We start from the raw sequence: 288,358 nt of genomic DNA on the forward strand, positions 1-288,358 counted from the left end.
GGGACCCGGCACATCCCCATTCTCATTTGAGCCCCCATAGGGTTTAATGGGAATGGGGAGGATGCTAACAACGGATCCCGTGCCACCCACGAGGAAACCCATAATGTGGCGGCCCGGAATGAACGGTGCCAGTACCTTACCGGCACCATTCATTCTGCGACTGCCAGCCTCCTAAAGAGGCCCATAGTAATTGAATGATGGTGTGAGACCTTCTTTATTTTACACAGAAGCCATGCTCTCATCTAGATGTTACTTAGAACAGGATTTCCGCAGCTGCTTTTCAGCTTTTCTCATTGAGAACACATTTTTTCACATCGCTTAGGCCAACTGATTTGCCAATGATATTGACTTTAATCTTCAACACTTCCAGACGCTCATCCTTATGGTGCTCATAACATTGGTTGTTGGATCTGTTGCAAATTCACAATGAGAGGTTATTTGAGTGCCCAGGATTTTGGGCTGAAAAGGAAATTCCTAGGACAACCACAGAGCTCAGAACTTTGGCGTTCTCTTTAAGCCTGAAGACAGCAAGCATTGGCCCTTTGTGGCACACAGAGTATTCTTTAGGGTGAGTGCCTGGAAAAACATAAAGGTCACGGCAAACCACATATTTTGCTTGGTCAATAAATGTTTGAGGCGGGGGAAGTATGCCCCATGGTGCTCGATATCAGATCATGAAGTAGTACATATATGTATATTCATATGTAAGCCCGACTTGAAAATATTAGCACTCTCCTTTGGAGACAGGGCTGTTAGTATTTTGTGTACCTATATTCTGCAGATCTCCATGACAGACGCCTCCTATATCTAGGCACTGTAATAACACAATTGAATGGTACTCAATTGATAGACCTCAGACGTACGATTGACATGCATTTATCCAACCCAGCATTCTTTATGATTCATTGTCTCCACAAAGACATGTGTCATAACATAGATGATACCATGTACAATGTGAAAGGCAGGAAATGGGGAAAGTGGAAATTGGTGTTCGTGGATGAGATGTTCTTGCCTTTTTTAATGTCGCACATTTTGTATGAGAGTAACACCTTTATTGTTTCCTTTCATCAGATCTTATAGTAATTATTATACAGACATGCACAGATGTTGCCATAGTTAAGGATAACATGCAATGTCCATACACTTTGTTATGATTATATCTAGCATTGTGGAAATGTATTACTTTCCCAAATGGATCATGAGTGTACACTAATGTATTAAAGATTAAAGTTAGATTGTTTAAGTCTGAGTCATAAAAGTGTGATTCATGTTGGACTTGAAGTATTGTTTGCTCATTTGACTCATGAAAACAGTTGCTTTTCAATCATATTAAAATATTTGCAATTTCGATGTTTTATGAAAAAAACACCAGGAGGATCGGACCTATATTGTACGATGGCTTGCCATATATCAAAATGTTCTAAATGATATGATTATGTGACCTTTTCATTGAAGGAGAAAGACTCACCTCTTTCCTCTACAGTGAGTGTGATAGAGCCTGTGCTATGAGGTGGATTAGCACTCGTAAGTGGAAAGAAGAAGGTGTGGTATTTGAATCCTGGTGATCCATGTTTCCCTCCAGCACCATGGGTGTGAGCTACCACTCTGAGAAGCAGAGGTGGAGTGCGGGATGTAATCAAAGGCCCCAAAACAAAGGAAATGGAGCGCCCACTGAAAAAGAAATGACCTGCAAGCATTTATAACAAAACGTTCACACTGAAAATGGGCATATTAAGTCAGACTGCGCCATTTCTGAAAGTAACACACGGAAAGGCCATGTGAAAAAGGCCTACCTTTCATTACCAATGGAAAAGCAGCATTTTAACATTGAAAAGTTCCTTTCACATGAAAAATAGGATGTTTAAATACTGACACTACAACGGCTATGCAAGTTAAAACAAGACATGAGCAACATGCCCCCCTGCCCAAATTAAGATGTCAGGGAAAAGACATGGTCCTTGTAAACAAGGTGTAATGTAGATTATGCTTCACATGCAAAATATTGGCAACACGAGAAACAAAAACATTTCTTCCATGGTACACATGAAAAGTTCATATGAGACATGGGCAGTCGGCAAAATTCCCAATAAAATGTGGCTTGTCTGAAAGGTGTTGAAAACAGACCTTCTCTAGACCTACTGTCTCCGAGGGCAGCTCTGAGCAGGCCAAATGCTCAGTTGGTGCATGACCAAAGTAGGGGGAGGTGTGAACATATGGGCTCTAATTAAGGCTGAACTCTGGAGATAAAATACTGGAAAAGAGAAGCTTTTCAGAAAAGAGGACAGGATGCCAGGTGTCTGCAGTGGGGGATCTCTGTATAGCAAATGCATCGCAATCCGTACCCTACACCTCAAACAAAAAACAGACAAATCAAACAGGCTGGCTCAGAGAGACAAATGTCGTGGAGGAAAGGAGCTCATATTTGCACATAATTCCCTTTGTTTAAAAATTGTGGTTTTTCCTCAGAAATTCCAAATCACACTGTATACATGTATGTTTTATTTTTTAGATTATTTCAAGGTGATGTTGGTGATATAGAAATCCTCCATCTGCGATTTTGGGAATTTTAATGGCAAGCTAACATGTGTTCTTGGCTGCTTTTAACATGTCCCGAATGTGAGAGTTGGCAGTCTGGTGGAGGGTCAAATTAGGGATATTGTTAATAAATAACATGTTCCTATCTGTTATGCTTTTTGTAAAAAATGGCAGAAAATTGCCAAATGGCCGTGCAAAAGGGTAAGGACCTGGCTTATGCTTCATTAAATTCCCCCTGATTAGCTGAATTGGAAAATATATATATTATGGCAGTTGCTAATAAAAAAATGACGTTTTGATACAGTACTAGTTTGTGCCAAAAATTTGATGTGAGAACAAAGGGAACTGCAAATGGGAATTGCCATATGTCAGCTCCAGACTCCTAAAATAATCCTTAGAGAGGGGCAGGAGTTGGAAGGACAGAGAAAGGTAACAGTCCAATCCTATTTGCAAGAACTCTTGCAGGGTACTCCTGCTAAACCTAATGCTGTCATTCCTGCATTATTAATTGGATGTACTATCAGCAAGAGAGAGAGCTGTGGAAATTTACCATCGGAGATAGCAGCTGGCAATTACCATCGGATAGCTGCCAGGAAACACCAAAAGGAGAGTTTGAATAGATTGCATCTGGGTGGAGCTGTCTATTTCTGTGAAAGCCTAAAAGCATAAAGGGTCCTATGGAGAAGAGCTGGAGGCCATCCAAATTCCAATGATTCCAAAGAGAGTCGTGAACTCCCATGAACTCCCCTCAAAGATGAATTTCCCGGATCACTATGTCTCCAAACAAAGATGCAAACAACATCACAGCTGCATACAATGTGGTATCCGAAAACCTCGCCTTTGCTATCTCGATCAGTGGATCAGAAGTACCAGCTGCTGCAATGAACTTGGCAGTCAAAATCCTCTTCTGTTCCAGTCATCGATCAGCTCCGTGAAGGCCCTGCGAGCCGGCGCCATTTGAGAAAACTTCCAAAAGAATGGTGCACTGTGTTACTGAGGTGCATTTGAGAAACTACAGGAAAACCGCTATGTTATGGAACAAACAAACAAACAAATCATGAAAAGAGACACTTTAATAAGACACAAAAAGAAACACAGTAATGAGTGCAATTTGAAACATAATACACTTTATTCATGCCTTGCATTGCATGACACTAATCACAGCAAATTACTACATAAGCAAGCAAATCAGCACTCCTTAACCATAAATGCAAAGCTACTGCAACTTCTCCAGCCCTTCCAGCCTGACTCCATCTCTAGCACTCAGACCAGCTGAGCCTGACCTACTGCATCTCTAGCATCATAGCAGAACCCCTACTAGTTTTTAGCCTTTCCCTGTCCACACACACAATCTCTCTCAACCCCTAATGAGACTGCTCCCTTCCCGACTAGCTCTCTCAACAGCAGTTCCCCAACCACATACTCATGACTCCCCTTCTCCTGTTGCCGTCTCTAATGCAGAGCTAATACTGTGTCCCTCGTGCAGTGTCCCTATGCAGTATGCGTGCAGTGTCTGCAGTCTCCCAAGTGGTGAGCATGCAGTATCCTAAAGTCTAACAGTACATGCAAATGACAGTCTGTTCATTTCTATGTCTATGTGTGTGTAATACATACAATTTCACCAGCTTTGCTCATATTTTGCAACAATCTGACATGACATTTAGAACAGGACAAAATATCATATTGTCTAAGAATCGTGTCTTTTGCTTGAGACATGGAGACATTATATTTGCAAACCCAAAACAATCTTTCTCCGCAGTCAGCCTTTTAAACTGAAAAGCACATCTTTCCTCCCAGCTCTCTGCCAGCCAAGGCCATTCTGTCTGGGCCAAAGAGTTACTGGCAAAGACAATTGTTTATCATTCCATTCCACACCTTGCAAAAACAATCCATCCGCGCACGGCGAAACCCATCAGAATGGACAGAGGCAGAGAAAACTTCTCTCTAGCACCTAAAAGCACTCATTGTGCTTTACTAAAATGGCAAGTGTACATAAATCACATGGCTTTCAAAAAACATGGAACCATTCTAGTTTAAGCAAACCCCATAGTGTTAATATGGTCTATTTCTAGATGAATGCATGGTCAAAATGCATATGTGAACAAAATGGAATGTATTCATCTCATGATAACTCATCATGCATACATTCCAGTTTTAACAGCTTGCCTTAAACACTTTCCTTTTATAGTGTGCAGAGTTTGCAGCGGCAAAACTGTATCGATCCTTAGCCTATTTAACTAAACATAGTATTTAATTAATTCCCCTTGGCAGTACACCATAGGGTGCATGTTATTAAAATTCTAAATTAAAAAAGCTCATTCGCAGTGTGCACCAACAACTATAGATTGTAATTTAATTGAGTAATGTTTCTGTCCAGCTTCCCCAAAACAGGCCTTTAAGTGAAGGGGGATCTGAAATCCAAAATTCACCAATCATCACAATTTTCACCATCCAGCTTTCTCAACACAGGCCTTTAAGAGAAGGGGGTCTGAATCGAAAAATTCTTAAATCACCCAATTTTTTACCATCCAGCTTCCCCAACACTGGCCTCTAAGTGGAGGGGGGTCAGAACCCCAACATTCTCCAATCATCCCAATATTTACCATCTGGCTTCCCCAACACAGGCCTTTAAGTGGAGGGGGTGGGTCTGAAACCCACAATACTCAAATTATCCCAATTTTCACTGTCCAACTTCCCCAACACAGAGATTTCACTGAAGGAGTTCTGAAAACAAATGGCTAAATCAGCCTGTTTTTATTTTAAGCCAAAAGTGTGGGTGAAATCATAACTGCCATATGCATTTGTACTAATCTATATACCCAACTGCTCGCCTTTTAAGCGTGCAGGAAAATCAAAAATTGCACAGCATTACACATGTAAAAGACTTTCATTCATTGAACTGTTTGATTATTTCTTGAAGTGTAATCTGTAAAAAGAAAAATATTGTAACAAGAAGTAAATTGTGAGCCACAAAGAAGGTGGCGTGTGTAGGTTATTTTGATTTCTTTTATTTCTTATTTAAATAAATACAAGTATATTTCATTTACACCTGCCTGGCTCTTTGCTCATTGGTAGCTCAGGGGGAGGGATACAAGGGGTGTTACAGGAATTGGAGATTCGGATGAATACATGAATCAACATTAACAGTTTATTGTGTGACACCTAGATTGAGGAGGGAAGAAACTCCCTTTGTTGAGGATGCCGCTCAATCAACTGTTACAAATTGGGGGCTCGTGGCCGGGATTTGGCTGGCTATTTATGGCTCATGACAAGTGCATGGTGACAGACTATTCATTTTAGGAAAGTTATCTTTGTTTTGTTAAAGTGGTGTGAGGTCTTGAACTCTGTGTTCCAGGGTGGTGCATAGGTGATACATTAAAATTGATTGTGAACTAATTTTTGATTTGGCATTGTCAGTGGAAATGAAGCAGGAACAGGGTGAGTTTGCCCCTGCACAGAGGAAATTCTAAAACATTGCAAAAAGGCAATTTTTCATAATGAGCACCATTGAAGTTAGTGACGCCACAAAGCACCTCTTATCCAATTTATTATTTAGAGGGGGATGGAAGGAGGAAAAAAATATTTTGCAAACAAGAATGATGCACATTAAATCTGTAAGTGCTGGTATTTTGCAGGATAATGGCCTGTTACATCAAGTTCTAACAGTCCTTTACATGACACAAACAACTGGTGATGAGCAGAATGAAATGGCTGTGTTCGCAGCGTATTTGAACTTTCATTTACAGTTAGTGTAAGAATGATTCCGAAAGAGTGAGTTCTGTGTGTGGAATCAGACTGCGGTTTTGAAAGAGATCCACCAGGAACTTTAACAGTTAGAAGATAAGGCACAACACAGACATATGCTGCAATTAAAACAGGAAAGTCCCCCTGAGCAACTAAAATGAGCTCAAAATGCAGCGATAAGAAAGCTCATAAAGGTTGTTTGGAAAATTTGAGCACACTGCAGTATAAGGTAAATGATGATACTATTTATAATAGATGGCTGTTAGATGACATTATAGCCCTCAAACAACAAATCAGGCAATTATAGAAGGAACATAGTCAGTGGGCCTCATTACACAGATGGCGGAGAACCATGGCGCTATTAGTGCCATGGTTCATGCGGGTAAAACACTGGCACCGCCTTGGCGGAAAGGGGAATTACCGCCCCATTCCAAGGTTGGCGGGGCGGTAATTCCCCCTTCCACCATTGCCCTTCCCCATTCCCATTTTTGCCCTATAGGGCATAATGGGAATGGGGAAGGCGCTAATTACGGTACCGCAAATTGCGGTACCGTAATTAGCTCCCTGGGTCCCTTTGGGGGTTGGTTTTTAATGCCTGCAAAAAGCAGGCGTTAAATTCCCCAACCCGCAAAGGGACCTCGTAGTAAGGAGGTAAGGATTTACCGGTACCGGTAAAATACTGGTACCGGTAAATCCTTACTGCCATCCGTGTAATGAGGCCCAGTGTATCATCAAACAGATGGACTCTCAATGCATCAGTATGTAGATATTCTGAAGTAACAGAATTTGCAGCTGGTAAAAGATCATGATGCAGAAAAGGAATCATCAGAAAAACAGGGAACTAGTGGTGCATGTGAAACAAGTAGATGGTGACCTGTAACGGGCAGCAAATTGTAGGGGCGTGTTGGATAAAGATACCAGTCTCTTGTGAATGTTTTATATTTATTTTAACACCAATAGGTACCATGACATAAACTTGTTGAACATTCTATACATATCGGGAGATTCTAGTTGTCCCAAAGTGAAGAAAATAGAGAAAAAATTATCCATAACAAGTTGTGTCAATGTCACACCCACAATCCATACAATAGGATACTATTGTAGAAACAAAAGCAAATAGATTATCTGACAATACATTTCAGGAAACCATGCGAACATATATATTTCATGAACCAATAGAATAACATATAATTTAGCCATACGTCTCGAGGAAATCTTTACATTTATCAGATTCTCCTCTGTATTTAAAAATTGCCTTCTCATACGTGGACACAGTCAGCAGTTCCTCCACCCGATTTTCAACTGTGAAGCTGTTGGGGGATTTCCATGCACACAAATTCATTTTTTTAGGCAAGCATGCACCCTCTTAACACCCACAATTTCTTTGGAAATTATAGGTCTTTTAATTGGATGACATCCCTGAGAATCCAAAGTGAAGCCTTTCTCAGAATTGAACCCTGCAACACTAGGTCCCTCCTCTCACACAAACCCTTCCAGAAATCTCTGTTTTTTGCGCAAAACCAAAGCAAGTGACTTAAAGTGCCTACTGATCAATTGCACTTCCAGCATAGATCATTATCAGAGATACTTCTTCTGAACATTCTTTCTGGTGACCATATGCCCTAAAAAGTAGTTTAGTCTGTGAGGCCCTCAGACCCCAGTCCATGCTAGAGAAGCAAACATTGTTAAAACATCTCTGCCAACATTCAGGACTAACTTCCTCTCCAAGTTGATCAGCCCAGATTCTTGCAAGATCTGAAGCCTCCTCTCATTTGGATGCTAGAAAATTATACACAGTGTTCACAGGGTGACTTTCACATGTACAGAGTTCCAATGTTGACCAGGCCTCACTTTGCTCACAATTCTGTGGTGTGGACTTAAGTTTAGCAGATATTTGACCTCTTAGTTGCCTACATTCGGCACAGCATAGCTGCAATCAATCAAACCAAACTTCCTCCGTAAACCTGCAAATGTGATGCAAGCTCCCTTCTCAATGTATCAGACTTCACCCAGAGTACCAGTATGGACAGAACAACACTTTCCCATGTTTGGTTATTCATGGATTTAACTAGATGGATGCTTCAGGGAAAACAAATGCTACAATTCTTTTTCTCCCTTTTTAACTTTCATATGAGATGTGTACCGTAACTGTAAAGATGGTGCTTGGACACGACGGTGCCTAACGTTTATTTTCACTCCCCCTCCCCTGCCACTGGGTTCTAGTGTGTGCTGTCTATCTGATGTACTATTACAAGATTTGCAGGCAACACGTATTATGAGCGCAGTGTCCATTGTTTCATGTGTTTGTTCTTACCAGGATTCTCTTAAGTTTCCGGATACCAGCATTCTTCAGCGTATTGTCACTGGAGTATGCTGTTGTACCTATGGGTGTTTATTTCCTGTTGTTGGGTTTGGTTTCATAGTGGGCCAGCCAAACAGAGGTCTCTGGTCTTTAACTTCTGGGAGATATCGGTCTCTTGAACGACAAGAAGCTGTAGTATGCAAGTATCATCCAGGACTCCCAGAAAGAAAATGAAGCATTCCATTAGGAATTACAACACATGAAAGATTGAGTCATGACTCGGAGCAGGGTGCTCAAGACTACAAAATCCTTGGTCTCAGATTTAAAAAGCCAGCTCTCTGAATACCATCTGAAAATCAAGACAGAGAGAAGCAGGTGTGAGAGTTTGACAAGTGAAATTGAAAAATACAAACAGGCATGGAGGCACCCAGACAAGTCAAGGTATGGCAAAGCACCCACGGATAAAAGGGTGTTACTCTCTCTACCAGGGACTTCATGCCAAAATCCAGGCGTTGGAATGGCAAAAAATGAATTTACAGAGGGATCACTTTATCCGCTTGGTAGAAAGAAAAGATTCAAAGCTTTAGTCTAGGAAGAGCATTCTGAAAACCTCTGTATATTCAGGGGTATGGGGGCATTTTCCCAGCCTACCTGGAAGGGGAGATGTAGCGAATGGGTGCACTCCTGCGCAAAAAGTGGAATACAGGGGAAATGATCCTGAGAGTTCACAGCAGCATAGGATAGAGGAGTCCGAATCCTGTGACTCCGGAAGGCATTCCCAATAACATCAAGATCGGGAGCGCATAGAGGACAGGGAATGGACTACACACAGTAGCAGAATGTGAGTGGATGCATGTGCAAAGGAAAATAAATGCATCCAAACAGAAAAAGAGTGTTGTTAAAGACCCAATTCAACATATAAAGAACATAAAGAACTTCATGACTCCGTACCACAAGAATACAAAATATTTGGCAAGTGAGCACTTAGAGGTTTATGAGCAAATGAGGATGTCATTTTGAATAAAAAAATTATGTGAATTGTGTGTGAATTGTATGGAGTTTGTCAAGTGGACATTCTCCCTCGTATACTCCAGCTTCTTTGCAGGGCTGGAGGATCAGAATCACTACAAATGGTCCACCTATAAGGCAGACATATTGAAACATTTTTGCACCCACTGCCACCCAGAATTGAACTGTAAGGCAGCATATAACTTGCAATGTGGGGAAAACCAGGCACCTTGGGAGTTTGTGCAGGATTTAAAACAAGCATTTGCCGCCCAGACTGCCCGACACGTTTACACCAATAGTAGGGAGTTTATGACCACCTTCTTCCATGCAGTCCCCAAATATATCATGACTCGGCTGGTGCAGGACTTTCATGAGCATAGGACCCTGGATTGGGTGATTGAACAAGCCACCAGGATCTATGAGGTCCAGAAGCCCACTGATAGTAAAAACAACCCCAAAAATGCCTACACACTCTACTACACATGCTGCTGATGGCAGAGGTGAAAACTATCTCTCCATTGGATCTTGAGATGGAGGGGCCTACAAATATTCCTTCTGGCAACAAGCAGAATGAAAGGCAGAGGGGACACTCTAACCCAGCCCAATCGAATGGTAGTCAGGCGGGTTATCAGAATGGTGACCCATCTGGCACTGCCACCTTTGTAAGACTGAGATACAAGGGTAATAGGCCAATCCTGTGGAATGAATACTATCCCCCGGCAGAGAGGGGGGGAGGCAAATAGGTAAGTACTGCCCCAGGAAAGTTCCCTCCAAACTTCCTTCAGGAAAAAAGTATTACTCCACCTCCCAAGCTGAATGTTTTCCCCAGGTAACCCTGAACCAGAACTTCCAAAATAATCCTGCTCTCTCTCCCCGCTACCAGGACAATAGACCCCTGAACCCGTGAGAAGGGAGACCAAGGATCGAAAATTATGGGGTAAACTTTTAGTATCCAAACTACTCTGGGAGAAGGGACAGTTTCCCTTTCTGGGAGCAGCAGAGGTAAGACCAGAGATCTAATTACAACTCAGAAAATGTTTCTCAACTGGAGCGACATGTCCAGCAACTGACCAGCAATCTGGGACGCATTCTGAGGGCTCAGTCAAATCCTCAACTGGAACCTGCTGCCCAGAACACCCTAACACCGGGGTCTTATGCCCACCCAGGGGGGTAATGACTGAAGGAAAATTCTGGCAACCAACAGGTTGCTGAGGTGGGGACCTGGGTGGAAGGGAGATGCCAAACCCTAAAGGAGCTTTCTTTCCCACTGGAACAAAACCCCTGTAAACCTCAGAGCCTGAATAAGAATATTCTACTCTTGAAAAGCTGGAATCTAAAGAATACAGATTAATTAGGAGAAGTCAAAAGAGTACCAACTTTATGGAAAAGCTCCAGATCATTCCCTTTGAAAGAGATGAAACCCTGGAGGTTTCAGGTAAGGAAATCTTCTCTTTCAGGAATGGGGGATCCCTCCCAAATTAAAATGGGTCCCAAAAAGATCTTGAATGGGACAGGGTAAGCATTTACACCAGACACTGATGGGGTGTCCTTTCTGCAAACAGGTTCTGAGAGCTGTCACCGGGTAAAGGTGGCCAACCACAGAGCCAGGGAAAAGTAGGATTCCCCAACGACTTCCATTGCGAGTTACAAAGTTTTCTTTACAGATTCCCGAACTCTGACACAGAAAGTTGCACAAGGTCACACAGTGTTGGAGTTAGATATTAAGAAAATGTTCTCCGGCTGGCCTTCTTGGACTCACTAATTATATTCAGAAGTTCAATGAAGACTACACAGAGGTCACTCGACCCCATGTCCATTTATTAAAGGCCGGAGTCAAGTGGAAGTGGTGTCCGTAAAAAGCGGAGGCAATTAAACAACTGAAAAGAAGCATTTCCCAGGCTCCTTGTTTGACTTTGTTCTTTGTGGAGACAGCAGTGTTGTATCAAAAGCATGACAAGGTTATCAAAGTCATCTTGTATGCGAGCAAGACTTTGTCCTCTGTGGATGAAAAATTCAATGACTGCAAGAAGGCACTCTTAGCAATGGTATGGACATTGAAATATGACCCCCCCATTCATCCAAGGGGAGCACATCATTGTCGAGACTCCTCAACAACTCTTCCAATATCTCCAAAATGACAGAATCCAGGTGGGGATCGTGAGTAATTCTAGAATTACTTCCTGGATTATGTCCATTCAAGGCTTTGAATGGACATATTCAGATATGGTGAAAACAAGAAGAGTCCCCTAGTGCAAGGGTTGGCGAGGGTTGGCGAGCTTCCATGATTGTGTTTAAAAAAGAAAATGTCTCGAGGACGAAAGTCTAATGACCAACAACAACATTGAAGTGTGCTTAACTTCCCCACACAAGGTCTATGTCACGGTACACCCATAATTTATGTGGATAGATGCTCCTACCATGTTGATCACACCAGAAAAAAAGAACTGGAGGATGGCAATGGGAATGCCTGGGTTAATGATACCCAGAACCCACTGCTGGTTATAAAATAGGACCCCGAAGTAGTCAGGTTGCAGAGTTGATGGCCATTCATCAGGACATCCTCACTGCAGTGCACCAACTCAATGAACTGGTCATAATCACTGACTCTGATTATGTCAGGAATGGGTTTGGGGAGCACCTGATTAAGTGGAAGAATCGGGGTATGCTTTGAGCCAACACCAAACCCCTAAAGCATGTGAAACTGATCCAGTCAATTGATGATCTGGTGACCTCCAATGAGATGGCCATCTATTGGAAGAAAATTAGAGGTCATTCCAGAATAGAGGGCCAGACAAGACTGGGAATGACCTGGCTGACCAACTGTGTAAAATGGAAGCCCTGAAATGGGGGTGTAAGAGAAACCAAATCCCTCTAGGGAGAAATCCAAGTTGCTGCTGTCACCAGGTCACAAACTTGTGTGAATAATGAACTCTCAACTGCCCAGTGGAGTAACAATATGCCACATGCAGATTTCATCACTGCACAGAAAGAGGACCCGATCATTGGGAAATGTTATCAACACATTGAAGACCCTGTGAGTTTTCCTCCAACAGAGTCGGATTATACCGGTAAAGAGGATCTCTGGGTGTTGATGAAGTTTTCCAAGATGTTATGCACCCAAGACAGTTTGTTGGTAAGGAGAGCCCTATTTTGCTGTGACCAGTGGGTGGTACCTATCTCATTCCAAATCCTGATGTTGAACCACACCCATGACGTGGCCACTGGCAGTTATATGTGGTTTCACATGACATATCGGCCAGGACCTCAACATTTACCTAAATGTGTGTCTTGTGTGTGCTCAATTTCAACCCAATTTATTCACATACAGAGCTCCCTTACAAAAAAGGGGAATGACACTGCTAGGTCAGATTTACAAGTGGATTTCATTGGGCCTGTGATCACTCCTCTAGAGGTAACAAGTACATGTTGACTGTGACATGCTTGTTCATAATGTTGGTATAATGTCTTCACGCCCCGGATTGTAAGGCGGAGACAGCTGCTGACTTAATGATCAATCACATCTTCTCTCGATCCGGCCACCCATAAAGAATTGGGTCTGATTGATGAAGTAATTTTACCAGTGAGGTGATGGCGAAGATGTAGGAGATTCTATGGGTAAAAAGAGAACTCCAGATTGCCTACTGCCCAGCCTCAAGTGTGGGGGGAATAGAGAGATACAAGAAAACAATTGTGAGTATTTTAAAGAAGTTTTTGGCAGACTCTGGACCCAGTTGGGACATCTGATTACTTCTTGTCCTGATGGCTATTAGGTCTACACCGTCTTCGGCAACAAAGATGTCTACATTTGAGTGCATGACTGGACAAAATATTGTTTTACCTCAGCATTTGCTCTACAGAATTCAGGAGCAGACCCTGATAAATGCATCCACTGAAAATGTAAGGAAGCAACTCCTGCATGCTTTTGCCTATGCTCAGCCTAACTTAGAAAACTTGTCTGAAGGAAGGAAGACACATAATGATTTAAAGACAACCAAGAAAGAGTATGAAGCAGGGGACTAGGTTTACTTGTGCAATGTTCAAAGGAATCATGCCAAGGAGTGGAAATGTCAAGATCTGCATCCCAAAAGGAGAAAACACAGAAGAAAAATGGGTCCACATCAATCAGTTGAAAATATGTCATCCCAGACCAGCATTACAACTGATTGAGGCGCCAAATAAAAGTTGATCAGAGGAACCATCTGTACAATGAAAAGGAAGGCTGAAAAATTGTATACATAACATATATATTTACAAGGAGTTATTTACTTAGTGCTCATTGTAAAGAAAATAAATAAATACAGTTTTGTTAAATGGTTAAAATATTGTGTAGCATACTTGTATGCTGTTATTGTTTTTGTCAATTCTGTGTACATCTTCCAGGGAAATATGTGTGCAAAAAGTACTGGACCTCTTTTTCTTTCTATTTATTAAAAATTAACTCCGTTCAATTCCAGCTTGGAGGCAAGAGTGGAGTCAAGACAGGACTCTCTGAACCCCGTAAAGAACAAAGAAAGGTGGCGCTGTGCCACACCCCCAAACCAATGATGGAAGGGGAGGCTGGAGTGCCCACTCTCTAACGAAAGAAGAAAAGGGGTGCCGCGCTACATCCCCCAATCCAGAGACGGAAGGGGACACTGAAGTGCACACTCCTTAATGAAGGAAATTGAGTCAGATGGGTTCCAATAGAAAGAGAAATAGAAGAAGTAAAAAAAAGGGGACATCAGACGAAACTCCACTCTGCCCTGCTCTTCCCTTCCAAAGAGTCCATTGGGAAGCAACTTCTGCCTATCTCCTACTCACATAAGAAAGGTATGGTCGTTGATCCATTACTATTATCCTTTGATTTTCACTAAGCTTTAGGGTGGAATGATCTGACCAGTCTGTTGTCTCACTTGATCTAGTGTGGAACCACCAACTGGGAAGCACAAAGCAGTGCCATTGCCTCCCCAAAATTTGGAAAACTAGTTCAGTTGCACATTTGAGCCGTCATCATTATGACTCTGGCGGTAGGGGATTCCAGCCCCGGCGGACCTGGTAAATCCCCATTGCCGGGTGCCGGTGATGATAACTCCCCATTCCCATTTGAGTCCCATTGAACTCAATGGGAATGGGGAGGCCGGATGCACCACCACCATTCATGAATGGTACCGGTGCATCTGCATGGTCTGCTCACGGGTGGCGGTCTGCCCGCCAGATAAGACCTGGCAAGCAGTAAGGCATCCGCAAGCAGAACTTGTAGTTTGCAGGTCCGGTAACAACAATTCCGGCAAGCTTACCGGTACCATTGTGACCAGACTGGCAAGCTTATAATGAGGCCCTATGTCCTGAAATCAAGGTGAATGATTGCGCCTAGATTTGTTAGGATTGAGAATTATGACTGTTGTGACTTTAATAAGTTATCATATAGACACACTACTTACTGGCCTTTAAGTCAAGGGGGCGTCTGAATTCCAAAATTCTCCGATCATCCCAATTCGTACCATCCAACTTTTCCAACACAGACCTTTCAGTGAGGGGGGTCTGTAAACAAACCTCTAAATTAACCTGCGTTTATTTTAAACCAGAAGTGTGGGTGATATCATAATTGCCATATGCATTTGCATGAATCTCACCTTTTGAGCATGCAGGAAAATCGAAACTGCACAGCATTACACATGGAAATAACTTTAGTTCATTGAAAAGTTTAATTATTTCTTGAAGTGTAATCTTTAACAAGAAAATGATTGTAATTCGTGCAATTTATTTGAGTAACAAGAAATTAATTGTGAGCCAAAAGAAGGTGGCGTGTGTAGGGTATTGTGATTTCTATTACTTTTAATTTAAATAAATACAATTTTCTTTTTTTTTTTTCGTTTTGTTTTATACAGGGAAACCCTGATAAATTTAACAAAATCTTCTTTTCCTCGTTGCTTCATCAAACTTGTTCAGAATTCCTCTGTCTACAGAAGTCTTCCCTGAAGAGTAGGCATTTAAGAATTTCTAGTGCGAGAAGTAAGTGAATGAACTGCTTCCTTCAAGGCTCAGCAGGTGTCTCCGTCGTTTGATTCCCCGTTTGGACCCTTTACGTAGGATGGAGTGCCGTTGCTTAGCTCTTTGAAGGTTGCCTCTATCAGGTTTACTGTAGCCATCGACCATCTGGTGGATTCGCCTGATATCAGTCTGTGCCACACTTCGTCTTCTTGGAACATCCAGGGGTTCTCCATCAAAGGTAGCAGATAGGTAGTTCTGTTTTGTTTATTCTTTTCGCAGTTTAGAATTAGATGCCTTAAAGTTTCTTTTGTTGCCGGCTTTTTGCATAGTCGACATTCTGTCTTATTGGAGGCAGATCTGATCATAAGTATTTCTTGTGCTGGTAGTAAATTGAATCTAGCTTTCATCAGCAAGATTCTTTTTTCTTTTGTCTGGAAAATTACTGCAGTACTTGATAGGAGATTTTGCTTTGTTAAAGGTTGGAGGAAGACAAATCCAATATTTACAAGTGATTTCGCTGGCGCAAGCAAGGTATGTGTATTCCGAGGGGTGCGTGTGGATTTATACGCGTGATTTCGCTGGCGCGAGCTGAGTACGTGTATTCCGAGGGGTGCATGTGGATTTCTTGGCTGGGGGGGCTGTATGCTAGTCCACTGGCCTTTGCGCAATGTACTGGATTTGTGGGATGTTTTTGGAGCACGGGCGGGGTTGGGGGCGTAACTGGCACTGCTGCAGGGATCGCTGTGCCACCCTGCGCCACAGCTGATTGTGCATGTTAGTATCCATGAATACGCTGTGCGCTAAAATGGGTTTTGGCGCAGGCGCTGGCGCAGACTGTCACACGAGCACTCTGTGTACCAGCCGCGTGCGCCACTCGTGCGCTAAATTCTATGAATTACCCCTGAGATGTCTTGGAAATTAAATGCATTTAATTTACAAAGAATTAAACAAATGACCAACTCTCACTTTTGAAGCCTTTGCTAGATTCGAAAAACAAAACTAGATTTGATTTCAGCTAAATAGCTCTAATGAAACGCACATTGAAAAAGGATAAATTAAAATGTGAGAAGCAATAAAATGTGTGAATGTATTCATAACTCTGTGTATGCCTGCAGCGGCAGAAACATTAACCGTGTCTCTGAATTCAGAATCTACTTGTGATTCTGAATGAATATGCCGCATTGATGTCACAATTCTATTAAAAAGGGTTAAGGTAAGCATATCATTCATGAGAGGACGTCTAGTCCACATCTAAATACATCACTTCATTCCATAGCAAAATACATTGGGCCAAAGCAAAGAAGAGGATTTGTGTGTGTGTGTGTGTGAGTAAGTGATGGTAACCTATTGCAGGTGCTATCCAATCCATAATCGCTGCTTCAAATGATGCTGTGTGGGAAGCCCTTGTTTGGTATTAAGTTATACACATAGGAAGAGGGAGAGGTTTCGGGAAAGCAGGAGAGGAAGAGAATGTCTGCCAGGTATAAAGCTGTTTGGTGTTCTACACCCTGTATCTGGCAAACAAAACCTTTTCTTAAGAAACCTTTTTCATGGGGTGCTAAATGCAGACACATTTTCCAAGAAAGAACCAGATTGACTGAGAGGGATTTGGGACCAGGGGGACAGACTGAAAGGAATAGTTTATCTGGTAGATTAGTTTTGAGCTGTTGATGTCGCCACCTGTCCTGGGATTTTAAAAGACAAACCAACATTGAGTGCAATAACCCTGGTATAGATCAATGTCCATCAAACTAAAAAATCACAGTTAGCAATTAAATGTATTTTGCAGGAACCTTGTTTAAAAGCTATGCCACTAAATGGGGAATGGGCCTGTAAATGCAACTTCCTGGAAGTATTTTTAACATAGATTGCCCTGTAGTCTGTAATTGTCCAGGACACAATAGACTCCACATGCCGCCACTAAGTAATTCATTCCCTAAGTTTTCACTGGATGTATATGACTCACAGATTTACAGGGACTGATAAACCTCTTGGCCATAGCTTACATAAAAGAAAAAACCTTTACAGAAATAGAAGGATTACATTTTAGGTAGATTCATAATACCAATGACAGTTAGACTCCTAATCTCAAAGAAAGTTAACTTGCATCAATATATTTGCCCTCATTACGGAGTTGCCGGTAGGCGGCAGGTTACCGGCAACCGTGTAACACTGTTTCTGCCGCCTGACTTTCCAATCAAACTGGGAGATTAGGGCAGGTGGCGGAAATCCCCATTCCTGTGGAGTCCCATACGACTGCATGAGAATGGGGTCACCAAAGCACTGTTACTGTTACTAATGATGCTGGTGCTACAGTGAAAACACTGCTGGTAGGGGCCAGTACTCCCAGTAGGTCAAGCCTGTTGTGAGTTCTGTGCCCGTACCAGCAAACTCTTAGTTTGGCAGTTCAGAAAGGGTGCTGGAACATTGCTACTGACATCCTTATTTCCGGACCGCCAAACTTGTAATGAGGCCCATTGTGTTCACCAAAAGAAAATCTTGTACACTGAACCCAAGTGTTTAGAATAACTATAACTATGTTAACTCTACCAGGCTTTCTTCGATCTATATCCAAGTTAGGAAACAATGGTGTCCAATATTTCACTGTTGAAGCTGCCCTAGAATAAATAAGTCACATATGAACTAAATATGTTTTCTCTGAACACAACACTTGTGAATGGTTTCAGAGGAAATTAATTGAATTACATAGCTATAAAAAAACAAATCCTAAGTGTGTTGTTTAAGCTACAAGTGACAACTTGTGTGATTATATTGATTAGGGTTTTATACATTTGTGTAGAATAGTTATTCAGGTGTACTTATATATGTATGGATTTGTGTGCCTATTGAGAAAGTAAACATTGCTAACATAATAGCAGGCAGATTGTGTTTCTATTCTATAGGCCAGCTGCCTATGTTAATATGACATTTTTCCTGTGATTTCCCCAGTACTGATATGCAGGTGTTTACCATTAATGTATTTATGTTTTATTTTATCACAGAATATTCAGCTTAAAATAAGCCTGTTTCTTGTCCCATATCTTTGGTGATATTGTCCTGGTGGGGGCCTATTAGAGCAGGGATATTGCTCTGTAAAAGAATCAAAAAGTTAGACGTTTAGATTTATATAGATTGTAATTACAGAGCCCTGATGAACTGAGCATGAAAGATTTGAAATACCCACGGACTCCTAAAGTTGGTTCCTGACTCAGGCTGTAGTTTGTGAGAGGAAAGAGGCCATGCTGCCAGCACTAAGGAGGCCATGTGAAGGCAGAAGGTTTCAGCAAGTGGTCAGTTGACTGAGAAAGCAATCAGAGAGAAAATCTCCCCATTTAGTTTGAAAAATCCCGGGTCGCAAACAGATGACAAAACTCATTGGAGGATCTGGCAAAAATGCTGACACAGTCCAAATGGTGGAGTTTAAATAGCCCACACATACTTCCTGGAGGAACGGGAGCATGCTGGACAGTGCAAGCCAAAGCAAGGCCTTGGAGTCAACTGGCTATTGGTGCCTGGGAACACGCACCTTGATATTTCTGACTGAAATCCATTGATTATTGCATAAAGTGAGCCATCACTCCCATAGCTACTGAGCAGACTTTAGATTATTGAAATGCACTAAGTTGTCAAACTGAGTCTTAAGTCCCATACTGTTTGGGAAGATATCTGAATAACCAACTGCTGCACGTTGTGAAACTGGGTCCTCAGAACCATGATGTCTTGAGAATATATGTTTAGAAAGAAAACGTGCACGTTGTGAAAATTGTCCTTTGTCCAATCGCCATATTTGGAGGACATTTATAAAAAGCAATGCTTCATTTTGGAAACAAACTGATCCAACAGTCCCACAACAAAGTGAGTTAATATTGGTATGAAGGTGTTTGGTACTAAATCCCATTGCACCCTAAGGGGACATGTGCAAAACACAATGCTACATTTTAGGAACTTGGGACCTCAGCATGTTGAGAGGACATTTGCCTAACTGCACACTCTAGGTTGGGCCACTAAATACTATAGTATAGTGTAATGAGCATGACATTGGTATAGAGACACGTTCACTGTTGGGTCCAGCATCCCATAACATAATGCGAGCGCACATAAGCATGAAGAAACTGTGCATTTTGGGAAACTAAGTCCAACATCCTCTAGCCTAAGAAGGAGACACGTGTATAAAGAAACACTATATGCCGGGAAGGCTGCAACGCACGTCCCATAGTGACGTGAGAGACTACTGGTGTGAAGAAAGGTTATCTATTGGTAAACCTAGTCTTAATTCACCTAGCAAATTGAAAACTGACAGTGAAGACCCATCACCAGCCGGTGTAAAAACAAACACTGCACGTTAAAGGTAAAGCCCTGAGTGGAATAGCACGTTCAAAGTGCATGTTCATAAATACAAATTACATGTTGGGAATCTGACTCCTAATTGCCATAGCAAATTGGGAAGACGTCTTGCACAACTATACAAGAAGTCCACTAACACAGTGAAACAAAACACTGCCCACAGAAATGTTGTATATTGGGAATCTATGGTACTCACATTCTACAAGAATTGAGTAGTCATATGCTCAAAGTAACATCACAGCTTGGGAACATGAACCTGAAATTGCATGCTGATCTCAAAGTGCCTCGACTTAATTGCAACCCGTAGAGTGAAAACGTGAGTCACACGTACCACAACAGTCTGAAACAATCTTTTCCTGAAGAAAACTAACTGGGATAATGAGATATGTGTATAACTTACCCATCTTGAGTGCAATACACAACGGGTCAATCCACGCTTCTAAGGTGAAGAAAAAAGAATGATTGATTTAGGTGATTATGACAAAATGACTTCTGCTCTGCAGTAGTACAAGCGTGAGTAGTAGGAAAACCACTTACTCAGCCCTCCACACTTCTGCAAACCAATAGTGATCCCAATCATAAAGGTCCAACAGTTAAGAGATGTAACGCCCTATCCTTTTGTGGTAAAATGGGCAGAGGAAATACTATACTCTCAAGATGGATGTGAATGTGATTCAGTAGCAACTGAAACAGCAAAGTCTAACTGTTCAAAATAAAGGGAATGCACAATCAAGGTTCTAAAAAAAAAAATATATATATATATATATATATATACACTTATAATTAAACACACACCTGAAAGAAAACGAAATAGAAAAACTGTACAAAAGTCACCCCTGTGGAAAGAACAGAGAATATTCAAGATAAATGTGAATGCAGCGCTCTGGGCATGCATACAGGTGTGAACGGCAATTCAATAACCACCATTGTCTTTTACAATGAGTCACCTAACCAGTCTCTTGGACCCAAAATAGACAAGGAGGGCAGTTATGGGCCAGTAGTACCTTCTTTGGCGATTCAACAGCGTAAACTGAGCCTCCAGCAGTAGTGTGAGTGGATCAAGCTCAGTTCAGGTAAGGTGGATGGTGTTGTGCCCAATCAGCAAGCGGTTGTCGGGCAGGATCGAATGGGGTTGCTCAGTGTCATGTTCAGTGATGCAGCTTAGAGTGTTCACCAGGATCTGTTTGACAAAGGTTTGAAGCAATGATCCAGTTGCACTGGTGCACGGTTTGGAAAATTGGCAGTTCGAGATCGAGCAGGGTCGAGTCAGTCGGAAACTGCTAGTTCGAGTAGTGGAGGAGTGACACTCCAGCAGTTCTAGTCAGTTCTGGTGATGAGCAATTAATTTGATCCAAGCAGGTGAGGGGCTCTGCGAAGACTCGGTGCAGCTGGTTCAAAGTTGCAAGCACAGAGTTTGAAAGGGTTGATTACAAACCAAAAGCAACACAGGTGGGTCCTGACATTCACGGTGCAGCAAACCTGGTTCAACCGCAGCGAGGAGTGACACTCCAGCATTTCGAGTCAGTTCTGGTGATGATTAGTAAATTTGATCCAAGCAGGTGAGGGGCTCTGCGAAGACTCGGTGCAGCTGGTTCAAAGTTGCAAACACAGAGTTTGAAAGGGCTGATTACAAACCAAAAGCAACACAAATGGGTCCAAACATTCACGGTGCAGCAAACCTGGTTCAACCGCAGCCCGACTGATTCGATGTAATGAAAAACGGGGATCATAGCTGCCTTTGCTGTCAAGATGCTTATGAGACCCACTATTCAGTCTTGAGGGCAAATTCAGTCCTTGTTCTTGGGCTCCCTGCATGTGAGGCTGGACCACATAGTCATGAGGCCTTCACTACGCTGAGATCCTGGACAGAAGTGTGGCTGGCAGAGATGCAGGTCTTGTTCAAGCAGTACAAGTCAGCTACTGTTACCGGATTCTCTAACTGGCAAAGTGCCACCGTTGTTTTGCTTTCGGAGAGTTTTCATTATTATCACTCTGGCAGCAATGCGGCCATTTTAACACTAGCATCAAGCAATGTGTTGTTTGTCACTGGATAGATACCAATCTTGCCTAGGATTTAACAGACTGGGGATATTTTAATAGCAAATACCTTTGTCAGCTCTCTGAAAATCGTCAACACTTTTTCAGTATGACAACCATGTTTTCATCAGCCATCAAGGTGAATTTCCTTTTCCAAGTCAATAATACTGACAAGGATACAATACTACAGGTTGCATATCTCTAATCTACAAATATTGCATGTTCACCCACAATGATATCACGCATAAGCATCACACAAGCAATTCCGACCACCCGGCCTTTGCATTTCTATGAACACACACCTGTAAATCGTGCATGCTCGTCTTGACATTTAATGCATTTGTTAAGAGAGCCGACTATTTAAGCGTTTGCTGCAGTCAACTCTCCACACCTTGTTAAAAATCACAGTTCCAAATACCATAAAGTCTAAGTGAAAAGTTCATCCTTATTATTGCACTGAGAAGCAAGATATCTAAAGTCTAACATCAGCCTCTACGCACCTGGCAGAGTGCTAAAATCCACCGACCAAGGCAAGATCACGGTAGCCTCACACAAACGTAAATCTGGCTCCGGAAACTCCTTCCCTATCGTGGCTGCTGGCCTGTGGAACAACCTCCCCGCTAACATAAGACTGGAAGCGAACTACCTGCGCTTCCGCAAACAACTGAAAACACACATCTTCAGTTAACTCCCACTCCTCAATAACTAGTTATTTGTCACCTGAACCTGTGTGTCCCGTATGCTGCCTTGTCCAATTTTCTGTCTGTCCTTGTCCCTGCGCCCCGAAGCTTGCGAGCTATTGGCGCATTACAAAATGCATAAATAAATAAAAAATAAAAGATTAATATGGTCCAAAATACAACATAAACGTCAATATCTACTTGCCTAAATTGCAGTGTTGGAGCCAGAGAGGTTTGTTGGTGGCATTGCTCCTTGGGGATCTCCACCATGCCATTTGCTTGTCCCTTGGCTGGAGCATAGTTGATGGGGTGCTCCATTGAAATGAAACGAGGGCAGATGTGAGCTGTGCGTTCAATAACTACAGGTGCTGAACATTTTACCCCTGATTGCTGGGCACCGTAGCTGCCTTCCTGGCCTGGGTGGTGTGAGCACAGCCCCATATGTTTTGACCCTTCAGTGACAACACTCACACTGAACCCATTTATTCCTGATTTTGCAACAGGAGAAATTTTCAAAAGAAGACCACTTGTAAATGCATTATTTGTGTAAGTGTTTATATCCATGTGTACATATAATGGTGTGTGTGTGTGTAAGTGTGGAGTCATTCTGTGCTTGTTGCAAGTGTGTTAGTGTATGTTTGCATGTGTGACTGTGTTTGAGTTGGAGTTAGATTCAAGAATTTGTGAGGCGGGGAGGGGAGACATCATGAAAGTTATTTACATTGTAAAAGCTGCATATATTGTGTATGTATAATAAAGTGGTTAGATGTGGGCACTGTTTCATAACTATGTGAAGCAGTGACAATGTTGGCATGTATTGTGGGCACAGCTTTTTGAAAGTGATTCTCGGTAGTAATTGCTGCCTATAATTTGGGCACAGTTGCATGCAATTTATTGACAGAGGCACTTCTGATTTATTGGTACAGCTTCATAAAGTGATTCACAATGGCAAGGTTGGTTAACATTTTAGGGGCACCTTCATGAAAGTGATTTAAAGTAGCAATGCTGGTAGTTATTGTGGGAGCTGCCCCATGAACACTTTTTACACTGGCAACGCAAGTTTGGCATGCATTGTCGGAAAACCTTCATGGAAGAGATTCATAATTCTTACAACTTGTTCCATATTATGAACCAGGTAGACAATAAATGGGACTCATTACTAGGTTGGAGGTAGCCTTGCCGGTTTTACCAGCAAGACTACCTCCAGCCTCGCATCCAGGTCCAGCACCTGTAAATGACAAATTACCGGGCTATTCCGGCCGAGTCGGACCCGGTAATTGCCCTTTCCCGGGTGCCGAGCGCGGTACATCCCATTCCCATTTGAGCCCAATAGGGGTGGGTGTGGTAGCACCGGTGCCATTTTTAAAAAAATGTTTAAAAAAAACAAAAATGTTGAATTAGTTTTCAAAACATTCAACACACAGTGCACCTAAACTGGTGCATAAAGAAAACAGTACATTCCCCAACTAATCCCTCTCCCCCAAACCCCCACCCTCCCATTAGAGTCTCGCAATCTACATCCTTCTTCTAACTTGTGATCATCTTGACTTCCGCAGCCTCTGAGGAGCAGTATCCTCATGGCCAGAGCCTGATAGTGATGCGACCAAAATTTGGCAAGCTATAGACGTCTCTCCCTCTTCCTCTCCCCCTCTACCCACCACCTCCCTCCATACCACTGTTTCAATATCAGTCCATTCAGGAGGTCTTGCCACCTGGCTTCTGCGTTTGGTCTCCCACTTGCCTTCCAACACATAGCTATCTTGCGCTTGGCAAGGATGTAAGCCAGATCTTTAAGTTTGCTCATATGCTTAAGCTTACTCGGTCTCGGAAATCCCCCTACCATGTACGCACACAGAGAGCCCACTGAAGCTTAATTCCCTTATTAGCTAGGAGGTTCGCTACTTCTTTCCAGTATCTAGCTATGTCCGGGCATGCCCAAAACATGTCAATCATCCCAGCATCCACCTCCCCACATTCCGCCATCTCTGTATGGTGGCATTTGTAAACTTAGCAACTTTCTTGGAGGTCATAAATGCCTTATGTGTAATGTACAGCTGAATCTGTTGCAGTTGTAAATTGCTTGACACCTTCTTATGATATCTCTGCATCCTAACCCGTCACTGATTGTCTCCCCACTTTCGTCTTCACAGTCTCGCCTCATGTGCGTCACTACCTTTCCAACTTTTGACATCATTATTTCATAAATGCAGGAAATCTCGTGGCCTCCCTCTGACACCGTCTGAAACGTTTCTATGGCAGCATTCGACTGCTGGATCAGGTCCACCTCCGACCACGTCTTCTTCACCAGTGCCACTAATCTAGCATACGTAATGTATTGCCCGCTATGTAAACCTGTATCTTCTCCCAGAGTATCAAATTCTATATCCCCCTCTTCTTGCCATATATATCCTATGGTTGCTATCCCTACTGGTTTCCAGTGTTCTCTGATGATCTTCCTAAGTTGTTCATCTATGCCCTTCAGCGTCACTAAGGGTACCTGCGGGAAGCGAGGCAGAGGGCTTCCCATCATCTGGCAGGCTCTATGCCAGATCCTCCTGCTCTATGCTGTTCCCCTTTCATGCGAATGCCAATCTCATTATATTGATGCCTTAAGTATTTTTCCAGAGGTTCCAGCACCAGGATGAATAGCATAGTGGACCAAGGGCAGCCCTGTCTGGTGCCCTTGCTCAGGGTCCACCGTTTCAAAATGATCGGGCCCGTCCGGACCCGGGCCACCGGTTCGCTATACAATAGTTTAGCGCACCTCAGGTATGCTGGTCCCATCCAATAGTCCTTCAAAACCACCATCAGCCATGGCCATTTGACTGAGTCAATGGCCTTTACTGCATCCAGTGAGACTATTGCTACTTTCTAAGAGCTTCCATCTGTCTGGTCTATGATATGATGTAGCCTTCTGAGGTTATCTGAAATGCACCTTCGGGGGATGTATCCCGTTTGGTCACAATGTACTAAGGAGTTTATCATCGGTTTCAATCTGCCATCACTGCAGTAAGGATCTTGGTATCCTGATTCAGCATTGATAGTGGTCTATAGGATCCTCAATCGGTACCCAGTTTATTCAGCTTAAGGAGTGGGTTGATTATCGCCTCCCTGAGGGTCCATGGAAACCTACCCTGATCGAGCGCTTCATTCAGCATAGCTACAATTGGTGGGAGTAAGTCGGCCTTATACATTTTATAGAACTCACACGGGAGACCGTCCGTTCCCAGAGCTTTGTTGGTGGGTAGGGTCTGGGTTTCGTTTTCTAGTTCTTCCAATGTAAGTGGTGCATCTAATCTCTCTCTATCCGTTTTTCCAAGCTTAGGGAGATTGATCTCCTCCAGCGCCTACATTATATCAATTTCCTCTTCTTCGATCTAATCTGCGTATAATTCTTGATATTATCTATAGAAGCACACATTCACTCCTTCCTGGGTGTCTTCTATCATGCTGTCGTCCCTGTGTATTTCTCGAATCGCTTGTTTTTTGGGGCCTCACTCTTACACAACCAAGCCAGCAACCTGCCTGGGTTATCTCGCTCTGTGTGTTGTCTTTCCACATAACTCCTCAAGTTGCTTAATCTCTCGCAATGGGTCCTGCATTTCTCCTGCAGTCTGCGTATGGCCTCAGCTTTCTCTGGGGAATCTGCTCCTTCCTGCATTTTGTTCTCAATCTCCCTTTCTGTGTTTTGCAGATCTTCCATTACGCTTCCTTGCAAATCTTTAGATTTCGAGATTGCTTCTCCCCTCACCACCACCTTAAATGCTTCCCACAGCGTGCCAGCTGACTTCACACTACCCGTATTAAACTCAAAGTATTCTTTTATGACTTTCCACAAGTCTTCTCTAAACATGGTATCTTTCAGCGCTTCAGCTCTAATCTTCCACGTCGGTATCCTTTGCCTGGGCGGGGAAACCCGCCACGTCACGACCAGCAGTGCATGGTCCGATAGGACTGCTGCCTTGTACTCTGCATTCTTCATCTCCTCCACCAGCCTGCTGGCCACAAATATGTAGGCCAACCTGGTGTGTAAATTATGTGGGGCTGAATAATGTGAGTACCACCTATGTTGTGAGTGAAGCCTCCTCCATATCTCAATCATGTGGAAGCCCTGTGTGAGTGTATCCTGGGCTTTCACCTCTGGGTTAGGCCTAGTTACTTTCTCATCAGATCTATCCAGCCTGGGGTCCAGTGTGCAGTTAAAATCTCCCCCCATTATAACTGCTCCATCTACGTATGAGCTAATCGTAGCGTATAAGTTTCTGTAGTATACCACAGTGTCATTGTTCGGGGCATAAATGTTAATTATATTCTCTTCCCTATTCCCCACCAACCCTTTCAGCAATACCATCCTGCCATCAGCCACCACCTCTTGTAACAGTTTGAATGGGACATGAGGTGTCACCCAATTGATAACCCCTCTAGAATACGAGTATGGTGCTCCTATCGTGGTCCCCTTCCATTTGCTCTTTATCACTTCTAATTCATCTTTGTTCAGGTGGGTTTCTTGTATCAATGCTATGTCAATCTTCTGCCTGTTCAGGTACATCATGATCTTGTTTCTCTTAATATAGCTATTTAGCCCCCGCACATTCCAGGTCATTATCTTCAAGTTCCCCATATCAGCTGTAGTCTATACCTCCTCCCACTTCCCCCACTTTCCTCCTAGGTGGTCTGGGTTGTGATTGCCGACTCTTCCCCTTACTCTCATATAATAAGTCCCTCTCCCAACCCCCAACTAAAACTACCCCAACTCCCCTCCACCCGCCCTCCCCAGCCAACCCCAACTGGCGCCCAGATCCATCCCTGGATCTCGGGCTGTTCTGCATCTGGCCCTGTCCTGGTAACACCACTCGAAAGCCCAGCAGGGGATACCACACTAGCAGTATCCGATCTAACCTTGCTATAGGGGGGTAATAGTATGTCTCCTTATGCCGCTAATCCGATATGGCCTTCAGTGTGTTTCAATTACCTTACCTTCACGTGTAACCTTCATATCTCGTCTGTTCCCATTAGCACTGCTATTTGCCGTACTATATTCAAGTCCCAAAGCCAAATGCCTTTACAGCAGCCTATTCCAGAATTTGCTGGGTCACTTATCTGCCCTGCTCTCCGCCTGATCGTCTGCATTTGCCGAGGAGTGCTGGGCATTCAACCACTCTGTCGCACCCAAGAATAGGGCCTTGTTTTTATGGTATACCTTCAGCTTCGCAGGGTACATCAACATGTACCTGTATCCCGCATCGCACAGCCTTCTCTTAATTGTTCCGTAGTGCAGATGTCTCCTTTATGCCATAAAGGTGAAGTCAGGGTAGGCCGTGACAGCCGCTGATGCTCTGTGCATCGTTCCCCCTTGCCAAAAATGTTCCAAGATCTTTTCTCTGTCTCTATAATTTAGGATCTTTGCAATGATCGGCCTCGGGGAGAACACGGTGGCGGTCTTCCAACTTGTGCTCTGTATGCCCTCTCGACAGCGAACCCCTGGGTGAGCACCCCACCTTTGATCTCCTGCAGCAACATGGTTTCAATATAGTTGGTAGGGTCCGAGCCCTCCTCGCCCTCAGGCAGTCCAATAATCTGCACATTTTTTCAGTGTGCCTGCCCTTCCGCTTCTTCAGCTCTATCTTCTAAGTTCTGCACCTGTTGTTTCAGCATTCGAACATCTGTGGCGCTCATCGTGCAGTTGTCCGTATTTGCTTTTACCTCTGTCTCTAACAGTCGTGCGCTCAGCCAAGGCCCTTACATCTGACATCTATCTGGACTGCGTTGATCTTAGATACTAGTGTAGCTTTGACCTCTGCTACCGCCACATCCAGCTTATTTTCTCCCGACACTTTCAGATCGGCGATGGAGTCAAAGATTTGTTGGTCCATGTGCAGCGGTGGCACTTTGTGTTTACCCTCTTCCGCTATATGAGGAGATTTAGCATATTCAAGCATCGTTTGCTGCTTACCTCTGCTTTTCACTGTTTTATTGGCCATTTTCGGAAGTGTAGGCCTTCCTTTTTCCCGTGCCGGGATGGTGCCGTAGCCGCAGTCGCTGTACGTTGATGTCTCTCCGAGTGGGGTGGGTTATAGTTCCATCCGCTCTTGTACAGCACTCCCGTGCCAGTGGGCTGTTTAGGTCCTGAACTGAGGCCACTCAAGTTTGCCCGGGCAAGCCCCGGGTCCCCAAATAATCCCCTGCAGTATCCCAGGTCACTGTTCAGGGGGACCCTTTACCTCTACCGTTCTTGTTCTAGGTCTGTGTGCTGTGTGCCAGGGAGGACACTGCCGCACTCTAGTAGAACACCTCCGACATGACTATGTGGTTAAGACCCGCAATCCAACCAAAACCACTACATGGTTCCTATCCCTGGGCGCTAACCACACAGTCCGTGGGGTCCAATCATATGTGGTGTTGTGGAGTAAGCCGTCTTTGTGTCGCTCAGTCCTCGACCATGTGGGGTGAATCCCTGACCTCCGTCTCCACCTCTGATAGCAATGAGTATTCTTTGTGGGTCCCAGTATCCCAAATCACCAGGCCCGTCCCATCTTCAAGTGCCTGGGGGCATCCCAATGCTTAGTTATGGCCCCTCATGCAGGGTTGTGGCATCCGGCTAGTGTCTTATCTCCCTGCACTAGCCAATGTATTATTTCAGCATAGAATTAATGTATGAGGTCTTATATCACTCCTTCTAGTTGGCGTCTTGCCTCATGGGTGCATTGCTTGTCTCCCTGTAACATGACCACTGTACTCCTCTGCACTCCGGAACTTTGCTTGCACTGTGAGGTTCCCTTGGGCACCGCCTTGGACCTCCATGGCATTCACCAGCTGTTAGGCCCCATGAGTCAGCAGCATCTTTGTCCAGTGAGTATTGCAGTGGGGCACTACGTTGGCTTAGTGTTCTGTTGGATGCACCTTCATTTGAGTGCCTGCTGGGCTTGTGAATAGCACAGGCTTATGTATCTTTCAGCTCTCTGCAGCTGGCGCAGGCCCGTAGTTCCGCCGCTCTCTTTGTTCGGTAGCCGGGCCTCCTCCAGCGCCCGGCTACACTGTTGCAAAGTTTTCCATTCGCGGAGACCGCGGCTCTCAGTCATCTTGGGCCACAAGATCTATGCGTCCTACACGCCCCTCCAGGAGCATCCAGGGGTGTCTGGGCCAGCTGATGTGCTCCGTCCCCCACTTAACGAACGCCCCGTGTGGGCACTCGCATTAGCTCTGTTGCCGCCGCCTCGCCTCACAGCTGGCAGTCATCCACCTCCTTGCCCCTCTAAATCTGCAGGGCGATTGCTCACGGGCTGCTTCACCTTCGGTGCATAAGTGCTCTCCCGTCTTCAGCACCTCGCTCCCCGCCGATCAGCTGATTTTCGTTCCGGAGCATTTCGGCCACTGCAGTAGCCTTTTTTCGTTGTGCCAGCCATTTTGTATCTCGTAGTCCCGAACTGATACAAAGTTTCATCCACTTTCACAGCCTGTGCTCGTCTTGCTTGACTTCCGTGCTTCATCACAGCAGGCCCCAGGGTTTCAAGTACACAACGGTGTCTTTCTAGCAGTAAACTCACTCTGTAGGCATATTGAAATCACATGATCATGCAGGATCGATGCAAGGTCAGACCTGGTGGCTGCAAGGGCACCCACGAGCAGTACTCCTGGTATGGTGGTATGTTAAGGGACTTCAATTCAGCATTCCAACTAAGTCAATGCCTGGTCTGGGATGCCCAAAGGAAGCCCTTATTTATATATTTTTATGACAAGTTATAATCTGGATGATAAACCCTTATATAACACCCCTCTCTTTGAATCCCCCTGACCTCACTGAGCCAAGAAGTAGGTTTGTTTTGCAAATTAAAAGATTTATTGAAAAATTAAACAAGATATATATATCACACTTTTATAAATAAATTAATATTTGATCACACACTTATGAATATGACAGTGATCAACAATGGATAATATTACACTAGCACGCTTTTGTAATCACTTAGGAGTCGGTATAGGAAGGATAAGGTGGCTGAGAATGCTTTTATGGTTTCAAGGAAAAACAATGATGGAAAGAATGCAGCACAGAAATAAACTGAGATGGTTTCAACAAGAGAGAAGATAATCACTTTTCCCCTTGTGGCAATTCACTCCCCCCCTATGCAGTATAAAGAGATGGAAGGGGAGCACACAATTTTCAGGAATAACATCAAATGCAATACCAATTCAGTTCCCCCCTAGCAAGTTTTGAGCACAGGGATGATTTTAAAACACAGGCAAAAATACTTTAAATGTGATTTGCAAAGAAGTGAAAATAGGCTAAAAATGATTTTAATTCCCTATAGGAGGTTCAGGGTAGGTGACAGCTACTTTGAATGAGTTCAGGTCAACACTAGCAATGATTCATGAGGGATTATCAGGTTGAAAACCAATTTCAGCAATGCAAAGCAAAAGACAGCGTTTTTTTTACAGGTGAAGAAGTTTGAGCTAGTTTTTAATTCGCTGCACTTTTTTCGAATGCGTCGAGCGCGATTACGGAAAAACTATAAGGAGTAGAAAGTCGGTTTTAGGCTTGTTGGAAAGCTTAGATTCTTAGCTTTGAAATACGGTTCCAAAGATACTGACGATTTAGTGGAGGTAGATTTTCAGAAGTAAAATTAAAGTTTCAGAATGACAGATGCGCTGTGGAAGGTTTTCGATCAACAGGATGGACACACAATTCTATGATGCAGTTCTGGACAGGTTAAAATGGTTTGAATTAGATTATTTTAAACTAAGAGATGGGTTCTGCACAGTTCTGGCTGGGTACTCACACTATAAATTTGAATTAGGCCGTCAAGATCTCGTCAGGTTGGCTGCGGTTCTCTTGCCACGGGACAGTCTCTGGCACTGGTTTTGCTCACAGCGATCTGGGTCAGCTCTGCTCTGCTGGTCTGGTCTGGCACTCCGCACTGCACGGCGGTCTGGATCTCTGGTTCTGCTGGTCTGGATCAAGTGGATTCTGGATACAGCACTGCTTTCTGGGTACTGGCACAGGGTTCTAGCCAGAATCAAACAGCACAGCCCGGCTGTTGAAGAGTGGAGTTAGGTTGCAAAAGATTTTGAGGCCTGCTGAAAAAGGATTCAGCTGGTGGTTCAGGCCCCTCTGCTACAAGTTCTGGAGTCTGGATTCTAAGTTCTGGTTCTGGAGTGTTCTGGATATTGTCTGGTCCGGCAAAATGCTTCACAAGAAATCAGTTTGAAGTGGAAAGTGAATGTCCCTTCCTGGGTCTTAGTGGCTCTTTTTATGTCTTTTGAAAGTGGGTGGGGATGCTGACTTTCTATGCCCCACCCTCTCATGATCCTGATAGGCTAGAGAATTCTCTGTGCTCTCACTGGGGAACTTAGTAGTGAGTCAGGATGAGTCAAAGTGATGCTATTTTAATGGCTGGCTGAAGTCCCTCCCCTTTGCATTTACTTAGAAAAACGATTTTTCATAACCACACATGCTTCCCAGATACACAAGTTGTTGAAATTACATGTACACATTGCAGATGAATTAAGGTACATTCTTGCCCAACTCTGATCTTCCTAAGAGCTTGGGTTCAGAAATGACAACTTATTTTCATTTTTAGTGGGTTTTGCCATATTGGACTTTTACCCAAATTTACACAGAGGTACACCCCCTCTCTGGGCATATTACAGTAAATTACTATGTCTCTAGCATAAACACAGTGTCTACAATATTCATAATTCCCGGGGTTTCGCCTCAGAACATCACAGAGCGACCAGCTGAGTCTTGAATGTGAGTAAAATTGTCATTTTAAGAATCTCAAAGTTGTACATTTATGTCATCTGGTTACAATTAGTTATCAGTATTTTTATAAAACATATATTTGTCTTCAATTCAATTCACAAAAGTGTCTGGGTCTGCCCCCAGAAGCTTGGTGAGTCAGATGGTCACATGGCCTGTTTCCTGCCACAGCACTGTTTACAGTAAACACCCAAATCAGCATATCCTATTCAATTGAAAGACTCTATTGTGTTGTGTCCTGCAGGCTGCAGGGAAGTCCCCCCCCCTCCCAATCAACAGGGCCATGTGATATCCTGGGCTGTTGCTGGGAAGGGCAGGTGTGAATGTTTCCCATGGACAGGCAAGTCTTTTGAACTTTTAATTACATAAGACCACCTTCTGATCAATGCACAGTTCTGCAAGACGGCTCTCCGGTCAGGATTTATAGAGCGCCAGCGCCGTTCAGTGGCGTGCAATGATACTGCACCCATTTTTGACAGCTGTCTTGAATTAATGTCTTTCAAAAAGGGGATTTAGCTTGACAGCATATGATTTTAGCTGACATCGTTTTGATGGGGATCCTTGCAGTAGAGTGATGTGGAACACCCCACAAGAAGGTTGAATCTTTATAGTGGTCTTGTGGGCCTTGATTTTAGCAACTTTTGACACCAATGAAACTAATTTTTGAACAGCTCTGGGTGCAACCAAAGGATGGGTGTGGGAATTGTCAAAAGTGGATGGTGGCTTATCTGTCAGGTTTTCACTGCGCTTTTTCTGGTGGGCAGCATTGCTTTTTATGCTATCAGCAATGCACAGTGATGTTGTAGGGCTCGGATGCGTGGGTGAAAACCATCCCACAGGTATGATAGCAACGGTGCCGGTAGCAATACCAGCGCTGTTGTTGCCTTACCGCCATACTTGTAATGAGGCCTGTCTGCAATAGTTCTGACTGTTACTGCTATAATGCTATCATGATAAGAACAACCTATTTTATTTTGCAACCTCACATTGAAAGAGCAACGGAGGGGCATGGCTATACCTGCGCACTTATGCGGGACAGTTGTATTGACCGCTGCACAGTTTGATCAAAACACCCATCTGGTTTGCAGTCTACACATTTTGTGTTAGCGTGCAGGGCGGGTAGCACACTGTCTTGCATGCCTGCTAATGGGCTAGTGGTTGGGGAGTGTCTGTGATCACATTGGGAACAGCATTTCATTGACTGGTGGCACTGATATCTTGGCAGTAGGTATAGAAGGCATTTTGTGGTACTGCCTCTGAATGAATAGGTGGTGTGTGAGATAGTTTTAAAGATATTTTCATTGTATTTTATTTTATTTAGAAGCCCATGCTGCCTGAGTGAAGGGTGCCAAGATCATATTGACTCCTGTCAATCCCTGAGAAGTGCAAAAAACTATAAGTGATATCTACAATTACTCTTAGGCAAAGTATATAGGGGCACACCCTCATTTTAAAGATGTGCTATTTTAAAGGGACACAGCACCACAGGGAGTGTTCCTTTTTGCTTTGTTTTGTTACTTGAACTGAAACACAATGGACACATTACATTTCAATGTAAAAGTTAGATGCTCATTTCTTTTTAGTAAAACCTGGACCATGCCTGTATTGTGTCTCAAATCTACTGTGCAGCCACGGATTGCTTTTGACATGTAGCCTTTCATGCTCATTGCTTTGTTTTCAGCTGAAGGGTGCTCCTGGAGTTGAAGTAGGTGCCAGGTGGAAACCAATATTGTGAAAAACCTCTGATTCTGAATCGGTTGCATGCGGCATCCTCTAAGTGGCACCACGATCACTGTAGCGGAGGATCAGACTAACGAGGTAGGTTTGTAGCATTAATGATCAATAGGGCAGCTGGTGCTGTTCTGCAGTGTTACCAGCAATGGTGTGGCTGGGGCGGTGTGGGCAGCCTCAACACCCAGGTCCAGGGGGTGTGTTGGGAAGTGCTCCTGTTTAGTGTTGGTGGCTTGCATCTTTTGGTGTTCCTCATAAGATACCCTACAAAACCGATGATCATTTTATGTCATTTTTCACAGAAAGTTTGCCGTATAATGCATATTTTAACCAATAGACAAAGGGCTCCACACTTTAGAAACTGCGGCACATTGTATTATGAGTGAAAAATATATGCGTTTAATGGGTTGCCCTCTTTTGATAACACGTGTTTCGACACACAAGTGTCTTTTTCAAATCAGGGCTAGTCTTAGCTATCGTCCATATCAACATTTTTCAATTCAAAATTAGACCAGACGGCAGGAGACGCTAAGCAAGACCGAGGGGGATTTATCCCGTGACCATTCATGTTGCCATTTTGAATTGAAAAATGTTGGTATGGACGATAGGTAAGACTAGCCCTGATTTGAAAAAGACACTTGTGTGTTGGCTTGCCAGGTGGGATTTATAAGTCACACCTGTGCAATTTAGCAATTGCAAACAGCTTTTGTAGCAGGGCTATACCATTTCTGCATTGCCATCTTATACTATTTGTGATTGCTATTCTTGAGAAAAATCTATTACCAATAAGAGCATGAACAGATGGCGAAAGTGTTCTGAATCTGATCTTGGTTTTTGTCACTTCCAGGATTGAGTCCTGAAAGTTATAAATGTAGTGTTTATGCACTCTAGACGTGGATCGTCACAGCAGGAGCGTAACACCAGAATTGTCCTATCTTGCCATTCCACCTGCCCCACGCACCACTGATGCTTGATACCTCTGTGCACAGTCACCAGTGTGCATTGGGTGTATCATTGTTTCTTCTCCAATTAAATCCCTACCAAGGCTGAGAACTATTAAAAAAAAGGAAACTCAACCAGGGGCAATGCCGTTTTAAGGCTGAGTGAACAATAACATGTTTTTTCCCATTGTAGCCAAACCACATGTGTTCTCGTGTTTGATTTGTCTTGAGCGCACTGCAGTCCCCAAGGAATATCATTGCAGCCTCCACTGTGAACCCAAAAGCTCTTAATACAAGGTTTAGCAGATAAAAGTGAGTTCACAGAAAGAAGAGGCACTGAAATAACTATTGATTAAATAGCAAGGTGTTTTGGAGCAGGAAGAGAAATAATCTTAAAGTTTGCCACTGTGGCAAGTTATATGGTTATGAAGCGTAGCGCAAATACAGCACAAAGTGAAGATTTTTTCAAAATCTGCTTGGTGGAGATTTGCAAGGTAGTGTGTAAGGAAAGAAATACCCTTTGATATGTTCCCCATCTTAAAGATGAATATTCAGCGGTGTGCTGGAGACATGTCTGTTAATTGTTAGATCAAAATAAAAATAAAATATGAGGACATTACTATCTTTTCAGCAGAACCTAAAGAGAGCAGAGATGCTGGTGTCACAGTCCAGATCCTCATTTTCATCTGTGGGGCTATCCATTTGAAAAACTATAATTGTATCATATATCAGGAGGTGTTATGTGCCTCACATTTGCAATTCATAGACGCCATTGACTTCATTGTGAAAACAGTTAACCTTAGCCATGTACATTCTACAAACCAAAGATTATTTCAGACTTTTTTAGAAGATGCAAAGGCAGAACATGGCGATGTCCCATAACGCACAGGTGTCTGCTGGCTTAGCCAGGCAATGCTCTATTTATTTTATTTATTTAATTTGTTAAACGCCCAAACCCTCAGGTATCACAACATTGTTGCAGACATCTTACAATACAGTTCAACAGTATTACAATTACAGTAAAATAAAACATTGGTTAAAAAGGTTGCATAGGATGCAAGGTTATTTACAATATCCACAATTTCTGATGATAGTCTACCCATGTGAGGCATCTATCTAGGCCTACTGGGGATAGCTATGTTAGTTTGTTTTCGGTTAGTCTAGTATTGGTTAAATAACCAGGTTTTTAGTAGTTTTTTGAAACAGTGTATGGATTCTACATTTTTGATGTTTAGTGGAAGCTTGTTCCAGATTTTCGGGTCCATGACTTAGAAGGTGCTGCCTCCTGCTCTAGAGCTTTTGAAACGGGGGACAGCAAGGAGAGATTTTTATAGTATCTGAGTGTTCTATTTGACTCTTTTTTGCTTATTGAGTTGTTTAAGTAGATGGGAGCTTTATTGGTGAGACATTTATGTGCAATAGACAGAGATTTGAAAATGATTCTGGCCCTAATGGGTAGCCAATGAGTCTCCCTCATAATGTTAGAGATATGGTCAGACTTTTCAATGCCTAAGACCGCTCGCAACACCTTATTTTGCATTAGTTGTAGTTTTGCTATATTCTCATTTGAAGTCCCTAATAGGAATACATTTGTTAAGGATTCTAATTGGACGTCACATACCAGCCCAGGACTCTTGCAGCGCACAATTAAAACACTTTCACTTTATTTCCTAAGAATTCAGATTGAGATGGCACTCAACCCGTCTCACACCCCCTTTTACAAATGCCATGGGTCAGAATGTATATATTAAATAGAATGTATATATAAATATATATATTTTTTTCCAAAGTAGAAAAAAACGTTTATTGTGTAAACCAAAAATTCTACAACAGATCCACAAAACAAACTTGTCTGCCAAACAAAAATGATACAAACTACTACGAGACATACAGGGGTTTCAGATTTTCATTCTCTCATTTCTCCATCTTCTTCCTCCTCTTCCACTCCTCGTATATAGAGCACGTTGTTGCATCGTATTAAAACTTCCCCTAGATGTCCAGACAATGCTCCATCAATGTATTCTTCCGTGTTTGCCAGCTGCATGTTCATATATCTATCTACTGATACCAGATAGCCTTTGTACTCCATTCCCCATTTCAGTGTCACCATTACTGGCCTGCCAGTCAGTCCATTGAGAAAAGGCTTGGGGTTCAATGGTAAACTCATGTTGTATTTATTTCCCCTGAACGGGAAAAAGTGAAAAAATAACTCCCCGGGGTCGCCGAAACCACGCGCCTCCACTGGAGTATGCTGCGAAATTAATACATTAATATTTATTTATTTTAAATTCAAATAAAATCACACATTTATTATTGGGCAGCAATAACCAATGGGGTGTTAATTACAAGGTAAATGGATGAAATACACTTAGTTTGACCTTTTAATATAACATACACAAATCACAAATTAATGAGAGCAATATTACTTTTTGGGTAGATAGCACCCAGTTAAGATTTCCCCTGCAATGCTCCCTCAAACAGCTATTAACTGAATTTTGGGTGGGTAGCAATGAGTAGCAAGCAGCCAGGTATACCAAATTGAAATCCGACCTTCCCCCACGAAATGTGAGGCAAAATTTAAAGACCCTTGCAATTGCACAAAATAGCACTCAGAATTACAAAATAATTAATTTATATGTGTGGTTGAATGATGAGGTAAATATGAGTTATAACAGTATCAGGGACGTAAGAACACTAGCAAACTACAAGTCAAGGTACCAACAATGGGCATATAGTTCAGAAAATCAACTTTTAAGTGAAAAACACAGTGCAGCCAAATCACACGCGTAGAAATTGCATTTGCTAATTTACACAGGTTTAAATGTCAAAACAGTTTGAAAAACGGGTTAAATAGACAAAATCGAAATGCAGTTTTTATGCTGAGTGACAGATGCACATCACAGGGATAATATGAAAGTGAAAGGATAACTCTGAATGGATGACTGGATCAGATTTAATAAAAGGAGTTAAAAATTTTAAAAAAAAAGAACTTTCATAAGAGACGAGGAAGATTATAACAACAATAGAATCTTCACATTTCAAAGCTTTGCTTCAACACCATCTTCATCAGATGTGGAAACTTCTAGTGATAGTGAAATTACTGAGATTGAATCAACATCAATTGTGCCCACTAGAGAAAAGAGATCTATAGATGACCAAACCATAGAACCCGAAAGGTGTCTTTTTTTGGAAGAAGTTCTACGATACAGAAAAAGTTCACACATAAATCAATCCAATCTTCGTGGAGTGCCGTTAAAACAAAAGCAGCTTCCAGGTATCTCCCTCTCCAACGCCCCTGAGGAAAGAGGGGTGGCATTAGAAAAAAACGCAAACAAAAACCTAGGAGTAGAAACAAGAGCCAAAAAGCAAGGGAAGAGAAGGTGAATCTCATTATCAATTTATCGGAATTTCAAGTTACTCCGGCATTAATTACAGCACTAAGTAAAGGATTAACTTTTAGTCCGACTTATCGAGGAGACTACTTCCAAACACATCAAGCCAAAGTCAACATTTACACCAGTTTTTTCAGCAGAAAATGCAATAGATATTTTTCAAAAAACTGTAAGTGAAAATTTAAGAAAAAATTACTTGAGTGGTAATAAAACTAGAGCAAAAAATAACCTTACTCAGGAAGAAAAATCAGCCATTAAGGAATTAGCAGCTGATACAGCAATAATAACAAAGGCAGCTGATAAGGGAGGTAAAATTGTCCTTATGAACAGAATTGATTATATAAATGAAGGTTTGAAACATCTAAACAAGGTTGAATGCTATGAAAAATTGACAAACAATCCGCTACCAAACGTGGAATTGGAATGGAATCAAAAAATCAAAAATTGGTATGAATTAAGTCTAATCAGTGAAAAGGAATATTACGGACTTCTAACGAAAAATTAAATTCTAGCAACAATGTATTTTCTACCTAAAGTGCACAAAGCTTTTACAAATTTTCCATCTTTACGACCAATTATAAATGGAATCGGTTCAATTACAGAAAATGCCTCACAGTACATTGACACGCATCTTCAACCATTAACAAACAATCTTGCCTCTTTTGTGAAGGACTCAAAACATATAATTCAACAAGTTAATCAGATCCCATGGGAAGAGAACTACTTATTTGTCACCTTGGATGTAGTACAACTCTACACAAGTATTCAACACAACAGAGGAATAGAAAGTACATCATTTTTTTTTAAAAACAAGATCCATTTCTTATCAACAACAAAACAAAATGATATCAGAGATGCTTCACTTTTGTTTAAACACAATAACATTTTTATTTTCAATAACACTTTATATAAACAACGACATGGCACAGCAATGGGATCAAAGTTCGCACCAACATATGCAAATCTTTTTATGTTTTTTTTTTAAATACAACATGCATGGAAACATCCCCTCTTCAACACCAATGTTAAATTTTGGGGACGCTTTATTGATGACATTTTATTGATCTGGGAAGGCAACACAACGGAGTTGGACAACTATGTTACTCACTTAAACAACAACAACTATAATTTATCCTTCACAAAATCAGTTGACCCAAACAAGATAGAATTTTTGGATTTGGAATTATTTATTGAGAATGCTGAAATAAAGAGGCACAAAGTATGGGAGAAGAGAAGAGCTTTATTTGAGGCCCCCAGGTAGCTGCAGTGGAAGCATCAACTGGCGAGGCACTCTCAAATGGAATCTACATGCACAAGGTTCTAAGGAGACCTGTGCATGTATTACCATAACATCTCCCCCACGTGAGGCAAAAGAAAAAGGAAAAGCAGGTGGGGGAAAAGCGGGAAAGTGAAAGGGAAAAAAAAGGGTGTCAAGTGGGAGAGGCAGAGGGAAGATGGGTAAACTGGGGTACATTAGTAATAAACATAGTCATTGTTGAAGTTTTAGATGATTTTGCGGTTCCTTCTGGACATTCTTCCAGTGGGGACTCCTTGATGCATGGAGTGAGGTCTGTCATTGTCCACATGTTCACAGAAGGATTCTCTTGGGGAATGTGAGGTGTGTTGTGAAGGTTTGTCAGGACTGTTGTCCTTAGATATGCTGGTCTCTTGGATGTCTTTTGTTACTTTTATGAGATAATCTCCAGACCATCTCTTTCCATCATCGAGGATGACAGACTTCCCATGACAACTCACAACTCTCTGTGGAGGTCTGAAGATGGATTCACCCTTGAGAGTTTTCTTCGGTTCTTTGACACGTACCCAGTCACCTTCACGAACCATCATCTCTTTTACTCCATGTCTGGAGTTGTATTGTCTTTTGTATTTTGCTTGTTTTTCTCTTACTGTCTTTTAAAGTAGATCCATGTTCACCCTTGCTTCTCCCGTGTATAAGAACATCCACGCCGGTCTAAATCGGTTATTTGCAACCCTACCTCGCATGAGGGTGAAGGGCTCTATGTTCGTGGTGGTGTGTGGGGTAGTTCTATACGCATGCAAAGCTTCTTTGAGGGTTTCTCTCCACGGGAGGTTGTTGGCCGTGGCCAGTTGGACTACGCTCTTCACGAGCCTGTTCATGCGTTCCACAAGTCCGTTGGAAATTGGATGGTACAAAGATGTTGTTATATGGCTGATGGACCTTTTCTTGAGGAAATCAGCAAATTCCATATATATGAACTGAGACCCGTTGTCCGAAACCAATTCCTTGGGGTCTCCCTCCCTGCTGAAGATCTCTGTCAGGAAATCTATGACTTTCTTTGAGGTCACATTGTCCTCAGCTATTCCCCATTCTGTCCATTTAGAGGTGTAATCGACAAGTACTATGATATATACTTTGACTGTTTTGAGGTTCTCGAATGGACCCATGATGTCGATTGCCAGTTTAGACCACACATGTTTGGGAGGTTCAATAGGCTGTAAGGGGGTCTTTCTTAAGATCTTGGACTTGTCACTCATGGCACACGTGGAGCAATTTTTGACCAGTTCTTCTGCTTCTTTCCACATTCCTGGCCACCAATAGTTGTTTCTCAACTTGTTTTTCGTCAAGCTTCTTCCTAGGTGACCTTCGTGTGTCAGTTGGAGTACTTTTTTTCTGAGTTGGGTGGGTGGGATTACTCGATCGCCTCTGAAGATATGCTCATCGTCCATCGATAATTCTTCCTTGAAGGGAATGAAGGTTGTTAAAGCCTCTCCCGTTTCCACCCAGTCATTAGCTATCGCTTCCCTGATTTCTCGCTGTTCCGGATCAGTATTGGCATTAATTTTCCATTCATCTCTCGAGATGGCAGGGTTTACGACAGCTATGATGTCCTCATCTGGAGATGCAATCTCAGTGTCGATGTTGGTCGATAATCTGGAAAGACAATCTGCTACTTGGTTTTGTGGACCAGGAATATAGCATAGTTGGAGGTTGTATTGCATGATGTCGAGGAACCAACGTCTTATTCTCGGTGATATAAGGTGAGGAGTTTTGGACTGAAGGACATTTACTAGAGGTTTATGGTCTGTTTTCAGTATGACGGGTAAGCCCCAAATTAGGTTCCTGAAATGCTGAAGAATCCACCTCAGACCCAGAGCTTCTCTCTCAATGGTGGAATAGTTTAGTTCGGCTCCCCTCAGTACTCTCGATGCGAATGCGATCGTCACGATGTCCTTATCTTGTTGCTGTTCTAGGACACCACCCTGTCCGGTTTTACTTGCATCTACGGATATGATGGTTTTAGCTTTACAATCGAACATTCCTAAGGCTGGGGCTTGGTTAATTTGAAATTTGATTTCTTCGAATTCGTTCTTGCATTCAGTGGACCATATGAATTTGGTTGCCTTCTTCAAGATGTTTCTCATGTTTTTGGTCTTATCAGCATAGTTGCTTATAAACTTGGAGTAGTATTCTGTCATCCCGAGGAAACTCCTTAATTGGTCTTTATTTTGAGGCTCGGCGATATTCATTATGGTGTCCATGAGTTTCCTCTTGGGGCTGATGCCGTTGGCGTCAATGGAATGGCCCAGGTATGAAACTCGGTCGCACTTTATGTTGCATTTCTCTAATTTGAGTGTGAGCCCACTTTTTTGTATGACTTGTAGGACACCCACAAGTTTTGCGTTGTGCTCTTCTTCTGTACTGGCTGATATGAGGATATCATCTTGGAAGCAGTGTATGCCATCAAGTCCTCCAAATAGATGTGACATGAGTCTCTGAAAGACTGCTGCGGCTGAAGCGAGTCCGAATGGCATTCTGTTAAACATGAATGCACTGAGAGGTGTGACAAAAGATGTTAGGTTCTTTGAGCTCTCTTCCAAAGCAATCTGGTGATAGGCTGAGGAGAGGTCCAGAGTTGTAAAGTATTTTGCAGGTTTCATGGTCGATAGGAGTTCAGATATATTGGGAAGTGGGTGTCTGTCAACCCATATGTTTTTGTTTAGGTCTCTCAAGTTGACGCACATTCTTATGGAATCGTCCGGTTTTTTTACTAAGACAATTAGGGCAAGCCATTCTGAACTTTCGATGGGCTGTATGATATTTTCATTGCAGAGGCGCTTAAGTTCTTTCTTCAACGCCTCTTTTGTTCCAAAGGGAATACTGCGGACTCGGTGGGCCACTGGGACAGCACCTCTTTTGAGGATTATTCCGTGTTGGAAACCTTTTAGGAGTCCAATCTTGTCGCAGAACACCTTGGGGAATTGTTTTGCTAAATTAGATTTGATGTCCATATCATTGTTGAGCACACTCAGCACGGGGATTTCTTCTCCAGGGTGTATTCTTACTCGAAGAGCGGCTTGTTCTTCCCATCCCACAACGGAGGAGCCATCTTTGGCTACAAAGAGTTTGCAATATGTTTCTCTGTCATGGAACTTGAGGTTCACCCACACATATCCCATTATCTCGATGGGCGTTTTTCCATAACCGGTAGCTCTTACACAAGTGCTTCGCAGGTCATGTATCTTGCCAGAGAGTACACTCAAAAAGGTCTTGAGATCCACGATGGTGTAGGGGGAGCCAGTGTCTACCATTACAGGTAATGATATGCCGTTGATTTGCATTTTGACCCAGGGACCGTTGCTCTGTTGTTGGGATGTTACAGTGAGTATTTGTACCTTTTGTTGCATTGGACTGATAGATAACATGTCATTGTGCTCTTGGTTGCTTTCGATTACTCTCACAGAGGACGGTCTGATGAAAGGTCGCCTGGTGAGATTGCCATATCTGGTTGTCTTTCCCCGTGTGTTCTTGCAGACTTTGGCAAAGTGTCCAATCTGGCTGCACTTATAACACTCCACAGCGATGGCGGGGCATTCTTTGTCAGGATTTGCATGCTTGTACCATCCGCACCTCTGGCAGCGCGTTGGATTCTGGGAGTTGTATGGCCTCGCTCTGCTTGAGCCAAATTTCGAACCCCTTGATGGCGGAGCCTTTCTTACTGCTGCTACTAGAGGCTCGTAAGGCTCGGACTCAGGGCTGACACATTTGATTTCCACACTGGTCGTGTGGTCACGTCTTTCCCTCATGCATCGATCTCCCAATTCCATGCTCCTTGCTATCTCCGTGGCTTGGTCCAGGGTGGGATTTTTGGTTTGCCACAATTTTTGTTGGATGCGTGGATCAGCCACATTCAGCACCAATTGGTCTCTCAAATACTCATCACAGACACCTGTGAAACTGCAGGTTGACATAAGCGCCCTGAGGGACGCTATGTATGAATCAATAGACTCGCCTTTGAGCTGCTTTCTGGAAAAGAACCTGTATCTTTCCAGTACTACGTTGGTCTTGTTGCCAAAATGACTGGTGAGTTTGGCCAATGCTATGTCAAACTTGCGGTTGCCATCTCCTCCTATGTTGCCGGGTTCGGGAAGGGTCCTGAAAAGTCTCAGTGCTTCTGCCCCTATACAGTTCAAGAGGGTCGCCTCCTTGAGGTCATCATTGAATTTGCTGCCCCCAATGGCTCTGAGGTAGACGTGGAATCCATCGATCCATTGTTCCCATGGGCAGGTTGGGCTCCCAGGGCATGGAAGAAACTTGGTGGGAGGCGGAACGCCCTGCATGGTGGTGTGCCTGATTCAGGGTGTAAGTGGTGAGGAATGGTGTTGAGTGGCACCAGTTGCTGTAATGTAGGCAGAGGTTTTCAGTACTGTTGGCAGTTAGCAAGGAGGCGCTGAGATACAGTCTTTATAGAATTGCTTGCATGGCAGGGTGGGACCCGATTCAGAGAATGCCCAGGTGTATCTGTACTGCAGAGTCTTTAGGCTTCAGTGTATGGATGGTCCTTAGTACAGATTGTGACCTCACAATGGGCTGGGAGCACAGGTTGGCTGGTTCAGGGAAGACCTGATGGAATGTTCATTTGTGATGTCACAATGGACCAAGATAGTGAGTGATTAGTCCCGGAAAGTCAGAGTAGCCATTGAGAGAATGAAGACTGCTAATGCTGTGTGTGTGTTGCTGGGCAACAGCTAGCAGCTTTTGAAAATGATGCAGGGTTCTGCTCGGGGCAGCAGTGAGGGTTTTACACAAAAAAAATGCCAATAAAAGGAAAGCGTACGTTTCATTTTGTCCGTTTTACACATAAATGCCAAATGAAAGGAAAGTGTAAGTTTCACTTCGTCCTCCCCCCTCCTCTGACCTGATAGATGGACAGCTCCTGCTGTCTGAAGCACTTTTGGAGTAGGGCAGGAGTGCAATGTGCGCCGCTCTAAACTCCCAGCGGGGAGGAGCGGCACCCTTTACAGTGGAGAACTGAAAGGTGATGTCGAGGCCTCTCTTGGCTGTTCCTCTTGGCTGTCCACAGCTGACAGGCAGGCCGCTGCAGGCGCTGGCAGCAGAAGTCGACGGCAGCGAAAAAAGGGGGGGGCTGCGCCCAATCAGGAGGCCTAATACGCTCCCGGGGGCCTCGGGGTACAGTGCCTCGTCGCCATATGAAATAAAGAGGCACAAAGTATGGGAGAAGAGAAGAGCTTTATTTGAGGCCCCCAGGTAGCTGCAGTGGAAGCATCAACTCGCGAGGCACTCTCAAATGGAATCTACATGCACAAGGTTCTAAGGAGACCTGTGCATGTATTACCATAACAAATGCACAGATTCAAACAAAGTTATTTAACAAACCAACAGCAGGAAATAGTCTCCTTCATGCAACTTCATTTCATCCAAAGCATACAATTCACAACATACCATTTGGGGAGATCCTTAGAGTAAAACAGAATTGTAGCACTGCCTCTACCTATCAGGAAATTCTGAAATCTACTCAATTAAAATGTATACAAAGAGGTTATGGTACTAACAACATTAAAACCGCAATAAAGAAAGTTGAAAATATCTCAAGAGATTCTTTACTAATGGATAAACCAAAAACTATAGCCAGCAAACGCAGGATCCAATTCATAACAACCTACAGCACAGAATCAAGGAAGATAAAGAAAATATTATCAGAGAATTGGAATATTCTTCTCACTGATTTGAGCTTAAGAAACCATGTGGATGACAAAGCAAGTATCTGTTTTCGTAAAGCTCCGACCATAAGAAATCTAGTGAGTTACCAGATACAAGAAAGATATTCTTTCAATCACTCATGAAATGTACTCAAAAGTGTGGACATTGAAAATTATGTCCTTTTCTGAGCACAGGAAAAAAGGAAATTTCACTACCTAATGGCAATACTAAACGAATCAAGCAACTGATTAACTGCAATTCCACATTTGTGGTATATGGACTGGAATGTGTCTGCAAAAAATGTATATCAGCAGCACAAAAAGGAAACTAAAAGTCAGAATGTTTGAACATTTAAGAGCTATCCAAAACCGGGAACTAAGATCTCCCATTGCAATGCATATTTTGGAAAATCATCCTATGTTTGACATATCAGGATTGAGAATATTTGGCCTGGAGAAAATCTCCCTACCACCAAGAGGGGGGAACAAAGAAGACATTTTAAGAAAGCAGGAGTGCAAGTGGATATGCATAATGGACACATGCATAACTGGTTTGAATAATGATACTGAAATGTACAATTGGCTATGATACCATACTCTAATAATAATGATTTGGAATTGTACAATTGGTTATTATATCAGATTTTGCAAAAGCATGGTGTGTAAACTGTTCGGTTAAAAAATGTATGATTACAATCATTGTGTTTTTTCCGTTAGATTTCTCTTAACAAATTGAAGATATAACAATTTTTGTTGGTAAAATAATTCTATATGAGAAATTAGATCATTCTCTAGGAATGTTTAATAAATATAGAAAATTCCAAAATTAAAATATTTCAATTAATTAGGTTAACATTATTGGTACTTTTCTTGTTAACTCAGCACTAAGTAAAAACCAATATAAATCAGCTCCACAGCCCTTTTTTTTCACAATAATCAATCATTTACATGAGCCCGTATCTTTTAGTCCGTACAGGCACGAACTTACAAACAAAAGGGCAGCTTTAGCGCTATTGAGCACGATGACGTCATCACGTTACGCTAAATAACGTAACCCGTGACGTGATGACATCATCGCAACCCGCGCGAGTGATATAAATAGAGCAATAAGCAACAGAGAAGCCGCGAAAGCATCCGGCGGCACTCTGCTATGTAACCTGAATCTGAAAGGAGGACTTTGAGAGGAAAACCCAAATGAAACACTAAGGTGAGGAACTTCTAATTTACAAATAGCCTTAATAGACTGAAAAGTGGTTAGTAAAAAGGACTCCGTGAGCCAAATATTTGTTGAATAGAAATTTAAATAGTAAAGTAAACAAGACCTTCTCTATCCCCTACAGAATCTGAAAAGATTTGACAGCAGAGGGCTGTAATACTGTATAAACTACTTAAAATAAGGAGCGAAGTGAAAGTTACCTCATAAACAAAGGATATTGGAATAAGAATAAGTTTTTTTGGTGAGTACAAAACAATAATAATTAAATTAATAATTACACAAAGAAAACTATGAAGTCACAATTTAAGTGGCATTGGTCCTTTTTTAATTTTCTTTTTTAATTCATTCTTTTGAAACATTATTGTCTTTTTAAAAAAAAAGGTTATCAAGATTCTGTTAAACTCTCCTGAAGAACCATTGCAAAGAGTGATGGGGAAACACGTGTAGAGAGTATTTGGGAATTGGAAGATATAATATGGAAAATTGAAAAACAAACTCAATGGATATGCTTTCATGTGAAGTTAACATGTCTAGTTTATAATAAATGGAACTATGGAATTACAGAATTGACTTTTTGGAATTATTAATCTGTGGAATCTTACTCTTCATTTTCATGAGTACTCACCGAAATTAATTCAATACAAGTGGTTGGCGCATTAGAGTAAAATTATAACTCTTATCGTTTTTCCAGTTTTTTATTGTTTCTGTGTAGCAACCACACATGGATTAGAGTATTACTCATGCTGACAACCTTCTAAGTAAATAAGTGATCAGTTTGACTACATAATTGTCGCCAAGGCAAGCTTTTTTTGTTTGGTTGCAAACTCCTTATTGAACCAGGAAAGGAAATTTGGTTCTATAAATTAAAGCAGTTGACAAGGAAAATCGGTTTGGAAAGAAAATGACAAGTTTCACTCAAACTAGATTTTAGTGGCTAGAAAAGAGAAAAGCCATCAGTGAATAGAAAGATTAAACTGCAGTTTTAACCCCTTCACGCGGAGTGCCACTTTTAGGGAGAATTAATGTATTTAATCAAACTAGTACTAAGGACTTACACCTGGACAGAAATGAGTGGAAGAATGGCACTAACACTTGAAAATCAAGGACAGGATGCACAAAGGATTCTGACAATTTTAAGGATTTCTGCTAAGGCAGTTAGGGGATTTCTATGGGATTGGACCTATTACAAGGTAACAGGGCAAAGGTTGTTGTGGTTGTTGGGGAAGGAAAATACTCACAACAAGCAGTGGAATGGGGTATTTTGGACAGCAGACCGAGTTTCTGGACAGTGAGGCAATATCTGGTCACTGGTCACAGCGGCGTGCTCTCCTAGACGAAAACAGCTGGGCAAAGGTCTGGTCACGGCACATCGGCACCTCAGCTGGATAAAGTAGGTAGCAGGGCAAGCAGATAGTACTGGATATCCCAATGAGGATTCAGCCACCTTTCCCCTTTCTCCCTGAGTTATTGGGATTTTTAAGTGGGGTTTTTCTGGATCAATGGTCCTGCCTGGATAGAGTCAGCTATGCTCTGGCATGGCAGTGGGATCTGGAATCTTGCAGGATGAATATGGAATATCTGGATACACAGGAGCTGTAATATTCAGAAGAGAGTGTACTTCGTCTCTGTGGGCATCCACCTTTTATAAGGCGTGAGACGTCAAAGGATTTACCATGGGGGGACACCTTTGGCTTGACATGCCCCTAACAGCTAGATTGGTCAGGGTTTACTGTTACAGCCTTCCTGTCTGCTGGTTGGACTTCAGGGACATGACATCCGTTTTATGGGGTGTGCTTACAAGGCCCATGGCCCTCCCACAGTTCTTTTAGCCAAAATCAGTTATGACATAAATTGCACATTTGTACAGTTATAGCACTTTTGAAAATCACATAGGCAGATTCCAGATTTTACACTGAACATGCCATTCCAATTCCCACTTTTGTACTATATTGTTTTGCCAATATAATATTCTTTCGCCATTTGTAGTGGGAACCGCTTCACCTAAAATTCTACTATTTTAGATATGTCTACCTATTATCACAAAGCATGTTTGCATTAATTTCAAAGTTATACCATGTATACTTTTCCCATAATTTACATTTTTCTGCCATTAGTGTCCCCCACATGCTAGGGAAAGCTACAATGGCCCTCATTCCGAGCTAGGAGGTAAGTACAGGTACTTTCCGGCATGGCGGAAAGTACATCGGCCTGTTGGCAGACCGCTAATTGCGGCCCATTCCGACCTCGCGTACACGCGCTTTTCACCATGCCGTAAAAGTGCCTAGCGGCATGCCACTAAATGACCCGCAAAACCCCCATAACAACACTGCCTTGGAAGCAGCAGCGTCTGTAAATAACGGTGACCGTAATGTACGGATCCCATAAATTACGGTCACCGCAAAAAAACGGAACCGGAAATTTCGTCATCGCACAGGAACGGGAAGGAGCGCGGCGGCCATCTTTAAAAACACAATCCATTGCCATCCTCATCAGGCAGCACCCTTGGGAGCAATCCAAAGTCGGGGAAAAGACCACACACCCAGGAACAATGCCAAAAGCCCCAAAGAAGTCTGCGGACCGGCTCCGCAAGAAGAGATTCAGCCCTGAAGAGCTGCAGGCCATGGTTGACTACCTGGCAGAGCACGCTGACGTTGTGTTCAGCCCCGACATGCAGAGAGAGTCAATAATCCGTAAAAAAAACATCTGGGCACAAATCGCCCAGAGGGTGAGCGCAGTAGGCACCACCCCCCGCACCCCCAAGGACTGCCGCAAGCAGTGGGATGACTTGCGGGTGCGGGGCCTCCTCTCCACCAACCGGAGTCAGGCAATGCAGACCGGCATCGTTTACTGCTACGGGCCATTCTGACCTGTCAGACCGCTATTTACGGCACCGTAAACTACGATGCCGTAATCATCGGTCTTGGGTCGCGCGCGCGCCCCACCATGCCAAAATTAGCGGCATGGCGTAAACCGGAGCAGATTACAAGTAAGGAGCACACGTAAATAACGGCCTCCTTAAGGCCGTAAAGTACCTTACCGGCATGGAGTACATGCAGGCATCTCAGAGAAGGAGTAAAGAACCCTGCGCAGTGGTTCCCAGAGCCACAGGTGCACTCAATCAGCACAGGTGGAGGCAATGCAGTCTGGCACAGCACAAAAAGAGCACACCCACACACCACACCCCCTCCCACACCAAGATGATACCAATTGTAGCAGCATTACTGGAGCTGGAGGCCCTGCTTGCAAGGCAGCAACTACAACAACAACAGCAACAACAACAACCACAGCCCCCACCACAGAGGATACAGGGGAGGTGAAGGAGGGTGAGACAGGCCCAGCATGCCCTACCGGTGCAGCCACCATTACCAAACCGGCTGCCCCCAATCCCTCGCATCAGAGCCACCCTCCTCAACCTCACACCAGAGCAGATCCACACCCTGTACCTGCTTGACTGGGACACCATCACCACCATAGTGGACCTGATACATGACGATATAGTGAGCCTCATAGAAATCCGCACCGCCATCCCCCCTCTATTGAAGGTAGTGTCTGTGCTCCACTTCCTTGCCACAGGCACCTACCAGCATACAGTGCGGAACATGCATGGCATTTCACAGCCCATATTTTCCCGGATACTTAACCAAGTGCTGGATGCCCTCCTCAAGCCCACAAGGGACTACATATCCCTACCCCGGACTCCCCAGGAGATATTAGATACAAAAGTTGCCTTCCATGCACTGGCAGGCATGCCAAATTGCATAGGTGCCCTCGACTGCATCCACGTGGAATTGGTGGTCCCTCATGCCATGGAGGTGATGTATCGCAACCGCAATTAATACCACTCCATCAACGTCCAGATGGTATGTAATGCCAGTAAAGCCATCACACATTGCTGTGCCCGATACCCCATATCAACTCATGACTCCTTGGTCCTGCGGAACTCCACGCTACCACGCTATATGGAGTGACATGCTGGACAACGTGCCTGGCTGCTTGGTGAGTTTCCTGAATGGCCCATGGCAGTGCATTGTGGCTGTGAGTAGGGTGGCTGCATACTCCACCTGGGTGGGAAAAGGGGGGATGCATACTCCACCTGGGTGGTAAAGGGGGGGGAGATGCATACTTCACCTGGGTGGGAAAGGGGGGGATGCATACTCCACCTGGGTGGGAAAAGGGCGGGGTGCATACTCCACCTGGGTGGTAAAGGGGGGGGAGATGCATACTACACCTGGGTGGGAATGTTGACGCCAGTGCATGATGTGCACCTCACAGAACACTGTGCCCCAAGGCAAGTGACACGGCACATGACTACCTAAACACACAGTGATGATTGAATGCCGAAACCTAACACTACATGACTAACAGGTAACCTGGCCAAATACCACAACACATGCACCACTCATCGCCGGACCTTACACACCGTAATGGCATCCTGCTCCATGCACTGCATATGCACTATGTCGCAGCCTCCTGCATCTCACCACACAGGACAGTCATCCCTGTGAGTGCATAGAAGTGAGCCTAACAGGGATACCACAGCGTGTCACTGGTTCCGCACACCCATCGGAGTGTTGCAGGTCACCATGGTACTGATCAGTGCAGAATGACGACTATGCTACTGACTACAGCCAATACCCCCTGCCACTGAATCTCACAGAACTCAACACATCAATGATTTCAGTCCAACACTGCTGCATGCATATACGGTGCATGTGTAACAAGATGTGAGTGCACACCATAACCCATCTTGAAGAAGCTACCCCCTCCATCATTCCATTGCACAGGACACATAGCCGGGCCAGTAATGGGGTCAATGCATCCAGGGACATGTGTGTATGGCCAGAAATCCCCTGATGCATGTAAGACTAGTACAGTTCTCCACCATGAATGTACAAACACTTACCTTCATTCCCGTCTCATGCAGGTGATGGTGGCTACCCTTTGAAGCTGTGGCTCATGACCCCTGTCTGCAACCCACAGAACAGGCACGAGGAGGACTACAATCGATCCCATACCCGTACACGGGTGGTGATAGAGCCGACCTTTGGCCTGTTGAAGGCACGATTTCGTTGCCTGAGCCGGTCTGGTGGGGCACTCATCTACAGCCACAAGAAGGTGTCCAAGATCACCATGGCATGTGTAATGCTGCACAATATGTGCATCCGTCGGAACGTGCCACTGCCCCCTGACATGGAACTGCTACCACCAGATGATGATGAGGGGGTGGAGGAAGAAGTGGCAGGACAGCATCACGGTGCCGATGCACAGGAGGGACGTCCCGTGTGGCAATCATTGATCGGAGAATATTTCTGACACACAAGTCAGCTGAGGGTGTGAGGATGACAGGACATCGGGCACTGGGTGTGGGGATACATGTACACCATGCACTGTGAGACATTAAATGACACATGCACAATGAACAATGTCCACTCTGTTATTTTTTGGATGAACAACCAGTGTATTGAATAAGAAGGTTCAAACGTGGACAACAAAACCTCCACCCCCTCCTCCTCCACCCCAACTCCACAACAAACCCTCACCCCCCTCCCCCCTCCACCCCAACTCCACAACAAACCCTCAATCCCCTCCCACCTCCACCCAACTCCACAACAAACCCTCACCCCTCTCCCCCCTCCCCCCAACTCCACAACAAACCCTCCCCCCCTGCCCCCCCCAACTCCACAACAGTACTCCAATGGAGTACATTAAGGCCACATGTGGCAGCAATGATGATTATTCCATGCTCCCGGGGGCCCGGGGTGGCATGTCCCGGCGCCGCATAGAACGCCAAATGGGTCGCGGTGGACTTGCCGGTGTGTCACGACTGGATGTGCCCGTGTCCTCCTGCTGATGCTGCGGATTTGAATGTGCAGCCTCAAGGGCATTAGCTATGCGTCCTAGGACGTCACACAACCTGTTAGTGCCGTCAGTGACTGTCTGACGCATTTCCCGGAGTTCATTTTGCCATTCCACCCTGGCCTGGCGGTTGTCCTCCATGAACTCAGTGATTAGGTCAGTGAGCTGAGTTGCACGACGTGTGCCAAATGATGGGAATTCATCACTGAAGTGACTTGGCCCTACGTGCTCTGGCATGGACTCAACTGGTGAACTTGGCCCACGATCATCGTACCCCTGTGTGTCTGTAGGAGCACTACGGACAGGTGTTTCTGGATCCCCAGAGTCACTGCATGATGCCAGGGGGACATTGCTGGGCTCTGGGGTGTGGACTGTGGGATGGTACTCCTCCTCGGACGCCCCACAGGTGGATGAAGGTCTGTCCACATTCACCTCTGGGCCTGTAGCTGCAACCTCCCCAGCAATGCTGGACTCTGCCGACGTTGGGGTGGCCATTGTGGCCATTGTGGCAGGCGCCGATGCTGGGAAGGATTGGGGTGGTGCAGCCTCCACTGACCTTTCAGGAGCCAGGGTGGGTGTTTTTTTCGGTGCTGGAATGCGCCAGACCCTGCCACTGCCCATGGAGGTGGTTGGACGGCTTGTCTGTGGCTCACCGCTGTCATGATCAGTGCCTGTGGGGGTAGAAGAGAGGGCCAACATGAGTGATTGTATGATGTCCTAATAGCATACATGGCTGCATTCACATTTCAGTCATTTTGGGTTTGTGGCCTTTTGGGTGTAGCAACAGCAGTGGTACATGTGCATGAGTATGATATCTACGCAGGTTTCGGAGTGACTCATCCTGTCCTGGTAATGTGCAGTCTGGCTGGCACACTGCCGAACCAGCTGCATAGTGTGCATGATGGGATGTGCAAGTTAGTGCACTATGTTTGATGTGCGTTATGTACTTGCACTTGGCCCTTGATTGCGTGGCAGTTGGCTAAGCATTAGTTGGATGGGGGAAGGCAACATGACAAGGTGCCTTTGATGGCCCTTGGGGAAGTATACATCATGCAATTGCCATTGGCAGTGTTGACTTTGGACACTCACCTCCTTCGGCAGATGACGTTGCCCCACACTCCATCTCGCCGACGTCCTCAATCGATTTGGTCCCGATGAATGCTGCACATGTCTCCTCCCATGGATCAAATCTCACTGGGGAACTTGGGCCCCCTCCGGTCTGCATGGCCGTTTGGCGGAGAGGAGGACCCGCACCCGCACCTGCAAGTCATCCCACTGCTTGTGGCAGTCCATGGGGGTGCGGGGGGTGGTGCCTACTGTGCTCACCCTCTCGGCGATTTGTGCCCAGATGTTTTTTTTACGGATTATTGACTCTCTCCGCATGTCGGGGCTGAACACAACGTCAGTGTGCTCTGCCAGGTAGTCCACCATGGCCTGCAGCTCTTCAGGGCTGAATCTCTTCTTGCGGAGCCGGTCCGCAGACTTCTTTGGGGCTTTTGGCATTGTTCCTGGGTGTGCGGTCCTTTCCCCGACTTTGGATTGCTCCCAAGGGTGCTGCCTGATGAGTATGGCAATGGATTATGTTTTTAAAGATGGCTGCTGCGCTCCTTCCCGTTCCTGTGCGATGACGAAATTTCAGGTTCCGTTGTTTTACGGTGACCGTAATTTATGGGATCCGTAAATTACGGTCAACGTTATTTACAGACGCTGCTGCTTCCAAGGCGGTGTTGTTATGTACGTGTCGCAGCATGCCGGTAGGGGGTTTTGTGGGTCATTTAGCAGCATGCCGCTAGGTACTTTTCCGGCATGGCAAAAAGCGTGTGTCCGCAAGTTCGGAATGGGCCGCAATTAGCGGTCTGACACCAGGCCGATGTCGTACTTTCCGCCATGCCGGAAAATACCTGTACTTACCTCCTAGAATGACGGCCATTGTACCAGCCTGGAGCACTGACACAGAGTCTGATGAGGGTGCGAGATCCACCAGCCTTGCCAATTCATATGCCCCGGGCCTGGTCCACTTGAAGGGAGGTAGATCCTGTTCCCAGGAAGCAAAGTCCTTTAAAACCAGGCCAGGAAAAACCTGTTCTGTGGCTTCAGCAAAATGATTATTACTTTTTTTTTCTTTCCTGAACCAGAAAGCAAAACTGTTGGAATTAAATATCCTACATATATTTTAAAACAAACCCCCCTCACCTTTCTATGCAAGGACAGGGCCTTAATTCAACAATTTACTTTTAAACAGACATTTCCTTGTTTGTAAAAAGCACCATTTTACATGTGGTTAATTTTCCTTTGCTGTCACTTCACAATGCGGTTTTCTATTACATCTAGATTCTAAACATTATTTGTAGCACTAGTCAATTTCTCATACACAGAAATCTGTTCAGGGCAAGGTTCCACTGAAACTGACATAAGCACAGAGAGATATGGCTTCTTATGAAGAGTTTAGCTGTGATATTTTGTTGCAAAAAGTCAAGGGGTTTTCTGTATGGTTTGGAGTGAAGTTCTTTGTAATTTCACAGATCTTGCCTGACAAAGCCTTCATTCTTTGAGAAATGTCCCCTTTTGTTGTAGCACAACAATATAGATGGACATAGCTGGGTCTCACTGGAACTGAACTGTGTACTGTTGTAACGGTGGAAAAGGGCATCAGGGTGCAGTCTTTTTAAATGCAAATTATTTCCTTTTTCACTGGGAAATTTTGAGCTAGCAGCATAGCAGCTCTGCTTTTCAATTATTTTCTTTGGTGCACATAAGGAAAACACTGGCAGCCTTTCTCGGGGTGTTCCATGTTCCATCTTGCCCCATATGTGCTTGGCAAAGACAGTGCAGCCATTATTTCGGTGACCGCAAAACGTGGTTTTGGTGCAATGCAATTGTGCTCAACAGAGCCTGCTCAGCCATCCAGCTGACACTGCAGAACAATGCAGTTTGGTGATGTAGGGGAGTTCTACTGGGTGGATAAATGTACCCCACAGATCCTCCCTGACTTTCCTGAGATTTCTTGCTGAGGAAGAGTAGGACAAAGTGGGGTTCATTGGGTGGAGTCCTTCTTCCATCAGGGAGCTGTACACCACAATCCTCCCTTTGTCTTTTGTTGGAGTGTGGAGCGACACCCCCTTTCCTTCCTTCCATTTTCCAAGTCCCCAGGGAGGTTCTCATCAGTCTATGAAGGAACGGAATCCGTACTTACTAGTGAATAAATAAAGACTGGTTACAAAATGTTCCCACTGATCGTCTTCTTGAAGGTTGACATCAGTGGGACACACATACATTACGTTAAGTACAATATTTTGAAAAACATGCTGAAGGTGTTTTCTTATATTCTCAACATATTCATGAGTTGTCCAGGCATTTATCAGTGTCTGCTCTTGTGTTCCATAGAGCAGATGCTGAGGTAGTACCATCCTACGTCCAGTCATTAGCTCAAATGGAGACATTTTGGTCGCAGAAGATGGTGTAGATCCGATGTCATCAGGACAAGCGGTAATTGGATGTCCCAACTTGGCCCAGAATCTGCCCCAGACATTTTTAGGATGCTCACAATTGTTTTTTTGTACCTCTCAATTCCTCCACTAGAGGACTTCCGGTATGCAATATGAAGTTTCTTTTTTACCCCAAGTATCTCCCACATCTTTGTCATCACTTTGCTAGTGAAGTGACTTCCTCGGTCTGACTCAATCCTTTGGGGTAGGCTAAAATACGAGAAAATGTGGTTGATCATCAGGGCACCTGCTGTTTCTGCCTTGCAATTTGGGGCCTTGATACATTCCACCCATTTGGTAAACAAGCATGTTACTGTTAACATGTACGTGTTCCCCCTAGAGAATCGAATCACAGACACGATGAAATCTACTTGTGAATCTGACCATGGGAGTGCCATACCCCGCTTTTCGAGGGGAGCTTGGTGTGTGACTGAACTTGGCTGAAATTCTGCACACACAAGACACCCCTTCAAATATTGGTTGAGGTCCTGCCCCATGTGGGGCCAGTATGCAACCTCCCGCAAGATTTATATAGTAGTATGAAACCCCCGATGACCGGCTGTGGCCACGTCATGGCCGTGATTTAGCATCAGGCTTTAGAATGAGGTAGGTACCACCGACTGGTCGCATCCAGAGATGGATATCCTTACCAACAAACCATCTTGGATTCGGAATATTTTGGGAAACTTCATCAACACCCTGAGGTCCTCTTTCCCAATGTAATCGGTATCCGTCAGAGGAAAGTTCTCAGGGTCCTCAATGTGTTGATGACATTTCCCAATAATGGGATCCTCTTTTTGTGTCGTGATCAAATCAGCATCTGGGGTCTCCTTACTCCATTGGGCAGTTGAGTGTTCATTGTGAGCATTTTTCTGGGACCTATGACAGCAGAGACCAGGATTTCCCCCAACATGGACTCGATCTCAAGGAGAACCCCTTGGATGGCTCCAGTTTTGGCCAGCTGATCAGCTAGGCCATTCCCAGTTTTGTCGGCCCCTCTATCCTGAATGACCCTTAATCTTCTTCCAATAGATGGTCATCCCATTAGAGGTGAACAGATAATCAATATTTTGTATTAGCTTGCCATATTTGAGTGGTATGTTATTAGCACACAGCATGCCTCTGGTTTCCCAATTTACCAGGTGCTCCACAAAACCGTTCCGGACATAATCTGTATCAGTGAGTATGACCAGTTCGTGGAGTTGGTGTTGGATGGCAGTGAGGATGGCCTGATGAACTGCCATCAACTCTGCCACCTGGCTACCGTGGGGATCGATTTTGTACCCAGCGGAGGGCTCTGGGGCATCATTCACCCAGGCATTCCCTACGCTGGCCACCAGTTCCTTTTCCCCGTTGTTGTCAACATGGTAGGAGCACCCGTCCACATAAACTGTGGGTATTCCCTCGCACTTGTATTCTTCATAGACTTTGTGCAGGGAATTGAGGTACGCCTCCATGTTGTCCTAGGTTTTGAGACTTTCGTTCTCGAGACAGTTTTCTCTGGCACAATCATGCAAGTCAGACAGACCTTGCAGGAGCGGGCTCTTCTTGTTTTGGCCATATCTGACCTCCACAGGAAAACCTTGCATGGACAGAATTACTCACATTTCTAGCCCAGATTCTGTCACTTTGGAGATATTGCAAAGGCTGGTGTGGAGTCTGCATTATGATGTGTTCCCCCTAGATGAACAGGCAGTCATTTTTTAATGCCCACACCATTGCCAGGAGTGACTTCTCACAATCGTTGAATTTTTCCACCGCAGAGGATAAAGTCTTGCTTGCATAGGAGATGACTTTATTGACCTTGTCATGCTTTTGATATAATACTGCTGTCAAGCATGTATTCGAGAACCCTGTCTCCAAGAAGAACTCCTTTTTATTGACAAAGTATGCTAGACAAGGCGCTTGTGAGAGACTTCTTTTGAGTTGTTTTACTGCCTCGGCTTGTTCTGGACCCCACTCCCACTTGATCACCCCCTTCAACAGATGGATCAGGGGTCTTGTGACATCTGTGTAATCATCAATGAACTTCCTACTGTAATTTGTCAGTCCAACAAGACTTTTTAGGTCACGCAGAGCTGTGGGATCTTTTAGTTTTAATAGTGCTTCCACTTTCTTCTCCTGGGGACAGAGACCCTCAGTAGTTATTTCATGTCCCAAGAAGTTGACACGGGTCCTGCACCACTGTGCCTTCTGGAAGGACAGTTTTGCTCCGGCAACCCTCAACTGGGTCAGAACATAATGGATTTCCGTTATGTGCTCCTCCACAGTTGAGCTTTTGATCAGGACATCATCCACATAGGCCAGGTTCCCCCTTTCACCCAAGTCGGGCATGGCCTTGTGCAGGAAAATGTTGAATTTGTTGCCGGAGTTTATGTATCCGAAGGGAGTCCGGGTCCATGTGTACTGCTGGCCCCCGAAGGTAAAGGTCAGCATGTATTGGTACTCCCCATTGACGGGCACGGTCCAGTATCCATTTGTCAGGTCAATGGCGGTGTAAACCTTTGACCCCTGGATCTGGGCCAGCCCTTGGTCAATGTAGGGGAGAGGCCATGGGGAAATGTGGACCCGTTTGTTCAGCTCCCTAAGGTCTGCGCAAAGTTTCCATTGGCCATTTGGTTTTAAAATCCCCAGCACCTTGAAAATTATTAAAGGTGCTGTGGACTGGATGAATTATCCCACGGGACTCAAGGTTTTTGATAATTTCTGTCAGGGACTCCATAGATGTGAGAGGCAAGCAATGTTGCTTCACAAATACTGGAGTCATTCCATGGTCCATGGGAATTGTGGTAGTACGTTTCTCGGTGCGACCACAGTAATACAAGTCCACAGCAAAGATATCTTGGACATCTAATAAAACATATTTCTTCTTTTGCTTTTGCTCCTCAGTCTCACAGGCATCAGTGAGGTTGACCCGCTCTTAAACCATTTGCCTGAATTCTGGAAAGAGTTCATTTTTCGCTATCTCAGCGTCCTCCTCCAGCTGGGGGGAGAGTATTGACCTGGACAGAGGGTTTCAGGTAGGAGAGGCAGTCATTGTGGATCTGGAATATCACCTCATCCTGCCTGATGTCACAGGTCACCTCTTCCTTCCCGTAAGGGCCGGAAGAGTACACCAGAAAATTCCCCCCTTGCTGGTTTAAGATCATTTTTGGTGGTATGTCATCGTCATTGTCATTGTCATTATCATAGCAGTCCTGGGAATTGGTCCTATCAGTTTGTTTCTTACATCCATGGAAAAATTTCAGTCATCAACCGCCATTCCAATAATGGTGCCTGCGCTCAGAGTGATACTCCTAGGGTCGCTGTTATCCATCAATATTGGAATGGTGTTGTTTTCTACACTGACTAATGGTGTTGGGTTTCACTCCAACCCCTGCTGTTGGAGATGGCATTGAGATGTACATAGGCATCCGAATGTTGCAGTTTCTGTCCTCTTTAAATTTTTAATTCAAGTGGGAATTGTCGGATCCATCCTGAGATGGTGACCTCCTCTCCAATTTGAACTTCAACTGCATTCGGCAGCAATTGGGCTGACCGAAATGCTTTTTCAGAATCATCAAAGCCCATGGGATTGCCCCTTAGTCGGGACCGGCCTTGTAATTTATAAGGTCCAAATTAATTGCAAACCGATTGAGAATGTTACTGCCTAAATAGAATGCAGCAGGGATATCTCACACAATCCAACAATTATGCTCTATGCTTTTATCAGCTATAGGAATTCTGAGCATTCACCTGCTAGGCAGGAGATGTTTGTAATTGGGAGTTTCCAGTCCCATTTCCCTCTTATCAATCAATTTAAATAAGGGGATGGCTGGATCTTTTGGGAGTTTTCTGAACATGGCTTCACTGATGAAGCTCTTTCTGTTGTTCAAGCACACTTGGGCGATAACAGACTCCTTCCCCTCATTTAACTGAATAGGGAGGAACAACGGTTCATTAATTTTCTGAATGTCAGCTAAACTTTGAGCTGGTTTTTCATCACTTTTGACTATAGAATTGGGATTTCAAATTGTGAATTGGTATAAAATGTCAAAGTATTTCCTTCCAGTATGGAATGCCACTCAAAACTGGAAGGAAGGTTGATTTTCAGGAATGGAAAGGGGTTCTCATCACTGGTTTGTTGTCCTACAGCAATAACTGTAATTACAGGTATCTGATTATTTTGGAAATGAAACTCAATATGATCAGAATTGTTTTCAACCATGTGGTAGGTGCCATTCAAACTAACATGGTTGACACTCTGTTTTAATTTTATTGGCCGGTTAGTCTGAGTCCATAGGACCTTGCTCACACAGTCTATTAGAGGAGACAACCTGTGAATGATGTCATTCCCTAATAGACAGGGGGTTCCCTCTGGAGTCAAGACTATGACCGGGTGTTTCACCTTATGTTGCCCAATTTTTATTTCCAGATCTGCAGTCCCCTCGACAGGAATTTCATTCCCGTCGAAGTGTTGGAGTTGACCAGGAAGAGGGGTGAGAGGGATCTGGTGTCTCTCCCCCCTTTATGAATTTAGTTGATCAAAGGCACTTTTAGACAGAAGAGTGGCTTGCGATCCAGTGTCCACCAGTGCAGAAAATGAACATTGCCCTTGCACTCGAACATGAGCATAGAATCTCACCTCCTTCTCCTCAAGTGGGCAAAGGTAATTGGCATTTTGGGCAAGCTGGGTGGTCAATTTCTCTATTTTAGACTCCGACAGAGTTTTGGACAATTTTCTGTGCAGAGGTCTGGCAATCTGTAACAAAATTTTTGCATCCTGAAATAAATGGGATTTCGGAATCCCCTTTTTTCCCTTACCTCTGTGCGGCCCCCTCTGCATGTTGGGGTTTGGAAGGTACTGGGGGAAAAAATTTAACCCAGGATTTGGGGGATTTCTGCCCTCCTGAGGGAAGTTTGAAGGGAAGTTTCCTTGGGCAGTAGTCACCTGGTTGGATCCCCCCTTGGGCTGGGGGAGTCCATACATACCCCAAGATAGGTTGTTGTCCTTATATCTGTGAATGATGTAATCAGGAGAGTTAGGGGTCCCATTGGTGGGATTACCTACTTGATTGCCACCTGTTGCTGATTGATCAGATGGTCTTCTTTGGCTCTGATTTTGCTGATTTTGGGAAGGTTTGTTTTTAGGCCCCCCCATTTCAAGGTCTAAAATGGGGGCAACCTTCACCTCTGCCACCTTAAAAGCAGCAGGGGTGTTGGTTGTTTTTGGTTTTTTTGTCTGGTTTGTATTTTCTGCAAGTTCTTGGACCTCATAGATCTGGGTAGCCTGCTCTATTACCCAGTCCAGGGTCCTTTTGTCATGGAAATCACTCACCCGCTGGGTCATTATGTATTTTGGGAGCACATTAAAATAGGTAGTTATAAACTCTCTACTATCCATGCGCACCCTCCTGGTAGTTTGTGCAAAGGTGCGTTTTATCTCCTGCACAAATTCTCTTGGGGCCTGATGTTCTCCACATTGCAAATTGTAGACCGCTTTGTGAGTCTCCTAGGGGTTTCTGTGGCAGAAAAATGCTTCAAGATGGCAGCCTTGTAGGGGGACCACCTTGAATGGTTTTGGTCTTCCAGTCCACCAAAGAAGCTGGAGTACTCCGGAGAGAACATCCATTTGGCATAGTCTATGCAGTTCTGGCTTTCTTTGATGCAAAAAATGTCCATCATCTGTTCATATTGTTCCAGATGCTCCCAGACAGAATATTTTACATTTTTTACATACAGTATTATGAAATTCCTAATAGTCTTAATCTGTCTAATGGGGTCTTTTACCAGCGTCCCTTCTGTTTATTTGCCTTCTTTTGCTGCGTCACCTGAATCCACTCACCCTCAAACTCTGAGCCGCTACTGCATGAGGTCCCCTCGTGATCTTCTAGGCACTCTCTGATTCTGTGAGCTTGTGAGGGGTTTGCAGAATGGTGGGGCCTAGTTTCTTCTCCCGTGTGGTGCACATTAGAGTAGTCTTCTAATTTGGTGGAAGTCTTCAGAATGCTCTTTTGGGGCCTCATTTCATGCTGTTTTTATGCAAATTGAACCAAATGGTGCCTTTGGAGAAAGTGCTTCTGCAGAGCTAATCCCCTGACTTTCTCCTCATATGAGGCTTCCTGGTCAGAACATCAGCCATAATATGTTTGTATTTATACAGGGAAACCCGTCCATCAATTTCTGAGGGGCGCTGACCTGTCAGCTCCATCATGCTAAGCCTATTTAATTCTGATGGCCTCATGGTTTCTAGCTCATGTGAACCAGTAGACATGAAGTCAGCAGTGCACAAAGTATTAAATGGGTTTGAGTCTCTTAGTACAGAGGGCATCACACTGTGATAAGGGGTAGCACTGTCCCTCTCTACCTGTTCGGGGTCCCTCAGGTTTGCATTTAGCCTAGCATACTTTTTCTCCAACCTCCCTAGTTTCTCCTTCTTAGCCCCTACCTCTTGATAGTAGGCAAAGGTCTGAGCTTTTTGCTCCGCTATCAGGGCTTGACTGGCCTCTATGACCCTCTCTTGAGCTGCCACCTGATTGTTGTAAGTGACTTCAATCCAGCAATCCAACTAAGTCAATGCCTAGTCTGGAATGCCCAATGGAAGCCCTTATTAATATATTTTTTCGTCATATTCTTTGAATCTGGATGATAAACCCTTATATGACACCCCTCTCTTTGAATCCCCCTGACCTCACCGAGCCAAGAAGTAAGTTTGTTTTGCAAATTAAAAGATTTATTTGAGGAATAAAACAATATATATATATATATATATATATATATATATATATATATATATATATATATATATATGCAGAAGAATGTCAGCAAAAAGATACAGGTAGGCAGATAAACAACACCTCCAACTTAATACCAAACTTGCCCAAGCACTCACGACCATTTACTAAGTTAAAAAAAATTAAAAAAAAAATGTCTTTAATTAATCAAAAGTTGTGCAAAATGTTATAAAAAGCAAACATGGCAATACCTGGTCAGACCAGGCACAAGGCACCACTCACCCCAACGGGTGGAAAGACGCCACGCGTTCCGCTCGACTCGCGAGCTTCCTCAGGCTTGTAGTTGTTCCCAACATGTGTATTCTCGTTTTTATAATGGCTCATGGGCTATGTCATGTGCTTCCCCCACCTGCTACTTCACGCGTCACGTGATGCACTACTACAATCTGGCTAAAAAAGAACTCTATGGTTCTACATGACGGAGAATCCGCCATCTTGGAATGGCTCAGGTCTAATGGACCTTGGGTGTAAATGTAGGGAGGTAAAATACTCGGGAATCCTTTATAAATTTAAATTCAGACTAGCGCGCGTGAATGACAAAGGCAGGGGGAGTCAGACATGTCCCATTGAGAGAACAGTATATATAAAAACTTTGTAACGAGATTTCGCGCCAGTGCGCAATATCAATTTTTGTTGCCTCACCGCGTGAGAAACATTCTCCACGGTGTGGCAAACTATCCGCATGAAGGGGTGAGTGCAAAAAAACGAATGTCGCTGCTATGGCCCAATGTTGGTAATGTCCACCCGCACAATACATGAGAAGGAGATAGCCTTAGTTTATACAGCAGGTGTGCTCAATCAATGACTGGTTTTGGCGCAATGCATGTTGGACCGGCTAGTCCCTAATTCGCCAAAATCACAAATGCTAGTGCATATTTTTAGAAATGAAGGCGAATTTAAACAAATATGCAAGCACCTATCATCCCATACCTCAATGCATTGATAAAGTGCTAGTGCATGATAGGAGCAGCATTAGGTTAGGGATTAAGGTGAATTCAGACAAAAATGAAAACGCCTGTCGTCCCATATAGAGTAATAAAAGGTTATCCGTGGATAATACCTTAATGCATGGGATGGATGCTCGTGCAAGTTAAAACAGCATGATTTAAAGTATCCGGACAAATGTCCATCTCTTTCTATCTCCCTACATTGTGCATATGGCGTACCAAAACTCAGCCATATTTTCCTGAATGATCAATTTTACCATCTTTAAAAAGTGAGTGAACATTCTGCCTGTCATAAAGTGACATGTGCAGTTGGTTCATTCATAAAGTGCAAAGTGACACATGTATGTATAAATTCATAGAAACATGACTTTAAAAAGGAAAAAGAGAAGAAAAAGAGATATTAGATCAATACACATTTACCCGAATTAGAGTCAGTGTTAAGTCACTCTCTATGGGCCTCATCACGACTTCGGCGGTAACCCTTAAATCCGGCGGTAGCGCTATTACCGCCGGATTTAAGGGTCCGCCAAAGCAGGACTTCGACGGATTTCTCCCCAGCTCTGAGCTGGGGGGAAATCCGCCGAAAATTCGCGCTATTACCGCCGCCGGGAAATCCGCCGGCGGTATTAGCGCGAAATTTCCCCATTGAGCCCAATGGGGAATGGGGCATTCCCGAATGGGCTCAATGGGGAATGGGATTGACATTACCGCCAAACTCGTGATCCGGCGCTATTAGCGCCGGGGAGTTCGGCGGTAGGGCTAATACCGCCCGCGCTAATAGCGTTACCGCTACCGCCCAAGTCGTGATGAGGCTCTATGTGTTTTGTCTACATCAGAGACTAGCCTAAACACACTATGATGTTGCTTGCTAAGTTGTAAAGTATACAGGATGAGTGTGTAACACTAAAACAAGCATTGTACTGGAATATGGGACATTCATTAATGAAAATGGCTTCTAGCCCCTGATTAATCATATAGGAAGATATATAGCTCTGGGTCCACATTTAAACCATTAGGCTTTAGTGTATCAAACCTACAGATTAGTTTGGCTTCTAGTTGGCGCAGTTTGAGTTCCCTATTGCCCAACCTCTTATGTTGTGGTATGTGTGCTAAACCCACAAAGCTCATTTCTGATGTATTTTTAATATGTTTCTCACCAAAGTGTAAAGCTAGAAGATATGTCAAATCTCCATTTTGTATGGCTCTGTAATGCTGTAAAATACGCAATTTTAGCGGGCCAATAGTTGATCCTATATAATGTAACCCACAGCTGCATGTTATTGCATAAACCACAAACTTTGTAAGGCAAGTTATTTTATGCTTGTACTTCCATTCTTGCCCATTAGCACTGATTGGAGGTTTTCTCGAGACATAATTGCACATTTTGCATTTACTACATTTTTTAAAACTTGTATGTTCATGTTTGTTAGGAAACCAGCTTGATGAAGAAGCCTCGGTATTTACAGTACTGGGTGCTAGCATATTTTTCAGAGTTGGAGCTTTACGAAAAGTTACACTAGGTTTCTCTTCCAAAACTTTACACAAGTCTCTGTCAGTGGTTAGTATTTTCAAGTGTCTATGCATAATAGCCCTGATATGTTTAGCTTGCTGATTGTAGCTCGTTATGAATCTTATCGTTTCATTTTTCAATTTAGGATGTGGTCTAAAAAGATCTCCTCTGGGTTGTTTTTCAGCTTTGGTGAAGCAATCCGTCACTGTACTTTTTGAGTATCCTCTATTCACAAATCTGTTGCCAATATTTTTCACTTCTTTTTGGAAATTTGCCTCATTACTGCATATTCTTTTCGCCCTAAGGAATTCTCCATAAGGTATAGACTTTTTGAGAGCTGTGGGATGATGACTACTAGCATGGAGTGTAGAGTTGGAACTTGTGTCCTTCCTGTGCAAGGTAGTGATTAGTCGGTTTTGGTCAACTTGCACGGAAACATCCAGAAATACCAGTGCATTCTTACTTATAGTGCTAGTTAACTTCAAATTAAGGGCATTGGAATTCAAAATAGTGATGTATTCTTCTAGTTCCTTCTTTGTTCCATCCCATATCAGGAACAGGTCATCGATAAATCGATGCCACGTAACTATATGTTTGGTAAACTGTTCCAGCTCCTCACTCCATGCCACTGTCGTTTCCCACCAACCCATATAGAGATTGGCATAAGTTGGCGCCATAGAGGACCCCATTGCTGTGCCCTGGGTTTGTCTGTAAATCGCATCATTGTAAAGGAAAATCTTATGTTCCAGGCAAAATTTCAACATTTCCAGCAACATATTGTTGTGCTGGCGGTAGCTAACAGATCTGCTGTTCAGAAAGTGACGGCATCCATTTAAGCCATGCTGGTGCTTAATAGACGTATAAAGGGACACTACATCCAGGGAGACCAGAAAATAATCGGACTGCCCCTGCCTTTGTCATTCACGCGCGCTAGTCTGAATTTAAATTTATAAAGGATTCCCGAGTATTTTACCTCCCTACATTTACACTCGAGGGCTATTAGACCTGAGCCATTCCAAGATGGCGGATTATCCGTCATGTAGAACCGTAGAGTTCTTTTTTAGCCAGATTGTAGTAGTGCATCACGTGACGAGTGAAGTAGCAGGTGGGGGAAGCACATGACATAGCCCATGAGCCATTATAAAAACGAGAATACACATGTTGGGAACAACTACAAGCCTGAGGAAGCTCGCGAGTCGAGCGGAACGCGTGGCGTCTTTCCACCCGTTGGGGTGAGTGGTGCCTTGTGCCTGGTCTGACCAGGTATTGCCATGTATGCTTTTTATAACATTTTGCACAACTTTTGATTAATAAAAGAAATTTTTTTTAAACTTAGTAAATGGTCGTGAGTGCTTGGGCAAGTTTGGTATTAAGTTGGAGGTGTTGTTTATCTGCCTACCTGTATCTTTTTGCTGACATTCTTCTGCATATTTTAGAGCCCAGTCCGCTCTAGCCCAATAGCACCAGCTCAATAATGAGGCAGAGCGCATTTTAGGGGCAGACAAATGTTTTCCCATATATATAGATATATATATATATATATATTCAGTAAAAAAACTTTGTTAAAGGGGCGTTATGGTTAAGTTGCGCTTCTAAAAACCTATGAAATTCAGTGAAAAAACTTTGTTAAAGGGACGTTATGGTTCAAAGTAAAACCGAAAAACCCCTGAAATTCGGCAGTTATGGTAACATAAGCAACCATAACTCGCGCCACCGTGCACTGCTAACACTAACACCCAGGACATCAAAGATGACATCACAAATGACTTCACATTTGGAAGGATCTTCATTACGGCTTGAACAAAGCGTTCCAAATCAGCCAACAAAGTAGGGGCACTGACGTTGCCCAAATGGAAAGCACCATAGTGCAAAACTACCACATGCGGACTGTTCATCGTGGCCATATCCTCACAAACTTGTACAATTCCCTGTACATTGCAATCAGGCACAGTGCTCCACACCACCTCCACTCCTTTCACATCAAAGTTCTTTGCAACATGCCTGCATTGAGCGTACTGTTGTAAACCATACACAAACATATCTCCAAGCACCAACACCCTAACTTTCTCTACTTCTGCCATCTTCACCACACACAGTCTCTTTCAACACAAATCCACAACCTCGACATCTGATTGGCTGATCCGTACAGTCTTCTTTCTATGTTGGATTTCCTGGAAAAACCCGGATGTAGTACGCCCTGTCCACGAACAGCCGCGGTGTCCACGGACGGCGTCCACTTTAATCTCTGTGCCATTCCCTCATTGCATACAGCTAAGCAATCACACAATACGAATAACTTCCTCAGAACACCCCCAATTTGTGAATTTTCGAACATTCCAGGACAATTATCATTTCATTATTCAACATATTAACATTACAAATATTATACTTTCATCTTGTACTCTGCACACAATGCTATGTTTCTCCATTAGTAGCTCAGTATACTAGATAGAATCCCATAATACAATGCTATTTATATCAATGCATCGTTCAAAGCACTAATAACGGTATGATATTTATTGCAATATCCTTGACACTTTTTTCGCAACATTATAATAAAAATCCCTAGTACACAAATTCCATGAAAAGTACATACACATGTGATGTCATCAGTGATTTCATCAATGACATTTGCGATGTCATCTTTGATGTCATGGGTGTTAGTCTTAGCAGTGCACGGTGGTGGCGCGAGTTATTTTTCATAGCTTACCATAACTTGCGATTTTCAGGGGTCTTTCGGCTGTACTTAGAACCATAACGTCCCTTAAACAAACTTTTTTTAATATCACGCAAACAATATACAAACATGGCGTGCAAAAACCAACTTCTACAAATGGCTTTACACAGAATGTTGCAAAGTAAGAATTTATGCTCGTTCACAGTGAAGGTCAGCTGCTTCCATTTTTTTCTCGGGCCCCGGAGAGGCTCACGAAGCGGACTATAAGGTTGTATTTTGTTTTGACCTTGACAGACAGAGATTGTGATGAAAGACTTCTCTTGAAGGAGTGTTGCTAAAACGTAAGAGAAGATAAAGATGAAATTTCTGAAACGAAACCACTTTTATATATTATATCACTATGCGAAAGATCGTTCGCACACACGGAGTCGTATTTTGGGACTGCACCACTCGTAGACAATGGAAATTGCAATTGTACTGTAAGTAACCCTTTAGATTATTTTATACCAAATATAATTACAATAGCGTAGCATTAAAGACCGCTCAAGTTGAACTTGTTCGTTGAAAGTGGCATAATGTTTTCTACCGCGCACTATCACTGCCGAATTGATCCCCTGTTGTTTAGAGGGCTCTGAAAAAGGCAGACGACGCAGGGTGGATTAATAGAAATAATTTAACCGGTTTATAGGCGGTCAAGCGCTCTACTCGCTGTGCCACTTCACTGTAGCCTGTCAAGTGGCACAGCGAGTACAACGCTCACTTTGACATCCGTGCACAGCTTGCTAACGCAAGTTCGAATCCCGGCAAGGCCAAACTCAGCCTTTCATCCTTCCGTGGTCGATAAATGAGCACCACACACCGTGGTTAATGATAAGCACCGCTTAGATACCGCATGGTTCTTAGCGCTATATGAATGGGAAAATATTATTATTTTATTATTAACATACTTCGATAGCAAATAGTTTCACGCCCTAATAAATAAAATGATGATTTTTAATGAAGATCGGCTGGTGAGACTAATTTATGTTTTTTAAAACAGGTATGTGGCCCCATTTTGCCTATTGCACGATTTACAGACTCCAGCGGATGGGGTCTTCAACTGCCAGGTGCAGGTCCAAATATGTAACTTCATGACCCTCACCATTTTATGGGACAATCGCCAAGGACCAATATGCCCTTACACAGTACTAGCGGCTACAAACAACATACCAACCAATAGTGTGGTCTAATGGCTCGTTGTTGGAGCAACCTTCCGATTATCAGAGCGACCATTTACTGCTTTTATCATAAACCAACAGCCTATCTACCGCAAAGGAACAACGCGTGGCTCCAAATAAACTTTTCCTGATCGACAGCAGAGACAATAGCAAATCGCTGAATATTTACTAAACATTTCATGTGAAATAAATGTACTTTACCAAATGTACAATCCTGCTGTTTACTTTTAAACCACAGTTTCATATTCAGAATTGTGGCGCACTGAGTTGTAAGCTGATCTAACACCCTCTGTACCGCAAAGGAACATCGCGTGCCTCAACATGAACTTTTGCGGATCGACAACAAAGACAAATGCAAATTGCTGAATATTCTCTAAACATTTGATGTCAAATAAATGTACTTTACAAAATGTACAATCTTGCTGTTTGCTTTTAAATCACTGTTTCATATTCCGAATTGTGGCGCGCTGTGTTGTGAAATAATATGTGTTGTCTTCCGGGTTCTGTGTAAAGTCACTTAGGACTGCAGAGAACTGGGCGCGTTTGATGACGCACCCTGTAACGTCACGGAGAGAGGCGGGGAATATGAATGCTTTGATAATATCAGGCTTAGGGGCGGGAGATATGATTTAGTGTCGCAAAATCAAATCATCCAGGTCAATAGCGCCAGTCATAGGATTATCACATAATGTCGGCGCACACCAGCCGGATTTATCGTTTCTTTAGTGGACAAAAAGTCGGTTGACGCCCATAGGAAATTGTACTATTAGCGAACAAAAGGAGTGGTCTTAAAACACTTTCACCCTGATAACGAACAATACAAACAACGTTCTCAGAACACCCCCATTTTGTGTAATTGCAACCATTTCGGGACACCGCAAGTGTTCTTAGAACACATTCAACTAGACAGATTACAATACGGACAGCGTCCTGAGGACACCCCCATTTTGTGTATTTACGAACAATTAAGTACACCGCGAGTGTTCATAGCTCATTTTTACCTTCCTTGCGAACAAAAATGACACATACTCCATCCTCTAAACACCCCGCCATTTAGTTTATTTACAAAATGTCAGAACAGCTGTGTTCTCCGCGGACAAATCGAACGCAACAAAAACGTCTAGCACATAAAAAAACAAAACATTGAACCTATCTCATACTCCCCCACCCTCCCCAAACACTCTTACACACCAACAGACGGCACTAAATACAATTTTTTATCCACGTTTCACCGCGCTGTACGCGGTCGACAGCGAATACAAGATGGCGGGTGCCACAGAAAATCTGACGCGCTCCACCCCCTCGCCGTCCAATCAGCGAACACATTGCATGTCCGCGGACATGACGCAAGGCCATGGGCCAATCGGGGTGCTGTCCGCGGAGCGAACAGGGAAGTCCGTCCGCGAAGCGAACACAGATATCACTAATTTTTTTGCCTCACATTTTGGTCATTTTTTAAAAAACTACTGGACGGATTTACACCAAATTTGCAAAAGCACGCTTTTGGGACCAGGCCGCCGCTCCTGCCGCAAATTTTGTGTAAATCCGTCCAGCGGTTCTGGCTGTAGCCGTGCGAAAAGTTTTTTCCCATTCAGTCTATGGGAAAAAAAAGTTTTGGGACCCCCCCTATAACTTCTCCCCCCCTGGACGAATCCTCACAAAACTTTGCAAAATAATTCAGAGTGGGCCATATACTTTTTTTGCAGGGTGAGGATCCGTCCAGGGAGAGCAAAGTTATAAGCTGCCCAAAAAGTGCTCTTCCTATGGAAACAGCAACTTAACCATAACTACATGGCCACTACTGTGGCCATGTAATATATATATATATATATATATGTATATATATATATATATATATATATATATATATATATATATATATATATATATATATATATATATCACACTTCTATGAATAAATTAATATTTGATAGCACACTTATAAATATAATAGTGATCAACAATGGATAATATTACAATAGCACAATTCTTTACTCACATAGGAGTTGGTGTAGAAAGAATAAGGTAGCAGAGAATGCTTTGTATGGTTTCAAGGAAATGCAAGATGTGAACGAATGCAACACAGAAATAAACTTGATATGAATTCAATCAGAAGATAATATAATCACTTTTTCCCCTGTGACTACTCACTCCCCCCCTATGCAATATGGAGAGATGGAAAGGAGGGCACACAGGTTTCCAGAATACAATCAAATGCAGTTCAGTTCCAGTTCCCCCCAGCAAGCTTAGAGAAAACCGGTATGATTTTAAACAGGCAAAATACTTTTAAAGGTGATTGCAATGAAGTGAAAAATATGCTAAAAAATGATTTTAATTCGCTGAAGGAGATTCAGGGTAGGTGATAGTTACTTTAGATTGGTACAGGTCAACACTAGCAATGATTCATGAGTGATTATCAGGTTGAAAACGAATTTCAGCAGTGGAAAGCAAGAAGCAGCTATTTTTACAAGTGGTGAAATGAAGCCAATTTTCAATTCGGTGCACTTTTTCCGCGTGCGTATATCGCGATTACGGAAAAACTCCAAGGAATGTCGTTTTAGGTTTATTGGAAAGCTGAGGATCTTCGCTTTGAAATGACAGTTAAATCTCGCTTCTAGGACGTGCGGTTTTGTGGAGGTAGATTTTCAAAAATAAAGTCAAGATTTCAGAATGACAGATGAAGCTTTTACAGATTTGAAATCACAGAATGGACACACGATTTCTATGCAGTTCTGGACAGGTTGAAATGGTTTGAATAAGATTATTTTAAACTAAGAGACTGGTTCTGTACAGTTCTAGGCTGGATACTCACTCCTAGTTTTTGACTGGAATGGACCTTGTCACAGATCTGGTCAGGTTTGGACTGCACTCTTGCCACTGGATGGTCAGGAGCTGGTTCTGCTCACAGCGTGGCCTCTGGTCTGCTATCGGCACTGCACAGCAGTCTGGTCTGGGTCTGACAGGTTCTGGATACAGCTCTGCTTTCTGGGTCTGTTTCTGGCACAGGGTTCAAGCCAGAAGCAAAACATCTCGCCCGGCTGTTGAATAGTTTAGTTAGGTTGCTGGATTCTGAGGCCTGCTGAGAAGAGTTCAGCTTGTGGATTAGGCCTCAGCTTCTCCAAGGTTCTAGAGTTTGGGTGCTAGAGTTTTGGTACTGGAGTCTGTCTGGAATCTGGAGCCTCACGAGTCTTTGTCTGGATATGGTCGGGCAGCGTGCTGCGCAGGAATCGATGAGTAGTGGAAAAATGAGTGTCCCTATCTGGGTCTCAGTGGTTCTTTTTATGTGTTTCCAAAGGGGGTGTGGAGGCTGGCTTTCTATGCCCAACCCACTAAGGATTTGATAGGTTAAAGGATTTACTGTCCTCTGACTGGAGAAGGGATTAGTGAGTCAGAATGAGTCATCAAGTATCACCTTTATGGCTGAAGGAAAGAACACTCCCCCTTGGTTTCTCAAGAAAATCAATTTTTCATAATCAAATCTGCTTCCCAGATACACAAGTTGTTGACAATACATGTACATATCACATATTAATTAAGACAGGTCTCTATTTAACCCTGCTCTTTCTAAGTGCTTGGGTTCAGAAATGACAGCTTATTTGTGATTTTGGTAGGTTTCGCAATATTGGTTTTGCACCAAATCTTACACGGAGGTACACCCCCTCTCTGGGCATATTACAGTAAGTTTTAATTTTTCTAGCATAAACACAGTGTCTACAATATTAATAAATATGGGGCTTGGCCTCAGAACATCCCACGGCTTCCAACTTCGTCTTCAACTGTGAGTGAAGGTGTCATTTTAAGAACCTCAAAATTGTACATTTCTATCAGCTGTTTACAATTAGTTATAAGTATTCTTATAAAACATATATATGCCTTCACTTCAGTACACCCATTGGTTTGTCCCCGCCCCTAGAAGCTTGGCTTGACTCAGAGGTCACATGTCTTGTTTTTCCTAGAGCAGTGTGGACAGTTACACCTCAAATCAGCATATTCTATTCATCCCAAAGCCCCCATTGTTCCTTCCTACAGGCTGCATGGAATATCTCTTCCCTCTTAATCAATAGGACCATGTGATATCCTGCCTTCAGGTGTGGAGTCCCCAGGTGTGAAGGATTACCGGGGACAGCACACCTTTTGAAGTCTCAGCTAACTCAGGTTACTGTTTAGCTTCTGAAATACAGGTCTCCTGTCAGAATTTAGATCACCAGCACCGCTACTGCACCTATTTTTGACAGCTGTCTTACTAGTAAGCAATCCTCAAAATATACTTTGTTCAAATATAGATACACTTCTGTGGACCTCAGATTCATGTAGATTCTTGCAGGAGAATGATGTTGACCCCCCAACAAGGAGGTGGGACCTTTTTAGTGGTTTTGGTGAGCCATGATTTTAGCAATGTTTGACATCAAATAAAACAGATTTTGAACAGCTCTTTATTCCTTTGCACTGATTTTGCTCTGTGTGCAGCCGAAGGAGGGGGTCTGGCAATGGTCTCCTGTATTAACACTGACAGAGGCAAAAGAAGAAGGCAACCTATCTTTCAGATTTTTACTGCGCATTTTGGGATGATTTCTGGCGAGCAGCATGCTTTCCGGCGGCCATTATGATGTTTCTGCTGCCAGTAATGCACGGTGATGTTGCAGGGCTTGAATGCGTGGGTTGAAACATCCCACATTGTGGAGTCCATTGTTTTCTTCACAGAGGGCCTCATTGTGTCTTTGTGCTACCTGTATGGTCTGGGAACACTGAGACAATTTCTGTTGCATGAGGTGAACCTCCTTTTTCTACACATTTAGAGCCTCTATAACCTGCTCTAACTCAAGTTCCATTTGTCTCCTATTTTCTTTGCATAATCCCCATGTGGAGATATATGTAGGCTGTGATTAGGAACCATTTTAATCTGCTCTTCTTTAAGATTTGGAGTCATGTAAAACTCACGTAAGGCTTGATTTAACAGGCCACTGTCTTGCCACACATCCATGTCCATGGTGGTGACCTCTTGCATTATTTCTCCTAGCCAGACCTCCTCATCTTGGTGTGCCCATTCTCCTCTAATAAATAATTTTTTTTTTTTTTTTTTTCATTTAGTTTATACAAACTTTAGAAAATCTTTTTATATCAAAACTTATACATTATACAATATACAATGTCCAATTGCCTCCTCAGCTCTATCCGAGGCTCACATTTTTCTCTTAAAATTTCTCTATTTATAATGCTTCGTCCTCATTTCTCAATGTCTCGTTTATCAAACATTTGATCGACGCCGCAGTCTCTTGGAGAATCCATACTCAGTGGTTCTTTTGTATACGAATTATGTCTGTGTTTGTTCCTCCATTTTTCCCCACATGATTTCTATTTGTTTCAAGAACAGTGTGAGTGCCACCGCCAGTTTTTTGTTGTTACTGCAGTGTAGCCTTCCCCACCATTCTTCCTCACTATACGTGGAGACTAATTTTCTTTCCGTTGCCAGGTATTTTGTTCTTAATTCCTTGAGTTCGCTGCAATAAAGTATCAAATGTTTTAGTGATTCTGACTCTATTCGACAGAAACGGCATGTTGTCTCTTCGTTTGGCCCTTTCCTGTTATAGATTTGGGCTTCTTTAGTTTCATATAGATTCAATCTGAATCGCAGATATGCCCTCCTTAGGACTTTACATGGAAACAATTCAAGGTATTGGGTTAGCTGCATTCTCCCTTTTGCTTCTCCAGGATGGTTCTTCATACATTTGTGTGAATTTCTTTTTTCTATTGTTTTAATCCAGTCAAGATCCATTAGTTTTTTTTTCACTCCATTTGGGTTGTTGACAAGCTGTTTCTCGTCTACTTCTATCTCTTTCAGAATCCTTTTACAGTTTGATCTCCATTGCTGGAGGATCGAGTGGGGCTGTATACTGTTCCGTTCTGCCAAGATTTCGAATTGGGGGACACAATTTTCAATTGTTTTCCTATACAGGTTTAGCATGTTCCATGTGATCTTCGCATCTAACGTTGCTACACCAACTTCATAGATTACACAAGCGGTCGGGTAACTTTGGGGTATTTGCAGAATCTTTTTCCAAAAGTGCCCCTCACATCTTGCCCAGATCTCACTGGAACATCCGAACCAACATTCCGCTCCGAATATTAGTGCTGGGATTACCTTGCTTTTATAGTAATTGATCACTGGCTTATATGAGAATTTTCCATATTTGTTATGGATTACCCGGGCTTGTGCTGTCAGCTGTTTACATTTACTCAGGGTCTTAACTACCATAGGCTCATCTCGCAGGCTTGAGTTGATATACACCCCTGGGTATCTGCTGCATTTTACTTTTTTAAGTTTTCCATTTCCGAGTGACCATTGGAATTGACGTTTTCTTGATGAGGTACCCTTTAGATTTTCTAGGGTCAGGATCTCTGATTTCTCTGCATTGACCTCCAAGCCCATTTTTATTGTATATTCTTTAAGTGCTGTTAATTTGCGTTGCAGCCCTATTGGTGTAAGATCTAAAATTACCATATCGTCTGCATACAGGAGCCAACTAACTTTATTTCCGTTTATCGTGGGGGGCGTGCTTCGCACTTCCTCAAACACCCTACCCACTTCTGATATATAAAAGTTAAATAGGGTAGCGCCCAATGGACAGCCCTGTTTTATTCCTCTGGCCGTTGGTATTGATTTTGAGTGATTTCCCTGGTCGTCCAATCGAATTTTTACGGATGTTTGCGAATATAATTCTTTTATAGCCAGGATAAGGCTCAATGGGCAGCCACGATCTTTCAGGTTTTGCCATAGCGTTTCTCTGTCTACCCCATCAAACGCATGAGCCAGATCAATCAGAGCTAGATACACTTTCTGGCCCGATCTAATTGCTTCCATTTTTACTAGGTTCAATATTAGCAGATTTAGGTTACATCCCACGCCCTTTACAAAGCCTGCTTGTCGGACGTCAATTGACTTACTTTCTTTTAGCCATGTATTCAGTTTCTGTAAGAGCATAGTTGCAAAGATTTTCCCAAGTACAGGGCAATTGGCCTGTAGTTTGTTGGTTTCAGGCGACATCCTTTCTTAAATATCGGCACTATGATGCCTTCTTTCCATGATGCAGGGATTCTAGCCTCTTGTATGATGTTTTGAAATAGTCTTTCGCAAAACGCGGACCATTCATCGATGTTTTGTTTCAGCATCAGGTTTGATAGGCCATCTGGCCCTGCTGCTCTTGAGTCACTACATTTTTTAATACAGGTTGATATATCTATGCGTTTGAAGCTTAGATCCCATGGTTGTATTTTCGGAAAAACCGGTGTTTCTGTTTTAAGTTGTTTCTCGAACAGGGATGTGTAGTGCTTCTCCCATTCACTTTCCGTCACCATGTTCTTCATTATTGCTTTCTGGGGATTTTCTACTTCATTTAGCAAAGACCAGAATCCTCTGGAATTTCGCTGCCTCAGCGACTTCAGCATGGCTTCCGCGTCATTTTGCTCTAATTTGGCCCTATGCAACCTCACCCATGACCTGTAGTTGTTTTTTAACAGACTTATCTTTTGCTTGTCTTTCGTGTCATTTGTTTGCTTTAGCTTTCTACAGTTTTTCCTTAGGGTTCTTTTTTTTTCAGCTATTTCTTTGTCGTGTGCATGCTTTTTATACTGTAGTTTCCCCTGACCTTTAACTTTCACCCTATAGATTTCCATAAATTCACTGTACTCTGTTGTTGAGGTCTTCAAATGGCATGAATCAGGGTTTATGGCCTCTACCAGTGATTCTATATCAGTAGCCGTCATTCTCAGCCTTGTTCTTCCGGGTTCCACTTCATATTGTTGATGCTTCTGTGAGATTTTCTTATGTGTGGGTTGGCTCCACATCAGTGAGACAAGGTTGTGGTCACTCTGTGTCGATTTTATCACTTTCATGGAGGACATTTCTGCAACGATGTTTTCTGTCACGAAAAAATAATCTATGATTGACCTCTGAGTACCTCTCTCCCATGTCTCTACTGCCGGTACATCGCCCAATGTGTTCCCATTCATCATTATCATAGCGCGATCTTCCATCTCTTCGAGCCACATTTTTTCTTTCCTCCTTTCCTTTACTGATCGTTCTTTTTTCGATTTGGGTCTGTTATCAATTTCTATTAATTTCAAATTCAAGTCTCCACATATCACCATCTTGGCATCCCTCTCTATTGATTTCAAGTGATCAATGGCATCCAACAGGTCGTCCATTAAATTCTCTTGTTTAGCCTCTTGATTGTTCCAATAGATGTTGAAAATATGTATTCTTATGTTTTTTTGTGGATCCTCAAAATCTTTGGCCTCGACCTTTGCATATTGTATGTAGTTTGACAGATTCATGGACTCCTTTATCCCAAACCCGCTCTTGTGATTCACCAAGATTAGTTGACCAGACATGGGTCTTCCCTTTTTTTTTATTATGGCCGGATTCATTGCCACCTCAAAACCTTCTATACACGGGCAACTGGCTAGCCATGTCTCTTGGAGACATACGATATTGCAATTCCTCAGCAGTTCATTGGAACTGTTGGCAAGATGTGCGAATCCTCTGGTATTCCAAGTTGCCCATGTTATGGTGTTTTTGTCCCTTTGGCATTAACTTCGTGGTTGGTTATTTATGGCTTTAGCTATCCATGCCCATTCATCTGCTTCTTTTTCCGGTTTAGGGCTATTTCCATTCGGAGCTTGCTGGTTTAGATCTTCCGTGGCAGGTGTGTTCGGCACTGTTATTTCGATTTTTAGGCCTTTTGGGTCGTCTATCTTCTCCCTCGTTTTTCTGCACTCTTCACCGGCTTCAGTGCCTTTATCCACACTCCCCTTTCTTTCGTGCTGATCAGCCTGCAGCTGTTGATTTTCCTTCTGTGAGCACTGATTTGATGCTAGTAGATTATCTACCTCATAGATTTGGTATCCTGCTTCCATTATTTGCCTTTCACACATCATAATCAAAACAGTGATCTTCCTTGAGTCGATGTATAACAAGGTACTTACACGACCATATTCTTTTATCATTTCGACTCTGCTTATTTCGATGCTTCGGATAGCTCGCAATACCGGTATTGATTGAAACAGTTGTAGTATTGTATTCCTATTCGGCGACTTATCATTCTTATTTTGTTCAATCTTTTCAATCAAGACCCTGAATTTTGGTTGGCCCTCCTTTGGATTATACTTCTCCTGATTATTTTGGATTCTCGAGTCCTCTTTGAATCTCTCACTTGTTTCACTCTTTTCTTTCACTATTTTAGTGAGCTTTGGCATTCTATCTGTTGATGGTTCCACTTCTGGTTGATTTGAGCCAGCTTTTACTTCTAAGTTAGTCTGCTTCCTATGTTTCTCCTGGGCTAGTTTGTTTTTCAGTAAACTGATTTTTAATTTTTCTTCCATGGTGTAAAATGGCTTTTTTGCCAAGGTATCATCCACACTTGTTCCAACCAGCGCGCCCTCTATCTTTTCCAATGGACAAATCAGGCGTATCACTCTCCTGTTCTTCGGTTCATCGTTTGTCCTCTCTGGCACCCTCTCTCTCGTAGGATCCTTATGTCCGCCCCCATCCTTCTTTTTGTGGGACACCTCTATCACACTTCCCGACTCATCTTCTGTGTCATCATGAGTGCTGTATACTGACACGTTCATCAGATCTCCATCGTCCTCAACTTGATCAAGTTCTATTAAGTCAGTACCGTTTTGCCGAGGCATTTCTTGCTGCTTATTTTGATTTTGTCCAGTATTTGGATCACTAACCGCGTGTTTTTTAGCATCCTCTTTAATCAACTCTGTTTTATTTATTGTCACGTTTAGGGCCTTAATATTTCTAAAAAAGTTTGCTGTGTTTTTGGCTTTTTTGTTCTTTGGGGCTGACAGGTTTTTTGTTTTCCTTTTACATTTCCCTTGTTTATTATTGCCATTTATTATCCCATTTCAGCTATTCTTTGGATTGGTTGCTAGTTGTTTTTCAGATATCTCATACCAATCTTTATCTGGGCTCTTATTTTCAAGTATTGTCTGTGTTGGTATCACGTCTTTCATCCTATTGTCTTCACACTCATTATTGATATTTTCAGTGGATAGTGGAGCCTCCTGTGCCACTAACTCCCTTGTTCGTGTATCCTCAGTTTTGTCGTCCATTCTATCGCTCTCATTACTGGTATTTTCGGAAGTTGAAGGGGCAACTATTACCTCCGGCTCGCTTAATCGTGTGTCCTCACTTTTTTTATCTTTACCAGAGACTCCAACAGATGACCCTCTATTCTCCTTCTCATTGGTTCCGGGTCCTGTGGTCTTTGGCTCTTGCACGTTGTCTTTGTGCTGGTGATCTTGTTCTTTCCCTTCTTGCTCTGCGTTAATCACGTTGTGTTTCCTTGGGATTGATTTTTTGTTTGCTCCAACCTCATTTCTATCCTCCACTCTCATTTGCTTTATTGGGGGGGACTCTTTCGATGCGGCTGGCTGGGTTTGGGGCTCTTGTTCTACCAGTATCGTTTCATAATGATCCGGGCGCTGATCGGATCTTTTGATTTGTACGTGCCTTTTCTCCTGCTCTTAAATAATTTATGCAGAGGGTGCTGCCTGGCATATTTATCTCTACTGTGGTCATTATGGAGAGTGTTGTTTCTTTATTAATTTATTTATATAATGGTAACATGTATTTTGTTGCTTTATGTCTAGTTCAGTTTTTTTTTAAAGTTATCTTTACACACAGGCCTGATACTTAGGGTCTATGTTTTGGGAAGGCACTTCTAAAGTGTAACACAGTGTTCTAACCCCACAAAGTATCACTACCTTGAAGGTTAGCCTGCTGTGTTAAGCTGTCACAGGTGGCAACACTTTCTCAATCTCCAGCAGGAGCCCCCAATCTGTTAAGGATTCTAATCGGGCATCAGACACCAGCCTAGGACTCTTGTCACTGTCCTAGGTTGCAGCGCACAATTAAAACACTTTTACTTTATTTCCTAAGAATTCACGTTGAGATGGAACCCAACCCAACTCACACCCCCTTTTACAAATACCCCGGGTCACAATGGACCATGAACCAGGCCGGTGGGGGGTAATACAATATGTATTTATTTTAAATTCAAATAAAATCACACAAATTTAATATTGGGCAACAATCACCAATGGGGTGATAATTACATGGTAAATTGATGAAATACACTTAGTTTGACCTTCTAATATAACATACACAAAGCACACATGAATGAGAGCAATATTACTTTTCAGGTAGATAGCACCCGAGTTAAGATTTCCCCCTGCAATACTCCCTCAAACCCATATTAACCAAATTGGGTGGGAAGCAAGGAGTAACAAGGAGCCAGGTATACTAGGCAGAAAACCGAAGTGAAATCCGACCCTCCCCACGGAATAGGAGGCAAAATTTAAAGACCCTTGCAATTGCACAAAATAGCACTCAGAATTACTAAATATTTAATATACATGTGCGGTTGAATGAATGAGGTAAATATGAGTTATAACAGTATCAGAGACGTAAGAACACTAGAAAACTACAAGGCAAGGTACCAACAATGGGCATACAGTTCAGAAAATCAACTTTTAAGTGAAAAACACAGTGCAGCCAAATCACACGCGTAGAAATTGCATTTGCTAATTTACACGGGTTTAATGTCAAAACGGTTTGAAAAACGGGTTGAATAGACAAAATCGGAGTGTGGTTTTTATGCTGCGTGACAGATGCACATCACAGGGATAATATAAAAGTGAAAGGATAACTCTGAATGGATGACTGGATCAGATTCTTAATAGGAAAGTAAATTGAATCAATGCATCTTTTCATTTTTATGATTTCTGCAATGTAGAAATGTAGCTGTTGCTGCTAGGCCAATCTGTCTGGTTGCAGGTTGTGATGTGATAAGATTTTCCAAAATGTTTGTTTCCCTTTCTGCATGCAGCGTAGAGTTTGTGTTTCCCATTTTGTTAGATTCTTCTTCTGTGAGTTCTCGAAAGTTCTTTTAGGGTGATCTCATCTAAAGCTGACATAATCCATGTATGTATTCTATGGAATTGTACCTCAAGGAATTGTGTTGGTTAATCGGATGTGACGGTTGGTTTGATTCTTGTATTTCCAATAGCATTTGGGTGTGTACCAGTATCCAGGATCTGATCAGAGAGCCTACTGATAGCTCTGCACAAGGCAGATTTACTGTGAAGAATATGTAGGAAATGGATAACCGGTTTCTCCGGGTGAGGTGGACTAGGAAACAAACCGTGACAGTGTTTTCATTATAGAAGATGCCCTCAAGTTTGCATCCTGCTACGTGGGTAGTGCCCTTCACCATTTGTTAGCGATGTTGCACATTGATCTTGGTAGCAAAGTATTTCATGATGGGATAGTCTTCTTTCTTGAGCCAGGCATGAAGGTCATCAAGTAGTGTCTGGTGTTGATGGTCCACAAATAGGGTGACTTCTGCAGACCTGAGTTTGCAGGCAAAGAATGAGCTGTAGAAAGGCGGTCTGTATATGAGGAGGATTCTTAGTGACAAAGTGAGTGAGCATGAGCAGATAAGTGTGAGGAGCTCAAGCACTGGGACTTTGTCAACAGAGAATGTTGAGACAAAGATGACGACTCTGTGGGCTTGCTCTATCTCCCCACGTCTCCTGTTAGGGAAGTGTGTGTATTTCCTCTTGAATCCTGCTGGAATATTTTCATGGAAAATGGGGGATTGATAATCGTAGAGCCATGTTCCTGTAATGAAAACCATGCTCTTGGTTAATGCTTTAATAGTCGAAAAGGCTCAGTAAGTGATATCTGGGGTCAGGATCCTGGTCGTCATTGTGTGTTGGTTGAGTGCATTTTCGAGTTGTCGTCCCAAAAATGGTGTGTTTAATGTGAATGTTTGCAATTTTGCTATTAAGGGTGGTTGGTAGATTGGTTGCTGGGTGAGAATGAGATGTGTTACCATGTTGTCTTATTTATTTTTAGTACTGGTTTCAACCGGTTGATAAGTGATTTTCTGCATTCCAGTCAATGTGTCAGGGGGTATCCACATATTAAGGATGTTTTGGGTGTTCTAAGGTGCTGAAATCAAGACCTGAATACCATGTTGACATAGTGGCACTAAGAGCATTGCTTTTCTTTTCTCCCTTTCTAATTTCATTCTCTTTGCATTTTCTGTGTGTTGTTACATTTATTATTTGGACTGTAGGCCTTGGACATTTGTTGGAAGATGGGGAAGGGATAATGGGAGGACGTGAATAGGTTGTAGGGGAGTGATGCTTGGTTAGTTAGTTTTGTGGTGATTCTGGTAGCTGTGATACACTTTAATTTGGGTTTCAGCTTTGGAAATTGGCCATACAGAGGTACATAGAGAATTGGTTATTTAGATAGTCTATAGATCGTAAAAGGTGCCATTGGTAAAATAGTGGTTTGACTCATAACTATGTGTGTCACTGGAGGTGCAATGGGCTTGAACAAACAATCATGTGGATACATCAGGCAGCAAGTGCTGTAGCTATAGTAGTGTTTTGTGTATTTGTGACACCATACTATTGATCACTTAGTGCCACAGGTATTATTGGTAGGCTGATGTAAAGAAACGCACACAAAAGGCTATGCCGTAGGCTGGCATCACTTTAGAAAGTGAAGCAGCATGCTATGGCTTTGACATATTTCCCAAACGACTCTGGTGTTCCTGGAGTTTGCCCTGGAGTAGCAGAGCCGTTACACACACAACTGTATAGGCGCAGTAAACAATCTAAGTTTAAGGGAGAGAGTGAGATCGCCAAGCAATTGAGCTTGTGCTGTTAGGATGCAACTGGTAGAGTTGTGCAAATGTACATAGCATTTCTATGGGATGGGGGCAGGTTTCAAGGAACTACTGGTATAGAGCTTCTGTAGGTTGGCTGCCTGCACTCAGTCACTGACATGATTGTTCTTCGGGTAGGAGGGGATTGTAGCAGCTGTGCTCGGATTGTACAGACCTCTCAAAACAAATCCTATAAAGAGTTGTGCATTGACTGAGATTACAGTGCATTTGGTTCTGAAAGACTTATGAGTTCATCAGGTAGCACAGAAATTGAGAAACATGGCTATGTTAGAGGTTACCTGCTCTCGCACTACGGTGGTTATGCAATGGGTATCGTAAAACAACTTGGTGTAACTATGGATTCGCCGGGTGCCTTGACGCAGATTGTTTTAACATTACTATTGAGGAAAAGACACACACTCGGATCTCGATGATGAAGGTTCAGTAAACATGTATTAGCAGTAAAACAGAGAATGTCTCAGGAAGGTACATTGAACAACACAACTGTAGCCAGGGCCCCGAACCTGCATACGCCACAGCCCGAATACATTGTACTCTTTGTGTACTGACTTCATTCACTTGCTCGTTTCCCAAGTATTTCCCTTGGCCCTTCACAAAGCACCCACGAAGGTTTCCCAGAACACTCCCAAACCTCCTGAATCTCATCAGTGCAATTGTATAAATGTATAATAATGAAATGTACGGCTGCTATCAGGGCTCCATTTGAAGCAGAGCAGCCTGCACTGCAGTGAAAAGGCTTTGTGTGACTACTAAATATTGGGCAAGCATATTCTCATTGCAATGTGCCAGGATGGAAGCCCATCTAACAAGCAAGCACTTATTTTGACAATTGATTCCTTTAACTTTACAAGGCCGGAAAGAGATGATATGTGCATCCTGGAAGAAGTGCAGTAATCCATCATTTTCGTTTTTCTCATTGATTTAAAATTCGTTAAACATAGGATCTTAAAATGCTTGTGACTCCTCATTTCAACTTACGTTCTTTCCATGACATATGGTTTCGCCTGTTATCAGAGTGCAACTGATGTGGGTATGGTAAGGCTGTAACAGAAGAATGCGGTGAATTGATGTAGCTAAGGTGTGCATTTAAAACAGATGGCACAAGTCAATTGGTGTAACTGTGTCAAGAAATTCAACAGGTATCATGAGGCAAAATCATGTACCTATATATCTTATTGTCTGCCTTTTGAATGAAACATGGCTAAAAGATCTCAGGCAGACATTTTAGAAGTGTTTTCATTGTTTCATAAAAACGGTATAGCCCCGACGTAGACTGTCTGCACGAGGTTAGTTATCCTTTCAGCTTTAGGAAAGACCCTACCTCTTACAATGAGTTAGACGTATGTATATTCGGCTTTTGCAAGCTGGGTCCTTCTCTCTATAATTAACTGAAATAGGTCATAGAATCCTCCCGAGTTGTTCCATGTTGGTTGTTAACAGAGGCAGAAATCTCCCACAAACCAAATTCCTATGACACCAGAATTTCAGTTGCAAGCTCCAAAGCTAAATAATTATTCTCCATTCTAAGAGAACTGGAAAACCATGTCTCATTTAATACCCCAATCAGGTTTGACAAAGTGTGGTGCTCCACAATCCAGGACACCCCTGCCAACAAAATTGACCTGCTCTGCTTCAAAATGAATACTTTTAAAACACAACATGCCACTAACCCCCCCCCCTCTTGTTCCTTCTGGCCATCCGCATTTTGCTTCCCCAAAGTAGCTCAAGCAACTATTTTGTATACCATCCAGACTTTAAAACCCTCCAACTTCAAGGGAGACTCTTGCCCAGCACATATTGTTAAACGTTGTGCCTCCACCATGACCCCCATGATTATTGATTCTTTTCAATGCCTCATTTAGGAACAATAATGTTCCTATCAGTATTGAAACAGCTGGGGTCACTCCACTAAATGAAACATCAATGGGCCCCTCCCTACATGCAATTACTATCCCATTACCACTGTCCCATTCCTGCTTAAAATTTTAAAATGTGTCACCTTCACCTAGGTGCAAGACAATCTGGCTTCCATCCCAAACATAGCACCAATACACCCTAGTTGACCCTAAAAGGCAAATTGACAGTATATGTGACTCTGGCAATCTAGCCATCCTCCCGCTTGACCTCTCAGCAGCATTTGACCTTGCGGATCATGACACGCTTTGCCAGCACCTGAGCTCTCACTTCCACCTCACTTCAACTTCGCCATAGATGCGGTCCCCTCGGTCAAATCATTCCTTAGTTCCATTCGGGGTCCCCCAAGGCTCATGACTGTCACCCACCATTTACAACACCTACAACAAACCCCTCATTGACATACTTCACTCACTGGGTATTACCTATACCAACATCGCAGATGACACCCAAATCCTTATCCCCATCACAGGCAACCAACCAGAAGATACTGCTACGATAAATAGCATGTACAGCTCCTTTCATAATTGGATGGCCACCCTTAACCTCTGCCTCAATGATGACTCATTGTAGGCTTATCCCATCACCTGAAAAACCTTCTTCACTTTTCATCGATGGCACTGCAGTACCAGTCCTCGAACAGGTCAAAACCTTAGGGGTCCAGCTGGATGCAGAGCTAACTATGACTAAGCACATCAATGCACTTGCCTCATCCACTGTGTATTTCCTCCAAACTCATCTCTCAATTTCTCTCAGCAAGTAACAGTCTCATGCTCGCAAGAGTCATTATACTCAGCAAACTGTACTATTGTAATGGCCTCCTTAAAGACATGTCAGCAACTAACCTGGCAAAGCTTCAACTAGTCCAGAATAAAGCCTTGTGCACTGCACTGGGGCTTCGTCGCTCTGACCACATTACAGAAACAATTATAGCTGCAATTATAGCTCATATTGACTTTAGAACCCCGACTATCGCTCACCATTGCATTTACAAAGAAGCCCCTCTATACCTGAATAACAGGATCACCAAGAAACAGCAGGTGCGGTTGCTGCGATCATCTAACAACATCTCGCTGGTCAGTCCTGGATTCAAACATGCCGGAGCAGGAGGTGCTAGCTTATGCATCACATCCTCTGCCCACTGTGACTCCTTACTTCCCTACATCAGAGATTAACCCTCCTACCTGGCCTTCAAGAGAATTGTGAAAAGCTAGCTATTAGAAAAAAAATTACTAACTTATCCACTTACTAGCTGTTACTTGATGTTTTACTGTCTTTTCTGTACAAACACTGAGTTACCCTTCGGTCCGGCAGGTACATAAATGCTTCAAATAAATAAATAAAGAAATAAATAAATAGCTACTTTTTGCAGGATAACCAGCCAGCATAGTTTTTCCTTTTTTTTTTTACATTCAAGCTGTCTTTTTACATATAATAGGCCTCCTGCCTGCGGCTCCTAAAATAGCTGGATGGGATTCTTAATCCACTGGACAGCTGTACACCTTCTAGTGGGTTATTACCCCTGCAGCACTGTCATGCAGCAACGGGTTTTGCACTCATATTCAATTGTTCTTTGGTTATCACACTTTCGTGTGATCCTCTACCCCTGCAGTCAACTGCTTTGGTATGACACAAACTTGTGACTTTTCAGAGTTTTTCACCCCCTATAAAGCACCAACTGAGAGCGCAGTAGCTTCATAATACCCAAAGAGCAAGGAGGTTACTAGCTCTCAGGGATCTGTGGGTGCTCCCAGAGTGCATTGCATCCCACAAAGAATGTGCTAATTGCCAATGCAGATGGAGAATGTTTCTTGGAAACACAGTATATGTTTCATTATCTTAGAAAATTGTAAACTCCAAATGGGAAGAGTTTCATAATTAATACTTTGCTTTCAATTGTTCGCAAATAAGAAAAAAATGATCCGTACATGGAATCCATGACTCTTTCCCAAAAGCAAATTGATGTAAAAAAAATACAAACTGTGCTAGTAGAATCAAAGTTCAATGGAGATTATTGCAAGCTTAAGTGAAAGGGGTGCCAAAAGTAATGTAATATTTTATCCATGATTTACCTCTCCTGCTCGCTTGCATGACAAGGGTCCCCCTGTGGGATGCAGGTAGTCTTATGAGCACCTGAGAGACAGAAAATGACATATGGCATAGGTTTAGCAAAAGACCATGAACATTTATGGAACTTCGTATACAAATGACTCAATGAAGCCAAATAACCGGCATCGCTGTTACATTAGCTGGAAAACCCTGTCAAGTTTATGAAGAGAGACTTATTGATAACACTGAAAGATGAGTTTACAGACTACACCGGCCCAGCCAATGTCTCCACATGTGATTTTTAAAATACCTTTTATTTGCTTCCAAATTGAGCAAACTAATTGATAAGTGGATTGTATCCAAAAATATATTTTATTTAAAGCATGTGAAACAATGTAGCATGGAAAAATGATAAATTAAACAAGAGTGGGAGCACCTCTACTGCGGACGAATATGAGTCAAATACCCTGTTCTATGGAATCTTTTCCACTCAGGGGGGTATTTTAGCACATTTTAGGTCACTGCACCCTTCACAAAGGAGAAATATCCATTTGCATATCAGTCTTTGTCCCACTCACTTGGGCAGTCCAGCACTGAAATGCTAGTCAATCCTGCGCTGAACAAGAGTACCAACAGCATCCCCACACACGTGTTTCGGCCTTGTTTGGCCTCCTCAGTGAGGTGAAGATGAAGCTCTCTAAAGCACACAGAGAAAAGGGTCCATGCTCTGGAATACACATGGTTACTTAGTGTGAAACCCTAAGTGTTCATAATGCAAATTGTCCCTGTGCCACCAAATATTACATTTCCATATTCAGAACTCCTAAACCTCCCTGTCCGTAGGATCTAGAGAGTATTTCAAATTTAACACACAGGGCTTTCCATGACCAGGCCAGGGACACCAGTAGCAATTATACTTTATTAAAGAACTCCCTACCCCGGCCAGACCAGGATATTTTGCAAGTAGTACAAAACTGTTGGTCCAATGATCATTTTAGCTAGTGATATCCTGCCGTATAGTGAGAGCGGGAGGGCCATCCACCTACCAACTCTGGGTGTCAGTGAGTTTAAGAAATGAACATGATTCTGATTGAGAAGACTTGAATGGTTTCTGTCAATCGTTAATCCAAGATAATTTACTGAGTCTTATTCCCACTTATATTTCCTTTTATTGTCAGGCTTCTTAGTGGCTTCATTTAGGAGGAATCGTATGGACTTTGATTGGTTAATATGTAACACAGAGTGCGCCCCAAGCTTGGCTATCTCCCAAGTAAGTGGAAGCAGTTTCTGGCTGGGGTTCTTCAGGTATAGTAAAACATCACTGGCGTATAGGGAAACTATCTCCATATGTCCTCCCAGCCAAGACCCTTATCAGAATAGAGTCTTCTAATCCTGATAGTCAGTGGTGGCCATCGTAAATAGTATAGGTGATAGGGGACAGCCATTCCTCATCCTCCTATGTAATTGAAAAGATGGAGAACTCTTGCCCATCATATATTTTTGCTGCAGATGCCGAATACAAATGTTTGTGAATGAAAAATATGTACATGTCCATTTCCCCCAGCACTGCAAACAGATACTGTCATGATAAGGAGTCAAAGGCCTTTTCAGCATCCAAAGGTACTGAGGTGACCTGCATGTCAGGGTGTCTGTGAGCTGTTGAGCGTCTGGGAAGAAAACCAGACTGATCCAAGTGCATGTCCGATGCCATCAATTTCAAAATGCGTTCCACTATAACCTTTCTGAAAATCTTAGTGTCTATGTTTAATAGCGAGATCGGTCCATAGAAGGAGCAATTCTCAGGGTCCTTATCGGGTTTTAGCAGGATTGTCATGCAAGCTTCATTCATTGTTGCGGGCATGCAACCCGACTACAATGCTTCCTTCCACACATTTTGAAGCTGAACAGCAGTTTTGTGTCATATTCCACATAAAATGTGGTGGTTAGGCCATCACTCCCCTCCACTCTGGAACAATTCTACTTACAACCCAGGGTTAAGCCCCAACTCAAGATTCACAACTGAAGGAATTGGAAACAATTGTGGGCAAATGCCCAGGGGTGTCAGATCAACACTGCGATCTAGCATGGCTGTGATCGCACTGTATAGCTTGTAACTTGCATGCATTGGCTGGATCATTACATTTATAAATACATATTCATTTTACCTGAAAGCAAAGATACTTGATGATGGGAGAAAGAAAAACTGCCCCTAGCCATTCCCAGAAGCAGATGCCGATGCAAGGTTTTCCAAAAATGTGTGTGTCTTCAAGCATTAGAAAGAAATGCACCTAGTTACCATGGATGACCCAAAGCTTTGACAGGAAAAGCATAGCGTATTTCAAGTCCTTATCACGCAGTCTTTGTCTGACTACCACAAAGGATTTTGCGGCTCTCTGCATTTTCTCTGTAAATCCTTGGTAGAAGGATACTCCTGGTATCGCAGCTAGCGTAGCTCTCTCGCCCTTCGGAGTATAGTGTCTCTGTCCTTATAATTGAGCAGCCAAAACATCAGTGGTCTCGGATTCCGTTCCATTTCGGGGCCAGTCGGAGGGTCCTATGGGCTTCATCCAAGAGGAATTGAGAGGACAGGGAGGGGTCCTGAAAGACGGTTTTAATGAAAGGCTCCATGCATTGCTCCATGCTTGCTGTATGGTGTTGCTCTGGGACACCCACTATGCATAGGTTGTTAGTTCTGGACCTTGTGTCTGGGTCTTCATTCTTAGATTGTACTGATTTCATGTCTGATTGCAGCATGAGAACCATATATGTTAGAGCTTAGACGTTGTCTTCTAGTGTAATGATGCAGTTTTTATCCTGCATCACCTGGCCTCTCTCCTTTTCGATTTTCTGCTGCATCGTGTCAACCTTGAGCTTGCAGTTCACCCACTCAGATGCTTTTCATTGTGGGAGGATCAAAGCAAGATCTGGAGGCACAGCCCCTTGCATCGGTTCCTCACTCAGTGTGGGTGTTGATGTATGCATGGGGACTCCTCAGCATCTTCCATTCTTTTCATGCCAGCAATGGTCTCATCAGACTTCTTAGACACAGCCTTAGAAACAGTACAGGTCTCTGTATGAAGGCCAGCTGGGACTGGCCCTTACCTTCTTTCACAATGTGTCATGTCGCTACTGATTGAATTTCTCTCTTGCCCCTGGTGCTATGGGGTCATGTGAAAGAGCAAGGCTTGGGAAAGCCCACAACTTGTAATTCAGTGCCCCCTCCAGGAAGCCTTCACATCACCTGCTAGGCTGAGCTGCTCCTCACTGCCAGTACCCATTGCAGGGTGTGCACACAGGGCATTGTGCAGATTAACAGTGGGACAGCAGGTGATCCTTGCACTCTAATTCCAGGTTCACTGATGGTCAGTCACCCTCACCAGGCTCCACACTGCTGGTTGCGATGGAGACGTATCTACTTCTCTGCCACCAGCCCCGGCCTATGGCCCCTCAAGTTTATCACATCCAGGACTCAACTCGCAGAATGCAGAACTATTTGAGTAATACAATTTCAAAGGACAATAAAATCCTTTTGAAAAAAATGGGATGCGACTGGAAAATTTTGTGATGTACTTCTCTCTTTGCAAGTGACACAATTCATTATTAATCAGCCTGATGATTGAATTATAGAAGTTTATTCACAGGAAACCCATCCCCACTGTGATGCATTGAGCGGCTTCATGCTAACTGTGGTTTGACAATGCTGGCCTGTCCATGTAGCACATCTGCCTACCCATCAGTACAATTTCCTGGTTCCTCTCTTTCTAGGAACATTTTCACAATCATTTAAATGTCACCAGCTTCTTGCCATTACTCATACAGAACGAACCCTTGCATTTGGGTGATATCGATGATAATTTCTCACAGCAGAGTATAAGAGATTATAACTTAAACCTGAAAGGCAGAATTTCTTTGTCTTACTGTTTTTTTGTTTAAAATGCTATTTAACTTTGCATTGGCATCTCAGGACAATGACTGTTCACTGGTCTGTATTGAATAGCAATAGAGCCTGCTTAGAAAACAAATGATTCAGTCTATCATGTACTACCCACAGGTTTTTTAACTGCTGTGTAACTGACAGACTCTTACATTGTTCAGATATTTCCTATAAAGACGAAGCCAGATCATATTAACCCGACCGCCCACTTAAAAATCTCCCTTACTCCTTTTCTCGTTTGGGCCGTTACTGTTAATGTAATAATCTCTAGTATTTTTATGGCTATTGGCAATGTCATAGCCTGCCCTAGCCACCCGCTCTGCTCTAATGCCAAGCATTGCCTAGCCAGCTCATCATGTTGCTTTAGCTACTTGCATTACTTGACCTGCTAATGTCAGTCGCAATCCTCCTTGAATCCAAACCTACTCACTTCCATCTCCTGCAATACTTGACACTGCAATTCGCTCATTCTATACAAAAGAAGCCAGCCACGCTCCTCTATGCCAGATTACAATCATGCCTTGCCTACAGCCTTTTGCATAAGCATGCACAGTTTAATGGAAAACATCTATATTTTTTAAAAAGCTGTCCCATACTCAATGAACTTCACAAATGAATGTCTTTGGATCTTTCCGGCTGCCACCAAGGAAATGTTCAGGTCGCCCCGGAAGATGAAGGCTTGAATGACATTTCAAGAACTGACATTTCATTACTATAACTCACAAGGTTACCTTAATTTGGATACCACCTGCACTGACCTCAATCTTTCTTGGTTTAGCTAAAATACATCACCACATTTTTAGGTAATTTTACCTTTTCCTGATTGTCTAAAGGATATGCATTCCACTGATGCATTCCTATTTACCGTGGCAGGGTTAATCCTTACGTTCATCTGCTGCTACTTAAAGTTGATGCATGGTAATGCTAAAAAGCCTTTTGCTACTTCCTATTTGTGAATAACTGGGTTTCCGTCCTGTACAAACTTGGGTAGAAAGCATTGGACCTTCATTTTTATTCCATGTCCTATAAAACAATTTGCACTCACAAATTCAAGTACACTTGGCCTTGAAATAAAGAACACAACTAATTATGGACTAACAAAACATTCAGTTTGCTTCCAGGTGAATTAGAAATCCCAAATAGCACTTGATATTCATCACGTTGCCTCCAGGTCAACTTCAAATGCCTCCAAAAACAGGAAACATAAAAAAAGGAGGAGGTCTTGCGATAGCATTCAAAGAACACCTAAAAATAAAAACAGACGACCCTCTCAACATCATCAACTGCTAAACCATGGTCATACACCTATCAGCGAACCCAAAAACCAACGTCACATTCATCCTGGTGTTCAGACCTCCATCATATGATGCAAACTTTGTTGATAACTTCATAGCAGCCATAACCAACATAGCCATCAAACACAAACATATAATTATCCTGGGGGGGGGGGCGTGGCCAACCGCCATGTGAGGAAGCCGTACCTTGGAAGAGCTCCGAGTAATACGCTCAACGATCCGCCGCCAACTGAAGATAAAAATTGCAAAAATACTTGAGAATAGCCTCATCGGACCGTGAATGACTGGGGAACTGGCAGCTGCGGCTTGGAGCAGATCCGTTCCCTTATTCCGACACTGCGACGGATGAGAGGGGAGAGACGCCGACGCCGGAAAATGGCGGCCGCATAGATGTCCGCCGCGCTGTGAAAATCAGCGGCCCGAATCGAGCCACCACCAGATCCGAGGAGCCCGGCCGTTGCTGGGGGGGAGCGGGTGTCGAGCGATCGGCACTGGCGTGCTGAGGTGGGGGGCCGGCGCTCCGGTGCACCCGGTCGGCGGAGCGGAGGAAGGAGCGTGGGGCCGGCCGGCGCTCCCCTGATCCCCCGGCACCCCGGGACGAGGCTCCGGGAGGCATTACGGAGCGGCCAAGGGGCCCGGTGGCGAGAGGTGCTGCTTACGCCGGTTGGGGCGCCCCGCCACTGGACGTCCTGTTGGGCGCCGCGGCCCCCACAACAAGGTCCCCGGAGGAGACAGCGGAACGATTGAAGAAGGGCGGTAAGGAGTCGGTGGGGGGAGCGGAGATCTCTATCCCCCCAGCTCCCAAAGCCGAGGGCCCGGCGCCGGGGAGGGGAGTGGTGCGCTGGTGTGGGACGCCAACAGGGCCCAGAGTGAAGTGCGGCCTACACAGTGTGTGGGCTCCCCTAGTGACTGGAGTGGAACGGAGAGTCAAGGGAACGGAAACAAACGAGAACCCCCGGGGCGCCCTGGCTGTAGCAGAGGGCCTTTTCCCCGGACTTATACCCAAGCTCAACCCCTGAACGTCTGCTTAAACCAGCCTGCAGAGGCCTCCGCGCCACAAGCGCCCTAACGCCCTGACTTTGCCTCGGATCACCCCTACCCCCTTAGGGATAGAGGGCAATGCACTAGGTCATATAGCGCAGCGCTGCGCTCCCACGAGACGGACCACCCCGACCACCACCTGGGGCCAGCAGAGCACTCGGCGGGCCGCCACATCACTTAAACCATGTCGGTTAAAAACGCCAGAGGCAAACATAGACAGACCACTATGGAATCCTTTGCCGCCTCCGGGGCACCCGGCCCGGACACCACCCACGCCACCCACGCCAGCAATAAGGCACCAGACGCAGAAGCGCCTGAACCATCGAATTCGCAACTTCTGGAGGCCATCATGACACTCCAGAAAACCATGGAAAACAAGATAGACGCTGTGGCCATAGACGTGAATCTGTTACGTCAGGATGTGCGATCCATTGCCGATAGAACAGACACCCTAGAAACCCAAATAAAGGAACACTATGAGTCCAAAGCTAAGCTCTCAAAGGAAGTGGACGTCCTTGCACAGAAGGTAAAGAACCTCGAAGATAGAGCCGAGGAGGCAGAGGGAAGGGCCCGCAGGAGTAACATCAGGATCATCGGCCTACCCGAGGGAATCGAAGGCAATGACCCCACGAACTACGTCGAAAACCTACTTATACACGAGATTGGCGCGGGGAAGCTGTCCCAAGGCTTTACTATTGAGAGAGCCCACCGATCCCTAGCCAGACGGCCGCCACCTGGAAATCCGCCCAGGCCTATAATAGCCAAAGTACTGAATTATAAAGACAGGGAGGCAATCCTGGCATTCTCCAGGCTGGGCGGTTCCATACAGCGAGACTCCGCCAAGGTCACCATTTACCCCGACTACACCCTACAGGTCCAGAGAAGCAGGGCTATGTTCAACCACACCAAAGCCAGACTAAAAAATGCTGGATTGCGATACATGCTCCTATACCCGGCCAGATTGAAGGTCCTTCACAACAACAAGGCCCATTTATTTGACACTCCCGCTGAAGCGACTGATTGGATGGACAGAGCACAGGTCCCAGACTGGGAACCAAAACAGCACAAGCCTAAACCGCCCATCCCATGAGATCGCTCATACCATTCCCAGGCGACACCTGCCACATACTCAGAACTACCAGATGAAGAGCGGCAACCCAGATGCGACCGGAGCCACACTCACCACGGAAGTACTTCACACTTGTTACAATCAGGAGGTGAAGCCACACCCGCCCCAGAACTATCTCTGTTTTTTCGGGTAATTACCCGCCCGTAGGGCACCTAGGGACTTAGGTCCATGGAGCAGAAACGGGAATGTCAGAACGGGGGATACCCTGCTAGACGAGTTATGTTACAAGTTCAGTTAACAGTTAATGTTTATGGGGACAAAGAAGATCAAGACCAACGAACACACCGCAAACCAATCATACACCCAAAGATGCCAATGGAACTGATCAGATTCACTCGCCATATGATAGGCCGCCGAACTAAGAGCCAGACGCTGCTGGACGGCCCACCCAGGTACTCTCACCCACACCACATTCATGGCTAATGCGATCAGAGTAATGACATGGAACGTTAGAGGATTGAACAGTTACATTAAGCAACACAGAGTCTACACCTTCCTCAAACGCCATAAGATAGGCATTGCCTTATTACAAGAGACCCACCTGAACGCACGGAAATTAGCAGCGCTGGCCGGGGTGTGGAGGGGGACCCTAATAGGCACCAAGTACTCCAGCTACGCCAGAGGGGTGCTAATATGGATAGCCCCTAACATGCCTATCAAGGTGATGCACACTAACATAGATGACGAAGGTAGAATGGTCCAGATACGTTGCACTATAGAAGGCAAGGAACTATGCTTGGTCAACACTTATGCCCCAACCATGACGCCACGGTCTTCTTTAGATCATTGTATAACCGATTGAGCCCAAGCCGGAATGGCACGGTCATATGGGGGGGGGATCACAACTGTACTCTAGAGCCGCGCATTGATAGATCAGACAGTAAACACTCACAGCCCTCCCCGCCTGCAAAAATATTAAAGGCCCTTACACAACAATATGCCCTATGCGACCTCTGGAGAGCACAGCACCCCGAGGGTAGAGCCTACTCCTTTTATTCACCACCGCATGCAGTGCACACTAGAATAGATAGCATACTGGTTAGCGACGAACACTTAGACGCGTTTGAAGACACCCAATACCTGGCCAGAGTGCTGTCGGACCACTCCCCTCTGATGACCACATGGTCCCTAACTGCGCCCAGACCCCCTATACCCACATGGAGGCTCCGGAGTGAAGCGTTCCTAGACAAGGCATTCTGTGAACAGATAGGGCAATGCACATCCACCTACTGGCAAATAAATAGAGACAGTGTCCAGCATATCAACACTGCCTGGGAGGCATACAAAGTAGTGATAAGGGGGGACATGATAGCCGCCGCAGGGGGCGCCCAAAAATCCATCACCTCCCAGCTAACGCGTGCAGAGGACGAGCTACAACACCTAGAGGCTGCAGCCTCATCGGACCCTGCCCAAATATGCAGAGCAGTCGAACTAAAGCAGGCCTGCCTGCTGCACTGGGAGGCGCTCGGGAGGCTCAGCTATGCCAAACACATAGAAAGAAGCCATGCCCTAGGCGACAAACCTGGGAAGTTGCTAGCGTGGCTATATAAACGAGAGGCCCCTAGACAACCCATCTGCCAAATCCGGGATGCAGCAGGGCTAGAAACATACTCACAAATAGATATCAACCGCACTTTTGCAGAATACTACCAGAAACTATACACTGACCCCTCACCCCCCACTGACATGGCAATAGAGGATGTGTTAGACATCATTAGGCTACCACACCTAGAGGAACAAATGGCAGAGTCCCTGGAAGGACCTGTCACCCCTGAGGAGGTAGCGACCGCCATCAGATCGCTGCCCTCCGGGAAAGCACCTGGACCAGACGGACTCCCAGGAGAGTTCTATAAGACCTACGTAGATACACTGGCCCCGTTATTGTCCCAGGTGTTCAATGAGGCGTATGAGTTAGGCTACCTCCCGGACACCATGAGAGAAGCAACCATCATCCCACTGCTAAAGCCCAACAGGGATGCCACAGACTGTGGGTCATACAGGCCCTTGTCCCTATTAAATGTGGACAGCAAGATTCTGACGGCAATATTGGCCATGAGGTTGCGCAGAGCCATCCCGATCCTGATCCACCAAGACCAGACAGGGTACGTGCCGGGTAGAACCATCACGGAAAACCTGCGCAAACTGCACCATGTCATTTACAGTACCGAGGGTAGACGAGAGAAATACGCAGTAGCGTCCCTAGACGCCTCAAAAGCGTTTGACTCGGTTCGCTGGAGGTGGCTCCTAGCTACCTTGTCCAAAATGGGGATGGGGCCCAGCTTTATTAAATGGGTTACACTCATTTACACTAACCCAGAGGCCAGAGTGCGCACCAATAAAACTTATCCGGACAAATGGAGGTTATCCCGAGGTACTAGACAGGGCTGCCCCCTGTCCCCCATGCTATACATCCTCGCCATCGAACCCGTGGCAGCATACCTCAGACAGGAATATGAGGACGTTGGCATCGAGATAGATGGTGTATCCCACCTGCTCTCTTTGTACGCAGATGATATGCTCCTCTATCTGAGGAACCCAGAACACACACTGCCCTACATCCTAGAGACCCTGGAGGGGTTTCACAGAGTCACTGGCATTCACATCAACCATAGCAAATCCTGCTTGTTCCCCCTGGCGGCCTTGAGCGAGCTTGCAGCCGACAAGCTCCCTACACTAGAATTGAAATGGGAACCCACCTCCTTTAAATACCTGGGCATCGTGATCCACAGAGACCCTAAGACGGAACACATCCTTAACACAGTCAGGGCAAAGGAAGGCCTTGTGAAATCAATGAACTTTTGGAGCAGGCTGCCGCTTTCGGTGGCTGGCAGGGTGGGGCTGCTCAAGATGGTAGCATTACCCAGGCTTCTTTACCACTTTACCAACGTGCCATACAACATCCCACATCAATTCTTTAACGACCTACATAAGCTCTGCAGGAAATTCCTGTGGCAAGAAGGAAGGCACAGAGTGGCCCTAGACACGATGCAAAGACCCTATGACAAGGGAGGCCTGAGGGTCCCCAACCTCGAACTGTACTATTTAGCCGGTCAGCTAAAACATGTGATCCAGTGGATGGCGGATGGCGCTTCCACAGACACCCGCCTGCTGCGGCCAAGCATCGCCCCATCGCTACTGAGAGACCTGCTGTGGGTCGAGCCATGCCAAAAACAACGATACCCATACTTAGTCCAACTCGGAACTCAGATTTGGAAAAGAGCCAGCAAATCCATGAGCCTCAAGGACCCCTACTCCCCACAGATCCCGATAGCTGCACTCATGGCAAACAGACCGGGGAGTCGGAAAATAATAAGAGACACATGGGAGCTGTGCGGCGTTGCCACCCTGGGGGACCTAGTGGATGACCAGGGCATCCTGACATTTGCTGAACTGCAGGAAATCTCTGGCCTACACACGGGTAAATTCCTGCTGCACAATGCTGTAGCGAAGAGGGTGGCTGCCCGCTGGCCATCTGCAGAAAACCTGGACACAGGACATGAAGGGATCGAGAGCCTGCTGGCGGCGGCGGAAGGGGGCCATGAGACCTCCAGGGTTTACGAAACGTTGCTAGACAGTACTACCCAGCACAGCCTCAAGTGCAAGGCAAAGTGGGAAATGGAACTTGGACAGCAATTTGAAGATGCTGAATGGGAATCCATTACAAGATACCACAAAAAGGTATCCAGAAACGCCAGATTTCAGCTCATACAGTTCTACATAACAAACAGAGCATATCTCACCCCGGCAATCATTTCCAGATTCAACGAAGTCAACAGCAGGGGATGCCCCAAGTGTAACGAACCCCACGCAGATATGACACACATGTTCTGGGGGTGCCCCGCAATACAAACCTTCTGGACACTAATCAAAACCAAAGTGGCTGAGGCTGACGTCACCCTGGAGGTGCATACACCCACAGCATGCATCCTGGGAAGATACCCCAGGAACCGGAAGAACAAGCCACTGAATAAGCTAAAAGACCTAATGTACATTCTTGCGAAGCGACGCATCGCCATGTGCTGGAAACGCCCCCAGGCCCCGTGTTTAGTGACATGGTGGGAAGACCTCCGGAGATGGACACAGGCTGAAACGGGGGCCTGGGAAAACGCCCGAAGCCAGCAAAGGCTGGACACCTCGGCCGACCTACTCCAATGGGTGGAGCTCACGGTGACGCTGTTCAGCCCCAAGATGGTGGACTCAGCGAGCGACAGTACGATCACTGTGGAATAAAGCGGAAAGGACCTTGCGGTGCAGAGCAAAATGGTCTTGCGAGTTGGGAGGGAGGGAGGGAGGTGCAGGGTAGGGGCGGGGAGTTCAAAAGGTGTTGTATGCGGCCAATTCAAGGCCCTACTGTTTGTATGTTTAACTAAATGTAATAAACAAATATTAAAAAAAAATAATAATTATCCTGGGGGATTTCAAAATCTGGTCTGAAACAAATCATGCCAACTCCCAAAACTCACTCACTGGACAACTTAGAACCATGAAACTATGACAACTGGTCAAAGGAGTCAGCAGGACACACCCTCAACGCAATCTTTGCCCAGGAAAAACATATCACCACGGCACCATCGATACAAATACTGTGGAGCGACCATCTCATCATCCCTTTCATCATCAGACTACCTACTCCACTCCTACATCCAGACCCCCAAATTCACAACCACCACAAAAAGAAACTGGAAAACCATTAAAACAAGCAACCTGTTCGAACAACTGATGACAACCAAACACTCAATTTCAGAACTAGAGCTGGCTGACCAAGACAGGAAAGCAGAGCTGGTACTCACCAAAATATCCCCCCAGAAAAGCCATTCACCCCATCAAAAAAAGAGCAATGGCAAAATGGTTCACATCACTACTAAGCACCATGAAAAAGGACAACAAGGAAATGGAGCTGGAATGGAGGAAAGAATACAACTCAGAGAAAAAAAAAAACTGTTCCAGAATCAAATCCGAGCATACAAGAAGGAAATACAAAAGGGGAAGAGAAGGCATTATGATGACAGAATCACCAATGCGACAACACCCCAACCCCCTCAGAGAAACTTTGCAATGACCTGGCAGACCACTTCAAGAACAAAATCAACGACATCCGACAAATCATACAAAACAGACCAACCAAGCATAAAATCCAACCAAACGAACCAAACACTGAACCATAACACTAACTCCAAAACTATCCTAAAATATCAGCAGAGGCACTCGTCTTGCTGGTGAAACACAGCAAGAAATCAGATTCACCCATGGATCCGTGCCTGCCTGACATCTACAAATCAATCCTCGCACAAGGAACACCATCAGAATATTACAGAAACCTCCTAAATCTCTCACTAGCAACAGGAACGATACCAAAATCATTCAAATCAGCATATATCAAACCACTCTTAAAAAACACAAGTGGCAACATAGAAGACCTCTCCAACTACAGGCTGATCTCAAACATTCCCTACCCAGCAAAACTCCTGGAAACCTATGTATACAAATGAAACCAAGAACACATAGAAAAACACTGCCCGTTGGACCAAGGACAAGTCGGCTCCAGACCCGCAAGAGGAACAGAAACAGCAGTACTATCCATCTGGGATGACCTAAAAACAAATGTGGACTCTGACACAACCTCAGACCTAATTCTGCTCGACCTCTCCGCAGCCTTTGACACAGGTAGCCATGAGACCCTAACCAAAAGACTAGAAGACATAGGCATAACGGACACGGCACTACTCTGGATTAAATCTTTCCTAGCAGACAGAACAGAAACCGTTTGGTTAAAGCCCTTCAAATACACACCACGGGTCAATGACTGTGGAGTACCACAAGGGTCCTCACAATAAACACTGTGGGAAACTCAAATCATCTACAAAATCGAAGACACTCAAGCCGATCACTCAACCCTAATCAAGTGTCTAAAAGAAGTCTTTAATTGGATGAATGCCAACAACTTGAAAATCAACCCAGGAAAGACAGAAATCATGATTATATCCAAAATCAAGAGAACAACACCTATATTAAATGGCCAACGGAAATGGGAACCACACCAATTCCATCTAAGGTAGTACAAAATCTGGGAGTTGTGATGGACAACACCCTAACCTTAAAACCACAAATAAATGCAATAATCAAGAAATGCTTCTTCCTCCTTCACGCGTCAAGAAGAATCTTAACTTTCCCCTCCTTCTCCACAAGACACTCACAATCGTCACCCTCATCATGTCAAGAATCGACTATGCAAACAGCCTATATCTCGGGATACCAGAATACCTCCTGAAGAAACTACAATAGATCCAAAATTCAGCAGCCAGACTTCTCCTCAAACTATCCAGAAGAGACCACATCACTCCAGCCCTAAAAACACTGCACTGGCTCCCAGTCAAACATTGCTTCACCTTCAAAACAATGTGCATAACACACAGGGCACTCAGCGGACAAGGAGCTGAATTCCCGCAAAAGAAATTAACAATCTACAAGCCAACAAGACTACTCAGATCAAGCAACGAAATCAGTTTGAAAGAAAAACCATACCTTAAGAAAATACTTGGAGGCTCCTCCTCTCCCACTTAGCCGCAAAAACCTGGAACAACATCCCGAAAGAAATAAGAAACACCAAAGAACACCTACCATTCAGAAAATTACTAAAAACCTGGCTCTTCAAAATCACAGATTCAAACTGGAAAAACCAAACCACCAAAAAGGAAAAACAATGAAAAGGTTGACAAATGTAGGACGACAATGGCAAAATCCAGAACCGAATACAGAAACTCTTACTACAACAAGAGAGACGACACTAAGTCTAATATGACACAAGCGACACCCCTAGCCAACTCCAAGCGAACAAACTTCACCCACTCGATAAATGCTACTATAGTTCATACCTGTATAAAAGTTGGGTGAACGTTAGCACTGGCCACACAAACTAAGCTGTGGATATTGGCAGGGGCTGGACCGAAGATGGTTGTAAATGAACGCAGAATCCACGCCTGGACATAATTGCAAGCGGTAGCATTGCCACATTACAAAGGGGGTAGGAGCGGTAACATGAATGAGCAACCGAATAAGAGGATGAATGCCGAGCAGCCCCAACACATGGAGGCAGTACACCTGGATTTACCGATGCCACCCTACTGCTAGACTAGATTGGGAATGCTCTCTGGGCTAGACCGCAAGGGACGCACAAACGCCTTCCTGCCCCACATACAAACAGGGGCCACGTAGGAGGCCGGTACCCAACTTGGTCAAGGTTATGCACATGAACGGATGCCATATGGGAAGGGGAACGTGAGTGTCGTACAGCCCCGATCTGGACGAAGACATGGAGACACCCACACACCCCTCCTAATTAGAAATAGGGAAATTTAGCGCCTCACTTCAAGACAGCAATGCCAATTTACCAACCCACTAACATCTTCACCCTTTGCATACAACTCTTACATTCTAACCAAACACAACCACAAACCTACAACACAACAATCCGCACAAACTTTATTACACTGCAACAACAAAACAAAGCACACATGGACCTGCACAACAGCACACAACGTCTTGGGACAGTATATGACCCCAAGCCCAGCCAATGGAATTCCAGGCTGAGGCCGCCAACAGCACATCACTGCTCTCTTGCACTTCTCCAGCTCATCCCATTAACCCCCCCACCCCTCCCTTTTTTCAGAGCCGACAGAGCACCAGGAGACCACTCTGGTGGTGATAGTGCGCCGTAACAAACATCCTTTAACATTAAAATGTTACTTAGGAAGCATATTCTTTGCCCCATTAACTTATTCACTCCAGATCATTAATATTTGTGGTTTGAACCACAATGCAGAACTATTTCACTGGGTAATTGTTAAGATCACATGTAAAGGGATACTCAGGTAGGCCACAGGTATTCTTCGAGATACTTTCCTTAATCAGTTTACAATGTCAATCAGGTAACATCAGGTACTTGAAGGAGATGGGGCGTACTGAGGGGAGCCCACTGGCTCCCACCACCCAGGCTACTTCTTCCAACTGCCTTTGGTGGAATCACATTCACACACAAACATTCCAGTCACTCTCCCAACATCCCATTCATGACACCATACCTTGTATTCACAACCCATGCATTCAGGAAACAGGAACCAGGCAGGAAAGTCAGTCACAACAGTAATTTAATTGAAAAGGACATTGCCATTCTGCTGAAAAAACCATTCAATCTATCTGGAAAGATTCTTTAGTGCAATACATTTTTGAGAATTACAACATGCCTAATGATTCAGTAAGATGATTGAAGTATCAACTAGCTGAAGGTTGATCACAGGAAACATATACCAAGGGATATACCTTGAGTATCTTCGTTCTGACATTGAATGGAAATACTGGCCTGCGTAGCCTGGCCATGTAATGCATCTGCATTCCCACTAGTACAATGCTCCAGCTTCTCCACAGTTTACAGTCACCTTTCCCTCACATATTCAAATGTTAGCACCTACTTGGACGTTCACATACAGGAAAGATTAGTGCATATTTCACGCCTTGAAACACTTGTGTATAGGCGCGTTATAAATGCCATATCATATCATATCATAACATATGGGTGATCATGTCTTACAAGCAAAAGAGATTTAAGATGAAAACATACATGAGTTAGTTTGTTTTTCTGTTTCTAACTCAAATATTATGTATCTTTGCATGCGTAAATCAACACCATTTTTGTTCACTAGTATGTGTGTTATTCACTCCATCATATACTATCTGCAGTTGTTTTCACTGAAATAGAACTACCCAAATCTTCTATATTTTTCAGATGTTTCTTATAAATTAGAATCCAGCTTGGCTGATTCGTTATCACATCTTATAGAAGCCACTGTCCTGGCCAACAGTGAGGTTCTCCACCATCAACCATACCCATTAGCAAATCTGTCTCTGTTGTCAGGTGGGACCCATCCTCCCTTTTTCCTTTAGGCCTTAAGTCATTGTATGTTAATGCAATAGTCACCAACACTTTCTGACTGTTGGGAATGGCCCAGCCATTCATTCTGCTTCACTGCCGTGCAATTGTAAGAATCCTGTCAGGTTTTTCTAGCTCCAGCAGCTTTTAATTCCAGAGTCTGAATCAATGTACTATGTGTTCCTGCTTTTTAAAATGTGTGATATTCCCATCCCAATGCCATAGAGAAGTCACATTGTTTGATTGACCCAGGTCTTCCATTGGTTTATGTAACAGTCCACACTCCCCTCAGATTACAATGATGTTCATATGAATACGAAAAAGGCGGGAGCCAAATTGCTGCAAGTAAGATTGAACTTGAAATGAGTTTTCTTTTATATTTTTTCATGGCAACATGTGTGACGAATCCAAGGAAGTCATCCCTACTCTCAGAGAGGACAGCCCTTGCATGTGGCCAGGTTGGTGCAGCCACAGTCCAATAGTCTCCCTGTTGGTGGTGCACCATTGGAGGATCACATGGAGAGGGTCGGCAGCCATGGAGAGACAGAGTATAACTGTGCCAATATCACAGCTTCATCAACCTCCCCTACCCAGAGATCTGCAGTACCCTATCGACCCATGTATCAGTCTAAGGTAGACCCTTTCACTCCTTTACATCGTACTGGGATGAGGAAGAATAGGGGCTGCACAATTGACTTAAAATCTGACTCCACTGGTACAAAGGAAGGAGAGTGTGATGGAGCACATGGAGAATGAGGATATAAATACTAGGACGAGGAAGATGTGCAGAGTTACAAAGATCAGCACGCAGGACAAATGTGAATGTTCATACTATCACTGATAGTCAATTTCAATAGGACAATGAAAAGGTAAGAAGGACAGCATATGGGGATCAGTCCTCCCCAGAGGAACCACAGGAGCTGGCGCAGTGCAGCTGGGAGACTGCTCCAGGACATGAGATGGAACACCAAAGCAGATCCCGAGAAGTAGAACACACCGGCAAGCAGGGGAAGGTAGTCGAAAGCAGTCCTGAAAGCAGGGGAGCGATGATGCTTCCCAAAAGCAGACTGGTCTGGTGGAGTATCGCTGATCGCCTAAAGAGCTGCAGAACACCACACATCCCGAGATTGCTATGCGGAGCAACAGATGGAGTGGAAGTCCTTGTGAAGCAGAAATAAGGTATGCATGTGGGCAGAAAGGCTCCTGGGACCTGAAGAGGTGGTGGCAGATTGTGAGGGGCAACAAATACCAAAGCAGAGGGAGAGGTCCAAGGAACACACCAAGAACCACGTATGGGACCCACATACAGAGACTTTAGAACATAAGGTCATATATGGTAACATTTGGCAGGAGAGTGAACCAGGTTTACCAGAATGAAGATTTGCATAAAACAGGCGTATCTGGGACTCAAACCCACAAGTCAGTTATCTATATAAGTTACAGTGCCTGCTAAAGGATGAAGCATGTTTACTGTGTTTGAAGGAAAATTCACCAGCAACAGTATTTGGTAGATGAGTAAACCAGTTTTTTTTTAAAGAAGATACACAGGAAGCGGGCGAGTTAAAGACTGGCATTAACATATCAATTCTTCATCTTCATAGTCCCAGTACCTGGGTGTAGAGTGAAACCATTAACTGGAGAGAATAGAAAAGGGAAAAAAACCATTACCTAGATAAATAAATGTGTGCAAAATGTAAGTCTTATAACCACAGTACCTGAACGAGGAATATCCAGGTTGACTGTGAATACTGGAATAAGGAAACTGGGGGAAGGGAAGCATTCCCTCAGAGGTTTTTTTTTGTCTACAGGGAATTAGTCCAAAGAAGAAGATAGTCACATTACTTGAGAGAAACATAAACCAGGTTAGCTGTGAAAAAGAGAATAAGATGCATTTCCCCAACCCTCTACAAAAGTCTATAGTCAAAACTATACCACTACTGTGTCAATCTCTGACTTCTAAACCCTTAAACATACTACTCCGATAAAACATGCATTTCTGTTATTCTGGCTCAGGTGCAAGTCTGAACTTGTGGTTTACTTTTTCATAAAATTAACAATGTTCATTATTTTAATAATGTAGGACATTGCAATGTAGACCAGATATATAGAGAGTGATATCACGATAACAATGCAATCCTTGGCTTTTTTGTAACTGTTATGGTTTCAGAGTTATCTTAAAAATAGTTTTTAATTGAACTAACTATTACTAATAAGCAAGATTGTATCACTTAGGAGGAACCTATTGTTGGAAGGTCTGGATGAGGCCTACAAAGCAAATTCAGCAGCTAAGGTATCCTCATTTATAAATATGGGTTTGGATTACCTCAACAACATCGGCTCAAATGTGAATGAAAACACCAAAATGACCACCCAAAAAATGAAGTGGTTATATATGACTGGGCTAAAAAAAATGACAACATTTAAATATCCCTTATTAAATGATGTATCTCTCATTCACATTAAAAGGGAAATTGATGTGAGACCAATCATCTGTAGTTTTCCTGCTCCAAAATTCTATGCAATCCTACTTGTTTTTTTCTTCTAAATTGAACCCCAACTCTACACATTATGGAATCTAAAGTAGGATTATCTGAAGACAAAAAGGTTCTGTAGGTTCTGTAATGTTGGAGTATGAGAATCAGTGAACCATTTACTAGTTGACTGTGCAGGCATGAAGGATGTGACACATAAGCAATGTCACACTCTGAAACACTTGTGTACGAGGGTGATATAAATAAAATATCATATCATATCATATCATATTTAGGTTCGGACTGCAAATTCAAAAGAGAGACATGGCTAACAATATGTACAATAAAAATAATCCAAGAAAGCCAAATAACCACTGCACCACAGGAAAACGATGTTTATTATATTCAAAAGTCTCAGATAGTCCCATAGAACCGAACTGACAAGAGCTTGTCAGCCCCTCTATTATTTTCAGCAGACACACCAATTAACTTGTTAGGTAGGGACTTGAAAAGCAAGCTAAATATGATGATTTCATTCACAGAAGAAGGGGTAATGTGTTCCACCATTTGTTATGGTAGGGTTGTGGCAATACCACAAGCATTATATAGAAATTGAGCTACTTGAGGGATACCCTTGGCCACATATTTTTCAGTGCTGTTGAGTTGGGTGGCTGTCATCAAAAACAAAGAGAGTTCTGTCTGAATTTTTGGTCAGTCTAACAGTTCCCAAAGACCATGCTCTGGGTACCATTATTATTCTAGATTTGGTAGTGGTGATGATTGCTAATTACAAGGTAGTGTTAATAGTGTGAAGCATCTAGCAATGTCATCACGGCCTCTCAGGGAAACTCTCTTCCCATATAGCCAGTGAAAGGCAGCCACTACCTGACCCTGACCCTGGGGGTTGCTATCTGAGGGAGGACCATATGGGGGGAGAGAACCCTCATGGTGGTGGAGTCACCAGCTGGAACATGGTATCCACCTATCCACTCAGGGCATGACACCAACTCCTTGAATTCCAAATCTTGTATGGCCTATTGTGATATAGAACTATAACCTCCAATCCTCATTGACATCAACGTTCTTTCATACCCTTATAGTAAAAGGACTGAGATGAGGACAAACACTAGAGCAGTGCAGACCACTGAAGACAAAAAAACAGACATGTGCTCTAGTTGTTGGATGGATCAGATAGGTGCCAGGATGTTTAAAACATCAAGCAACAAGGAACATGGGAGAAACACTACCCATGATGTGGTTCAGGAAACTGAAATGAAGCATGTTGCAGCAGGAAGCTAGAGAGCTCCTGTAGGCACCATCAGTAGAGGCTTGCAAGCAAGAGGTTCACAGTGTAGAGGCTGAAAACAGAAGAATTTGTGGAATGAAGGCTATGGCACTGTGGTAACCGGAAAGCCGATGAGACGCCAGCAAAACGTGGACATGAGCTGCTGGGTGAATTGTAGATCGCTGAGAATGCTGAAGTAGCCAAGACAGACCAGTGAGCCCAGAGAGGAGAGTTGGGATCCAAGGGCTCTTCAGGTCCTGGCAGGAGAGAACACCAGGTAACCTCATTGAGAGTCTGGGACCCCCACCTGAGTACCATTGAGCAAATTGAGGAAGTCAAGGTAGGAGAGTACACCAGGTGAACTGATTGCGAGTCTTTGACCTGCATCCAATTATATTAAGAGAAGTGTTTGGAAGCAAAGGAGGGAGTTTACCAGACCGAAAGAGGAGGGTCTCGGATTTACTCTCAAGAATCTGCACGTAAACTGAGGAAATCAAGAGAAGGGAGTCAACTTCTTCACTGTGTGAAATCCAGGGAAAGGGAATAATTCCCCCTTGATTTGAAATTAGCACATTATGACTGAGGGAAGGGAAACAATCCCACAGTGATTGGAAAATTGTGAACTATGAACATTGCATCCATGGGAAGACACCATTCTCTCTGGTACCATTGGAAACCTCCAAGGAGCCAAGAAAGAGAATTTCTTTGCATTGTCAATTGTGAAAGTGAGAAAGAGATCAAGGGAAGAACCATACACTTTGAAACTGTGAATTGTAATGAGCCTAAGAATCTCAGGGGAAGGAAACCATCTCCTGAAGAATGTGGAACTTTGATGGTTTATTACATTTTGCACCTTTTGGAACTTTATGTTAGTACTCTGGAAAAGAGCTACAGATGAGCAGTTGAAAGACTATATCCCATTTTACTTTATATTGAGTTTAACATGTTTAGCATGTAAGGGTCACTTTAGGCTTTGGACACAGGACAGACAACTTTACTTTGGACATTCTGACACAGACATCCAGGATTTCCTCCAACATTCTTTTTAGTTTAATAAAAGTCTCTACCAACCACCACAATTCCCTTGTGTTCGAGTCTTACATCTAATTCCCTACAATAGGGACTGATGAGGAGGCAGATGAGTTGCATACAATTCTGTGTATTGACCCGACACAGCCTCTAAGGGGGCAGTTGTTTGAAGATGTTGTCAATGATGAGAGATGACTTTTGATACATGCTTTCAGTGTCAAATAATGATCCAGAATAGACACATACCCTATCCTATACTTGTTGCCAACTCTATGCATGCATATATTCAGGAAGATAGCGCATACCTGAACTTTATGGACTAACAATTCCCTTGATGTAAGGCTCTTGAAGTGCATAGGAAGAGTGCATATCAAGTTGAAGCAGGGCACAGTGTTACCCAGAGTACGACAGTATCCATAATCTAGAGATGTAGATGAGGTAATACATCAGACAATTGTAGCATTATGGGAACAGGGTATCATAGTACCTTCAGAGTCCCCATGCAACACAGCAATATATCCTGTCAAAAAAATGAAAGGGTGAGTTGTTGGATGATACAGAACCTCTGCCGATTGAATAATAATGTTGAAGCTGAAATTCCAGTAACCAAATCCTGCCATGATCCTTTCTTACATTGCGGCCATATATTTCACTGGGATTTACTTGAAAAATGCGTTCTGTGTTTACATATCGCGAGCACAGATTCCAACACACAGCACTTCCACAGGGGTACTGTAAGTCTCCCAGCATTTGCATCAGAGTACATCATATGGACTTGGGTAACATACCCCTTTCCTAACGAACTCAATTTTTACTACTATTAGACAATGGGAAATTTACCAGAATCTTAAAGCCCCTTTAGAACATTGGACCAATATTTGGGAAATATCCCAATACACGTCCCCTGCTGCCAATCTTACCCAAACCTACTTTTTTATTTTTCACTGTGCATTCCTTACCTCTCGCGTATTGCCAAAAATCTGGTTACCCCACATCTAATAACTGCTGGTCATGTTCTGAATCAAATGCAGATGATATTCATTTAGTCGTTAAATGTAAACATGTTTATCGCTTTCTGGTCGAAAGTTTGGTCATGCATGCAGTCCATTTTTCTTTTAAAAGAGCCACTAACACTTGCTAATCTCATGATTGGTCCTATAATTAATCGGCTCATAAGTCATATTGATTCTCCTTCTTTGTGTAACCTTTTTATAAACATGACTTTTCAGAATATTACATGTAATTGGAAGAATGCTACCAATATTTCACACAATACCTGGTGGAATTCTATATGCTCTATCCAACAAATGGATCAATGTCACACGTCTTTATTTGATAATATACATAAATACACCAAAAAATGTAATATGTTCATAGAGTACTTGAATGCCCATGATTAACTGATCTCAGTCATTTTGGAATTACAGCAATTCCCTGTTCTTTCATAATGTCTTATGTCCTGTTATTGTGTCTTATGTTTCCCCGGTAGGTATCTTTCATTATTATAATCAAATTAGTTACATGAAACCGTTGAACTAAACTATTGTAAACTGATTTAATTCTAATATGTCTAAGTTATGTAATAGTTTAAAATAATGAACTCTGTTTATATTATTTGCATTTGTTCAATTCCGACAATAATAAAAATTATTTAAACAAAAAAAGAAAAAGGAATTGGGGGGGAAACGTTAACTAGCATCTGTGTGGATACGTTGTAATGGCTGCACATTATATTGATCTGAACACTCTGAAACAATGTTGATAGTTGCTTCAAACTACATTTATCAGCTTCCCCGACCTTCTTCTACACATCAAGGGCGCATTAGCGCCGGCACTTCATAATCGGCTGGTTTTCGCAGTACTTAAAGAGGATTCTCACCCTCAGCAGCTACTTGTGTGACTGTGAGTGCTACAAGTGTGTTTTGCTAGAATTATTGGTGTCTGGGCCATCATTTCTCTAGGAATTGAAAAGCAAAATTTGTATGCAAACTATCCATTGAAATTGTGGGGAAACATTGACTAGCATCTGTGTGGATACATTAAAATGGCTGCAAATTATATTTATCTGAACGCGTTGAAACTACATTGATCGTTGCTTCAAACTACATTTACAGTTTTCCTGACCTTCTACAACAGGTAGGTGGCACGTTAGCACCGGTGCATTTGAAGAGGCTGGCTTTTGCCATACTTAAAGACGATTCTCACCTTCCGCGACTACCTGTGTGACTGTGAGTGCTGCCAGTGTCTTTTGCTAGAATTCTTGGTGCTTGAGGCATAATTATGCTAGGAATCAAAAATCAAACTTCGTATGCAAACTGTCCATTGAAATTGTGGGTAAACGTAGACTAGCATCTGTGTGGATATGTCATCACAGGTGCACATTATATTGATCTGAACGCATTGAAACTGTGTTGATAGTTGCTTCAAACTACGTTTACCAGCTTCCCAGTTATTCTTCAACAAATCAGCGGCACGTTAGTGCTGGTGTGTTTGAAGAGACCGGTTTTCACCGTACTTAAAGAGGATTCTCACCCTCAGTGGCTACGTGTGTGGCTATGAGTGCTACAGGAGTGACCCTACAGAAAGACTCTGAAATCTGATAAACCCAATCATAGGAGAAGCAGAAGCAGAAGGTCATATTAGTGCTAAAGAAGCGGCCTTCCTTAGCCCACAACCTCTGAGATGTCCCCCATTCTATGCACTCCCAAAAATCCATAAAGGTGTCCTACCACCACGAGGACGCCCTATGGTCTCAGGTATTTGCTCCAAATTGGAACCTCTATCACAATTTACAGATTTCTTATGAAATGAAGTAACCAAAATGCAATCCTACACTAAAGACACCATGGCGGTCCTGGTATACCTGGAAAATCTGACCCTGGACAACCCGGATGCCTTCATTATTACTATGGATATAGAATCCCTACATTCCAAAAACCCTCAAAGAGAAACTATGAAAGTTATAGAACAAGTTCTACAAGAAAAAACAGGATCCCTGGAGATGCCCATCTCTCTCATTATGCAACTAGCAGAGATCACACTGACAAAGAACTACTTTCTAATAGAGAAAAGACACTATGAACAGACATCCGGGACGGCTATGGGTGCGACTGTTGCTCCCACATTGGCAAATGTATATGTTGCAGATTTCGAGGAGAAACATATCTACCCTGAGACTGATCCTTTCTCTCACAATATTCTGAGTTGGCGTCGCTATATCAACAATATTCTAATTTTTTAGGGGGATGCAGCAACATTCGAAAACTTCATCAAATGGGTGAACGAGCAGATCCCGCTTTTGAGGTTCACTTATGCGGCAAGTAAAATGGAAGCTACCTTCTTGGACCTGAAAATCACCAGGACAGGGCATACATTAGAAACTACAGTTTACCAGAAGGTGACGGACAGAAACTCTCTCTTAGAAAACACCAGTTTCCACCAAAGGTCCTTGAAAGAAAACCTTCCTTTTGGACAATTCCTTCGGTTCAGAAGAAATTGAACAACAAGAACCAAATATGATATACAGGCAGAGACACTAGCAACCGATCTTAGAGAAAGGAATTATCCTAACAAAATAATCAAACAAGCAAAAAAGAGGGCAAGAAACATACCAAGAGAGGTGACCCTCACCCAACATGGGAAGAAAGAGAGAGGAGAAGACGTCATCACAGCTGTCTTCAGCCATTCACCAGTCAATAATCGCCTCAAGAAAGAGATTAAAAAGGCTTGTCACCTATTGAATGTAGAAGACAACAATTTACTGACGCCCCTATTCACAATCAAAAGAAGAAAGAATTTAAGGGACGGTCTGGTACACACGTATAAAGAAACAAAGACAACAACAGAGACATCTACACTTTGAAACACAGCAAGGCCACTTGGACATGCACCTTGTAACAACTTCTCTGTATGTCAATTCACAAAACGCACCATCTCCCTTGATATCGGTTGGAAATATCCATGGGAACAAAGGAGCTTCAAAAATTGCAACACCACCAATGTAGTATACCAGATACAATGCCCTTGCAAGAAAAGATACATTGGGATGACAACCAGGGCCATCAAAACACGGATATGTGAACACAGATCCAATATCAGGACCAAAGGACGCACAGCCCCTCTAGTGGAACATTATATAGTGATGGGCCACACAGAAAACGACTTGACATGGGCAATATTAGAAAAAGTCACAACACCCAGATGAGGCGGCAACATATCCGTGCTCTTATTGAGGAGAGAACAGATGTGGATCTTTAGACTTCAGAGTCACAAGATGGCCTCAATGAGGAAATTTGCTGGCAAGCACTGGCAGTACAGTGATCCCCATAAAACAACAGGAATAGGCCTATTTTGGCACTCCTCCAACCATTTTACGATTCTTGCAGTAGACGGACCCATCACGGATGTAGCCAATTATTTCCTCATTACCACCCAGTACCATTGGTACATGGATCATAGATAAAGACGTTATGACATGCAGCTCCATACACTACGACGGACACTATAACAACTGGACCAATGGAAGAAGTGTATCCTTCACACTTAGCAGACACTACAACACCCATAACATCTCTGGAGTTCCCCATGTATCACGATCAGATATAAACACGTGACTTCCGTAGAAGTTCCCTTATGATTTATTTGGGGACACCACCAGGTCCGTGACATTCCACAATGAGTGCATAACATCCCCCTTAACTCCAACTAACTAAATTAAGCACACGCCATGAGCGCTATAGTGAGTCATGTGACTACAGACCACAACCCCCATGAGCATTAGGGTGATAACTGTAGTCCTCATCCCTGGACAATCATTTTAGGGAAGACACCTATTCCATAGCCGGTTACAACAAGCACCGGCACTACAGCTTAAGCACCAATCTAAAACATTAGGAACGCACATCAGCGAGCAGTTTTTGTGATTGTTCAAACTACAACTCCCATGAACATCGGGGAGACAGTGTAGTCTTCATCACCGTATACCGCAAAGCTAAGACAGAAAATGAGGTTAGCGAGCCACGTGACCGCAGTCCGGTCATGACAAGACCACAACTCCCAGAAACACTAGGGAGCATTAGGGTGACATCTGTAGTCCTCATCCTTAGACAATCACATAAGGTAAGACGCCTGTTTCCTAGCCGGTTACAACATGCACCAGCACTACGGCTGAAGCGCCAATCTAGAACGTTAGGAATGCACACCAGCGAGCCGTATGACTGTGCCTTTTTGCTTGTTCAAACTACAACCCCCATGAACATCGGGGAGATGGTGTAGTCTTTATCAGCGTATACCAGCAAAACTAAGACAGGAAACGAGTTTAGCGAGCCACGTAACCACAGTCTGGTCTTGAAAAGACCACAACAGGAGCACCAGGGCACGCGTTTACAGTCCCAATCGCCGCACATCTACGAATTAAGGCAGAAATAAACACATCATCCACAAGTCGGCCTTTACCACAAGGACATAGATATTCCCCCAAGTTGGTTTATTGTAGTTTTATACCAACCTTGAACACACACGATCGCAACATACAGCATATCACGTGACTGCAGCCTGCCTCTGCAAATAGAGTGCATCCAAAATGGCGCCTGCAATCAAACTGGCAACAATCCAGACACAGCAGCGAAACAGGAAGGTAAGAACAGGATGCCCCGAAATGCCACTAGTTTGCCTGTATATTGATCCAAATAGGGCAAGGGGAACATGTTTAAGAAAATCCCACAGAAGAGGGGACGTGTGTAATAGGAATTATAGCTGACACCTGAAGACATCCGTTTAGGCATTGGGAAAGGGGAACTGTACATATCTACTACAGTGAAAGTGTATCCTAAGCACTCACACACTGGGATTTACATTTTAGGGCAACCAGGAACCCACTGATGACTAGAACCCATCAACACACAATCATGGATCACCAAGAGAAACCGCCACTAACAACAAGTAAAGTGGGTTTCCAATTCCTTACCCTCTAGTATCTATGGGTTGTCATCAAAGATATAGTGCACTAGAGATGGGAATCATGAGAGCTATTTACTCTGTATTTACCCATAGATACCTGACTTGAGAGAAACTACAGAAAAGACTCCAGACCAGGATTCAACTTCCACTCATTACAGATGTATTATTAGAGAAACACAGGCCAACACAGGTAAGGGGGCAATGTTTAAGATACATCGGGATCTAAACCCAAGCCCATATTACTAACCCACCCTCAATAAGCACTCTAAGACTGATGATGCCCCATCTGTCTTCATTTTTTTAACCCAATAGGGCCCGGTAAGTTACCCAGTATGCCCGTTGGAGACCTGAAGATTTCCTCCAGACACCCATGAAATGGAGAACTAAAAAGAAATGATATACCTTACACAGAATGCAATAATGCATCACCTGTCCTGAAGTAAGCGGCTGTTGACCAGAATCGCTGAAACCGATTGACTGTTATAAAGTAGTTTGGGGCTGATGACCCCTACTCCAATACCCGCCACACTCTGATGAAATGGCTCGAATAAGAAAGCATCACAGTTATCCAATATAATAGAACATTACACCATTGTTAGATGGACACTCATTTTTAAATACTTATCGACCAGTAGGTCGAATAGTTGATATTGATAAGACAAACATATTGGGGGCGGTAATATTAAAGAAGAAAACCGACCACCAATAAGTGCGCACTTGACTTTTTTAAGCATAGGAAAGTAGTGAATGAGGAAAGGGAGAGGACTTCTACACCTCATTTGTAGGCATCACACCAGTGAACACCAGGGCTGATGAGACACCTCCGTATGTAGAAATCAACACATGGCAAAACAAGTTATTTACAGGGATTTAGACGTAGGAATAACTATTTTAATTGAATACTTCTGTGTAGTGTGTGTTACTGACTAAGATGGTTCTCTTGGGGGAACATAATTTAGGACTTCATGATGGATAAGACCATTTGGCAGCTAGCACAGAGGTAACCCTCTTCAGCTTGGGCTTCCAACATCATGGGCCTCATTACGACCCTGGCGGTCCCGTAATGAAGTGCGCCGGTTTTCAAGCAGCACCGAGATGCCTGATTACGAGGTTCCCTTGCGGGACCCGGAACAGACATCTCGTAAAACCAGACGTCCTTTCCGGGTCCCGCAAGGGGACTAAGGAGCTAATTACGGGCCCGTTATTAACGGGCCCGTTATTAGCTCCTTCCCCATTCCCATTGAGCCCTAAGGGGGCTCAAATGGGAATGGGGAATGGTTCTGTGCATGAGGAATTCCCAGGTCCCCCAAGGTCAGAATGACCCGGTAATTCCTCATTCACAGACCCCGGTATTCAAGCCCGGGAAGGAGGCAGCCATGGCGCTAATAGCACCATGGCTACCTCCATACTCATAACGAGGCCCCATGTCTTTCAGGCAACCTATATCAAAGGCAGAACACTGGACTGGGTGGCCAGTCCTAATGTGTTGATCAGTGACATAAATATAATCCTCTGTCATGGTCAGACCATATTTTCATACACTAGAACCTGGTTTGCTCTACACAATATAACAAATTAAACCAGAAAGAATGACAATCACCTTTAGGAATAAACAATGGCTTACTGCTTCAGCACTAGCCCCTTTTCTAGGAACCACACTTAATGAGCTACCTAACTTGCACGGCTGATGCAATAGCTGATGCTTACTGCACCATGTTTGAGAATGCTGCCAACACTGTGGCACCAGAAAAAAACACGACATATGATAAAAAAGGAGATGAAAATCTGATACTCTACCAACATCCAAAATGTAAAAGTGGCAAAGCGCAAAGCTTTTGAGTGCTGCAAAGTCATCAACTCAGAGATAAATAGAGTAAAGTACAGCATGGCAGCCAAACAACACAGAGAGGCCATCTCTGATGCAAAAAATCTTAATATGTTCTGGGGATAAGGAACACAGAGTCTTATGGGAATTAGAGGACCCATGTCCGCTAAAGTCAGTCATCATCAAAGACACACATAGGTGTACCTCAATTCATGATTCCCTGAATGATAAGATTACAAAGATACAGGAAGGCTTCCAGGTAAAACAAGCAATTCATGACAGAATTGTATAGGATGAAGTGAAAGTTGATGTCGATAAAATCATTCCCCTATTTGAATTCTCTCCAGTCACGGAATGTGAGACACTTACTTTACTGGACAGGCTTAAACACACTTTTTGTAAGGGCAATGCATGCCCCTCAAAGGTTGTTAAGGCATGTGCTAGGCAGTTGTCCCTGATGATTACCAAATTGATAACTTCTTCATTTCAAGAATGTCATGTACCAACCAGCCTTAAACAGACATGGATCTCCCCACTAATAAAGACATCCTCTTTAGACCCAAATGTGCCATCTAATTATATACCCATCTCAAATGCGCCATTTGTGCTTCAAGTGCTGGATCGAGCTGCCTATTTAAAAGTACCACATGTCCTGGATAGTCACCAGATCCTGGGGCAGAGGCATTCGGGTTTCCGTAAGGCCCATAGTACAGAATTGGCACTGTTGGACCTTAAGATGAATATGCTGGACATCATGGAAAAGGGAGGCATGACTCTGGTGATGCTTGTCGACCTCTCAGCGGCCTTTGACTTTGTGGATCACTCTAGGTTGAACTCCAGGCTCGTAAAATCTGCCCATTTTGTCATCCTCACCCGTAAACTGGGTGGTGTCTTTTTTTTATAAGACCATACGGCTAGGGTTTTCACTGATGGTCACAAGGCAGATGACTTTGTGGTGTCCTGCAGAGTCCCACAGGTCTCTTGTCTGTTGCCTGTCCTTTTCAACATATTTATCATGCCACTCTTTGAACTGCCAGACAGGAAAGGGGTGAGTTACACAAATTATGCTGATTATACTCAGTGTCTTATCCAGTCTCGGGAGACTACATCAGAGACACTGGGCCTCATTCCGAGTTTGCCGGTCCGGTAACAACGGTGCCGGAAAGCCTATCGGCACCATTGTTACCAGACCGGCACACTCTGAGTCTGCGGGCAGCTGCCATCTGCCCGCCAAGTCTGTGTTGGCGGGCGGGACGGCAGCCGGTCAAGGACATGCATGGAAGCACCGGCACCGTTATTAACGGTGTTGGTGCTTCCGTCATCCCCATTCCCATTGAGTCCGATCGGACACAAGTGGGAATGGGGATTAATATTTTTCCAGGGCCTGATTTGAGTAACACTGGCACAGCTTCCGCTGGACTCGTAATGAGGCGTCCTGAGTCCATCAATGCCGTCTACTCCATCATGCAAACTTGGATGATGGAGAATGTATTAGCGCTTAATGATGCAAAGATGGAACTAATGATTGTGGGCACAGCAGCATGACAAAAAACATAGTCTGGACTAAGATTCCGATAGCAGGCTGTAGTATCGTAACCCCCCGGAAAGTCAAGATTCTGGGTGTAGTGTTTGGCAAGGAGTTAAGCATGAGGGCTCAGGTGAGCAGCCTAGTGGCATCTTTATTCTACTAAATGAAACTCCTTTTGCAGCTCAGGCCATTTCTGTCATGTGAGAACGGTGCCACCATTGCAAGGGCAGTCGTTGGAGCCAAATTGGATTATGGTTCCAGCCTGTTACAGGGCATTAACGCAGATAATATAATGCGCCTTCAGATTGTTCAGAACAATGCTGTCCGAGTGGTGGAAGGTCTTCAGAAAAAAGATCATATCTCAGAGGCAAGGCGTGCATTGCACTGGTACCCTGTAACCAGTAGGATCCCCTTCCGCCCATATGACTCTAGTCCTAAATATCTCTCTAATCGTCTCACCTGGCTGTCACTGCGTAGGGCACTGAGATCTATTAATGCTGGCCTCTTGCAAACTCCTAGAGCTAAACTCCAGATGGTGGCTCAGGGCGCATTCTCCTCTGCAGCCCCAAACAACAATGCCCTCCCCCTTGCGAGACTGTGCCAGGCCATTCCCAATTTTAAGCATGATCTGAAAACATGTCAATGTTATTGAGTTGTTTTGTTGTTGCCTGATCTGATTCTAGATGTGTGATTTTTGTGTATGTGTTTGTCATGTCGGCGCTACTATGCCTGCGGGCCTGTGCCTATGCACTATATATACATAAATATAAATGCATGCATCGTTCTCTGGGTAATGCGTTGGCTCTGCAAACGCACTGCTGTTTGACATCTTACCTGTCAAAGATTTCTCAGTAAAACATGGATAGCATCTTACATGCATGCTCATAAATATTTCCAAAAATGTATCGTTTTTTCTCCAAAATACAAGTAGAAATAAGCTTCATGCATTAGAAAATGAACCATTATCTTGTCTTAGTCAGCAGATTCCTAAACATCGGTGCACAATTATACCAAAATTCGTGCAGCTAGTGAAAAGTGATGTTGTGAATATGTGCCAATATGAATTCCAACGTTCATTAAAACAAAAAGGAGAGATAAAACCCAGTTGCCATAAAATAACCTTTGTAGATGGCTGTGTTACATGGGAAACACAAATTGCAAAGCATTCGGCTTAACTGCTGGATTAAATATTGGCATTTGAGGGCACAGCAATTCTTTTGTTTATTACATCTGTGTCATTATTCTGTAATTACTATATATATATATATATATATATATATATATATATATATATATATATATATATATATATATATATATATTACATGGCCACGGTAGTGGCCATGTAGTTATGGTTAAATTGCTGTTTCCATAGGAAGAACACTTTTTGGGTGGCTTATAACTTCGCTCTCCCTGGACGGATCCTCACCAAACTTTGCAAAAAAAGTATTTGGGTCACTCTGAATTGTTTTGCAAAGTTTGGTGAGGATTCGTCCAGGGGGGGCAAAGTTATAGGGGGGGTCCTAAAACTTTTTTTTTCCCCATAGACTGAATGGGAAAAAAAATTTGCTCACGCCTACAGCCCAAACCGCTGGACGCATTTCCACCAAATTTGGACCAGGAGCAGCGGCTTGGTCCTGAAAGCGTGCTTTTGCAAATTTGGTGAAAATCCGTCCAGTAGTTTTTTTTTACAATGACCATAAAGTAGTGATATCTGTGTTCGGTTCGCGGACACACTTCCCTGTTCGCTCCGCGGACAGTGTCCTGATTGGCCAATCGTCTTGCATGATGTTCGCGGACATGCAACGTGTTCGCTGATTGGACGGCGTGAAGCGCGTCAGATTTTTTCGGTAGCGCCCGCCATCTTGGATTCGCGGACATCCGCGGACAGCGCGGTGAAACTTTGTGTTAAATGTGTATTTAGTAGAGTGTGTTGGTGTGTAGGAGTGTTTGGGGAGGGTGAGAGTGTATGAGATAGGATGAAAGTTGTGTTTTTTATGTGTTAGATGTTCTTTTTGTGTTCGATTTGTTTGCGGACATCACGGGTGTTCTGAAATGTTCTAAATAAACTGACTGGGGGGTGTTCTAAGGACTCAATATGTGTCCGTTTTGTTCGCAAGCAAAGTGAAACTGTTCTAAGAACACTCGCGGTGTCCGGGGAGTGTTCGTAGGGGGTGTCCAGAGGACGCTGTCCGTATTGTTCTCTGTCAAGTTGAATGTGTTCTCAGAACACCCGCGGTGTCCTGAAATGTTCGCAAATAAACAAAATGGGGGTGTCCTGAAGACGTTTTTGAGAACACTCCCGTTGTCCTGAAATGTTCGTAGGGGGTGTCCTGAGGACGCTGTCCGTATTGTTCTCTGTCAAGTTGAATGTGTTCTAAGAACACCCACGGTGTCCTGAAATGTTCGCAAATAAACAAAATGGGGGTGTTCTGAAGACGCTTCTAAGAACACTCACGGTGTCCGGGGAGTGTTCGTAGGGGGTGTCCTGAGGACGCTGTCCGTATTGTTCTCTGTCAAGTTGAATGTGTCCTAAGAACACTTGCGGTGTCCTGAAATGTTCGCAAATAAACAAAATGGGGGTGTTCTGAAGACGCTTCTAAGAACACTCGAGGTGTCCGGGGAGTGTTCGTTGGGGGTGTCCTGAGGACGCTGTCCGTATTGTTCTCTGTCAAGTTCAATGTGTCCTAAGAACACTTGCGGAGTCCTGAAATGTTCGCAAATAAACAAGATGGTGGTGTTCTGAAAACGCTTCTAAGAACACTCGCGGTGTCTTGGAATGTTCGTAGGGGGTGTCCTGAGGACGCTGTCCGTATTGTTCTCTGTCAAGTTGAATGTGTTCTAAGAACACCCGCAGTGTCCTGAAATGTTCGCAAATAAACAAAATTGGGGTGTTCTGAAGATGCTTCTAAGAACACTCGCGGTGTCCGGGGAGTGTTCGTAGGGGGTGTCCTGAGGACGCTGTCCGTATTGTTCTCTGTCAAGTTGAATGTGTCCTAAGAACACTCGCGGTGTCCTGAAATGTTCGCAAATAAACAAGATGGTGGTGTTCTGAAGACGCTTCTAAGAGCACTCGCGGTGTCCGTGGAGTGTTTGTAGGGGGTGTCCTGAGGACGCTGTCCGTATTGTTCTCTGTCAAGTTGAATGTGTTCTAAGAAAACCCGCAGTGTCCTGAAATGTTCGCAAATAAACAAAATGGGGGTGTTCTGAAGACGTTTTTGAGAACACTCCCGGTGTCCTGGAATGTTCGTAGGGGGTGTCCTTAGGACGCTGTCCGTATTGTTCGTTGTTAAGTTGAAAGTGTTCTAAGAACTATCGCGTTGTTCTGAAATGTTCGTAGGGGGTGTCCTGAAAACGGTGTCCGTATTGTTCGCTGGCAAGTTCAAAGTGTTCTAAGAACACTCACATTGTTCGCGGACATTAAAAGTTTCCCATAGATCATAGTTGAAATGTTTGACTCTATGGATGTGATATGCTGCGGTGGTTGTTGCCAGGGCATACAGTCTTGGCTGCATGGCCATATTTAGTAGAGTACAAATCAGAGTACTGTGCAATTTGCTCAGCTTCTGTATTTGTTCCTAAAATCATTGGGTCTGTGGGAGAAAAAAAAATCTATGTTGGATTAAAAAAAAACCTTTTTCTGTTATGCTACAATTTATTTGTTTGTTTGTTTTCAGTGTTCACTTGTTGTTTCTGGCTAATGTTTTATACTTTGCTTTGTTGTATTTCTTCATTTGTTTTGATATTATAACATTTTGGAGCAGTTAGATACCAATTGGCGTATTCTAACTGTCTATTTTTTTAATATATTTTAGTGGTTTTGATTTATCTATTTGGATATTGTTAAATGAAAAAACTTTGTTAAATGGATGTTATGGTTAAGTTGCGCTACTAAAAACCTATGAAATTCAGTGAAAAAAACTTTGTTAAAGGGACGTTATGGTTAAGTTGCGCTACTAAAAACCTATGAAATTCAGTGAAAAAACGGGGGACGTTATGGTTCCAAGTAAAACCGAAAAACCCTTGAAATTCGCCAGTTATGGTAAGCTAAGCAACCATAACTCACGTCACCACCGTGCACTGCTAAAACTAACACCCAGGACATCAAAGATGACATCACAAATGTCATTGATGACATCACTGATGACATCACATGTGTACGTACTTCTCATGAAATATGTGTAGAAGGGATTCTTATTATGTTGCGAAAAAAGTGTCAAGAATCATTGCAAGAAATATACCCAGTGCATTGAACGATGCATTGATATAAATAGCATCCTATTATGGGGTTCTATCTAGTATACTAAGCTACTCATACAGAAAAATAACATTGTGTGCAGCGTACAAGATGAAGGTATGATATTCGTAATGTTAATATGTTGAATAATGAAATGATAATTGTTTTCTTAATAGATTTTTGTGTACTGTGAATATGTAATAAGTAGCTAATAAAACCCATGTATTACATAATTGCATTACTATAGACAAAACACAAAGACACAAGAACACATACCAATATGGGTATATACAGGGAAAGTGAAGTTAGCAAAAAAGCACAAGTAGTAGCAGAAACAATTCATAACTTAACTGATTAGTGTCATGCAAATAAATGATTGCTCTGTTTCAAAGCTGCTATTTACCCCATTTATATGTATCACTTGATGTGATTGGACCCTAAGGAAAGTAGTGTGAGTACAATGTATACAAATATGACAATATACAGGGAAAGTACAGCCATAAAAAAAAACAACATAACTATCAGAAAGTGCTCATACGTCTAGTGATTATCTTTATGCACAAAAAGGATTGCTGTCTTTCCAGCTTGTGTTTTCCCATATGTATATGTTTCATATGATGTGACTGTACTCTAAGGGAATTACTGTAAGAACCTACTAGAAGGATATGTCTACAAATAAAATAAAATTCTTAGTTTCTGACAGTTACTGAAAAAAAACCATGTGGCCTAGATATGTCAGCAAAAGAAAAAATAGTGAGCCAGACATGTGATGTCATCAGTGATGTCATCAATGACATTTGTGATGTCATCTTTGATATCCTGGGTGTTCGTCTTAGCAGTGCACGGTGGTGGCGCGAGTTATGGTTGCTTAGCTTACCATAACTGGCGAATTTCAAGGGTTTTTCGGTTTTACTTGGAACCATAACGTCCCTTTAACAAAGTTTTTTCACTGAATATATATATATATATATATATATACATATATATATATATATATATATATATATATATATATACACAGTCTCACAGCAGGGGCATTTTGGGAAATCCTAGTAAATATAGTCACTATATATACTTTATTGAATATATAATAAATGGCAACAATTCTATTTCTATTTATATTGCAATTTTAGACAGCGTTGGGGGAATGAGTCATATCTCTCTACATTCTCAATGTTACGTGGACGATACATTTTCAAACACATTGTGATATTAGAGGGAAGTGACATGTTATTATGTGCGAGTTATGGAAGAACATCAAAGGGAGATTCTTGTTATATCATCTGTCTCTTGCGTAACCCTCTACTCACGAAGACAGACTATAATTGGGATCTGTTGTAATGCTCAGTCAAGGGAATGAAAGCCGCCAACAGAACCTTGAGTGCAGCAGATAACAACACATAGATGAGAGATAGAACTGTGTAGGGTAACTGTGAACCGCAGCAATAAACTCCATCAAGGGTTTGCGAGAGACAAGGCTAGAATTGTAATGTAGTAAATGTCATGTAATAGACATATATACTGTAGCCATTGCTACCGTATTGGTTTATTGGTATTCGGCATCTTTAACAGACCATGGTCTATATTCAGAAAATATTGGGGTAGATCATGAGGTCATTGGAGGAAGTTGGAGTAGGAACGGCAAAAAAGGAGATGGCTAAGGAAAGGCAGTAAGGTGGGGTGGAGATACGCTTAAGTGCTGGGTTATGTGGACTCCTCTTTGCTGATTCGAGCAACGGGAAGGGCAGGAAAATTGTTGTTGGAACATCAAGATGCTGATGGATTTACAAGTGTGGCCAACCTGGCTGATCTGGTACTCTCAGTTGTGTGTACTCGGATGGATTGAAATTGCTTGTGTATTGGGCTCAATTTGTGCTTAAGATTTCCCATGCATTTTGGAGCCCAGTTAGTTTGAAAGGGCATCCATTTCACAAATCCACCAATTGGACACAGATTCTGGGATTGCCCAGGCGTGTGATGGCTATGTGTCTAAGTTCAGAGTCACTTTGTAAGGAAGCAGAACGTGAAGGGCAAGGTTAGGGGAAAAGAGAAAGTGACAGCCCCAGCAGGATTGCTGCATTTGCATGTCTACAATCGTCTGTTAATACATTTCCGTGCTTGTTATAACTTATTTGTAAGTTGCCTTATTTGTAAGTCACCAGTTTAATCCACTTCCCTGGGACTCCTTCCCTGTAGGCCTTCTTCTCTGTACTAAGATACTTCCCCAAAACCTAGAGTATCGTGTTAGTATGTCCTTAAGTTAGGGTTGGTCAAACTTTGAAGTCTTTCTGATGCCTGGATGTCAGCGGTAGCATTGAGTTTTTAATAGAATACACAAGACGCAGGAGAGCAAATTCACTCTTACCTCTTCTACTTGGTTTCGTCCAAAAAGACAGCATATATATGCCTGAGTGCGTGATTTGGCCAAATTTCTGCCGTTCAAAAATTCTGAATGGCCGAAAAGTTTGACCAAATCACGGATTCGGTGCTTGGGGCTGTGGGGGTGTGCCCGCACCCTTGCTCACTGTATTGTGAGCAGGGGTGGCTGGCGTGTCCCCTGCAGTCATCCAACCCCCAAAAAATAAATAGATAAAGGGCTGCAGGGGCTATGGGGGTGTACCCCTTAACCCCTACTCACTATACTGTATAGTATAGTGAGCGGGGGTTGCAGGGATCACAACGCAGCTGTCCCGAAAAAAGAACAACAAAAAAAGGGTTGCAGGGGTGTCTCCCTCCCGCAACCCCCGCTCACTGAGTATTGATAATGCTTTTCAGAGGTGTCTGTGTCCAAGGAGAATCATCTGAATTTTGGATCAATTAACTTTAAGACAGTGTTCCTCCATCCAATTATTAGTGGCAATAACTCCTTCAGATAAAGAGAAGTGTTATTTGCTACTAGAATCTCAAAGGTAAAATAGGAGGTGTTTGGCTCAGAGGATGACCACACGAGTTTTATCATATATGCTGAAGAACACTCTGAGGATCCTAGAGGAACACTACAGGTAACTGTGTGGTGGAGCGAGATAGGATTTCCAAGTCATATGCTCTCGGTCTGCCAGAATGAAGATAAACTGTTTCACTAATTTGTCTTCTAGGCAGAATAGCAGAATGTTGTAGTCTACAGCATGAAATGCTGCTTATAGGTCCATTAGAATGGGCATTGACATGCTACTGGTGTTAGCAATGTAAAGCGGGACGTCATCAGTGGGTATTCAGAGTGCATGGAGTCCTTATTTCTTTACAAATGTCCCTTGTGTTTGAACACTGCTGCTCACATGCAATGGTGAAGCAAAGTTCACCTTAAGCAGATGATTAACCTTGCTTTCCACCTGGTGATGTTATGTTATATAGAATTGGTAAAGCGCACGCACGCCCAAGGGTATTTTGGTGCTATTGTGTGAGTGAGGAGAACTTATACCATAACAGAGCTGAGCAATTTAGAACAGAGTGGTTTTAAATAGTCTCCGAAAGGTCAGATGATCAGTTGTACCTCGTAGGTCCAGAGGTAGATCATTCCAAGCTCTGGCGGCCACCACAGAGAAGGCACGTCCTCCCTTGCATGACAGATGATAGCGAGGAACAGCAATCAGCTAACAGCGAAGATTGAGATCCCAACAGGCGGCTGGAACATAGTGAATGAATTTGTCCCCCAAATACTCTGCTCCCATGCCATAAAAAGCACAGTGCAAAATACACATGGATTTAAAGAAAATCCGATTGGCAACAGGGAGCCAATTAAGTAATCTCAGCAGAGGTGACATGTGATAGCCAAAAGGGGGGCAGAGGATGTCGCGACGAGCCGTGTTCTGCAGAAGGCGTTGCTCATCCAAACTAGTGCTCAATTCATCTTCTGCAGCAATAATTTGAAGCACATGGTGAAACATCACGCTGTTCATGGTCACCCATCTCACTGGTTCTGAATTACAATATTCACAAAACCTACAATAATTGAGGTCTTGGGTGCACACTAATAGTTTGAATGAAAGTAGCTTCGAAATATACAAGTATAAATGCTCGTTTCGAGTAGTTAGAAGTGCAGAGGAGGAAAAAAGGCCTTGGCACAAGATCTAACTACATACAAGAAGAACAGAAGAGGATCCAAGATTGGAACCCTCCCATCCCCTGCACACTATCAAAATCCGCCCTTATGGTGGTTTAATAATCCGTTTTATGAATGTTGAGTTTCATTTTTACATTTGAGTTACAGTGAAATACTTAAATCACAAAACAACATTACAAGCTGAATTTATAAAATAACAGCATTTCATCAAGAAGAGATATAGGAGTGAAAACGCATCCAAGGGCTAAAAGTCTATGGTCGATGCGTGTCGAAATCATTCCTCTTCTTCACAGGCCTATTAGAGTTGTTGATGTCATACACAGAGAAGGAAAACATAAGATAGCCTGTTAGAATCCAACAAGGTTCAAAATCAATTCAAACAGTTACATCAGAAATAATGCATATGTTATCAAGACAATATTCATGTGTATTCACCTTTCACGGATCAACAAAAAACAGTATATCACGTTTGAGGTCATATGTATCAACACTCACTGATATCTACCTATGATTAGGGTCATGGTTGAATGAATAAGTCATGTACAGTGTATCGCTAACTCAAAATAAAACATGTATCGCGTTGATCCACTCCCGTAATACTCTAACAAATGTAACAAGTAGAGCTTATTGAATATAGTCCCAAGGACATGGTTTGAATCGCAGTTGCAAATACTTATAAAAAACAAAACAAAAGGCTAGTACCCGGGTATCTGCTTGATCAAGTAGTGGAGGGGTTAGAATAGGAGTGAGTGAGCTTTTCAAGGCTCGGACTATATGTTCATATGGGCACAAAGTGGAGGCACAATATGTTCAAAAGTAGCGAAAACACTCACCAAATGGATGAATGTCCTCATCTAAGCAAGTGATGCTGTTAATCTGTGTTCTGTAGAATTCCAAAGACGGGATGGTAGGTGCTCCAAATATCCAGACACCCAATTTCAGTCAGGTAAGTATTCTAAAAGAATATATAATGGGAATATCTCTGTGTCAGAATCATGAGCAGCTAGCCCATAATATCTACAGTCATCCTGGGGAAAAAATGGGAGTGGTAAAGAACAAGTATACACACTGACCCGCGCTCGCTCGACTCCCAAGGGGTGGCCGGGACCAACGGTGAGAAGTAGAGTGAGCATACAGAGCGAGGGTTCCTATGGTATAAAAAGAAAGTGGGGGCTGCACAATGGCGTCAATATCGAAACTAGCGCTCATTGGGGTATCTATAAAAAGAAGAGGTATAATATCTGGAGAGGTAGGATTACCTTATAGGACTTTGTGTCATGCAGTAATCAAGCAATCTCGGGAGGACACCATCTAGGTCTCCAAGACAACAGCGGTCTCAAACAACTCAATGTACGCTGGACAGCGCACTCGATTTCCACTACCAAAAAATGAAAATGAAGCTATGTATTGAACCTATGTGTCTACTTAGACAACCTGGTAGAAAACCTGCTCAATGTATCTAACATTACATTTTGTGCACAGTGAAAGAATCACTACAATGGATCTGTACCTGGGAGGTGAAGCAAGAGTGCATTTTGCGTGGCTTCTGTAACTAAGGAACCAAGGGCAATGAGTGACGGTAGCGCCATCTTATGTAAGTTTAAAGCAATCTGAGGCTAACTGTAGGGGAAGAAGGACCAAGATCCTAAAGAATATCCTGCAGGGCATCCATCTTGGAGTGGCTAAGCACATGGAGAAAGAACTCTCAGAGAGGGGTAAGAACCCCTCCCAAGCATAACAAGGATTCTTAGTAGTGTGTCTGACACAACTGAAGTAATGATCAGCTGTCTTATAATATTATATAAAAACAGCTCATTCAAGTTTGTATAAAGTCTGGTTTTAGTGTTTACGATAGGTCTGCTCCTTACAGAAGCATTATACCTAGTAGGTCAATCCTCTAGAGCACCTGATCTATGGTTTTCATTCCTCATACAAGGGCTTTGGAAGAGAACCAGTCCATCTATCGATGCTAACCTAAATGTCTTTAGGAATCTGATGTCTGGAGACATTGCTTTTAGAGTTAGACGTATCACATCATGATGTCCTTCCTCATAACACTGACTTACATGTATGAAAGCAACTGGCATCAAAGACTTGGATAGAGGGGCTTTGTTCCCTGTTTGTAACATTGTTTCAGTATGAATCTTTGCTCTGTCTGGACCTCTTCTTCCATTGAAATGCATGTGTCACGTTGAGTAAAAGAAAGGAGTGCTTGGAGGGAGGGGGTTCTAAGTTACACCGAAGTCTCGTACTGTTGTTGGGTTGTTTTGGCCTGCCATCTTTTACTAATAAACTGTTCACCAATCCACTGTAAAATGTCTGTGGTAATTTTCCACAACTGGGCTTCAAAAGATTTGGAGTAATACCCCTTCTAAGGGAATAAGATGTAATGTACCATCATTATTACCCCTTAGAAACCAGATAGACTGGGCACCGAAACAGATGCTACCCACCAATAAATATGGCTTGGATCTTCACACTTTAATCTGGAAGACAACAATAACCCTACTCACTATGCTTCCTGTTGATCAACATTTTCCAAACATCCATGTTAAGGGAACAGTCAACATTTCCTTCTAAAGACTTCAAGCATATTAAAATCCACTTTAAAACAAAAGAATCCATTGCTTAGCTGAAGTGGTTGCCCACATTTAAGGAGTGCACATTGAAAAACACCATCATCATTGTCAGCTGCTTGTTGTCATGTGGAAACAGGAATTTGCACCTGAGCCATTTGCTGAGTGGTACTGGTGGCAATGGAGTGGAAAGGTTCTGTACTCTAGAGAAAACAAGCATGTAAGTCTCATGCCTGTCTTTTGGTGACACCATGCTCTTGAGATCTCTGGGAACACCAATGATGCAATGATTGTGTGCTGGTATTGAGAGCTTCACATCAGGAGTTAGCAAATGAGCAAACAAGTGATGGCCAATGTATAGGCACTTACCATTGGGATGTAGGCGATTATGTGCCTCTTTCCCGTGCAAACCCATGCAGTTTTGCATTTTGTCATTTGGACTAAGATACATGCTTCACCAATGGAAAACACCTGTGTAACCTACATTTAGGCCTTCTTTTTCACCATATTGTTTTTCTTACCATTGTCCTAACCCCGCAATTGTGCTTCTAACATTTGTCAATGTAAAGAACAGAACACGTTTTTATGCAGTTGTTTGTTAGGGTTTGTTAGAGGGTTAACCATGAGTGAGTTGTGGACAGAATGGAAAGGCCTTGCATACATGGATGTCAATTGGGGTACTTTAAGGGTCACAATTGCGACCCCTGGCTCTGACTTTGCAACCCCTGGGGTCTACAGAGGCAAAGGGAAACTGAAAGTAAAGATGTCTCGCTGACGAAAGCCCTCTTTACATTCATTTCTTTTTGAAGTCAGTCTGACTTCAAAAATAAATTATTTCAGTTATGGAAAACCGTAATGGAAATCTATTCTTTTTGAAGTTAGACTGACATCAAAAGAACCCTCTCCCAATGGCCCCAGCAGGACATGGAAAGCTCTGTCTCCCATGCTCTGCGCATGCTAGGAACTCGAGCTGGTTACTTGCATGCATGGAGCATGGGAGAGAGACCTGCCTGCAGGGGGGTTCCTCAGAGCAGCAATGGATTTGGAAAAAGCTAAGAAAGTATTTTTTGTGCTGTAAATGTGTGTCTGTGACGTGCATGAAAGTGTGTGTGTGTGTATAATGTAATGTGTGTGAGTGAGTGCATGATGTATGGGTGTCTGAGTGAATGGTGAATGGGTGCAGTGTAAATGAGCATGTGAATGGTGTGCTTGAGTTTAATACCTAGATTACCTTACCTCACTTACCTGTAATCTTCATTACTTCCAGTCCTACCTCATACGTAAGTACTGGGATGAGGAAGAGGGATGTGGAGGTAATGCTGGACATAGGGTCCGAATTTGGAGTTCGAGGAGGAGAATTGGAGGTATAGGGGATGTGTCAGGAGGGTGAAGTAATGGGCATTTTGGTACAGCAAGTCTAGTAATTTCTTAATGTGGCATGACATTTGTAGAGGGCATCTATAATAAGTAAGCATAATAGGGGTTTATTGCCTGTCTAGTCTAGTATGTGGGTGCAGCCAGTCTAGTAACTTATTACTGTGAAATTATATTTTTACAGGGCATCTCTCATTAAGTAAGCATGATAAGTGGTATTACCTGACTAGACTGACGTTTGGGTGCAGCCACTCTAGCCATTTCTTACTGCGTCATGGCATCATTTTCTGGGCATCTATTATGAAGTGAGCATCATAAAGGTTATTACATGCCGAGACTAGCATTTTGCTGCAGCGAGACTAGCGAGACTAGCCATTTCTTACTGTGGCTTGACATTTTGCATTGGCCATCTCTGACAAAGCAATCCCGATAAGTCTAATTACCTGGCTAAAATGGCATTTGTGTGCAGCCAGTCCTTACTGTGGCTTTATACATTTTTCCGGGCAGCTATGATAAAGTAAGCATGATGCGCCCTGACGATAGCTCAGGGGCAATGCGCGTGCCTTGGAAGCAAGACGACACAGACCAACACAGGTTTGATCCTTGGGTCCATGCTGAAAAACCTCTGGGTATTAAGCGTGTTATAAATAGCCAAATATAATATTGATAATTGTTACTACGTGGTTAGATTGGCATTTTGGTGCTGCCAGTCTAGGTATGTCTTACAGTTTTTACTTACACCTTCAAGGCCACAGCAAACATGATAAATGATATGACATGTCTGTCCTACATTGTGTGACAAGTTTTGACATGCTTTCTTGTGGTGATATTGCATTTTTAATAGCAAAGTGGTAAGATAGTTCAGCGGGTTGAGCACTCACTGCTGCAATCTATGTGTGAACTGCAGGTTGCAGATTCCAATCCTGGCAAGGCAGACACAGCTTTTGATTCTTCATTGATAAACGAGTACCAAATTTGGTTGGGATGATAATTGTATGTAAATATGAGTTATGTACAGAGCTTGCACGAAAGTGCTTTATAATCTAGGCTGCAATCTAAGCTGCATTCTCTTGTCGACTGCACTAAGTTAACCACACAATGGCTAGCATCCTTTTTAGGCGCCCATGACTCTTGTGTCGTCATTCACGACTCCTCGTCAATTCCAACCCTACTGACACTGTGTGTCCCTCAGGGATCTTCTCTTTCCCCCACTCTCTTTAATATTTATATCCTTCATCTTCTCTTGTTGCTTGATGACCTGTCCTGTATACAAACTATGAAGACGACACTCAAGTCATCCTTGATCTCTCTGGCTGTTACTCCGCCGACTCAAAGGCCATCTCCGCAATCTACTCTCTCATACTCTCCTGGATGAGTCAGAATTCTATGGCTCTGAATGCGGATAAAACTGAGATCCGAGGACTACTCGTCATTTTTGATCACCAATGTGTCCATCCCAATTGCTCACAGCGTAAAGGCGCTCGGGGTCACGATTGACGCTGAACTCTCTATGCGCTCTCATGTGAGTAAAACTTGCGCCACATTTGGTTGGATTAATAATCAACTCTGCTCACTGCGCCCTTTCTTATCTGTTAACAATATGTCTCTCCTTGCTTCCGCTCTTATCAACTCAAGGCTTAACTATTGTAACAGTCTTCTCGCAGGTACATCCTCAGCCAATATTGCTACCCTTCAAATTACCCAAAACGGAGCGGTTAGAACTGTGCTCGGCTTGACAAGGTGGCACTGCATCACCGCAGCCCGGCAACATTACATTGGCTTCCTAACAGGCATAGAGTCTCTTTCAAGATTCTTACACTCACGTTTAAATGTCTGAATGCCACTGCACCCAGCTATCTTGCAGAACGTATTCACCGATACGTCCCAGGGCGATTGCTTAGGTGAATCGAACAAGCAAAGCTTTGTCAGACCCGTTTTTCGTCTGGTCAAATTTGGTAAAACCATCTTCAATGTCATCGTTCCTGCCTTGTGGTATCTTCTTCCTCCGCACATTAAATCCTCCACTTCCCTGGTTGACTACAAAAAGAATCTGAAGACCTACTTCTTTACTGCTCCTTAGGTCTCCTTTTGCTCTTCTCTGACCCTGACTTCTTTATTCATCTTTGATTGTCTGTCTTGTCCTGTCTTTTTGTGTGCTTTGAGGCCTGCGGGCAATTAGAATGAAAACAAATAAATAAATAAATAAATAAATAAATAACAAAGCATTATCGTTAAAGCATTCATTGTCCAATGAAATGACAATTCATTGAGTTTTTGGATACAGTATTATTGCAGCAACTGGCAATGTAGTGGATCTACTTTTCTTACAATGACAATACCCGACATGCAGCTATAATAGGCACAATATGAAAGTAACTGACCATACAATGCTGAAGTGGAATATTTATGGCGGTGGCTCACCCTTTTTTTATATTGTATTAAACACTTTAACATGTTTTTAATCATATACCTCAGAACTCTTAGTACATTGCAAATGGTAATAAATTACTTCAGGCACAACATTTCTAAAACAAATATTACAGATGTTAATTAATTCAACACAATAAAATATAATATCATATACTACATATTTATCAGAGCCTCCCTTTCAAATCCCCAAGATTACAATTTCCACTTATCAGACAAATTACTCCATCCTGTTGTGTGGGGGTCTAGTGTTTTGGTTGACGTGGGCGCCGTGACTGTGTCATGATGCTCACGTGCGTGTGTAATAAAAGGGGCTCTGCTGGCGTTGCTAAGGCAGAGCAGCAGAGCCCCAGGAAGTGGCAACTTGTGTCTGTGTTTCTGTGTGGGTGGGCCTGCCACGTGGACGTGGCCTATTGTGTGCCGTGGCCCGAGTGTCCTCGGAGCCGCGGCTGAGACAACTGGGGGTGACACCCTCACACCTTGAGTATTGTGCCCGGTGTGACCGGGCGCCGTAGGGTGCTACCCTACGTGAGGTTTGCCGGCTGATACCCGGCTCGCCTCCCGTGTCGGGTGATCCCGACACCAACGGTGGGCTGCCCTGGAGACCGGTGGCAGCCCACAACACTGGCGACGAGGAAGTCGCTCCGCCTGCTGATTTTCGCGGCGGGCGGGTGCACAAAAGGACCTACGCACGCGGCCGCAGTCGGCGGCCGTATGGGGAGAGAAGCGTGGTGGCGGCAGCATTGCAGGGGGCCCAGGGACCTGCAGGAGTGTTGCCATGCAGTTTGCCAGGTGCCCGCGGCGGCGCTGGAAGGGGTGGCCGCCCTACCTGGAGGGAGCGGTGCAGTCGTCCGCTGGGCCGTGGAGGTCTGACCTGTGGCGTGGGTCACGTGGAGGTCCAGGCCCCACAACAAAGGAAGGGGGCGGGGCCGGGAGATTCGGCCCACGGCGGCGTTCTCCATTGGGGCAGGGAGAGCATCCGCTGTGCCCCGGGCTGCCGGCGGTGAAAATGTCATTTACTTATTTATTTATTTTTTAAAAAGGGAATAAGAACTTTAGACCCGTCGGGCCTTGAGGTTCCCCGGGCGGAGGACACACCGGAGGTTGCCCAGAAAAGGGGCGTGGCCCAGCGGCAGCCAACAGCGGGTCAGGGGCGTGCCCCCAGCGCTAGCATAGCCCCGGGGACAAAGGCATGCTCGTGTGCCCCGGCAAGAACGCTGCATGTGACACCACTGCACCACTGAGGCACAGTCCAGGGAGTGGTACTACAAGGAGGGGCCTGTATTGCAAACCTTTGCTCCCATACACATCCCAAGGGAGCAGCTGCCACGGGAGTAGGTGGACCCCTCGAAAGGACTTCACCACAGGGGGTTAAGATACCTGAGGTCTGGGAACAGCAGGCATACATCTACACCGGTGACTGTATCCGGTATCCCCAACTGCAGTCAGCATTGCGGATGACGAGGGGATATGTCGGGGTCAGTTGGCACCAATACCCCACTTCGATGTCCTGGGTACGCCCGCAAGTCTGGGACCCCGGTGGACAGCCTGGGTGGAAAACCTGGAGCTGTACTTTGAGGCGATGGAAATCAAAGACACAGCAAAATGCCCGACTCTCCTGTACTCGGCCGGGCTATCCGTCCAGAGGCTGTTCAAGACATTAAGGCCCAGAGATCAGTCTTACGATGCGGCCATCGTAGTCCTGAACGAGTACTTCAGACCCATGGTCAACAGGGACTATGAGCGGTTCAGGATGAGGTGTGCAAGGCAGGAGGAAGGGGAAAGCCTTGATGCATTCCACGGGAAGCTGCATGGAATTGCACTCACCTGTGGCCTGGGGAATTTCGAGGAGGACGAGATCCAGGCGCAGATCATCTATGGCTGCAGCTCCACCAAACTGCGCAAGCAGGTTCTGAGGGACCCAGCGCTGACCCTTGATTGAATATTGGAGCTTGGCCGGGCCCAGGAACTGGCAGAGGTGCAGGCCTCGGTCATGGACTCCTCTAGACACCACCTAAAGATGGAGGTCCCCATGCAGCGAGCGAAGGTTGAGGAGGTGGCGGCGGTCGGCAGGTGGCCAGGAGGAAGAGTGATGAGGAGGGGAGACTGGCCGAGGAGAGACCCCAACGCCACAATCTGTCATCAGTGTGGGTGGGATCTTCCACACCCGCAGGACTGCCCGGCGATGGGACAAATATGTGGAAGGTGCGGGAAAGGAGATCACTTCGCACGAGTGTGTCTCCCTTCAGCCCCAGCTGGCATGGCAGGGGCATCAGCGGGGAGTGAGGCGAAGGGGAGAAAGACCCCCAAGGTGGCGGCGGTCCAGGTGGCGGAGAGTCCCCGAGAAGCACTGTATGATGTGGGGGGAGGAGTACGAAGAAAACATATTCTTTTTGTCCTGCAGCGGCACCGGGGGCCAGTTTGATTTTCTGAGGTGGACGAGCCCATCATGGGGCCCCCGTTGTGTGAGGACTGGAACACACCTGTTTGTTTTGAAGTATTGAAAATGTTTGAGTTTATTAGCATTTAGGTGGTGCGCGGACTGGAATGCACCAAATGTTTGCGGTGGGTTTTGTTGGTTTTTGTTTGATTATAATAAAGGAGGGATGTTGTGTGGGGTCTAGTGTTTTGGTTGATGTGGGCGCCGTGACTGTGTCATGACGCTCACGTGCGTGTGTAATAAAAGGGGCTCTGCTGGCGCTGTTAAGGCAGAGCAGCAGAGCCCCAGGAAGTGGCAACTTGTGTCTGTGTTTCTGTGTAGGTGGGCCTGCCACGTGGACATGGCCTATTGTGTGCCGCGGCCCGAGTGTCCTCGGAGCCGCGGCTGAGACAACTGGGGGTGACACCCTCACAACTTGAGTCTTGCGCCCGGTTTGACCGGGCACCGTAGGGTGCTACCCTACGCGAGGTTTGCCGGCTGATACCCGGCTCGCCTCCCGTGTCGGGTGATCCCGACACCAACGGTGGGCTGACCTGGAGACCGGTGGCAGCCCACAACACATCCCTACTTCATTATGATTGACTAATCGACAAAAACATATCCCCCAAAATGTTGGTGTATCACTATGAAAATGATCGCTAAAGCATTGAGATAAAGTATACATCCAAGAGCCTAGCCCACTTGACTTCACTGTTTAAATCTTCTAATCTCCTTATGAACTTTCCCAATCACATTTTCCTCTGCCCTAGTGTTGCGCTACAGCAAAACAACCAACCAGCCTATGTTTTAGCATGTCTGCCACCCGTAGCTTTTTACAGAGCTGACAATTTCTTTCTTACCAAGGGATCCCTCTTGTGGGACCGCACCTTTGCAGGGAGCCTAGTAAGTTGAGATGAAATTGTATATAAATGGCACAACATTTTGGCCCTGTGAAACTAATCGCAGAGGGCTGCATCTGCGTATATATCTTTCGTTGTGTGGTTATCTCCATTTGTAGGTTTTAAGAGCATTTTAAATAACCAATTAGAATTAGAATTACAATTACAACTACATTTTCTGTATATGTCTCAGGGGATAGGTCAGCGGCAACGTGCTCGCCTTGGAAGCAAGACGACACGGAGAAACACAGGTTTGGGTCCACGCTTAGAAACCTCTGTGTATTAAATGCCTTATAAATATCTTATCATATCATATCTCTGTATATCTTTCCCCATTTTACAGTTTTCATTTTGCTGTACATCTGCACTTGACGTTGATAACATTGGTTCCTTCAATGTACTCTCCTGCTGTTCTTCCCAAAGGACACAGTTACCTTCCATCTCATCTACTTGACACCCAAATCCAACACCACCTTCATCAGAAACTTCACTGACTTGGTCACCACCATGTCCCTCACGCACGGAAACAACATCTTCCTAGGTGATTTCAAACTCTCAGGCACCAAGGCCACCCAAACAATGAAGGAAGCTCTCCTCAGCCGTTTCGACACCCTCAACCTCACACAGCACACGAAAGACCCATCACACAAGAAAGGTAATATCCTTGACCTAATCCCTAATCATCTGTAGAGGAGCAGCTGCATGCCTCTGCAGGAAATCCCGCCCCCTACCTCCTATATGTTGGAGGCTTGAGATTGTGCCATGTTTGACACCAGCAGTTGTGCCAATAACGCCACGAATATTCCACTGAGGAAACCCTATCAAATGTATTCCCAAAGAGATGACAATATGAGGGAGGAGCCCCCTAAAGGAGCTAGTTATGTCACAAGAGACAAGGGTGACACCCTGTGAATACTGGCTGAAGAGAATGCATGGATCTAACTAATGACAAAGTGAAGTATCAAGAAAGCTTTCATATGCGAAAAGAAGATTGCATGTGTGCAAAAGGCTGCAGAAAATCAACCGTTCAATAATTGTACACAGACGCTGAAATGCAAGTAGACTAAGTCATCATAGAAGTTGGCTATACGTAGTGAAAATAATGCAGGCGAGGCCACCATTGTATAGGAGATGGTGTCATGAATTTCAGTAAGCCAGAACCTATGGAGAGGAAAGGAGAATTGTGTTGCAGCAAGAATAGGCTGAGATCGTGGAAGAGCATGGTGAGGCTGTCCAGCCTGGTATCAAAACTGAAGCAGCCAAGGTTGGTTATCTATTCTTGAAAGCAGTGAACGTGCGAAGGATGAATCATCCCATATTATGGTGCAAAGAACGAACACTGAGAGTGCCAAGTTTGATTCAATTAAGGCATTTAAATGCTGCAGAATGGACCAAATCGTGGTCTCATGGCCTGTGAGCCAAGAATGAAAATAGAGTTGAGCTTGGAGTCCTAGAACACCGATAATTAGTGCCTGCACTCCCATATATTCCCAAAGACAAGGATACTTTGCAAGACCAAGTTCAAAGACAATTTCTATGGCAGAAGGCATGGGTGATGAGAGATGTTGGGCTAATTGGGTGGTGCAGTAAAGTCAAGTCCACCTCCTGGCACCTGTTCCTGAGCTTACATGCTGCTAAGTTAACTGAATGCTCCAGACATGGCACAAGCATGCCAACCAATTGTAGAGGGCCATTTAATGAAGGGCCTCATAGTTTGAAGACCAATGATAAACCCTGTACTTAATAGTGTTGAAGATGACATGCTTCAGAGGTAGGCATCAGTTGTCCAACTGACAGTGGGCAGCCAATCACAATCGTAGTCCCTATAGAAATTATACTTAGATGTTCCCCTTGAATCAATTCTAACTGCTTGTAAGTTTTTGTTATTGTCCACATAGTATTATGTCACCTCTGACAAATTATTAATATAAAGTCTATGTTTTGTTGAGAGCTGAGCGAACCTCCGTTGTCCATTGTAAACTGCCTGTTTTAGATAATTGTTAATAAACATAATCATTGCCATGTTCCTGAGTTGGTTCAATTATTTGGACTCTGAGTTATTCTGCAACCCCATCCATTGCATGCATGTTACTAAAGGGCCATACGCTCACATTCCCTCTACTAAAGCTCTCCTCTCCCGCTTGACTGCTCTGACCACCTAGTCGTGCCTTTCACCTCTGCAGTCAAGCACTCCCAGCAGAAGCCCAGCAGAAAAAAACATTCAAGTCCTCAAGAACTTCCCAGTGGAAGCCCTCAGAGAAGATGTTGCCAACCTACACCTTATATAGTCTGAACACCCCCAACCAAACTGCAACTCTCTGCTGGAAGCACTCAATGGGCCTCAGTATGAGTTTGGAGGTAGCTATTCCCTTAATAAAGGCATGGCTACCCCCAAACTTAGGTCCGGCACTGGGACCCACGGAGGGGGAATCACCGGGCCATTCCGACCTTTGCTGGCCCAGTAATTCGCCTGCGTGGGACCCGGAGCCTGTACGTCCCCATTCCCATTTGAGCCCCCATTGAGCTCAATGGGAATGGGAAGGATGGTAGGAGCAGTACCGTTCATAACGTTCATAACGGTAATGTTGCTAACATCATGTTCTGCTTGCAGGTGCCGCTCTGCACGCCTGGCCTGGCAAGCAGACCTCATAATGTTGCGGCCCGGTATGAACAGTGCTGGTGGTTTACCGGCACCATTCATCCCGTGGCCACCACTATCGTAATGAGACCCGATGTCACCCTCTCAGCCTCCATGGGCCAACATGCACCTCTGAAACAGTGCACCTTCAAACCAAAACCTTCAGCACCCTAGTACAGGCAAGAACTCAACCTCAGCAAAAGAGTCATCAGGAAACAAGAGAAAACATGGTGCCACTCCAGGACTGCATCCGACCTGTCACTCTTAAAAGAATTCTGAGTGACCCACCAACAGCTAATCAACACAGCCAAGGCATCCTACTATCAGAATAACCTAACAGAATCCGACAACAAAAGCAGAGCCCTCTTCAAAGTGGTCAAGCAGTCTGTCAGCTGGCTACCCAACCTTACCATACCACACCTTCTTCATCGACAAAATCTGCAAGATTTGCCAGCATATAAATGAAAGCTCTGCATTCACAGAACCACCTCACATACCTCCTCATGGAATCTCCACACCCTGGACAATAGTCAAGACACTCTCGACAGAGGACATGGTAGAAACATTGGCTACCCTCAAAGCCACATCGTATACAGATGACATCCTCCTAGCATCCATCCTCAAGACTCTCCCGCCAGAGCTCTCCTTCCCTACCTGGAGATAACCAACAGGTCCCTGACTCAAGGCACCTTCACATTGACCCAAAAACACGACAAATGATCCATCTACTATAGAAACTCTCTTTGGATCCTGACAACCTCAGAACTATCGCCCCATCACCCATATTCCCTTCCTAGGTAAGATCATTGAGAAACTGGTAGCTGCACAACTGCAGCAACACATATCAACCCCAACAATCTCCTCTAAACCTACCAATCCGGATACAGAGCAAGATGCAGCACAGAGACAGTAACCATGCAGGTGGTTGACAATGCCCTTAACATCCTTGATGATGGTCAACCCTGCCTCCTGATTCTACTCACCGTCAGGCCACTTTCGACATAGTAGACCACCATGCACTTAGGGACACCCTACATCGATGCATGTGGATCAGCAACCTTGTCCTACACTGGTTCAAATACTACCCCTCCAACCGCAAGCAGTTTGTTCAGATGGAATGCTTTGGATCGCCAATGCTACCCATCACCTGTGGAGCCCTGCAGGGTTACATCCTCTCTGCAGTGATCTTCAATCTATACATGGAGGTATTGGGAGGCCTCCTAGCCACACACAACATCCAAATCCAACAATACACCAATGACACACAGCTATACCTCAATATCAATTCCATCAAGGGCATCCATAGGCTCAAAACATGCCTCTCGCTGATCCAGTTTGGGATGTCCAGAGCATACTTGAAGCTCAACCCCTTCATGACCGAATTCCTACTCCTCACCAACAACACCGAACACCCAGACATACAGACCTCGTTATTAACCATAAACCCTGAGGGCTTCACTCCCAAGCTCAACTCCGATGCCAAGTCCCTCTGGTTCCACGTTGCCAACACAAAACCCTCTCCTTCAAGACACACATAGCTAAGAAAACTCAGACAGCGTCGTACCAGCTCTCCCTCCTTCAAAAAGTAAAGCCCTTCCTTTCTTGGGACAGCTTTAGATCCACAGTTGAAGCACTGGTCCTATCCCACCTGGATGGGGGAAATGCACTCCTCGACGGCCTCCCGTCATCCTCCCTTGTGCCCCCGAGAAGTGTCCTACACGCTGCAACACGCCTCATCAATGGTCTACGCAGATATGACCACATCACCTCAGGCCCTCATCGACCTTCTCTGGCTCCAACTGCACACATGAATCACCTTCAAGTCTTGCTGCATCCTCTATAAGGCAGTCACCCTCAAGTCACCCAGCAACCTTGCAGAGAAACTCAGCATCTCCAGTGGACAGTGCACCACCAGAAGCCAGGCCATTTGCTATCTTGAAATCCGCCACTGCAAAAAGGAACGGAGCAGACAACAAGCCTTCTCTGAATATGCCCCACGTCTATGGAGCCTCCTCCCCATCGGCACCAGACTTGCACTGACACACCTACTATTCAGAAAAGAACTCAAGACCCACCTCTTCAAGGATATTCTACACCTCAGCACCTGGGCCATCATGTCACCCCTTGTGCCACCTGACTTCATAGACGCTGCCCACCCCTCTCCTCTCCGTCCTCCCGGTACAGCTGTGACCTACCCCGGCTGTATATCTCTTCTGATGTTACCACTGAAAAGTGCTCTGTGATGTCAAATCACTATACACTGCTATTCAGCACAATTTAGCACTTGATACTATTGATTTTTCCTTCAGAAATCATTCTGCCTCTTATGCAGATCACATATCCATGATTAAGGATTTTTTGGATTTCACACTACAACATAATCAGTTTTTATTCAATGGCCAGTATTATGTTCAAGCAAGAGGAGTGGCTATGGGGGGCTAAGTATGCCCCTCATTAGCTAATCTCTTCATGGGATTTTTTGAACATCATTATATATATATACAATACTCAAAAATTTCAAGATCATATCATAGTAGGGAAGAGGTATATTGACTATGTTTTGTTGATTTGGAATGGTTCTCCAGAAACTTTTCAAAATGTACGGAATATTTGAACAATAACACGTTTGGCATTGAATTCGTGGGACACATGAGCAACCAATAGAATCGAATTTTTGGATCTTGTTATTAGCATAGTAAATTGTCAAATACACACTCAAACATTAGAAAACCAACTGCTGTGAACTCCATTTTACAAGCTACTAGTTGCCACAAACGTCCAGTTATAGAGAACATACCGTTCGGGGAATTTTACCGTGCTTAACGAAATTGCAGCGATATGGTGGACTTTAAAAATGAGGTTGAACAAATTCAAGCTAGGTACAAACGCAGAGGTTACTCCAACCGTAGTATTAAAAATGGTATGCAACGTGTGAGCACTATATCACGAGAGGATATGTTGACTGGTCATGAGAGGCAAAAGCCTACAGGTTTCTCTGATGTACGTATCATCACCAAGTATGTTCATAATTCGGAGATGCTATATAGAGTACTGACCAAGCATTGGCATTTACTCCGACTTGATTCAGACATCACGCCTTATATAGCGGAAAAACCCAGGTTTATTTTTTTCCGTAATCGCACACTAAAGGGGCATCTGTGCCCATCTTTTCTAGCTCCACCAACAAATTCTGCCAACTCCATATCCTGGTTACCTCTTAAGTCAATGGGCTTTTTCAAATGTGGGACGTGTAATTTCTGTCAGTTTGTTATTCAGTCTGACACCTTTTCATGTTATAATGGTTTAGCAATCCAAATACATGACTTTATGAACTGTAAGACGAAATTTGTGGTATATGCAATTCGCTGTATTTGTGGTAAAGTGTATGTGGGTTCGACCATCAGGGAGTTGCGAATACGCATCAGGGAACATCTTGCTAGTCTTAGAAAATCTGACTCCAAATTACCTTTGGCAATACATTGGCAGAAATTTCACCAAATGGAAGATGTGAGTGACATCAGGTATATAGGTTTAATACAAGCGAGACCTCACCCTAGAGGGGGGGACCGTTTCGTACTATTGCGACAATTGGAAGCACGTACCATCTGTAGGTTACATTGCACCACTCTGGGACTTAATAGTGACACGGAATTTCATGTTTTCTTGTAGATGGTCAGGGAATATGTGGTAATCATCAGATGCATTTCTTCGGGAGTCGATGGGACCGGCGAGGCGCCGCCGCAGTATCCATGGGCCAAATACTTCAGCACTAATATAATTTTAGTTTCAATTTTATTTCATTTCCACATAATTTTCATTCCTGCATAATGCTTGGACACGTGATTTTCTTCAGGCTCACTGACCAGGTATTTGACCTCTAATATACACAATACTTTGATTACTTATAGTAATAGTTATCTATCTGGTATTTTAAATTGTAGATCCATCCAGATTGAAGTTGTCAAATCATTATATTAGAATCGGTTCAATGCCATAATAATCTCAAATCTTTTTCGATTTCCATTATGCCACATTATATTGGCATAATGGCACCCTTTCTAACACCACAAATATTATAATTGGTTTGGGTCCAGAATAATTAGGGTACAGGTTTTTTGTTTGCATGTGTTGCATCATGATCATGTTGGTTTTTGTCAATTAAATGTAATTCTACAGATGGATGAATAACACGATCCAAAACGCGTGTTACAGTACTCCCTCAGATCACATTTGTATGTGCCAGGTTAGTTGTATTCAGACTGACATGGTCCGTTGTTTGAAAGTACAATTCTATTTACATTTCAAAAGTACGATTCTATTTACATTTCGGTTTCAAACGTGATCGTCGTGGAACATGTGACCAATAATCACGTGACCGCAAGGTGGGTTTCTTTTCTTTTTATTTGGATCGCGGGCTCGACCGTGTTTGGACATGTTTGGGTCATAATGGATGGGTACAGGCGCTAGAACATTGCTGTAAGTGACCTTTGCATTGTGTATTGTTCATTTTATCCTTTCTGTGGACTTTTGTTGATACTTTAAACATGTATGGGTTTCTCGATTAGGTTTTGCCATTTACGACGGGCTGTAAAGCAGAATAAGAAAGATCCATCAGACTAGTTTCATTACTTCAACCGGGCAGGTAACGTCAAGGTTTTTACACATGGGATTTCACATTTTTTACATACGCTTTGAAGGCACACCATAACTGGGATCGATTTACCACATGTTTTACTAGATTTTCAAAGTTGGAAAATAGAATGGCAGTGACAAGAGAATTGACAAATTTTTGGTTATCACCAATGGACACATCACCAGTGGGATTCTAAAATCGGTAACTCGCTAAATTGCAACTTGGCGACTTTGCATGATATTGATGGGTTGTTGGAATAATATTGCACTTAATAGTTTGTAATGGTTATTACATCGATTCACTTAATGGAGTTTTTACTTATTTATGAGGTTTGGACCATTGGGTTCAGTAGAGGTGCCGAACTAGGGACAATTGGCTTCTGGTGGTGGCACGTGTGAATCCATTACACAATTGGCAGCAATTGCAAATATTTCACAGAGATTATCGTGTATATTATATTTACTTGATGTGGGATAAGTGCTGCAGCTGGTGACACAGGGCTTCGGGCGGTAGCACATGTGAATCCACTGCATGAGCAGTACATTAGTACTTCCAATTGATTAATTTGTGTACATTTGAGTCTAAAGTTTACTGCTCTTATTTTTAATTTCTCTTCATGTGCTGCTGATGACATGTTGATGTGTTAACTGATCATGACTTCTTGATCTGGTAATGTATACCTTATAATTTCTGTTTGATGTGATTTCCTGTATTTTCTGACCCTGGATTGTACATGGGTGTACAAACATGCATTGAAACACTGTACACTGAATTTGCTAAATAGAGTTTTGCCTTGAAGAAGACCTAAAGAGGTCGAAACACGTGTTGGCACATCACTCTGTTATTTGAAACTTCTCATCTGATACGAAGACCATTAAATCAATGCAACAATTCACTCACGTATATATTGCACATGGACTGTGTATGAGGACTTTGTCATAACAGTTGTCAAATTTGTTTGAGATGGCAGCACATCCAAATGGTGGAATACCCATTGTTTTGTTTGCTTTGTTGAGTGGGTTTGAGGTGCCCACTTGTTCCCCCTGGGTGCAGCAGACTGTTCTGAATGTTTAAGAAAGGATATTGTTTAAATACAAATAGCTTGAGCGCTTCCATATACCTGGTATACATCAGCCTTACTGTTTCAGGTCTCCATTCTTTCCTCTGTACAATTTGTTTAACACTTTGTTCTAAATCCGTCAATAGTGCATCTTATTTCCAGTTCCTTTCCTTGCCAATGATCCCGCAGTCATTTTCTGATATTTGCTAATGGAAGGGGGCAGGTGGGATTCCAGGAGGTTTTACCTGCTATTGCACAAATATTAGCTCTATCTTGAATTATTTCTTTGTTTGATTGCATCTGTTTATATTTTGCACTGCACACAAGGCTACTCATACTAACACTGACTAACATTATCTGTGCATTATCAGATTGCTCTCACATGCACATTGAAAATGGCTAATTTAAGTGAAATGACCACTGCACGAAAACATCAACTGGAGCAACATGCGCCTAAAACAGGGGGCAGCAAATGTATTGGACCACACCTCCCATCTGCTCTAGCCAATATATTTAATGGTTAGTGATCATGAATGTGGTAGTCCACAACAATTAGAGGACCACACGTTGGAGACACCTGGCCTAGAGTTTTAGCTGTAATCAGAGTAAGTTAGGGTTCCCCCAAGTAATTCATTTTTGTACAACTGGCCCAATGTAGCTAGCAACATGCCGCTGACATGTGTGTCTGAGGACAAGCAGATGGATTTGGTGCATTAATTTAGCTAACTAATTGGATGACATTTTACAAAAATGGGGGATGGACTGAGAGCTTCCCATTAGCAGGAACCAGGAAGCTGAGTATCTCCACCAAAGGAGCGTTCATATTGATTTAAAATCATATGCGGGAGGTGTCAGGTCTTCCATTATAAAAGGTGTACAAGGTACAAATTGGTCCCAATTTTCCAAGCTGGAGGGATTTGGAGTAACCAGAAAAACGACTGTCCGTAAGTCACTGCTCGCAATGATAGCATCTGTGTCCAAGGATGTCAATAGATTGGTACCAGGCTTTTTTATTTTTATTATTTGTTCGACTGATCAATTTAAGGTCCCACATGGCTCCCACTTCGAAATTTGGTGCAGGTATTGTGTCTGTTTTGAATCTGTTTTTTGTCCATTGTGCCAAAGATTAGGAAGATGCTGTTCTTGCTAACCTTATAGGTATTCAAGAAGTATCTACAGTTTCAAACGAAAGAAAGCAACAACTAAATAGAGCCTGGGAAGGTACTTGTGCAAATGATTAGCTTAGTGTGTCAGTGTGATTAGCCAAATTGAGGTATTGCACACTAAGATAATAGTTGAAAATGACATCTCATACTCATTGCATATTCGTCCTTTAAATGGTTCCATGTCATTTCATCGCAGGATTTCTTTGCAGGTTTTTTACCGCAGATTTGCTTTACAAAAACTAGATTTTTATTTTTTTTTATTTAAGGGGGTAACCCCCAAGCCCTCATCCCTTTTAATTTGTTATATATTCCCGAACTCCCACACCCAATTTATATATTTTTCTAACCCCCACCCAGAAAAATTCGATGTGTTTTTTCTGGAAAAAAATTTGCAGTAAAAAAACCTGCGAAAAAACATCCCACGATGAAAGGTAGTCATACCGTTTAAAATGGCCATTGGCTTATTTGGCTTCTTGCATGGCTCAGAGCCTGGGAAAGAACAACTAGAGACAGAATTTGCAAATAATGTGGGCTAGCAATAGAATCCGCACAACACATGTTGATCGCCTGCAGTAGCTTAGAGATGAAATGAGAAAATGCATTATGGCAACCGGGACTGTTAGTTGATGACCTTTGCAGGATTTCTACGTGTAATGGGTATTTCGAATTGGGAGTGTTTGACAATTGTCTATCACTTTTCTGACAAATATATTGAATAATGGCAGTGCATCTGATTACATTATTGTTGTAATTTCTTGCAGATTTCCACATGTTTGTATGGATTTTTTTATTTCTTTATTTTTTTTAAGTCTTTTTATTAGATTTTCAACAAAACACAGTTTCATCACATATGTCCTAACAGAGTAAAACAATAAAAGCCAATATAATAACAATATCCTATCAATAAAACTATTAATATGTAACTAGAATCCCAACACACCCTCATCCAAATACATCAATATAGTATCAACCTATGCAAATAGTAAAAAGAAAGCAATTACAAAAATTCACACCAACACACATAAAACATCACAATCACAAAAGACAACAGGAAAGAGGAGAGAAAGAAAAAAGAAAAAGAAAAGAAAAAAAAGGAAGAGAAAAAAAACGCTCCTCTCTCCCACCTTCTCACCATCTCTCCATTGCATCGCTCATATAAGGCGTTGAATTGTCCCCATAATGATAGATAAACTCCTTCTTTACCTTTTTCTTTCATTGAAATCTTTTCATACTTGGATAAAATCTGTAACTTTACCAACTGGTCCTCAACAGAAGGTTTCTTTCTAGTCTTCCAGACCCTAAGGATTAACTTAATCACCACCATCACAGCTTTATCTATCCAGATATTATGTTTCCTAGTGCTTACACACCTCCCTTTATGTAGAAGCAAAATTAAATTCACTGCCGATCTTTGCATGACTATACCAAAAACCATATCAATTATGTCAATTACTTCTTTCCAAAAATCCTGCACTCTCGAGCAGTCCCAAAGTAGATGCAAAATGGTGCCTCTATCTCTTCCAAAACTCCAGCACAACTCATCCGTCCTCAACTTCAACTTGAACATTCTAACTGGTGTCCAAGAAACCCAACCAACTATTTTCTGCCTGATCAAACGTAGATTCATATCTTGCCCCAAATGTATGCTTACTCTAAGAACCTCACTCCAATCTATTGTATATTGTATTCCTGCCCCATCAACAGCTTACAAAGCTCTGGTTTCTTCCCCGATTAGTCACCAGCCATACTCTCTTTGATTAATTAATGAAACCAAATCTAAATATTTACTCTGTTCTCTACTTCTTAAATTATACTTACTTTGCAGTTCTTCAAATTACAGTAGTCTATTTCCATCTAGCAAATCATATACCTTGTTTAATCCAACTCTGCCAATATAAACACCTATTATTGAGTTGCAATGTCTCATTATGCCATATAGACGCATCACTACTGAAACCAAAACTTTGCCAATTTTCTCTAAACCATGACCACAAAGCCTGTCTAGTCGCAACTATTGGTTGCAATTTTAGCTTTTTATTTAAAACTTTCCCATAATATAAACGTTATCTAAGTGTTAAGAAGCACAAATCTCTCTTTCCATAAGTAGTCAAATCGGTCCCTTAACATTCTCTTCTTTAAAATAATACAAACTCTTCTTGTGTAGAAAGGGCTTACAGTATTTTACCAAGTTCCGGATAGCCAAACAAACCCTCTTCGACTTTTTGCATCAACATATATTTCGGGATACGAGGTCACGAGTTTGTCAATTTTCAGTAAGTGTTTCTTATAAATCAATAAAGGTACTGGTTGTATAACATATAATACCTTAGGCAACAGAACCATTTTAATCATATTAATTTTTTCCCATAAATTCAAGTTCAACCTTTCCAATCTTTTAATAGACAACATAATCTATTACCTTGTCAATATTATGTTGAATAATTGTATTCAAATCACCAATTATATGTATTCCCAAATATTTGACACCCCTGGGAGACCATCTACAATTCCATGACTTCAAAATTCCATTATCACATGTCCTAGACAGAGGAAAAATTTCAGTTTTGTCCCAATTTAATTTGTGTCCTGACAATCTCCCCACTTCCTCAAACATTTGTTTCAGCATGGATCAGCATACTTCTGGATTTGACAAAAGAATCATCATATCATCTGCATATGAAAGTACTTTGACTTCTGTATTCCCAACACAAAGTCCCTTAATCTCCTCACATTGTCTGATGTATGCTGCTAATGGCTCTGATACCAAGCTAAACAAAAATGGCGACAAGGGGCACCCCTGTTACGTGCCTTTAGAAGAAGAAACGATCCAGAAATCAATCCATTAACAAAAACCTATCTGCCCTAAAATCATCATGAATACTAACAATCACTCACATAAATACTGGACCAAACCCCATTTTCAACAATGAATATTCCAGGAACTTCCAATTAACCCTATCACTGGCCTTTTCAGCATCAAAAAACCCTATAATCCCACTCAAATATTTTCCATAATGCACTCCAATAACATTCAACACAATCCTTATGTTATCATAACCAAATCTTCCTTGAGTAAAACCCACCTGAGATTCATCAATCAGATCCCCCATACAAGTCATCAGCCGATTCGTCCACATTTTGGTAAAGATTTTAAGATCTACATTCAGCAAAGGGATTGGCCTATAGTTTCCACATTGTTTATGATCTTTATCTGGCTTTGGAATAACAATGATCAATGCATCTTTCATTGAGTCGCACAACATCCCTGACGATAGGAAATTATTAAAGATCTCACATAAAATTGGTGATAGCTGAGTCGCAAACATCTTATACAATTCCGAAACAATACCATCAGGTCCTGGTGACTTTCCCTCCTTCAGCTGCAATATTGGAGTATAAACCCCAGCAACACCAATCCAGATTCAAGTTTAATTTTCTTCTCATTAGACAATTTTGAAACATTAATTTTATCAATGAAGTTACCTAAGTCTTCTTCACTAGGAGAGAGTTCTTCCCTATAGAACTGCATATAGAAGTCCCGAAAATATTCACACATTTTTACATTCCTATTCAAAGTGTCTCCTTCTTCAGTTTGTATGGAAGAAACACATGTATCCGTCATCATCCCTTTAAGTTTATTGGCCAGAAACTTACCATTTTTATTGCCAATCTCCCCAAACCTTTGCTTCGTATAGAACAACCCTTTTCCCACCAGTGTTTGTACATGGTTCATCATCTCGCATTCTATTTTTTTCAATTTTATCCTATTTGATTCTGTATCTACAATCGCAAGTCTTTTGTAACTCCGTAACCTCCTTTTCCATTTTTTGATTATTTCTTGATTTTTCTTTTTAGCATTGCGTTATTCTGCTTATCAATTCCCCTCATAACATTGCTTTAAAAGAGTCCCGAACAATCTTAATATCAACAGAACCTACATTCTCCTTAAAGTATTTCTCTAACCCTGTAGCTACCAATGGATCATTAAGTATATTTGCTTGCATCCTCCACCTTTTGGATTTCTCCCCCATGCTCTTTATATGAAGGTGTATGTCAGACAGTGCATGATCTGAAATACCTCTTTCTGTAATATTTGAGGTCAATGTCTGACTAACCAGTTTGTAACTGAAAAGAAAAAGATCAATACTCGAGTACGAGTTTTGTACTGGAGAATAGAATGAATATTCTTCTTCTCCGTGATGAAGTACCCATCGCACATCAACAAGCCCATATTTGACTGTAAAGGCTCGTAATTCTTCACTAACTTTTTCATTATTGTACCTACAATCTGATCTCTGATCTAGCTTGCTATCCATCACTACATTGAAATCACCTCCCAAAACTACTACTTCTCCCACCATTTTATCTAGCAAAGTACTCAATAAAGTGAAAAACTGCACATTTGGAGAGCATGGGGCATATACCGTCCCAATTGTCAACTTCTTTCCATCATAAAGTATGTCCAATAATAGAATTTAACCTTCTTCATCCTTTATTGTCTTCTCTACTTTTATCAGCAACCCCTTCCTGCACATTATACTTACCCTGCCTTGACCTGGAGTCAGAATAATTGGAAACCACCTGTGAATATCTTGGACTAGTCAAGTAACATCTAGTCTGTCTGTTCATTTAAGTGAGTCTCTTGTACGAAAATCACATCTCCCCTACTCCTCCAAATTCTTGCCATTACCTTCTGTTGTTTAATAGCACAGCCAACACCTTTCACATTCCATGAAATAAAAGTTAACAGATTCATACCTCAATATTCTAAACTAACCTGATTCTAATAGAACCGGAATATACCATACCCAATATACCAAGTTAACTCATACTGCAATACAAAGAGAGAGGGGAACATGAGAAAAAGAACAAATAAACAAAAAACAACATAACACAGTACAAGCAAACAGATTAACATTTAGAAACCATGAATATTTTACATCCTGCAAAGTCTGATAACCATCTAAATCCCAAGAAGGAGATGTATCTGGACAAGTATTGGTGCTATCCTCGAAATGTGCAAAGTAACCCAATGATTTACCACTCTGATTGTAGGTATGATAATTGGTAGCACATTGCTGAATCTGGAATGCCAGGTCCATCACTTCTGATCAGATTGGCGAACACTTGGGTTACTCTGCACATAGCGAGGATAGCACCTAGACGGGTTCAGATACATCTCCTTTGGGGGATTCAGCGGTGTGCTACCAATTACCATACCTACAATCGGGGTGTCGAATTATTGGGTTACTTTGCACATTTCGAGGATAGCACGTGGGATTTAGCTGTGTGCTACAAATTAACCCATACCAACAATTGCAGTGATGGCATTTCTTGACCATTTACTCTAATTCCTGAGTTGGTCATTGGAGCAAGGTCTTTTTGAGAACTTGGACCTCTTTGTCTGTATTGATTCACAGATAAAACACCATAAGCCTCTTGGTTTTATCCCTTGGAGCACTGTGGATTTATTTTTGAGTTTGTTCACCCCCATAAATCAGCATCAGAGAGTGAATATCGGAATACGTCTTCCACCAGATTGTGTTTTGTATTTGAGGGAAGATTCACACCTCATTGTTTGTCCAGAAGAAGGTCGGAACTACGCCAGGCTGCAATTTAAAGCCCCCCTTGACCGACCAAAACATATGTAGACGTTGTCAATAAGCTTTGTCTGCTATTGTGCATATATACACAGGCGTAATGAAAACAGTAAAATTGAATGTAGAAATACAAAAAGGGTTCCATATATAGGTTGACCCTTCGTTGTGTTTAATATTGGCATTGTTTGAGTGAGAGTATGGGTATGAAAGGTGGAATGAATTAGATGTCGAAATTGTGGTTTGCGTCTATCATTTGTAAGATTTCTTAACATTGTAGTATTGTGTGAAATACATTTTTTTTTTTACTAATATTAATGAAAAACTGTGTCAGTCCAACCGCAAATGGAATCCCCCGAGACAATATAGTGTTTGCAACCTGTCTCTACAGATGTTGTGGACTGTGACTCCTATGGTCCCTTCATCACAGTTGTCTATGTTGGCTACTGTTGATGGGAGTAGTCATCTAGTGAGCCAAAGGTCGTGGACACTAGATGCTGAATGCAAATCCATTGATAAATGAAATCTTTCCCAGGCAACAACAGATGGGTGGTTTGATGAATTGCCATCTGCCAAGGGTATGAAATCCTGGGCTTATTAAAATTATTTTATTAGGTATTAATATGATGCAGGTAATTCCATCTCCAAAAGGGAAATCTGCTACTCATATTCCCCTTTCGCAAGCTCCATGCCAAAAGCATAGTGTGTACTTGGGCCCTGCTGCATCAGTATCCTGATTCGGAGGACCTGCTCTACCACTGGCACAGAGCAGGCTCAGAGGTCACATGTGTTCTCTTTACAGCTACAGTGACACCCACATTTCTGCAGTGCAAGGGGTGCATTTAAAATAAGCACCCCTGTTCCAAAAATGACAGAACTCTAAAGATGTTGCCGTGGTAGCACAGAAATCTGTAAATATAAGCCATACCGGAGTTAGGGTATGGTGGCCAGCATCTCTCAGAGTTATCCAAGTCATGTTAAATTGGTATTGCACATGTGTCAGCCCTGTGGGCCCAGTTCAACTGTGGAAGGGTTTTGGGTATTACCACAGACCACAGTGGGTTGCCTCTCTTTGTTCCTTTGTAAAGGCAGGAAACACCCTATCCCTGGGACAGCCACTCAACAGGCTCCTGGGCAGGTAATAGGTATCAAAGGGCACATCCATTCACAAAGAGCCAGGCCTCACACCAAGAAGCTGCATTTCTAAAGTCCTTTTTTCTATTGTGAAGGAAAGGGGGCGGGTGTAGTGTAGCCAGGTAGAGAGTTGTACAGTTTCACGAGAATTCTGCCATTTGTTTCTATCTGCCTCCCTTTCTCTTTCCTGTCCCTCCACTCCCTGTAGCACAATGCACGCTGGGTGTGATGTCAGAAAGGCAAGGTCCACTCATTTCAAGAGCCGGGATTGGACCACCAAAGCAGGCAAGCTTTATTCCAATCATTTGTGGTCTTCACCTTTAAAAGAAGGGACCCCATAACACTTCTCTGAATCATCTGGCATCATCCTGAACCATCCTGAAGATGTCCTTGGACACTGTGAGGTGGAGGCAAGTGCTCCAAATCCAGAAGCAAGCTCTGTCCCTAACCAACCCCAGAGACCATTGGGGTTGACCTGCTGCTAGAACAAGACCTGCCTCTCTGTCAGGCACAGCGGTACCCAGGACATCACAGTGCTGGAGTACTCCTGCAGTTGTGTGCCAGCCTCCCACTTGTTTGGGAGCCCGAGAACAAGGACCCATCTTGTCCCAGAGTCCTAGAGTGGGACTCTCAGCAACCTAAGAAGTGACCTGCTGCTGGAGGAAGACCACCTCTGTGCCAGCCATAGTGGTACCAAGGTCCTCAATCAATGCATTTAAGGACCCCTGCAAATGTGTGCCAGCTTCCATTGTGTTTGGGATCATGACAAAAGGACTTATCGTGTCTATGAGCCCATGGATTGGGTCCCCAGCACCCCTTAGAGTCAAGACAGCCAGGTTCCTAGTGTTTTTTACCATTGAACTGCTTGGAGTGTGGTTCAAGAACTGCTCAGCAGATTTGATGTATTTTCACTTTGTAATCCCCACAACAGGCTGAGTAGAGGTCTATCTGCACTGCTTTCATTGGTTTTATGTGATCATCTCACCTGGTAAACAGTCGGCAGGGAGGAGATTTTTTTTCCTACACCCCTAAACACCATACCCAACATATTTCAGAACTGGTATTTTTTACGATTGTAACCTCAAATCCTACAGTATTTGGGGAACGTGCTTGATTTTGAGGTATCAACAAAACTCGTTGATAATGTATAAGCAAATCCAAGTTTATTAACAATAGCTATGACCCGGCGCCCTGCACTGCATACACTCGCTTCGCTCACGTTCTTCGTTCATAGAACCTCACACACATTTCTCATGTAAACATTCCACCTCAGGCACACGCAGGCAGGGTGCCAATACAATGAATTGATTATTCTATCACAGATGAAATACAGAGGTTCTTAAGAAAATACAACACTATCCCCTTCCTTTAAAACAAGGTAAATTTAAATATAAAAAAACAAAAGTTAAACTAAAAAAAAAAACACAACCAAGAAAAACAAAAACTAAACATTACACAAAATTACGTAAATTCAAGGCCCCCAACAAATTTGTAAAACTGAATGCAACAACGTCCAAAACATATTCAAGAACCAACATATTTAATTGTTCATGACGTAATCTTTGGACCAAACAGGTAATTTCCTAACTCTTGAATCTCGAACAAACCTTCCATCATCATCAACAACAGAATTGCTCTCTTGACGTACATACTCTTCTTCCACTTCTCTTCCTTGTTGCCCACTCATGCCACCAGATTGTGAGCACACATTATCCTCAAAAAGTTTGATAGCACTTTTGTTATCTTTCTTCTTCATCCGTTCTTCCCCGTTATCTTCACCCTCCCAATTCCATTTACTGACCCTATCAAATTCCAAACTGACCCACCACAAACTTTAACAGCTCTTCTAAACACTTCAGTCACTTTAACCGGACTGGAGTATTTGGACTCACCTTTTCTCACATTACGTCCTAATTTGATTCTCACAAAGGCACCAGGTGAAAATGTTAACCTGCTCTGTTCAACACATATCTTTTTGTCATTACATTCCCTTTTTTTCTGTAATTTACCCACATAGGATTGAGCAAGGTGTTAGGTACTCTGCCTCTCATAATTTCAAATGGTGACTTTCCTGTGTCCCTCCTGACAGAGTCTCTACTGCTCCATAACTTCTCCTTAAGAGCTTCATTAATAGGCATATTGTTCCCCAACGCTAGTTCCACTGTCTCAAAAATGACCCTATTGGACCTCTCCACCAAACCGTTGGCTTGAGGGTGATACAGTGCCGAGAATCTCCAATCAATCCCTGAACGTTTGCCAAACTCCTTCATTTCTTTGCTCCTGAACTGTACCCCATTGTCACTGATCATAATTTTAGGGTAACCCTCCCTCCTGAAAACTTGCAGCAAAAATGTTATCACTTCGTTAGAATCTACCTTGCTCACTAACTTGACTTCCAACCACCCTCAGTAATAATCCACCAACCCAATTAAAACTTTTCTTTCATACATCAAATCTCCATATGGACCCACTATGTCAATACCTAACCGTGCTTCCACCTTTGATATTTTGATACGTTCCAATTTAAAACTTTTGCAACTTTTGTCACTATTTTGGCATGGCCAACAATTTCTGAAAAATCTTTCAATCATCAAATCCATACCAAGCCACCAATACTTTGCTCTTACATTGGTTTTTTTCCCTGTAACTTCTGGATGCCCTTGGTGGGCCTTTTCAACTAGTTCCTTTCACAAAACCTGCGGAGGAACTAATTTGTCCCCTCTCACTAAGAATTCATCTTCTACAGAAAACTCATCTCTAACCTCCCAGAACTTCATACACCCATCATCAATAAACCTCTTTTCAGGCCAACCTGATTTGGTAAATTTCATGACTTCTTGTAAAATCTCATTGTTAACAAGTTCATTTATCCACGTTTCCTTTGATGTCACTTCAAACACTGTTGCCACTAATTCACAATCTTCCTCAACACAAATGCTATCATCTATCAACGGCAACCTAGACAAATAATCAGCTATTACATTTCTTTTTTCCTGGGACATACTTCACTATAAAGTGATAATCCTGCAATTTGAGACTCAATCTGGCCAATCTGGGAGAAGCTCTACACATCCCACGCATGGTAAGTACTTCTAACAATGGTTTGTGATCCGTTTGTATTTAAAAAATTGCTCCCCCACAGATACTTTAAAAAATAATTAACTGCCCAAACACAAGCCAACATTTCTTTTTCAATAACTGAATACCTAATTTCCTTATCAGAAATCTCTCTGAAAGCATGATTTATGACTTTTTTATAACCATCATCAGTGATCTGTGACAACACCGCCCCAAACCACCTCCACTGCCATCCACCGTGACTCTGGTCTGTCTTCTAAATACAAACCTTCCTAATTCTACAGCTCCACAAATCTCAGCTTTAATACATTCTGTTGCTTTTTTTACACTCATAATCCCACTCAAACCTCACATCCTTCTTCATAAATGTCTTCAAAGGATCTGTTACACTGGCAAAAATGTTTACAAACTTATTGTAATATTCACGCAAACCAAGAAAAGACCTGAGCTCATCCGTATTAGTGGGACTAGGTGAATCTCTAATCGCTTTCATGGCTTCTAATTTGGGCTTGTAGCCTCTTCCATTTACCATGTGACCTAAGTACTCAACCTCGTTTACTTTGAACTTGCATTTACTTTGCTCTATGTTCAACCCAACGGCATCCAACCTTGTCAACACCTCATTCAATGTCCTGTCATGCTCCTCAGAACCTTTGCCAAAAACAATAATGTCATCCTGGTATACTAATGTTCCAGCCAAACCCTTCAAAACATATGTCATAATTCTCTGGAACACTGCTGCTGCGGAAGCCAGTCCAAAAGGCATCCGCGTGTACCTATATAGACCATACGGTGTGATAAACGCTGTGATGTCTCTGCAGTCCTCTGTGAGTGATATCTGGTGGTATGCACTTGACAAGTCTAACGTGGAAAATATGTCTGCTTTTCCAATGCGGTTCAGCATCTCCGATATTATTGGCACGGGAAATATATATGTGATGATGTTTTTGTTAACATCTCTCAAATCCACGCAGATTCTTGGCTTCCTGTTTTTCTTTATTGCTACAACATTGGGACTCACCCATTGCGATGATTCAATCTTTTCAATCACCCCTTCCGATTCCAGTCTTCCTAATTCTTGTTCAACTTTATCGACAAGAGCAAACGGTATTGGCCTGGCTTTCATTTGTGTTACTGGTAATGCTCCCCGTTTGAGGCGTATTCTATGAGCAACATTTTTAAGTAATTCCAAACTTGTTTGCAAGACAAGACCTGCACTCGAGTCCATTTTCTTGGCTTGTTCACTGCTACTGTTTACAATCAGAATCTGTTCTTTTTCACACGGATCCAAACTTATTCTCAATCCTGCCTGATCTCTCCAACCTATTATGTTCACTCCTTTTTCAGCCACATAAACATTTATTTGAGCATGCCTATCTTTAAACTGAATAATGCTTGAAAACCAACCCACAATGTGTATTTTCGATCCGTCAAATCCACCTGGATTATGTATGTCTGATGCTTTCACTTTACATCTGAGGCCTTCTGTAACCAATTTCTGCCAAGTCTTTCTTGTAATGATAGTCCAAGGAGAACAACTATCAACTTTCACTCTCAATTTCCAATGGTCTAATATGACTTCACAACTTGGGCATTTAAACTCCCCTCCAGGTGGTTCATGAACATTCTCACATCATTGGATTCCTCATCCTTTTCTTGAATCAGCGAGATTCTCTTTTTGTGTCTACAAGTAACTGCAAAATGTCCTTTAATTCTGCGATTTCCTCATTTTTTGACCAATTGCAGGACAGTTCCTGGAGTAAGCGTAATGGCCCAACCTACCACAACTGAAGCATCGGTCACCGCCATCTCTTGTCTGCGGAGTTTGGACCCTGGATTCTGTTTTTGTCCAAAACTTTCCTTTAGGGAAATTGCCTTTTATTTCTGATCCTTTGGTTCTGTTACCTTTACCTGTGGGAAGGTCAAATCGTTCTCTGGTGCGTACAGCATGAAATAGGCTTTGGTCTTCACCTTCTTGCGTATTCTTACTGCTTGTATGCAACATGCTCTGAGCAAACTTCCTGTTTTTTATTCTTCATCTTTTTGGAACACAATTGGCTCTGCTCAATCCTTTTCGCAATGGCAATAGTCTCTGGCAGAGATGGGTTTCCAACCATCCATAACCTATCTTGTATCAGTGAGTCCCTTGTATAGATTATGATCTGGTCTCTAATAAGTTCATCAAGGGTGATCCCGTTTCCAAAATTACGTGTACGGGCCAATAACCTTAAAGCCGAGACATACTCTTCTATGTTCTCCTGCTCTTTTTGAACCCATGTGTAGAATTGTACCTATTGATTGCCACATTCGTCTAAGTGGCATAATATTTATCCAATTGTCTCAGAGCTCTATCATGCTCATCACTATCACCAGCCTCAGTCCTTCTTGCTCCACTGTCTGAATGTAGTTTAACCAAAACTCCTTCCACTCAGACCAAACTACTATGGGTTGTCCAGGAGTTGGAAGAAAACTTGCTGTCAGTTGAATACTAATACCCTCCATCGCCATTCTCTACACTTGGATGACTATCTTCTTTGTTGAAAAGTGTTCAAAGACCTATTTCCAAATTCACGCTATCCAAAATACTTTTCACGTCAGTCTGGTTGAGTGTCGGGATCTTTACATTTCTTTACATACCCCGGTAGAGTCCGCTCCACTGATCATTTCTTTATTTCTGGTTTCTGACTAATGCTGCATTGTGGAGTATTCCTCTATTCTGATACAGGTACAATTTGATTTGCAGAAGAACTAAAAAAAAATATATATATATAATTTTAAGTACTGTGACGAAATGTGTCTGTCAACACCTCTGCCTGTCTTCCTCGTTTGAGCAAAAATGGCAGCGTGACGTGCATGACGTTCAATAATGTTCTTTCCTTTAATGCGTTTGCCAAAACAACGTTGTTGTCCCCTGCACGCGCCCGCGTTTCCCAATGTCCTCCGTAGTAAACTTCCAGTTCAGAAGAAAGAAACATCTTCCGACCTTATTACCTCCGGACCGGCTTCCAAACCAAACAGCACAAACGAACATTAACAGTTCACTCGGAGCACAGCTCTCTTCTCCTTTGTGGGTTTAGACGCCGGGTCGATCCTTGTCACCAATTGAGGTATCAACAAAACTTGTTGATAATGTATAAGCACATCCAAGTTTATTAACAATAGTTATGACCCGGCGCCCTGCACTGCATACACTCGCTTCGCCGCCCGTTCCTCAAATCACGTTCCTCGTTCATAGAACCTCACACACATTTCTCATATAAACATTCCACCTCACGCACACGCAGGCAAAGTGCCAATACAATGCATTGATGATTTCATCACAGATGAAATACAGAGGTTCTTAAGAAAATACAACAATTTTCTTGGGAGTGGACTGGTAGTCAGGATGTCACTTTGTTGGAGGACTCTTGAAGTTGTTTGCCAGCCTCCCTGTGTCTAGAAGCCCAAGAACAAGGACCCATCTTGTCCCTGAGTCCCTGGAGTGGGACTAACAGCGATCTTAGAAGTGACATGCTGCTGGAGCAAAACCACACCTCTGCCAGCCACAGTGGTTCCCAGGGCCTCAATGTATTTAAGAACCATGCAGCTGTTTACCAGCCTCCTCCGTGTTTGCAGCCTTTTGCCCTCTCCTGATATTCACGGAGCACCAAGAAGTCTGGTTCTGCAGAACCACCAAGAACTGCAAAGAAGGTACTATTGTCTGCTAACTGCCCCCTTGGTCCATTTCTGGGGCCTAGAGACTGGCTGGGTTACTTGAATTCCCTTTTGCAACTACAACAAATTTCCTTTTGAACATTGTAGTCTTTTGATTTCCTTTCTCCCCTTGTCGCATCACCCAGAGTGCTGCATTTATTTTAACTGTGCATATTATTTGTTTCCTCTACAGGGGTGGGTTTTTACAGTTTCTTCTAGTTAGTTTTGTACATGGAGTGTCTGATTGAAGGGTAAATATTTGTATAGAACCTTGATTGGACATTCCTTGATTTTGGACTGTTATACTTCGCTGTTTGGGTTGCTACTGAAACACATACACACACCCCTTAAGAGAATAGCTATCCCTCGACCCAGGGTACCACAACATGCGAAGGGGACCCAGGGTACCACAACATGTGAAGGAGGTAGATCTATTTACTGTGCATCTTTCACCTTTCTGATTGTGTTGGCTCTTGGTTTGTAGAGGTGTGATGGCTTTAGCCTCTGCTCATCCTTGTACTCCTGCAGGGTGGAAGTCCATTCGTGACAGGTGGGGCGAGGGTCCCCTCCCTACTCAATGACGACTAGACACGTGATTGCAAATAATCACTATTGAGTCGATGCTTTAGGCTTTCATTTACTGTATAGTGAAAAGAATGTAGTCACAATGGCACAACCTGTAACAATAGACTGACACCTTTAAAGAAACGTGAATTTAATATGATGTGTCATTTCTGTATCACCAGTCACAAATAATACTTTCACAAGTTACCCCTTTCATCTTTGGGCACACATTTAACTTGTTTAGTGTGCGTACAGAACACATAGGGCCTGATTCATGGAAGGGTTTTATAATAGTGCAATCCCATAGGAAAACGTTCAATGAATCAGGCCCATAGGCTTGCCCATTAGTTTCATAGGGCCCAACAGAGATCACTTAGGAAATACACAGCAAAATATCAGAGGGTTAACTAGAATAAGCTTGGTCTCTTTACAGCAGCTTAGACTGAATACAAAGTGCCATCGTAAGTAAAAAAAAAAAAACAAGACATGATGGGGTTAGTCATTCTGTTAGATAAGGAACGTTAAGATAGTGAGTCATACACACAGTATTTTTTGGGGGTTTTTGTATTTATTTTATTTTTATTTATATGTATTTGTAGAGCGCACTAGAGCCCACAGGCATCAAGGCGCTATGAGGAAGCGGAAGAAGGCTTAATTCAGGGTTAAAAGAATGTGTCCCAAACAGAATATTACGTAGTACAGATTGTTTTGTTGCACAATGCAGTTAATGGAAATTACTTAGTTGCAGACACAGAGATACATAAAAGTGGAAATAAAGCCCTTTCCAGGAAAGAGTCCTGTTTTGATGGCTTTCCGGAAGGCTGCATGTGAGTCAATCATCCTATTCTGGGACGGGAGGGTGTTCCAGAAGGTGGCGGCCATGGTTGGGAAGCTGGTACCACCTGCACGCACTCCGCGTGTGATGGGAACAGTGATTTGATGTGATTTGTTTATTATGTATACAGTCACGTCGTATAATAATAATAACATGTGGTGTTCTATATAGTGCAGCATACCACAAATGTCAGTTTCAGAGCACTTGGTAAGCGGTGTTACTAATTACCATTATCACCCACAATTTTAGTACTCAATTTACAACCTTAGCAGGAAGAAGACTTGAGAAGACCTCGGGGAGAGTCAAAACCTTGTCCAAGTTCCTGCTCCTCCTCATTGGAAACACACTTGTGTAGGGGTGTCAGTTTAATTATATGGGGTGGCTGTATCATGAATATGTAGGCCTGGAATTGTCTAGGATACTTTGTTGCTCATCAAAACACACATTTGCCTGAATCTGTAACTGGGAAAATGATTCTGCCCCACAGGTGTGTCTCTTAAATATGTCTTGTGAGTTGGGGAGGGGAGTGTCAGGGGGGTTCATTTTTCTTGCTAGTCCCTGCTGGCTAGACACAGAGTTCAATAGAAGGAGGGAGACCTGTATGGTGCAATACTGCAAGCTAACCCCCTGACATGGGCCTCATTTTGAGTGGGCAGGCTGAGCTATCTAACCCTTTCCAGATGCTGAAGGAAGACCAGTTGGATACACCTTTGCACACAAAGAAGCGGAATGGTGATGAACCTCGTGCATGCACACGGCGAACGTCCACAAAACATGGCTGCGATTGACGCCTTGGTGGCCATTGCCATTCCCCAGTTTATTGTGATGGATTGTGACTTGTTTATTGAGAAACTACAGGATTTTGATTGTCTATGCGTTGTGACATGCAGTGATGTGACATGGGTGAAGGGATTCCTCAGCTTAGCAGAAATACTCCATGCGGCGACACTGGGAATGCGCAGACTTAGAAAAAAGTGTGCAACCTCTATTCATGTTGAATTCCACTGAATCCACGTTTGTAAGTTTAATGGTGTATAGGTTGAACAGTCTAGTTTTAAACATACCTACCACTTTAAACTGATATTAATCAATATTTAAGGAATAAACTGAAACAATTTTCCATCAATGACAACTTTCTTTAACACAGGAAAAAAACGAGTGTACATTCTGTCAGAGAAGAGATGTGCCTACTCATCTCAGCTCGGGTGTACACATAATCATTAGCATTATGAATACTTTTGCTCAATTGTGCAAATCCACAGAAGCAAAAGGGCAATTATTTGCACTTGTTGTGTATCCCGGATTCACAGATGATATGTTCATTGACGTGCATGGAAGCCACACATCAACAAGCGTGTGTGGAACAAGCCCAAGGCGAGGTGCAATACCCTTTCTCAGCTTTTTCTCGATTGTTCTCAACTCGGTGCAATAGAGGATGGACCACTGCTTCCCACTTGCACTCCTATGCCCTGGGTGTGGGCATAAATGCATGTGTCTTTATCTTAACATTTTAACATGACTGGCCCTTTCAGGGTTTGTTAAGGGTGATATGGATAATCGTCGCCAAGGCTGGTGTTCAGAGGCTATGATAGATTATTTAGAGTCATGCGAGTAATTTGTGCAAGAAGACAATACCTGCAGTGACAGACAGCCACCAAGAATCCAAATGTCTTAGCCTCAGCATGTGTGAGGATATTACTCAGGGTGTCTAGCTCCTGGATCTTAAGTCTGCACCTTAGCCATTTGTGGACAGCACCAAGAGATGATAGCCCTTATCAGTAATGAGTTCTCAAGATCAAGGATTTTTTTCTCTCACTTCATATTAATGTTGTGTGGTAGCCTCTAAATGTGCATCTGAATTAGTGTGGTGGTAAATTGCATAATTAGGCAATGACTAATTTGGAAAACTAGATAATTTTCGAGGAGCCATTGGTACTGACCTCCAGCACTGGACTGAGCTGTGAGCACTCCATATCTATAGACGCAGGCAGGGACTAACATCATTTCTGAACGTGCTTTGCAACAGTTTTAAAACAATAGGTGAAACTTGGGAGATCTCTCTTGACACAGTAAATGTGGGCTCTATTGCATTCAATCTGACTGCATTCACACATCAAGATATCTATATCAAAGAATCGAGACATATCAATAGATCGCTTGTTAACACATGTAACTCCATAATAAGTAAAATGTGTTCTGGCAGCAGAGGCTACATTATCAACCCCTAGAATTCAGCTGAGCAGGAGAAGGGGATACATCAGTTAGCTTGTGATGTGACCGGGGCTTGATACGATTAGCTGGTATGCCAGCAAAAGCAAAGAAAAAAACCCTCCTCCCAAAACCCACATACCTCACTTACTGGCCTCCTCATCTTTGAAGGTAAAGTAGACATTGAACAAATATGTTCAGTAAAATGAATGTATTTCTTGATTTTATTTTAAAAATAGTTTGTGTTTTAGTTTATTAAACTTTTCACATAATTAGAACATTATTACTAAGAAAACACAATAAATAAATACAAAATTCCTGAGTTGTACACGCTAACTGAAGTTACAGACGCACACCGATTATCCTAGTAGTTCAGTAAAAATACATTTTCACCAATGCAATTATCCATGTAATCTTCCTCCCCTCCATCAAAAGTCAGAGTATAAAAAGCACAAACATGCACAGCAATTTTAAATACATTCTTTTTTAATGGTTGCATTGAGTCACAACAAACTAACAAGTATTTAAAGGTCTCTGGGTTAGTTGCAATTTCATAATGTGGACAGCTTCTGCTGTCCTTGTCAAGTCCTCAATAAGGTCCCCATCTTTCTAGAGTTCCGAGCAACTTTAAACAACATATCATAAATGTGATGATATTTCTCATGCGGGAGCTTAGACAAGTATTGGGCTAAAATATGAAATGTTTTTTGCATACTTTGATTAAGATGCATAGCATGCAATTTGTGTTTGCTGAGTACACCACTCATGAGGTTTCATTCTGTGTTTCACCTTCTGTGGATTTCTGACTAAAGATTGGTGATTTGAATATATTTCTAAAAATACCACATCACAATCTTTAATAAAACTAATCAAAAGGCTTACAATGATGCTTTGATATGACCAGATTTACATAATCATATAAAAAATTCTTCGGTGGATCGGAAACATTTAAGAATAGTTTCAGTTTATTACAAAGTGTGATAGATTGCCAGGAAGAAATTCCCAATTCAATTGTATCAACACTTTATGGAGAAAATACGGGAGTCCTGATATTTTGTTTAAACACATCTCTCTACAGCGTCTAGTTTTGTTTTTACGCAGCAAGGTTAACACCTCTAAGTTATTGTTTGTTAGCACCTTTCCCTTATAATTTATTAATGGGGGATTTGGATTTTATTTTACACTTTTGGGCATGTAACTGAGATGATTTTGGCTGTAACCTTACTATGGTGTCTAATGTTCTGGCTTTGTCATAGATAGGATAGCCTAAGTATATTAAATGAGATGTTATGTTTTGTTGTGTCTCCTCCCCAAGCCAATTGAGCTTATGTTGTTTTCTATCACTCTTTGAAATTAAGATCACTTACTTGGTAAAATTAAGTTTTATGTTGTCTTCAAATAGTGATTTAAACCCATCAAGGAATATTGAAGGCCAATTTGTGTAGCGTCAAATATAACAATATCTTCTGCAAAGAAAAGTGACGTGATGTGTAAATGACTGATCCTGTGAGGAGAAAAGTTACATTTCCTTAGCTCTTCATGTAAATCAGCCAAATACAGGTTAAGAAGATAGGGAGCAAGAACACATCCATGTCTAGAACAATCCAATATATATTATATTATCATAGTTCTCTACTAAGACCATCTTTAAGCAACTTGAGGATCAATCCTAGCAAGTCACCTGGTATACCGCAACACCGAAGCTTATTCCATTATTTGTTTCTATACACACAGTCAAACGCTGTGGATGGATCGATGCATGCCAAATAAAGAGCTTTGTTACTATTATGCCAGGTCGACTTCTGCAGAAGCCTGACAATGATAACATTTAGGTTCGTACCAGCGTTTGATCTAAACCCCATTTGGAATTGGATCCGATTGCTTATTGTTGGTGCCCATTTTTTATGTTCATCTAAAATCAGCACTGCAAGTATCTTTGATGTAAAATCTAGAATAGCTATTGGATGATAATTCTCTAGATTAGATCGCTAGATGATTTTAAGTTGTGCATTATACACAACTACATTAAATCACCTTTTTAACATTGTCCACTCCTTATTTAGGGAAGTACAGCCGACTCACCTGATTTAAGAGACTAGCTGTACTATATAACACGAAGGTAGCAGATCACTGGGGCACCAAAATTGCAGTATTTTGTTAAGCTCAGGGAATGTCAGGTTATATCCCAGTGACATGGACTCATCTGGAGTTACATTCTCTGTAACAAAAGGTGAACCTGACCAATGATGGCAGCAACCTCGGTACTATCTGACAAACTAGAGCGTTGACATATTTTCAATTGATCGGATCAGTTGACTAGAAGGTAAAATAGCAAACGGTAACAAATGCCACCTGACATGAAATAACTACACCATCCATTCTCTGTATTATCAGATGTGTTAAAGAAGAATTATTCAGAGATATATGCTTCCCAGAAAACATAAATGTGCCTAGTAACATCACATATGTCAAGTATGTTATGCTGATTTGAGAGCCCAATATACGATTTCCAGGAGAGACCAACTGTCTATACATTGAGCCTCATTACAAGTCTGGCAGTCCAGAAATAAGAGTGACAGTAGCAGGATGCCGGTATCCTTTCCAGAGTGCCAGACTATCAAAATGCCTACAGGGGTTGGTGTTCCCGGCAGATCTGACCTCCCAGGAGCAACTGCCCCTGCAGCTGTGTTTTTCACGGAAGCACTGGCACCATTAGCAATGGTGCCGGGGCTTCTGCGTCCTCATTTCCATGGGGCCTTACTGTGTCCGCTGTCTGCCATCCCGGGATGCAGGGTCTTATAATGTTCCAGTGGCACTGGGATGTCAGACAGCGGAGCAGTGTTACGGGGTCGGCAATGACCCGTGGGTGCGACTGGAGGGTTACCGCCAACCTTTTAATGAGGCCCATTGTCTTTGCAGATAAGTGCCAGGAGTTGGAAAAGACTGTGTCTACATCAATGGCTATGTGATTCTCTGAAAGCTGGAAGTGATCTGCATCAAACTATTTCTTGACTGTAAAAGACACCGGATTACCCTTTATTTACCTTTCTTCTTTATTCTATTTCTATCAACATGCAAACAAAAACCGAAATGCCGCAGAATTAGAGAAAGAAACACGAGAGAGTGAGGTCCCCAGCCAATTGTTTGAATAATCTCAAAATGCAAAAAGGCCAATGGCTATTCATGTAAAGTCCCAGACGAAGGTTAAACAAATCTGCCAGATGAAATGTTACTTTTGGGCATCATAACAATATTGCATTCACACCGGCTCATGGACTAAGCCACTGAGTTTGGATTTGTGAGTCTTCCATGGTGAAGTGAAGCACATCAGGCATCTGTTTTTCCAACTAATTATAACAATTCACATTAGCGCTATAATTACACATTGGCAGACTGCCAGCCCATTAGAGGCACACTTGCATGAAATATGTTTTTTGCATTGTTTAGCATCTGCACCATAGCCTTTTTTAATAGTGTTTAATGAAGATATATTTTCTTTGAGAACGTGAATAAATGCCTACCTCTTTGGTGCTGTTTCTAACTTAGAGCGAGCTTTTGCTCTGGACTATACAAATTTCTTTGCAAAGACTGCACCAGGATCAATTGAACGCTCAAGTGAAACAGAGAGAGAGAGAGAGAGAGAGAGAGAGAGAGAGAGAGAGAGAGAGAAAGAGTGAGTGAGAGAGAGAGAGAGAGAATATTAGGAAATTTAGGAAAGGACAATGCATAATCAATGTTTTGGGAGGAAAGACGCGAGGCTGGATACAGTTACAAGGGCTTGTTATAGGAATTAACAAGAGCCAAAGGAATGCCTACACAATGAAATAAATAAAAACCTTTATTGGTGAAGCATAACGTGACTCTTTTCAAGTACCAACATTTGATACTTTTTAGATATCTTTCAATGTGTCCCTTACACCACTCCCTCTGGGGTCCACACCCCCAGCTACAAGTTAATAGTACACCGGGTAACAGAGCTAAAAGGATGAAATCAAATCAGGAAGGTCATAGCTCTCTAACAAAAACATCAACATTCCCTCAAAAAACTTCATTGCTCACTGCCTCTCCTTTTCACACTACCTTTGTATTCCCCATATTGAACGATTCATTAACCCTAATGCTCACTGCCTCCCCTTATCACACACTCTTCATATTCACCATATTCAGTGATTAATTAATCCTAGTGCTCAATGCCTCCCCTTATCACAACACCTTTATATTTAACATATTGAAAGATTCATTTACTGCAAGTAAAATCGGCATCAAAAAAACAAACAAATCCTCCAAAATACCGACCATCACCACACTCAACTCCCTCCCTAAGGATCAGGCTGTCAGCATTGCCCCATTCAAATTCAATACAGTCACTCAAGAGGAAGTGCTTAATGCTATATTCACACTCAAAACATCCAACTGCTAAGGGAATGCTTGCCCAGCACACATAGTCAAACTCTGTGCACCCACTTTGGCCCCTTTAATCACAAGCTTTGTCAATGCGTTGTTTCTTACCAATGAAGTTCCACCCAATATCAATTCAGCATGGATCACCCCACTACTTAGAAAACCTACTCTTGAACCCTCCATCCCAACCAACGATTGGCCAAGTACAGCAGTTCCTAGAGCTTAACCACTTGCTTGGAAGGAGGTAATCAGGCTTACGCCCAAAGCATAGTACAGAAATAGCCTTATTAGATCTCAGAAAGCAAATGGACCTCATTAGGGATTCAGGACACCTAGGCATACTCTGAATACTGGACATATCCGCTGCATTCAACCTAGTCAACCATGGCACGCTCTGTCAGCATTTTAGCCAGCATTTCCAATTCCCACCCAACGCCACTGACTGGATACATTCTTTCCCCAGCGACCGAACCACATGAGTATTCATTGGAAAAGTTGCTGCTGACCCTAACACGGCGCTGCTAGGGGTGCCCTAGGGCTCCTGCCTCTCACTCACTCTTTACAAATACTTAAACCAAACCCCTCTTTGACTCATTGGATTCCTTGGGTGCCATCTAAAACAATCTTTGCTGATGGCACCCAAATACTCATCCCCATCTCAGATAACTTCTCCCAAGACACCAACTCAATAAACACGGTCTATAGTGTCATTCAAAACTGGATGCCTACACACAACCTTTGCTTGAATAACGAGAAAACAAATCTGCTCATTGTCAGCTCTCCCTTTCGCCTAAAAAACCTAGATCCACCTTCTCCTCTGTCCGCATATATGGCACAACCATCCCAGTCCTGAACCAGGTGAAAACCTTGGGAGTACACATTGAAGCAGATCTAACAATGACAAAACACAAAAGTGCACTATCGTCAGCCACGCCAATATCTCGTGACTCATCTTGCTGAGTAGACAATTCCTGACTCCCACTAACTCCCTCACACTACTGTCATCCTATATATATTCCAGTCGGGCTTTAGGCCTGGTTGTGGTAGAGCGAGTGCTTTGGTGTCAGTTCAGGATGATATGGTTAGGCTGGTTGATGCAGAGGGGGTTGGTGCTCTGATTTTACTTGATCTATCTGTGGCTTTTGATACTGTGGACTACCCTGCTGGCCTGCCTAGCGCAGGCTGAAATCTCTTGTCAGGTATTGGACTGGATTGCCTCTTTTCTAGCTGATAGAACCCAAATAGTCTCACTTCCTTCTTTTTTCTCATGTCCCTGTTCACTTGGTTGTGGAGTTCCGCAGGGTTCCGCCTTGTCTCCTATTATTTTTAATATCTATATTTGGCCATTGGTGTGTCTCATCCACTCCTTCTGTGTCAGGTGCTACTCCTATGCAGACAACACTCAGATCCTGATTCGTTTAGATCTTGAACAGGCTGAGGTGTCATTGTGCCTGCATCAGTGCCTGTCAGCCGTGGGAGATTGGATGAACCACAATTGGCTGAAGTTAAATGGAGACAAGACAGAGGTGTTGGTGGTGGGCTCTCCCCCTGACCCTACACTATGGGTGTCCTCCTTTTGGCCTCCTTCTCCTTGTCCACTCCCTGTTCCGGTTGTTACAGTAAATAATTTAGGAGTGGCCATCTCTTCTACTCTTTCTATGGATGTGCAGGTGTCAGATGTATATAAAGATGGCCACTTTCATCTTAAGATACTGAGGAAGGTGCTCCCCCTCCTACCCCAGAATGTTAAGCCACCTGTGGTAGCAGCTATGGCACTGAGTCGTCTGGACTATTGTATCATACTTTACCTAGCCCAGCCTAAGGGCATTGTCAAGCTGCTACAGTGCATGCTAAATCTGGCCATGTAAGTGGCAACGGGATCCCCGTATGGGGCACATATCTCACCAGTTTTGAGCTCTCTGCATTGGTTGCCTGTGGCCCAGGGCATTAAGTTTAAGGCACTCTTTCTGGTCCATCGGGCGTTGCACAATCTAGGTGCTGAATATTTGCACACTAAATTCACCCGTTATTTCTCTAATCTGACACTAAGCTTGGCTATGGTTGGCTTGCTGTCTGTATGGTTTTTCCGCCGCTCTCGAATTGGAGGCCAGATTTTTCGGTGGCTGCGGCCCAATTGTAGAATGACCTGCCACTTCCACTAAAAATTGTCTAATCATTTTGCGTTCAGGAAGGCCGTGGAGACTTACCTGTTTTAGATGGTATTACCAGACTGTTCTCGCTCCCTCTCAGCAACAAGCTACCCTCGGGTGACCGTGCGCTTCAAAAGTTTTCTTAAGATAACATAACACTTGCACGTGATCTCATCCGTTCTACACTGGATAACTGCAACATGCTACTCAAAGGCACCTCTGCCATCAACCTAGCCAAATTGTAACTTCTGTAGAATAAAGCACTACTTTCTACACTGGGGTTCAAACGTTCAGATCATATCTCTGCCATCAAATGAGAGGTTCATTGGCTGCCTGTTAAAACATGCATTGAGTTCAAAACTCTATCCCCGGTACATAAAAGTATCTGCAAAAAAGTATCCACTTACCTCAATGACATACTCACACAGAAACTTGCAGGTAGAGTCCTTGTATCCAATGCCACTATCTCCCCGGTCATCCCTGGCTTCAAGGGTAAAAAAGTGGGAGGTTGTAGCTTCAGGGTTACGACATCCACCCTCCGGAACACCCTTCCGATGAACATCAAAAATTTGCAAATATTCACAGTATTAAAAAAATCTTGTCAAAACATGGCTATTCAATAAGTACGAATGAAGACTAATGCCATATGATAGTTTTTTTAATGCTATGATAGGTTATTTATAACGCTTTTAATACCCAGAGGTTTCAAAGCGCGGACCTGGGGATCGAACCTGTGTTGCTCCGTGTCGTTTTGCTTCCAAGGCGAGCACGTTGCCCTGAGCTATCCTCCAGAGACCAATGCTATATCTGTAACAAACACTGTGATATGTGTGTAACCAGTGCTATAATTGTAACACTGTGATAACCCAGGGTTTTGGGTGTTGTATAAATGCCATAAATAAATAAATAAATAAATCACAAGAGTGAAGGCATACTTGGTTAAGATTTTTATTACACCCTTAGTGAATTTTCCAGCTGCCATTAAACCATTGACTCCCAGCAGACAGCTTGGAAATAAAGGGCAACCGTTTGATGTTACTGCTTGATAGACATAGCTCAAAGGCGTCCTTGGAGCATGTGTGTTGGGCATATAGGGGCGGCAAATGGATGGAAATGGCCATAGGAATAAATATGGCCATGAGAGTCAAGCGGGTCGTTAAATAAACAAACAACTCGTGCAACCTGTGTGTCCCTGTCCACATGCCATTGCCCCCCTAGCTATAATCCAATTAAATAATTTTGGCTTGTAGGCAGAAACTCCACCTAATAGCCAAAACTCAAGACCCACATTTGTTAGAGAGCAATGCACACATGTGTTGCTCCGCAGTAACATGTTCAAGCATGTTGGCTTATGTAGACGCGCACAACCCCCAGTCAATTAAAACATGACTTGGGCACAGCCCACCAATGTAACTACCATCATTATTGAGCGACACACATACAGGGACTCTCCGTAAGAGATGCCCTAATCCAACTGATCGATTGAGTAACAGTATCAAGACAAATGCTGCAATGGGACATCGCCTGTAAAGAGGTGCAAGACTACCTGAACTCATGAGTATCCACAAAGATGTGCAGCACAAAAGCCGCCCAAGCATCCTGAGTAACAACTCTGGAATACCCAAAAACCTGTGGCTGAGTGGACATTTCTGGCAATACATTGGATGAACCTGTGGTCACTGAAACTGCACCTTCACAGCAAAGGTGCTGATCCAAGACATTTGATCCACTAAGAGCAGAAGCATGCCTAGCTCGAAGGCTGGATATAACTGGGACTGGCTCATGCACAGAGACGTGTGGGAAGTGCGTTTGCTTGGCAGGCTGGCCAGGTAACCCACATCTGTACCACATCTTTGTACAAAAATGAGATGAAAGAAAAACATGTTTTGCCCTCCTTTGTGACGCCACCTCTGTACCTATAACCCTAATGTCTATTATTTAATTTTAAATCTGAGAGGGCTTTGGTAATGTCATCCCTCTACCCCTTTTGGGGTATAGAGGGTATAGCTATATGCTATAATATAGGCTGCGCATGTGCGTCCAATTTGCTAATCAGGGGTGTACAGCCTGCCTCAGGATACTGTGACAAGGTCACCAGATTCTAGCCTGTAGATCACACCTGACTGAACCTGCCCTGGCAATTGACTTCACACCAGCACCGGAATAACATCAGGGGGGTAGGCCTATGCCAGGACATGGGACCAGAAGTACGTGTGTGCCACCATTTTCACCCAGGAAAACGAAATCACATGACATGTACTGTATAGTCCCTCAGTACAATGAAACATGTTTTTCAAGTGGGAGGTGGGAATAACTTGCGGAAGGCCCTCTATCTGAAAGCAAATAAAAGGAGCAGGTCTGGAGGCCAGGACAGGTTTATTGGTTGGGAATGGGTTAATGCTAGGATGCTGTCTGTTTGTCTTGCAAGCAAATGCAAATAAATCATTTGCCTAATCATAACCAGAATTTCTCACAATTCTTTTTGAAGTTCACATTCATTGGGCCCTACCGCTAGCGTGCTCACCAAAGGACTGTTCTAAGACAACTTTCCACTGAAACAGGGAACCAGGCAGTGTTGCCATCTCCCTCATTGCTGTTCAATATCGCCCTGGAGACTTTGGCCATTCTCCTTTGATCAAATGAAGAGGTTCAACACTTGGATATGCTGGAAGTTCAAGTAAGATCTGGCTGCACGCATATGATCTCCTGGTGGTTGTTCGAGAACCTGAACTGAGTATTGCCGATCTGATGCTCGAAATTGAGGCGTTCTGTGATATCTATGGATATAAGGTCATCAGGAGCAAGTCAGAGGTTCTGTAAATCTGTGGATCCTGCATAAGGCATATGTTTGAATTGTATGTGGTGCCCTGCAAAGATGAGATACCTGGGAATATGGATTTGCCCGAGAGTGGAGCTTTTGCGCAGGTCAACTTTTCCGGCCAGTTGGCAATGCTTAGGTCATATTTGGCTCGCTGGGTCCTCTTGAATCGCTCCATGTGGGTCAAACTCAAATGCATGGATATGAATATGGCACCCAGGCTTAACTATCTCCGCCCCATGTTGCCACTTAAAATGTCAAGAAACATATTTAAAGATATTGACAAGCGTATGCAGAACTTTCTGTAGGATGGCAAGCCGCCGAGACTTGCATTGTGGCAGTTCCAACTACCTTTGAAGCTGGGTGGCATGAACCTACCTAATATTTTTTAGACAATCTAGATTTTACTGCACAACAGCTATGTCAAGTGACAGGTACTGATACAGACTTGTTGGTGCAAACTGAATCAAGCGTGGCAGCACAGTAGGAGCCTACAGTGCTACTGTTCGCAACATCAAAACAAACAAGGACAAGGAACCCCCTTACAGAATATTTGCGTGATTGTTGGTGTGGCATATCCCAGCGGCTGAACTGGGATCTGTTAATTTTCCCTGATGCATCTGTCTGCCTGAAATCGGCTCTAACAATACCAGGTGAGACTCTCTTTTGGCCATCCTTGTGGATATGGGTTGTTTGACTGAGGTCCATATATTTATGGCAGAATTGACCGTAGTCAATTTTGCAGCAAATCTATTTGACCTTCAGTCAACCAACCCACATCCCTGTCCCGCTAGCAACCCTATAATTACCCCCCTCCCTTACTTACCTTTTTCACCAGCCGCATCCCACTAGTGCTTCTGCTATACCCCTGCGGCGTCAGTTCTGTCCCTTCAACACGAGTCAGAGCTGACGCTGCAGAGTCCTTTTTCTTGTTTAATTTTTTTTATTGAGTCCCTTGCTTCCAATGTCCAAACCCCTCAAAACCTCCTCCTCATATTCCCTATAATGGGTTTCAGTCTTTTTGTAGTTGCCAAATTCGGCCAATTTGTCCATACAGACAAATTGCTTTTGACAGTACTATCCTGGTTCTTAGAAGCAGTTAGATATGTCAAGGATCTGTTTGTGGATGGGAACTGGGTGACCTTTGCCCAATAATGCTGGACTTTCAATTTACGAGATTACACTTATTCTAGATTCAGGCGATTGAGGGGAGTTATTGCTGTACGGCTTCACTCTTCCATACAAGAGTCACACTGGAATATGGCCTGGTTACAATTGGAGATATGTGGCCGGGCTGCCCACCCAGCTGTGACCTTATTTTGTGCTCTAGCTTCTGCTCACAAAGGTGATACAGAACGTGCCCCCACTTGGGCCCGGGAATAGCACAAAGCTCTAGACTCTGCCTGTTGGAAGAGATGCTGTGGCAATGTTGGGGTCTGAGTGCCTCAAAGACTAAACTACTTTTTATGACACATTGGAGCCTGGAACCGATGTTCAGGTGGCATCTGTAGGAGGATGATCAATTCGGCAAATGCAAACGAGTGAAGGGAACACTGACCCATCTGTTGTGGTCCTGTGACAAGACAAAAAACATCTGGATTGGCGTTTCTGAAAGTCTGGGCCTAGTACATAAGCGTGCCATATCAATGAAAGCCTTTTTGTTTATTCTTTCCAATGTTGGCCCAGTGGAGGGTCATTCACATGAAAACAAAACCTGGCTCCTCCAAGGCTGTATGCTGGCTAAAATAATGATTTGCTGCAGTTGTTGCAGATTTGCAGTCTTTGGCAGAATACCCTGTTTGGCAGCACCTTTAGCAGTCTTTCTACACCCTTTACTGTTTGAGTGGGAGGACTCATTCAAAACCTGTGCTTGGCCGTGGAGTGGCCGCAGAGTTACTGCAGAGTTGCAGTCTTTGTCAGAATACCCTGTTTGGCAGCACCTTTAGCAGTCTTTCTACACCCTTTACTGTTTGAGTGGGAGGACCCATTCAAAGCCTGTGCCTGGCCACACAGCGGCCGCAGAGCTGCTGCAGAGTTGCTGTCTTTGGCAGAATACCCTGTTTAGCAGCAACTTTAGCAGTCTTTCTAAACCCTCTACTGTTTGAGTGGGATGACCCATTCAAAACATGTGCCTGGCTGTGGAGTTTCTGCAGAGTTGCATTCTTTGGCAGTCTATGACTGCAACCGCAAGAAAGAGAAGTGCAGAGGATGAGGGCCGCTGCTTGCACAGCTCGCGGCCCTGGTGCGAGGAGTCACACGGTCTGGAGCAGTCGAGCTTACTGCAGGCTATGGGCCCCCTCTCGGCGCCGCAGCAATTGAGATTGACATTGTTGCCAACGAGGACTGAACCAGATGAAGCAGACGACGCAGGTAGGGCTTCAAACCTCATTCCATCTAAAAGTCCTTTTTTGAAACTTGTAAGCATGCCCCGGCAATAGCTGCCCCCCGCCCATCTTAAAGACCTTAACAGTCACCACAAACTCACTCCCTAAACTTGGAAGTCATGAGGACAACGAAATATCAGGCATGGAGGTAGCCAAAGCCTGCTTGAGAAATTGTTTCTCTGAGACTCAGTCTCTGGCGGATTTACTCATGCCTTTCTCTCCTGGAGAGGTGCGTGGAGTGGCCACCGGTGAGAACCAATGGGGCCAGCCTGTGTCGCAATCAAGTGGCAAGTGAGCTGAGGTGGTCTCGCTGATGGCAGAGATCTACGAGGTGTGAGTTAGAATGGAGGGACTGGACACAGTAAAAATGAACTCAGCAAGTATAGGACCTCGCTCCGCCACCCCAGAACTCAATTTTGACCCTGGGCCCATCCTAAAGATGTGCACATTCTCAGCAGAAATGAACAAAGGCACTGGTCTCTACCATCAATCAACCATCGACTCGAAGGAAACAATGTTCCTTACCCATCGGGATGAGCTGAGTTAGTCGACTCTAAACAATATGGAACATCATTGGCCAAAGGAGGGGGGGGGATTAAATCGATCATTCATTGTGCCAGCAAACTGTCAGCTGCAATAAAGATGGCAAAAACAGTGGAGACATGTTCTTCCATACCTAAAGCCTCACATTTACCTAAAAGCCATTCAAATAAACAGCATGCAAACGGTCAAAAGATGCAAAGAAAATCACAAACGTACAGGAAAGTTACTCCTATAAGACCGCCTTGTACCTGTTAAATAGCAGATTCTTTCCATAAACAGGGAAAAACAATTCATGATAGCAAGGGAACTCTCAGATATAGAGATTTTGGAAAGAGCCAATGATCAATCAGGTTGTGATACAGAATGGGTAGAGGAACTCTAGCCCAACAGCGGAAAGGGAGAAGTCTTCACACCAAGAAGATGGCACTTTGGTAGACCACCACCAATTAATCAGTCTAAAAAACCCAACCTAAATCAGGGTTCAATTGCAAACCAATTCTTCAATCCCCCCCTCTACATGGTGCATGCACTACAGTAGAGGGGTGGGGTATGAGGAAAAACCGACAGATGGCCTGCCTTAAACAGAGGACGGAAAGCACTCCCTTGAAACAGAACGCAAATAAAAGCATGGGAACGCATGCCTCAACCTCTCAAGACCTATCCATGAGCGAACCTGGTCAAACAATTTAAGATGCCATTATGAGAAACCAAAGTTCTTGCTTAGAGTCTAAACAGAGCTTTCAAAGTCTCACAGAAGATATAGATCAAACAAAGAGACAACCCTTAATAGATCGGAATGGACCAGTGCCAGTCGGGGGGACGACAGAGGGAAATTAACAAGAGCAATCAAGATATGTTGCTATCAGTACAAACTATCCCCACCTCACCACCTCGAAATAGAAGACTAAGTGAGATCCCTCAAATAAACAGAAAGGACACCCCAACTAAAAGAACAGTCCTATTTGCAATCATGTCAGTAGTAACCATCACCTTAGCTCCATTTAGCAAGCTTTCTGAGGCCTTAAATGATACGCTTAAGGACCACACCACCGATGGCCGCAATGATGCACTCCAAGATAATATACCTGGAGGATTACAGCACAGCGATGGATTCTCGGAACCAGGATGCAAGAGACCAGGGGTTACCAATAAACACACCAGTAACAAAAGAATGGGAATCATTTTAGCCGGCTAAGGGAGAGTTGATGCTGCTCATACAAGGCACTCAAACAACCTTAGAACTTAAAACATCAGCCTCCTCTCCTAAAAGCAACAACTCGGAAAAAAAATCTCGAACAAGATTCTGGTACTGAAGATAGTTCTCAACAAAAAATCAAATCAGTATCTCAGATAGTAACAGCCATGGACCAGCCAACCCAAAGAGAACTATCTTCTAGAAACGTTACGGAAGCTAATAGGGAAAAAACTCAAGCACAACGAAAGATACTAGACTTTCAACTCAAGCCCTGCACAGAGAAAACTGTAACATATTAAGCGACATTACAAACAAGGATTTCACTATTTTTGCTCAAACAAGGAACAAAAAACAATGAGGACGCCATTCCACGCTTTCAACTGGCAGTTCACGAGTCAACCTGCCATCATTGAAAAAGATATAGCAAAAACTATAGCCCCATTACCTGCGCCGAGGAAAACCTCCAACGGAATTCGATCAAAGGAGTTGGAAACTACATCAAAGGTCAGCAATAAAGAGGGCAGCAACAAAGAATAAAACAAACAGATCACCAATATGCATAGAAGAGTCTGAAGCTAGTATTGATTTGATGGATCTAAGTCAGTATTCAGTTGAAGAGTCGGAATCGAAAATCACTGATGCACCTGTGGGTAAGAACAGAACAGTAATAAACGGGCAAAGTTCACCTACGTCAGAGATAACGCGGAAGCAAGCGTTAGATAAGGAGGAATCACCGGTCTTTTTACAATGGCAAACAGATGCCAAAAATTGGCTAAGATAAGAAATAATGTAGACCGAAGCCTACATGACAGACCTCCTCTAACTATCAAACGAAGGGGATCGACCAGGTGCAACATGAACTCATCAAATGACAGTTGACGAACAAGGAGACCTAGCGATGCGTGTAGAACCTCACCACAATTGAAACTTTAAAAAGCAGGGATAAGAGAAGGGCAGGATAAAACTCTGAGGTCACGAGAAAATGTCCGTTCAACTATCGAAAAGAGACATTATTGAGACAAGGTGCAACTCTCTTCAAACAAAAAAGACAAAAGAAATAGCACATTCAAATTATAACAAATATTTGACAAGGGTGACGAGGTGATCCTAAATAGGAAAACAATTTTGGCCTTATTTCACTGTATTCCTAACCTTCGGCAACTCTGCTCAAATAACCTGAAAATAGTCGAATTTGGACAAGAGGGCCATCTGGAGAGCTCTTACCTCCACATCGTTTCACCAGTGGTAAAGGGCATGGTGTTGGAAGTAGCCGATAGTTTGTTGATGTTAGGATTTCATCTCACAGAAATTAAATCCGATGATAAAAGGTCACAAAAAGAAAGCAAAAACAGAAGGGTAGTGGAACAACAAGCCTCCTGTCGTGTTTGCTGTAATTTTCCTATTAGGGACAACGAGAACCAAGAGAACAGAGTATCAAACACAAAAAAACTTCTAATGACGCCACCACACAACATTATAGTCATAATGGAAGGATGTGCGAAAAATCAGCCTCTCTGTCACCTTATACTTACCAATGGAACATAGAAGAAAGCAACTCAAGAGATGAGAGGACAGGAAACGTGACTTTCAAGGATCCATTGGGTAAAGGCCATGTACCTAGAGGCCCACCTTCAAAACTGAAAGTAACTTTTGAACAAGATGTTCCCACGGTCAACCAAGAGGAGCCAACCATCCATTTCGTCCTGGGCTCAAAAGATCATGAACATCAAAAGTGGGCCTGGATTCCAGAGGCCTTAGCGGCTCAGACTTGAAGATAGCCACCCAAGTTTTCTCAAAATCCCACGTCAAAAGGGGCTGGCTTAAAAGACCCTTTGCTGATTCCAGGCTCACTGATAATGGCCTCATGGAACACGAGATGCTACCGTCACTTGACTGCCTGAGTGACGTTAACCTGGGAAAATTTGACATCTTATGTCTACAGGAGACATGGTTTACAGACAAACCCCACATGGATGGTTACAAAATGTTCATTTCCACTGCACAGAAGTGCATATTTCTGGAACACTGTGAAGAGAAAATTTGTCAAAATAAGCTACCAGCGTCAGTAGAGAGAGTAACTTTATGGTCAGCATTGTTGGACTCTAGAGACCTTCACAACCAGCATTCAACAATAGATTATGGAAAGGCAAAAGTACCGACATGGGAGCGAGACTGGTCAAATGCAACAATTAACCATATGTATGTGTCGTGAGAATTCCTTCCTTTAATTACTAACTTCGAAGTAATAAGAACTAAACACAGTGACCACAACCTGCTGACTAGCATGGAAGACTTTGAGGAACTTAAGACCAAAAATGATGGTGCAAGTTGAAGATAGTAATCATGGAACCCGCCTACTATAAATTCAGCGGAAAAGTTAACCACAAAATACTCAGTGAACCATGACCTGAGAAACCCAGACACCGGCCCCTCAGTGATCGATTACCAGCTCCTGCTGATGCCTTACAGTATAAAAGGAAAAACTTAGAAAAAACCTCAAAGCCAAACTTTCATATATACGACACGCTCCTGGTTGAAAAGAGAAGAGAACTGCGATGATCTAAGCTTCTAGCGGCTAAGACCAAATCCCAAGAAAACATAGACAAAGCCAAATCCACAGCAAAGGCATATAAAAACTAGAGAATAGGCTACCGACTAACAATGTATCAAGCTGACTCTGAACAAATGCTTTGAGTGGTTTGTGGGTGAAAATCAAGGAAATTCTGGTCTTTAGAGAAAGCCACCACAAATGACACTAACGACTCCCTGCAAAACAACACAGGAGAGACATATGGGTGGACCACTTCACATAACTTTTCCAAAGTCTTCCCGCAGCCAAAGGTACCTGAGGAGAGAAGTCCTCAACAGGTTGGGACATCCCTTTTCATGTCAAGACAATGTTGGGGAAAATCTCGAAGTTGAACTCCTCGAGGGCACCAGGCTCTGGCGTCTTCACTAACATCAACCTCAAAGAACATCCTAGAGAATGGGCCAACTTCATCCATTAGGTATTTAAAAGGTGCGTACAAACAAGATGGTTCTAATTTACAAAAAAGGCCGGAAAGAAAACCCAAGGAACTACCGGCCAATTGCCTTATTAGACGTCATCGGCAAGGTTTTTGGCTCAATAGCATTAACCCACTTTCAATCATGGGCAAGTCAGCTGGTTGTGCTGACCCTTTCCATGCTGGCTTTGGGAAGGATGTGGGAACAACTGCAAACATCCTGTTGTTAAGCACTCTAAGGGCAAGATCATGGAAGGAAGCCCAAGGGTGTTCATAGCTTTCATTGACTTGGTCCAGGCCTTTGACCAGGTCAATCGCGAAACACTGTGGGAAAAACTGACGGCTTGGAAGTGCCCGAAGGGATCCTGGAGCCCATACAAGCCCTTTACACCAACATATCAATGAGAATGCGATTAAAACGCTCGGGTCAACTATCGGTGGAAATTCTAACAGCAAAAGGAGTGAAGCAGGGATGCCCGCTCGCTCCGGCCCTGTTCAACTCATATCTGTGCGACTTTCAGAATACCAAGCAGACGATCAGATCTTTTCCACCGACAATAGGAGGGGCTAAAATAACTCACCTCCTTTATGCAGATACTCTGATCCTGTTAGATCAGACTGCTACCGTCTTTCAGTGACAATTAAACAATTTGTCGGTTTACATAAATGAAAACAACATGGAGATCAAAAAAGACAAAACAAAAATCATGTCTTTTGAAAATACAGCCCAGAGATCTGAGAAATTGCAATGGAACCTAGAAGGAGCACAAATTGAAAGATGAAGGAATACCTCTGAGTAACTATGAATAACATAAGCGTCGAAACCTCGATGCAAGTCGTGATCTTTGAGAAGACAAAAAAACTAACAGCACAAACAAAGGCAGTAGACAGGAAAGGTGGTCATTTTTCTATTATACCGATACTAAATTTCTATAAAGCAAAGGTCCTTCCGTCACTATCTTACGGAGTCGAGGCCATGCCATGTATCCCTGTGAAAACCCGGTTGAGGTTTGAGGGGTATTTTTGGTGACAAATTCTGGGTCTTCCAACATCTACACCTATGGCCTCTATACGCTGTGAACTGAGCTTGGTGTCATTACAAGCCACGTTTGATCTGAACAGTCTGATGCTGTACAGAAAGGTACTTCTTCCCACGCGTCCACACATTTTAGACATTATTCATAGTGAACTCATGGGAGTAAACAACAGAATGATGAAAAACTGGTCAACCAGAAACAAAGGTATCCTTAAAGCGATCGGCAGCACAGAAGAAGAACTCAGCAAAAACCTACCAAAGTTAAGAAACAAATGGAAGAATGGGACTGAATACAGACACTAGAGCATCTGAAAACAAACTGACAACCAACCTTCCGACAAACACAAAAAGGCAAAACCAGCTCCTAGAGTGAATGAAAAAATTCCCCAATGGAGCACTGTGGAACACTTTCTTGAGGACTCGCCTGAATTTGCTCGGAACCAATGAGATCCTGGCATTTACAGGTTTGTCAACCTTAAATAAATGCTGATACTGCAAACAAAAGTACCAGTCAGAAGCAACGAGACACTTGTTACTATCTTGCTCAGGTACAAACAAACCGACAAACACTTACCTGGGACACCACTTCTCTGATTTACAGACATATCAAGAAGAAGATTGGTGGACTTGCTTGATGAGTGGCAAGAAAACATCATTTGTGATCAGAGTGGCATTATTCTTCCAAAACATTGAGTTGTGATAGCGAAAAAGAAAACAGCAATAGTAACTTGGAAGGAAAGGAGTGAAGAGGGAGTGTCAAGCATCATCCACACTCCAGACGCCCCCTTCGAAGTATCAGGTACATTCACGCCAAAATATGTGACGTATGGAGAACAGATAAACCAGCAGAGAGCCGCAGTTGGGCTTTGCCCAGTGCCTATCAGAATACCATCACCTATTGAAGTACCGACACCTAAGAAAACCCATTGAGAAAACCATATCTACAGGCAAGACAAAATGACGGTTGTCAGAATGTAATACCCGAAGAAGCCAAGAAGATACTAAAGGAAGACGAATGGTGACGTCATGAGAAATCGGACTGACGCACATATAAAAGATATAATGACCTAAGAATACTGACAAAGAGAGGAAATACCATGGGTAAGTGACATCTTGAGCCTAAAGTGAAACAGTTGATGAAAAGGTGAAGAAATAATGCCAAAGGCACACTGAAGATATTCAGTTAGTCTAAACATGTAAAGATGCAGGAAACCACAAGAAGCAAAGAAATCGTGAAGCTTGCTTATGCCTAGTAGTAAAATAGATTGTGGCAAGCTCTGACTATACATATATATATACCTCAAAAGCACTTTACATATGAGTGAAAATCCACTACGCACATGAGCAGAATGGAACAGAGGTTACTAAAGGTCTGAAGAGGAGAGTGTTGCAGCAAACAAATCAAGAATTAAGACGGAGAGAAACCCAGCTGAAGGTAACCATGGCAAGAAGCCAAGGTTGTATCGGGCTGGAAAAGGCCAACACCGGATACAATTAAAGAGAAAAGAACAGACTATCCTGTCCAGAAAGGTCAAGATAAGCCACAGATGGTAGAAGACTGGCAGAATTAAATCAAATACACAAAATTGCATGAAGAAAAGGTCAATTTCATGGTGTCCTAATCACGTGACAATGCAGGCAGGAACGGATGAGACTTTCACACCTACGCATGGATCACTGCCATATCCATACTCCTTAACTTTCTCAGACCAAGAAGCAGACTCGAGGCCAAACTACAAAGAAGTATCTGACTCATGACCTCAGTGGTGATGATTGGTTGTAACATACTTGGAGGGAAGCTGGGGTGCAGACAAACTCCCTGCACCCGGCTTGTTGTTCTGCATGCTGCTAGACGTGAGTGGAGAAAAGTATGAGTGGGGTTGATGCCAACCCAATCATAGTGGGTCGTGTAATCTAGGGTCCTATAGTAAGTAGAACCAATGAGACATTGTACTTTTAGTGATATTTACAGTGGCCATTTTCAATGAAAGGCTTAGTTGCCCCACCTGACATCGATTATCCACATCCCTGTCCACGTTACCAAATACAGTTATAGTACCTATTTTAAAGTTACCTTCCTATAACCAATCACGTTGCATGTTAGGTTTTTAAGATTATGCGTCAGTGATGATGAGTTTTTGATATAAATATTGTGTTTTTTCTGAAATTAAGTGGAGTTTAAGTGAGAAGGAAGATGGGGCGGTTGCTGATGTTCATTGAACTCCCCGTTTTTTGTACTTGTCATTAAACGGACTCCCTTTGCAAAACTGTTGAGGGTGCTGCTACTCATCTTAAAGAACTGTTTGGAGACCCCCAGTCACATGGGCCGGCTGGGTTCCATCCAGTTCAGGAGAAATCCACACTTCTTGTTGTTCATAGATAACAAGGTCAAGTGAAGGTGTAGGAAATAAAGCTGATTAAACAAAGACTCAATTTAATATGGATTGAAATTTAACTTTCATACATTTTTAAGTATTTGAGAAAGGAGAAGGAGATGTTCTATGTAAAGTTTCACTCTTGTAAAAATTGCAATCAATTGAATTGAATCAATTAATAAAAAATAAATAAAAAAAGAATGATTCTAAGACCATGGAAATCTGCTAGCTCATTTGTATTGATGATTTTGTAGATGAGCTTTTGACTCTCTCGTCCTATTAATGATCTATTTATGAGCTTAGAATTGATGTGAACAAACTGAATGAAATCTGGGGTCCATTCTTAGATACGTATAGTCAGTGTGTGATGTGGATTCTGCATAGCTTTCATCCACAAGACACCTATACACTGCCTTTACTGTATGTATGGCCCTGATGCGTTCTTCAATATCTTTCAACCTGCAATTGATGTGTTGTTTTTTATATTTTTAGTTATGTCACTTTGGTATAACCTTAGCTAATTTTTTCTAACATTACATTTGTTTATTCGCATGTTGGCTTATCACCTGTTTACATGCTTCTATGTCTTCACCTGTTGCTTCTGTTTTATTGGCATGTGTTATATTATGCTATAGATACTTACAGAGTGCACGTACGCCTGAAGGCATCATGACGCTAGACCAAAACACCTGATGAAAATCTAGAACAAAAAGGTTTTATGAGAACCACGCAAGATCAAGTGGTCAGAGATAGCCCACATAGAATAAGGGAGAGTGTTCTAAGCTTTAGCTGCAACAACCGAAAAAGCTCATCCGCCCACAAGAACCGGAAGAGCAGACTGGGAATGGAGGAGGTGAGATGTAACATAAAGAGGGAACTTTGTCTGAAGATATTCTGCCCCTAATTTATAGAAGGCACAATGAACAATGCATAAGGATTTGAAAAGTACATTCTTCTCAACAGTAAGCCAATGAAGCTGTCGAAGTAAGGGGGACATATGAGCGGAGGATGGAGGACAGACCTAGCTGCAGCAATCTGGAGGAGCTGGAGACGGTTCGTAAGATAGCAAAGTTGACCAAGGTAAAGAGAGTTACAATAGTCAACTGCGCATACATGAGCTGCCACAACCGGAGCTTGAAGTTGAGTCGGGATGAAAGGAAGAAAATTCTGCAAATTGTTTAGTTTGAAGTGGCCAGCCCTGCAGATATACGAAACCTGGTCTTCCTTGGCTAGGCAATTTCAACACCCAGAATATTTACCGAATGGGCAGGCATAGGAAAGGGGCCCAGAGAGCTAGGCCAGAACTTGGGCATCCAAAAAGAGAGAGTGTTGGAGGTACTGACAACCAGAACCTCAGTTTTATCGCCATTAAGTATGAGGTAGTTCGCCGCCATCCAAGAACCAAGGTCCTCAAGGCAATACCTATGCTGTGCCGCAGTGTCAAGCCAAGTAAGATCAAGGGGAACCAGGATCTGCCGGTCATCAGCATAGGAGTAGCACCTAAAACCATGGGACTGAATAAGGTGGAGGAGTGGCCTGATGTAGATGTTGAATAGTGTTGGTGACAATGCGGATCCTTGTGGGACGCCGCAGGATAGCAAAACCAATTTTGAACGGAAGGGTGGAGAGAAACAGACTGGGAGCAATCGGCCAGGAAGGCAGAGAACCATGTCGCAACTTGGGTGGACATGCCAGCCACCGATAGCCGGGAGATCAAGGTGGGATGGTCAACCATGTTGAACGCAGCAGATAGATCTAACAATGTCACTGCGCATAGTAACCATACATTTATTTAAACAAATTAACTTCCATTGTATTATTGTTCATGTGACTTGTAAAATAAAAATGTAATGACTCACATTCATTGGGTGAACCCTTTTAGGCCACTCCCATTTTATGTGATACTCAAAATGTACTCTGTATCCATGCATAACACCATACATTTCCTCTAAACAGCAGAACGCATTTAATGCACATGAGGCATAAGCCTAAAAATGCCTGCTGATTAGGTAAATCAAGCTTCAAGTAAGGAGGCTCAGAATGTGACCCGAAAGCAATATGTGATATACTGAACGTTCACCATTTAATATTACACCAGCCTCTTTCAGCTGTTCGCTTTACTAAACACCACAAACAATGTAAATGATGTGAATAGTCGACATACTGCAAAACATAATTATAGCAGGTGAGCAATCACATAACTGTTCATCATTTTCTTTCTATAGAATACAAAAGCCCACGTATGTCATTTTGTTTTGCGATGATAGATCTGAATACTCTTCTTTTTTTATTGGTTCTCAATGCTCGAAAACAATAACACAATGGAAGTTAATTTGTTTAAGGAAATGTATGGTTACCATGCGTCTCACATTAGCAGTAACTCTTTTTCTGAAAAAAAAACAATGATTTGATGAAAGCCTTCCAAGTAATGAAGCCCTGCTTCCAATATGTGGGAAAGAGCTGTTCTCATGAGCTCAGTGTTGAAATCCAGCAATGATACCGATCATTGGCAAACATGAGTGCTGTTTCTCTTGTTCTCGTAAAGTTTGCACAGGAAAATAATTGCTGTGGTCTGGGTAAGGATCACACGCAGGCATGATGATGTGGTTGCTAGTATTTATTCTCTTTACGCACACACGGGGTAATTCATAGAATCTCGCAGAAAAGTGTCGCAAGCGGCTGGCGCAGAGTGTTCGCGTGCGATTGACTGCGCCAGGCACGTGCGCTAAAACCGATTTCCGCGCACAGCGTATTCATGGATTTTAGGCTTCCAAACCAGCCGTGGGGCAGAGAATCGCAGTGACCCTGCAGCAGCGCCAGTAACGCCCCCAAGAAACCCCTCGCGCAAGGAAAAGCCATCAAAATCGCTAAATCATCACAAAGGGCTGCGCTAACCCTGGACCAGTTCACCGGGCTGGCAAACAGCAAACGCCAAGCGGGGAACGTGTATTGCAGGGGTGCGCGGGAAGTACCACACGCGACTGGCCCCGTGCAAGCAGGGTACGTGTATTTCAGGGGTGCGCGGGAAGTTCCACACGCGATTTCAGCAGGGTACGTGTATTTCAGGGGTGCGCGGGAAGTTCCACACGCGATTTCTGCAGGGTACGTGCATTTCAGGGGTGCGCGGGAAGTTCCACACGCGAATGGGCCAGTGCGAGCAGGGTACGTGTATTACATGGGTGCGCGGGAAGTTCCACACGCGATTCCATCAGGGTACGTGTATTTCAGGGGTGCGCGGGAAGTTACACACGCGAATGGGCCAGTGCGAGCAGGGTACGTGTATTCCATGGGTGCGCGGGAAGTTCCACACGCGATTTCATCAGGGTACGTGTATTTCAGGGGTGCGCAGGAAGTTCCACACGCGATAGTCCCAGTGCGAGCAGGGTACGTGTATTTCAGCGTGCGCGGGAAGTTCCACACGCGATTATCCCAGTGCGAGCAGGGTATGTGTATTTCAGGGGTGCGCGGGAAGTTGCACACGCGATTTCAGCAGGGAATGTGTATTTCAGGGGTTCTGGGGAGTACTACACGTGAATTGGCCGTGTGGGTCCTCCCAGGTGTACGCTCCACAACCTCCACGGCCCCAGCAGGCAGCCCACACCACGGGGGACTACCCTGCACCCCTGCTCATGTCCCGCAGGCAGCCCATCCACCATGGGCATGCCCCCCAGCCAACCCACATGTCACCTTGCACTACTGATCAACAATGCATGTCTCCCACCACCCCCACCCCCCAGCAGTGCAGGGGGCGCCTCCACCAGGCCCCCACTCATGTCTCCCACCACCCCCACCCCCCAGCCACCAGGGGCAGCCTCCACCAGGCCCCCACTCATGTCTCCCACCACCCACACCCCCCAGCCACCAGGGGTAGCCTCCACCAGGCCCCCACTCATGTCTCCCACCACCCCCACCCCCCAGCAGTGCAGGGGCAGCCTCCACCAGGCCCCCACTCATGTCTCCCACCACCCCCACCACCCAGCCACCAGGGGCAGCCTCCACCAGGCCCCCACTCATGTCCCCCTGCACCCCCACCCCCCAGCATCCAGGGTCACCCTCCACCAGGCCCCCACTGATGTCTCCCACCACCCCACCCCCCTGCCACCATGGCCACCCTCCACCAGGCTCCCACTCATGTCCCCCTGCACCCCCACCCCCCAGCATCCAGGGTCACCCTCCACCAGGGCCCCACTCATGTCTCCCACCACCCCCACCCCCAGCAGTGCAGGGGCAGCCTCCACCAGGCCCACACTCATGTCCCCCTGCACCCCCACCCCCCAGCATCCAGGGTCACCCTCCACCAGGCCCCCACTCATGTCCCCCTGCACCCCCACCCCCCAGCATCCAGGGTCACCCTCCACCAGGCCCCCACTCATGTCCCCCTGCACCCCCACCCCCCAGCATCCAGGGTCACCCTCCACCAGGCCCCCACTCATGTCTCCCACCATCCCCACCCCCTGCCACCATGGCCACCCTCCACCAGGCCCCCACTCATGTCCCCCTGCACCCCCACCCCCCAGCATTCAAGGTCACCCTCCACCAGGCCCCCACTCATGTCTCCCACCACCCCCACCCCCCTGCCACCATGGGCAGCCCCCACCAGGCCCCCACTCATGTCTCCCACCACCCCCACCCCCCAGCAGTGCAGGGGCAGCCTCCACCAGGCCCCCACTCATGTCTCCCACTACCCCCACCCCCCAGCCACCAGGGGCAGCCTCCACCAGGCCCCCACTCATGTCTCCCACCACCCCCACCCCCCAGCAGTGCAGGGGCAGCCTCCACCAGGCCCCCACTCATGTCTCCCACCACCCCCACCCCCCAGCCACCAGGGGCAGCCTCCACCAGGCCCCCACTCATGTCTCCCACCACCCCCACCCCCCAGCATCCAGGGTCACCCTCCACCAGGCCCCCACTCATGTCCCCCTGCACCCCCCCCAGCATCCAGGGTCACCCTCCACCAGGCCCCCACTCATGTCTCCCACCACCCCCACCCCCCTGCCACCATGGGCAGCCCCCACCAGGCCCCCACTCATGTCTCCCACCACCCCCACCCCCCAGCAGTGCAGGGGTAGCCTCCACCAGGCCCCCACTCATGTCTCCCACCACCCCCACCCCCCTGCCACCATGGCCACCCTCCACCAGGCCCCCACTCATGTCTCCCACCACCCCCACCCCCCAGCCACCAGGGGCAGCCTCCACCAGGCCCCCACTCATGTCTCCCACCACCCCCCAGCAGTGCAGGGGCAGCCTCCACCAGGCCCCCACTCATGTCCCCCTGCACCCCCACCCCCCAGCATCCAGGGTCACCCTCCACCAGGCCCCCACTCATGTCTCCCACCACCCCCACCCCCCAGCAGTGCAGGGGCAGCCTCCACCAGGCCCCCACTCATGTCTCCCACCACCCCCACCCCCCAGCAGTGCAGGGGTAGCCTCCACCAGGCCCCCACTCATGTCTCCCACCACCCCCACCCCCCTGCCACCATGGCCACCCTCCACCAGGCCCCCACTCATGTCTCCCACCACCCCCACCCCCCAGCCACCAAGGGCAGCCTCCACCAGGCCCCCACTCATGTCTCCCACCACCCCCCAGCAGTGCAGGGGTAGCCTCCACCAGGCCCCCACTCATGTCTCCCACCACCCCCACCCCCCTGCCACCATGGCCACCCTCCACCAGGCCCCCACTCATGTCTCCCACCACCCCCACCCCCCAGCCACCAGGGGCAGCCTCCACCAGGCCCCCACTCATGTCTCCCACCACCCCCCAGCAGTGCAGGGGCAGCCTCCACCAGGCCCCCACTCATGTCCCCCTGCACCCCCACCCCCCAGCATCCAGGGTCACCCTCCACCAGGCCCCCACTCATGTCTCCCACCACCCCCACCCCCCAGCAGTGCAGGGGCAGCCTCCACCAGGCCCCACTCATGTCTCCCACCACCCCCACCCCCCAGCAGTGCAGGGGCAGCCTCCACCAGGCCCCCACTCATGTCTCCCACCACCCCCACCCCCCTGCCACCATGGGCAGCCCCCACCAGGTCCTCACAATCCCCAATCATGTGCGTAATGATCAGCCTCCACAGCCAAAAAGCCCTACCAAGTATCCCATTCACCCACATGGAAATGGAAATCACATGTTACACGCCCAATGTTCATGAAGCTAATGAACCCATGTCCGTCACACACAATGGTTGCAATTGAATGGGAAAACACCCAACATGACATGCATGAAACCAATGAGATGATACCACACAGTGAAGTATGGAAACAAAATTGTATTGAAAAAAATAAAGATTGCTAAAGAAATAAAACAAACTACAATGTGAATGAGAAAAAAAAAGCTGCATGTCCGTATAAAAACACAAAACTGCAAATCAGAATCCCAAAAAATTTTGTCCAAAGTCAAATGTAAAAAAATCTCCATGCAATAAATAACTATGTAAAAAACTACCAAGGGTCCATGAGCCCAACTGAACAAAGGAAACCTACTAAAAAACCTACCTAAAAATCAACTATATACAAAAAGTGGAGCAGTGTCCGTCGACTCCAAATCATAATAAGAAAGAAAGGAAACCTAAAACTAAAGAACTATATACAAAGGCGGCGGGCAAGTCCAGCGGCTCACTCCGTGGTGTCCCGGGCCAGGGCATCATCGAACTCCTGTTCGATGTCCCGGAGGCGGTCCAGTTCCATGGCCCCGAGGGTCCGCAGGGACGACGCTGTGTCCTCCTCCAACCCCCTGCGGATTGCCTCAAGGCACTCGGCCCGCCTCAGGGCCCTCCGCATGGAGTTCTCCGCCCTGACCATTGTGAGCCGCGCCTCTTCCGCCCGCCGCCGCTCCGCACCTATGGCGTGGCCCAACCGCTGCCACACGGAAGACACTCTCTGTCCTGGGTCCCCCTGCCCTCCGGCCGATGCCTGCCCCTCTGATGTCGAAAGCCCCGAGCCTTCATGGCTCCCACCATGTTGCTGCTGCTGCTGCTCTGCCTCTGCCCGTGCACTGCCTCCTGCTGCCTGCACATCCTCCGCCGGCTGGGGTGCAGTTGTTGATGTGGCCACCCCTGCTGGACCTCCGACTCCCGACTGTGGCAGGGATGCCTCCTCCACCAGCCTGGCCGCACCGTCAGAGGCAGCTCCACAGGGCACCCAGGTGACTGATGGGTGGGAAGATGGCACAGAGGACGACTGGTGCGTAGTGGGTCCAGTTGAGGAGGGGGTTGGAGCAAGCCCCATCAGACAGCGGAATCCGGCCTGGGTGACCTGTCCCAGCAGGCTGACGTGGTCAACGAGCCATTCGAGATGACGTGCAGTCTCTCCATGAAAAGACTGCAGGTCACCTCGCATGGCCCGTTGACGCAACGCCAAACCAGCCAGGACAGGCTCAACCCGGACCTGGATGGCCACGTCCGCAGGCAGAGGAAGGCCAGTTGACGTCAGCTCATCCCCTGCCTGAAAACGGGTCTGGACGTAGGCATCCCTGCTGGTGCAAGATGATGCAGGGACAGGATCGGGGACAGGATTGCACACAGGCACCTCCCCGGCGGCCTGTGCTGCCTCCTGTCCCTGGTCCTGCACTGTACCACTAGCACCAGTGGGATCCCCACCTCCAGACCCTGTCTCTGGTGCTTGCACGGCCTCCTCCTCCACCAAACCCCCCACCAACCTGGATGACTCCGTGCCATCTTCCCCTGTTGGGCCCTGTGGGGTCCCAGCTGCCCCTTCTGCTGCCGAGGAGTCCAACTGCAACCTCCGCCTCTTGGACCTCCCCCCGGCAGCTGCGGCCTGGGACGCGGCACCGGACTCCTCACTCCCCGACGAGATGACAACACGGGAGGGGAGCCGGGCCTGGCGTCTCCGGCTGGCGGTCGGATCCCCACCGCTGTGCTCCACAGCACCTTCTCCGCCCTCTTCATCAGTTGACGCTGCAGACAGGGATAAACAAAACACAGGCATCAGGGCACTGTACAATGGACACATACACACATGACAGTTGCACATGAGTGGCATTGGCAAACCTCAGACATGTCATCACAATCCCCAACACACATGTCATTGCAACTCGCACACATGAGCCATACCACAGCCATATCGCAACTGCCACCACCATCCCTACACATACAACAGCATCAGCAGCCAAAGGGGAGCCAGACATCACATGCAACACAGGAAGTGCACCACACATGTACACACACCACCACACTTGCATGCATGTCTACACCTCTGCCAAGTGTCGCACTGTTCAGACGGGCATCCATGTCACATCTGCCAATCAGGCTTCCACATACCGCTGTCAAATGCATCCATGTTGCATCACTGTTGCACCCTTGTCAAATACACAAACATGCACATGTACACAGTGCTCATACATGCAGCCGAAAAAAACATACATGCCTGACATCACGGACATGTCTACTTACATACACATTCATCCAAACATGTGTGCACGCACAACTGCATTTGCCATGCAAGCCCACACACACAAGCACCATCCATGTCTCACACATTACAGCCCTCGCATGTGTCAGCCCCACGGCCCTGTACACCCCCACCCATACTCGACCCCATACAAACAGATGTGCAACCTGCACAATACCGAATAATCACCACACGCACTGCTCACAATCAGGATGCATGTACACTCACCGCTCGACTCCAGACGGGTCTGCTTCTCTAGGACCTGGACGTGGAGCGCTGGGGATATGCGTTCCAGGACCCCCATCTGTTCTTCCGACAAGTGGCCCCGGCGCCCCTTGGCATCCGCTGCCTTCAAGAGGCGCCGGGCCTTGTTCAGGGTCCTGGACCTGAAGTCCTCCCAGCGCTTCCTGACATGTTGTAAGTCCCGGACTGCCACCCCCTCCGCGTTGATGGCAGTCACGATGTCAGTCCAGATCCGAGTCCGTCCTTCCTCGTCGTCGCGGGAACTTCCGAAGAGGGCATCATACTGCCCCAGGACTTGCTCCACCAGGACACCAACTTTGGTGGCACTGAAGCTGGTGCCCCTCTGCCTCTCTGGCCGGGGGTTGTCAGTGGTCACAGATGGTGTATGCCCCGACATGACAACCCCAGAGGCAAGAGTGGGTGGGCAACTGGGTCCTGGGGCTGGGCTGTGGAGCGATGGAATTCCAGTCGGGAGTCTTCGGTTCCAGCAGGGGTGGTCACAGCAACAGCACCCCTGACAATATTTTACAGCCACTCCCATACGCACATTAACATCAGTGCCATGGCTGGGAGGCGAGGATTCCGTAAGGGTGGCAAAGGTGGAAGAGCAATAAGTGGTGGCCGTGGTGGATCCGGTAGGGGACGTGGTCGTTACTTGCAGGGTGAGCCTGTCCCCCCATGTGTGGAGGACCAGTCAAGGGCACCCATAATCCCCCCCCCTCCCGTTGAGGCTGATGTGGCTGACACCATCCATGCTCAGCCTTTGTTGGACCAGCCCATTGTGGCACCAGACCTGGCTGACTCCATGGCTGACTTCCAGGTCAGCAGGCCTATGACACGTGCGCTGGTGCACGTTGATGTCACCATGCCACGTGCATCTGGGGCAGCAAGGTCATCTGCTGCACCAAGTAGGCAGGGCGGAGAGGCTGGTGGACTCTGTATCAGGAGTGTGGGATTGCACACTCATCATGGGAGTTGGTGCAGGCATTGGCTCTAGTGTGATGGTGTCAGGGGGAATGTCAGCAGCATGGACTAGGACCGACACTGTCCGGGCTGGGTGTGTGAGGGCTGGGGTGGATGGAGCCGCAGCTGCCCCTCAATGGGAGGGGGGGGATTATGGGTGCCCTTGACTGGTCCTCCACACATGGGGGGACAGGCTCACCCTGCAAGTAACGACCACGTCCCCTACCGGATCCACCACGGCCACCACTTGTGGCTCTTCCACCTTTGCCACCCTTACGGAATCCTTGCCTCCCAGCCCTGGCACTGATGTTAATGTGCGTATGGGAGTGGCTGTAAAATATTGTCCTGGGCAATTGGGGGTCAAAGGTGTTGGGTACCAGATGGTAATTGTACCCTATTGCTCTTGCAAGGCTGATTGTAACCCCTGGGGAAAGATGACGGGTCACGCTACGCACAGGAGCCCCAAAAAAGGGAGATGACGTGCACGCAACCCCTCCTAGACCACGTGTGCAGAAAGAAAAACCTGCACTACGCTGTGGCACCCAGTAACACAAGAATGAACGTATGCGTGTCACACGCAGCCTAGAATGACCTCTGAAGGGGTAGGCTACACACGGGGCAAGCACAGATGTTCGATACGTGCGTGACTCACCGTCTGCCAGGTCAAAGAGCGTGAAAAAGGAGCGCGTTTGGTTGGCAACACCCCCGCCAAAAGAAGATTTGTACGCTGTCTGAGGATACAGGACAACAGTAGAAGGGAACACTGTTTGAGGGAACAGGCCCAGGTAAACCAGTAAAAGAGAAAAAAGAGAAAAAGCTGTCAGAGGTAACAGGGAATATGAACTTGAAACGCCGTGAAGTAAATGGCGTGTGAAACGACAAGAAGTACAGAATTCACCCACTCGCTCTCCACGAAAAGCACGTACAAGGAAATGATGTTCTACGCGTACCTTTTATACAGGTCCACACGTCCAGCGTCACTTACGCGGTGTGTACGCGCTAGGGCCATTTTCACCAATTACACGCTTTGTCACTTATGCGTGTAGGGCCATTTCCACCAATTACACGCTTTTTCACTTCTGCGTGTAGGGCCATTTCCACCAATCACATGCGATGACACTCTGACGTGCAGTCTTTCCACGTGTGCTCTGTCATCACGTGCTGTGTGGGAAACATCCGTGCGGGTCACGTCACAGACGCGCTTACGCACTGAGGGCCTTTCGTCCAATAGATTTGCGTATGCGTGCTGACGCGCTTACGCGCTAAGGGCCTTTCCTCAATTTTCACGCTGACGTGCAGGATTTTCACGTGCCAAATCACTCCGTACCAAGCTGGCCACGCGTAAGCACACGGAAGACCACGCTCCTGCCCAGAAGGCCGAACTACTGCCCCCCAGAGCCCCGAGCACGCTCCCACCTGCCATCTGCTGCTGCCTGACTGCCTGCTGCCCACGTGCACTGCCATTTGCTGCCTGCACATCAGCCAGGGGTGCTGTTGCTGTGACCACCCGTGCTGGAACCGAAGGCTCCCGACTGGAATTCCATCGCTCCACAGCCCAGCCCCAGGACCCAGTTGCCCACCCACTCCTGCCTCTGGGGTTGTCATGTCGGGGCAAACAGCATCTGTGACCACTGACAACCCCCGGCCAGAGAGGCAGAGGGGCACCAGCTTCAGTGCCACCGAAGTTGGTGTCCTGGTGGAGCAAGTCCTGGGGCAGTATGATGCCCTCTTCGGAAGTTCCCGCGCCGACAAGGAAGGACGGACTCGGATCTGGACTGACATCGTGACTGCCATCAACGCGGAGGGGGTGGCAGTCCGGGACTTACAACATGTCAGGAAGCGCTGGGAGGACTTCAGGTCCAGGACCCTGAACAAGGCCCGGCGCCTCTTGAAGGCAGCGGATGCCAAGGGGCGCCGGGGCCACTTGTCGGAAGAACAGATGGGGGTCCTGGAACGCATATCCCCAGCGCTCCACGTCCAGGTCCTAGAGAAGCAGACCCGTCTGGAGTCGAGCGGTGAGTGTACATGCATCCTGATTGTGAGCAGTGCGTGTGGTGATTATTCGGTATTGTGCAGGTTGCATATCTGTTTGTATGGGGTCGAGTATGGGTGGGGGTGTACAGGGCCGTGGGGCTGACACATGCGAGGGCTGTAATGTGTGAGACATGGATGGTGCTTGTGTGTGTGGGCTTGCATGGCAAATGCAGTTGTGCGTGCACACATGTTTGGATGAATGTGTATGTAAGTAGACATGTCTGTGATGTCAGGCATGTATGTTTTTTTCGGCTGCATGTATGAGCACTGTGTACATGTGCATGTGTGTGTATTTGACAAGGGTGAGACAGTGATGCAACATGGATGCATGTGACAGCGGTATGTGGAAGCCTGATTGGCAGATGTGACATGGATGCCCGTCTGAACAGTGCGACACTTGGCAGAGGTGTAGACATGCATGCAAGTGTGGTGGTGTGTGTACATGTGTGGTGCACTTCCTGTGTTGCATGTGATGTCTGGCTCCCCTTTGGCTGCTGATGCTGTTGTATGTGTAGGGATGGTGGTGGCAGTTGCGATATGGCTGTGATATGGCTCATGTGTGCGAGTTGCAATGACATGTGTGTTGGGGATTGTGATGACATGTCTGAGGTTTGCCAATGCCACTCATGTGCAACTGTCATGTGTGTATGTGTCCATTGTACAGTGCCCTGATGCCTGTATTTTGTTTCTCCCTGTCTGCAGCGTCAACTGATGAAGAGGGCGGAGAAGGTGCTGTGGAGCACAGCGGCGTGGATCCGACCGCCAGCCGGAGACGCAAGGCCCGGCTCCCCTCCCGTGTTGTCATCTCGTCGGGGAGTGAGGAGTCCGGTGCCGCGTCCCAGGCCGCAGCTGCCGGGGGGAGATCCAAGAGGCGGAGGTTGCAGTTGGACTCCTCGGCAGCAGAAGGGGCAGCTGGGACCCCACAGGGCCAAACAGGGGAAGATGGCACGGAGCCATCTAGGTTGGTGGGGGGTTTGGTGGAGGAGGAGGCCGTGCAAGCACCAGAGACAGGGTCTGGAGGTGGGGATCCCACTGGTGCTAGTGGTGCAGTGCAGGACCAGGGACAGGAGGCAACACAGGCCGCCGCGGAGGTGCCTGTGTGCAATCCTGTCCCTGCATCATCTTGCACCAGCAGGGATGCCTACGTCCAGACCCGTTTTCAGGCAGGGGATGAGCTGACGTCAACTGGCCTTCCTCTGCCTGCGGACGTGGCCATCCAGGTCCGGGTTGAGCCTGTCCTGGCTGGTGTGGCGTTGCGTCAACGGGCCATGCGAGGTGACCTGCAGTCTTTTCATGGAGAGACTGCACGTCATCTCGAATGGCTCGTTGACCACGTCAGCCTGCTGGGACAGGTCACCCAGGCCGGATTCCGCTGTCTGATGGGGCTTGCTCCGACCCCCTCCTCAACTGGACCCCCTACGCGCCAGTCGTCCTCTGTGCCATCTTCCCACCCATCAGTCACCTGGGTGCCCTGTTGAGCTGCCTCTGACGGTGCGGCCAGGCTGGTGGAGGAGGCATCCCTGCCACAGTCGGGAGTCGGAGGTCCAGCAGGGGTGGCCACATCAACAACTGCACCCCAGCCGGCGGAGGATGTGCAGGCAGCAGGATGCAGTGCACGGGCAGAGGCAGAGCAGCAGCAGCAGCAACATGGTGGGAGCCATGAAGGCTCGGGGCTTTCGACATCGGAGGGGCAGGCATCGGCCGGAGGGCAGGGGGACCTACGACAGAGAGTGTCTTCCGTGTGGCAGCGGTTGGGCCACGCCATAGGTGCGGAGCGGCGGCGGGCGGAAGAGGCGCGGCTCACAATGGTCAGGGCGGAGAACTCCATGCGGAGGGCCCTGAGGCTGGCCGAGTGCCTCGAGGCAATCCGCAGGGGGTTGGAGGAGGACACGGCGTCGTCCCTGCAGACCCTTGGGGCCATGGAACTGGGCCGCCTCCAGGACATCGAACAGGAGTTCGATGATGCCCTGGCCCGGGACACCACGGAGTGAGCCGCTGGACTTACCCGCCGCCTTTGTATATAGTTCTTTAGCTTTAGGTTTCCTTTCTTTCTTATTATGATTTGGAGTCGACTGACACTGCTCCACTTTTTGTATATAGTTGATATTTAGGTAGGTTTTTTAGTAGGTTTCCTTTGTTCAGTTGGGCTCATGGACCCTTGGTAGTTTCTTACATAGTTCTTTGTTGCATGGAGATTTTTTTACATTTGACTTTGGACAAAATTTTATTGGATTCTGATTTGCAGTTTTTTTTTTTTTTATACGGACATGCAGCTTTTTTTTTCTCATCCACACTGTAGTTTGTTTCCTTTCTTTAGCATTCTTTATTAGTTTAAATACATTTTTGGTTTCCATACTTCACTGTGTGGTATCATCTCATTGGTTTCATGCATGTCATGTTGGGTGTTTTCCCATTCAATTGCAACCATTGTGTGTGATGGACATGGGTTCATTAGCTTCATTGACATTGGGGGTGTAACATGTGATTTCCATTTCCATGTGGGTGAATGGGTTACTTGGTAGGGCTTTTTGGCTGTGGAGGCTGACCATTACGCACATGATTGGGGATTGTGAGGACCTGGTGGGGGCTGCCCATGGTGGCAGGGGGGTGGGGGTGGTGGGAGACATGAGTGGGGGCCTGGTGGAGGCTGCCCCTGCACTGCTGGGGGGTGGGGGTGGTGGGAGACATGAGTGGGGGCCTGGTGGAGGCTGCCCCTGTACTGCTGGGGGGTGGGGGTGGTGGGAGACATGGGTGGGGGCCTGGTGGGGGCTGCCCATGGTGGCAGGGGGGTGGGGGTGGTGGGAGACATGAGTGGGTGCCTGGTGGAGGGTGACCCTGGTGGCTGGGGGGTGGGGGTGGTGGGAGACATGAGTGGGGGCCTGGTGGAGGCTGCCCCTGCACTGCTGGGGGGTGGGGGTGGTGGGAGACATGGGTGAGGGCCTGGTGGGGGCTGCCCATGGTGGCAGGGGGGTGGGGGTGGTGGGAGACATGAGTGGGGGCCTGGTGGAAGCTGCCCCTGCACTGCTGGGGGGTGGGGGTGGTGGGAGACATGGGTGAGGGCCTGGTGGGGGCTGCCCATGGTGGCAGGGGGGGTGGGGGGGGGTGGGAGACATGAGTGGGGGCCTGGTGGAGGCTGCCCCTGGTGGCTGGGGGTGGTGGAGGCTGCCCATGGTGCAGGGGGGTGGGGGTGGTGGGAGACATGAGTGGGGGCCTGGTGGAGGCTGCCCCTGGTGGCTGGGGGATGGGGGTGGTGGGAGACATGAGTGGGGGCCTGGTGGAGGCTGCCCCTGGTGGCTGGGGGGTGGGGGTGGTGGGAGACATGAGTGGGGGCCTGGTGGAGGCTGCCCCTGCACTGCTGGGGGGTGGGGGTGGTGGGAGACATGAGTGGGGGCCTGGTGGAGGCTGCCCATGGTGGCAGGGGGGTGGGGATACAGGGGGACATGAGTGGGGGCCTGGTGGAGGGTGGCCATGGTGGCAGGGGGGTGGGGGTGCAGGGGGACATGAGTGGGGGCATGGTGGAGGGTGGCCATGGTGGCAGGGGGGTGGGGGTGGTGGTAGACATGAGTGGGGACCTGGTGGAGGCTGCCCCTGGTGGCTGGGGGGTGGGGGTGGTGGGAGACATGAGTGGGGGCCTGTTGGAGGGTGGCCATGGTGTCTGGGGGGTGGGGGTGGTGGGAGACATGAGTGGGGGCCTGCTGGAGGCTGCCCCTGGTGGCTGGGGGGTGGGGGTGGTGGGAGACATGAGTGGGGGCCTGGTGGAGGCTGCCCCTGCACTGCTGGGGGGTGGGGGTGGTGGGAGACATGAGTGGGGGCCTGGTGGGGGCTGCCCATGGTGGCAGGGGGTGGGGGTGGTGGGAGACATGAGTGGGGGCCTGGTGGAGGCTGCCGCTGGTGGCTGGGGGGTGGGGGTGGTGGGAGACATGAGTGGGGGCCTGGTGGAGGCTGCCCATGGTGGCAGGGGGGTGGGGGTGGTGGGAGACATGAGTGGGGGCCTGGTGGAGGGTGACCCTGGATGCTGGGGGGTGGGGGTGCAGGGGGACATGAGTGGGGGCCTGGTGGGGGCTGCCCATGGTGGCAGGGGGGTGGGGGTGGTGGGAGACATGAGTGGGGGCCTGGTGGAGGCTGCCCCTGCACTGCTGGGGGGTGGGGGTGGTGGGAGACATGAGTGGGGGCCTGGTGGAGGCTGCCCCTTCACTGCTGGGGGGTGGGGGTGGTGGGAGACATGGGTGAGGGCCTGGTAGGGGCTGCCCATGGTGGTAGGGGGTGGGGGTGGTGGGAGACATGAGTGGGGGCCTGGTGGAGGCTGCCCCTGCACTGCTGGGGGGTGGGGGTGGTGGGAGACATGGGTGAGGGCCTGGTGGGGGCTGCCCATGGTGGCAGGGGGGGTGGGGGTGGTGGGAGACATGAGTGGGGGCCTGGTGGAGGCTGCCCCTGGTGGCTGGGGGGTGGGGGTGGTGGGAGACATGAGTGGGGGCCTGGTGGAGGCTGCCCCTGGTGGCTGGGGGGTGGGGGTGGTGGGAGACATGAGTGGGGGCCTGGTGGAGGCTGCCCCTGCACTGCTGGGGGGTGGGGGTGGTGGGAGACATGGGTGGGGGCCTGGTGGGGGCTGCCCATGGTGGCAGGGGGGGTGGGGGTGGTGGGAGACATGAGTGGGGGCCTGGTGGAGGCTGCCCCTGGTGGCTGGGGGGTGGGGATGGTGGGAGACATGAGTGGGGGCCTGGTGGAGGGTGACCCTGGTGGCTGGGGGGTGGGGGTGGTGGGAGACATGAGTGGGGGCCTGGTGGAGGGTGACCCTGGTGGCTGGGGGGTGGGGGTGGTGGGAGACATGAGTGGGGGCCTGGTGGAGGGTGACCCTGGATGCTGGGGGGTGGGGGTGCAGGGGGACATGAGTGGGGGCCTGGTGGGGGCTGCCCATGGTGGCAGGGGGGTGGGGGTGGTGGGAGACATGAGTGGGGGCCTGGTGAAGGCTGCCCCTGCACTACTGGGGTGTGGGGGTGGTGGGAGACATGAGTGGGGGCCTGGTGGAGGCTGCCCCTGCACTGCTGGGGGGTGGGGGTGGTGGGAGACATGGGTGAGGGCCTGGTGGGGGCTGCCCATGGTGGCAGGGGGGTGGGGGTGGTGGGAGACATGAGTGGGGGCCTGGTGGAGGCTGCCCCTGCACTGCTGGGGGGTGGGGGTGGTGGGAGACATGGGTGAGGGCCTGGTGGGGGCTGCCCATGGTGGCAGGGGGGGTGGGGGTGGTGGGAGACATGAGTGGGGGCCTAGTGGAGGCTGCCCCTGTTGGCTGGGGGGTGGGGGTGGTGGGAGACATGAGTGGGGGCCTGGTGGAGGCTTCCCCTGCACTGCTGGGTGGTGGGGGTGGTGGGAGACATGAGTGGGGGCCTGGTGGAGGCTGCCCATGGTGGCAGGGGAGTGGGGGTGCAGGGGGACATGAATGGGGGCCTGGTGGAGGGTGGCCATGGTGGCAGGGGGGTGGGGGTGCAGGGGGACATGAGTGGGGGCCTGGTGGAGGGTGGCCATGGTGGCAGGGGGGTGGGGGTGGTGGGAGACATGAGTGGGGGCCTGGTGGAGGCTGCCCCTGCACTGCTGGGGGGTGGGGGTGGTGGGAGACATGGGTGAGGGCCTGGTGGGGGCTGCCCATGGTGGCAGGGGGGTGGGGGTGGTGGGAGACATGAGTGGGGGCCTGGTGGAGGCTGCCCCTGGTGGCTGGGGGGTGGGGGTGGTGGGAGACATGAGTGGGGGCCTGGTGGAGGCTGCCCCTGCACTGCTGGGGGGTGGGGGTGGTGGGAGACATGAGTGGGGGCCTGGTGGAGGCTGCCCATGGTGGCAGGGGGGTGGGGGTGCAGGGGGACATGAGTGGGGGCCTGGTGGAGGGTGGCCATGGTGGCAGGGGGGTGGGGGTGCAGGGGGACATGAGTGGGGGCCTGGTGGAGGGTGGCCATGGTGGCAGGGGGGTGGGGTGGTGGTAGACATGAGTGGGGGCCTGGTGGAGGCTGCCCCTAGTGGCTGGGGGGTGGGGGTGGTGGGAGACATGAGTGGGGGCCTGGTGGAGGGTGGCCATGGTGTCTGGGGGGTGGGGGTGGTGGGAGACATGAGTGGGGGCCTGCTGGAGGCTGCCCCTGGTGGTTGGGGGGTGGGGGTGGTGGGAGACATGAGTGGGGGCCTGGTGGAGGCTGCCCCTGCACTGCTGGGGGATGGGGGTGGTGGGAGACATGAGTGGGGGCCTGGTGGGGGCTGCCCATGGTGGCAGGGGGTGGGGTGGTGGGAGACATGAGTGGGGGCCTGGTGGAGGCTGCCCCTGGTGGCTGGGGGGTGGGGGTGGTGGGAGACATGAGTGGGGGCCTGGTGGAGGCTGCCCATGGTGGCAGGGGGGTAGGGGTGGTGGGAGACATGAGTGGGGGCCTGGTGGAGGGTGACCCTGGATGCTGGGGGGTGGGGGTGCAGGGGGACATGAGTGGGGGCCTGGTGGGGGCTGCCCATGGTGGCAGGGGGGTGGGGATGGTAGGAGACATGAGTGGGTGTCTTGTGGAGGCTGCCCCTGCACTGCTGGGGGGTGGGGGTGGTAGGAGACATGGGTGAGGGCCTGGTGGGGGCTGCCCATGGTGGCAGGGGGGTGGGGGTGGTGGGAGATATGAGTGGGGGCCTGGTGGAGGCTGCCCCTGCACTGCTGGGGGGTGGGGGTGGTGGGAGACATGGGTGAGGGCCTGGTGGGGGCTGCCCATGGTGGCAGGGGGGTGGGGGTGGTGGGAGATATGAGTGGGGGCCTGGTGGAGGCTGCCCCTGCACTGCTGGGGGGTGCGGATGGTGGGAGACATGGGTGAGGGCCTGGTGGGGGCTGCCCATGGTGGCAGGGGGGTGGGGGTGGTGGGAGACATGAGTGGGGGCCTGGTGGAGGCTGCCCCTGGTGGCTGGGGGGTGGGGGTGGTGGGAGACATGAGTGGGGGCCTGGTGGAGGCTGCCCCTGGTGGCTGGGGGGTGGGGGTGGTGGGAGACATGAGTGGGGGCCTGGTGGAGGCTGCCCCTGGTGGCTGGGGGGTGGGGGTGGTGGGAGACATGAGTGGGGGCCTGGTGTAGGGTGGCCATGGTGTCTGGGGGGTGGGGGTGGTGGGAGACATGAGTGGGGGCCTGCTGGAGGCTGCCCCTGGTGGCTGGGCAGTGGGGGTGGTGGGAGACATGAGTGGGGGCCTGGTGGAGGCTGCCCCTGCACTGCTGGGGGGTGGGGGTGGTGGGAGACATGAGTGGGGGCCTGGTGGGGGCTGCCCATGGTGGCAGGGGGGTGGGGGTGGTGGGAGACATGAGTGGGGGCCTGGTGGAGGGTGACCCTGGATGCTGGGGGGTGGGGGTGCAGGGGGACATGAGTGGGGGCCTGGTGGAGGGTGGCCATGGTGGCAGGGGGGTGGGGGTGGTGGGAGACATGAGTGGGGGCCTGGTGGAGGGTGACCCTGGATGCTGGGGGGTGGGGGTGCAGGGGGACATGAGTGGGGGCCTGGTGGAGGCTGCCCCTGCACTGCTGGGGGGTGGGGGTGGTGGGAGACATGAGTGGTGGCCTGGTGGAGGCTGCCCCTGGTGGCTGGGAGGTGGGAGTGGTGGGAGACATGAGTGGGGGCCTGGTGGAGGCTGCCCCTGGTGGCTGGGGGGTGGGGGTGGTGGGAGACATGAGTGGGGGCCTGGTGGAGGCTGCCCCTGCACTGCTGGGGGGTGGGGGTGGTGGGAGACATGAGTGGGGGCCTGGTGGAGGCTGCCCCTGGTGGCTGGGGGTGGGGGTGGTGAGAGACATGAGTCGGGGCCTGGTGGAGGCTGCCCCTGGTGGCTGGGGGGTGGGGGTGGGGGTGGTGGGAGACATGAGTGGGGGCCTGGTGGAGGCTGCCCCTGCACTGCTGGGGGGTGGGGGTGGTGGGAGACATGAGTGGGGGCCTGGTGGGGGCTGCCCATGGTGGCAGGGGGGTGGGGGTGGTGGGAGACATGAGTGGGGGCCTGGTGGAGGGTGACCCTGGATGCTGGGGGGTGGGGGTGCAGGGGGACATGAGTGGGGGCCTGGTGGGGGCTGCCCATGGTGGCAGGGGAGTGGGGGTGGTGGGAGACATGAGTGGGGGCCTGGTGGAGGCTGCCCCTGCACTGCTGGGGGGTGGGGGTGGTGGGAGACATGAGTGGGGGCCTGGTGGAGGCTGCCCCTGCACTGCTGGGGGGTGGGGGTGGTGGGAGACATGGGTGGGGGCCTGGTGGGGGCTGCCCATGGTGGCAGGGGGTGGGGGTGGTGGGAGACATGAGTGGGGGCCTGGTGGTGGGTGCCCCTGGTGGCTGGGGGTGGGGGTGGTGGGAGACATGCATTGTTGATCAGTAGTGCAAGGTGACATGTGGGTTGGCTGGGGGGCATGCCCATGGTGGATGGGCTGCCTGCGGGACATGAGCATGGGTGCAGGGTAGTCCCCCGTGGTGTGGGCTGCCTGCAGGGTCCGTGGAGGTTGTGGAGCGTACACCTGGGAGGGCCCACACGGCCAATTCACGTGTGGTACTCCCGAGAACCCCTGAAATACACATACCCTGATGAAATCGCGTGTGGAACTTCCCGCGCACCCCTGAAATACACGTACCCTGATGAAATTGCGTGTGGAACTTCCCGCACACCCCTGAAATACACATACCTTGCGGAAATCGCGTGTGGAACTTCCCGCGCACCCCTGAAATACACATACCCTGCTCGCACTTGGCCAATCGCGTGTGGAACTTCCCGCGCACCCCTGAAATACACATACCTTGCTGAAATCGCGTGTGGAAATTCCCACGCACCCCTGAAATACACGTACCCTGCTCGCACTGGGCCAATCGCGTGTGGAACTTCCCGCGCACCCCTGAAATACACATACCTTGCTGAAATCGCGTGTGGAAATTCCCGCGCACACCTGAAATACACGTACCCTGCTCGCACTGGGCCAATCGCGTGTGGAACTTCCCGCGCACCCCTGAAATACACGTACCCTGCTGAAATCGCGTGTGGAACTTCCCACGCACCCCTGAAATACACGTACCCGGCCAAATCGCATGTGAGACTTCCCGCGCACCCCGGTATACACGCACACATATTTTTTGTCAGCGGGTGTCCGTGTTTGTGGGTACCCCTTTGCACGTCATTTGTCCTGGAGGGCCACAGTATAGGACATTCATCATGGCAGTATATAGGTGCTATTTGTTGGCGCACCTTTTGGCGCACATTTCTTACAGCCGCAGAGACGCTACTGTCTGCTTTCTTGTGGCGGTCGTGTTTGTTCCTGTGCGCTGGTTTGACCGTGCGCTTTTTTGCCCTATTCTGTTCCATGAATACGTGTTGTAGGCGAGCCTGTGGGCATTCCGCGCACTTGTGCCCTGTACTTCCCCCGTGACGCCCACGTTTTGGCAAGTTGTTCCCCATTCCGAGTGTTACGCCCGTGTTCCGCCTACTTTTGTTGCGTGCGCCACGCTATGTGCGATTTTCGCTGTGGCCTGTGCGATTTTCGCTGTGAGCTGGCGCACGCTGTTAGATGGCCTGTGCGCCAACGTGCGCCGCGCACTTTTTTATCGCACATCCGCTGGTTTTCTCGCGCATGGCCTTCCATGAATCGATGTGCGCTGCTTTTCGTGCTTTTTTCGCACTTGCACTGCGATTTTCGCTATTCCACTGCGATTCGCACGTTTTTGCACACTTGCGCCGCGCTAATTATTCCATGAATCGGCCTGACAGTGTCAGCATCTAGCTAGAGCAAAGCTAGCTCAACATTTTAAGCCTAAATAGGTATTATCCCAGCTGGAATTCCCTGTGTGCTGTATAAGTTGGTAAGTCTATGCAAAGCTCATAGTCTGTGGGCTGCCTGCCTTGTTCGCCGGCTCCCCACGCTCTTAATGCCTCTTAGCGGAAAGTCTGCGCTTCACGTCTCATGTTGGGATCTCGCAAGACGGCCGCAGGACTTGCATGAGGTCCTTTACTTTACAGTAATGCTGGATTCCATTACAATCCAGAGACTTGCCTAACGTAATTCAAAATTGTATATACTGTTTTTTTAAGTGATAGTAAATACGCTCTCCTTAGCACTTATCCTCCCATAGCAGCCAATCGAGTTGCTGAGAAAGCTTAACGAAGTCACCAGCATCTGAGCATGCTGCTTCTACTTTCTTCATCTGCTGCTGGCCCTTGCTTCCTGTGTTAGCCCAAGGGCCCCCATTATTCCTTGATGCAGCCACACATAACCCACAATCCTCTACTTTCTCCTCCACCCTGACGCCTCTTCTGGCTGCACCCTTAGATGCTGCAGAAATAGAAATGGGACTTTCAGAGTTACCATTTCTTTTATCCTATGGCTATCATTTGTAGTCTTTTTGTTATGGGACATGCATGTTAACATTTTGTAGCACCTCTGCAGGAAATTCCCTCAGAGAAATCGGGAGAATGGAATTACCCCATTCAATTTTATTGGGGGTTCGAATTATTTTAGTAATGTTTTGAAACCAAAATCGGGAGTCTCCCAACTAAATCAGGAGGCGTAGCATGTATGAAAGGAATTCGGTGCAGAAAGACCGTGTGCACATCTTCTAGCATCATGTATTTTGGCTGGAATTGCTAATACCAGAATGGCCAACTCTAATCTCCTTCTGGTGCCCAGGTTCAAACTTACAATGTCTGGAGGGAACAGCTGTCCGGTAAAAGCAGCACAATTCTGGAACTCCCTTCCTCCTACTTGCAGGGAGGACCTTCCCTACCGCCAATTCAGATCTAAGACCATCTATTGGCTCAAGGCTCACGACACATAGAGACCACCTGCTCTCTTGCTGCCCTGATGCACCACACCACTATGTTTGTAAATATGTACATTTAGGTTGTCATCTGCTCGGCGTAGATATCTCTCATGAGACAACCGGCATCTTGTATATAATATTGCTTATACCGTCTATCACTATAATTTATGCCTCCTCGGCGTGCATTGTTTCTATTTTACGCAGCCAGCACTGTAACCACAGCTGGACCGCGTACCTATGTTTGTAACCAAGCTTTGCAATCCTCTTTATGCCTCTGCGCCTTGCTACCTCTGGGTTAGGAGCGCAATATAAATAAATAAATAAAAAATAATACTGTTAATGGTCAGGTTTGGGGACGGCCATGATGGGTTATGGCCCTGAGATCTTCTGAAAGCCTCCACTGCATTTAGGTCTGCCAGGCTTGAGCTGCTGGGACTTTCTCATCCGTGGAAACCCTCCCTCGAATGACCTGATACAAACCGTTACCAGCAAATGGGTGGCATTTCTTAGCAATTGCTTTGCAGCACATAAGATTGATGGCGGTGCGCATGCGTGTGGAGTCATGTTTGTGGCTGAGCATATGTTGTGTGCGTGTGTGTGCTTCAGGATGCTCACGAGTGCCAAGATGAACATATTGGGTGTCAGACGCTGAAGAAGATGAGAGAAACGGAAGTCCAAAATGTGGCACGTGGCGGGGGCAGGGGAATTGATTTTGAGGGTGAATGGAGAAACCCTCAATCGGAAGAACGAGGTGGGGTATGGTGGGTGAAGGGTGAACACCCCTTACAAATAGAACAAAGACTGTGATGTGCTGTTAATGCGGAAATCCCTCCGCCAGGAAGCGGGGGCAGGGTGGGGTATCGAGAAAAGTGATCCAGGGCATTTGCTGAAAATGAAATGCCCCCACAGCAAATGCCACTGCAATACAGATATGGAACATAAAAAGAAGTATTTCATACATCAGAAAGTGCCTGGTTCTCAATGCTGAAAGGCTCTAATACAAACGAAATTAATTTGTTTCATTTGTTAGCCTGCAACTCACATTCTCAGTAACACTTTTCCCCGAAACAAACAAAGTTGCTTAAAACCTTGCCAGTAATGTAACCCTGCCTCCAATATGGGGGTTGGTGCTGTTCACATGATCGCAATGCTGTTATCCAGCCATTACACTGATCTTCGGCAAACCAGAGAGAAATCACTTGAGTTGGAAGTTGACATTGTGAGTGATATTTCTCTTTTTTCTGATCTAACACGCATTTCACCTTTGGCCTGTTCATGAGATCTGCTGTCTCATTGAGTGATGTCTGTGTAGTTCATTTCATTGCCCCCATCTATATGCGACGAGAAACTTACTGCACCTCTCTGCACTCTACGGTGTGGTGTTAGAGGGGAACCATGCTGCCCACTGGCAAGGCTTAGGGGGTCATTACAAGGTGGGTGGGAAGGGATTACCGGTACCGGTAAGGGCACCGGTGCGGTAATCCCTTACCGCCCTACTACAAGGTCCCTTAGTGAGTCCCTTCCCTTATGGAAGGGACCTGTTAAGGGACTTCAGAGCTAATAGCGGGCCCGTTAGTTGCTCCATCCCCATTCCCATTGAGCCCTATCGGGGCTCGAATGGGGAATGGTTCCCAGAATGGGGACTTACTGGGTCCTCTAAGGTCGGAATGACCTGGTAAGTCCCCATTCCGGGAACACGGACCCAGAATGCGGTAAGGGGGTAGCCCTGGCGCTAATAGCGCCATGGCTACCTCCAACCTCATTGTGTATTTTGACCAATGGGATAGGGTTCAATGCAACTTCACTTCTCCTGGTTTCATCATCATGGCATTGATTATGAAATAGTGAGAGCGTCAGTGCTACCGTGACAAGAAGGCACCAGAGCGGAGTTCGACTCTCACCTCTTCCAAACCCTTTTGGCATTTGCTTTTGATTAATTTGGGCACTTTTGTTCTAACGTCTTCAAGCAATGAAAATAATTTAAACACATGCCAAAGAAACACAGGTACAGAAAGATCTCCACTGCATGAACTAAATGCTTAAGGGCTGATGGAATTTCAATATACTTCATAGCTTGCATGTCTGTGGGTATAGCTGTATGTGATCGTGTTGTGACTGTGGAGGGACAATTTAACCAGCTCCCTCTCTCCACCTCTTGACATCCACAGCTGGTTTTGATTGTTTTCCCAAGTATCAATACTTGGCCTGCAATATGCAATATGACCATATTTTGTTTAGCTTAATCTGCAAACTGAATGAACAGAAAGAGAAACAGAGTTGTTCTGACTCTCACAGTCAATTTCTTTCTATGTCGTGCTGTGTGTGCAGTACTTGTTTCAGTAGCAACTGATTTTAGTTTCGGGTTGGCCTGCTTTGGGGCAAGGATGTCCACTGATATGGTAACCTCCTATAGAGGTCCTGGTAAGACCTTTGCTCTTTTGCAAGTTAATCACACCACTTCACATGAAACATATCTGCCTGCCCCGGATGAAAACACATCGATGGCCCATGATTAAAGCACCACGTCCTGGTGGCTGTACTTGAAAGGTACACTTTTACATGACTCCTCCTCCTCCAGCCATGCTATCCCTTTTAAAGGACAGGATTCTGAAGATGACCTTCCAGTTATTCATTGTTCATTGCAGCTGTGCATTAGCTGTCACCTGCTGCACTTCCTTGTATATCGTCTGCCCATGTGATGCTTGAATGGGCAGAACCAGCTCAGTCTAGTTTTTCCTCTGGTAACCAACAGGTTACTTTCCACACCTTTCTTTTGTCCCTGTGGGGCTCTCCCAAAATACACAAATAGACATTGATAATCACTTGGAAAGTCATCTTTTGTCTCATAATGTACCATACCTAGAGATTGTCTATATACGAGTTCTGTACTCCATTGTGCCATGTAGCCCTCTCCTTTTCTTTTCTAAAGTTAATAATATGTAGTGGTGATAGGTGCCATTACTCGATATATCGAATCAATTTCAATCCCGGGCGGATTGCTTCTTTCTGGGATAACAAGACTTTTTGCGGTGGAACATTCCCCTCCTCTTCCTGCTTTCTACAGTCCGTGTTAAAATACCCATGTAGAATAATCTCGCCTGAGTTTTCTGAGTACCATTCTTGTAGGATTCTTCCCATATGCGCAGTCAAGCTTCCTATGCTATTGTCTAAGTAGTTGCAATACAGATTGATCAGCAGTAGCTTTTTGCTATCTGTTTTTGGGCTACTTACAGCCTCTAAGGCCAAAATTCCTGTCATCGAATTGTCCTTAACCCCAACCTGTTAGAATCTAGATATACGTACTAGGGGGGGGGGGCAGGGTGGACATTAGGCCTTCTCATATCCATCTAGAACTATCTCCTTCCATATAAAGGTTTCCTGCAGGCATACAACGTCATATTCATTCAACATTGCCCGACTCACTTCATCCACCAGCAGCTGGTTAAATCCGTGTGTATTCCAGCGACATACGGTAAAAGCCTAGACGTCTATGCCCATCAGACGCCCCGTAGGTGGCCAGGCTCCCTACCAACCAAGACCAGTCTTCCTCCAATGGTCACACATTATTAACAGGCTCCGGTAAGGCCCAACTCTGTGGTTATCTGATCTAATGGTACAGCAAATAGGTACACGAGGAACCAAATCTAATTCCCTAACCACCCTCAATGGTTTGGTGATTACTACAATATTGAGTCTCTTTTCATGTAGTTTGATGCATCGATGTCTGCCCTTCAAAAACTGTTGCCTTATTTGGGGGACCAATAGGATGGCGCTCACACCATCTATTCTCCATGTTCCTGTGCAAAGATTCAACACATTCACCACTTCTATCCTACAATGGGATCTCACTCTCTACCTGCATTGGCACTTGAGAGGGATAGCAATCCTGTTTCTCAAGCCAGTTTAACTGCTGCATAGGTACCTGTCGTACTAAAGACACAGCTTTGTTCGGGGAACCCCTTTGCTCATGTTCACTACCTATTTTTTCTTTCTCACTAGACACGGTTTGAGCACAGTCACTTGTTCTCGAGGGTAACAAATCTTGCTGCACTTGCGTAGCCCTCACCGTTCTCAAAATTGGGAAATTTGTGGTTCCCCCTATTTTTCCGGGTATGTCCAAACAGACCTCTCACTGTATTTAATGATGGCTTTGTTGGCACTTTGGCATGTGCTAGCTTGTGCATTACTATTCCTGAAAGTTCCAACACCTCAGACTCCTCTTCTTCTGTAGAAATGAACTGCCTCTTATGCCCCTTTCTGTTTTTTTTCAAAAATTGGGGCCAATATTTTGGTTCCACTGCCTTGAATTGGACCGGTGTACAGCAACCCCACCCCACGCAAGATTTCCTTTTCCAATTTTCTTAAGGAAACTTTGCACCAATCATTGCATTTTTTAGTGGAGAGGGTTCAACTTCTATGCAGCAAATTGACCCCATTTCTGGATCTTCTGTGGTGTAACCAGTTCACCCTGCTCAAGGAGATCTCTCTTCAATGTGCAATAGCAACCCTTGGGATTTCTGTGTTTCAGTACATGCTTGAATTTCATCTTGGTCGATGTAGATAATCGAGCCCAATTTTGCACACTCGTCTATAAACGATGAAGGCGGAGGAGTATCGTTAAGTGGGTCTACATCGCTCTTATATCATCTATCTTATGACTGTTGCACCATTTGCAGGACGGTTCTTATAAGGGGTAATAATTGACCCCCTAAATGTTTGCTCACCACTTGGCGCTCTTCTCATGTTTTGTTTCAGCTTGCAGGGCGTCAAAATATGCAGCTATTTCTTCTTTTAGCACAATTATTGGGGTTATCGATTTTTTTCAACTCTTCTAGGCAGGTGATGTTCTTGCACTCTCGATTCTTCTCATTGCCTAGCAAGAGTATTGAACCCTGTATCTCTGTACTATTTCCAACTCCCATGGAGCGTGGTCAAAAGGTTCACACAACATGGCTATTTCCGATAGCCGTCCTCGCAGTGGCCAACGCTGGACCGTTGCTCCACAAGTTATACATTGGGCTTCATTATAAGGCTGGCGGCTGTGGTTTGAACGGTGCCAGTAAGGCACCAGCACTGTTCATACCGGGCCGCTGCATTACGAGTTCTGCTCGCGGGTTCCTGACAGCCCACCACGTCTTACCTGACGGGCTGTGCGTCACCCGCAACCATATCTCATAATGCCGTCGGCACCATTATTAACGGTGCCGGTGCATCCATACTCCCCACCCCCATTCTGCCCTATGGGGCTGAATGGGTATCAGGAGCCCGGCGTTACCGTCTCCCGCGAATGGGCAATTACCAGCCCACTCATCTCGTAATGTGCCGGTTATTGCCCAATCGCAGGATGCGGTGCCGGTAGCGAGCATGGCGGTAGACGTGCCTGCCATACAGGTACGGCTAACGCCAGGCTTGTAATGAGGCCCATTGTGTCAGCTTACAAGAACACGTAACAGTTGACTCACCAGTATGTTTTTCAGTTCATGTTCTCAGGTTTCTTGTTACAAGCTTCACGTTTGCTTATCCCCTTTCCAAACTGGCCTCCAATGCTCAGCCTGTCCAGACTGCCACGACTGCTCCACATTCTGCGCCAGACTCTAGGAAATGCACAAATGCACCGCGTTTCTGGTTTTGAAGATTTCAGGCAGCAGGATCAATTGCAGAGAGTTTCAGCCCCAGTAGGACATTGCACAGCAGATAATCCTTGTTCGCTGCGAGATACACTATATCAGTTTTTTTTAAAGTTGCAAATGAAAGCAGGCACATCGACTACCATATCTGCCCCACACTCTGCGCCACACTCTAGCAAACGAGCTCCACCTACAATTTTGGGCAGTGTGGTTATTTAAAGAAATAGTCAACTTAAACAAATGGTCTCCAGCTCTACCATCGAAATCACTATAATATTTGAGATATAGTATTCATTAATTAATTAATTCATTCATGTTGTCATTTGTATAGCACCTTTCAACTTAATTATGGTCCCAATTCAATGTTATGTTAGCTTCATTTGTAGACTTCACGTATCACCATAGGCATCATGGCGCGAGGATAGCACACTGAAGTAACAACAACAAAGGTCCTAAAAGAATTTTTAGATGATGGTGAAACTGAAAATGATTTTCATTATGCCACAGGCTGGCCGCAAGGTTGTTCCACAGCTTACTAGCAGCTACTGAAAAAGCCCACCCTCCAGCCCTACAGAGGCGAAATTTGGGGACCTCTACCAAACAGTCATTACTAGAGTGGAGAGTGTAAAGACTGGAGGGGGGTGTCTGTACTCCTGATGTCTATATGGCAGAGGAGAGGCACAGAGGACCCCAGCCAAGATTCTCTATTACTGATAACGTAGTCGAGCAATCAAGGCCTAGCTTCTCAGGAGGTGATGCAGGCTGGTTCTTTAGTACAGTGTAGTCCCCAAGCACCCATAAAGGAATGTCCCCACACTGTATTAGTTAAAACACAGTATTTATATAATTAAGGTTCAAGGTTATATACACAATCACAAAAACTCACTTTGTGCTCAGTTAATCTACAATGGCAAATATATACAGTTCTAAATGGTACCACAATTATTATCAGATATCTTTAAAGTGCATCAACTGTACTCTGGTCAAATGTCACACAAATCAATTAATACATTTAACCAACAATAGACATAGGAGGGAAAGCGGTTGGTTAGAACATTTGGCAGAATACTGGCCCCTATCACTAGACACAGTTCTGTGTAGAGATCCCCCCACCTGGGCAACCCCAGTCCATATATTGTTCAATTAGTCTTATTTCCTTCTACAATGTTTCTACCACCCCAATGTACCTGGAATAGCAGAGTTTGACAAAGAGTCATCGACGGATCCTTCTTGAGCGTCTCCCTTTAAAGCAGGAGCCACGGATCGTCGAGATCTCTTAAAGAAAGTGAACTTGGTGTCGAGGTGGCAGCTTCGGTACTGGCGGTGCTCGTCGACGACAGGTCGAAGACGTCGTGCAAGGAAGAGGCATGTGGGGCACCTCGATGTCGATAGTTCAGGACCGCAAAGAGATTGTGAAGAACTGTGGCCCAGCAAGGGCATCGAGTCGTCCGGCGTCTCTACGGTCTTTGGGTGGCGAGAAACCCACCGGCAGATGTTCCTCGGCTCGTCGACAGCCTGGCTTTCTCTGGCGGGATAAGGCAGTCAGCAGTGCGGACAAGAGCGTCTGGGAATTTAAGTGTCTTAATCAAGGGAGCGTTGCGGCTCCGGTCATCGATGGCACGGCGTCAAGCTGTCTCCTCTTCTGGGAAACACGGCTTCGACCGGCCTCCAGCGATTATAGCAAACCTGAGAACCCTGGTAGACGACGGAATTTCTGGTGCTTATCTTTGTTCTCCTTTGCGGTCCCCTTCTCCGGTCGGCAGCCTGTCGAGGGTCTGACTTCCAGGGAGCTTCAGCGAAGGTTAGCTGTGCTCGATGGTCCCTCGGAGCTTGGCGAAGGGAGACAGCAGTCAACCTTCTTCTTCAGAATCGGTTGTCGAGATCAAGCGCCAGTTTAAACTTCAGCTTCTCAACGAATTCTAGCAGTGAGAGGCCCCCAGATATACTAGTTGATCTCCCATTCATTCTGCTGCATCACACTCAGGCAACCAATCACGCAGAAGCGCATTCAGCAGTCAGTCAGCCAATCAGGCATGCAGTGCATTCAGGCCATTCTCCTCCATCTCAGACACTCACAAAAAGGAATGTGTATTGGGACAAGTACCCAGCCATTCAACACTACACACCGCATTCATACAAATTTCGGACAGGGTTGTCTCAGTCATTGTGTTTCATACTAGAAACCAGACATCCACAACATGTAGTGCATATTGGTCACACACTCCATTCACCCAGGTCCCACCCACAGGTTGTACCCACAACATACAGTCACTGGGAAGGCTTCAGCCAGTCTGGCCTGGACTTCACTACAATACCATATATGGAACTTCCACCCAACAGCCAGTCAGGGGAAAGGGACAGAGTCAGGGCTTCCCAGGTATTTGGAAAAACAAGGTTACAGGCAATAGAAAGCAAGAGGCCACAGGGACCATCTTGTTTCCTATCAGGAATCAACTGATTCCAATGGCAGGGCCTGGGTATCCCAAAATGGAGGATACTCAGAGCACCTATCAAATTCAGCATGGACCTCCCACCAGCCCATACTCTGGTCTGTGGGCCACACACATGTGCCCAATAATGTACACTAGGGGCACAGGGTTGTACCCCCACCCATGGGTGCCATAAGGGTATACCATTGGTCTGTACACCAAACCAAAAACTGGAAGAGCTGCACTGCCTGGAGTCCTACATGGACTCCTGGGCAGAAAACAATACAGAACACAAATGAAAAAGGACTACAGGACAAGGACAGGGAGGCCCTGTCCCTCCAGTGCATTTGCAGCATCACAGAGAGCCTGCCAGGAATGTAAGGTACAAACTTCTCCTCAAGATAATCTGCTCCTACCTGATAGTAGGCCTGGTGGACAAGACACAGAAATTTGAAAACTATCCTTTTCCTCTCTGGAAGCCAATAAAGAAGTCAAAGATTGGACTGATGTGGGAGCCATAAGGAGTGGAGGTGGCAGCCAGAGCTGCTAGATTCTACAACAGGTGGAGGCGATGGATCAAGCCAGTAGGCTGAGCTAAATACAAGGCGTTACAGTAATCCAAGCGGCTGGTGACGAGCGAGGCAACCACTGCCGGATGAAGGTGGGCAGGCATGAAAGACAAGATCTTACGAAGCAACTTCAACATACAAAGGCCATTCCTACATACAGCACTCACTTTAAGAGCCATAGAGAGACACATCAAGATGTTATACAACCATCACTGGAACAGGGAAATCACCAACTGCAGCTAGCCTATAGGAAGAAGACCAAGCACTAGAGTTAGATGAAGCACCCACCACCAAAACCTCTGTCTTGTCAGCGTTGAGTTTAAGCCAGCTGTCGCTCATCCAGTCCCTCACTGCACCCAGGGACTCACGCAAATGAGAGAACAGCTCTTCTTGTTCAAGATCTAAAGGAACCAAGATCTGAGTTTCATCAGCGTAAGGGTAGCACCTGAGGCCGTGGGAGCAAATGAGGGCAACCAGTGGTTGAACATAGATGTTAAATAATATTAGGGCCAAGGCAGAGCCCTGCGGGACTCCACAAGACAACATGTGAGAAGAAGAAATAAAAGGTGGTAGAGACGGTGATTTGCCCCTGCCAGTCAAAAAAGAGGTACACCAGGCCAAAACCAACCCCGAGAGGCTGACTGAGGCCAGGCAGGACAGTAATATGGGTTGGTCAGCAGTATCAAAACCTGCTGACAGATCAAGCAGTATTAGGGCTCCAACTCCCCCCTTGTCAGCCAGACTAGCCAGATCATCAACAACCAACAACAGGACACACTCGGTGCATCTCCCATGGCAGAACCCAGACTGAAAGGGGTCAGGGAGAGCAGAAGATTCCAAGAAAGAAAAGAAAAGAGGAGCTATTGAAGTGTCTAGAAGTTTCATGAAAAAAGGAAGCAAAAAATAGGATGATAGTTCGCCCACACAGAAGTATCCAGTGATGTTTTTATTTAGAAGCGGTACCACAATGGCTTGCTCCAGCTCACTTGGGATACTGCCTGATTGGCATGCTAGGTTGACAACTTGCATAACGCAAGCGATCATGCCGGGCAATATATCCTGTAGAACTTTAAGTGGAACCGGATCAGAGGGAGCAGCAAACATTTAAGGTGACTTATTGCAATGGACATTTCCTCATTGGAAAACACCAGAAAAGTTGAGCAACTAGGGAAGTCCTGCTGATCAGGATTATGCAGAATAGGAGTGTTGGTGGTCTGACTTAGTTTGATATGATGATGTATATCCATTATCTTAGTATGAAATAAAACAGCCATAGCATTGCAAAGCGACGGAGAAGGAGCTACTTCGGGCAAAACCATGTAGTAGAATAAAAGTACTTGACTACTGCAAATAACTCCTTAGAGTGGTTGAGGGCAGTTTCAACTTTAAGTGTGAAAAAGTTCCGCTTTGCCAGCTGAAACACCCTGTAATAATTTCTAGAAAGAGAAGCAAAAGTCACTTTTTCTACAGAGCTATAAGCTGAACGTCACTTGCGTTCAGCTTGTCTTAGCTACAGATAAGCCACCCTGAGTTCTTCTGAGAACCATGGTTGGGAAGGACGTTTATGTAGCTGAATATGTTTTAAAGGCACCAACAGATTGGCGGTTTCAAGAAGTTCCTGGGATAGAATGGTCAAATCCATGGGAACACCCATGGAGCACTAGGCCTCAAGCAGCGCAGCCATGTGTGCGGTGTCCACCCCATGCCAGTTTCTCCTTTGTGCAACTGCTTGACATGAGCCGGCCAACGCAGGTTTACGTCGCAACAAAAAAGGAATTAGATAATGATCGGACCAAAGAACTGGCCTCACTGGAAGAACAAAAATTATAAATTCAGCAGAGAAGATATAATCCAGAATGCCCCCTTGCTGGTGAGTAGGCTCGAGGACACCCCTGGGTTACACCTAAATCAAGAAGGGTTTAAACAAATTAGGTAATACTAGAGCAAGTGAAGAGTTGTAATGGATATTAAAGTCACCTAATAGTATTAGGTTGCAATATCTGACCTGAAGAGAAGCAACCAATTTGAGGAAAGGATCCAAGAAGTCTTTCAGGGGGTCGATACACTAATTAAAAATATATGGAGTGAAAAGCGGAAATTGCTAAACGCACCAGAAAGGGTTCCATGGCCATGCCATGAATTAAAGGGATCAAGGGAAAGTTAAGAGATGATTGAAAAATGATAGCATTCCGTCCACCTGGATAAGAGGCCTCTTTATCCAAATGAATGATTTCATAATCATCATTGAGAATATGAGGACACACAATGTTGGTTGAACACCCTTGGAGGGTTCAACAGTTGGGAGAATTGGGAGGTGGTATTATGCGTGTGTGCATTTAAGCCGATTAAAGGTATGTGAGGATGGCCAAGACCCTGCTATTAACCATTGTTGAATGTCATGTGGATGGGCACAGTGGAGGTATACGATCTACTAAAGGGGGAGGTTTGTGTTTAAGGAGATAGAGAGTTACATGGGAAGCTACAGCTCGAATTTTTGCTTTTAAAAGTCGCTTCATTCATATGACAGAGATGTTGTGCAATAGTGTTTGTGTTATATGTGAGTACAGGGTGTGTGGAATGAGCCTGTGCCTTCCGCTAAGTTGCAAAGGTGCAATGTTTACAAGAGGAGAAATGGGTTAGCTTTACAAACAACACTGTCTACATCCTGGGTTCCATCTATGTACTAGGAGCAGTGCTACAATTCTCAGACACTCTAACTGCTGAATAAATACATAATACTCACCCTCTGAGCAGATCTTTGAGTGACAAATTGCTATCCCTAGTTCCTTTTACAGCGAACAAGGTCCCCATTTAATGATTACATGCAGCGGCATGGCCCACCCTCATATGCTTTAGAGCTACATGCAGTGCCGACTACGAGGGAGGAAACTGAATTGCCTGAAAGTCCTCCTCCTGGAAGATCAGAGTGATTTTCCTAAGGTGCAATTTAAGTGTGAAGCATTGCCCACCCTCTAAGCCCATATGAGTGCAATACCTGGCTCACTGTCTGGAATGGAATGCCTTCATGAGTCCTCCATATGTAGTTGGCGGCCGCCAAGTAGGAGTTTGTGCTGGCTGAACAAAGCAGATGAAAGGAGAGAAGAGGGTAGTAGCTGACAAGAGGGACAGGTGTGTGGAGTGTGCAGGGGTTGTCTGCAGGACGAAGCTTGTGTGCAAGTGTTGGGGAGAGGGTGAATTGAGGTGGGGGATCAGGAAATGGGAGGGAACATCCAGGTTTTGAGGGCTTTCCTAAAGGCTTGGTGATTCTCTATGAGAAGGAGAGCGAGGGGGAGAGGTGGAGAGCGAGGGGGAGGGAGTTCCAGAAAGTGGAAATATGAACACATTCGTCAACAAAACTGATATTCACTGCCTACATGTGACTCACTACTGGTTCTCACTCGAACATTAATTACCATTCTCAATTATATACATACATTAGACTTCTGCTTTAGCTCCTTGAAGCATTTTCTTTGTGCCAGATGGAATTACCAGTAATTATCACAGATCAAATAATTGGACAGACCAAAGGAAGATGGTAAAATACTACTTTAATCTCAATGAAAGTAAGCATCGAAATATGACAGCTTTTAAGGTAGATGCTCAATGTGCATTCATGTTTGCTTGCACAGAGTTTATATACTTTTAAATACGTCATTTATGACATCATCCTATGTGGCATTTCATAAAAACTTAAAGCTGGGAGGGATTGGATTAGGGGAACAAGTCTACTTATATAATTATATAATTATAGAATTATATAAGTGATAATATCTCTTTGGCTGCCCTTGTCTGTAGGGCACGCCCTGAGCTATTTCTTCATACGTCACAAACTGATTATAGCAGAGAATATGGCAGCGGGCTAATAACTGCAACATTGTATATGAAAGTGCGTGGCAGGCCTTTTGATTGGTTGGCAAACCTATCCACCCTTGGACTTTCAGCTGATTTTAGAAGCACATGAACAGAATGAAACCTAGGTGTTCAAGCTGTGTCAACTTGTTCTCTGTGTTCCCAATTAGTCCATCATATGTCATCGACCTGATCCTTAGCCAAGGCCTAACGTTTGTAGTTGACCTGATAGTCTGCTCACTGTATTGGAACATTCAAGGGAGTGTGAGCACACCACTATCCTAACTTGAAGCTCTAATGAATAGCCTTTGTTTTCAACTTCTGAGTCATGTGTTAGGAGACCACCATTTTGTTCATTTCAGTCTCTCAATTACAGCTATTTGATTTAAACAGGCTGCCATTACCCTCTCTCTCTGGACTTTAGAGACTTGCTTAATCTACCTCTTATAGGCGTTTGCCTTTGTGTTGTTCAATACCTGGCATCAGCAAATGTCCTTGTCATCCTAATCTTAACAGAAATATGTCTTATGCTTCATTCGACTACTTCTGGGCCTTACACCCATCTCTGGAAATAGCTTCCTCGACTTCAGGCCAACATACTCCCTTTGTCTGCACATGAAAACAGCTACTTTCTTATCTCTTCAATTTGCAGTCCTAGGTCCGTATTCTGATGTAGCTGGGTTGATTCTTTAACAAGGGCCAATATATCTTCCAATGGTTGTCCTAAACGTTAAATATATACCTCTTTTTAGCCAGCTTCTATATGCTGTTGTATACCTTGCATTACAGCATATTTACAATTGTTGGTCAGCAAATGACTTCATCTTCTTGTTCTCTCAACAACTTTGGTAACTGTTTCTCTTAGTGCTTCTGTTACATTGTCAAACTTAAGTATGTTTATATCGTGACCAGTTTGCCCTGAGAAATGCACCAATCTGCCCAAACAGTGGTACAAAATTCTCTCTGTGACATCAAGTATTGCAGGTACAAAACCCATTGACTTTGTACATTTTTATAACAATGAAATGGCGCGGGTCGGTAGACTTGCTTCAGGCATTACATACATTTATGTAAAAATGTTAACGATTGAAAAGGCTGTGATTTCCCTGTAATTGTGAGAGGGGATTTCAATCGTATTTTAGTTCTTTATTTATTTATTTATTTATGTATTAATGTATTCATTATATAGCGTGCCAAAACGTAAGGTATCTGGGCGCATTACTTGGTGCATACATCATTGTTTCAGAAGGTTGAGAGTTTACATTACAATGCAGATACAATAGGATACAGAGAAGGCCAGCCGTTTTATCTCAATACAGATACAGGTTAGGAGTAGTATTGAAGGTACTTTACCGATCCTGTGTGGTGAGTACTATGAGTGTGGTGAGTACCTGCTCTATCCCAACAAGGTGGGACAGGCACTTTCTGTCTCAAACTCCTGTTTTCAGGAACCAGCCACCTCTATGGTGCCCTTAAATTATGAGATATCATGATGGAGATGGACTATAGAACAGTAAATTGCTGATTCCAGTCTAAGACAGTTGTGGCCTTTACTTTGTCAACTGACGTTTTTTAGAATCATTGACTGGGGGAATGGGTATTCCATATGTCTATCAACCCCTCAGTCAACTGTCTACAGTTGAGGGCTCTGCTATACTTTACATGCAGAATGCATGCACATTGAATAACATGCAGTCAAGGCATGCAGTCTCTCTCTCTCTCTCTCTCTCTCTCTCTCTCTCTCCCTCTCTCTCTCTTTCTCTCTCTCTCTCTCTCTCTCTCTCTCTCTCTCTCTCTCTTTCTCTGTCTCTCTCACATTGATACATTGCATCCCATGTGCAGAAAAGCAAGTATCTGCAAGTTGGCAGATGAGGGGGGAAGGGTTAGGCAGTAAGTAAAATCCAGTCAATTACCATATTCAACAGCTACGGGTTATGGGAGGCAGGAAGCTTTAGTTCAGAGAAAGGGCTACTTGAAATGAAAGGTTCTCAGACACCCATTTTGCCTCGCTTATCAAGCTGATTGGCAGGCTTAGAGAGGCCTCAAAGCTCACTTCACCTTGCTCAGGTGCTGTGTTCAGTGGCCTGATGGGAATTTCGCCCATCAGGGCAGGGCCTATCTTGGGCAGGGCAACAAAAGCTTTTGTCAAGCATTCGTCAGGCATTGGTCGGAGCAGGGACTAGAAGCCCAGGTAATTTCTTCCAGAGGTCTACCTTGCTTTCGCACTCATACCCCAAACTCTTCTCACACAGTCCACAGTGAAAAACCCCCTCCATCTCCACCAACAAATACAAACTCACTGTGTTTTTAGGAGGCATCAGGTCTTCGACATCAGTGATGCTGCAGCTCTGCTGGGGATTCTTCATGATGAAACACAGAGCAGAAAAGGGGAAGGGTGGGATAGGGATTCCTCAAAAATGTGCTGCACCTTGATGTAAAAAGTGTGTGTTGGCAGTGATATGATATTTTTTTTTATTTATATCGCGCCCATACTCAAGTGTTTGAGGGTAAAATGAGGCAAGGGAGGGGTACAAGGGAGGACAAAACAACAATGTTACTAGGCCCAGTGACATTGAGAACATGCAAGTGCAGCAGAGAGGAAAGGGGGAAAGTGCAAGGGGTGGGGGGGTGTGGGGGGAGTGGAAAGTGCTGAACACATGATCTAGACAACAACATGTAGTGCGGCCAGCTGGTGGCAAGTGCAATAACAAGGCGCTGACAAACAGTGTCTGATAGAGGAAGGAAGGGGACTGAAGGTTGCATATACAGACCCAAGTGTAAGGGTTGCCAGGTGGCAGTGCAGGTATGTGGTAGGGTGGGCACAGATCTGGGCCTGAGAACAGAGGGTAGCAAGGTGCTTGGTGCCGAAACAGACAGACATCAACAGGGTAGAGGACGAAAGAAGGCAGAAGCAAAGAAGAAGGTCTTGAGGTGCTTCCGGAACCAAAGATGGTTCTCCTCAAGCTTCAGCGAGGCAGAGAGGCTGTTCCAGAGGGAGGCCCCCGCTGAAGAACAAGATCTACCCCCAACTCTTTGCATGGAGAAGCGACTGACCCTGAGGGAGTTGGAGGAGCGAAGAGCTCAAGTAGGAAGGTATTTCTGAAGGGACAGTTGAAGGTATTGTGGACCCAGTCCCCAGAAGGCCTTATGGACAAGGCAAACGGTCTTGAACTTAATCCTTGCTGCCACTGGGAGCCAATGAAGAGATTTCAGGGCTGGAGAGATACGATCCCAGGGCTTGAGGACAAGGATAAGTCTTGCAGTCCTGTTCTGGATGATTTGAAGAGGGTAGAGAGTAGTAGCAGGCAGATTTAGAAAGAGGCTGATGCAGTAGTTCAGCCTGGAGAGAACCAGAGCTCTAGAGACAGTGAGCTTCTGGGGGAAGGAGAGGAAAGGCAGTATACCTCTGAGGAGGTGAAGTTAGTAGTTTTACTTCTTAGAGATGACAGAGATGTGTGGAGAAAAGGAAAGCAGGGAGTCAAAGATGACCCAAAGGTTCTTAACTTCACAGGTGGGAGCAGGGAGAAGGCCAAGGAAGGCCAGCCAGAGAGTGACAGGAAAGGAAGATGCAGGAGTGCCAATGAGGAGGATCTCTGTTTTACTGGCATCAAAGCAGAGGTCGTTGGTGGCACACAACTCCTGGATTGCAAACAGACAGTCAGATATGAGAGAGGAAAACAAGGTAGCAGATGGGAGCCTGAAAACTAGCTAAGTTTCATCCACATAGCACTGAAAATTCGAGCAGAGAGCAGCAATGCAGTGGGCGAGGGGTGCCAGGTATTGGTTGAAAATCCAGGGAGAGAGGTTAGACCCCTGGGAATGACACAAGTGGAGAGTGAGATAGAGGAAAGGAAGGACCCAAGTTGGCAGAGGAAGGAGGTCAGCCAGACCAGGGCCTGATCAGTGATACCCAGGTTATGACAGAGGCAGTTGAGCAGTATGGCATGGTTGACCATGTCAAAGGCAGAAAAGAGAACAAGTGCAATGAGGACAGAGGGGAGATTACAATGAAGGCTAGAGAGCAGGTCTTCACAGATGTTCACGAGAGAAGTCTCCATGCTTCTGGCTGCTCTGAAGACAGACTGATGGTCATGGAGACAGCCAACAGAATCAGTATGAAGATTAAGCTGGGAGATGGGAGAGGGGAGGTGAAGGCTCCAGAGGCAAAGGGGTGGTTGCGGAAGTCGACCAGGGCAAGAACAAGGGTGTCAATATGGTCCTTGATGTTTTTTGACAAACAGGGAAGAACCTGTTTTGACAAGACTTTCATAGATCGGACTTGTCTGGAAATCTCGTCAGGGGAGAACAGAAGAAAGGAAGAGAAAGAGGGAGGAGAGGCGGTTGCATGGGGGCCGGATATAAAAGAGAGAGAAGAGGGAAGAGGAGGAGAGGGTGGACAGGATGTCCTGGGTTTTAGAGATGAAATGAGAGGCCAGGGCCGTGCAGAGGACCTGGGAGGGGACAGGAAAAGTAGAGACTGCAGCAGGATTGGCCAACTCCTTGTACATTTGAAAGAGTTTGACCAAATTGTGGGCTCTCTTCCTAGTGCAGACAGAGAGCCAATATTGCCATTAGAGCAGGCGGCGGGCCAGTTTGTCAGAAGATGCACAAGATGCCCACCATTTCCTCTCAGCCACCCTAGACTTGCATTTAAGTGTGACTAGGTCAGAGTCGTACCAGTGACAGACAGGGCCTATGGGGCTGGGGGATAGGAGGGACTTGACAATAAACCTGCAATCTCGAGTTTGCAGTCTCTCTGGCCCCTTTCTAACCAAGGTTCTCAGAAGGGTTCTCTTTCTTGTGTCACAGCTAAAATGATCATACATACATGATTATGCATCCAGGTACCATTTAAACAGACAGCACAGGTTGTTACCTAATTAGGATAAACAATGTTTTAATGGGCAGCAACATTAAAACATATGTGTTAATCTTGCAACATGTCATTTATATTCAGTAAATGTTTAACACCCATATGTCATTCAGGATAGCCATTCTTTTGTTGATTGCATAAGATTTACCTGCTTAAGAAGTGTATGAGTAGTGAAGGACTCTTCTGTTTAAGAAAAACACACATACCCATCCATCTGTTTGCAAAAAAGGCTCAAGGGAAGCACAATGCATAGAAAGATAATTTCTGATACTAAGGTGCATTTATTTGAACCAGGACAGCAGCTGCATGAACTACTGCTTTCTAGAATGCATTTCTACCTCTCGAACAGTGAAAGACATATTTTATTTCTACTTTTTATATTGTGATCCTTTAAGGAGAACAGTGAATACCATACTCGGAGAGGGAGGATTGGATTAAGCTGAATTTGGGGGTGAAGAAAAGAATAGAAAAGCTCAGTGATTAATCACGCAAGAAGAGGTATTCATCTACCTGAGAAATCTGACAATTAGATTTTCCTTACCGTACCAATGACAGATATAATACCTTTATTAATCAAAATGTCTTTTTTTTTTCCACAAAGTTCCTGCCATGACAATGAAATGATGTTTGTATACTGAAGGGAGTGCCCCTACTGACTTTGGCTGGGGCTGATTTTGAACAATTCAAAGGCTGAACACAAAAGTTGTTTACTTACATCAATTTGCTGCCTCATCTAGCGTGCTATAGTATGGAAACTCAGACCCTTGTTGAGGTTTGCAAGAAAATGTGTTACATCGTAATGTCGAAGAAATTAACACTATGGTGCAAACCTTTGTGCGTGAAAAGTGGGATTATTGCCCTTGGAATGTGCACCTGTTAACTGGATGGGATCATAGCAGAATAACTCTGAGTCCAAATAATTGGACAAACTCAAGAAGATGGCAAGTTGATGTTTTATTAGCAATCATCTACAACAGGGAGTTACAACGAACATCAACAGACCTACGTTCATTCTCCGCAATTTCCAAATTAAAAACAATGATATACTCTCTTCATGCATCAAAATGACGTCATGCACGTGGCAATAGTGAACAATCTTTCAAGGGTTGGGATTGGTTGAGGGACACATATAGGTATACAGTCATACAGGAGCTGTGTTTGTTATTGTATGTCCGATGTCAGGTGGACAACTCATGACAACTTCAGTTACACATTCGGTTCAATAAGCAGCATGTAAGCTAAGACCCAGGTGCAAGTAGATAGGATATGAAGTTGCCCTAAGACCCAATTAGCCCAGCAGCTCTCATCACCCATGCCTTCTGCCATAAAATACTCTTTGCACTTGGCCTTGCAGAGTATTCTTGTCCTAGGAAGGCAACGGGAGTGAGGACACATGCTATCGTGTCTGGAACTCCTAGTTCAAGCCCTATTTCCTGCCTCAGCTCATGTGAGAAAAAAAGACCACGATTCTGTTAATTCTGAAAGCTTTTAAATGTTTTAAATGAATTAAGACTTGCCATCCTGTGTGTTCTTTCTTGCACCTTAACGTGAGAGGATCCATCCTCCAGACACATGTTCCTCTTCAACGTGGATAGCTGACCTCGACTTATCAGTTCTTGACTTCAGGCCAGACAGCCTGCCAACGCATCTCCAACAACCTGCTATTCTACTGCGACACAGCCTTTCATTCTCTCTCCATGGTTCTCTGGCTTACTTATTATTTCATGATTCAAATGTCCAGTTTCTGTAAAATGGCGGCTCCGTCTGCATTTTATTTACTACTTGTAGCTAGCCTATACGATGACTTGATCTATCTTGCGTTTCAGCATATGTACATTCATTATACTTCTGATTTCTGCAGCACTTGTTAATGTTTAATCTTCTTTTACACTTTTAAGGTTCACTTGATTCTTTACTTCATCATTCCTCCTCTATGTTTCATACATCGTCTTCATTCAGTATTTCAGGAAATTGTGCACACTTTCTTATGACATCATCAGTTCATTTTCTCAGCTCTTTCTCATATTCCTTCAGGAATCTCCTCCTGCAGGCTGTCATAAACTCGAGGGTACTTTCGATATGGTTGTCTTAATGGATACCTTCTTCCAAATACTTGCTGCGATATTGGTACAATAGCTGGTGTTAGACAGGACACAGTCTCATGTCTCCAATACAGGGATTGTAGGGGGGTAGAAACTCTTGCAGATGTGTACGTCTGCTACTTTACAAAATGATTTACTGGAAAAATATATTTCTAAAATATAACATTTACTTGTCTTCAGGCAACAATTAATTGTGAAATGGTGCTCAACAACTGAAAAGAGTAAGTTGACGAAAATAATTAAAATGAAAAGTAAAGTGCCCCCTTCTCCCATGTGACTTGCAATTTGAAAATGAAATATAATAACCACAATGTTTATTTGATAGTGGAGTACATTAACAGAACAGTTTTTTTCAAGATTGTTTGATTTTAGTGTCCTTCATACATATTCCTTTTTGAAGCCAAACAAGGGCATCAATGCCCAGCACTTGACATGTTTTACTCTTTCATTAGTACAGAATTTAGGAACTGTGGGGAACACTCTATTCTTCTCAGGGCATTCTCTGTCAGACACTCTAGATCAAGTGATAAGGGTCACTCTAATGGGTCAACATCTCAGATGTCTCAAGGAACTACTCAATGGCAATTGATGTTGTTTTCCCCTTAGTAAGGAGTATGTACTGAGAGGTTTCGGCAATTTAGGAGGTTTTGTATCGCCTTCATTGGGACAACATAGGAGTATTTGGCCCTGCAAACACACATTTGTCTACATTAGTATGATGCAACCCTCACTTGGTAGCCTAAGCTTTGATAACTATCATAATGATTTACTAATCTTGTGCAGAGGGATTGCCTTGTATCCGCACACAATTCCTGATAGCATACATTATAGTACCAAATGTTTTCTGAGGCTAAGTGAATCCTTCCCCCGTGTTGAAAAGGACCTGCAAATCAGGACATATGGTTCTAGCTGTGCGATTATCACATAGTTGCTTGGAGTCACTAAAGGGAGGAAGGATAGCTCACGGGCAATGTGTTTGTCTTGGAAGCACAGGTTCAAATCCCAAACCCGCGCTTACAAACCACTCGCTGGTATTAAGCGTGTTATAAATTAGCAATAAAAAAAGGCAAACAAAAGAGTTCTTACCCAAACTAAATAGTGATGGAAAGGGTGGCATCTATTTTTGATATAAAGAACCTGCAAATCAAGACATTTGTTTCTAGTGATGTGTTTATCAAATGATGCTGTGTATCACTAAAGGCAATTTATAGAGTTCTTACCTGAACTGAATGATATGCTGCTGCTCGTGAAATTGAAGGTGGCATGTGTGTTTGTTAGTCCTCTGATGTAAAAACAGCTATGGCGGAATGTTGAAAAGGGAAATCACATAAATTACCCAATGCGCTACAAGACCACAGTGCTTACAATTCAAGATTACATGCAAGCACATGCAAAATTATATAGTAACTGGTGTAGCTGATTCAATCATATATGTATTTAAGAGCAGAAAGGGAATTCCTACCTGATTCTATGTATACTCAATTTGCTGATGTATACTACACTGGGTTAGAGAGAAAAAGGAAACTTTAAACTGATAGTCTTGGAAAAAATAGACTCAGTATATGTCCAATGTTACCAAAAAAGTTTTTATAAAACCATATTTAATAGAAAATTACTCATTAAGAAATTGTTTTCATAAAAAATGTTTTTAGACCCAAACATTACATACATGACGAACAACAAAAAACAATTAAAAAAAACGTGATTACACTCAAAAATTGAACAACAGACAAAACAACCAAATAACATAGTACAATAAATAAGCTCATTGAGTATATCACTCAAATGACATAAAAAAATCCTGACATGCTTCAGTTCTTCCAGGCTGTAATTGCATGAACTTTCTTCAGGGGCTAAGACTATTATTTTTATTTTTTTTAATTTAATTGGTTTAAATTCAAACCTTTAAAATACTACACAAACAAGACAAACAACAATTAACACAATTACTGTTTGTCCCCAACTATCCTCCTCCCTTCTCACATCCCATGTCATGGTATTACAAAAGGTTTCACATGACCGAATCTTTAACGTTACTGCTCGTCCATAAGTTTACTTGACATCTTATGCTGGAGGCCGTTCAATAAATGTTTTAGTCTCTCTTCTATTACGTCCAAGAGGAAGTCAGGGGCATAATTAATTTCAAGTCCAATCCGTTCCACATTCTCTGCCACCATTCATCCGCGCACACAGTCTGGTGGGCATCGTACCACTGGCACAGATGAATTGATCTTACATCCTTTAGTTCCGGACAGAAAAGCACTTGATGCTTGAGGGATACCATCTCTTTATTGCAAAAACGACAAGTGAAATGTGATCCAACGTTACAAGCCCAATGGCTAGTCCGCTCCTTGGTTTTAATCGCATTTAGCCGGAATAACATGAATAGTCTTCTGGGTTTCGAATTTGGGAAGAGAATCAGGTATTTTTGAAGCACATTGTAGCCTCTTGCTTCGGAGTCTTTCATAGCGCTGGCTGAATGGCGCTCACTACATGTAGCGATCCAATCGGCTCGCCACATCATCACTTTAGCTGCCGTAGGATTTGAGTGGAGAGTTTCCAAGCTGATGTTATTAGTTAGTAAGAGGTCTTCGCTTCGTTTCACCCATCGAGATATATAATATCAGGGCCTCTAGCTGACGCATTGTGAAAGATTTTAAATTGGAAAATTCCTTCCTCTGCTCTGGATTTTCGAAACAAAGCCAGTAGGTTCCAGCAGATCCGGGCATGCAGTGAAATTAGGGCGAGTTCATACCTTATGCAGGCTGTTGCAATTCCGATTGGTAGGCTTAATGCCTTGGTCCAGAACGTATGTTCCAGTGAAGCCCAGTGATTCAACGGGCATCCAAAGGCATTTTCCGCACCATAAATCAGGAGCGGGACAACTTCCTGTTCATAAAAGTTTCGCAGCGGTTGCATTGAAAAGCGCCCTGTGTATGACAACACCCTGACATGCCAGCTGACCGCATTTCCTCTTGGATTCAGCTACCCAAGGCTCATCACAGATACCGGAGTTCAGAATTATGCCCAGGTACTTTACGCTTTTTGAGATACAGAGATGGTCTTGATCTAATGACCACACATATTTTGAGACCCTTGACTTTTGGCTTGTTTTTAAGTTCTCAAACACCAGTATTTCGGTCTTTGCTGTGTTTATCTTCAGGTTGTTCATGCTCACATATTTTTGCATTGCCTCAAGTTTACGTTGAAGGCCAGTCGGGGTTAAATCTAAGAGTACCAAAACGTCGGCGTACAACAGCCAGCTTATTTTCGATGTGTTGAGCTTAGGTGGAAAGGCTCTCACAGATTGTATCGCCTCACCGATGTCGGAAATGAAAAGGCTAAAAATTGCAGCTGCCAACGGGCAACCCTGTTTAACCCCTTTGTGCATCTTGATTTGAGCTGACAGGGACCCTGATTGATCTAGTGGAATAGCAATTGAAGTGTCTGTGTGGAGTTCTTTAATTGCTGCAAGCAAACCTGCCGGGCAACCCCACACTTCCATTTTTTGCCACAAGGCTTCACGATCAATCATATCAAATGCCATAGAAAAGTCAACAAAGGCAAGATACACTTTCGTGTTAGCTCGCAGGGCTTCCATTTTCAGTAGATTTAGGACAAGCAGGTTCAGAGAACACCCAACAAATTTCACGAAGCCCGCTTGTCTTTCGTCCACTCTTTTAGCTGTTTTGGCCCAGGTGATCAATTTTGTTTGCGGCAAAGACGCATAAATCTTATCCAGTACATCAAGCAGGGCCCCCGGACGATAGTTTTTCGGTGATGATCTATTTCCTTTCTTGAAGATCGCCACTATTATCCCTGTCTTCCATTAAGTTGGCACTTGTTTTTGTGAGTTGATTCTAACAAATAGATCGAAACACAGGTCAGACCAAAGATCAGGAAACTGTTTGATCATGAAATTTGACAAGCTGTCAGGGCCAGGCGCCCTAGAGTTTTTCACTCTCATAATTACCTCACGGATATCTTCCCTAGTAAAGTGTAGATTCCATGATGCTAGGTTAGATGTTTACAAGTTAGGAGTAAGATTTTTGTGGTATAAAGCAGTAAAATGATGCATCCACTCAATTTCTGAAACCAGGCATACTTACAATGCCTCTTGCGGTGCTTCCATGCAATTAATGGTTCGCCAGAACTCGCCACTGTTCTTATTAGTTAGAGTCCTCAACATAGCCTCAGCATCGTTCTGGTGTATTACAGAACGATGGCTTTTAATCCAATTTTTATAGGACTGTTTGGCTACTTTGTTTCTTGCCGTTATTTCCTCCTTTGGGCCTTGATTGTTTTTCCGGATTTCAGCTCTCATTATTCTTATGCGCTGCATCACCGTTAGGTCGAAACAGTGTTTGTTCCGAAATGACCAATTTTTCAGCCCGATATTTCTGGCTTTAAATTGCGACAATATAGGCACATATTCAATCTCCTCTGGCGTAGACTTGAATTGGGAGCATATATTGGCCACCTCATGTTCCTCCAGCCTCACACGTAGACGATTTGACTCCACCAGAACTTGTGTGCCCCATTTTTGGCTTTGCACGCTTCTTAGATCTTGAAATTTTAATTCCATCATTTCATGGTCACTATTGACCATTGTAAGGATTTCCATGGTTTTTATCCTCGCATGCATCGTATCAGAGGCAAAGATGTAATCGATGATAGAGCTTTGGCCATCACGCTGCCACGTGGGCTTCGCCGGAATGTCCCCATGGGTAAAGCCATTTAGCATTGAGAGGCCTTGTGCGTTCAGTTCTTCTGACCAGGTTTTAGCTAATTGACCATTGAAAGAACTCTGTGGTTTGAAAAAGTCAATATTTAGATCACCACAAACTATCAAGCCACTTCTCTATTTTTCAAGTCATCATGCTAACCAGATCAAAAATAATCTGCCTTTTGGCCAGTTCCTTAGATTGAAAAGGAACAGCAGTCGACAACAAGATTATAGTGAGAGTGCACACAGTTTATCTAATAAACTCTTGAGCAAAGGCTATCCATCGAAACTTGTTAGACACTCCCTGAAGAGAGCATATAACAATAATCATGATGCCCTACTGGAAAAAACTATAAAGGACAAGAATAAGAACTGAATTGTATTTGTGAATACCTTTTCCAATTTGTCATATAGAATCAAGGGTATTATTAACAAAACATGGAAAAAAGGTACAATGATACGTCTACCCCTTTACCTTTGGTAGCTTTCAAGAAGAGCCAAAATATCAGAGAAATGTTGATTCGTAATGACATATCCATTAAACAAACAGTAGGACCCAGACAAACCACTCTATGGGGCATGCCAGCTCTTAAGGGCCATTTTCCTTGTGGACAATGTGTAATGTGTTCTTCTACCAAAGAAATCAAAGAAATTACATTGAATACCACCACCATGTGGGTACTCAGTGAAATGACCAATTGCAACACCGAGAATGTGGTCTACATGATTACATGCCCTTGTGGTTTACAATACATCGGTAAAACTAACAGGAAATGTTGCACTAGGATGATTGAACATCGTAGTTGTATCAAGAACCAGATAATGACAGCTCCTCTAGTGAGACACTTTGTCCAAATGAAACATTCTCATTAAGATTTCAGATGGGTAATTTTGAAAAAAGTACGAGGTAATGGCAAATTAGATACTGATCAAAAATTGGTGCTATTTGAACAAAAAGTGATTTTCAAATGTCAGAGTCATGTACTTGGGTTAAATGAAGAAATTGAATGGAACCATACCCATACTTGAGTTTGTTGATCATATGCTGATGTATTTTTGATACCTATGATATCTTTAGTGTGATAATATGCCGTTTAGATTCATTTCACCATCTTAGACGTGATGTTATCTGCACCTGTTTACTACTTGTTTTGTGATTTGTAGAACATCTAGTGTACCACATTGAATATTGCTGTCATTGATCATGTATGTGCAGCCTTATGACTAATATGTCTGTTTTCCACAAAATGTCAAATCATTAGATGTTGTTTAATGTGGGTGCATATTCCACTCTAGATGTATGTGAGTGTGGGAAACATGAGCATGATGCTTAAGCTTTTTTTCATTCTGTCAAGAGACTTCCCATGCATTCCAGGACCCACTTTTTGTTCTGCCTCGCTTTTGAGTGGGTAAGTTAACCAGGTATCTCCCCTTTTTGTTGAGGTCCATTTTGGACGTTTTTTCAGAATTGATTGTTCCATTCCTGGTGCGAAGATTTGTCCGTGTGTGGAGTGTGTCAATGTTTTCACTTATTGGTGGATGGAGCGTAAGAGTGTTTTGCAGCTCAGGCTATAATTGTTCTTTTATGAGGTAGCAGGTAGTCCTCTTTCTTCCTCTGTGAACCGGCTCCTTTTTCTACTGCGGTCAACACGTTACGTCCTGACATCATAGGCACAGTGCTTTGTGGGACTGCTGTGAGCCTCGTGCTTCGCGCCCAGTGTTTTCCTGAGAATGGTGTTTTTTCTGTGAAAGGTACATCCATTCGTGTGTGGTGTCAATGTGATACTATTTACTTAATGTTCGACCCAGATTATATCATAGGTGATTGTATCTCTGTGTTTCTACACTTAGCTGCAACTTTATGAGGAATGTAAAATGTCATTGCGTAACCGACCGTACCATGAAGTTTTACATTGTGAAGCCAACTGTGGAGGTATTTTGTTCTATATTCTACACGTGTTTTATATTCATACATGTGGCTCACAATGGCAAGCACAAGGGTGTTTGTACTAGCATGCGGGATCAGTACGGAAGAGTGACACGAGAAGGGTGACTTCACGAGGTTGCGGTGATAACGCTGCATGTTTTATATTGAGGATTGGCACCTGGCAGTACATCATCCTTGGTTGTTTGTGTACTTTCTAAGGTACTGGCTGGTATGAGATTACTATGTTCAAGGCTTATGAATGCAACACTGAATAGTGTGTGCCCCCTCTCTTTTTGCCATGCCATGTTTGTTTTCCACTTCCCCACAATTGATTTAGTGGGTTCTGTTTTGCTTGTAGGTCTAATTGAGATTTCCGGGTACTTTTGAGCCTTTTCCGAATTATTGCAAAATTGACAGAGGAATTTTGGAGCTAGTATTGTATGCACTTAAGGCAGCAGCTACGCAAAATACCATTCAAAGTACATTGCTTTATATATGTGATGGTCAAGGTAGTGATTCTACCTTTGGACTTGGTCCAGTGGCTCTGATGTTTCGGGGAGGCCACGGATACATTGTTAGTAATGTCACATTTTGGGCGTTGGTCTGAGTATATATGAAAAACTGGGTATAGGTGTGCTTTAAAGGTCTCTTTTGTGTTTTATTTCTAGGAGCAATTTTTTGCTTCATATTATGGAATATATACCAACATGTGGCCCTGGAATGCATGGTGTTTAACATGAAAATATTCTTCGCCTCTGAAGAAAGTTCATGCAATTACAGCCTAGAAGAACTAAAACATGTCAGGATTGTTTTATGTCATTTGAGTGATATACTCCATGAGCTTATTTATTGTACTATGTTATTTGGTTGTTTTGTCTGTTGTTCAATTTTTGAGTGTAGTCACTTTTTTGTATTAGTTGTTTTTTGGTTTTTGTCGTTCATCATGTATGTAATGTTTGGGTCTAAAAACTTTTTTTATGAAAACAATTTCTTAATGAGTAATTTTCTATTAAATATGGTTTTATAAAAACTTTTTTGGTAACATTGGACCTATACTGATTCTATTTTTTCCAAGACTATAACTTTAAAGAGTCCTTTTTCTCTCTAACCCAGTGTAGTATACATCAGCAAATTTAGTATACATAGAATCAGGTAGGAATTCCCTTTCTGCTCTTATATACATATATGATAGGTCACCCTCTGACTGAGCTAGAGAGGGGTCGTTGTGTGTTAGAGGTTATCAGCCTTTAATAAAGTTATTGCTGATTTAATCATACCTGTGACGGCTGGCTCCCTTGGCTTCACAGTGTATAGTCTGTAGGAGCCGGGTGGGGTCACATGAATCAAATTGGAGCTCAACGCGCAGCGTTCAAAACTTAGACTGTTGCTGGCTGTGCGTGCTCGCGTATTTCTGGGTTGCCAAGTTGCCATCGCAATTAGCTGTGCCCGAAGTGGGCATTCCTATTGCATGGTCTGGTGCTACTAGCTAGTCCATGACTAAAGGAGCAGGATCCTGCTGAACTGCCAGACAAACAGCATGTTAAACCTTGGTTAGTGTAGGCAAGCAGGGCAGTTTTAAATGTGCAGGAATATTCCTGTTCCATGTGCAGAGTTGTGCTGGAAGGTGCTGAATTGGTTGCGACCTTACACATGGTCTATCTAAAGAGTGTCCACTAAAACGGTAGGTCTTCATTAAGCCCTGTGATATGTGCGTGTATTGTATAGATCCACCACAGTTTCTTATGTGCCAGGGTGCTACCTGCGTTGACTCGTATAGGTGGCGCATCAACCACCCACCAGATGAGATCATCTGGTGCTAACAAAGAAAATCTTTCAGTACATTTAAGAGCACTACATTACACTGCATTCTCAATACCCCAGCAAAAGTAAAAATGTCTTTCAGTTTCAGTTTTCTTTTAGAGTAGGGGAAGAAGAAAACATGTTTCCAAAACCTAGAAAAAAGTCAGGTGTTTGACTAGAAGTACTGTGGAAACAGAAAAATAATATGAGGCCGGGTAGCCCAGAAAGAAACACACCAACACAGGTTACAAAGAACATACAAGTGCTTTATTCAAAAGCTACAACAGTTACCAAAGTCAATTGACAAACGGATAGCTATTCGGCTCTCAGAGTAACGTAACGAACTTCAACAAAGGTTTGATGCATTAGTGAGAGAAACCGTACATTGGAATACTTGGGCTTTTTATACTCTTTATCCAGCCCTTGGCCAACCCCCTCGCGGGTTAACCATCCTAGGAGTCGGGCCTATGGGTTCCTTTGCCAGGTCAATCCTATAATATATGCATTTAGATCAGTTTTGCTGATATAGTTGTACATTTACACATAGGTCAACAATAGGACAAGGTTTCAGTTCGCGACCCCGACAAGTGGCCTGCAGGCATATTAATTATTCGTGTGTACGGAGGTCACTTCGGCCAGAGTCTTACTCAAAATGTCATTCGGCCTCCATTTTGATGTTCAGGGTGACTTCCACATTACAAGAGAACCTAAAATGGCGGCTTCATAAAAGATGGCGACTTACATTACTTTCTCTAAGGTCAAGACCTTGCCGCGGAGTTTGTTCGCATATGATGTTTAGACAACTTGGCGTAGGCCAATATACATACAATTGTTGCAATAGGAGGCATAATATTGTTTCAATTCTGACAAACCCTCCTTTTGGCCTATGCCAAGTGCTAATATCATTTCTAATATGTCTGTAAATAACTCCATGCATTGTCGTTCATACATCCTGAATCATTATCTGTAATGTCTATAGCCATTAGGTCGTTCATCAGAACCTCTTGTAACACAAACTCTTTAGATGCTGTTTCTGGGGCATACATTTTGTGCCCTACTGTGCTCACCGCTTGAGCACAACATCCCCCTAGCATTGCACATATACTAGGTAGACATTGGAGACAGCAACAAAGGAATAGCAGGATTCCCAAAATAACCAGTATAACAGAAAGCACCTTCCAACCCCAGGATCGTAGAGAATCCCAGAACCAGGCGCTAATATTCCAATCTCCCACAGGAACATGCACCTCAGCACTAAGGATGTGCAAGTTCTGTATTGCTTTGAAAATTGTCAGTGAGGAATCTGGTACGAAAACACAGCAAGCGGACCCCACTAATTTGCATTCTCCACCACGTTCTGTCAGGATGACATCTAATGCCATCCGATTTTGGAGCGCTACCAATCTTATTGCCTTTTGTTCTAGTGTCATATTGTAGAGTATATCTGTGGTCCGGTTGATGGTTCTCTCCAGTACTCTTGCTAGCCCTCTAATGTTTTCAGAGTCTGCTATCTGTCCCCAAAACGGTACAACTGATTTCGCTATATCTCCCAATACTTGCCCAGGGGTATCTCCGTCCTCGTCCCGCCGTGGGCGAGCCTTAGAAACTTCCAATGTACTAGCTATAAATACCCCAGGTAACAGGATTCCTAAATAACAGGTTCCCTGCCAATCCTTGGGCAACTAGGGAAATGCTGAACTACCACAAACGAAATAAACAGGCCCCCCTACATACAGAGGCCTGTTCTCCCCAGTCAAATTTACAATGTTCACACAACCTTCAAAATCTCCCATTGGCCGTGTGCCATTTCTTTGTACACAGAAGGGGACTGAATCGGGGCTATGATTAATAGAGTAGGAAGGGGGCACAGCATCCTTATTGCCTATCGGAGCCATTTTAAAGGAAATTAGAGTTTGGAAAGGAAAAGATATTTTATCAGATGGCCTAATAGAAGCAACATTAGGTCTACTTCTATTTGCAAAAAGCGATCATCCCAGGGGAGTCAATTCACGTTTCTCAGAATCATTTAAATTAGTTCCATCAAAGTTCCCTGAGATGCTATCATTCCAACGGCCAAAGAATAGTGCTCTAAGAGAAGCATAGCAAACAGTCGTTAAAGGTAAAGGGTGAATATACCATCCTAGCCCCTTGTTCCCATGTTGCGGTAAATGAGTACAAATCCAACAATTACTCTTATTAAAAATGGCATGTGTTGCATTCATTACTATCATTAAAGTGTTATTATGATACTTTTGTCTATGCTGGGAGTCTCTAGGTGACAAGGTGTGAAGGTGTACAGAGTGAGTCAAAGCAGTAGGTACAATCTCAATTGGCAGTAGAGGTTTTAGAGAGTACATTTCTTCCAAATACCAAAGTCCCACAGCAGTAATTACACAAATTCCGATTATTATTAACACAACACAGCAATACGTTTTCGGGGCCCAGGCACATTGTTCGTTGTCCGAGTTGGTCACCCCCTTATTAACAAGTCCAATGCGGGGAGCAGCGGAGGTGGCAGACATCGTAGTTTCTCGATCGACGACCCCAATGTTTGTTGCTGGCGACACTACGGTCGCGCAACTTCTTAGTCCTTCCCAATCCTTCCCAACCCTAGCCAGCAGAATCCCTTTTTTCCTTTTGTTCGAAAGGAACTTTTCTTTTACAAGAGAAAACTTTCAATCACTTCTTCTTTCCAAGTGCACGGAAAAGACCCGTGCCGTAGTTCTATTTTCTTCATCGAAGGTCGTACCTGGTGGCACCCAGTACTGTTTGATCCGGAAATAAGGTAACGTCACTTCCTGAGGGAAGCGGCGTATCGGAGGTGACGGAAGTCGCAGAACTTGAAACAATGTTTTCCGGAAGTGACTTTTCCAAAGAGTGCGGAGACGAAATGGACTGTTCCCCAAGCTCCACGGGCTCAGAGAAATTCTCTGACGCACTCACAGCGCTGTTTGCTACTCCAGGATCAGAGATTGTAGCATCAGCGAGGGGTTCTGCTTCTTCTGTAACGTGTGGCGTCGGGTGAGGAAGTTTCTTGACATGCGTCGCTTGGATCCAATGCTTTTTTCCAGCCACCCGCACTGCTGTCTGGGTGATCAACAGCACCTGGTAGGGTCCCCTCCAGCGAGGAGCGAGACAGGAAGACCTTTTGTAGGCCTTCACTAGGACCCAACTTCCAGGCTGAATATCGTGTCCGGGGCCTGTAAACCGTACAGGTAAAGCTGATTGGACCTGATGGTAAATGAGATACAGATTTTTAGTCAACTGGTTACAGTAGTCTACAAGCAATACATTGTCCACCTCCCTCAATGCTTTAGGCTTCGGAAGACCCCAAATATTAGCAGGTCTCCGCATCACTACCTCAAATGGAGAGAGCCCTGTCTTAGTTTGAGGTGTGGTACGCATGGTTAACAATACAATAGGTAAGGCATCTGGCCATTTCAGTTTGGTGTCGGCACATGTTTTTGCAAGCTTATTTTTTAGGATGCTGTTATGTCTCTCTACCAACCCAGCACTTTGAGGATGCCTAGCTGAGTGAAATCGTGTTTCAATGTGTAAAGCTGTGCATATCTGCAAAAAATTACTGCTGCAACAAAATGGGGACCATTGTCCGACCAAATTACCCTTGGAAGCCCAAATCGTGGAAAGAATTCTTTTACCATAGTCTTTGCAGTGGTCATGGCAGTAGCATCTTTAACGGGGAAAGACTCGACCCATTTACTAAAAGCACAAATAATCACAAGAACATATTTTAGATTGTTACACCGTTCCATCTCAATAAAATCAAAGTGGATGACCTCGAAGGGAACAGAAGGGGGCCCAAAGCTTCCCCTTGGAGTTACTGTCCCCTTCCCCACATTGTGCTGTAAGCAAATCATACAATTCTGAACATGGCGCTGTGCAATCTTTGAAATGTTATCATTCACCCATACTTGTTCTAACATTTTCATGATCTGCTGAGCACACACATGCGTAGCACCGTGTGCCATAGTAACCATTGCCAGCACATATGAATCAGGGAGCAACCATTTTCCTTCAGATGTATCCACCCAACACCCATCGTCATCCAGTTTCCCCATTCCTTCGGCCCACTTTTTAGATTCTTCTATTGTGGCATCAGTTTGAATATCCCGCACAGACCCGATACCCTCATCCATTACATAGGCCTTTTTTGTTTCCGTTAGAGCATACATGTCTGCGCTAAGGTCTGTAGCCGTTTGCCTGGCTATCTGGTTAGCAAAAGCGTTCCCTTTTCCCACATCATCTATAACCTTACGATGTGCTGAACATTTCATGATCGCTAACTGCCTAGGAAGTGAGAGTGCCGAGAGCAATTGCACTATCAGGGGACCGTGCTGAATCTTGGTCCCATGTGAGGTTTGGAACCCTCTTTCCGACCAGAGCCTCCCGAAGTTGTGAGCCACCCCAAAGGCGTACTGGCTATCAGTATATATGTTTACTATACGCCCTTCGGAGAGTTCACAAGCTCGGGTCAACGCTATAATCTCTGCGGCCTGCGCGGAGTTATGCGGAATTCTCTTAGTTTCAACAACCATACTCAACGTAGTAACTGCGTAAGCAGCTGTAGATGTACCATCTGGAAGTTTGAAGCAGGAGCCATCACAAAACAGCTCCCCTTCTGTATTGTCCAAAGGAGTATCTATAAGGTCTATCCTGCCCTTCGTTTCCTGTTCAGTGATATACAGGCAGTCATGTAATTCTTCGTCACCGCAAACAGTATTTTGCAGGAAAGGTAGAAGTTCAGCCGGATTAAGAACACAACACCTCTTAATTTGAATGTGAGGGGCAAACAGAATTAATTCATACCTTGTCAGCCATGCAGAGGTGAGGTGTTGCGTTTGAGTTTTATTCAATAGGACATCTACAGAGTGAGGTGCCATCAAAATTAAATCATAGCCTAGGACCATTCCCTCACTCTGTTTTACAGACGCGGCAGCAGCAGCGACAGCTCGCAAAATTCTTGGCAAAGCGCATGCGACAGGATCAAGGGCGGAGGAGTAGTAGCCGCACGGCCTATTCTTCCCTCCATGTTCCTGCGTTAACACAGCCATAGCACATCCATCACATTCATGCACAAACAATACAAAGGCCTTGTCATAATTTGGAGTACCCAGAACCGTGCAGAGCATAACGCGGTTTTGAGAAGCTCAAATGATCGTTGATGTTCCGATTTCCATGGCAGCGGCAGAGAAATGCCCTTCTTCGTCAAAGCCAACATCGGTTTTATTACTAGTGAAAAGTTCGGGATCCACAACCTACAGTAAGAAGCCATACCTATTAAGGCCCTAACTTCCTCCTGTGTATTTGGAACAGACATGCCAGAAATGTGTTTTATTCTTTCAGGTGTCAATCTTCTCCCCTCCTTTGACAGGAGGTAGCCTAAATAGGCGACCTCCTGACAACAATATTGAAATTTTTTGAGCGAAGCTTTATGACCATTTTTAGCTAGATGAACAAGCAACGGTACAGTGCCTTCTTTACAAGCACTTTCAGAATCTGCAGCCAAAAGCAAATCATCGACATACTGAAGTAGTGTACAAGTAGGTGGCAATACAAGGGTGTCAAGCTGCTCTTTCAAAGCTCTACTATAAATGCTTGGACTTTCAGTATACCCTTGAGGTGCCCGAGTAAATGTAAATGAACGTCCTCCCAAGGTGAACGCGAACAAATATCTACTCTCCTTGTGTATAGGAATGCTAAAAAAAGCATTCTTTAGATCCACAACACTAAAATAAGTAGCTGTAGTAGGGATCATTGTTAGTATCGTTGTCACATCAGGCACAATTGGAAATTGTGGGGCGACAACTTTGTTAATAGCACGAAGATCAATTATAAAACGGTATGGGATTGCATTGTCGCCTTTCTTGTATACAGGCAAAATTGGGCTGTTACATAGACTACCTGCAATCTCTTCAATCACCCCTCGATGCACAAAATCGGAGACAATGCACTTCAAAGCACGCTCGCCTTCAACTGATATTTTATATTGCGGAATGCGTGGTAGTTTAACTCCATGTTTCAAAATTATCCTAACGGGCTCAATCTGTAGTACCCCGACATCATTGTCGTCAACCGCCCATAAACATTCCGGAACAACACTAAACTCAGGAGGCAATGGTCGAGTCAAAAACTGAGAATTGGGAAGTTGCTGTGGTGAAACCATCAGTCTTACTCCATCAGAGGAACAATGAATTACTGCATTCAATTTTTTTAGCAGATTTAACCCCAGCAAATTCTCTCCACAGTTCGAAGTCAGAAGGAAGGGACAAAGGTCCGTAAAGGGACCCAAAGAAACAGACACCGGTGAAGAAACCGGACAAACAATTGGTATACCAGAAAACCCTACAGAAACATTTGTTTGCCCTGACAGTACAATGTTTGGAACCCGGGAATGATCAATGGAGCACTTCTGTGCTCCAGTGTCTATCAAAAACTGATGTTTCCTATTCCCCACTAACAATTCAACGTAGGGACCTTTCTGATTAACGGGAATAGGTGAAGGTTCCAAACCCTGCTTCGGGCAGTCCTAACGAAACAAAATGTTATCGGAAGGAAGCTCTTCAGAAAGGTAGGCAGCAGAAGGGTGATCAAATATGTTCCTTGTATCCACACTCGGAATCTGATTTTCCCGTGAAAAAGGCTGCTGAGGATCTTGCGAAAACGGACCTCTATCAGGGCCTCCCGCTCCGGGGCGACCTCTAGGTCATCTGCCCATACTCCCAAATGCATTGCTTGACCTTTGGCGAAGGACGGGGCATTGTGCTCGCCAATGACCTTCCTGGCGGCAATAGGCACATTGATTAATATTCACAGAACCCAAAGGAGCGTTTCCTTTGGGACATACTGACCTCTGGTCTGTGACGTACCTCCTCTGGGATTTCTAACAATTTGTTGTAATAATACTTTAGTCTTCAAATCTTTTTTCCTCTTCTCTATTTTCTCTTTTTCATTATTCACACGGTTCTCATAATACTGAGCCATGTGCAAAACTTCAGATTGGGATTTCGCCTGCCAAGCACTCTCAGAGGACATAATCTGTGACTGGATGTCGGGCAACAACCCACGTACAAATGTGTCCACAAACAACCTTTTCCCAGACTCTGTGCCCAGGTCCTGTCCACTGAAATCAGAGAATACCTGTTCAAATCTATTAAAGAACTCAGTGGCACCTTCAGTTTTTCCTTGAACACAGGCCGTAAGCTTGTCCCAAATAATTCTTTTCTCAGGAATTATGGTTTTCAATTTTGCGACAATTCTATCAGGCAAAGTAAGTATTACCTGAGGTGGTTTCTCACCAGCTGGTCTTTCCCCATCAAACCTAGTCATGTTAGCCCATGTATCTCCTAACCCTGGCACATCGTCTATTGTTCGAACCTGCTTTCATAAATCTACAGGCAGGAGTGCAGGGAATAGTAAGTCAATGTCACTTAAGGTGAACACAGAGGACTGTAAAATGGACTCTATCTCTTTGTAGAATCCTGTCGGGTTCTTCCTAATATCGGGAATTGATTGTCTAATAGTGTTCACTTCCTGTCGTGAAAATGGGACTTGAACAAATTGCGATACATAGTGTGCAGGGATGTCCACAGCGGGTGCACCAGTCCCAGCGTTAGCGGGAATCTCAACCTTAGGGACAAATGTCAGAGGAACCTCTCTCATAGGCAACTGGGATATAGGTAACTCCGACCGCTTGCTAAGCAACAGAGCCAGGCCGAGCGCTAAGGCGGTCGAGGAAGTGTCGGGCGAAAAAGCCCTTTTACAAATTCTCAATAACTCTATAAGACAACTAACCTTCTTCCTTACACATTGTTCCTGCAGGTACTGTACCATTACCTGAATCACCTTCTTCTGCATTTCTACTGTATACTGACTATACGTGTCATATACTTCATCTGGCGGTATCGATGAATCCGAGATCCATCGAATCGCATCTTTGGTACAAATTAGTACTTCCTCAGGTGCCGATCTACGACACAGAAGGAACCGTTTCTGCACATACATACTGTCGTCTTCATCATCCTCATCTCGTGATTTCTCAAAGTCCCTCCTATACTCAAACAATCTCTCAACATGACCATGTAGTTTCTCCTCTGTGTCCCTCGAAAGTGCTAAAGTATTTAGATCCCTCACCCCTTGTGGGAGATCCGAATTTTGTAATCTACCCCACATTACACATAAATGAGTCCCCAAACCTTCGATAAAAACATTTTTCTCGGGAAAATTGTCCATATTTGATAATGTGGAAAAAACATTAACTTGATCACCTTTCTCCATACAGTGCTTAGCCCATGCAAATAATTCTCGTTTCTTGTCTGCAGAAACAGTATTACGAGTGACAATCTTTGACCCCGCACCCTGAGCAACTTTAGTCAATACAGAACCACTCGGGAGCGGAGGTGCAGGCAAATTCAATAAGGTTGCAACTATCGGCGCAGGAGAAAGGGGTGGTGCGATGGGTGGAGGAACAACAACTAGAGGAATAGGAACAATAGGTTGCACAGGGGGAACAGGAATAACAGCAGGAATGACAGCAGGAATGGGCAGAGCACCCGGGAGAGGATCATACGGAGGAGGCGCGGAGGCACAAGGTCTGCGTTCATTTAAAAAATTTTCAATAAATTCTTCGGAAACATGGAAATCTTTAGAGGGATACATTTTCTGGATACCTAGGGAGAAAGCCCTATCCATATTTTTGACTGACTCCGAATGTTTTTCCTTATCATATAACAACGCTTTTTCGGCATTTGTTTTTTGACGGCGTGCATGTTTATCCCTACTTTTAAGCTGCTGCAACGCTTCTTTTTTCCAATTCTGCAAAACAGCAAACGCTGCAGGTCTGGCCTTCTTTTTTAGCAAGATCGATTCTAGGTATTCAATACGGGGGATCGAAACTACCGTTGATTGGCCACTGAAATTCTGAGGCATGTCTGGTTTGTCTGTGCCAAATATCATTAAATACTATACTTCCAATGCCATACTTACAGTACATAGTACATGCGGCGACCCCTCCTGTGGTGCCGGGTGGCTAAATTCCAAAAATTGTCGATTGCTGCGGAACAGAGCACTAAAGCAGCTAAACAATTTGCCAGGCATTTCACAAAAAAATGGTGTTATCTGGTCAATAATTGTGTCTGCAGATACAATACGCCAAATTCAAACTGTCAGGGTTAAATTAAGAGCCGGGTCACGACTGCACCTGACCAAACCTAAGGAGGACCATACGGTTTACCAAAGCACTTACCTAACGAATTTTACCTTGTGTTTGGTGGTTTCGACAAATCTGCCCGCCTCAAAAATGGACCCTCGTCAAGATGCCGTGTCAGACCACATGACTATCGTCCAAGGATCGGATCGTGCAGCGCTGCCGAGGTATCTCGTCTCGTTTGGTCGGCCCGCAGTATCACACCGTCCGATCCCGTCAATGATCCGGCATCAATCTTGAGGGTCCCTATTCGGGCGCCAACTGTGGAAACAGAAAAATAATATGAGGCCGGGAGGCCCAGAAAGAAACACACCAACACAGGTTACAAAGAACATACAACAGTTACCAAAGTCAATTGACAAACGGATATCTATTCGTCTCTCAGAGTAACGTAACAAACTTCAACGAAGGTTCGATGCATTAGTGCGAGAGACCGTACATTGGAATACTTGGGCTTTTTATACTCTTTATCCAGCCCTTGGCCAACCCCCTCGCGGGTTAACCATCCTAGGAGTCGGGCCTATGGGTTCCTTTGCCAGGTCAATCCTATAAAATATATGCATTTAGATCAGTTTCGCTGATATAGTTGTACATTTACACATAGGTCAACAATAGGACAAGGTCTCAGTTCGCGACCCCGACAAGTGGCCTGCAGGCATATTAATTATTCGGGTGTACGGAGGTCACTTCGGCCAGAGTCTTACTCAAAATGTCATTCGGCCTCCATTTTGATGTTCAGGGTGACTTCCACATTACAAGAGAACCTAAAATGGCGGCTTAATCCAAGATGGCGACTTACATTACTTTCTCTAAGGCCAAGACCTTGCCGCGGAGTTTGTTCGTATATGATGTTTAGACAACTTGGCGTAGGCCAATACACATACAATTGTTGCGATAGGAGGCATAATATTGTTTCAATTCCGACAGTAATACAAATGACAGGGACAATGCAAGGTTTGATGTCTTAAAGAAAGAAATATTTGATTTAAAAGGAGGAAATCAATGCAAAAGAATGGGGAGACTATTTAATAACAGTAACTCACTCATGTATATGAGAGGGATGTTATCACTACCCTGAATAGGTGCTAGAAGATCAATTTGTTATCCTTGTGGTTATGTGCGCATTATAAATAATAAAACAAACAAACAAACAAACAATTTAGTGTCTGAGGAAAGAGATGGCCCTGCAGGCAAAATTATCAATCAAGAAGGAAGGTATATTGTCCTATGAATTTGTTGGAGACAGGAAGAATTGAGAGATGAGAAATATCTATACAACCTTAGATGTGCCCAGAGAAATAGGATGTATAGTTGAAACATCCTTATTTTGGGATGAGGCCTATATGGGAAGGGTCTGGTGATAAATACAACCTAAATCGTCGAATTTGAGTTGTCTTAATTCCTGTCATAAAGAGCAGGCCATTTTTACATAAAAGTGCAGATCTAATTATTCAGGAGCGAGTGCAGCTGCTTCAAGAAGAGGTTTGTATGTGGTAATAGATCTGTGTTGGGGTCACATGTGCTCTTCTTTCTCATTACTGAGATGAGTGCTACCATGTAAAGTTCTTAAGCAAGATGCAGTTGATGGGTAATAATGCTAGCAAAACCCATGTTAAGTAACTCCCAATAACGTGCGCCTGGGATACTCTGGTCTTAGCATGTATGTTAACCAGGAAACAAGATGTTCCATGCTTAGCGGCAAAGGTATATGGAAGTGAAGAGGTCAGGGAAATGGGGGGCAAATTTGGCCCACTGGTGCCAGAAGTTCTTGCAATGCATGAGCAGGGCTGTAAGGAGTCCAATGAGGGGATGGAGGCTGAAGAGTTTTGAAGAGGTGTAAGGGGGCACCACATAGAGGTTCAGTGGGAATCCCTCAGAATAAAAGAGAAAGGGAATAGGAGGAGGGAAGGGTAATGAAGTAAAAGCCACACTCACATTGAGCTGTGTTACAAACCATGGTAGAAATGGTAGAAAGAATGTGAAACAGCATGAGGGGGCAGGGTAAGAACAGGGAGCTGCAGATTTAAGGGGCAATAAACATTGAAAAAAGTGTCATGTTGGTATCAGAGTTTACACAGCAGCATGTAAGGGAGGCAGTACCCAACAGGCAGAATTAAAATATAGACCCCCCAAATCACTGTGTCTCTAATCACTATCAACCGTGTCTTTGGCCTAACCATAACTATGTTAGATCACTTCAAAATGTCTTTCGGCGAACAGATTGGTGGGTTGTCCATTGTTCATTTGCAGGTGGATTTAGTCTCAGCCCCTCAACAGAGTTGAACACATCTTACTTTTGTTGTAATCCCAAACATATCCCACAAATGCATATCTCCATCAGAGAGCTGATCAAGGATTGGGATCTTCCCTTACTAGCCCTGAGCCTCTGACTTCCCTCTACTTCCATTGCCCTGGAGGATAGCTCAGGGGCAACGTGTTTGTTTTGGAAGCAAGACAATGCATAGCAGCACAGGTTTGAATCCCGGGCTCCTGCTTAGAAACCAGTCCCTGTATTAAGCATGTTATAAAAGAACAATTATAATTATAGTACAAGCCCTCTCACATATGTCCTCCATTGAATATGCAGCGGATCCAATCCACACTCTCTGTCTAATAAGGGGTCAGAATGGTGAGGATATGCATCTCTACCATTGATAGTAGTCCCCACATAGAGTGGTAACATTGCCAAGAAATCTGTAGCTTACCCCCTGCAGGGAATGTGCATGTGTCTCTGAGGCATCAGTTTCCAAAGCCAATTGAATTTGTATTAATTTGTATTAATTATGTGTGTTTTTACCACATGCAAACAGTACATACAATCCACCTGAATTCATTGTAATAATGGCCACCATGACCTTAAATGGCAACCTCTATTACGAATTTCGGCTGTGAGTGAATGAGTGCACAGGAATGATGCACATCCACATGAAGAGGATTTGGGTACGTAAATCCAGGCTCCTGTGACTATTTTTGCACCAGAGGGATGAGTGTGAGAGTCATGTGGAGTGACCCTCAGCTGAAGGGGCAGTTCAGTCTTTCTGTCTGATTGTCCACCGCGACCCTTCAAGTTTTCTGAGGTATATAGCCCTGTGCCTTTGCTGCACATTAACAATTTTTCTCAAGTCAATGGAATATGTGCAAAACGTCAACCTGCCTTGCAATACTTAAATATAGTCAAAGGCAGCAACATTCTTAAAAGGCTATGTGGCCAGGGTATGTCTACTAATTTCTAAAACATAGTTTTTATCACTAGACCATGTTTCATCCTAGTGTTCTTTCTTATCAGCATATGGTACAGTTTTGTGGATTTTAACCTTTATCTTACTTTTGTATGTTTTTAATTCTCCCAATTGCTGGAGTTATAGTCATTTCAGGTAATAACCAATATGCACAAATATACAATATAATAAAAGAACATGATGTAAGTTTCTGCTTTCATGCAGACGCTGGAACTTTTCAAGCGCGGCTGACTTGGCTGCGTGTACTTGTTTCGCGTGTAAAATCCCACGTGGACGCTGGAAATCTTCAACCGCGGCTGACCTGGCTGCGTGTACTTGTTTCGTGTGTAAAATCCCACGCGGACGCTGAAACTCTTCAAGCGCGGCAGGCCTGGCTGCGTGTACTTGGTTCGCGTGTAAAATGACACACGGACGCTGAAACTCTTCAAGCGCGGCTGGCCTGGCTGCGTGTACTTGGTTCGCGTGCAAAATCATACACAGATGCTGGAACTTTTCAAGCGCGGCTGGCCTGGCTGCGTGCACTTGGTTCGCGTGTATCCAGCACGCGGTTGATTTGAACCTGTGAAGAAATAACAGGTGGACTCCTTTCAATTTGTGTTCTGTTCTTTGTGGGAAAGGAAGGTGTATCTACAACTTTTATTTGAAGGTGACATTGCACAGAACTATGGACGCTATCCTGTGGTGCACCAAACCGGTAGCTAGCATGAGCCTCGTGCCGTTCGGGATAAGTCTCCCTTACTAACGTTCCCTCCTTTGCCGTTGGTTTGTTTCCTGGATTTCTTCATAGACTTTGGTGGATACTCCAGTTCTAACCCTACAGGTTAGTGTTGGAATTGCTTTATTGCCATTCTATCAGAGAGGTTAGTTGAGATAGTTTCTCATGATGCTTTATTTTTTCCTAGGCTGCCTTCCTATTACTCTCCCACGCCCTTTCCAGCGATCCTTCTCTCTGCCTGTTTTACCAGTCAGAGAGTTGTATCATTTGGAAGGTCTAAAATGACATGACTACTATCAAATCTGTGAATTCAAGGATCCGGAAGACCCCTATCAATTGTATCCTTTTTGGTTACCATATCCTTTTCATAATATACGACACCAGCACATGTTTGCAAGGTGGCACAATATTTCTGGGTTTGATTGCCTTTTGGTAATAAGCCATAACATATCTGTCAAGTGTGCCAATGTCTTTCGTTAGATATATGCCATATAAAAATAATTACACTGGTATGTTGTGTTCTTATATACTGGATTCATCCAGCTTCTAAGCACTTTAATAACAGCTGCTACTATCAACTACCATGAATAAATACTAATGAGAAACAAGTGAAATACATATAAGGAATTTTCCCCTCAATAATACCCTTACTTCACTTGTGCCACTACCTCAGGCAGCAGACACTACCAGTCAGAGTGGTCATAGAGGAAGGCCAGAGTAGCCATTATCACCTGTAATGGTTGCAACTAAAATCAGAAATTAGGGACATTGCACGAGGCACGCACTTTCAATACTTCAATACTGAATGACCGTACATTAAATGTCATTGAGGCGGAGTGCAGAGAGTGGGGAGGCACTCAGGTCAAGGTAGAAGGCAAACATGCATTGCGAGACAAAGGGGAGGAGAGCAAGTGAACTGGAGGAGCGTATGAATTCGATTACTGACCTCATCTAGACCAATCAGAACGGAAGAATGATATCAACAATTGCTGCTATGGAGATAATTCAAATAATTCTGATAGCCACAGCAAGGAAATACTCAGATGTTTCATATCATATGTGCTTTCTTCACTCTGACATAAATTCAGTTTGAATAAATCTAGTGTCATGCAACTCCTCGCTCCACACATCAACATTTTCACCAATACACAGATGACACGCAGCTCTACCTCAGGATATCCTCCATCAAAGACATCCACAGGCGCAAGACTTGCCTCTCTGATACAGTTGTGGATGTCAAGTGCCTACCTGAAGCTCAATCCTTCAAAGACTGAATTCCTACTGCTGACCCACAGCACCAAACATCCTGAAATCCAGACCTGGCTCTCTGATATGCACCTCAACTGTTTACACCTAAGATGGCCACCTCCACACAGTCCCTTTTGTTCAATATCTACACACACCTCTCCTTCAAACAGCACATAGCAAGGGAGAAACAAATGGTTTGGCACCAATTTTCTCTGCTGTGGAAAAAGCAAGCCCTTCAGCGCAGAAAACAACTTCATATCTACTCTAAGTATTGGTCCCCCACCTGGATGGTGGCAATGCCCTATTTGGAGGCCTTGAAGCAACTACCCTGGCTCCCTGAAATCGGTCCTGCATGCTGCAGCATGACTCATCACAGATTCTGAAAATTCATCCACATCACCCGTTCCTAATCGAACTGCACCAGCTCTTGCATGCATTTATCATCTTCAAATCCTGCTGCATCATCTACAGGTCTGTCATCCTGAATTCCTGGATCTACCTCACTGAGTTCCTCGGCATCTCTGGGGGCCTATGATCCATCAGACCTAAGGACATGTTCAGACTTGAACTCTACTGGTACAGTAAGGAAAGAACCAGAAGACAGGCCTTCTCTCTCTATGTCCCGAGACTGCGGATCATCCTGCCCATCAGCATCAGACTTGACCCCTCAATTCGACAGTTCAGGAAGGATATCAAGACGCTCCTCTTCAAGGAATGGCTCCTCCCTAACACCTAAATTCACACACCCTCCACTCCTCACCCTACCTGAGACTGGGTGATCAAATCCCTACCGTGTCCTCCCCTGGTTGCTCCTAGATTCCTTGCTGACAAATTGCATGCTCTCCCCTTCCCCTCTTGTTATTTCCGCACTCCCTTGTTTCTCTGCTTCCATCACAATGTACTCTGCCTATGATTGTAACTGCTCCTTTGCTTCCTAAAGCTAGGTCCACACTAAATAAATACGATAATAATAATAATAATAATAATAATGCATCTCAGATCCACATTCCTGTCCAACACTCAATCAGGGATATTTTATAAGGAATGTAAATTGCATACAGAGGACCGTCAACATTAGCACTTGCATGCTGAGGGTTCACTTGCATGCAGTTTTGCAGGTCCACAATACGAAGTGGACAGGGAAAGAGTAAAATTGAGGCAAACTCTCTTTTATTCTTTCAATTTTCCACTCTGGCGTGTGGAAAAGTACATGCCACCTGCATATACATGTTTCCTAATGGATTCCTATAGAACATCCTAGTCCTGGATCAAAACCAAGGGGGATTCCATTAATTCGATACACACAAATTGAATGCAGGTGTAAAATGAGGCACACCTATGAGATGGAGGAGGACGGCTCCGCTATATGCCCCTTCTCCATATGGTCAATGGTACAAAATGGTGCAGTTTGACATACAGGCATGCAAGCATTACACCTTGATTTTACATTTCTATTTGGACTATACCCCCACTTTAAAATTACCACAAATGAATAGCTTTTTTTGAAAAACACACCTGGGCTTTTAAAAATAGTTGGCACTCTCTCCTTTATAGCACATTCTTTAATTTAGCACTCATCCATAATTGGTTTGTAAATATTACATTTGCTTTTAAACAATAAGCACATAAAGCTGTTTTTTTATATTCCTACACTTTTTGCTGCCAGACCTATCTATCCATTGGCACTCTCCTGTACATTATTTCACACCCATCATATTCCTTCCTTCAGCTTGAGCTTGCTGGCCGAGGGGCACAGGTTTTATGCTGAGCTTGCCTATTAGTCTGATATCCCCAAATGATTAGCTTTGGTTGTGCTCTGGATTTTCCTGTAAAGCAGTGTCTTCTGCTCACCCCAGACAGAGTCCTGGAAGATGTTCAAGGCAGGAGAGGACCATCAAGAAGTTCCCTTTCTGCACCACCTGGCCATGTCCGGAATCTCTTGGACAGATTTCCCAAAAATGTGTTGACGGAATACTTAGCACATCTAATCAAGGAGCAACCCAATTAACAGAGGGCATCTGCCTTGCCCAGAGATCAAAATTGGGATTTGTTGACACAGAGCAAAAACCAGCTCCTGGGTGTCGGCATTATGAGTTAGTCAGGAGCTACTTCTGGGGAACCAGGAGCTAGTACAGAGTGTGCAGCAAATCTAAGTGTGTGCAAGATGCTTACTCTAACTTTTTGTTCATTTTATGGGATCTATGTGATCACTGCTACCCTCACAATTGAGACGGCCTTAAATGCCACTTTTTTATTTATTTGTTTATGTTCTATTTCTTAAACCCCTTTACACCACATATATATATGGGAGAGACCTCCTGCTTCCCCCTGTAATAATATTATATCATATACCCCCCCACATATATATGTGGTGGAAGGGGGGTCTAAAAAAAAAAGTCAGCCTTTTCAGCCCTAGTAATTGTGAGGGTGACATTTTTGGCCATTACCATTTTATGTCATCCAATAGGCTCTCAATGTGTTAATTATCATCCTTTATATACATTCCCAAACATACATAGTTAAAATCAAATGTCTCGGTTTGTATGGCACCACTTGCACCAGGAGTCAAAAGTATCTCCCAGGCTCCCCTTGGTTATAACCAGGAGCTAAATAGCTTCCAGCTCATAGCAATTTCGAACCCTGCATGCCCATATTAGAGGCACACTTTCAGATTCCCTTTTTCACCCCTTTGCGCATTTGCACATATCAGGGCGCCTTTATGTGCATTTAAAAGCGCATCCTGAATTCACAAATGGGGTTCGGTTTTGTATGTGTAGGAATGAGGACATTCCCCTGCACCTGAAGGGAACAGGCTCAGGGGGATGCGCACATCATGAGAGGGTCATCTCTGACCCTGCTCTGTCCTTCAAGAGTCAGAGGGGCCGATTCCTGGAATTTGTGCGCTGAAAAACGGGGATTTGTTCGCCATTCTGCCCGCAAATCCCCATTTGTTAAACAGGGATTTGCGGGCAGAATGGCACACAAATCCCTGTTTTTCGGCGCACAAATTCCATGAATCAGCCCCACAGTCACTGTGTAAACGGCGACTGTCAATTGCATCCGGCTACACATGATGGAAATTATTGTTTTCCCTCGCGCTACACAGTGACAGTCCAGTGAAAGGCCCATCTCTGTGAAATGTGCTCCAATCACCTACTGGAAGCCAGGCGGCATATATTAGTTTTGGGAGTGTGCTGCGGACACTAATGTATGCAAGGGGGGCCGGCTAGCGTATCTAGGTGTTACTCTCCAGTGCTCCCTGAAATACACAGGTCACCTTTGAGGGTAAGCTGACCTGCACATTACTACAAAGAGTGCACATGAAAAGAATGCATTCTCTGTGCTTTTTTCATTTGTGCTCATTGTTGAGGACCTGGCCCTATGAGTTTCACTTCTTGTACTGGGGTGTGCTCTACCAAAACACAGACTTCAATTCTTTTGGTTCCTGGTCTCTACCCCTTTTCACCTTCTTTTTCCCATGTGCTTATCCTCAAGGCCTTCTGCGTTTTATTGTTTCAGGTACCTGGGCTATTTCGTCAACGTTGCATCACGCAGAGTTGCCTTAAGGACAGTCAGTACTTTCATTATCTTCTGCTCTCATTTTCGAGCTGATTTCTAATCTGCCACCGTGGTCTTCATCAAATGCCCTCTGAAGACCACATGCTACAGGAAGCGCTACCCCAGGGCTGTTCAGAAGCTTTGAGAATTGAGACAATGAAAAATACACTGTGAGATTATTTCACTATGAAAAATAGGAGCCGGCTTTTTCTAGCGCAGAGTCTCTGAAATTAATTTTTACAGACCTCGGCTGCCTGGAAGAAAATGCAATTTTGTAGAATTTTATGCAGAAATAGTTTAACACGTAAAGACATTTAGCGTTCTATGGAGCGCGGAAGATTCCGTCTCTAGCATATTACAGTACTTTTTCATTGTGATTTTCATCATTACATGTATGGACTCCTTAGAGTGTTGCAGAGTCCATAAAACCACGGCATTCAGCCCATGTCTTCCTTTCAAGAAGATTTGATGTGTTTCATTCGCCTTTTGTGTCTCCCTACATACCACTGTTTTTCAGGAGGAAGAGGACTTCTCGCACAGCTTGAATTAGCAATTTCATATGTATTTTCCAATTCCAATTTTCCTCGGGGAAGTAGCCTGACATTGCATTTTGGTTTTTAGAAACCTCAACAGAATTAAGTAAACATTTCCACAGAAGTACGATTTCGGGATTGAACTAGTTTTCTGATGCAGACACTTTTCTGTGGGCACACGATCACTAGAAGCATACATCGTGAAAACCTGAGCTGAGCTGAGTGCATTGAGGATGAGAGAACTAGAATTAATCCTGGACGAATCTAAAATTGAGACCCGGTGCCACGTGGAGTTGTTTTGCCATGATTCATGATTCATCCCGTTCTGCGATTGTATGATGGGTTTTTTCGATGCAGTCGAATCCCAGGCCAAACTCATGGTGGGTTTCTGGGTCTCTCACAGTTATTCGTGGTCCAATCAAGAGCCTTTGTTCTCTGATTCAATCGTGGCTTTACTGATTGGGTTCATTCAGCTAATCCGAGACTACTCAGTCTGATTTGTCAAGACAGTTCTGCCAATCAGAGCCTTTGAATCCCCTGAAGTGTGTCCCTCTATTAAAGCTCTAGCTCACTCCCTGTTCCTTTGCGTGTTTTGCTAGTCTGTGAGGGAAGACGCCCACAGAGGAGACTTACACCCAGTGTTTGTTTGGAGAATTTCTAGGCATTTGGGGAGCAGTTTGGGGCAGTTTTAGATGTTAGGTTTCTGTTTGTGTACAATTTGCTGTGTGGGGGCTATTGAGAAGTAAGTGGCCTCCATCCAGCAGGGCCCAGTTGCTAAGGCTGGGGGATTTGCCAGAAGGAGCTTCATGGAGAGCACCGGGTCTTCTGGTGGAGGCCCTACCTGGAGGGGAGAAGGTAGAGATGGGATGACGAGTTGGGCAGGAACTTTGCCCTGCATCTGCCATTGTTGATGGGGCAGGCCAAAAAGTGACACATCCTAGTGAGTGGAGAATAACTTTAACTGCTCCAGGAAGCTGAAATCAGGTGGAAAGTGAGTGATGTATTTTGCAGAGTGCAAAGCTATGGGGACAAGAAGCTGGGCCAGACAACAAGACAACCTCAGTCCGCAGGCACATATACATGACCAGAACACCCGCAGAAAGCAGGCCGTGGTCCAGGACTTTTACGGGTGGCACACTTCCCCAAAGTGCTAGCTGCCATTGATTGCACCCATGTGGCTCTACATCCTCCCAGGGCCACAGAGCACATCTATCGAAACCGCAAGCACTGGCATTCCATCAACGTGCAGGTAGTATGTGATGCCAAGGGAATCATCACCCCAGTATATGCCAACTATCCAGGGTCCATCCATGATAGTTTTATATTGTGAATGTCACCCCTAAACCGGGACCTGGAAGCTGGGAGGCATGGCGACACATGGCTAATTGGTGAGTAGCAATGCCTCTGCACATGCATGCATGTCAGACACTGACAAATGGCAAAACCCAACTAATGATAACCATTATCACCTTCCCAGGGGACAGTGCCTACCCTCTGAGCACCTACATTATGACACCAATACGGAACCCCACCACACCACCCCAGGTAAGATACAACACGGCCCATACTGCAACCCGGGGCATAGTGGAGCGCACATTCGGAGTGCTCAAGTCACGTTTTCGCTCCCTTGACCGCTCTGGTGGCCAGCTGCTATATGCGCCCACAGTAGTGTGCAGGATCATAGTGGCAGCATGTGTCCTGCACAATGTTGCAACCCAGTGGGCCGTGCCGGTGGACATGGTGGTGCCCCCACAGCCCCAGCTTTTCACCTAATATCCCACCCCTGCGGAGTGCATACAGGCCTGGCACATACCGGCTGACAATTGATGATGATGACAAAAGGGACAGTCAACTGTCACAACCATACCACCCTGAGATTGTTTTCCTGGAAGTGCTACATTGTGTGCATCCCTAGCTACTTAAACAGGCCCAATGCTGTATCAGTAAAAAGCACACATTTATGCAGCATGAAGGACTACCCCCTTGCAAAATAGTACACCCAAATAGTCGTATGTCACTCAACCCCTCCCAAACCCCATCTCAGCTTCCCAACACACCATGGCATGGGATGCAATGTCAAAGCAACCAAATGAATGCACAACACATGACACAAGTGTCACAAGGTGCACCGTCCCGAATGGAAAAAGGCTAGAGACAATTCCCTCCCACCAATGAAAAAAGACAGCACACATGAACAAATACCATAAAGACAAAACATTAATACAGGACCCAACAGTGGCAATGTATGACAGTAAGCAATGATAATAGTGCAAGTGACAAAACCTGACAAAGGCAGCACATCAACCCCTTCCATCTCCAGTGTGTTGCTGGTAGGTAAATGTGGCAGTGTACTGCATACAACATGAACTGCATCTGCAATGGAGACAGGCAAGTTAACACATGAAGAAGCTACATGGAAATATGCATAATGGCCTGTATGGAATACAATATAAAAATCAACCATGCAGTGGAGAAATCCTCAGCAATCCCAACTAGGTGTGCATACACAGTTTGGACTACAGACTGCCCACACAATTTATGGAAGCCCAATGCCTCTGTGTAAGTTAATGTCACACGGTGACACCCTTGCGAGCCCATGGAAAGGGGAAGCAGGAGTGGATTATGTTTCAGGACCCCAAGTTTCAAACACAAACACAGGACAAGCCTGCATGGGCCCAGCTGGAACACACAGTGGATGCCTACGGGAGCCACACAAAGCAACACACTGTAACATGAATGTACAATCTGAAAAAAAAGTCATGAACAAAAAAGGAATGTAAAACTAAACAATTCAAATGAAAAATGAAAATGAAAAAATAAAAAAACAAATGAAAATGAAAAATTCAAATGAAATATGAAAAGAAAATGAAAATGGAAAAAATGAACTAAAAATGAAAATTAAAAATTCAAATTCTAATTAAAAACTAAAATTAAAAATCAAATGCAAAATGAAACAATAAAAATAAAATCAAAAATAATAAAAAATCCATCAAAAATGAAAAAGAAAAAAGAACAATTCCAAAGAAAAATGAAAAAAGAAAAAAAAATGGAAACAAAAATGAAAAATGAAAAAGAAAAATCAAAAATGGCCGTGGGTCGACCAGGAGGGTGTGGGGGACCACCCAGGAGGGAGGAGGTACAGGGTGCACCCCAACACCCACATGCGTGGAGGTTGAGAAAAAAAAAAACCTCCATGGGCTCATGGCCTGCACGGCTAGCCGATAGTGGGAGAATTGCAGTCGCTGTCGTCACCCTCTGGTGGTACATTAGAAAGTGTGCATGGTATGGGAGGCAGACCACCCAAAGCCCTGGCATGCTCCTCCATGGCAGCAAGCATGCGGGTCTGAAAGGTTTGGTTCTGCAGGATGATGGTCCGGAGATCCCCATCACCTTCAGGAGGTTATTGGCACCCATCGTATACTCCGTAAAGGCACTGAAGCCTTGCTGGTGCAGTGGAAATCTCATGTGGCATTCCAGCATACTTGTAAAATCCTAGAATGCAGATAAATGCCATATTCATATGGTCCACTGGATGCATCAGTATGTTAATAGCCTCTCTGCACGGCCAGGATTGAAAACCACGTACTCCCCATCACGCAGTCTAATTCCTCATACACTTGGGTCAGGTGGATTGGTCCGGAATGGTGTGGGTGTTACGACAATGGTAGCACATGCACATCCAGAAATCCATGTTCTTCCTCCGAGTGACGATGATGGAAGGAGCATATTCGTTCCAGGATTCCTGGGTCATGCCTGCCATCAGAGTATTGTCCACGTGGCAGCATGCATCCTGCACATCTCCTGGGCCTAGGCATCATGATCGCTTCCTGAAAACATTTCATCACTCGCATGGATCTGGTGTTCCACTTCATAGGCCTTGCAGATGTCATCAAATGTTGTTGCACACTCTGCAAGCCTTACCCTAGATGGTCCTTCTCCCTTTCTGAGATTGATGAGTCTATGAAGCTCAGTTTCTTCAAATGTAGAGCCATTCGTGTGGGCTGGTGGCAACACTAAATGGGGCTACAGAAGCAGTTTGGTGGAAATGTGCTATGGTGCTGTATCCTGGCAAATGGATGGTCTAATTTGTCACATTTATGTCTGGACCTTAATTGTCTTCTGGTCCTTGCCATTCATTGTCACCATGGTCCACTGTACCAGTGAATCCCCTGGTAGCTCTCCATGTTCTGCTGTCTCCATCACCAGATGTCTGGGCCGGTGCTGCCAGCTGAAACCCACTCTGCCGAGAACCATGAAGGTGGTGTATGCCAGGATAGTGATCTGCCCAAACTAGTGAACTGGTGCAACTATCTCCAGCAGGTCCATCAGGTGAAGCTCTGGAATGAATCTATCTCTACATGTATGCACGCTGGCACATAGGTTGCAGATACAGCATGCTGACATATCACAGTCCCGTCATCTCCAGTCATAGTGCAAGCTGCGCCTCAGCTTTCCAGCAGAAGGGGGTTGAGTCAAACAGCCTGAACCCGTTCAGGCTGCAACCAGCATTATGCAGAGCAAGGTTCCTGATGATGCTGCTAATGCAGCAAAGACTGTTGGAATGGACCCAGAAACCACCTTCCTTTCAGGAAGTGGTAGGATATGTGTATACTCTGGAAGGTGAGATGGAAGACACTGTGTTTATTCTACCCGGTCAACTGGGTTCCACATATTCAGCCCAAACTATGACTTCAGACATCAAGTAGAGGTGTTGTACCATACTTCTATCCTTAGGTGTAGCACTGATCTGTAAGGAGTTTATCACCTGGCTTCTCTTTCCTTCTTGTCTCCTCAACTTCCTAGAGTACAGAGCATTTTGGGTATGATGCAAGAAAGTAAAGGTCACTTGTGACCTTTACAGGTATTGGCCCCTTAACGCAAGCTTGCTTTATTCAAACCCCTTCAACCTTTTACCTTTATATGGACTGGGTCTTGCACTCCTCCCTTGACAAGTGTTTGCAGGTGTGACTATGATGGTATGATGGTACATACACTGGGTGCCGAAGCAGCACTGGGGGCCACACTGGGTAAGGCCGTGCTTGAGCTGGAAAGAATGGTGGGTTAGCCAGAAAGCCTGTCCAGGTGATTAAGGCCCACAGAGTATAAGAATATATTGGGTCTCCCCCATGTATGGTAAGGGGAAACATCTCAGGGTCAACTTCTCTGGGACCATAGCAGACAAGGATACTGGTCCCTGCTAGGCCAGGGGCTTAGCCCAGTCACGTGCCCTGGACTTTGAGGAATTCTAGAGTTTCAATCTACTTGAGCGCCTCATGGTGTCGTGTGCACCATGGGAAAGTCACCTATGCTGAAGCAATCTTCAGGGCTAATCCCCTCACCATCAGCCCAGTTGACCACCTGAAAGTCACTTTTCACCTTGACAGGGATTGGACCCCTTAAAACAGGCTTGACAGAAACAAACTGGCCTTAAGGAAAGCAGACATCTTTGTTTTATAGAGGCTTAAGTGGTGAATTGAGGTACATGTTAGAACAGGTTGTCAACCCTCTAACCACCTTTGCTGAGTACATTGAACAGGTGATTCAGCTGGACCATCAAATCCAAGAACCAAGGATGTCCTGGAAGCAACATTGACTTGTCACCTTAACAGGGATTGGACCCCTTAAAGCGGGATTGCGTTATCCAATCCCTACACACGTGTATCTTTATATGGGATGGGTCTCTCACTCCTTCCTTCACAAGTGCTAGGGTGCGCGACCATGATGGTACATACACTGGGCGCTGCGCCAGTACTGGTTACTGCACTGGGTAAGTCAGGGCTTAAACTGGAATGGATGGTGGGCTATCCCGCAAGCCTGTCCAGGTGGTTAAGGCCCAGAGAGGATAAGAAGTTATTGTGTCTCCCCATGCATGGTAATGGGAAATGTCTCACGGTCGACTTCTCGGGTTTCATAGAAAACAAGATACCTGGTCCCAGGTAGGCCAGGGACTTTACCCAAGCACATGACCTGAGCTGTGCGGGATTCTATAGACTCCATGAACTTGAGAACTTGACTGAGTGGTTTGCACCATGCGAAAGTCATCTATGATGAAGCAATGTTTTGACTTAATCCCTTCACCCTCAGCCCAGTTGACTACCTGAAAGCCATGTGCCACCTTGACAGGGGATGAACACCTTAAAGCAAGCTTGTCAGAAATAAACTGGCTCTAGCAAAAGTAGACTTCTTTGTTTCATAAAGGCTTAAGTAGTGAACTCAAGGATGTGTAAGCACAGGTTGTCAACCCTCCAACCAACTGTGTTAAGTACATTGGCCTGGTGGTTCAGCTGTACCATCAAATCCAAGACCCAAGGACGTCCTGGACGTCAGACTATTTTCATCAAGAATGAAGTTAAAAATGTAAACAGTTAATCTGCAGTCAGGCACAATCCCATGACGGAATCTATAAGCCCAACCCAGATCAGGGAAACGAGTAAGCCCAGCAAGAACTGAGGGCATTCTGTCAGCAAATCACCAGAAGATTATCAAGACTTTGAGAATGTGTTCAAAATAATGAGCGCCAATACTCTGCTGCTGCATCGCCTGTCTCATTGCCAGATAAAACTAGTCCCAGATGCTGTGATTTCCTGCAGTTGGATATAGGCACTCACAATCCAGGATAACTAGGATCTGCTAAATAGTTGGATGATTACCTGCAGAATGGTTTCATCAGTCTACCACACCTCTAGTGGCATCACACTTTTACTTATGCTCGACAATTAGGGTACTCTATGCACATTTATGGTATGTCTTTAGTTTCTGCGTACATTTATCCAGGGATTGTTCTCTTCTGAGCTCAGGCAGAATTGAATTCCATAGTCTGGGAGCTTCTGTGTAAAAAGCACCCTTATTAGCTTTAGCCCGTTTAGCTCTGCAGGAGCTGCTGGTCGTTGCCAGGATCGGAGGGTAATCGCGCACTCTTTCATCTGCTGACGCGATTTAATTTGTGCACATTGCGAGATTACCCCCTTGCCTGAGGTAAACTCCCCTTGCCAGGCCACCATCTCCCTCGTGGAGCTGCTGCTCTAATACATTTTTGTCTGCCTCCTACAGCACCTAAAATGGCTCCCGCAACCTACGAGCATTTCTGTTTACTGACGGTTGCTAAGCAACCACTTCAGGCCTGCTTGTAGGCCACCAGGGTTTGCCGAAAGGCGATAGCCGGACCCCCTTTGTCGAAGGCCACACGAGTATAAGGCCTCACCTGTCTGGACCCACACTCTGCATACCTATCCTCCCAGGCTGGAGTCCGCGACGCAGAAGCTCCAGCTACAACTCTACCCATCCAGAACACGACCACTGCAGGAGCAGCTGGTCATTGTCAGGATTGGAGTGTAATCGCGTACTCCTTCATCTGCTAACGCGATTTAATTTGTGAACATTGCAAGATTACCCCCTTGCCTGAGGTAAGCTCTACTTGCCAGGCCACTATCTCCCTCGTGGAGCTGCTGCTCCGATACGCCTTTGTCTGCCTACTACGGCACCTAAAATGGCTCCCGCAAGCTACGAGCATTTCCGTTTACTGACCGTTGCTAAGCAACCACTTCAGGCCTGCTTAAAGGCTGCCAGGGTTTGCCGGAAGGTGATAGCCGGACTCCCCTCGTCGAAGGCCCCACAAGTATAAGGACCTGTCCGGACCGCCAAGGCCGCAGGACACGCCACGCTGTTCGAGCCCTCCACCATATACTTGTGCCCCTTCCAATCTGCTGGGTTGCGAATTTGCTATTCTTTATAGGTCTCATGGAAACTCTCCCTCATCCAACCCGCCGGCACATCGAACACCTGAGGAGGATTATCCAAGGCGACTTCATCACAAACTGTATCATGCAGTAAGCATGCTAGATCTCAAACAATGCATTCAAATGTTGTGATAGCTCGTCTCATCCGAGGCGAACCTGTTAACATGTACTCCCCAAATGCCTTAATGATTATTAGTAATGCATCACGTTATCACGGGACTGCACATTTTTTATGAGCTATAGCCACCATTCTTTCTCTAGCATTTGTTGTTACTGTAAATGTTATGCTGCGAAGTTCTACCATGATCCCTGCAATATTCACCTGATCATGGATTGGCTGCCTTTTGCCATTTCCATCAATCAGGATCGCTGGCAGGCGAACGCCGGCCCTCCTCGAAGGCATTTGAGGAAGGCTGACTGCCTGTCCAAGCCTGTCCCGAGCCGACAGAGCACAGGGCCAGGAACTCTGCCAGTTGTGTCCCAGACCAGTCGACCTCACCCCACCCAATGCCTACCCGGTGCAGTGCACATAGTTAAGTATCTTGTGTATTCCCTAACCACTCGCTTTGATGCCATTTGGCTTACGGTTCGCTTCTACAGTGGGCTCCTCCTGCCTACCCGGTGCAGTACACATAGTTAAGAATGTTGTGTATTCCCTACCCACTCGCTTTTGATGCCATTTGGCTTACGGTTCGCTTCCCCAGTGGGCTCCTCCCACGTTATAGAACCGCTGGCGCTTTGGCACTCTCTATCTAGACACCTCACCACTACATGCCTCCTGCTACTGCTGGATCACCGCTTCTCAATCATCACAGCCCGGACACGTACTATTGATACACCAGGCCACACACTTGTCAATTGTGCTCAGCAACCCGTAACGTTATGCACCCTCTACTTGCTTACATGTATTATAAATAAAAAATTATCCACACTTGATAGTCCCCATGCTGAAACTATATGCCACTGTGAACTCTATCCTTAACTACTACATTTGCCACCTTCAGACCCCCATATAGTTGAGAGGTCATGTTGTGCCACCTGCCTAACTGCGATGCAACGCATTGTAGACAATTACCTGTTCACCCACTTGTCTGTCATTATTCTGACACGTTAGTATTGAACTGCCTTTGCAACAAAGGCTCTGAAGTGCTTTAACTGACTTGCCCGGATGGCTGCTGCTTTAAACTGCCACTACTGAAACGCCTGTTGCTGATTCTTTGATGGTTGCTGTAGTGCATTGTCACAACTGAACTGCCTCTTGCTGTTACTTTGGTATTTGCCTGTAGTGAATTGCCACTACTGAATCACCTTTTTCTGTTACTTTGATTGTTGCGTCTCTAGTAATTGCCACTACTGAACCACCTGTTGCTGATACTTTGATTGTTGCCTCTAGTGAATTGCCAAAACTGAACCGCCTTTTGCTGTTACTTTCATTGTTGCCTGTACTGAATTGCCATTACTGAACCGCCATGTCTCTGATGCTCTGTAGCTCCAGATTTGAATGACCAGATCACTAGGTATTCTAAATATCTACATAATGTATATCCGAGGTATATACTCAGTACTACTGAGAGTCATTCTTCACCTAATCTACTTAACTAGTCAATCAAGCCCAACCATCTCCTTTGCCTCCACAGACTCCCCATCTTCTAACACCAAGACCTACACCCATCCACTTACACCACTCACCCACGCATCTACATCACCCTACTTGTCTATCCCTTGCAGTCCATCTGCCAGAAATGTTAAACTACGTGCCAGCCTACCCAAATTATCCAAACCTCGTGCCAGGGACACCCCTCACACTAAATCGAGTAACCAGACTATACCTGACCACACAGGCACACCCACCGTCCAGCCCAGGCACAGACCCACGCACAACCCAATTCACACCCATGTCAAGCATAAGCCTGACAATATGGCCACTTCGCTTACTCCCACTAAAACGATCACCCCTCTTATTAGAGGCGCCCTAATAAATGCACGATCCTTATTAACCCATACTACAGACATAGCAGACCTTATACTAGAAGAAAAGTTGGACTTCTTAGCTATCACTGAGTCCTGACTTCACGCAGCCGCAGGCCCAACCCTTATGTTAGCCATCCCAGAAGATTACACTATCCTCAGAGAAGACAGAACAGAATCCAGAGGTGGAAGCCTCGCCATAATTGCCAAAACTCACCTAAACATGAGACTTGCCACTTTGGACAACTCCAATTCCTGCAAATTGCTAATAGCTAAACTGTCCATTGCCAATTCTGAAACTCTCTCCATTCACCTACTTTACAGACCCCCTGGCCCTCTAGGCACATTTAAGGAGGACCTCATAACCATCCTCACCAACAACCTAAAGAACACGTCCCAGAGCCTTCTCCTAGGAGATTTTAACCTAGGCTTTAGAGACCCCAAAGACCCCCATGTCACTCTTATTTACAACACCTTATCTGAGCTAGGATTTGTCCAAAGAGTGACCCTCCCCACCCACAATAAGGGGAGGACCCTCGACTGGGTGGCGGACGATAATTGCTTGGCCTCCATCACCACCATCTCCCCCCAACCCTAGTCTGACCATCATCTCCGCACCTTCTCTCTCGAGGCATTGACCCTGACCAAAGCCAACAACTCACTAGCCCCAGCCATCCCTACGAGAAATAAGAAAAACATCACAGCCAAAAAACTCATCCCCCTTATTCTCCCGACCTTGAACTCACTTTCAGAAATGTCCAACCCCCACACCCTGGTAGATGAATACAACAAAACCATGAGGTCAACTCTAGACTCCATCGCTCCGCTAAAATCAGAAAAAGCAAACCCAAAAGACATCTGAACTCATGGTTCCCCCCCTACCTGAAATGTCTCAGACTCGAAAAGCGCAAAAGTGAACAGGCTTGGAGACAATCACCGTCCCATAACAGTAAGATAAACCTCAACAAAATAACTGCTCTCTACAAAAAAGAAATAATAATTGCCAAGCAAGAATCCTACAACTTGAGAATATTGCAAGCTAACTCCAGCATAAAATAATTATTTACTATCCTCAAAGAGTTGGAAACACCCATTCCAGTACCCGACACATGTGTGAAAGACATAGAGTGGTGTACCAGCATCCAAATTGCCCTTTCTAATAATGTTGCAGGCCTTCAAATTAAAATCAATAAGAAGAAAGAATCCCTCTCCTGCACCACCCGTGTAGCTAATACCATCCCGCCCGCCCAAACTCCTACACCGAAACCCCCACTCCGCTTCTCCAAAGTTTCCACGCTAGAGGTTGAAAAAAACATTCTCTCCCTCAAACCTTCGAACTGCCAGGGTGACACCTGCCCCTCACAAACCATCTAAGACACAGCCAGAGACCTCTCACCGTTCATCACCAAGCTCATCATTTCGTCCTTCTCCTCAGGTACCATCCCCAGTAACCTCAAAGAGTCATGTATTCTCCCTCAAAAACCTTCCTTAGACCATTCGATACCCACAAACTACAGACCCATCACCAACATCCCGTTCCTGCTTAAAATACTAGATAAGGCAGCCTATCTTCAAATACAACAATACTTAGAAAAAACCCACCTCTTGGGAATCTATCAGTCGGGCTTCAGACCTCAACATGGGACTGAAACAGCACACATTGACCTTAAGGCACAAATTGACACACTGAGAGACAATGAGAAATCTTCTCTACTACTTCTATTTGACCTTTCAGCTGCATTTGATTAAGTAGACCAGAGAACTTTCTGCAACCATCTAGACTAAGCAGCCCAGTTCTCGCAAGAGGCCATCGGCTGGATTCAATCCATCCTCAACAACAGGTCTATGCGTGTCTTCTCTACCTCAGCCTCTGCTGACCATATCCCCATCACCTGCGGGGTTCCCCACGGCTCATGTGTCTCCCCCACCTTGTACAATGTGTTCAAGAAGCCCCTGTTGGATGATTGTGATGGTCTTGGTATCAACTACACCAACTGTGCCGATGATACCCAGATCCTCATCCCATTGACGGGAGATTACAACAAGGATTTGGCCTTGGTGAACAAGGCGTGCCTCATCATCCAGGCATGGATGGCCTCTCATAGTCTATGCCTGAATTAAGACAAGACCGAGCTCATTATCCTTGGCACCACCCTCAACCTAAACAAACTGAATCACAAATACGCTAGCTTTATCATAGATGGCAACACTATTAATGTAGCCAAAGAAGTTAAAACGCTGGGTTTCTAGCTAGACGCCACCATATTCTTCTGCAAACAAGTCAGCTCTATGGCCTCTTCCACATCCTTCACCTGTAAATTAATTAGAGCAGCTAAACCCTTCCTCTCAACCCAGAGCTGCACTACCCTAGCCAGAGCCCTAATTCTGTCAAAGCTGGATTATTTTAACTCCCTATATGTTGGAGCCAATAAATATATTACAAACAAAATCCAGATCTTGCAAAATAATGCTCGCAGAGCAGCTCTGAGCATTTCCAATAAAGAACATATCTCCAACTCCAGAAGAGCCCACACCTGGCTCACCACAACTGGCAAAACGTTGCTCAAGGTAGCTTCACTGACGCATAAATGTCTCAATAACGCAGCCCCTCGCTACCTTGTTGACAGATTCAAGAGATACACCCCCTACCGATCCACCAGAGCTGCAAATTCTAACATACTCACAGTTCCTAGATTTAAACGATCCAAAACTGGAGGTAATAGCTTCCAGGTGAAAGCAGCCCAACACTGGACCTCCCTGCCACCCACCTTAAGGACACCCAAAACGTACCCTCATTTCAGGCGCAATTACATTCAGTGGTTAAAGGAAAACAACAGTTAACCTCACTCTTGCATGCCTTCCCTATGTCCATTTTGTAAACTGCTTTTAATGTATCTGCCTCGTTTTTGCACCTGTATTAACCTATGTACATAACTGTAAACTAATGCACAGCAATGTAACCAAGCTGAGAATATCCTTGTTGCTCCTGCGCCCTGGTACCCTTGGTTCTGGTGCACACTACAAATGAATAAAACAAACAAACAAACAAACAAACATCAACTGTCCATTCCAAACAATAAACTTGCAGCTGGGAATCATTTCAAACCACTGTGAACCACCAGGATCTTTGCATTGAACCAACCAAAACCACAACTCCAATTGCTAGAAGCATCATTTTGCCAAACAACTTGGCCCAGAAGTATTTATTGCATCAAACCAGCTCGACCGTCGATCCTAACCTGTTGGACACTCGGAACCACACCATTCTGATGCTGTAGCAAACTGCACAAAGCTGCGCTTGAAACCAACTTTATGCCAATTTACAGGCAGTATTGCGACTCGCTGCATTTGAACCGGATTAATCCTGCACCCATGGCACTGAAAAAGCCAGTTTGAAGCTGTTGAAATCACCAAGAAGAGACTAAGGTACTTTTATGAGGTCCTGCCCCCATGGTCCACTTTTGGGAAAGTGAATGTTAGGCCACCCATTTGCACCCTTTCCTTTAGGACATGTCTTTTACACAAGATATTATTCATGTTTCTTGACTTTCATCACTTCTACAGTCCCCAGAGTGCTGCTACATCTATATTCTGCATTTATTGCTTTCCTACCACAGGAGTGGGTTTTTGCTAGTGTTTTTATAGTCAGATATATTTACTATTGGTGTGTTAATTTAATTATATACATATATTTATACAACCTTAATTGGACATTCCTTTATTTTGGAGGATTGTACTATTGCTGTTTGGGTTTCTACTGTAATCGCATTAACACCTCTTAAGTGTGTAGCCCACGCTCAGGTATATCTCTTGAGGGTGCCTGCATATATTTCATGATTGGGAGCACTGTTGGTTTGTCATAGTATGAGTGCTGAGTAGGCGTATTAGCCCTGTACTCAGCGGTTTACTCCGGTGGGGTAGTATAATTTCATAACATTGTTGGCAGTGGTTTGGGTTGTGATACACACTGTGACTACAGCTTAGTTTTCCACAAAGGAAACGTGTTCAACTAAGGTTAGAAACACTGACAGACATCTAGTAATTGATACAACTAGACATGAGCATCATACAGTGCTTGAAAACAAGTGTCCTTGGCTAGCTGTTTCAAGAGACGGGACTCCCCCATGGCAGTGAGGTTGGCAAGTCTGAACTACTGGTAAGCCCCCAGGCTTTTGAAGAAGTTAGGGTTTAGGAGGAATCACAGGGACCAGAAGCAATCTACAGTGCCTAGCTCAGGTACCCATTCCACTGGGGAGCATGGAAGTGGATGGGGAAAGCGATGGTGATGTATGTTCCCATAATTCCCCAAAAGGGCATGTAGTGTAGTCTCTCCGGGACAATAATGTCTTAGAGGAAGATCACACTTCGAGGAGAGGGAAAGCAACTCCAGAAGAAAATAATTTTCTGATGGTGCACATACATAAGATGGAGGATCAGAGGGAGGTACGCAGACTGACTTCTAGTGGGGAGGGACCATTTGTAGTGATGGTACGCATGGAAGGCCTCGGCACCACACCCTGAAGGGCTTAGTCCAAGCATATGAGATGGAGAGAAATAGCTATGAGTGGCCTGAAGTATCGCAGTTAGATATCTGCCTCTAGGAGGTGGAAGGGGAGTTAGGAGGAGCAGCCCTCATGAGTAGCCTACCGACGATAGGAACGCATGTGATTATTCAGTTGACTGAAGTAGGACTAAACATTGCATTCATGCCTGTAACACATTTTGACATCTACTTCATGTATACTCATTGTCACTGGATAATAACACTGTGATTACCTTACTATGTATGTAACTGTAACAGCCTCACATGTTGCACTTAATCACCTGTCACCTGTCGCACTGCATCCGTCACAATGGTGGTTTGATATGATGCCTAATAGCTAAACAAATCACCTGTAAATGGTTATAGCCTTGATAAAGACCCCCAGCTGGTCGAAACATGTGTCAGCACCTATGGTGATTAAATCAACAAAATTAAATAATACAAATTTAAAAAAAACAATGGTATCAACAAAAAATAAAAAGTGTGGACTATTCACTGTGCTATGGTGAACAGTAAACTAAACCAACGTTCATGGTTATGTGTGCAAGCGCCTTCTATTCAGGAACCCAAAATAAAACTACAAGTGCCTCCGAAGCATTAGAGATCTCTAAGAGTTTCTTCTTGTCCTCCAAACCATGCATTTTCGTCTAGTGTTGTGCAAGCGGGAATAGCAGGTATTGATTATTGATACAATTGAGATGTCCTCGTATTCGAAAGTGAGCTTGCCTGATTGTGCTACCAACATATATCTTACTACAGATATTCAGATATACTACATATTTGCTGTGGCAGTTAAGCATCATGCCAATATGGACTTTGTAACAGTTGATACTGAATTGGGTTGTGTTATCCAAAGTATAATACAGAAGGAACAAAACCCACTTTTCTGGAAACCTTAAGATCTGTTATTGGTTAACCAGTTACCTCCTGGTACGAGACCCCTCATATGACCTAGACATAATTTGTTCCTAAGTGTAGGTGGTTTAGTGAAGGTACAAATTGGCTTACTACCGATATATTATTTCAGTTGGGCGTCCATTATCAGTGTATGCCAATGTTTATGAATGTAAGAAAATCTTGGCACTGCTGTTGCTATATTGTGTGATAAATCTTACTTTATTGCTCGGAGAGACTGTCAATGTTACTTGACTATTGTTAATAGTTTGTTGCTCTCTTGTTCTGCTCAATACTTTCTGTTCTGCAACTGAAACGCATGCATTCCCATAAACTCTTCTCTGAAATCTCGGTTTGACCAAGTCTAGTTCTTGGAGGTCATTACGACCCAGGAGGTAAGTACACCAACTTTACCACCATGGTGTAAACTATGTTTACACCATGGTGGATGGTGGATTTACTGCCCCATTGGAAGGTGAGTGGGGCGGTAAATCCCCATTTCCCATTTACCCTTCCCCATTCCCATTTTTGCCCCATAGGGCATAATGGGAGTGGGGAAGGCGCTAATTACGGCACCGTAAATTACGGTGCCGTAATTTGCACCAAGACGGTTTAGCGCCATGGATTTTAACGCCTGCTAAAAGCAGCCGTTAAAATTGGAATCAGGCGTTAAGGGTTAACGACGGCGTTAACCCTTAATGCCTGGGTCGTAATGACCTCCCTTGTTTGAAAACACCTGTCTCACTATAGTTGTGTTTGGCTCTTATCATTTCCCCCTCTGGTATGTTGTTGATCACATGCCTTTGCTGACAGCTTTTAAAAGGCAAAACGAATTTTACTTAAGAGGGTTTGTGGAACGTATGTCTGTGTATCCTGAGATCCTTAACGTAAATGTGTAAGTCCACAAAATCTATTTCTTTGTTATCTGTTATCAATACGTCCAACCATATCCAGTCCAAAAGTAGTGTGATTGATATGATTTGTGAATTCTTAAAATTCTTGCTAAGCACCATCACATATTACAAATACATCATAAATGTAACAATGCCAGACAATGATGTGGCAAGTCCAAATATTGTTGGTAAGTATGTGTGCCTTTTCAAAATGGGATATCAACAGATTGGCAGCCCCTTAGCTTGCTGATAGCATGTGTCATTGAATGTGAAGATGTTATGCTTGACGGTAAAGGTTACAAACTCCTTGAGACACTGCAAATGTATGTAGTATGAGGCAGACACATCTGAGAAATGAAATTCCAAAGCTTCAATTACATGTTCATGAACCATAGAGATGTTTCGAGCCTTGACATCAACACTAGCTATGTAATACTGTATTTTCCATTGTGTTTTCTCTTTCATCTGTATGGTGTGTTTTGAATCTTGTACGTAGATGTCAAGCTTAGTTACTAGTGTTGTAGATAATGGTCTATGTATTTGAGCATGTTTTTGGTGAACCAACCAATTCCAATAAGGATGGGTATAACTTGTGGATAGTCATGGCAGGGTTTGTGCACTTTTGGTAGAAAGTAGATTGTGAGTAGCACATAATTCTCCTTTCATAAGAATGTTCTATCTTCATTAAATAGGATTCCCTGTCCATGCCAGTAAAGAACAAGTGTGTTGTAGTCTTACAATATCTGTCTCACTGGATCGGTCCTAAGTGTGAGATAGCAGCCTGGCTTATCAAGGTGCATGAGTCCCATTTTAACATTATCTTTGTCATTCAGGATAACTATGTTCCCGGCTTGGTTGGAAAACTTGAATTTATAGGAGGAAAAGTTACTTATGACTGTACACCAACTACCAGGTATCTCAACATTTATAAAAAATGGAGGCTACAATTATACTGTCTACATGGCTAGAACATTTTGATCTAATATAATACAATTACACACCTGTACATAGCACCAATCAGGTTTATAGTAAGTAACACCTAATGCAACTTGTCATGAATTTGACCAGCTAGATCATAATACTAACTACTTATAAATTAGCACACTATAATCAGTTATTGTTCTAACACCTGTTGACATTTTCAGTGTGCTTATTATTATTTTACTTTATTATTTCAATGTCTTCTAACAGGGGCGTTGCTAGGGGGGGCTAAGGGAGCGTAGCCCCTGATCTTTTGGTGGTAGCCCCGGATAGAATCTCAGGAGCTACAGCCAAAAGACTAGCTAGCCCCCAGTCCCAACGGTTCCAACATCAGCTTAGCCCCGGGTCTTTTCCAGACCTAGCAACTCCCCTGTCTTCTAACATGTGGTATTATTTTTGTCTTGTTTTACATTTACTTTTCCTTTCTCCCGAATTGGCAGATTTGGATTATTTTCATTATTATTTATTTTCATGTGTGACCACTCTTTTTTATTTGTACATGTATCTCCTTTCCCTTACCTTCTAGGCTGCTATCCGATCAGTTATTTGGAGAAGTTCCAAGCATTACAAACTATGTAAATTATCTATATACTGAGATTAAACAAATCGGATTTGCCTTGAAAAAGCCCAGAGGGCAACATTTATGGCCATAGGGTTGGCAATTTTTTTGTAAAACAGTGAATTATCTGTATATGTAATCACCTTTTACTAACACACTGAACAATCATGTTTTAATGTTTTTGCACAATCTGTGTCAATATAAACGGTTGTATAACCAAACAATATGAATTCTTATTATATTTCTATTTGAAGAGATGCACTTAAAACAAGGGATTTTGCGTTCATGTTTTACTGCAAGGCCTTTGGTTGTAAGCCTTCCCTTAGTTGAACAACTCTCAAGTAAGAAATCACTCAAGGCCTATTTAGGGACAGTGGTACCACCCAGTATAATCTGACAACCAACCATTTTTGATATTCCACTTTGAATGCTGTTGCTACTAGTGTCACAGCTTTAAAGCGACACTGGGAGGAGGAAGGACAGTGCATCTCAGGACCAAACAAGCTGGTATTGTGGTTTGATGGTCTTATCTACTGCCCTATGGCAATGGTAGATCCCAATAGGAGTGGTAGAACCTCTCTACTCTGTGTTGCAGTCCGATTCTCCATTCTAGATGGGGCATCTGTTGTGTAGTGACCTTTCTGGCCAGGCATAGTCAAGGCAGTGACTAGAGAAGAGGTCTGAAAGCAGTAAAGGAGGAAGTGCTTTAGGGCTTAAGCCCCAAGGCTTCCTTACCCTGAGAGTGCAAGAGACCACTCTCACGGGTAACTCTCAGTACAGACCGGAAGTCCCCGAGCTGACCACTCCTGTTGGAGCACAATCAGTAACCACTGAGATGCCTATGGATGTAGCATGGAATCAGTTATCTCAGAGTTGTGTAGTGGCTTTTAAAAGGAGACTTAGATAATGGGCAGGGTAGTTTCAGACCCGAAGAGTCTGCCAGAAATGATTGAATTGTCCTCAGCTGTAGATCAAGGTCAGGTTAAAGGCACATCAGATTTGTATCATACTCATGTCAATCATGTGAACTCAGCCCAGCTATGGAAAGGTGATGTTGCATGCCAAAGGGCCTTTGAAGCTGCACGCTTGATAAGGGGTGTGATTTGATCAGCCATACAGAGCAGAAGGAACTGGAGAAAAGGTCCCTATAGCTTGGTTTTCATTGGGATTGTTTTTTTCTTCCTGAGGAGAGTAGTAGATTTTTGGTATGAAGCAAGAAGGCAAAATTCACTTGTCACCTTGACAGTGATTGGACCACTTAAAACAGGTTTGTTTCTATATTATCCCATCTAACCTTTTACCTTTACAATAAGTGTCTCCCACTCCTTTCTTGATTCCTTTAGACCTTTCAAGAAGAAAAGAAGAATTTGTTGGGACCCTGTTTTTTCCAAAACTCTCTGCCAGAGGTGAAGGCAGGTTTTGCATCTCCTAGTCAACCTCAAGGAACATTTGGGGTGACTACTGTTGGACCAAGACCTGCACTGGTGGCCAGCATCATCAAAGGAGGTGAAAGACTCCTGAGGGTGCGTGGTAGGCTCCCTAAGCTGGGAGGGAACAGTAAATGGTCTTACCTTTTTCCGGAGCCACTGGTTTCGGACTTGCAGCACCAGAAGAACTCAAACCAGCTGGATTCCAGATTCTTCCATTTCAAACTATCCTTGAATTTTAGTTGACCACGTTCACCTTGGATCCTCCAGGATGTTCCCATCGCCTCAAACAGATTTAGGGTTTGGACCAAACCTCTCTGAAATGCTAAGTCTTCAATTCCTTCCTGATTTACAGGAGCTTTGGAGCTATATTGATTGGTCTGGGGTGGCAGTCCAATAGGTGGGGGTGTAGCAAGAGAAGGACGGTTTCCTGTTGTGTCTTGAGCCTTGGAATGGTCTGGCTCCAAAAATAGTGTGTCCTTTCTGGCCCTAAGAATTTTTTGGCTGGTCTCCAGTCACTAGTTGTCTTTATATTTTATGATGACCAGGTAGACAGTCTAATTCTCTTAGGATGAGGAAGATGTAGTCAGATTTCTTGGTTCTCATTATGAGGCATGCAGCAGAATGTTGAATTGTATGTAGAGGGGGCCAGATGTGTGGCGGGACTACAGTGAAGTGAGTATTCCTTGATTGATGTGTAAGATTATCAATGCGTCAATTGTGCTTCTGAAATCCTAAAGTACGAGGAATAGGATATTGCTCTCAGCAATGTTCCTAAAATGTTTTCCATCAAGGTGCATGTCATTCAGACACCCGTAGATCGATCTTCTGGTAGGATAAATTCTGCTTTGGTGGCATTGAGGCTCAGGTATGACATCCAATCCAAGATGGCGGTGAGGCATGAAATGTCTTTCACACCATTCATTTTGAGGTACAACTGAGTATTGTTGGCGTATCAGGGATGTAACATACAAGGGTCATTGAGAAGTGACCATAGTAGTACCATATAGGGATTGAAGATCACTGACGAGATTATTGTTCCCTAAGGAACTCCACAGGATACTGAGTGATGGCCAGCTCTGAAGATAGCTTTAAAAGTTTTTAGGCATCTGTCCGAGAGTTAGTTGGGGAACCATAGAGTTTCAATAAACCCCATTATATCTATGAGTAGGCTTGCAAATGGGACATGCTGAACTGCGTCAAGCATGGCAGCGAGATCGAGGAGGACCATGATATAGGAGACACCTTTATCCATGATTTGGAGAGCATTAATCTAGAACCTGAATTGTGACAGTTTCCTTTTAAAACCTTTAAACTGAACAGAACTGTGCCATCCTTTCCATATTTTACATTGGGTTTAACTGGGTTAGGTTTAGGAATTGTGTGGGTGGTGATAAATGAAATATCACATTACTTTCTGCAGTGCCTGCTCTTTGGATGCTGCTGACACCTGCTTTTCTACCAAAGACTACACTGTGGCATCTGAATTGACTATTGCGTCAAAAACGATATACCCTGCACTCCTATTTCAAGAAAGGGTTTCGAATAGTTTCAAATTTGTAACTAAATAAGTGTTTTGTAGCAATGTAATATTATCTCAGAGGAGGAAAGGTCAACCATGGCATATGGGTTGAAAAAAACTAATACAGTACAACAAAGTTCCCAAGTTGGGGAACTCCCATCTTCTGCACACCATCTTAGGCCAAAAGCCAAACTTTTTAGAAGGAAAGAATGAATGTCTTAATATTTGACCAGTCATTTCAATTATTAAATCATTCAATTGTGGTTAGTTGATTGTTGCGTGACACAATATATGCTTTGAGACATATTTTTTTTCATTAAGTATTTATTCATAAGGCCCAATGCGTTTTGAGATTTTCTTTCTCTTCATTAGGGGCATAGTTCGGATGATTGCTACAAAAAACAGAAAATAATGTATTTTTAGTCTTTTTAGTCAAATACTCCAAGGTTGACTATCTTCTTAGGGATGGGTATGGGGTTTACCTCGGAACAATAGGCCGAAACGTAATGCGTCAACATAACATCTTTAAAACATCCAATCCAAATAAAGGTCCTTGTGGGTAACAGACATTCAGTACCCCACAGAGATGAGGAAAAGCAGTGAAGAGATAGGGTCACAGGATATATAAAAAATATGTGATGGACGAGAACACACTATCCATGTGAACATCTTTTTTGAGTAGAAACCACATTGTGAATGTGCCCTAGCGTCCGAGTTTTTTGACTCGCTCTGCTGCAAGACATTCAGTAACTAATGTGAATTTCTAGAACGTTTTTTGTAGAATCAATGATTCCATGGCATAATAAAACTGCTACTATTTTTTCACTAACCCATGTAGAATAAGAGTAATTGTTGTCTGTGATTATGATAATCATGATGTGTATTATCTTTTTTTAACAATACAACCTGAATGTATGAAGCTTTTTGTAAAATAAATAAATGTATAGTTTCCTCTATGAAGACATGACGTTTTTGACTCTTGTCTATGCATGTTGACAAGTATGTCAACTGGTAAGGGTCTAAAAACCGATTGATTACAGGAGCAGGAGGTAGTCTGTGATTCTCATATACATAACGTTGCCCTCACCCTATTATATCACAGACCCCTCGATAACAAAACATTTCGGTGTGACCTGCTGGCTATCTCCTGCCGCGATACTAGAGAATCTCTGGGGGATCCTTCCTCAGCCAACCTCTTGGTGGCACACTTAGTAATGGTGAGACTAGCCCATCCTAACACCTCGTCTCAGTTTAGGGATTGCCTGGAGGCTGTGGGTCAGTGGATGAACCATACTTGTCTGAAGTTGAATGGGGACAAGACGTAAGCCCTGCTCATTGGTGCCCCTTCTGAAGTTTCTCTCCGGACTTCTTCTTTCTGGCCATCTACTCTAGGTCCTGTACCTTCTCCTGTTTCTGTGGTTAAGTATCTTAGTGTTAAGATGTCTTCTTCCATATCTATGGAGGCCCAAGTCAGTACTACATGCCATGCAGAACACTTCCATCTCAAGATCCTTCGGAAGGAATTACCATTGCTCCCTTCATTGCTTCATGTTTCAGTTGTGTCTTCTCTGGCACTGAGTTGCATAGACAATTGCAATTCTTTGTATTGAGCTCAGCCTCAGTATCTGATTCATTGTCTGCAGCTCATACAATATCTAGGGGCCAGAGTTGCCACTGGTACTCCCTGTCGAGTTCATATTTGCCAGTTCTATGTTGCCTACATTGGCCCCCTGCTGGTAAGCAGGTTGAATTTAAGCCACCATTTAATGTTCATCATGTCTTGTGTGGTTTATAATAGGGTTGGATAGGAACATCAGGCGTTCGGCCCAGTGCTGGATAAGCCAAACTTTAGAACCCACGCGGGCCGAATTTCTGAGCAATCTGTGGACCGATAAATTGAATGCAATGGGCCTCATTCCGACCCTGGCGTTAACCAAGGCGCTATTAGCGCCTTGGTTGACGCCGTTATCATTCCGACTCCGCCATGGTGAATGGCGGAATTACCGCCCCATTCCAAGGTTGGCGGGGTCGGTAATTCCCCATTCACCATGGGCCCTTCCCCATTCCCATTTTTGCCCCATAGGGCTCAATGGGAATGGGGAAGGTGCTAATTACGGCACCGTAAATTACGGAGCCGTAATTAGCTCCAAGGTCCCTTTGCGGGGTGGTTTTTTAACGCCTGCAAAAAGCAGGTGTTAAGTTCCAACCCGCAAAGGGAACTCGGAATAGGGTGGTAAGGGTTTAACGGCACCGGTCTCGTTACCGGTGACCGTTAACCCTTACCGCCCGACACGGAATGAGGCCCAATGTGTCTATCTTGTATTTAGCAGCTCAATAGGTGCTCTTTGGGCCTTCAATGTACAAAATTCAGGATCAGATAGAGGCCAGGTTTTGGCGCAAAACCTGTAGGGTTCCAAATGCGATCCCAGGGGAAGTTATAAGATACAACCTGAGTATTTCGTCACTCCAGGCTAGAATTTAATGGACTATGCTGGCTTTGTATGCCAAATTGATATCTTCAGTCCCAGGAATGATCTTTGAGGCCTTGAGCCAGTCATTACCAGGGGGAACTGGAGCCTTAGTGGCTCCTAACCACATAGCTGAATTTGGTGGGAGATGTGAAGCTATCCTCTAAATTTCTTAGATCATGACTGGTGTGTAACAGATTACTCTTTCCATGCTTACACGTTTATGGGTCATTTATCACATGAACATAAACGACGAGGGGTGCTCTTTCCAATTTTCATTCCGTTTCCAAATATAAACTATAGGAATATTTTGATGAGTTTACGGAAGCCCGAGAAATTTAAAACAAAAGTCACAGCAATTATGAAGATTCCGCTGCATGCTGTAATCCTATATTAATGAATTGAGAGAACCCAAGTTAATATAGGATTGCGGTGGTCGGAGTAAATGCAAATAGGGGTGGGGACAGCACTCACAGGAAGAAGCCTCCAGCTGCAGCCTGCCAGCATTCTATGCTCTCTGGCAGTAATAAGCAAAAGCTCCCAGTAGGGGACTTTTGCTTGATTAGTGCTGCAAGATCAGAGCTTAACATTATTTAAGGAGGCTGCTTAAATTTTCAAAATGGATTCCTCCTAGTAAATACAAATCCTGACTTTGAGTCTGATTTCCCAAAACAGTTACATATGAACTTTTTGAAAACATATTTTTATATATTTTTTCATTATGGCCAATCTTTTTAAACAATCAGATTTTTGAGTTAACTGCCCCTTTAATGAAGAGAAATGCTTGGAGACCCTAAATGTTTGGGTTGCAGTCAATAACAGTAGTTATTGCATTCTGTGCATTCTGCTTTGCTTAGAGAGGCCAATAATGAATTCCATGTGATAAAAACACTTAATAATTACAGAAATGAAAAACAAATACATTTATGGCATGCGCTATATAAATGGTCAATATATAATTAATATTTTTTTTTTATTGAGTTAGCTGAAATTAATCAACTTTTTCAATTGTTACAATATACATCAGAAAAGAAAAGGATTAAACATAATAAAACAGTTTGCATAATAGGTATCTAATTAATTAACAGCTTATTAAAACAACACACTTAAAAGAAAAACTACAGTCTTAAAAGAAAGAAGGGAAATAATCATAATCAAAATAGAGGACTGTAATTCCGGAATAGGTTTATCATAAAGTAAAACGCTTTAACTTCACCCAGATATCTCTAAATGGTCAGTTTAACCAATGTTAACAACAGCAAACAAATATGGATTACATGATGTTCATTTAACCTTAGATCCTCAACATCTACTGTATGATCACTTAAAATCACAATGATTGACATATTCCCTTCTATATATAAGTCTTTAAAACAGCCACTAAGTCTATTATTCTCACTACTATCACTTCATATATTTATAAGAAAGTAAATATTTATACTCCTGTTGAAACAAAGCTAATCGGAAAAAACTACTCCACCAGTTGCAAGGCATTCAAAAAGGTTATAGTCGCTATACAATACTCAGGGCCTCATTACACGGAATGCAGTAAGGGTTTACCGGTACTGGTAAGGGCACCGGTACCGGTAAACCCATTACTGCCTTACTACGAGGTCCCTTTGCGGGACCCGACCTCAACAGCTGGTTTTACCAGCCGTTAAGGAACGGGCACGCAAAGGGACCTTGGTGCAAATTACGGTACTGCAATTTGCGGTACCGTAATTAGCTCCTTCCCCATTCCCATTGAGCCCTATGGGGGCAAAAATGGGACTGGGGAAGTGCCTTGGTGAATGGGAATTACCACCCCCGCTCACCTTGGAGTAGGGCGGTAATTCCGCCATCCACCAAGGCGGACACGGTAAAATACCGGCGGCAACCATGGCACTAATAGCGCCATGGTTACCGCATACCGTGTAATGAGGCCCTCATAGTCCTTGTGGCAACTATTGCTAACCATCTATTTTCCATTCTCATATGTGCAAAATAGGTCATGTGTTTTGAAAAAATGTATTTGTCTTAACCTCATAAGCGAAGGACAATCTACTATGACATGTTCTAAAGTTTCCTTAACCTTATGATCACCAGAAAAACGACAGAAATTGTCTTCAACATTGATGGATTTCCTACGTGCTTGTACATCACGTGTGGGCCATAAATTAAATCGGAGATGTAATATTGTGCTTCTCAGTAATGGGGACGGAGCTCTGGCTAGATAGGGCTCCATATCTCTATACCCTTTTGGGCCAAACCATTGGCAGTTAAAGTCTTTGGCCCTGCTTCATGGATTATTTGTGCTGAATAAAACAGGATTTGTGTGCCATTCTGCCCGCAAATCCCCATTTGTTAAACAGGGATTTGCGGGCAGAACGGTGCACAAATCCCGTTTGTTTCGGCGCAAATAATCCATGAATCAGGGCCTTTGTATTAGAGACATGTAGCTCTTGTATTTATCCAGTACATCATATACAGTTTTTTTTTTAGCACAGTCTGGATTAGAAACAAGAACATCAATCGTAATGTCAGCCTGTGCCATCACAGAGATAATATATCTAGACCATTGTTTTGGAAACACATGATGAGAGGTCAACATATATTGAGATACGGTGGCTAAAGTGGACTCATTCGCAGTTGAGAGTAAACATTTCCGAAAAAGCCCACACATATGCCAATCATACATGGCCTTCGGGGATGTTAACCCTAGCTCATATCGCAGCCATGAACCCAATGTACCTTGTAGTAAGTGCAATGCTGATCACCAAAATATAGCTTCCAATAGACTCAAGTAAGAGAGTGGACAATTTTTTGGGTTTCTAGACCATAGAGAAGCGTGGCTGTTACATTTTGAGTCCAAAACAATATCACAGATTTGATGGAAAATTTACCATATTTGTATAAAATAAATCTTGTCTGCGATATGGCTGAGGCTAGCTTTTGTTCTATTTTAGGCATTTGAGAATTAATAGATGGACATCCATCAAAAATGAGACCCAAATATATATAATTTGGGACCACCTCCATATTAATATTCTCCTCTCCAACTTGTTTCTCCTTGATATTTTTGAAGCATAAAGTACTATTTGTGTTTTTTTATATACTGACAACGAGTTAATTAAAGCTAAAATAGTTACACAATACCGTTAAAAGATTTTGCAGCCCAATTGGTGTTTTGGAAACGAATACCAAATTGTCCGCGTACCACAAAGCTTTAATTTCTACACCATTTAATTTGGGTGAATCCGCCCTCACATAGGTAAATACCATTTTGACATCATTAATAAAAAAATTGAAGAGGGTTGAAGCTAGGATAAATCCATGCTTCATCCCCCTTGCTGTTGGAATGGCAGATGATAAGCCTGTAGATGTCAACCTTATCTGCACAGAAGTGTCTGAGTGTAGGGCATGAATGGTATCGCACAATGATGGTGGGCAGTCCGCTGCTATCAGTTTGGCCATAACTTGATCCTTGAAACAGAATCGAAAGCGGAGTGTAAGTCAACAAAGGTGAAATTAATAGGTTGTTTAGTTACATGTGCCTGAATTTTGAGGACATTGACTGTGATAAGGTTAACAGCAGTGCCCATCCCAGCAACAAATCCCACTTAATTTGGGTCCCGCTGCTTTGCTTGGATGGGCCATTCATTTTCCTAAAGTGTCAAGCAACGCAATGGGACGATAACTCTTTGGCTCTTTACGATCTCCCTTTTTAAAGATAGGGACAATCAGCGAGGTACGCCATGACTTCTAGTTGATAGAATATGGTGGTAGGTATTGTTAAGAAAGATAGCCCACTGTCTAGGGTTTTGTTTATAGTTGGTCAATCCATCAGGCCCTGCAGCCCGGGAAGATGAAGATTTGTTTATAAATTCTCTGACAATTACTTCAGAACAATCCAGATGCCAACATAAGGAGGATTTGTTTATATACTTGAAGTCAGCAATTTGGTCATCAGCATAAAGTTGGGTAAAATGAGTAAGCCATTGTGCCTCAGTAACTGCATTGACTTGAAGATCTACTTCATATAATTAATATTAGTTGGGCTACAAAACATATTTGCATGATATAAAGCGCTGCCTAAATTCCAACAGATTACAGGCCACATAAAGTAATTGGATTTTACTTGATGAATGAATGAATTAATGAATGAGAACGTTTACATATTATACACAGAGATGCCTTTGCAGAGGCATAAACAGCAAGGCTCTGAGAGGAGAAGGTTTGCGCGCCTCTCGAGAGAGTGGCTCATTGTCAGGTGTTCCCCTTTTCAGAAAATATGAGGAAAATGTCTTGTGGGATGCCCTATTGGAAAGTCTATGTTCCCCTAAATATTTTCTTCTATAAAACATGAATTGGGAAACCCAAGTAATTGGATCTTGCTGTATAACTAGAGGTGTGAAACACTGTGATCAGGTGACTACCTACAATCCATTGCCTAACCATCCCCAACTGGTGGGCGTGGGGAGGATTTTTTAGACCTCTCATGCACACACACCGCCAAGTTTACAGAGGAATGATAATGGTGTGTTATTTATATAGTGCCTTAATCCAAAGCACTTTACAGAGCACATATTTACATATAATATCACCCAAACAAAACTGGTACTCATTTATCAACCTCAGAAGGATGAAAGGCTGAGTTGGCCTTGCCAGGATTCGAATCTGTGACCTGCAGATCACGCTCAGATCGCAACAGCGAGCGCTCAACGCGCTGAGATATCTTACCGGCCATACTATCACAGTAGGCAGGGACCCCCACTAGAAGAAAATGGAGAGACCCATAACCTTCCTAACCTAACCGTCTTTAACCCTTGGGCAGGGAGGGACACACCTCCACGACCCATGTCCACATACCTCTAGAATTCTACAGAATGTAATAACCACACTGCAACATACCTGCCGACTAGGATGCCAAAAAAATATCAAAGCACAGAGGATGGTCATAGATGCCGACCACGGAATCCAATACAAAGAGGTAAGAAAAAACCTCTGCTAACCCAATACTAAAACATAATCCCTGGACAGCAAACCACACATACTTCGCCACACTGCAACAGCATGCAAACAACACATATCCATGCACAACAGCACATGGGAATCGCTCAGACTTGAAAATCGCACCTTAGCTCAGCGAATGGTGCAAACCGAACTGAAGCTGCCAACAGAACATCATATCGCCCTTTCCTATTCCCAATGCACCCTACTAACTGCTCCCACAGCCTCCCTGCTTCAGACCCTACTTTTTCAGATCCGCCACAGCTCCATGGTAACCTTTAACATTAACATTGCAGACAAACTTCAAACCCTGGCTTCAGCACTTTCAAAAGTGTGCAATCTGGTCCTGGGGCACTCTTAATATCAGTGCCTTCCTTTCCAAAGTTGATAAATGATTTTGCCCAGCGTACGCTCTCCCAAAGCCTTTCCACAACTATGCATATCAATTGTGTTGTTTTCTTTTAGGAGCTTCATTGTAATCAAGGTCATTTAGTCTTATCCTGTCAGCATAGGGTTCTTCTGATGCTTCTTTGCTACAAGAAACAAAACGAACGCAGACAGCACCCACACACCTGCCTTCTTTTCAAATAAAGTGTTGCGGAATGTCGCAAATTGATGAAATTTGAGTATGTGGGCCACCTTTTTGCGAGTGGGCCATTTTTATTTTGCAGCCCGGGCGTATATGAGTTCCCAGTCTGCAAGTTAAGTTTTGACAGTACAGTCCATGGCTCTCTCTTTGATCCCAGGCTGGTTGTCTCACCCAGGTACCCTGGTACCTGTTGTCCAGAAACGGGGGCTGTGCCTTCTCTGTGGCAGTTGCGGAACTCTGGAAAGCTCTGCATGTATCTTTGAGGGTTACTAAGAATCATGTGGCATTTAGACGCCTATTGAAAACATAATTTTTTTAGTTATCTCAGTTTTCTGATCAGCTTCTGTTAGTCTTTCTCTCTAGCGCCAAGATGCCCCGGCGAACGTGCCCTTTACAAATATTTTATTTATTTATTTATTTGTATTTGCAGAGCCCACAAACAGCCCGCAGACATCGAGGCGCTGAATCAGAGCTTAAGGAGGCTTACTTAAGGGTTACAAAGAAGCCGCCCTAGAAAGAACTTAATCACATTTAGGTGGATACATGTTACAGTATATTGCAGGTTTTAACATATCAAACAAAAAGGTTGGTCTTGATGGCTTTTAACATGGCTTTTAACATAACATAGCCCATTTTTTAACTTCCCCCATGTGTAAGGACTGGTAGTTCAGGCAACTCAAGACACTGCACATCAGCACTGGCGTAACAGGGGCCCCCGCGGTGCGGGGGGGCCCGTGGTGTGGGGGGCCCCACCAGCACATGGCTGGGAGGGGGCCCCAGAAAAAAAAAAAAAAAAAAAAAAAATTTCTAAAAAAAAAAAAAGTTTCTTTTGAAATTCACTCTGCATTCATAAAGAACATTTCTGTAACAGAAATAATTTCTTTATGAAGGCAGAGTGACTACAAAAAGAAACTTTCTTTTTGAAGTCTGAGGGCCCCCGTACCCCATGACATGGAAGACCCTAGGCTGGAGGCCTCCATGTCATGGGGTGGGGGAGGAGCCCTATGCCTTCAAAAAGAAATTGTTTGTTTTTGAAGCCACTCAGCCATCATAAAGAAATTATTTTGATTATGGTTCGGTCCTTAACTGAAATAATTTCTTAATGAAGTTATAGTGACTTAAAAAAGAAACAATGGGGCTCATTCTGACCATGCCGGTCCGGAAACAACGGTGCTGGTAAGCTTACAGGCACTGTTGTTTCCGGACCGGCATATTACAGGTCTGCCTGGTGGGGCTGCCGTGCCCGACAGGTCTGACCCTGCCAGGCACAGCAGCCACGGTAGGCAGACCTGTCATGGAAGCACCGGCACCGTTAACAATGGTGCAGGTGCTTCTGTGTCCCCATTCCCGTGGAGTCTGGGGTTTAACGAAATTACCAGCACCTGATTTCCCAGCCGCCGGACTTGAAATAGCACGGTGGCACCGGGAAGTCAGGCCATAGTAATTTTTATGGGTCCGGCGGCAACCCGCCGGTAGCACCGGCACGGTTACCGCTGGACCCGTAATGAGCCCCAATTTCTTTTTTAAGTAATAGGGCCCCCCTCAACTCCATGAGGTGTGCGTGTATTAGTCTATGGTGAAAGGGTGCACACTCAAATGTATAGCTTGCTGCCTGTGTGTGTATGGTGAAAGGGTGCACACTTAAATGTATGGGTGGCTGTGTGGGTGTGCCTGCATGGTGAAAGGGTGCACACTTAAATGTGTGGATGACTGGGTGTGTATAAGGTGAATGGTGTGTGTGCTTGTGTACAGGGGCACAAGAAAACCTTCATTTCGGGGGGGCTAACTCTTCAAATGTTGGGAGAGGCGCTAACTTCACATGCGGTGGGGAGGGGGAAACTTATTTGTGTGGGCGCATCCAAATTATTTACGCATTTTAATGAGACTATTCTAGTGCAGATTCAATGTTACAAGCAGTTAACTCTCTCTTATAAGTCTCCTGTTCCCTCTCTACCCTTCCAATCACTCCCCTGGCATGCAAGTACTAAACCCACATCACGATTTCAATTGCCTAAACAATGTGGCATTTGAATGCAGCTACTAACAGTGAAATGCTTTACGTTGGTAATTGCTGGGTTCTTGTTAACAGCAAAAACCAGGTGCCGTTTAAAATCTGTGTCCTGTTCGGTCTGGCAACTGCTCTAAAGGTTAGCCAAGTTGAGTCAATATAGCCCAAAATGTCAGGGGGGGTAGTGCTGAAGCCCAGTTAACTCAATGGTGTTGCGCTACTACTTGTGTTTAATGCCTTGCTTACTCCTAGCCCTATTCTTCCTCGTCCCAGTACTTATATACGAGGCAGTACGTGTGTTTGAGGCACTCTGCCTCATACAAAAGTACTGGGAAGAGGTAGAGGTACATGGAGGTAATGCCTGATTTAGCTACCTGTAATCTTCATCACTCCTAGTCCCACTGTTCCTCATCCCAGTACTTACCTATGAGGCAAGGAGCCTAATACGTAAGCTCTGGGACAAGGAAGAGGGACGCAGAGGTAATTCTGGGCCAAGGAGCTGATTGTGGAGGTTGGGGTAGTGGGTGGGAGGGAGAGTGGATGTGTGGGGGGGCAGGATTGTGTGATAAATCATAATGGTTGTCCATGTCCAGGCTAAGCAGGCATGATATGTGGTATTAGTGGCTAGAGAGGCATTTTGATGCAGCCAGTCTAGTCATTCCTCAGTTTGGTATGACTTTCTTTTAACTGGACATTTCTGATAAAGTAGTCCTGCTAACTTTAATTACCTGGCTAGATTGGCATTTGGGTGCTGCCAGTCTAGCCATTTCTTACTGCGGCATTGTATATTTTTCTGGGCATCTGTGATAAAATGATATGATGTAATTCAAGTAATTTATAACGCGCCTGTACACAAGTGTACACAAGGGATGGATGATAGAGGGAGGACAAGACAAACGATCTCACTAGGCCTTGTGTCATTGCGAGAACGAGAAGTGCAAGGGAAAAGGGAGCAGGGAAGTGCAAGTGAGAGGGGAGGGGAAAACAGGGCAGCAATGCTCTCAGTAAGTGCAGCCAGGGCAGAGCAGCTATTGGTTGTGCAAGGAGAACAATGGACTGCAGGGTTACAGTTACAGCCCCTAAGTGCATGGTAGGCCCGGAGGCAGTGCAAGGGTGACCAATCAAGAAAGAGCCTGAACTCAGAGACACTCTGAGGGTAGCCAAGCAGCCAGTCAGTACAGCAGACAGGTAGGTCAGGTAGGTCAGCAGGGGGGAGAGAGAGCGAAAGCAGCAGAGAACAGGAAAGCTTTTAGCTGCTTCCGAAACTTCAGGTTGTCCGCCTCAAGTTTGAGAGGGGCAGGGAGGCCATTCCAGTTGGAGGCACCAGCAGAGGAGAGAGGTCTACCCCCACTCTCTGCCTGGAGAAATGTCTAAGCCTTAGAGAGTTGGAGGTAGCTGAGTGAAGGGTTAGAGAAAGAAGGTATTTTGGAAGAGAGCATTGGATTTAGTGTGGGCACTGGCCCCAGAAAGCCTTGTGGGCAATGCAAAGGTTCTTGAACTTGATCCTTGCAGCCAGTGGAGAGATTTCAGGGCTGGAGAAATACAATCCCAGGGCTTGAGGCCAAGGCTAAGTCTTGCAGTCCTGTTCTGGATTATTTGCAGATGACGGAGACTAGAGGAAGACAGATTGAGAAAGTGGCTGTTGCAGTAGTCCAGCCTAGAGACAGTGAGCTTCTGGTGGAGAGTGAGAAAGGGAAGAGTCCCTTTGAGGAGGAGCAGCTGGTAGTGGGACTTCTTGGTGATGTCCGAGATGTTAGGAGAGAAAGAGAGTGTGGCGTTGAAGATGACACCAAGGTTTTTTGCCTCGCAGGAAGGCAAAGGAAGAGGGCCCAAGGTGGTCTGCTATAGTGAGAGAGGAAACGCAGTGGCAAGGGTCCCAATGAGAAGGATCTCTGTCTTACTGGCATTAAGGCAGAGATCATTGGAGGCGCACCAATCCTGAATCGTGGATAGACAGTCAGGAATGAGCAAGAGAGGAGAGGAGGATGAGGGGAGCCTGAAGGAAAGCTGAGTCATCCGCACAACACTGAAAGTTAGAGGATAAGGTAGAGATCAGGGAGGCCAAAGTGGCCAAGTAGAGGTTGAAAAACCAGCGTGAGAGGATAGAGCCCTGGGGAATGCCACAGGTAGAGAGAGGTGGCGGAGAGAATGGGACCACGATCGACCTGGGAGCGGAGTGGCGGTCCAAGTGGAAGTAGGTCAGTCACTCTAGGGTCTGATCTGTGATGCCCAGGTTCTCACAGAGTCGATTGATCAGGATGGCGATGTTGACCCTGTCGAAAGCAGAGGAAAGATGAACGATGAGAATAGAAGGAATGCTGGAATCAAGGTTAGAGAGCAGCACAGGTGTTAAGGAGAGCAGTTTCCATGCCTCTGGCAGCTCTGAAGCCAGACTGATGGGCATGGAGACAACCAACAGATTCAGTGTGGAGAGTAAGCTGGGAGATAGCAAGCTTTTCCAAGAGTTTGCTCAGGAAAGGTGGAGATTGATCGATAGTTTTCCGGGCAGGTAGGATCAGCAGACTGCTTCTTGAGAAGTGGGTGCACAAGGGAGTGCTCAAAGGGAGAGGGGAACATTGCAGTGGCGAAAGAGTGATTACAGAAATCGGCCAAGGCTGGAGCGAGGGTGTCAATATGGGCTTTGATGGTTCTGGAGGAGCAGCGGAGCACCTGTTTGGACGACACTTTCATAGATCGGACTTGTCTAGAAACCTCGTCAGGTGTTGTCAGAGAGAAAGAGGAAAAAGGAGGAGGAGAGAAGAGATGGCCAAAATGGGCTGAGAGAGGAAGAGGACATAGAGGACAGGATGTCCTGAGATTTAGCAGAGAAATGAGAGGCCAGAGCTGTACAGAGGGCATGGGAGGGAACAGAAGAGGTATAGACCACAACAGGATTGACCAGTTCCTTGCAGATTTTAAAGAGTTTGGCCTTGTTGTTCGATTCCATGGAGACACATGCTTTATTGTGTGCTCTCTTCTTGATGAGTGTTATTGCTTTGACTGGCATTTTGCTGAAAACAATCTAGGTATGTCTAAATGTGGCCTGGCATTCTGTACTATAATGTTATTACGTGTTTACACTGGTCTACATTGTGCAGCCAGTTGGAAGCATTAATGTTCCTGTGCACTGTTGGTGACTTGCATGTATTGGATTGTGTTACCCTACAAAACAATTGCAAACACTCTGGCTTTATAGCCAATTTATCTCAGAAAGTGTGCTGTATATTGCATTAAAACACATATTTATATCTTTTTCCTAGTGCAGTGTGCGGCATACCCCTTCAGCAGCACGTTCATGCGTATTGTGCAAGCGTGACAGTCTAGGCCGGCCCAGAGTGTGGCGCAACCTGTGATTTGTTGCCGAGTTGGGGGGCCCCCTCAGCATGGCTCGCAGGGAGGCCCCCACATTTTGTGTTACGCCACATGTGCAGATGCACATTAAGATGAAGATACTTTGATGTATGTTCTTTAGGATGCCCATCAAGAATTCGGAGATAGCTGACACTCAGGTTCTCAAACTAACCATCTTATTTATTTCACTGTTGTTTACAAAACATTGCAGTTTCCTGTTACTGGAAATCATAATTTTCAGTTTATCAGCAAACACTGTCAGGGATTCCTTTGAACAGCAATTTGGGAAAAACCCAGCAAACACTGACAAATACTGACAGGAGAACAGTCATAATTGCTCTATTGTTTGTGAGTAATACCAGACAAGACAAGAGACAAGAGCTATTTATTTGTAAGTGGGGTGGTTACCTTCACCTTTCAGCCTCCCATCTAACTCCCTAACAAACATGTCAAAGCAAGCCAGTGTCAAATCTTGTACATTCGCAATGTACTTTAAAGCATGGACGTAGGAAATGGTGGAGCGGGGGGACAAATCCCCCCTCAATTTTAAGTAGGGGGGATATGATGCCATATATCGCCCGCACAATCTGAAGCAGCAGGGCCGGCCAGTCTTAACTAAAATCAGGGCTGGACAGCCTGGACTCACTCACTGGACTGTATTATGAGCGAGCAACATGATCCAGGCCAGCGCCTGGGTGGTTCACTGATCACACTGGCTTCCACTTCCAGGCTGAGGCTGGTTCTGTCTGCAGCCTGCCTGCCGGACTAGTCATATTCTTTTCTGCCCAGGTATGGCTTGCGCGCACTCATTTGCGGGGCTCCCCCTGGGGAAGTAACCGCACGTGACCTCTACTGAGTAACTGCTGTTCTCCCTCCCCCCGTGCTTGCATCACGTGATGCGCAGTGCACTGCAGCACAGCCCGGTGGGGACGGGGGCGACCAGTGGCAAGTCTCCTGCTGAGCTGATGCCTAAACAAGGAGGCGAAGAGCACAAGCAGGCAGCAACGCATGCTCTGCTCAGGCCGGCGCTCGAGTCGGGCAGCGCTGCCATTGATTTTGATTCACTTTGATTTCAGGTGAGGGCAGCCTATTTCCATAAACCAAAACATACCGCTCTAAAATATATTTCAGAATGCCCAACAGACTATGTAAAAAAAAGCCTGCCGTGCATTTTAAACGCACGTGCCTTTCATGCGTGTGCGGTTGGCTGAAATTCAAATTTTGATATTGTAATGGGGGAAAAACGAAAAATGACCCCTCCGTCCTCACTCTCTCCTGACTACCTATAATTTAATTTGGTGTCATTGGGCTGTTTTGACTGGTATTGAAAGGTAAAAATGCACAAGGCTTGGTGACAGCATCCAGAGCACACGCGCCTGACACCGCGCGGTTGGTGGGTGTGCTCGGTAGGCAGCTGCCTGTGAACTCACCCAGGCGCTCCCCACCCCATATTTTAGGGCAATATGGCCTCAGGCAATTACACACAAGGAGATTGGTTGCCACAGGACTGGTCCATGTGCTCCGTGCGGTGCGAATACTGTGGGCATTAGATATGATTTCCTTTTTTCTTGGAAAATCAGTCACCTTTTCAAATGTTGTTCTCTTTTCTTCCTGCAAAGAATGCAGAGAATGAGGCCCAGTGGCCAAAGCTGCATTCCCCCTCCTCACACTATCTGCTCACACTGGCACCGGTGACAGCAGGTGGTGCACGAGCTGAGAGGTAGGGTAAAAGCAGAGCGACCAAGTGTCCCCATGCCACGCATGGCAGTTATCCAGTCCTACGTTTTTTGTTAAATCCGTGAATTTCGCAGTTCTCCATTTAAAGGGAAGAAAAAACTACACATCCCAGACTTCCAAAAAACAGGGATCAGATGGGTGGCTTTCACGCATGGCAAACTACCAGCTCTAAAAATATGATTCCAACTTACAGTATGACCAGGTACTCTCACCACTTTGCAGCTGCTTCAAACAGTTAATACCACTACGGCAGTGCCTGACAAATGCTTTTCCCATGCCACACAAAAGCCAAAACTGTTGGCATTGCCAATGCTCACTTAAAAATGCCTTTTATCTGTGTGCCATTCCCAGCATGGGAATAGGATGACATGGGTTAGGGTGCATGTTGTCTGGCCTGACTGGGCACCTTGCTTTGTTTCACATACATTTTCTAATATAGCTCACACTGCTAATTAAACCACTTCTAGACACTTTAGACATTGTTCTTTCACTTCTTTGCATTTTTTTTTTTTTGTAAAGTTTCTCCATGTTTCCAGATTGAGGAATAGGAATAGCAATATTCAAAATATGTTGAGGTAATTAACTTATTTTTCTATTGATGTCATTTCCCATGATGTAATTTACTGTGGTGTCACCCTATGCACATTAGATGGGTCCCACGCTTGAATTGCTGCACTTGGCCCCACAAATCCTAGGAATGGCCCTGCGTGCAGAGACACAGAAACAAAATCTTTCTGGCAAGCCACTCACACATATCGCACACACACACCCTGACATATACTATTGGTTTATGGCCCTACGATAAGTGGATCGACCCCTCAGTGTTTATTGGCGAGTGGATGTTTCTATTTGTACTTTTATCTCAACGTTGTGCCTTTTAAACTCCCCTATCCACCTCCGGCATCAACATATCTGTGACAAAGCCACAGGAGAGGGCATCCTTGAGTTCCAAGTGTTTTTAGTTTGACCGGCCTGCCATTTATCATTATATTGCTGTGCCTTGACTTAGCAAGGTGAGAATCGCTCTCCAGTTATGCCAATACTGGTTATTCTTTGCATGTGATGGGTTGGAGAGGAGACCTGTGCTTAATATTACATTTTTTGTATTATTATTATTATTATGCTATTTATTAAGAGTGGACCTAGATTTGAGAAGTAATGGAGCACTTTACAGAGGTATACAACAGAACAGATGCATAACGGAGCACTTGCATGAGGTCACAACAGACCACATGTACAGCAGGGGGTAGGATGCACAGGAGGTTACAGCTATACAAGGGGGCATTGAGGAGAGGAGAGGACAGCGTCTAGCGAGTCAGGTGGCACTGGGGCAACGTGATGGCTTAGGCGGGAGGAGGAGAGACTCCTTGAAGAGGCCCCCGTGCCCCCCAGATTTCTGGTGTCTCCTACGCCCCTGCTTTAAAGTATGTGGTAGTTTACCGTGGGGATCTCATTCTAATTTGTTTATATTTAATTGCTAAATTCCCATGCAAGTTCGCGATCCTCCCAAATAAGCTCACCGATAACCAAGATTTGGTTTTGGGGAATATTGTGGAAGGTAGTGTTTAGCATCATCAAATCATCTTTATTTAGTCAGACTTCTGCACTAACAAATGACCGCCCAACATCCACTAGAACACAGATTTCCATAAAAGCCACACTAGACAAGATCACCCCATTACCAATTACATCTAAAATCATCATGTGTCATATTTTCATAAAATTCATACAGAACAAGCCCCTAATAAAAGAACAGCTTTAACCCATGCGGACAGGCTCTATAAACCGGATCATTGTAAAACAATAGATAAAACATGGCTCCGCTGCATATCCTAATTCGATTTAACAGAGTGTGGTTTTAGCCAATGTTTAAGCAACCAGAGAAAGAACAACACATTAGCAGAAAATATTCCAAGAGTACATTTAAAGAAAGCAACAACAACAGTCTCCTAAAGTGTCAGCGCCTAATTCCACAAATGAGCACAGGAAGTAGTAGTGCACTGACACGCTAGTCGAACTGCGCTTTAAGAAGCTAAATCTCATCCGGTGGACAGCGAGTGCTGAGGATAGAGTGTGGTGATGCCCAACATCACATTAAAAAAACAGTAGCAG

General features: G+C 44.7%; 1 pseudogene; it reads right to left on the reverse strand.

Moving 5' to 3' along the window:
- Positions 1–36,836: 36,836 nt before the first annotated feature.
- LOC138498692 (small nuclear ribonucleoprotein F pseudogene) lies at positions 36,837–37,247 on the reverse strand (annotated as a pseudogene).
- Positions 37,248–288,358: the final 251,111 nt, after the last annotated feature.

Source organism: Ambystoma mexicanum, chromosome 5q, assembly GCF_040938575.1.
Source record: "Ambystoma mexicanum isolate Mex_15411 chromosome 5q, UKY_AmexF1_1, whole genome shotgun sequence".
In the NCBI taxonomy this organism is placed as follows: domain Eukaryota; kingdom Metazoa; phylum Chordata; class Amphibia; order Caudata; family Ambystomatidae; genus Ambystoma; species Ambystoma mexicanum.